The 285,408-nt window shown below is 39.0% G+C and overlaps 3 pseudogenes; 1 reads left to right on the top strand and 2 right to left on the bottom strand.

Moving 5' to 3' along the window:
• Window positions 1-102,693: 102,693 nt before the first annotated feature.
• Window positions 102,694-269,423, top strand: LOC125754678 (elongation factor 1-alpha 1-like; annotated as a pseudogene).
• Window positions 102,941-221,232, bottom strand: LOC112649185 (60S ribosomal protein L13-like; annotated as a pseudogene).
• On the bottom strand, window positions 229,004-233,472 carry LOC112649069 (olfactory receptor 13H1-like; annotated as a pseudogene).
• Window positions 269,424-285,408: the final 15,985 nt, after the last annotated feature.

Raw genomic sequence — 285,408 nt, 5'->3', positions numbered from 1 at the left:
GAGGTGAGGATTATTTCTCAATTTGACAGACAAGGGAACTTAAGCTCAGTGAGGTTAAGTAACTTGTCCTGGGATAATATGTGAAAGGGCCAGTGCATAAGGAGAAGACTCATCTGGCCAAGGGAGTGAGTTGATACACCGTTACAGAAGTGGCCCAGACAGTGGTACCTGGCACACGAGCCACATGGCCGTGTGGAGGCTATGTGATATCAAGGTTATGCATATGGGCTTTGGAGTCACAGATATCTAGGTATGAATCCTGGTCCTGTCCTTTATGATCTGGCATCCCTTTGGCAACTCCCTTCTCTGACTCTTTGTTTCCCTATTTGGAAGATGTAGATAAGAGTGCCTACCTTATGGAACTATTACAAGGATTAAATGTAATACTGAGTGTAATGTACTTAGGGCAGAGCACATGAGCAACAGGCAAAAGATGTGGAAGCTCCTGGAATGAGCTGGAATGTGTCCTGGGCACACGTTGGTCCAGAACATGGAATCCACTAGCCCAAATGTAGAGTTAGCCGCTAGAGACCAAGCCATAGGCAAACAGAACCAAACATGGATGATGCCAGGAGAGAGAAAGGAGGCTGTGTGCTCTGCAGGTGGGACTGATCAAGGCTACCCAGGACTAGGTTGCAGTTTCTTTAGAACAGTAGTTCTCAGACTTGAGCCTGGGTTAGAATCACCTAAAGGATTTCTTAAATGACAGATGGCTGGGCCTCATTACCAGAGTTGCTGATTCAGGAGGTCTGGGATGGGGCCTGGGAATTAGCATTTCTTTTTTTTTTAATTTTTTATTTATTTATTATAGTCACAGAGAGAGAGAGAGGCAGAGACACAGGCAGAGGGAGAAGCAGGCTCCATGCACTGGGAGCCCGACGTGGGATTCGATCCCGGGTCTCCAGGATCGCGCCCTGGGCCAAAGGCAGGCGCTAAACCGCTGCGCCACCCAGGGATCCCGGGAATTAGCATTTCTAATGAGTTCCTTGGTGTTGCTCATATTGCTGACCTCAGGAGCCCACTTTGGGCATCACTGTCTTAAAGAATCCTGTCCAGTGCTAGGTGTCAGAGTTTCCTTGCTTTTGTCTCCTCTTTTCTCCTTAGTAAAAATCCACTTGAAAAGTGCCTACCCTATTCTGGTAGGAGAAAAGGAATTGCCCATAACTGGTCCAGGAGAGCTAGGGTAATGAGGACCCCTGGAAACCAGGGATGATGGTGTCAGTGGAGGCCCTGGCTAGAAGGCTGGGAGAAGCCTCAGTGGAACAAAGGTCAAAACTCAGATGGGAAAGAGTCAGAGACAGCTGTGATTACAGAGCCTTTCCCAGCTTGGATTTTCCCTCACAAGCTTTTTCTTACTTAAGCTTTTTATCGCTTTTATAACTACTGCTATATTTGGGGTGGGGGTGGGGGTGGGGCAGGAGAAGGATTCACTATATTTTCTTCTTGCACTTTTCCTACTTCCTTGTTTTACTCTTTGTCAACCACAAGGCCTGTATGTACTTCTTGCAGAGCCTAAAGCAGCATGCACAGATTATGGCAGCCTGAGCAACAAGTTTAACAAAATTAGACATCTCTCTTAAAGTAAAATATGTGCTCTGTGCTCTGTATCATGTTACAGCCAATTCGAAAACAAGGGCTGGATTCCAAGTCACCGCCTGGCAGTTGTCAGTAACTAAGCCTCCGCTACCTGTTAAACACAGTTAATGAAGCAGTCTGTGTTTATAGATTAGAGGATTTGTCTTTGAAAATAGTAACCCAATAGAATAAAAAGATGGATAGCCTTGTATTTAAATTTTGGGATTAGAAATCATCTGTCCCATGAGAAATCATCTGTCCCATAGAATTCCAAGGGGGCAAAAGAACTTGTGGCCTCACAGAGTCTGTTTCTAGTACGAGTCTTAGGAAACTGAAACACAAATAGGAAACTCTGTTATAGTTATAAGAACATAAGTTTCTTTAGCTCTTGAAACAGAGATACTTTAGATTAGGGATTCCAAGTAAGGTGTCCGGGCCTGTTCAGTGCCTTTAAGCTATCGGGTATTTGCCTGTACCAACCTGCCCACATTACATGAAAACAGGTCTCCCTCATTCTTTCAGAATTCATGGCTTCTGTCCTGAACCATTCACCCCAGCTTATCTCACACTCATTCCTAACCCTTCCTCAGCCTGTTCTCATTTCTGACCTTGTGACTCATTTTTCCTCTTACCGCCTTGCCTCACCCTAGGACCTGGCACTTGCTAATTCTTCTTCCACTAGAGCTTTTTGCAGTCCTCTTTGGCCAATAATCAGATTCTCCACTTGGCTTGACTGCAGGTGGCATCTATGGTTGAGTGCCCTAAACTGGACCAACTCATTTCCTGGGACTTTTACACAGGATCCCGTGGAAGGTGCCCCTGCCTGATACAGTGAGTGCTAGGAGCAGAATTCAGACTTGAGAGATTTGTGGCTCCTTGATAATGCTCTCAGGAGGAACAGAAAACAAATGGAAAGGAAGGAATTTGATTGCCCAACCACTATCTACCAATGAGCCAACTGAATTTCTATATTGCTTAAAGTAAATGAGGAAAAAGTGATGGTTTATAGCATCTACTGTTTAGTAGTTCTTGCTTCTCAAGTGAAGAATTATTATTTATTTTTTCGTCTTCTTCATATCCACCTGCCCCCAACAGCCCACCCATCCATTGATTGCCAAGACTCATTAATTCTACTCTCCATAGTGGCTCTTGAATTTATCATCTCTTGCCTGAGCCGTTTGCAATAGTGTCTTAATAAATGGTCTCCCTATGACCAGTGTCTCTTTCTCCTCATCCCACTTTTCCAACACTTCTCATCCTCTGCCCATCCATTCTTCACACTTCAAAAGTAATCTTTCGAAAACACAGATTTGATCATGTTACTCCTCCTCTTAACATTTTTCATTCCCATGTATATATCAGACTGTTATTATATGATTCTGGTCACAGCTATGTTATGATTATAAAACATAAATCCTGTGACTCAGCTATTATTTTATCTCTATATTTGCAGAAAGAGTTTAACTTTTATATATAGTAAATGGTACATAGTATGTGTCAGATATTCACAAATTATGTATTGGATCTATTTGGTTGAGTAGATTAGGTACTCCTGAAAAGAGTCAAAACTTTCAGTTCCAGAGAATGAGTTTGTTAAATCTTATTCGCATGCTGGCAAATCTCAAGTTGTTTAGAGTATGTAATTACTGAGGTCAAAGTTGGTGGTTCAATTCCCATTTGTTTGGGTTAGCTTCATTTGGTTTCATGGACATAGTTTGTAACCCTAACCTCAGCCAGCTATTTCACAATTGCAGGTCCCAATGGAACATGGGTAACAGAATATGGATAAATCTACACCATAACTCCATTCCTGTTACTTGAAAATTTGAATATAATGCTAACTCCTTAGTGTTATATAGAGTTTTGTGTATTCAGTAACACATAGAATTTTTAGTAATAATCATCTAGACAAAGAGACAATATGATTCTCCAAAATGGTACTTTGAGGAACCCAAAGACTGCTTAGTAAATATCTCATTCCAATAGTAGTTTCCTAATTATGCAATTCCTGTCCAATAATGCTAATGCCATCTCTAATGATGACTTAGCTAAGAATCTTTAACATAGCTTCAGATAAATCCTGTAGTAATCCCATATATGACTTTCTACATTTTCTCTTGAATGAATAACAAAATATTGAATAGCCAATACTAGCTTTCTCCTTCAGAGATGTGATGAGCAGCATGCTTAGCCTATGTGCAGATGGCATGACAAATATGGTAGCACTGAGAAGAGCCTGAATTGAAATTTTCAGATTCTCTCTTATTTATTCTGGGTTAAGGCAAGATCCCATTGTTAAAATGCAGGAGTAATAAATCGTTGCCATCATAAGCATCCAGGTATAAATTTACTCTGCCAGATCCTTTCCATTGGACACTTAACTGAAAAAGGTGCCTTAAGAAAGATACCTGATTGGTATATATCAATGAGAATATAGTGGAGGCTAAGGTTCATATTTGCAAAGACAAGATTTAGGTCACTATAAAGACACAGGATGGGACATGTGGGGTGAAGTAAGGAAGTTCCTAAAAGAGAGAAGCAGAACAGTACCAGAAGATGGGCTTCTCCTGCATCCCCATTTGGTTTATAGCCAGCAGTATTAAGAATACATGAAATGGCATTTTATTAACAACATTCTATGATGGTTAAGAAAACAAGTTATAGCATTGGACAGACTTGGGTTCAAATTATAGATCTGCCACTTCCTGCTATGTGGACTTAGGCAAATTTCTAATTGTTCTGAGCCTTGATTTGCTGGTCTTTAAAGGTAATAATAGTACATACCATGCAGGGTTTTCTTGAGAATTAAATGAGATAGTTCATGTAGAGCACTTAGCAGTATGTCTGGGACACCATAAGTGATCAAAAAAATGTTAGCTATTACTGTATAAATAAAAATTCAAGTTTATATTTTATTCTTGAATATATATAATATATTCTTAGTGGACTACTATTTTAATGGATTCAGATTTATGCCACCTCAACATAAAAACTCTAGCAAAGTTCTTTGATGCTGGAGGGATACCTAAGGTGGCTTAGAGGTTGAGTATCTGCCTTTGGCTCAGGTTGTGATCCCAAGGTCCTGGGATAGAGTCCCACATCAGGTTCCCTTGTAGGGAGCCTGCTTCTCCTTCTGTCTGTGTCTCTGCCTCTCTCTTGGTGTCTCTCACGAATAAATAAATAAAGTCTTTAAAAAAATTTCTTTGATGCTGGAAAGATATAAACCTCAAATAATATAAGAAATAAGCCCAACAAATACATGAGGATGGAAGGGACCCTGTGTTCCAACAGTGACTCAAAAGCCATACTTTGGAAAAATGAGTTCTAATCAAATATGTGTATTTGACAACTGAATTAGTATCATGAGAACTCAGAGCAGTGTCAACAGATGAAACAGAGCTAGAGGCAGAAGCACACATTACCTATTCACATCGAAAAAGTGCATGTGATCTCTGGTCAACCTGTACAAACAAGATGTAGTTTCATTCACCAAAATCATTTAGAGGAAGACAATGAAAGTAAGACCCCTTTTCAAGATAGGAGTTTAGGGGCAAGCTATCACTGGTGACCAACTCAGAGGTCATGTTAATTATTATTCATGTAGACTTTTAATTGACTGTTCAGAGAAAATAACATTTGTATTTGGGTCTTCCTTGGGCCTGAGGACATTCTTAATCAGAATCCACTGATTAGCTGGTATAAACAAATATCAAATCACCAAGTTACAACTATTGCTTTTTTTTAGGACATAAACAATGAGTTCTTACCTATGTAACTAAAAGCAGGCCAGAGCACTAGGTTGGATGGAATGTTAAAAGTATGGCTGTGAACTGTCACCTGTACAACAACCTCTGACAGCCATTTCCTGCTTGGCAGCATAGGGGAAAGTGCTGGGGAGTGTGGATGATTGACTTGTCATCTTGACTTGTCATTATGACTTGTATAAGCCCTTCTGCCTACCTGTCATGCACAAGCAATGTTTTCCTTAATTATGAGAGACAATTTGAATGCCTTTTATTTCTTTTTGTTGCCTAATTGCTGAGGCTAGGACTTCTAGTACTATGTTGAATAGCAGTGGTAAGAGTGGACATCCCTGTCGTGTTCCTGATCTTAGGGGAAAGGCTCCCAGTGCTTCCCCATTGAGAATGTTATTTGCTGTGGGCTTTTTGTAGATGGCTTTTAAGATGCTGAGGAATGTTCCCTCTATCCCTACACTCTGAAGAGTTTTGATCAGGAATGGATGCTGTATTTTGTCAAATGCTTTCTCTTCATCTATTGAGAGGATCATATGGTTCTTGTTTTTTCTCTTGCTAATATGATCAATCACATTGATTGCTTTACAAGTGTTGAACCAGCCTTGCATCCCGGGGATAAATCCCACTTGGTCATGGTGAATAATCTTCTTAATGTATTGTTGGATCCTATTGGCTAGTATCTTGTTGAGAATTTTTGCATCTGTGTTCATCAGGGATATTGGTCTATAATTCTTTTTTGTGGAGTCTTTGTCTGGTTTTGGAATTAAGGTGATGCTGGCCTCATAGAACGAGTTTGGAAGTATTCCATCTCTTTCTATCTTTCCGAACAGCTTTAGTAGAATAGGTATGGTTTCTTCTTTAAAAGTTTGATAGAATTCCCCTGGGAAGATACCACCTCACACCAGTGAGAATGGGGAAAATTAACAAGGCAGGAAACAACAAATGTTGGAGAGGATGTGGAGAAAGGGGAACCCTCTTGTACTCTTGGTGGGAATGTGAACTGGTGCAGCCACTCTGGAAAACTGTGTGGAGGTTCCTCAAAGAGTTAAAAATAGATCTGCCAGCAATTGCACTGCTGGGGATTTACCCCAAAGATACAGATGCAGTGAAACGCCAGGACACCTGCACCCCGATGTTTATAGCAGCAATGTCCACAATAGCTAAACTGTGGAAGGAGCTTCAGTGTCCATCGAAAGATGAATGGATAAAGAAGATGTGGTTTATGTATACAATGGAATATTACTCAGCCATTAGAAACAACAAATATCCACCATTTGCTTCGACGTGGATGGACCTGGAGGGTATTATGCTGAGTGAAATAAGTCAATCGGAGAAGGACAAACATTATATGGTCTCATTCATTTGGGGAATATAAAAAATAGTGAAAGAGATTAAAGGGGAAAGGAGAGAAAATGAGTGGGAAATATCAGAGAGGGAGACAGAACATTAGAGACTCCTAACTCTGGGAAACGAAAAAGGGGTGGTGGAAAGGGAGGTGGGCAGGGGGTGGGGGTGATTGGGTGATGGGCACTGAGGGGGGCACTTGATGAGATGAGCACTAGGTGTTATGCTATACGTTGGCAAATTGAACCCCAATAAAAAAATAATTATGAGAGACATAGTGCCAGTAAATGGTTCTAAGGAAAAAGGTCAGGGTTTGGTTCTGCTAGATTCAGGAAGTGAGTTTTCAAGTCAATGGGATAACAACATTTGTATGTAGTCCCTTCGAGCATGTAAAGCACATTTTCATGCATGATTTTGTTTAACTCCTACAACAGATCTGTGAGGTAAGTCATAGCTATTTTTGCTTCTCCTGTGAGGAAGTCAAGTTTCCAGAGTGAGAAGCCTTGCTGCAGACCTCACAGCTAAGTGATGAACATTCCAGCATTGACTCCAAATTCTGGGCTCTTGACTTCACGACTAATCTCTATGAACACTATTAATATCTACCAGGGTTCCCTGTCTGACCTATCCTCCAAACTCTTCTACTAGTCATGAGATGCTCTTCATTTTACCCCCGTAATACTTCTCAAATCTATCCACTGTGGCACTTCCTGTTCCCACTTCCATGACCCTAGCCTGAGGCATCATTGTTACTCACCTGGATAATTGTAGTAGTCTCCTAAGTGGTATGCTCATGATCATCTGATCTGTCCTACCTGTTGCTGCTAAAGCCGGCTACTTAATAGTGCAGATCTGTATACCACAGTCACTTGATTATAAACCCATCAGTGGCTCCTCAACACCTTCAGAATGAGATCCAAATTCTTTGCATGGCCCTGCCTCATCTCTTTCTTCTTCTTCTTATACACTGTATGCTCTGGCTAAGACTAGCTCTCTTCTCCTCCTGGACCCTCTCAAGACCCATCTTGTTTCTGTGCTTTTCATTCTATTGCATAAATTTCTTTCTCTTGTTGTCCACCTTATTATTTAGGAGCAGCCTTTAATGAATGTGTTCAGGATATCTTCTAACCCTGACGTAGTGCTACTATTCATCTTCATTTAAACTCTTGTTATGGCATTTAACGAGTTGGGCCGTAATTATTGATTTATATGTTCGTCTGATCCACTAGCCTCTGTGATAAGAAACAAAGACTTGTCTGATGAAATGTATACCCAGCCTTTTTGCCTACTAAAGCATTTGGAACATAGTAGGGAGTAACAACTGTTTATTATATGAAACTCATGAGCAGTGATTCATTGTCTGCCATATGCCCAATTCTGTGACACATAGGGAGGTACTAGGTCCAGGCCTTACTGAAAAGAGAATGATGCGACTCATTTTGCTAAGGAGCAACATATGACATTTTAGAATTGAAACATTGTGTGGTACCGAGTAAAAGTCTATAGAGGTTCAGGAGAAGATTTGTAACTAGGGAGGCACCTTTTTACTTTAGAAACTATGATTACTTATGAGGGGCCAACAGCAATTGAATATTTGCCATCTGGCAACTGTCACAGTACTCATTGTAAATCAGATTTAATAAACCCAAGTCCTTTTAAAGGTGAAGGTGTTTTGTGTTATTTAGGGAGAAATATCATCCCCCAGGAGACTGATTCAAGGAAAGCACTTAGAAACTGAAACTAAATTCCTTCAAGTGTTAGGACGCAGCATTCTACCTGGCTGGGATGTCACATGGTTAGAATACCTTCTGAAAGGGAATTCATATCCATTATTTTCATTGAGGAGAAGAAAGCACACTTGCTTTTCATTTAACCCGTGAAAGTTTGAATAAATCAAGGTGGACATTTGGTGCTGCCCATGGCGCTGCCTTTCCCAGGTCAGCATTGCCAAGTCTCCCCTTACACTTAAACAGAATGGGATGCCAGTGATTTTCCTGCTTATAGCTTATACTCTCTGTGATAATATAGCACAACCTATAGAGATGTTCCCCACCACTCTTAGCTAGTTAACTGGGAAGCTACACGTCTTTCCTCAAAAGTGATTTTGAACTGCCACCCAAGTACCACTACAGAAAGCTGGAAGTAGTTGTTTTCATTTATAAATGTGGGGCCTTAAGTATTTTCCCAGTAAAGTTGAAGTTAATCCAAAATGTCCTTAAAACACGGATGTGCTGTGGGGGATGTTAAATGGGGGATGTCATTTAAGAAAACTGAATCAACACATCTTTATTTAATATTGGCTGTGTGCAAAGCCCTGTGCTTATTGTTGTGTGGCGCATGTGGAAACATAAGCCATGGTCCTTGCCTTTAAGTTGTTTAATTAGGTGGCAGAGGGATCCCTTCCCTGAATCAGGATGGGAAGAGAAAGTGAAGTTGACCCTCAGTTGGCGAGCAATGAAGAATTAACTGAGGCATTTTATGAAAACTAGAAGAGCAGACAAGCTATGATAGGAAAATGTAGCCTGGGGACAGAGATTGGCTGAAGAGTTAAGGAAAAAAGAAAGATCCAAGGCAAAGGATTCTAGATGCATGGTAGTAGGTAATGCCAGGCAGAACCTTCTAAGATAGAGAAGTACATAAGGAAGTTCATAGAGAGAGCAAGGCCTATGCCATGGGCTGGGGAAGGTAGTTAAAAAGAAGCATAATTCATAGAACAGAGTAGCCAGAATGCACCAGTTATGTTGGTAATGAGGATGTAGACCGCATACATGCATGCATGCATGCATGCTGGGTTCTACCAGCACCAAATGGGTTCCATTTAGGCTTCAAACGAAAAAAAAAAAAAAAAAAAAAAGAACCTTATTCCTCCAGAAACCAGAATAAGAACCAAAGATAATAGATCCACTCTGAACAGGAGAGTAGAAGTAAAGTGAACCAATCAGAATCCCATCACTCTGAGAAAAGACCTGTGGATTAAAAAAGAGCAGCAGCTGGATCCTGAGTGGAATCCACATGTGGCTTACATCTATGCAAAATGAGTCATGTGAACGGTACCTGGAGAAACTTTACTGGTATATAGTACATAGCTTGGAATGTCTTTACATTAGAAAGATACCTAGTTCTAAACTTAAATTCCATGTTGTGTTGGGCCTCATTGGATAAAGTAGAAGGAGAAGAATGCTGCTGGACAGTCTGGTGAAAATGGGGAAACTGTAACTCTATTTTTTTTTTCTTTTTTCTTTTTATAAATTTATTTTTTATTGGTGTTCAATTTGCCAATATATAGAATAACACCCAGTGCTTATCCCGTCAAGTGCCCACCTCAGTGCCCGTCACCCAGTTACCCCAACCCCCGCCCACCTCCCCAATCTCTAGCCTCATCATGCATAGTGTCTTAAGAACCTGAGATATATGTCAAAATGGGGTAACCGTACTTCAGAGTCTAAAAGTCCTGCCATGACATTCTATCTTTCATGGCCTGGGGAAAACATAGGTTTTAATTGAAATAAAATATTATTACCTGGGAGGAATAACACTGTATCTGATTTGTTGCTTTTGTCTCCATTTATTAAACCAATATCTAGGGTCTGGAGCTCTGTAGAGGATGACAACCTAAACCCCTGAGGAGATGGGAAGAGGCTGATAGCAAGAGACTAGGGCCAGCATGGGAGGATAGCCAGTTCTGTAGATTGGAAGATAGATAACAAAGCCTGTAAGGAAGAGAGAGGAAGAAGCCCAAACTAGAGGAAACTGAGTTTTCTGAGTCTAAGTTGATGGAGAGAATGTCTGTTGTTTCAGTGTCTTGAGGGTGTGTGTGTGTGTGTGTGTGTGTGAGAGAGAGAGAGAGAGACAGAGAGACAGAGTGAAACAGAGGTGAAGAGTGACAGAGAGGGAGAGAAAGAGAGCAAAGCAAGTGAGAGAGAACTTGAGATTCTGTCACTCCTTTTAACCATTGGTAACAGGGTGGAGACTGTAACCGCTAAAACAAAAGCAACTAGATCAGTGAGTCTAAATTGGACTTTAAAAAAGAGGAAGTGAGGAAAGTTTGTTTGTGAGCTCTGGTGGCAGGAAATCCTGTGACTAACCTTATTTCACACATCTCAGATTATTCAAAAGGACCTAACTTTCTTAAGAACAGTAACTTAAAATGGAAGGGGTTGTCTCAGAGGCACTGATGAGCTGACACCCTTGCTAAATAAACTAATCCAATTTGAGTTGCCCTTTACTGTGTGAAGGGGCGCTTTAGGGAGTGTGACCCCCTGGTATTTCCAATCAATAGAGGAAATAGCATTAACAAATGGGTTCGACTCTATTGGGGGGAAAATGCTAACACGTTGGAAACAAAATCAACAGGCAATCTTCTTTTTTCCTGGTAGAAATGTTTTCAGAGAGCTGAAAGCAACCATTATATAAGCTCTAATAATCTTAAATAGCACAGGTGGAGGTATGGGGATGATGAGGATTTGCAGGGGGGGCTGAAGAGTTGGTGAAGAGGGGAAGGATGGTGGTCAAGGTGGGGCAATTACAAAGCAGCACATGTCCAGGCAAGTGGGGACAAGTGCTCCTTCATGGGCACAGTAATGGTAAGGAGGCCCTGTCTGTGCTGGACTAGGCTGGCCCATTAGCAGGGACAGTTAGGGTCCAGCCATCTGGAGCCTTCATTTCCAGCTGAAGGTGCAAGTGTGGCAAGAAAGGGAGGGAGGTATCTCAGACTTATCTTTCATAACCGTGTGTGAGAACGTATCTCAGGCAAACACAGGAATGCTTCACTTTTCTGTTATTCCAGAAATGTAGCTAAAGCATGCTCCATTTTCTAAAGGCAATAAAGGAAGAAAGTGGGAAGATTGTTTACGACGTATGCTGAAGGCTGGCATGGTTCAGGCCAAGTGACTGGATTTCCTAAATGGCCAGGGAGATCCTTGTTACCAATACATCACATCACTGCTCTCCTTGATGGAGTCAACGGACTCTGAGCCTAGTCTCCCTTTCAAATAAAATCCTTTATCTGAAGGTTCACGAACCATATCAATACTCATCTTACCACCTCCTATCTGAGCCTTGCATCTCTCTGGGGGTGTGCTGCGGGTCTGCATGTCTCTACAGGCAGCTGAGCCATTGAAAAGGCCAGAATCCTATTTGCAGGCCTGACTTGCCATTTCACTCCTGAACTGATGAGGGCAGGTTTCTTTCTGTGGTGTCTGAAATCATTTGGGGGAACCTGCTGTGTTCAAAGAACTCAAACAAAAGGGAGGACGAGTAAATAAGTCAGATATTTGCAGGCGCAGGCTGGAAACCAGGCCTCCAGCTGACACATACATCCTGGTGGTAACTTTTCAGGTCTCTGATCAGGCACATGCTGGCCAACCACCAGATCTGAGGGGCCAGGTCAAGGTTGGAGACCCTAGTAGGCTGAAGTAAGTACTCCCATCTGGTCTGGAAAGCAGGGACTGGAGGAGGAGGGGGGCTGGAATTACATCTGTACCTGGTTCAGGCGAAGTTCAGGAATCTGAGACAAGGGCCAGGCAGAAGCCAAGACATGGGGGAGGGGGCATCTCATACCAAGGGAATACTGCAAAGGCAAAGAGGCAGGAAGGCACAGAGCACGTCTGAGGATGAAAGGAGTGATGTATTGGTAGTGCCCAGGAACATAGGAGGACACAGAAACCTGAGGACCTGGGAATCAAGCCTCAAGACCTGGAAGAAAACTAAAAACTGTCCAGTGCTAGGGAGGTGGGGTCAAGGAAGGAGCATCTCATCCTTGACTTCAGAAAGGGGAAAGCAGTCACCTTAGCTCCTGGAGATCAGATTGATTATAGTGTCAATCTTATTCAAAGTCTTTGGGCCTAGAAACTAGTCCAAAGGAGACTTGGGACTTAATTAAATTCATTTATTAAAAGCCTACTATGTGCAAGCACTATGCAAGCATATCATATGTCCAATCAGGCCTGTAGATTCCATATACTTGGCTCTTCGACAGAACCAAATCTGGCACAGTTTACACTCTTGATATGGCTTTCGTGTTCCCAGTCATCACATTCCTGATTCAGAGTGTATGGAATCTACAGGCCTGATTGGACATATGATGTGCTGTAGACTCATTATGAATATGGCAACTGTGATTTATGAATCCCAGGTTAGATAGATGATCCAACTAAGGCTTTTTTTTTCTCATGACTGAATTTATTTACAGTTATTATAAATTATTATAAGATTTGAACACTGAATCACATTCAGGTCTACATTTTATATCTGATCTTTATTGGAAATAATAAGCACAGATGAAGAGAAATGCAGTAATAAAAATGTATGAGTGAGAAGCAGAGAAGTAAATTAGAATATGCATATGCTTTGGAGTAGAAAAACCTGATTTCAAGTCCTATCTATACCCTTTCACTAGCTGTGTGACCTTGGAAGAGCCACTCAACCTTTCTGTGCCTTAGTTTTTTCATGTGTAAAATGAGGATAAAAAATAATATATTTGAGAGTTTATCGTGAGGATAAAGTCAGATACTATACCTAAAACTTAGCAAACTGTATATAAGTAAGTGCTCAAAGAATGAGTTTGTGTTTTTATTGCTGATTTTGACATTCATCTATTGTTGAAGCTGATAGCATATTGTTCCATTTATACTTTCTTTTAAAATGGATTCAGCTTGTCCCAGAAATCTCTATCCTTAATTTTTTTCAAACAAATTTTTCAAACAAATCTTGGCAAGCGCTTGTGTATCATTTGGATTATTCAGAGAAAGTTTACATTTTTTTAGTGATCAGGAGTGGCTTTTCCTAATCCCCTTAATTTGCCAATTTGTGAAAATGACCCTTGATCCCAACATTCCTACCTCATTAATTAATTAAAGGATAATTTTCCACATCCCTTACATTTGGAAGATTGATATTCTCAAGAGGAAATTAAGTATATTATACTATATCTGATCTATAGTTACTCTCTATCCCATTTGGCTAGTAAGCCCTCATTAGGCTATGATTTAAGATCCAAAGGTTTGAAAAAAAATAAAAAATAAATAAAAAAGAACCAAAGGTTTGTTATACAGATCACTGTAAGACACAATAGCAAAAATACTTTTTGGTAAAGACTCTGTCTCTTTCAGGGTTCTTTATCGACTAACTCAAGGATAATCATGGAATCTTAGCTTGGGTTCTCCAGGAATCAGACTCAGACAAAGATTTGAATGAAAGTGGTTTGCTTGGGAATTGTGGGTAACATCTGTAAAGGAATGGGATCCTTATAAAGGAAATGAAGGCAGTTAATAATTAAGCCAGCTACCACAGTGGTGGACTTACACTTCATCAGATCGGAAATTCTGGAATATAGTGCAGCACACACCATACCTCAGAATTATCCCACTCAAGAGGCCAGGCAGCTGAAGTATTTATAAACCAACTTATGAGTCGCATCTCACTGCTCCCGGGGGGTGCTCCAAGGAGGTAAATTCACTGGCATTTTTTGGATTGCTGCACATAGAGACAGCATGGAGATCTGCAGTTCTCAGAAAGAGGTCTCAAGCAGTCGTGCGGATACTGGCAGTTGGAACTCGGGCTGAGTATGTGGAAAGGTCCAGAGGACACTGATGGAGCTCTGTTATATCAGGAGAAGCTCAAATGGGCTTTTATTCTACTAGATGTCAGGCTACTGGGCTAACGTTTGGGCTAAGCTCTGACTCTGGTTCTGGCTCACTTACTCTGTTGCCTTAATCTTTTAATCTACTTGCCCCTGAGTGACATGCACTTTCTTGCTACCAGAGTAGTAGTATCTACAATGGAGGATGATCTTGAGGGCAAAAACTGGAGAGAGAAATTCAGAGGATCAAAGCAAATGCCTTTTCCTGTCTACCTAGAAACACTGGCCCATCTTTCTGCACCCCTGACCTCCTCTTATTGCCTTACCTCACACAAGGAATCAAGCCAAAAGACCTAGAGTGAGAAGACAGAGACAAAGAGAACAGAGCTGATATCTGCCTAATGTCACAGAAGGGAGAGATTGCCTAGAGAGGAGATCCCAAGGAAAAGGCATGCTCAAAATCCTAGGACAATGGATCAGTGTCCTGGAATGTGATGACTCTTACTGCTATGCTACTCTTCTTCACTGTGGATGGGTGGGTGTTAGGAAAAGAAAGAAGTTGGCTAACATTTATTAAACTTTGTCTTCAGAAGGTCTGGGTCAGAAGTTTGCACATCACAGTCCCAGGTACAGTAGACACTTGCCATGGTTTGACTCTCTCCATTGAACCCCTTAATAGTTCTCTAGTCTCCCTCTGAGGATTTTATATCGTGTATGATCCTATTCAGGGAGGGGCAGTGCTTACCTTTCATTATGGTAGCCCAATGGCCAGGATCTTGCACTCCACAACTCTTTACAACCATGGGGCAGGTATGTAACTGTCAGAAAAATCCGGAAATGAATTTGCATAGCTATGACTTGGGTCATAAGGTAGCAACTGAAATGAAATCAGAGGATGAAAGGAAGACATTTCTTTATTTCCAAGGGTTTTATAAGTGGAATATTTCAGAGCTAAGCAGAAGGAGCTTTCTGTGTAAGGGTCATGTGGACAGTTTCATCACACTGGGAGTGGGACTGATGAAGATGATGATGACAATGATGATGGTGATGATGATGATGATGGTGAGGACGACAGAGAAAATGGCTAACACTTACCAAATGCCTGCTCTGGGCCAGACACTTCACAATGGTGATATCACTTATTCTTACAATAATCCTGTGATCTCAGTGCTATCATGCACTGAGATTTTTCAGAAAATGAAGCTGAGGCTTGGAGAAGTTCCGTGCTTTGCTAAAGATTATACCACTAGCAAGTAGTTTCAAATCTAGTTCCATTAGATTCTGGAGCCTGAACTCTCTACCATCATACTGCGCTGCAGCTTCTCATAGACAGGAAGTCAAATAGTTGGAACAAGCTCAGATAAAACTCATGAACAGACAGAAGACCAGGGTGGTGAGGAGGGCACCATTAAACTAGCTAACCAGAGAGTGTGACCTGGGAAGGGAGGCTGTTGGGACCAGATCATGTGGTCAGGGATCAAATGGAATGGAAGGTATTGAGTGATGAGGTGCTGTGGGGAAGGTGGAGATTTGGTGACTACAAGGATGATGGACAGGGTATGGGGGAATGATGCCATTCGAGACGGAGATGCTGTGTGCAGAGTGGCATGTTCTGTCTGGTCTGTGGCTTCTCTGAGTGTAAAGGGGCTAGATGCTCTATCTCCTGCTGTCATCTTCTTCAATACTGTGTTGATGTCCTGAGTTTTACAAAACCCATCAAAGTCTCGACTTCCCAGTTTTGTTCTCCTTGTCATGCAAGTCCAATTTACATGAAATTTAAATCTCGGTTTTTAAATATTCTCCCAAGCAGTTCTGGGTCCCATTGGGACAAAATTCAGGTAATGATTTGGCGGCTTGTGCGTATTTGTGCCCACACAGGTCTCTGCTTATTTCTCCTTGATTTCATATATCTCTATTGATAGGGAAATTGTATTCAAGAATGTTCAAAGATGTGTGATATTGCATGCTTGAGGGGTTTTAATAATGATAATGATGATTCGCATATTTCAAACATTAAAAAGTGACTTTAAGGTTTTTTTTTTCTTTTGAGAGTTTCTAAGGGTGTAGAGAAGCTGCTTCTGAGTATGGAATGAGAACTATGGCTTTATGCCAAGTTGTGCATGCATGCGTGCATGCCTATGTATGCACGTGCATGCCTCCATGTGTATATGCATGTGCTCTTGCATGCACACATGTGTGCCTGCCTGCTTCTACCCATCCCTGTGCTTTGCTGTGATTGAAACATCACAGAGGAGCCCCCACCAGGAAGCGAGCAGGTACCCTGAAGGCTACTGGTAGTGTGATATTCTCAGAGTTGTGAAAAAGAAACTTGAGAAACCATGTCGAAGAAATTTTTTTTCATCTACATGGTCCTTAGGGATATAATAATATAGATAGATATAAAATTCATGCAGGTGGGAAACCTGAGTGGCTCAGCGGTTGAGCATCTGCCTTTAGCTCAGGGCGTGGTCCCGGGGTCCTGGGATTGAGTCCCCATCAGGCTCCTTGCGGGGAGCCTGATTCTCCCTCTGCCTATGTCTCTGCCTCTCTCTCTCTCTCTCTCTCTCTCCCTCTGTCTCTGTCTCTTTCATGAATAAATAAATAAAATCTTTTTTTTAAAATCATGCAAGTATCTCTAGCCAACGTAATTAGAAAGGATGAGATATGGCACCCTTCCTTCACACATACTCCTTCCAAACACTTCTCAAGACCCCTTGTTTACATTAGTTGTTGGAGAAATGTGCTTTCATGTGAGGGGCAGAGAGGGTTGTAGGAGAAGGAGTGTGTGTTCAGGTGTCTCAACAGCTGTGTGAAGAACATACTTGCCTGTGGAAGTCACTTGTTTGCCAAGGTCTAAGACCTCTACATGTATCTAACTGTGCCTCCTCCTCCTCTGCTGCTGTGAGACTCCAGACCCCAAGAGAGTGAGCCTGGCAGCCTTACAGGTTGTCTAAGCCCCAAGTCAGAGGTTCATTATTGTTGAAAGGAACCATAGGGTTTATCCAAATTACTGAGACAAGGTCACAATGGAGACCAAATCCAATTTTCTATTTTGAGAACTCTGTGATAAGAAGGATAAGCTACCAAGAGTCTTATTTGTATAAGGACACAGGCCTCCTGGGATAAATGTGAAGGCTTTCAGCATAGCAGGATTGAAAATGTGAACAAAGAAGGGGATACAAAGACAGTCCCAACATTAAGGGTTGACAGGAACTCACTTGAAAGTAGGAAAGAAAGTGCAGTCCTTGGGCTCTTTTCTGTGACACTTATCTGGGAGCATTGAGAAATGCATTCAATGGGACACTGGAGGGTGACCCTCATATGCCCTCTGGCCTGATCTTTTGGACCTTATTCTATAGCAAAGGAAAGAACAAAACCAAAATAGTAAGGATACCTTTTCTAATACAAGGTAGTATGCATACAAGAATAGGTAACATTAGACTGGCTAAAAGAGTGTTAGTGAAAAGAAGAGATGCTCTCCATTCGGGATCCCAGTAGCAGTGGTGGTGGCAGCAACAGTGGTAATGAAGAGGTGACAATTGTATGAACAGAGCACAGGAAGCAGCAGTGTGCCCCCAAATATTAATAGTGATAGCTACCACTTACTGAAGCTTATTAGGTGTCAGGCCTCGTTCATATGTTATGTTGACCCTATAGAGTAGGTAATGGCTTATCTCCAATTTACATATGAGAAAACAGAATCAGAGAGGTGACTATCTGGCACAGGCTTATCTCCAATTTACATATGAGAAAACAGAATCAGGTGACTATCTGGCACATAATTGCTAAGTGGCAGCCAAAATTCAAATATTTTAACTCCAAACCATACACTTCTATCCACTCCTGCTACCATATAGCCCAGTGACTAAAAGGATCACTCTAGTGGACCCCACTGAAAGGCTGCAGTGACCCAGCAAAAGAAAGGCCTCAGGGCCTGATGCTCTCTTTCTCTGGGTTCCAGTTTGTCCATGTGGGAACTGAAGACAGGGCAGAACAGTGGTCCTCAGTAGGGCTAGTACTGCCTGTCAGAAGAGTTTTTGGAAATTTCTTGGGGCATGTTTGTCTTCTCATGTATTTCTGCCCAAGCCTTTACATGTAGAAATATTGTTTTATAATGAATCACTTTCCCCTCCTTTAAATCACAGGACATTATTTTTTATTTTTTAATTACATGGGTAGGCAGGTTGAATCATCAATGTTTTTCATTTCGGCATAATGAGAGGAGTTAACTTTTATTGAAAGGAAGCATTAGGTTAAAAAGCATGGTTCTACAAGGTTTATAACAACCCCTCCAGCTGTGAGAGTCTATGGTTCAAAATTTGTCTTGGGGCTAGTGACATAATATCCAGTATCTGAAGTGTTGGGATGACCTGACAGCCAAGGCCTGCTTCCCTGCCTCCCTGAGATAGATGTATCTGGATGGCCTATACTCAGGGCACCCTGCAGCTAAGGTTCTCTTACCACCATGTAAGGTCATGGGTTCCTCCACAAAAGACCACATAGCTTTGGACTTTGGCCTCTTTCTTTTCTCTCTAGTACTCGCCTGTGTATCATGAACTACAGGGAGGACACTCTTCCTTGCTACTCTGGGCCAGAGGGATGAGGTAACAGAGGAAATCCATTAAGACAAGTTAGATGAGTGTCTCCTGACTTTCCTCACTTTGGCTCAGGTCATGTTAATGAGGTTTGAACCATAGATTTTTCTGTTCTACTGACTCAGCTCCTCTCCTCTCCTTCACACTGGTGGACTGTTCCTTACACCTGACCTAGGACACTCTCCATCCTTTCTCCTTAGGCCAGTCCCAGCCGTAACCCTTGAGTTTCAGTCTGAGACCGCTCATTAGGCAGGCAGCTAAACTCAATTCCATGGCTGTGTCCTTCCAGAGCTTCTGCTAGCATCTCTTAACAAGTCTTTCTAACAAGTTGCCTCCAGAAGCTACTTCCTCTTCTAAGGCCTTTCTAACCTACCCTTAGCACACCGCTTCCTCCAGTCATTCCAGCCTGAATGAAATCCTTGATGGTGACACGTGACTTCAGTTTCTTTGTGCAGCATGCTTTCTCTCTGGAATGCTGTCCAGTGAGTTCATCCTTACCTCCATCATTTTATCTCCATCATCCTCCCAAGAAGGGGTCTTCTCAGTTGTCTTAGTGGTGATAAACATGTTATCCAGGAAGTTCGTGAGGATAGGGACACATTGGTAATATTTGCTGTCGCATAACCTGATCCTACAAGCATAGATCCTGGCATTGAATGGGCACTCAGTAAATGTATTCTAAGTCCCTGACTATGAAGTCCACTGTTCCACTTCCGTTAAATGTAATGGGCATCATGATATCTCCTTGGTCCCTAAATAACTATTAAATCTCAGGATTTTCTATAAGGAGTCATGGATACTGATCAGCACTAAGACCCAACCTGGTCCATACCAGGGTCCAAAAAAATCTCATAGCCCAAATTCATGAAATCTTTGCTCTAGATCCATTTCTAGAAAGTTCTACAAATCCCAAGGTATAGTCCAGCAAGGCCCATGCCAAGCATGTGCAAAAAACGACTTGACTTGGAGTGGGGTAAAAAATGAGAAGGAGGACTCCTCCATTTTTATTCTTGTCTTAGTGAAGGCTGGCTTAGACCCTCATTGTCCTGGTCCTTTCAGAGCTGTCCATAGCTTGGGATTCAGTTTAAATAGGACTCTCTAGTTAAAATTTGATTCAAGCCACACAGTGTCTTTTACTCCTCAGAAAATGGGAAAATAATGCTGGCCTGTGAGTCATACATGGAAAGTGTTTATCATGATGCTGAGAAAAACTATTTCCAAAGGGCATCCAGATATTACTGTTGTATCCACTATGCCCTAGGGGCCAAGGAGGATGATGTGTGCCCTCTGACAGGTACAGCAAAATTTCCTACTACTTAGGGCTCTGCGGGAATTGGGAAGGTCCTCACTCTGCTTCCTTAAAATGTATACCCACAGGAAAGTTAATGAAACCTATGACCTTGGGCAAAGTGATGCATGCCCTTGGCCTCAATTTCTGCATTTTTTGAAATAAAGGAACTGGACATGTTGAGGACTCAGGCTCCTTCAAAGAGATGATAATGAAAGCATACAGGCTTTGAAACAGATAAATGCAGATTTCATTCACATCTGTGCCACTTGGTGGCTGTGTGACTCTGAGGAAAATCAATTCACTGCTCCTGCCTCAGTTTCCTTATCTGTAAATTGTAGATAAAACCTACTTCATTAAATGGGAGAGCATACAAGAAAGCACCTAGTACAGTGTTATAGCTTAACAATTACTAGTTTCTTTATCATCTCCTTTCTTTCTTCCCTGCTCTGTACGTCCATAAAATACTGTCAGTGGAGTGCTAAATATAAGTGTGGTGATGTCACTGCTCTGTGCAGTGTCTGGAGATGTAGAGTAAGGCTGCTTCCATCACTGCTGAAAGGGCAAAGAATAGTGCATGCTCCAGATCACAAGGGGATTGCCTTCTGAGAGCATCTGGCCATGGACCCAGCAGCATTAGCTGCTTCTGTCCATTTCACCAGATACAGTATAGTATACCCCTACTTTCTGCTGATTCAAACTGTAAGATTAGGATTTGCCCCCTCAACCACTGATGTTTTATCAATATGGGAGATTAGGACTCACTTTTTTGACTAAAGGTGAGAGGTCAGATTCTCCCTTAAATCCACTTAAGAATCTCTATTTCTGGACCTATTCAACTAGGAAATATGGAGTGTCAGCAAATAGGCTCACATAGTCTCATTATCCATGGAATGTCCATTCTCATTGCATAGAGTAGATTATGAATGCCATCAAAAACTAGGGCTCATTTCTGTGGATTTCAGTAATTCCCTGTGGTATGTGCTTTGATGCTCTTGCTAGGAAGCATACATTGCCTGCTCAATTATGGACTATTGGGGCAGTATAATTTAATGGTTAAGAAGGTAGCTCTGGAATCAGACTTCCTGATTTTGAATTCCTGTTCTTCCATCTCACTATACCTGTCTCACCTTAGCCAAGTTAATTTAGTTTGAAGCAGAGATAATAATAGTACTTGCCTTGTGTAGTTGTTGTGCTAATTAAATGAGATAATGCATATGAATCATTGAAAACAGTGCTTGGCATAAAGTGAGCATTCAAGAAATGTTAGATCTTACCAGGATCAGTATTAGCATTAGCTTCACTCTTATTATTAGGGCCCTTTGTGAAGGTATACCTAATTTTCTATTAGATACCATCCTATTGTATAAAGGGGAGTTGTGGGGAAATGCTTTATATTTTATATTTGCAATAAAAATTTTAGCAATGAGATAAAAAAACACCAAAGTTTTTGTTCTAGCCAAAATGAGGCTTGTAGTCAATCTTGGGCTGGTTGGACTACTATCCCTCCCTCTGTCCAAAATCCATTCAATATATGTTTAATGAGCACTCACTGTGTTTCAGGCAGATCTGTAATTTCCTATTTTATCATAGAGTTATATACTTTCCCAGTATATGGTTCTATTTCCCATCCTCTTAAATAATCAGTTTTATTTTGAACAATGCAAACACTTGTATTGGGGTTTGAGGGAACTAATAAATACCCCCATACTCCTATTTGAGGTTAGAACCAATGTAGAGGTAGAACCAGGGCTCAGGCAAATGGAAATGAAATTAATCAGCTTAACTACTCATACAGCTGATGGGAGAACACAGCTGAATTTTGAGGATCTTACCCATGCTTAATTGAAACTATCAGGCAGCCCAGGTAGTCCAGCTGTTTAGCGCCGCCTTCAGCCCAGGGCCTGACCCTGGAGATCCGGGATCGAATCCCATGTCGGGCTCCCTGCATGGGGCCTGCTTCTCCCTGTGTCTCTGCCTCCCTCTCGGTGTCTCTCATGAATAAATAAAATCTTTAAAAAAAAGAAATTGGGATCCCTGGGTGGCGCAGCGGTTTGGCGCCTGCCTTTGGCCCAGGGCGTGATCCTGGAGACCCGGGATCGAATCCCACATCGGGCTCCCGGTGCATGGAGCCTGCTTCTCCCTCTGCCTGTGTCTCTGCCTCTCTCTCTCTCTGTGTGGGACTATCATAAATAAATTTAAAAAAATAAAATAAAAAAAAAAGAAACTATCCCCTGTGACATTTCAGGTCTACTCCACAGGGGCAATGCCCACCCCACTAAGCCTATGGGAAAGTAGAGCAAACAGACCAGAAAGCACCAGGCTGTGCAGGCAGGTGGATTCCAAGAGAGAAGAAAAGAGAAGGCCAAGGCTAAGATGCCCAGGTTATTGATGCAAGCTCACCAATTAATTCTTTTCTGCAATGGGGAGAAAAAAGCAAGGCGGGGGAGGGGGCGGGTGAGGAAAGAAGTCAGGAGTGTTTAAGAAATCTCTCCACATGAATGGTGGGAGATTAAGTGTCCCTCCAACTTTCCGTAGCTTTTTGTTCTCTTAACTATTAAACAGATGGCCTACCGGGAATACCGCTTTTGCCTTTGGGAAAGGAGATCCGTGCCTGTTTGAGATTCCTTCCTGGAGCTATTTTCCCAATATACTTCCCACTGGGGGTATCCTACTAGGATTAATGGTGGACGATGTCCATTGTTTTGCTTCCGGAAACAGTTAAGAATCATACGTTAATTATAGGTAGCCTGAAACCTGGATCAACATGGCTGGAGAAAAATGTAGAACCCTGGGGAATTATCTTACTTTATATTCATGACAGTGAACCTCAAGTGGGTTCTTACTGCTGCTGCCAGTTACAATACATTTCCCTAGTCCATTCGTTCTCCCACTCTTCTAGACAACTGTTTCATACTGTTTCCTCTCTCCTCAAACTCCAACATCTCCTTTCCCATCCTCACTCTCAGCTGATGGTCTTGCTTGCAATTTCACTGAGAAAATAGAAGCACTCGTCAGAGGTTTGTCATAGGCTCATGTCATTATATGTACCCACCTACTGATATCTGTGCTCATTATACCGAGCCTTGTTTCCTGTTACTATGGGTGCATTGTCCCTGCTTCTAGCAGAGGCTCTCTCCCTGCATGCTAGAGCCAGTGACCTCTTCCCTTCTTAAGGACATTACTCCAACAATCCTTCATGCTCCTACATCATTAATTTTTCTGTCTTTACTGGAACTTTTCCATACTGAAACATTCTCATATCCTGAAGACATGACAGAGCAAAACTCTCTCTTCACTTCCTCCGTGTACTGCCCGTCTCTCTCTCCTGCTTACAGCAAAGCTCCTTGGAAGAGTTATCCATATTCCCTCTCTCCAGTTCCCCTGCTCCTGTATTCTCATGAGCCCATTCTAATTAGTCTTTTTCCCTTATTCCTCCATCAGAATTGCACTTATTTTTTTTAATATTTTATTTATTTATGACAGATACAGAGAGAGAGAGAGGCAGAGACACAGGCAGAGGGAGAAGCAGGCTCCATGCACCGGGAGCCCGATGTGGGATTCGATCCCGGGTCTCCAGGATCACGCCCTGGGGCAAAGGCAGGCGCCAAACCGCTGCGCCACCCAGGGATCCCAGAATTGCACTTATTAAAGCCATCATGACTTCCTCATTGCCAAATCCAGTCACTGATTATCAATTCTTATTTGTCCTATGAGCAACATTGACAAAATGTACTACTTTCTCTTCCTTGACTGCTCTCTTCACTTGGCTTACAGCACACCACACTCTACCTCTCTGGTTCTTCGTTTCCAAACACCTTTGCTATTCTCACCTTATTTTCCTGACACCTAAGCATTGGAGATTCATAGGGCTCAATCTTAGGACCACTTCTCTTTTGTAAGTGCCACACTCTTTTGTAAGTGCTGATAACTCTTACATTTATATCTCCAGCCTGAACCTCTCTATAACTCCACACTCATATCCAGCCACTTGCCAGGTATCTCCACTTGGATGTCTGAGTGACAGCTCAGACTTACCATGTCCAGAACTCCTGACCTAATCTCCTAAAGGCTGCTTTTCTTAGTCTTCTCTATCTACCTTAATAATAGCAGTTCCATTCTTTCATTTGCTCAGGCCTTCCTTTTATACTTTGATGTCACCTTTGATTCCCGTCTTTATCTTACAGTCTTAAAAAAAAAGTTCATCAGCAACCCGATTGGCTCTACCTTCAAAAGATATCCATAATCCAATCACTGCTTACTACTTCTATTGCTACTACTCTAGTGAAAGGTGCCATTATTTCTTTCCTGCATTATTGCAGCTTATTAGCTGCTCGTTGGCTTTCTCTCTTGCCCTTCATCTTGCCTCCAAAGTTTATTTTCCACATAGTAGCCAAAGTGATTTTCTTTTCTTTTTTTTAAAGATTTATATATTAATTTTAGTGAGAGAGAGCGTGCGTGTGCATGCACACCAAGAGGAAGGGGCAGAGAGAGAGGGAGAGAGAATCCAAGCAAACTCCACACTGAGTGCAGAGCCTGATGCAGGACTCAATCCCAAGACCCTGAGATCACCATCGGAGCCCAAACCAAAAGTTGGCTGCTTAACTAACTGTGCCACCCAGGCACCCCCTCTCACTTTTTTTAAAGTAGGCTGTGTACCCAGTTTGGGGCTTGAACTCATGACCCCACAATCAAGAGTCACATTCTCTACTGACTGAGCCATCCAGGTGGCCTGAAAATAATTTTCATATAACTTAGGCGATGTCATGTCACTGCTCTGCTCAAACCCTCCATTACCCTCAGAGTAAAAGACAAAGCCATCTCTCCACTTCAAGGCCTTCATAAACTGGTTCTCTGCTACCTCCTTGCCCTCATCTCTTACACTCCTCCCCTTGTTCATGCCTCTCCTACAACTGTTCTTCAGACTCCCTAGGCCTTACCTCAGCGCCTTTGCACTTATTGTTCCCTCTGCCTGGGCCACTCTTACCCCAGATATCTTCATGGTTTGCTTTCTCATCTTCAGAGCTTTGCTCAGGTGTCACCTACTCAGTGAGGTCTTGCCTGACTGCCCTATCCAAGATGCAACCCCATCCCTCCACCCCTACCCCGGGCATTCCTTATTTCTGCTTAGCACATCATACAGTCAGACTCTCTATCTATCTATCTATCTATCTATCTATCTATCTATCTATCATCTATCTATCATCACTGATTGGAGTTCAATTTGCCAACATATATCATAACACCCAGTGCTCATCCCAAATGCGCCCCTCAGCGCCCATCACCCAGTCACCCCAACCCCCCGCCCACCTCCCCTTCCACAACCCTTTGTTCATTTCCCAGAGTTAGGTGTCTCTCATGTTTTGTCACCCTCACTGATATTTTCACTCATTTTCTCTCCTTTCCCTTTATTCCCCTTCATTAATTTTTATATTCCTCAAATGAATGAGACCATATAATGTTTGTCCTTCTCCGATTGACTTATTTCACTCAGCATAATACCCTCCAGTTCCATCCACGTCAAAGCAAATGGTGGGTATTTGTCGTTTCTAATGGCTGAGTAATATTCCATTGTATACATAAACCACATCTTCTTTATCCATTCATCTTTCGATGGACACTGAGGCTCCTTCCACAGTTTGGCTATTGTGGACATTGCTGTTATAAACATTGGGGTGCAGGTGTTCCGGCATTTCACTGCATCTGTATCTTTGGGGTAAATCCCCAGCAGTGAAATTGCTGGGTCGTAGGGCAGGTCTATTTTTAACTCTTTGAGGAACCTCCACACAGTTTTCCAGAGTGGCTGCACAATTTCACATTCCCACCAACAGTGTAAGAGGGTTCCCTTTTCTCCACATCCTCTCCAACATTTGTTGTTTCCTGTCTTGTTAATTTTCCCCATTCTCACTGGTGTGAGGTAGGTTTCCCATTGTTGTTTTGATTTGTATTTCCCTGATGGCAAGTGATGCAGAGCATTTTCTCATGTGCTTGTTGGCCATGTCTATGTCTTCCTCTGTGAGATTTCTCTTCATGTCTTTTGCCCATTTCATGATTGGATTGTTTGTTTCTTTGCTGTTGAGTTTAATAAGTTCTTTATAGATCTTGGAAACCAGCCCTTTATCTGATACGTCATTTGCAAATATCTTCTCCCATTCTGTAGGTTGCCTTTTAGTTTTGTGACTGTATCCTTTGCTGTGCAAAAGCTTCTTATCTTGATGAAGTCCCAATAGTTCATTTTTGTTTTTGTTTCTTTTGCCTTCGTGGATGTATCTTGCAAGAAGTTACTGTGGCCGAGTTCAAAAAGGGTGTTGCCTGTGTTCTCCTCTAGGATTTTGATGGAATCTTGTCTCACATTTAGATCTTTCATCCATTTTGAGTTTATCTTTGTGTTTGGTGCAAGAGAGTGGTCTAGTTTCATTCTTCTGCATGTGGATGTCCAATTTTCCCAGCACCATTTATTGAAGAGACTGTCTTTTTTCCAGTGGATAGTCTTTCCTGCTTTGTCGAATATTAATTGACCATAAAGTTGAGGGTCCACTTCTGGATTCTCTATTCTGTTCCATGGATCTATGTGTCTGTTTTTGTGCCAGTACCACACTGTCTTGATGAGCACAGCTTTGTAGTACAACCTGAAATCTGGCATTGTGATGCCCCCAGCTATGGTTTTCTTTTTCAATATTCCCTTGGCTATTCATGGTCTTTTCTGATTCCACACAAATCTTTTTTTTTTAATTTTTTTTTAATTTTTATTTATTTATGATAGTTACAGAGAGAGAGAGAGAGAGGCAGAGACACAGGCAGAGGGAGAAGCAGGCTCCACGCACCGGGAGCCCGATGTGGGATTCGATCCCGGGTCTCCAGGATCGCGCCCTGGGCCAAAGGCAGGCGCCAAACCGCTGCGCCACCCAGGGATCCCTGATTCCACACAAATCTTAAGATAATTTGTTCCAACTCTCTGAAGAAAGTCCATGGTATTTTAATAGGGATTGCATTAAATGTGTAAATTGCCCTGGGTAACATTGACATTTTCACAATATTAATTCTTCCAATCCACGAGCATGGAATATTTTTCCAACTCTTTGTGTCTTCCTCAATTTCTTTCAGAAGTGTTGTGTAGTTTTTAGGGTGTAGATTCTTTACTACTTTGGTTAGGTTTATTCCTAGGTATCTTATGCTTTTGGGTGCAATTGTAAATGGGATTGACTCCTTAATTTCTCTTTCTTCAGTTTCATTGTTAGTGTACAGAAATGCCACTGATTTCTGGGCATTGATTTTGTATCCTGCCACACTGCCGAATTGCTGTACTCACTTTATATTTAATTCATTGTTTTATTAACATTCTCTGTCTCCTCCTCTCACAATTGAAGTTACTTGAGGGCAGGGATTTTTGTCTGTTTCTTCACTACTCTATGCTTAATATATGGCCTATAGTAGAAACGTAATAAATAATGAATTTTTTGAATGAACTCAAGGCTTAAAGCCCTAAGACATTAAAAAAAATCTTTTTTCCCCTCAAAATTTATGTTTAGCCAGTTTAAGGAATATAGTTCACTGGAGTTTCTGCAATGAGATTAAACATCAAAATAAAAAGTACAGGAGCACCTGGGTGGCTCAGTGGGCTAAGCATCTGCCTTCAGCTCAGGTCATGATCTCAGGGTCTTGAGGTTGAGCCCCGTGTTGGGTTCCCTGCTCAATGGGGAGTCTGCTTCTCTGTCTCCCTCTGCGTCTCCCCCAACTTATGCTCTCTCAAATAAATAAATAAATAAATAAATAAATAAATAAATAAATGAAATATTTTGAAAAACAAAAAATTGCCAGCGTAGAGATGATCTGAGCTGGAATACAAATCTTCTTCCATTTTGAAGTTTCTAGGAAAATTCAAGTCTAAAAAATAAACCTGCTTGCTAAAGCACAAGGAAATGAAACTCCAGAACAATTAGAATTAGACATCAAATTCTCTTGCTTTTTGTGAGTTGAAGTCCAAAGAAATTAGAGTTCCATGACTTATGAACTTGAACTCCATTGGGAATTCAGCTTCTGGCCAAGAGGGAATAAAAGGGTTCAAATTTACCCTCCTGCTTGAAATAACTAAGAGACCATACAAAACATATGAAACAATACTTTTCATGACACCTAATTTCAGGCAACAAAGGACAGGATCCCTGAGATATGGGAAACAAGTAAGGTTAGCCATGCGATAGCCCCAACTCACTGCCTTGGGAGAGATTCCAGGTGGTTGCCAGGATGTAGAACTCAGCCAGAGCTTGGCAGACTCCCTGAATTGTGGGAATGGAGCTTAGAGTTCTGGGAGACCAAGGTGGCAGGGCAGAGTACTGGCAAGGAGAAGGCTGGAGAGAGAGAGAAAAAAAAAGAGAAATGAGAGAGAGCATGAACATAAACACAAACTATGGAGATCTTCAGAGGCTCTCCCTCATGTATTCAGGAGAATACCTAACAGTACATGCATATGCAGAAAATATCAAGGCCTGGACACCTGGGAGGCTCCAGTAGTTGAGCATCTGCCTTTGGCTCAGGTTGGGATCCTGGGATCGAGTCTCACATTAGGCTCCTCACAGGGAGTCTGCTTCTCTCTCTGCCTGTATCTCTGCCTCTCTCTCTCTCTCTCATGAATAAATAAATAAAATATTTAAAAAATAAAAAAAGGGGGACACCTGGGTGGCTCAGTGGTGGAGCGTCTGCCTTCGGCCCAGAGCGTGATCCTGGAGACCCAGGATTGAGTTCCACATCAGGCTTCCGGCATGGAGCCTGCTTCTCTCTCTGCCTATGTCTCTGCCTCTTTCTCTCTCTGTGTCTCTCATGAATAAATAAATAAAAATTTTAAAAAATAATAATAAAAAAGGGAAAATAACAAGGCCAAGGAAAGAACCACCCAAAAGGATTGGAAATAATGGTGCTTGCCTCTCATACAGGGCCAGGATAGTGCCTGCTCCCAATCAGTGAGATTGGAAAACTGCATAATTCACAAGGCATTGTGAGTAGAGTACTCAGAAGGGTCTTGCCTCAATAGTGGGGGAAGAATTAGCTCTAGACTAAACACTGCTCTGGACCTGCCCAGCAAATCAAAAAGGAAAACCCAAAAGGATGAAACTGTTTCCAAGTAACTGTGTCCCAGAACAAAGTTCAAGAATATTTATAGGAACACAAAAATATACAGCTCCCAAAAAGGTAAAACTCACAATGTCTGGCATCCAATCAAATATTACCAGGTGTGCAAAGAAGCAGGAAAATACAACCCATAATGAGAGGAAAAAAATCCATCCATCAAAATCAACCCAGAACTGACACTGTGCGAAATGTTAAAAAATTTCCTTCAGGCAGAAGGGAAAATGATACCTGATGGAAATATGAGTCTACACAAAGACATGAAGAGCACCCAAAAAGTAACTCAATGGATAAATGGACAAGATTTTTTTCTTAGTATTTAAACTCTTTAAAAGATATTTAGTGGTTTTAAAGGAATAATAAGAATGAGATGAATGACAGTGTAGAAGTGAAGTATATGACAATAGTAGCACAGAGGTCAGGAGGGGATAAATGAAACTACAAATTAAAGACTTTCCCATCATGATGTTAATGACGGTACTATTTTTACCTAAGACTTGGAAGGTTCCAGGCTTTGAATTGCTATGTTTTTCAAGCATCACCCTCCCAGTCTTTTCCCAAAAGGCTTGGTTAAGTTTCTAATGGTTGAATTTTCTCCTCACGTTTTTCCTCCTTTTCTCCTTCTCTGTGTGCTGGATCTGAGTGCTTTCTTCCCTTTTACTTGCTCTTTGCCTTTTGGCTTTGACATCTTAAAAAATCATGTTCTTCTAGGTTCTGTCTTGCGGGGGTCTTCCATAGTGAGTTATATGGAACATAAATTGTGATTCTTCCTAAAGCATCCACCATGCAGAGAAATCTTGTCCACTTTTGCCTCCTTAAAATGCATGGTCCCACTCGAGATATTTTCCCATCAAAACCAGACTGTATTGCTGCCATGGCTGCATGTCCTTTCATATGGTTCATCTTTGCTATGCCTCTCCTTTGAGCCATAATCCCATAAATTTGGCTAGCATATTTCTTTGGGTACAGACAATTACATCTTATTGTCTCTAAAACCTGTCATCCTGAAACTTACTGAGTAATTCTTTAGATATTAAAGATATCTAGATATTCTAGACAGAAGGAGAAGCAGGCTCCTTGTGGGGAGCCCAATGTAGGACTCCATTCCAGGACTGGGATCATGCCCTGAGCTGAAGGCAGACACTCAGCCCTTGAGCACCCAGGCATCCCTATTGAGAATATTATCTTATACTCAAAGGAATAGCAGAAGTCACAGGGCCCTTTGAGACCCCATAACCGTGGAAGAGCTATTCCACTGAAGGATGTGTACGAGCACACAGGAAAGTCCACTGTCATGGATGTGTTATTTTAACATGTATATAGGCTAGGATAAAAGGGAATCTTATTTTTTTAATGTAACAATGAGGCTTCCTGGCCCAGGAAATATTTTTGAGGAATGTCTGAGGCTCAACTAACGTGTTTGCCTACCAACCTTGTGGGTATTGTTCTCCGGGTTTTTCTTTTTCCTTTTTTTTTTTTTCCCTCCGGGATTTTCTTTAAGCTAACTCAGTGCTTTAGAAATCATCTTTGCTGGGTAAAGATGATGGAAGGTAGCCACCATGACTTTGATAAACAAAGATTTGTCTCTCCTCAGCAGTGGTCTCAGTTGTTAGACCTGGGTACATATATCCTTTTCCCTTTTTAAAAGCCTCATTTCAATTTCCTACATATATACATATATATTATACATATATATATGTATATATAGCCTATCTCCTAAGACCTCAGACTTTTAAAAGTTTTTATTTTTAATGATTTATTTAAAAATAATTTTAAACATAATTTTATAATTTATAAAATAATTTAATAATTTTTGATAATATATACATCGAACATGGGGCTTGAACTCGGAACCCTGAGATCAAGAGTCACATGCTGTTCTGACTGAGCCAGCCAGGCACCCTCAGCCTCTTTTAAAAAACATTTTTCTTAAAAAAAAAAAATAAATAAATAAAATAAAAATAAAAAACATTTTTCTTGTCCCCGAGCTTAGATCGGTCCATCTTTTATTTGCCTTCCATTTTTTTTTTGACTAATTTTAAGACTGAGGCATATATTTCAGACCATGCTGGGTCCGCATTAATTTCCTGAGCAAAACTGATTTGATTCTAGGAGTAGGCTTTCTTTTTTCCTTTTTGTTTTTTGAATCGAATTAATTTTATTTTTGAATTATCAACAGCAAAACTGACCTTTTTGGCATACAGTTCTGTGAGTTTTAGCAGAGGTAATTCTCATAGCTATCACTACATTCAGGATATGGAACAATTTCACCATCCCCTCAAACTGCCTTTTGTTTAGCTCCTTATAATTACATCATCCCCTCACCCCTAACAGCTACAAACTACTAATCTGTTTTCTATCCCTGTAGTTTTATCTTTTCCAGAGTCCAGAATGTCATATAAATGGAATCATAATGTGTATAACCTTTCAAGATTGCCTTCCACTCAACATAACAACTTTGCAATTTGTTCAAGTAGTATGTGTCAATTGCTTGGTCCTTTTTTGGCAGAGTATTTCGTGGCGTAGTTGTACTTGCCACAGTTTGTCTGTCCCTCCATTCACCCACTTAAGGATGTTTGAAGTATTTCCAATTTTTGACTATTATGAATAAAGCTGCTATAAACATTCAGGTACAGGGTTGTTTGTGAACATAGGGACCACTAAGACACACATTGGTGTGTGTTTAACTTTAAGAAACTGCCAGTTTGTTTCCCAGAGTGGCTAGACCATATGTATTAAAACATGCTCACCAACAACATATGAGAATTTCACTGGCTCAGCATCCTTGCCAGTATTTGGTATTAGTAATTTTCATTGAGCCATTCTAATAGGAGTATAGTAGTACCTCTTTGTTATTATTCTTAAAGATTTTATTTACTTGAGAGAGAGTGAGCACATAGGGGGAGAGGGAGAGGCAGCCTCCCTGCTGAGCAGGGAACCCTAAATGGGGCTCGATCCCAGGACCCCGAGACCATGACTTGAGTTGAAGGCAGACGCTTAACCAACTGAGCCACCCAGGCACCCCATCTCTTTGTTGATTTAATTTCCATGTATTTTATGGTTAATCATGTTGGACATGTTTTCATGTCATTATTTGCCATCCTTGTAACCACAATCTGGTTTTTGGTTGGTTTGTTTGCTTCCTTATACATTGTGGATATTAACCCCTTATCAGATACATGCTTTGCAATTTTTTCTCCCATTCTGCATGTTGTCCTTTCATTTTCCTGATTGTTTGTTTTGCTGTGCAGAAGTTTTTCAGTTTGATGTGTTCCCTTTTATTTTTGCTTGTATTGATTGTGCATTTGGTATCACATTAAAAAAACTCACAGCCAAGAGCATGTCAAGAAGCTTTTTTCCTGTTTTCTTCTACGAGTTTTACAGTTTTATGTCTTACATTTAAGCCTTTAATCCATTTTGAGTTTATTTTTGAGTATGGTGTAAGATAAGAAACCAATTTCATTGAACTGAATATTCAGTTTTCCCAATACCACTTATTGAAGAGATTATCCATTCCCTATTGTGCATTCATGGTACCCTTGTCAAAGATCAGTTGACCACATATGAGTGGGTTTATTTTTGGGCTCTCTTCCATGCCTTGGTCTGTGCGTGTATTTTTATGCCAGTACCACAACTATACTGATTACTATAGCTTTGTAGTATAGCTTGAAAACGGAAGCATAATGCTTCCAGCTCTGTTTTTCTTTCTCAAGGTTCCTTTGACTATTTAGGGTGTTTTTTGTAGTTCCATATGAATTTTAGGATTGTTTATTCTGTTTCTATGAAAAATTCCATTGAACTTTTGATAAAGATTGCATCAAATCCGCAGATTTCTTGGAATAGTATGGACATTGAATAATCTTAATTCTTCTAATCCATGAACAAGAGATATATTTTCATTTATTTGTGTTTTCTTTTATTTCTTTCATCCATGTCTTATGTTTTTCAAGGTACACATCGTTCATTTCCTTGGTTAAGTTTATCCCAAAGCATTTTATTCTGATGCTACTGTAAATGGGATTGTTTTTTAAATTTCTATTTCATGTAGTTCATTGTTAGTGTATGGAAACTCAACTGAATTTTGTGCATTTATTTTGTATTCTTCAACTATGCTGAATTTGTTTATTGTTCTCAGAATTTTTTGATAGGGTCTTTATGCATATCTATATATACAATCATGTCATCTGCAAACACACGCAATTTTACTTCTTTTCTGATTTGGATGCTTTTTCTTCCTTTTTCTTGCCTAATTGCTTTAACTGGGACTTCCAGTATTATGTTGACTAAAAGTAGTGAGAGGGGGTGTTCTTGTCTTGTTCCTGATCTTAGAGGAAAAACTTCAGCTGCTCACCATTGAGTATGATGTTGGCCATGGGCATATCATATGTGACTTTTATTATGTTGATGTTCATTCCTTTTTTTTAAATGTTCATTCCTTTTATATCTAACTTGCTGAGTTTTATCATGAAAGGATGTTGAATTTTGTCAAATGTTTTTCTGAAGCATCTTTTGAGAGGATCATGTGGCTTTGTCTCTCATACTGTCAACGTGGTGTATCACATTGATTTTCATATGCTGAACTATTCTTGCACCTCAGGAATAAATCCCATTTGATCATGGTGTGTGATCATTTTAATGTGCTGTTGAAGTAGGTTTGTTAGTATTTTGTTGAGGAGTTTTGCAGAGGTGTGGACAAACTCCTTTTGGGGAAGATCTGGACTTGGTTTTATCACTGGGGCAAAGTAGGGGCAGAAGATTCAGGGAATTCCCACACATTCATTCAGGCTCTCAGACGACTATTAATTATGTGCCTCTTATACTCCCAGGCGCAGGCTAATGAGACGCTTGACCATGAAGCAATAGCTATGAAAGTATGCAGTCAGACCTCTTCCAGGGAGAAGTTGGAGTTACCCTTCTGCCCGTTCCCTCTGTGCTAAGCCCTAGAAGATAGCCATGGCAAGTGCACACACTTCTGTATAAAATAATCTCTTCGTTTAATGTGGTCCAAGAGGACTCACAAGTGCCAAGCCCCATCAACGCTCAGAGCTGGGTGATTTGGGGGCCCACCCCTCAGGTGGCAGCCATAAAAGTTAGAGTGCTCTATGAATGGACAAGGGAGAAGCTGAAGGCTTGGTTTTCTTGTTGGAGTCAGCCAGAGGAAGAAGGCAGGAGAAGTGCCTTCCATCACTTTCAGGCTCCTAGAAGGATCCCAGTCAGCACTCAGATGCAGGATGATTAGAAGTTGGACCCTTGGTTGCAGCTGAGAATGTATGTAGTCAGACTCCTTCCAGGAAGAAACTAGAGATTGGTGTTTTTACCTGTTCCCTCTACAATGAGGCCAGGGGCCATTGCTCACGTGCACAGTTAGAAACTGCATCTTTGGGAGTGCTTGGGTAGCTCAGTCGGTTGAGTGTCCTACTCTTGATTTTAGCTCAGGTCATGATCTCAGGGTCCTGGGATTGAGCTCAGCAGGGAGTCTGCTTGGAGATTCTCTCTCCCTCTCCCTATGTCCTCCCACCTGCTCATGTTCTCTCTCTCTCTTCTCTCAAATAAATGGATCTGTAAAAAATATTGCATCTTTCTTTCTTTCTTTTTTTTTTTTAATTTTTATTTATTTATGATAGTCACACAGAGAGAGAGAGAGAGGCGCAGAGACACAGGCAGAGGGAGAAGCAGGCTCCATGCACCGGGAGCCCGACGTGGGATTCGATCCCGGGTCTCCAGGATCGCGCCCTGGGCCAAAGGCAGGCGCCAAACCGCTGCGCCACCCAGGGATCCCTCTTTCTTTCTTTCTTTCTTTCTTTCTTTCTTTCTTTCTTTCTTTCTTTCTTTTCTTTCTTTCTTTCTTTTCTTTTCTTTCTTTCTTTTACTGCATCTTTATTTAATGTGGTCCTGGGTAACTCACAAATTTCAAGTGCCATTGGCTCTCAGAGCTAGATAATTTGGAAGCCTGTCCCTGCATAGCAACTGTAAATGCTGGGGCACTAGATGTATGGACAAGCTCTTTACAGGGACAAGCTCTTTATAGGGAGAACCTGAAGTTTTCTTGTTGGAGCAAGCCAGAAGTAGAAGGCAGGGAAAGTCCCTACAGGCTCTTTGGGGATCCTTAGAAGATCCCAATTAATACCTAGATACAGGCTGATTAGAAGCTAGACCCACGAAAAAAAAAAAAAAAAGAAGCTAGACCCACGGTCCACACCTAGAAATGTGTACAAGTCAAACTCTTTCCAGAGAGAAATGGAGATTGGTGTTTCTCCCTTATAATGGGTTTAGGAGATAGTTGTGGGTAGTGCTTGTGTGCCTATTTAAAAATTGTATCTTTGTTTAATGTCTGATTTGTGAATGCCAAGCACCATTGACTCTCTGAACCAGGTGATTTGGGAGCCAGTCCTTCAGGTGGCAACCTTAATAGTTGTGCTAGATATGTGGTTTAAAATCTTTGTTTTTCATAGAGAAACTTGCAGTTGAGGGCTCACTCTTCTTTTGTAAGGTGCTGTGCCTAGGGTGGATTTTATAGCAATAGTGTGTCTCAGCTTTTTCTACATGTCTCAATGTGGATATTTTCTCAGTTGCCTGAGGTGTAGGAGTCATTCAACTAGTTTCCAGATTTCTCTGAGAGGGAACTGATCCATGTATATTTGAATATTTGCTGCATCATTGGGAGGAGGGAAAGTCAGGAGCTTCCTGTCTTACCATCTTCCTGATGTCCAAAAACCTACTTAGATTATTGGTTCATTATAATAAGATATAACTCAGAAACAGCCATATGGAAGAGGTGCATAGGGCAGGGTATGTGGGAAGGGAGTATGCCTCTTCCAGTGTGCCACTCTCCCAGGATCACCAAATATTGACTTTGTTGGAGAATATGAAAAAGATCTGACCTCATGCAGAGATGTAGTTGGGAAGAGGAGTATTTTAATAAGCTCTTCAGAAAACCATGGATAGTCTCCTCAGATACTACACCAAAATTCAACAAATGGTATTTTTAAAGTTTAGTGACAATGTGGAATCTGAAACCATATCATTGAGCATTGCATATTCTGTCGCATTGACATCTCTTGGTTTATCTTGCACTTAAAAAAGATTTTATTTATTTATTTGACAGAGAGAGAGAGAGCAAGAGAATGAAAGCAGAGGAGTGATGGAGGGAGAGGGAGAAGCAGGCTCCCCACTGAGCAGGAAGCCTGATGTGGGGCTCAATCCCAGGACCCTGGGGTCATGACCTGAATGGAAGGCTGACACTTAACTGAGTCACCCAGTGCCCTATCTTGACATTTTAATGAATTTTTTTTTACCCATGCATGATTTCATAAACATCCTGCATTAGTTTGATCACTTGAAAAAATATTGGTTCCTGGGGCTATACAGATCTTCCAGATGACACATTTTAGTATACAATATCAAAGGGTCTAGATTAGTTTATAGCACCACCAATTTCATTACAAGCCTTTAAGTATTGGGCAGCTCTCATGCTCACTGTGGTGGATATCTAGTTTTACAAATTCCAATTTTTGCTTGAAACCTTGAATTTGATTAATGACAATAAATGCTGTCAAATGTTTCCTTTGAAAGGATAAGCTCTATTTGTTAATTTCTGAAGAAGTATCTGCAAAATACTCAAGTCTGAATAAATCATAGTTTTTCTCTCATTCTTTCTTTCTTTCTTTCTTTTTAAGATTTTATTTATTTATTCATGAGAGACAGAGAGTGACAGAGAGAGAGAGAGGCAGAGACACAGGCAGAGGGAGAGAGGGAGAAGCAGGCTCTCCAGGATCACACCCTGGGGCTGAAGGCGGCGCCACCTGGGCTGCCCCCTTTCTTTTTTTTTTTATGTGGGCTCCACGCCCAGCATGGGGTTCCAATTCACGACCCCTAGATCAAGAGTCACATGCTTTACTGACTGAGCCAGCCAGGCACCCTTCTCTTGTTATTTCTATTGAAAAATACATTTTATGAAAAACAAGGCTAGTTTGACTTGCAATGTAAACAAATGCACAATGCCTTTCTTTCATTCCACCATCATACCTTAATATGCATCAGAAGTACTTTATGTGTGTTTCCCATTTTGTCACAGAATATTAAGATGTGCATTCAAGAGTAGATACTTAATGAAATTAGCTGCTTCAAAGGACATTCTTAAGTGAAACTGACTTCTCCCCCCTTCTAGTACATGGCGGTAAAGAATACAATTAACTAGCTGGTACAGTTTGGTGCTACTGCTTTGATGTGTGCCTAGGCCGCAGCAGTTTTACCCACCATTGCTTCTGCACCATCAGTGTTAATGTCAACACAGTGAAAAAGAAAACTGACTTTTTACTATTATTATAAAAAGAGTCTTGACCTTGTGGACCCCTGAAAGAGTCGAGAACTGTCAGTGATCCCTAGACCACACTTTGAGTACCATTACTCTAGCATTACTATTAAAAGAAAAATACAAGAATTTGTAACAAACAAACCAGTTACAGAGTAAATAGAAATAATTTTTAAAATGCTTAAGGCAAGAAAAGAGAGAGAAATGGTAGGGATTTACCCCAAAGATGCAGATGCAATGAAACGCAGGGACACCTGCACCCCGATGTTTATAGCAGCAATGTCCACAATAGCCAAGCTGTGGAAGGAGCCTCGGTGTCCATCGAAAGATGAGTGGATAAAGAAGATGTGGTTTATGTATACAACGGAATATTACTCAGCTATTAGAAATGACAAATACCCACCATTTGCTTCAACGTGGATGGAACTGGAGGGTATTATGATGAGTGAAGTAAGTCAATCGGAGAAGGACAAACATTATATGTTCTCATTCATTTGGGGAATATAAATAATAGTGAAAGGGAATATATAAGGGAAGGGAGAAGAAATGTGTGGGAAATATCAGAAAGGGAGACAGAACGCAAAGACTGCTAACTCTGGGAAACGAACTAGGGGTGGTAGAAGGGGAGGAGGGCGGGGGGTGGGAGTGAATGGGTGACGGGCACTGGGGGTTATTCTGTATGTTAGTAAATTGAACACCAATAAAAAATAAATTAAAAAAAAGAGAGAGAAATGGATGTGCATAGGTAGAACACATAGTATAATGATAGATTTAAAGCCTTAAGATTAGTTTTTTCTTTGGTCTTCTATACAAGTAGAACCCTACAGGTACTCCAAATCATTCTGCCAATGTTTCCAGACCAAATTTCATCTCAGGGTGAGTGCAGTTTAGCTTTAATCTGAGACTTGTGTTTCAAATGAGCAGAATGGTAAGACCTAAGGTCACTATTTAAAGTCATATGTGCAACAGGATTAGAGAGAAATATGATAGAAAATAAACCACCTCTACTTTAGTAATGAAGACACCAACTCAAACCAATTTACTTTTTTAAAATTTTAATTATTTTATGATAGTCACACACACAGAGAGAGAGAGAGGCAGAGACACAGGCAGAGGGAGAAGCAGGCCCCATGCACCGGGAGCCCGACGTGGGATTCGATCCCGGGTCTCCAAGATCGCGCCCTGGGCCAAAGACAGGCGCTAAACCACTGCGCCACCCAGGGATCCCTCAAACCAATTTACTTAAGAATCTAAGTTCAACCCTATAGATTAATTACTAAGATATACACGGAGTGTGTCTAAGAAAGGAAAATCGTAGTACATAGTGCCTCAAGCTTCAGGAGAGTTTTGTGATTGGCATATTCATTTGTCTTCTATTTAAAAGCAAATCCCAGGACAGACAGGAAGAGGTAAGGAAGCATCCTCTAAATTCCCCTTCCCTGGGCAGCCCCGGTGGCCGAGAGGTTTAGTGCCGCCTTTGGCCCTGGGTGTGATCCTGGTGACCCGGGATCAAGTCCCATGTCGGGCTCCCTGCATGGAGTCTGCTTCTCCCTCTGCCTGTGTCTCTGCCTCTCTCTCTCTCTCTCTCTCTCTGTGTGTGTGTGTGTCTGTCATGAATAAATAAATAAAATCTTTAAAAAAATAAACTCCCCTTCCCAAAAGATAAACTGTCAAGTTCATTAGACTGGACATTGCTATTCATCAATAGTATCTTCACTGGCTTTCTCCATTGCACAGGTGTGTCTATCTCATTGATTGGTTGTCCATCAAATTTGAATCTAATCTGTCTCATTGTCTTTAAAAAAAAAAAAAAAGGGATCCCTGGGTGGCGCAGCGGTTTAGCGCCTGCCTTTGACCCAGGGCGCGATCCTGGAGACCCGGGATCGAATCCCACGTCAGGCTCCCGGTGCATGGAGCCTGCTTCTCTCTCTGCCTGTGTCTCTGCCTCTCTCTCTCTGTGTCTATCATGAATAAATAAATAAAATCTTTAAAAAAAAAATAATCTGTCTCATTGACAGGTTTTGTCTCTCACGATATGCCTTCATCAGTTTGTTGAGAGGTGTTTGTCATTTATTTTGAGCTGAATCACAGTTCTATTATATTATAGAATTATAACACAAAAATGTTAATTGGAAGTGACCTTTTAGTCATTTTTTCTAACCTCCTACCTGGTAGAGAATTCTCCTCTACAGTATCCACATCTAGAGGTAGTAGATCCTTAGATACTTCTGATAACAGAGAGCTCCCTAACTTGTGAAACAGGCTATTTCAATTATATTCAGCTCTATTTCTTAGTAAATTCTTCTTTATATTGAACCAGGACTCCTTGAAATTTTCATTTCAGCCTAGGTGCCTATTCTGATGTTCCCAGAATACGAATAGGCTTACTGTTTTTTCCAGATGGCCTGCTGCTTTGAAATTAATATAGCAATTCTTTGTCTTCTGATCCTATATCCAGATTTCCCTTGGAAAAGTAAGTACTGATGCTTCTGGCAGGTGCCTTTGAAGAGTCCATACTGAGCAAGAGAGAAATACTTAAGTCTATTAAACATCAATATAGTGGACATAGTTGGATGGCTACATAGTACACATTCTTCCTTTTCCTGTTTTATAACAGACCCTGGATTCCATTCAGATGTCCATGATCCACCCCCCAATCACTAACCCAAGCAACTCAGCTTGGTGATCTTGTCCCCAGCTTTAGGAATAGGCCTTGTCTGTTTTAATCAATCAATGTAATCCAAACCTCCTTGCAGGTGATTGGTTTAGAAATAAAAATTAAGCAATAGAAATTAAGTTGAAGGTAAAAGAAATGGGGCCTTTGTTTACAGAGCAGGACCAATTATAAATTTCCACTTTGGCTATAACCCTAGATAGTTTTCTTTGGCCGAAAGTTAAGGAAGGAAACTAGCATTTGTTGAATGGCTGTTATGTACCAGGCACTTTCCTATATGCCAAGTAATTTAATCCTCACTGTGAAGCAGGTACAAGTTTCCAGTTTGGAAAGTGAGGCTCACTGAGGTTATATAAATTGCCCAGGATCACACAGAGATCCAATCTTGATCTGGTTGTCTCCAAGTCCATTGCTCTTTCCATTACATTCTTGGCAGATAATTCTTTCCAGACAATTCTAGTCCCTATGTCAGAGAAAGCTATTCAAAGTCTCAGTCAAAGACTCTTCTTCTACAGTGTTAGTAATTTGTAGTAGTTAAAAGTATGGACTATGGACTTACATAAACATTTCCTCAAATTCTGGTGTCAATTATTCAACTTTTTTAAAATATAAGATTCTTACTCACAGTGAAGCAAGCCTCCACCATTCACTATCTTTCTGACCTTGCATGAATTACCCTCTCTGAGCTTCAGTGTTTCTCCTTTGTAAAACAAAGATAATTGCCTCCCAGTGTTGTTGTGAAGATTAATGAGGTAACACTTGTACAATTCCTGAAATATAGTAAGTGCAGCGGCGAATCAAGAGCGAGGTGGTAAAAGTGATCTGCCACAGAGCAGAGGAATATTTATCACTAATTTTGTTTAGGATTTTTAGGTCATGGTGATAATAAAAGGCATACCAAGTTTTAGTCATTATTATTTATTTAAATCCTCTACAGACAAGTCACTCCTTTTCTTCCTGCACTGGGAGCATACCACCCTCAAAGCCCTGCTCTAGGTAGCCTTTCAGTGAGTATGTGCCATTTATCATTTTTTAAAGGCCAAAATAGGAAGAATCTTACAATGAGAATAGGAACTTCAAACAAACTTGGTCTTTGGAGTTTAGATTAAAAGATACTCATTCCACTGGGTATATAGCCTTTGGCTTAGATTATTGGTGGGATTTCTAAGTTAAAAATAATTTAAGTAGCACACTAGAAAGAAAGTACTATGTATCAAATGAGTATTATCTTCCCTCTTAACCATGGGATTTTGAAGATGAGATTTGTTGAACATTCTTCAATGTTTAGGGAATGTCCTTTTACGCTGTTTACAATGACAGTCCCATTGCATGGAGTACAAGAATAGTCAAGTGGCTTGATGCTGGGAAAGGTGGCAGGGAGGGCTTTACATAAATAATGTCATTGAATCTTCTTGACAACCCTGTGAAGTAATTGTTGAGGTAAAGCTATTCTCTCATTTTTGCTGAGGAACAAACTGAGATTTGTGGATCAAGTTTAGGAGAGAGGAATTCATTTCTCCTCTCACTTTCCAAAGTAGTTGAGAGCCAAAAGTTTGCTTGAAACTTAGAAATGGCTTTAAATTAGATACTGCTTAGAACCTGGATGTGATTTAGATTGGCTGGCCTAACAAAGCTTGCGAGTCAAGAGTAGACACTCATGGTTTGAATAATTTCCTTGTCCTAGTCCTTGGCTATATTATCAGTTGCCTCTACTATGCAGTAGTGAGGTCCTTCAAAGCCAGGGACTATACTGTTTATCCCTGTATTCAACTTTATTGATATGGTTTTATATGGTCTCCTTAGAAACATTAATCTTTAAGTAGAGGGGGTACTACACAGGAGAGCAGAAATCCTCAGGTCATACTTTTTGCCTGCACGCCTTTTGTCTCTTAAGTCCGAGAGCCTTTCTAGGCATCAGGGAGAGCACCATACAGCTTGAAATATAGATATATATATATATTATATATATTTTAAAAATGATAAATGATAAATGGCACATGTTCACTATCTATATAGGGAAAAATGGATGGGGATATAAATAAATAAATAAATAAATAAATAAATAAATAAATAAATAAATTTCCCTATCTACTTTTGTCAGGACGGGAGTTCATGAAGAATTAGATAAGAAGGAAGCAACTCTCCTAGACCCAGAGGAGACACTGGAAGAACATTGGGTAGGTACACTTTCATGAAAGGCTGGATCTACAGGTAGAAGGTCACATAGTCAAATGCTTAGGCTTTCAACTGTAAGTCATCTGGCCTTTCCCTATACCACACCATGGGCTTCATGTAAAGATAGACCTCTGATGATGACACTTTTTAGCTGTATTCTGAACTACATGCCCCATCCTGCCTGTCTCTGCTTGCCAACTAATTCCTGATTTGCCCAGTTTCTGACCTTGTATCCTATCTTCCCCAATAGAATTTAATCAACACCTAATTTCAGCACCACTTCCTCAACTCTGAACTTTATATTACAAGTTCGGCCATGATTTGAATTCTCCCTCTGGTTACTCCATCACTGCATTTTGATCACAAGAGAAGAAGCTACTAAGGCCATCTTAGAAATGTGAAGGTGAGACCTCATGGGATCATGAAATGAAGATTATTTGAGGTCTCTGGAAACCTAGAGATGTCTTGGGATATGTTTTTCTAAAGTTTGATTTAAAAATCACATATATAAGATTATATCATCTGCAAAAGATATAGTTTTACTTCTTCCTTTCCAATCTGTATGCCTTTTCTCCTCTTTTTCTTGCCTAGTTGAACTGACTAGAATCTCCAACATAATGCTGAACAGAAGTGGCAAGATCGGACATTGTTTTTGTCTTGTTCCTGATCCCCTAGGGAAAGCTTTTACTCTTTAAATCTTTAAGTATGATGATAGATATGCCTTTTTTGTGGATGCCCTTTTTAGGTTGAAAACTTCCCTAGTTTGTTGATTTTTTTTTAAATCATGAATATATGCTGAATTTTGACAGAGCATTTTCCTACATCCATTGATGTGATCATGGAGTTTTTATCCATTGTTCAGTTAATATGATCTAATAGATAGATTGGTTTCTGCATATTGAAATGACTTTGCTTTCCTGGGTTAAATCCCATATGGTCATAGTGCATAATCCATTTATATGTTGCTGTATTCTGTTTGCTAGTATTTCATTAAGGATTTTTGCATCTATATTCATAAAGGATATTGATCTATAATTTTCTTGTGATGTCTTTGGTTTGGGTATCAGATTAATACTGGCCTCATAGAATTCCTTAGGAAGTGCTCTTTGCTATTCTATAGGTTTGGAAGACTTTGTGAAGTATTGGTGTTAATTCTCTTTTAAATATTTGGTATAATTCACTAATTAAGCCATCTGGGCCTGGAGTTCTCTTTATGATAATTTTTGATTACCAATTCAATCTTCTTTACTTGTTATACGTCTATTCAGCTTTTCTATTTCATCTTGAGTCAGTTTCAGTAGTTTGTGTCTTTCTAGAAACTTATCTATTTCATCTAAATCATGTAACTGCCATGTAGTCGTTCATTATATTCCCTATAATCATTTGTATTTCTCTAGGTTGTTTAGTAATGTCCCTTCTTTTATTTCTGGTATTAGTAATCTGAGTCTTCTCTCTCTTTTTCTTGGTCAATTAAACTAAAGTTTTATTGATTTCATCAATATTTTCAAAAAAGCCAACTTTGGTTTTGTTGATTTTCTTTTTTTCTGTGCATTTATGTCTGTTCTAATGTTTATTATGTTATTCTTTTTTGAATTATTTGGATCTAGTTTGTTCTTTTTCTACTGTCTCAAGTTGGAAGTTTGGTTATTGATTTAAGACCTTTCTTCTTTTATAATGTAGGCAATCAAAGTTATACATTTCCCTCTTACTACTGCATTAGCTTCATTCCATAGATTTTGGTATGTTGTGTCTTCATTTTCATTCATCTGAAAATATTTTTTCAAGTTCTCATGACTTCTTCTTTGACCCATTGATTATTTAGTAATGTGTTTTTTAACTTTTAACACACTTATGAACTTCCCAAAATTGATGTCTGATTTAATTCTATACTTTGGAATTAAAGTGGGTAAGAGAACATACTTTGTATGATTTCAAACCCAGAGTGACACTCCCCATCTGTAAGCTGTACATTGGAGGAAGGTCATAGCTCCTGGTCTTCTCAGCTTGCCCCTTCCTGCATGAAATCTCTGCGTTTTGAGCAAACTGAGGCATAGGTAATGAGGGCCAGTATTATTGGCTTCCTACACCTAGAATAGAGCTTACACTCTACTGGTGAAGGTGGGGTAGGTAAAGACCCAGTTCTCTCTGCTATGCCTGGATGAACTGCAACATGGTGTTGTGAGAAATGAGAAACAACATAAACCTGATGATTCTGGGTGTAACTGTATCTCCAAGACTAGAAACTGGGGGAGAAGGATCCCCTGTCTTTTAGGATGCACATAACCAGGGTAGACCTTACATAACTTGAACTGGTGGAAGAGAGTAATAGACTAAATTGTGGCTCAAATGCTACAGACTGTGACCGTTCCTCCTGAGATTTAGTAGATTTTCTTGATTAAATGTTTTCCCACTTTTTGTATGCCCTTAGGAAAATCTCCAGAAACTTTGAATGATTTTTTTAAAAATAATTTCCCTTACTTAAACTGTTGTTTGACTGCGGAGAGGGTAAGCTGGAATCTTTATTGCATTATTCCAGAAGCCCTGCTTCTCAAATAGTATTTTTATACAGAGAAACTTCTCTAGAAAATCATCTTGCACCTGTCACCTTTCCTTATTTAGGCAAAATTGAATGTGTCTGAAGACTCAGCCTCCCTAGAAGTGGTCTAGAAGTTTAGAGATCTGATAACATGGATAACAACCTCAGAAAGTGGTTGTGTTGAGTAAGTGATAGTCCTGAAACATTCCATTGTATTTTTTTGTCTTGCCAAAGATCACCAATTCACTTCTTTTGTCAGGCTAGATAACTTCTAGTGTTAATTGCTATGTATACGATCATGAAAGACCTGGAGGGTGAGTGTATCTGTTTGGCAGGAAGGAACACCCTGCATACCTGGTCTACTTTTGAGTTATGTCTATCAAACACATTTTAGCAATCACTACAATTACTGCCAAGTTTTGCCTTTCATCACTCTGTATATAGGAGCCCAGAAAAATCTGTGTTGATTTCGAAATATTTTTAGACATGATGAAGAGAAAAAGTCTCCTGCATTATGAATCGGGCTGAGTTATTGATTTGGTGCCCAATGTCTGTTTTATTGAAAAATTTATATATATATATTTGCCTTCAGCGATCAAAGCATTCTGCTAGTTTATTGACCCTAGCTCATCAAGCACTTCTCTTCCTTTCTAAAGAAAATGAGGTGCTTTGCTTTTGATAAAGGACCACTTAACTGTGGTCTCTGCATGATATTTGAGAATTTTACTTGTTTCTATTAATCTATATGGATAAACTTCATGGAACAAGGATCTTTGAAATTTTAAGTGTTTAAGGCCTTTGTGATATTGCCTTTATGTTGTGATGATAAGCCCATGCTAACACAGATAAAGTAATGATTGAGTATGCTTCAGTGAAATTTCTTGGCTCTCTTATCCCCAGCCAAGATGTCTTATGATGACAAAGTGTTGCAGGGGATCTACAGTGAGAAACTCCCACATACAATATAGTGATTCAGTAATTCCATATATCACCTAGTGTTCATCACAAGTGCACTCCTTAATTCCTATCACCTATTTCACCGATTTCCCCACCCCCTCTATTGTACACCTGAAGCTGATATAACATTGTATGTTAACTATACTGGAATCAAAATTAAAAAAAGAAACTCCTATATAAGTCAGAAATGTCATCACTTCCTGGGATCCATTCAATAGGGAAAACACTTCCTCCCCATTCCCTAGGCCATAGAAGACAGAATTTATATCACTCTTCTATCTTTAAAAGATAGTTTAAGGAAGGAAATTCTGCCCCTCTGTCCATTCTTCTATTTGCTTCTATCTAATGAAGGAAGGTTATACTAATATGATCGGTGATTGCCTGATATCCATTGAGCCACACTTAACAAATGGGTAAAGTGACAGTGATTCCAAAACAGGATTAGCATTACTGATTCTCTCTTTCTCCCTTTGACAGCTTACTCATGGCTTGGTATATAAGTGTGAGCAGTTACCTGCTCCCATATGTAAGCACTCATACATGTAAGCATACCTGGGACAAGGCCTACAATGTGTCCTCTGTATGGAAACTTGATCTTATCTCACTCTCACTCTTGCTCTCACTCACTCACGTTCCTTCTTTCTCTCTCTCTTTCTCTCTCTCTCTCTCTCTCTCTCTCTCTCTCTCTCTCTCACACACACACACACACACACTTGTTTGCACTCTTGCTGGTAACTATACAGGTAAGGCAGACCTGGGGTCCTTAGAAATGGCTTTATAAGCCAGGATCTACACTATAGAGACAACTTTCTGCATAGACAAGTCCCAAAGTCTACTTTCAGCAATGTAATAGGAAGATGCTCTTTTGATCTCAAGATTCAGCTACATTCTCTAACCTAGCTTTAGCAAAAAAGCTATATGTCTTAGGGGTTATTGAGCACTTGCCTTGATTGCTAATAAAGCTGACACTCGGATCCCCATTTAACTAGCAGTCATCAGAAGAATTTTTTTTTTTGCATTAGGCAGAACCCAAAATGGAGAGGTGGTGAGACTTAGTTTTTTCCTCCAATTTATAATGGTTAGTAACAATCTATTCCATAATTCTCTGTTTTGATAGCCCTAGTAAACAACTTACTAAAAAGAGGGAAAAACTCTATGGGTCTTTGAAATGACAAGTCTTCAAGTTCCTTGACATCTTTACCTCTGCCCAGATCACCCACAATCTATTGTGGCTTTGTACCCACAAAATAAATTGAATCTAACACATGTTGGGGGCTGTTTTTATCCCACCAAGACTCCGACTCCAGCAACCTCCATCCTAGAGCTGGATTCAACCAAACCTTATATATCTGGTAAACAAACCTGGCATAAGATATGATCTCATCTGGAAAATGATGAATAATGATAAGGATTATTGTACACAGCTGTACTCCTGGCAGAGAAGACCTATACCCATGAGCCTATGGCACAATATAATCACTATGGTCCTTTCAAAATAGTGACTAAGGTCACCAAGATTTTTAACAACTTTATGTTTTAAATGATCCCTTCAAGTGACATCTTCACCAGGATTAGGAAAGGATGGGATGGCCGAAGGGATCCTTGTACCCCTTTCCTACCATTCTTAGAGGTCATTCTTGTTTTTATCTCCAACATTGCCTTATTCACACAGTCTTGGCATTTTTCCAGCAGTGATGGATATTCTTCTCCTAACACATTTAATATCTTGCATCTGTCTTCCATAGCATCTGCATTACGAGATGCTGTAACAAATTACCACAAAATTGGAGGCTTAGCAAAACAGAAATTTACTCTGTCATAGTTCTGGTTTAGCTAGAAGTCTGAAATCAAAGTGTCAGCAAAGCCACATTCCCTCCCAAGACTCTAGGGGAGAATCCTTCCTTGTCTCTTCCAACTTCTGGTGGCTATAGGAATTCCTTAGCTTATCACAGCATAGCTCCAGTTTCTGCCTCCCTCTTCACATGGGCTTCTTCCCTGTGTCTCCTTCTGTCTTCTTTTCTATCATAAGGACACTTATTAGATTTAGGACTCACCCTAATTCAGGATGATCTCATCTCAAAATTCTTACTTTAATTACATCTACAAAGACCCTTATTTCAAGTAAGGTCACATTCTGAGGTTCCAGGTGGACATATCTCTTTTTGGGGGGGGGGAGGAACTTCATTAAACCCCCCACAGCAACCAAGCATCTTTTTGTATTTCCAGAAATATGCTTTATGCATGGAGCCCCTGGATTATACTCTTGAGATTTGAGGGTATTCTTTCCCATTTGTAGCTACACTCAACCCTGAGATCTGCCACTTCATACTATTTTTCTAGCTTTGATCTTTGGCTTCTATATCAAGATTCTTTTGGCTATAAACATAGGTGGCTTAAAGAAGAAAGGGGGTACTTACTAGTTCATGTTAATGAAAGTCAAAGGATAATAATAGCTTCAGTTGTAGCTTGATACAGAGGCTTAAGTGATAATGTTAGGGCCACTTCCTGTGAATATCTTGGCACTGTTTTTGTCTCTGCTAGCTTTTCCAGATTGGCTCCTTTTTTGGTAACAAGATGGCTGAAGCAGCCCCAAGTTTCATATTCTCATACTACCAAAGTCACTGGAAAAGAAAAGTAGCTCTACTCTCAGAAGTCTCAGTAAAGAACTCATGGCTTCTTATTGTTTTGGATTAGGTCACATGCCAATCCATGAGATAATCACTATGGCCAGATATGCTGATTTGCTTGGGCCAAACAAGTTCTACTCCTTGAACTGAGAGTGGAGGTCAATTCCAACCAAACAATATAGACTGCGAGTTGGGCAAAGAGGATCATCAAGCAAAAGATGAAATTATATTCCTGTAAGACGGGAATGAATGTTGTGGGGATATCCATGTCTACTACAGCTTCCCTCTTAATAGTGACTTGGGTTCTGTCTTTGGCTAAGCTATCATTTGCAGCCCTGGATAAATATATCATTTCAATCCATGACTTCATGGTATCTTAAAGAAGCTGAGTCCTGAGATTTACCTAGGCTTTCTGCCAGAAGCACTGCCAATGGGCTACATAGTCAGTATATCCTGCTCAGTGCCCTAAATATCAGACAAGTATGAGGAGGATATCTGGTAGAACTTTCCTGTTTTCCTACATTCAATAGATACCCAAAACACGGTCTGGCTTTCCTAAAAGTGAGAATTGAATAGATTTTCAGAGCTAGCGCGCTCTCTCTCTAGCAGTATGTCATTTGGTTTTCTTTGTGGATGTGATTCTGAGATGAGTGTTAAAGAACTTTCTATGTGGGCTAGCATGGAACCATAAAAAACCCAAAAGATGAACCAAGTTGAAATTTTATGACAGAGCTAATACTCAAAAATCAAGTACCAGAATCATTCATTAGACAAGCTGGTTCCTCCAGGCTTTTAATATTGCCTTGTATTATTTGAGCAATTCCTGCCTGCATCTGTTTTAGCCACAAACAGCTTCTATAATAAACATTCATCCAGGCCCAGGAACTCTTTTGCACAAAAGGATAGCTCATTGTGTTGGAAGTATGTGTCTGTATTAAGTAAGGACAAATCCAATTAGAGTAAGCTAAGAGGGGGAAGATTTGAAGAGCATCTAAAGATACTAAAATGTGTCAATTGCTGCTGGTGTCCAAAAGAGCAACATCTTCTTACTTATTTGGTTAAGTGGGTGAGGGGTGACATAAATTAGTACGATTAAATAATTACTATTTATTAGTTAATGACTATATGATAGGCATTATACTAAATACTTTATGTACAATGCCCCCATCTACTTATTTAGCAATCCTAAGAGGTGGTTATGATTACTCTTTATTAGCCTGGACTGAAAGAGACAAAGATGGGACAAAATAAGGAAGAATGACTTGAAGCAGAGCATGTATGCCAAGACCAGAAAGGATAAGCCCACCCCCACCCCCAAAGGGCTCAGTGGCCAGAGCATTGACCACAGAGGATTACTCTCAGGCCTTGACACCTAATGGAATTTGCCCTACTCTGTTGTGTACTTGCTTTAGATTAGTAATCCCTTTGTTCCTTTTTACTTTCTCCCTTTCAGAATGAGGATATTTATCCTATGCCTGTCCCACCATTGTATTTTAAGTGCAAGAGGATTCCCCTTTCTCCAATCCTCTCCAACATTTGTTGTTTCCTGTCTTGTTAATTTTCCCAATTCTCACTGGTGTGAGGGGGTATCTCATTGTGGTTTTGATTTGTATTTCCCTGATGGCAAGTGATGCAGAGCATTTTCTCATGTGCTTGTTGGCCATGTGTATGTCTTTTTTGATGAAATTTCTGTTCATGTCTTTTGCCCATTTCATGGTTGGATTGTTTGTTTCTTTACTGTTGAGTTTAATAAGTTCTTTATAGGTCTTGGATACTAGCCCTTTATTTGATGTGTCATTTGCAAATATCTTCTCCCATTCTGTGGGTTGTCTTTTATTTTTGTAGACTGTTTCTTTGGCTGTGCAGAGCTTTTTATCTTGGTTAAGTCCTACTGGTTCAATTTTGCTTTTGTTTTCCTTGCCTTCATAGATGTATCTTGCAAAAAGTTGCTGTGGCCAAGTTCAAAAAGGGTGATGCCTGTGTTCTCCTCTAGGATTTTGATGGATTCTTGTCTCACATTTAGACCTTTCATCTATTTTGAGATTATCTTTGTGTATGGTGTCAGAGAATGGTCTAGTTTCATTCATGCATGTGGCTGTCCACTTTTCTCAGCACCATTTATTGAAGAGACTGTCCTTTTTCCAGGGATAGTCTTTCCTGCTTTGTTGAATATTAGTTACCATAGAGTTGAGGGCCCATGTCTGGGTTCTCTATTCTGTTCCATGGATCTGTGTGTCTGTTTTTCTGCCAGTACCACACTGTCTTGATGACCACAGCTTTGTAATACAACTTGAAATCCGCATTGTGATTCCCCCGGCTCTGGTTCTCTTTTTCAATATTCCCCTGGCTATTCGGGGTCCTTTCTGATTCCACACAAATCTTAAGATGATTCGTTCCAACTCTCTGAAGTATTTTCATAGGGATTGCATTAAATGTGTAAATTGCCCTGGGTAGCACTGACATTTTCAGAATATTAATTCTGCCAATCCATGAGCATGGAATATTTTTCCATCTCTTTGTGTCTTCCTCAATTTCTTTCAGAAATGTTGTGTAGTATTTAGGGTATAGATCCTTTACCTCTTTGGTTAGGGCTATACCTAGGTGTCTTATGCTTTTGGGTACAATTGGAAATGGGATTGATTCCTTAATTTCTCTTTCTTCAGTCTCATTGTTAGTGTATAGAAATTTCACTGATTTCTGGGCATTGATTTTGTATCCTGCCACACAGCAGAATTCCTGTATGAGTTCTAGCAATCTTGGGGTAGAGTCTTTTGGGTTTTCTATGTACAGTATCATGTCACCTACAAAGATGGAGAGTTTGACTTCTTTGCCAATTTGAATGCCTTTTATTTCTCTTTGTTGCCTGATTGCTGAAGCTAGGACTTCTAGTACTATGTTGAATAGTAGTGGTGAGAGTCGACATCCCTGTCGTGCTCCTGATCTTAGGGGAAAGGCTCCCAGTGTTTCCCCATTGAGAATGATATTTACTGTGGGCTTTTCATAGATGGCTATTAAGATGCTGAAGAATGTTCCCTCTATCCCTGCTCTCTGAAGAGTTTTGATCAGGAATGGATGCTGTATTTTGTCCAATGCTTTCTCTGCATCTATGGAGAGGATCCTATGGTTCTTGGTTTTTCTCTTGTTGTTATGATCTATCACATTGATTGCTTTACGAGTGTTGAACCAACCTTGCATCCTGGGGATAAATCCCACTTGGTCATGGTGTATAATCTTTTTTCTTTTCTTTTCTTTTTTTTTTTTTTGTATAATCTTAATGTACTGTTGGATCCTATTGGCTAGTATCTTGTTGAGAATTTTTTGCATCTGTGTTCCTCAGGGATATTGGTCTATAATTCTCCTTTTTGGTGGGGTCTTTGTCTGGTTTTGGAATTAAGGTGATGCTGGCCTCATAGAACGAGTTTGGAAGTATTTCATCCATTTCTATCTTTCGGAACAGCTTTAGTAGAATAGGTATTGTCTCTTCTTTAAACTTCTGATAGAATTCCCCTGGGAATTCCCCTGAGAAGCCATCTGGCCCTGGACTTTTGAGTTTTTGGAGGTTTTTGATGACTGCTTCAATGTCTTCCCTGGTTATTGGCCTGTTCAGGTTTTCTATTTCTTCCAGTTCCAGTTTTGGTAGTTTGTGGTTTTCCAGAAATGCGTCTATTTCTTCTAGATTGCCTAATTTATTGGCGTATAGCTACTCATAATATGTTTTTAAAATTGTTTGTATTGCCATGGTATTGGTGGTGATCTCTCCTTTTTCATTTATGATTTTATTAATTAGAGTCTTTTCTCTTTTGTTTTTAATGAGGCTGGCTAATGTTTATTAATATTATTAATTCTTTCAACGAACCAACTCCTGTTGGTTGATCTGTTCTACAGTTCTTCTGGTCTCTATTTCATTGAGTTCTGCTCGAATTTTTATGAGCTCTCTTCTTCTGCTGGGTGTAGGAATTATTTTCTGTTCTTTCTCCAGTTCCTTTAGGTGGAAGGTTTGCTTGTGTATTTGAGGTTTTTTCAATTTTTTGAGGGATGCTTGTATTGCCATGTATTTCCTTCTTAGGACTGCTTTTGCTGTATCCCAAAGATTTTGAACGATGTATCTTCATTTTCATTAGTTTCCATGAATCTTTTTAATTCTTCTCTAATTTCCTGGTTGACCTTTTCATCTTTTAGCAGGATGCTCTTTAACCTCCACGTGTTTGAATTTCTTCCGTATTTCTTCTTGTGATTGAGTTCAAGTTTCAAAGCATTATGGTCTGTAAATATGCAGGGGACAACCCCAGTCTTTTGGTATGAGTTGAGACCTGATTTGTGACCCAGTATGTGGTCTATTCTGGAGAAGGTTCCATGTGCACTTGAGAAGAATGTGTATTCAGTTGTGTTCAGATGTAAAGTTCTGTAAATATCTGTGTAATCCATCTGGTCCAGTGTATCATTTAAAGCTCTTGTTTCTTTGGAGAGGTTGTGCTTAGTAATCTGTCATTTGCAGAATGTGCTGTGTTGAAGTCTCCCAGTATTAGTGTATTATTATCTAAGTATGTCTTTACTTTGGTTATTAATTGGTTGATATACTTGGCAGCTCTCACATTAGGAACATAAATATTCATGATTGTTAGGTCCTCTTGTTGGATAGATCCTTTTAGTATGATATAGTGTCCCTCTTCATCTCTTACTACATTCTTTGGGATAAAGTTTAATTTATCTGATATAAGGATTGCTACCCCTGCTTTCTTTTGAGGACCATTTGAATGGTAAATTGTTCTCCAACCTTTCATTTTCAGGCTGTAGGTGTCCTTATGTTTAAAATGAGTCTCTTGTAGACAGCAAATAGATGGGTCTTGCTTTTTTATCCAGTCTGAAACCCTGCAACTTTTGATGGGATTATTAACCCATTCACATTCAGAGTTACTATTGAAAGATAGGAATTTAGTGTCATTATAGTACCTATTCAGTCCCTGTTTTTGTGGATTATTTCTTTGAGCGTCCTCTTCTTTTACAGAGTCCCCCTTAAAATTTTTGCATAGCTTGTTTGGTGGTCACATATTCTTTCAGTTTCTGCCTGTATTGGAAGCTCTTTATCTCTCCTTCTGAATGACAGCCTTGCTGGATAAAGTTTTTTGGCTGCATGTTCTTCTTATTTAGGACCCTGAATATATCCTGCCAGCCCTTTCTGGCCTGCCAGGTCTCTGTGGAGAGGTCTGCTGTTAATCTAATAGTTCTCCCCATACAAGTTAGGGATCTCTTGTCTCTTGCTGCTTTAAGGATTTTCTCTTTATCTTTGGAATTGGAAGTTTCACTATTAAATGTCGAGGTGTTGAACAGTTTTTATTGATTTTAGGGGGGGACCTCTCTATCTCCTGGGTTGAATGCCTGTTTCCCTTCCCATGTTAGGGAAGTTCTCAGGTATGATTTGTTGAAACATACTTTCTGGTCCTCTGTCCCTCTCAGCACCCTCTGGAACCCCAATTAAACGTAGATTTTTTTCTGAGGCTGTCATTTATTTCCCCTAACCTTTCTTCATGGTCTTTTAATTGTTTTTTTCCCTTTTTCCTCAGCTTCCTTCCTTGCCATCAACTTGTATTTTATGTCACTCACTCTTTCTTTTACCTCATTAACCCTCATCGTTAGGACCTCCAGTTTGGATTGCATCTCATTTAATGGATTTTTAATTTTGGCCTGATTAGATCTAAATCCTGCATTGATGAAGTCTCTTGATTCCCCTATGTTTTTTTCCAGAGCCACCAGTAGCTTTATAATTGTGCTTCTGAATTGGCTTTCTGACATCGAACTGTAATCCTAATTCTGTAACTCTGTGGCAGAGAGTACTGTTTCTGATCTTTCTTTTGTGGTGAGTTCTTCTTTCTAGTCATTTTGCTCAGCGCAGAGTGGCTAAAAACGAGTTGTACTTGTTAGAAGTGCAAACTCTTGTCTCTGTAGTGTTCCAGCTGTTCTCTCTTTAAATCTCAGGTCGAATTTGTAGGTTTTCAGGATGATTTGAAAGGTATCTAGGTAAGTTGATGGGGACAGGTGACTTGGGGACACTACTCCTCCGCCATCTTGCCCCGCCCCCCCAACCAATGCATATTGTAAGCAATGTGATATTGCTTGAAAATCATTGTGTAAGGGGATCCCTGGGTGGCGCAGCGGTTTGGCGCCTGCCTTTGGCCCCGGGCGCAATCCTGGAGACCCGGGATTGAATCCCACATCGGGCTCCCAGTGCATGGAGCCTGCTTCTCCCTCTGCCTGTGTCTCTGCCTCTCTCTCTCTCTCTCTCTCTCTGTGACTATCATAAATAAATTTTAAAAAAATTAAAAAAAAATAAAATCATTGTGTAAGAAACGAACTCTCATATATTGTATTCTAATATCTAGTATGATTGACTTATACATTTTCAAATATTTTTGTGGCTCTCTGGATGTATATAAGTTATTCAATATTGGTTATCAATGAATAATATAACACCTCAAAATTAACATTTATTAAAAATACTTAAGGCTCAGAGGCACCTGAGGATGCTTCAGTCAGTTAAGTATCTGCCTTCAGCTCAGGTCATGATCCCATGGTTCTGGAATCGAGCCCTGCATCAGGCTCCCTGCTCAGTTGGGAGTCTGTTTCTCCTTCTGCCCTTCTCCCTATTTATACTTGTGTTCTCTCTCTGAAATAAATAAATAAAATATTTTTAAAAAATTAATTAAGGCTGTCAGAACATGTGACTCTTGATCTCAGGGTAATGAGTTCAAACCCCATGCTGTGCATAAAGATTACCAAAAAACTTATTTAAGAAATACAATATTATATGAAAGAATATAAAATCTATTGACCTCTATTGAAAACAAGATGTTGGAAGCACACTTGAGTGTGCAGTTGACTGTCTGACTCTTGATTTTGGCTCAGGTTGTGATCTCATGGTGGTGAGATGAGCACCGAGTCAGGCTCCACATTAAGCGCAGAATTTGCATGAGACTCTCCCTCTCCCTCTGCCCCTTTCCCCTGCTCTCTCTCTCTCTCTAAAATAAATAAATAAATCTTAAAAAAGCAAATAAGATATTGGAACAAATAAGCTTTCAAATTCTCAGATGCTATTTAATTTCATGAAAGCATAAAGAATTTGCTTTTCTAATAGCTATAATTAAAACTTCAAAAACTTCAGTGACACCTGGGTGGCCCAGCGGTTGAGCATCTGCCTTTGGCTCAGGGCATGATCCTGCAGTCCTGGGATCAAGTCCCACATCAGGTTCCCTGCATGGAGCCTGCTTCTGTCTCTGCCTCTCTCTGTCTCTCATGAATAAATAAATAAAATCTTAAAAAAACTTTCAAAAATTTAGGATTTTCTAATTTTTATTTAGTATTTGATATAATCTTATTTATATAACTTGTAGTGAACACAGTCATGATTTTATTTTTGTAAGTAAATAATATGCTAACTCAAAAATATACCTAGCGAATGAGGATCTTTTTTTCTAATTCACATAAAAGTTCTAGTGCTTGGGTTAGCAGTGGCCCTGAGTGGGTTTGGCGATACAGATAAGAAGATTGGCTAAGGGGAAAAAACACAGATAAATATAAATTACTGTTAATATTCCAGTTCTCATTTGGGGTGGTAGGTTTGCTGGTATTCAATTATAAGTAGATAGATAGATAGATAGATAGATGATAGATAGATAGATAGATAGATAGATGAAAATACATGGGTGAACTAGTGATGATAAATTATCATGAAGAGAAAATCATCATGAATTCAGTTTTATGCACTAGAGGTCTATCAGAAATGTGTTTGTGGAGTAAGATTAAAAGAAAATGTATTCCATGCACAGCAAGAGAAATGATATGGTGCACGGGGACTTGTATCAATCCTAAAAGTTTAGACTTTACCTTTCCCCTCCCTTTGACCCAATAAAGAAAGATCTAAGCCCATCAAGCAGCCTGGGTGTGATATTTATGGGATGTGGATAGCTAATGTGCCTGTTTCTGGCAGGCTGGAGAAGTGTGTCAAAGGAGCATCACACTGGAGAGATTAACCATGAAAGGAGCCAAAGAGAGTAAGAAGGTTTGGTGGATTGGTACCAGGACAACTAACCAAGGAACTAATTAATTTCTTTCAGTGATGGCAATCTATGGCAAATATTTCTAATTTCCATTGCACATATCATTAACCAATCACTGCATTTTATCCCACTGCACTTGAAATGTGGCTTCTCAGTTATTTTCAACATGACACTCTAAGTGGCTAATAGCAATTGAGCAGAGTTAACAGATGAAGTGTAACCTATTTGCCATCTGCAGTCTGTACAAACTATATATCATCAGGTTATTACTCTGAAGAGATGGTAAACCAATAAGCAGAATGCTAGCTGAATGTGGGATGTTGGAAAGTCAGGAAAGTTCCATAGGGCATCATACTGGAGTAGTTTAGCAGAATAGGGGCCAGAGAACAAGGAAAAATCAGTTTCAAGTTAGTTAAAAATAAAGACTTGAAGAGAAGAGACCTAAAGATGGTAGCCCTTCTTTCAGTGTGATTACATTGGGAACTTTTTTTTTTAGATTTTATTAAGTAATCTCTGCCCAATGATGTAGGGCTTGAACCCACCACCCTGAGATCAAGAGTTGCACACTCTACTGACTGAGCCAGCCAGGCACCCCTACATTAGGAACTTGTAAATGAGCCCAGTAATCCCCACTTGAGTAGTATCTTATTTTGTGAAGCATACATAAAATTCATGGCCACAATGAGGAGGAAGTATATCTTAATATGAACATGGTTTTCTTCCTCCTTCAAAAGAAGATGACCATAAGTTACTACTCTTCAGAGTTACATTGTTATCCAGGACTAGCCTTATAACTACACTACACTACACTACAGGTGCAGTTACAGGAATTCTCCAGAACCATCTACAGGCTGACTTCTGGAAGAAGGTAACTTTGGTCAGGTGGTGTTAGAGGGTATGTCCTTGGTGAAAGTGAACAGGTGGGCCAAGACTACATATTTATGGCCTCTTCTCTATATGTAGTCTTTGTAGTCTTTTTGGCTTTCTAGCTCTGTATGTGTGTCCCTCTATATATATTTGTATATAATATATATAAAAATATAATATATGAAATATATTGTATATACCATATATTTGATATATATGACAAATACATTATATATGAAATATGCAAATGTGCATTATATATATATGTGTGTGTGTGTATACACACACTCATAAAATAGGGAAGCTCAAACTTTAGAGCAGTGCTCTTTAATAGAATTTTGAGATGAGAAAAAAGTTCCGTATCTGTGCTGTCCAGTATGATACCCAGTAGCCAGAGGTGGCTATTGAGAACTTGAATTGTTGCTAATGTGACTGAGAATCTGGAGCTTTAATTTTATTTCATATTAATTTAAATATAAATCACCAACTGTGGCTAATAGCTGCCATATGAAACAGCACAGCATTATAGAGAGTCATATGTAGTATCTTGAGTCCTCCTCACGTTGATTCCGTCTATCGCCTTTTCCTAAGAAGACCCTAATGGACTCTCTGAGATCACTAGGGTTCTAGTAACTGGGTTAGAAAAACACTTTGTAACTATTTTGATGATTTATTTTCCTTGTTTTATCCCATGTTTTCAAAATGGTAACCACTCTCCTAAGCACTCCTCCCCCTCAAGAACATTCACAAATTCATATTTAATTTATCCATCCTGACCTTTCCCCCGACAAGTATCCCTAAGAATGGTAGAGCCTTTGCTGTGGCTGAGGCATCCAGGCAACTCAAGATTTGGCTTAACTTTTCAAACCTATCCACAGCAACCTGTCACGACAGGGGAGCATGGACAGTCTTATTGTAAGAGGATATCTGGAGACCTGGGCCCATGTATGTATGTCTTGAAGAAGCCTTTTCCAGCTGTAATCAACTGCCCTGCATATGAATGTGAATTGTTGGTTTTAAAGATTGGAGGAACCATTTCTAGGAGGCCCAGCCCTGGTGACCATGAAATCACAAGACAGCAGCCTGGGAAACTTCCAGGTGATGTGAAAGTCCAGCCAGTGCCAGATGTGGTAGACTCCCATGTTTGGGAACCCCACAGCTGCTTTTATTCTGTTGAGCATGTTTTCCCTTCCTTTTGGTAGACCACCAGCTGTCTTATGTGCCTCATCTCAAGTTACAAGAGCAGAATTCACTTCAGCTCTGGAAAAATGATCCCCCTTAGCAATTCCATAGCAAATTCCTGAGGAGATGACCTCGATTACAAACTGTCTCAGTGAAAGTGGCCTTATTGGGCTTACTTAGAATAAAACTGTAATAGCTTCCATTGCATCTGTAAATGGTGTAATTTGAGGAGGGGCATTTCATAGTGTGAGTTCTGGGACTCTGGTTCAGAGTGTAATTAGAGGCATAACCACCTACCCAGGGTTATTTGGAGGGCAGTCCATGCGGGCACTAAGTGGCAGGTGTGATCCTGGTGACAGCTGTCCCAAAAATACACAGTGCCCATAAGACTATATGCACGCTATTTAGAAATTAACTGAATGATCTTCTTTGTCTCCACAGAAATCTTAAATTTTCCCCAATGTTGTCCTGGACCTCTTCTTAAGTTAATAATTGGAAGTTGTTAAAGTAGTCCTTCAGAGATGTCCTTAGGCCTTCAGTTGTTGTTAGCACATAATCTCACACATGGAGATGTTGTAAAGAGCCACTGTGCACATAAAGAAGCATGTGAGGCCCTGACTACTAAGATTTTGCTTGTGAGAGGCACTTAGTGACAGAATTTGAGGGGCTTTTGTGGATAGAATGAATCCTGAAAGAGATTGGTTGGGGGAGGGCAAGAGTGGTTTTGTCTTTCAATTGAAAGGAAATAGCCAGGCCTCTGTGCATGAAATGTAATTCGTGCTCAGTCTAGCAGGACCTATGTTACAATTGAGACACTACAGAGAAGACTAGCATGTCCCCTGTCCACTGAACAATGTGGTTTGGGGAGCAGGTGCTGCCATGAGCTGAGTCCAAGCTAACATAGAGAATATAACATATTCTTATTTGAGAATGTCATGTATCTTCTTATGTAAAAAGATATGAAGTGCGTCTACACATACAACATGGTGACAGCTAAACACATGATCTGATAAGTGCTCTCTATCTGGTGGTGGTTCTATTGGCTATTCAAATATGGTCTGGCTTGTGGGATAGCCTCTACCATTGGCTTGTATTTAGGGAGAGCTGACTCAATAGTGGGAGGAAAGCAGGGAGAATCCCCTATACTGCAGGACTTTAGTGTTTACAGGTGAGACAGAATTCCTGCATTTGGCAACATAAGAATAAAATGTGTACGTCATTTAACCACAAGGCAACAACCTTTCGTTGACATTAGACAGGGACAGTTAATGGTGGGAATGTGAACTGGTGCAGCCACTCTGGAAAACTGTGTGGAGGTTCCTCAAAGACTTAAAAATAGATCTGCCCTATGACCCAGCAATTGCACTGCTGGGGATTTACCCCAAAGATACAGATGCAGTGAAACGCCGGGACACCTGCACTCCGATGTTTATAGCAGCAATGTCCACAACAGCTAAACTGTGGAAGGAGCCTCAGTGTCCATCGAAAGATGAATGGATAAAGAAGATGTGGTCTGTGTATACAATGGAGTATTACTCAGCCATTAGAAATGACAAATACCCACCATTTGCTTCGACGTGGAGGGAACTGGAGGGTATTATGCTGAGTGAAATAAGTCAATTGGAGAAGGACAAACATTATATATTCTCATTCATTTGGGGAATATAAAAAATAGTGAAAGGGAATAAAAGGGAAAGGAGAGAAAATGAGTGGGAAATATCAGAGAGGGAGACAGAACATTAGAGACTCCTAACTCTGGGAAACGAACAAGGGGTGGTGGAAAGGGAGGGGGCGGAGGGTGGGGGTGACTGGGTGATGGGCACTGAGGGGGGAACTTGATGGGATGAGCACTGGGTGTTATGCTATATGTTGGCAAATTGAACTCCAATAAAAAAAAAAAGACAGGTACAGTTAGGAGGCTGGGGGCGTTCAGAAGGCTTATCTACTTAGTTTACAGTTATCTACTTAGTTTAATATGGAAGCTTTTATGCATTGGTGGGGTAAAATGAAATACAGCAATTTATATGGCAATATTTGGGGAGTCATCTTTCTACAAGGAGAACTGAGGGCTTGCCTAGTATGACTTCAGTGAAAAAAAAAAAGACAGGAGCAGGCTGTGTTAATATGAAGCCAGTCCCAGAGGGGGCAGCAGAGTCTGAAAAAAGCATTGCATGGGCATGGGGATGCGGCATCTATCTATCTATCTATCTATCTATCTATCTATCTATCTATCATCTATCTATCTATCTATTTAATTTTCCAGCTTTACTGAGGTATAATTAACAGATAACATTGTATAAGTTTAAAGTGTACAATGACTTCGCTTGCTACACTTAAAACTTGCAATCTGATTACCACTGTAGCGTAAACTAACACCTCCATCATATCATATAATTACCATTTCTTCTTTGTGGTAAAAACATCTACCCTTTTAGCAACTTTCAAGTACATTGTACAATGTTGTTAACTATAATCACAGTGCTGCACATTACATCCCCAGAACATTCATCTTCTAACTGGAAGTTTGTACCCTTTGACCAACATCTCCCCATTTCTCCCACCAGCCCCAGCCCCTGGCAACCATGGTTCGACTCTCTGTTTCTATAACTTTTGCTTTCTCAGATTCCTCATATAAGACCACACAGTATTTTGTCTTGGTATGACTTATTTCACTTAGTGTAATGCCCTCAAGATTCATCCTTGCTGTTGCAAATGGCAGGATTTCCTTCTTTCTTGTGGCTCAATAATATTCCATTGTATATCTATGTATCTATCTATCTAACCTATCATTCATTTATTCTTTTTAATATTCTAGATTTACTGAGATCCAATTGGCTCATAACATTATGTAAGTTTAAGGTATACAACGTATTGATTTGATAGACTTATATATTGCAATGTGATTGCATCTTTCTTCATTGCATGTCAGTTGTTGGACAATTAGGTTGTTTCCATATCTTGGCTATTGTGAATAATGCTGCAATAAATATGGGAGTCCAGCTATCTCTTCCATATGCTATCTTCATTTCCTTTGGCTATATACCCAGAAGTGAGATTGCATGATCATATGGTAGTTCTATTTTTACGTTTCTGAGGTACCTCCATACTGTTTTCCCAGTGGCTGCACTGGTTTGCATCCTACCAACAGTGCAGAAGGGTTCCCCTTTCTCCACATCCTCACCAGCATTTGTTATCTCTTGTCATTTTGGTGATGCAGCTACCATTTATTGAGTACCAACTAGGTTCTGGCATTTCACTTAATCTCCTGTCATTTGCATTCCATTAATTTGCTTGCCCTTCATATTTGCAGCTCAACATACTTCCAGCAAATCAATTCATTATTTCTCTAAGTCTCCACATCTGGCCTGCTAAAAGCTACTTGAGAAAAAATTTAAAAACCTGTGGACTGGTGTTCAACCTGTGTTGAGCTCTCTTTACATTTTATGGCGAGTGCTCTCTGTATCCCTAAGTCAGTGCATCTCAAGATGTAGTTCTGTGGCCAGCAGCATCAGTATTACCTGGAAACCTGCTAGAAATGCTCATTCTTGGGGTGCCTGGGTGGCTCAGTCAGTTAAGCATCTGACTCTTGGGTTCAGCTCAGGTCATGAGATCGAGACCTGCAGGCAGGGTCCATGCTCAGCAAGGAGTCTGCTTGAGATTCGCTCTCACCCTTTCCCTCTGCCCTTCCCTCCCAACAAAATAAACAAATCTTTTAAAAAAATGAAATGCTCATTCTTGGGGCCCACCTCATACCTGCTGAATCAAAAATTCTGGGGGTGGAGCTTCATGGTCTGTGTTTTAAAAAGCCCTCCAGGTGATTATGATGCCTGCTCAAGTTTGAAACCCTCCGTGGGCCCAGCCTAATTAATTCCTAGCCCCCCTTTTCTCAAAACCTCTTTCAAACTTTTGTCAGTCTTCTCACAATGCTTATCCTCAAAACCTCTTTATTTTAATAAAAAACAGACCTTTAGGCAGAGGTCCCCACACTTTCTGTACTCATAATCACATTTTCTGTTTCGGCAAATATCCTTTTCTTCTCTACACTTCCCTTGGTGAAAGAGAACACCTTTCAGCTACCCACCACCCCCAAGAAATAGATAGAGAGATAGAGTGATAGGTAGATAGTCTGAGTTCAATTCCTTTCATTGCTTAAATGATCTTCTTTCATCAATTAACCATATTCTTTTTGAAAAAAATTTTTATTTATTTGAAAGAGAGAGAACACAATCCCCATTAAGCAGAGAGCCTAATGCAGGATTCGATCTATCCCAGGACCCTGAGATCATGACCTGAGCTGAAGGCAGATGCTTAACTGAATGAGCCATCCAGGTACCACCACCATATTCTGGCAAACTTTAAATCTATTGACTTTTGTTCCTCAGATCATAAATATTCTCCAGTCTCTTCTATCTTAAAATTTTCCCCTATTGGGAATCTGGGTGGCTCAGTCAGTTGGGGAATCAACTCTTGGTTTTTGTTCGAGTACATCCCCCTCCCTCTCTGTTTCTCCCCCTACTTACATGTGTGCATGCACTCTCTCTCTCTCAAATAAATAATATCTTTAAAAAATTTCCCCTATATTTCCCTGTAACAAAATCCTATAACTTCTCCCCCCCCTTTTAAAAAGATTTTATTTATTTATTCATGAGAAGCACAGAAAGAGAGAGAGAGAGACAAGCAGGCTCCATGCAGGGAGCCCGACGTGGGACTTGATCCCGGGTCTCCAGGATCACGCCCTGGGCCAAAGGTGGGCGCCAAACCGCTGGGCCACCGGGGCTGCCCACTTCTTCCCCTTTATAGCCAGGAGAAGTACATTAGCTGTTTCCACTCCCTCACCTGCCTTAGATCCAAACTTCACAGCAATCTGACATTTCACTTCTTTATCTCTTTGAAACTTTCTCTCCCAATCACCAATGACAAGAATGCCGAGGAGGGAGTTGCAAACTTTAAATAAATTTTCAGGGAAAGCTTCATTGAAAAGGTGAAAACTTTCCTCCTGTCTCAAGCCATTTTTACTCATTCTGCTTTCTGAAGCAGTTTCTCTGCCTAACCCATAAATGTCGATGTTTGCCAAAATTCTGTGGTTGAATCCTCTTCTCTTCTCATTCCTTCCAAATTTTTATCAGTAGTTTGTCTCTCTCCAGAACTCCAAGCAAACATGTTGACTCAATCAAAAACCATTTGAGACCCTATTCCCTTCCCCAGTATGACATCACTAACCTTAGCCCTAATACGTAAAAGTCATTCTTGACATTTCTCCCTCTTTTTAAAAGATTTTATTTATTTATTCATGAGAGATACAGAGAGAGAAGCAGAGACATAGACAGAGGGAGAAGCAGGCTCCTCTCAGGGAGTCTGATGTGGGACTCGATCCCGGGACTCCAGGATCACACCCTGAGCCGAAGCCCGATGCTCAACCACTGAGTCACCCAGGTGCCCCAATATTCCTCCCTCTTTATACCCAACACTTTTTGGAGTGGAGATTTCGCACAAAAATTTGGGAAAGATGAACAAAAGGGAATCAGGATAAAGGTTGAGAAGGTTTGGTCCAGAAAGATAGCATTCACTCAAGAATGGATTAGTGTTGAGGGAACAGGAATGGGATAAAGTAAGAAGGAAAAGACCTAGTTTTAGGTACCCTATGAGTGTGGCATGTCGGAAGTCATGGGGGCCTATCTGGCTAAGATAACAATGAACAAGAATAGGGAAGTTATATAATGTGTATAAGATCTCATGGGAAGAAGGATGAAAGGAATCACAATCTTGTCTATGACTCTCTGGGAGAATAAAAATGTTAAGCTCATAAATGTGTATGAGGATTGGGAACAAAAGTGACCAGAAGGATTGCTAAAGCACACCATGGAAGAAAAGGCAAAGAAACAGGAGAAGGGAAAGAATAATTTCAGTTTATTCCTTTTATGAAAAATTAATGTGATGGAAATTTAATATTTGTAAGAATGATGATTGAGAAAACATTTTATTAATATTTATTATATGTAAAATACTTTAAGAAGTTGTAAGCACAAACAAGAATAATTGATGCAGTAGTGCTTCTAAAATGATTAGTCATTTTCATTACAAAAGATAATTCTTATCATGAGACAGAATCACCTTAGCATGGGGTTTGCAAGTCTGTTACACATTAGTTCAAAATGGTGGCTGTGTATAAAATGAGATCTGAGGAATAATCCATAGATTATGGTTGCAGAAGCCCTATCTTGCATATTAATTCCATTCATCTTGTGTGACAAGTTCCAAAAGATTGTAGGTCACAGAAAATTGCACTTCATACCCCAAAGAGGAACTTCTAGCAATGGGCTGCTAATGGTGGTTCTCCTCAGTACTACTTTTTCTCTGTGAACTATTTTGGGCACATTTGTGGCTCTAGGGCTTAAAGTGGTTTCCCAAAGTGCATATATTCAACCATCAAGATAAATACAAAAGAGTTCCTTGTTCCATTCTAGCCATAACTTTGTAGGGTTCGTACCAATGCGTTAGACTCTACTGTACATTTGTACACCTGCTGGAGTAAGGGCTTTCCTTCTCTTTTCATCTTAGAACCTAAGAAGGCAAGAGAAACTGATAAAGCTGTTTAGACTAGTGGATCCTGAAGAAAGATATTTAAACTGGGTACATTATGTCAATATTTCTGGTCAATTCAGCCACGATGTACCATTAAATAGTTCTGTTCTTAAAATGTCATAACTAGGTAATTGACTAAAACTTTGGCAGAAAGAACAAGCAGTTTTATCTTTGCATATATGCTGTATCTCCCCACAAAATAATTTTGCCAGATTTTAAACAAATTGGCTGGCCAAACCATACTTTTTTTTGTAAATGTAATTCAGACAACCAGTTATGATACCAAGTGAATGCCTTGCTTGACTTTTGCTTTTTAACAAATTTTTCCAGCTGTCATTTTAGACACATCCTGCTATGTTACTTAAACTATCTATATTCTGCTACAACACCAGCCAATGCAGTGAAAGCCAAACTAGTGACAGTGGCACGAAATAAACCAGACATCTTATAGATTCGCTTGAAATCTCACCTTGCTCACTTGTTCTGTCACCTGCTTTCAGTCGACAAAAACTTAATATGTATAGATCCTCCATTTCCATATAGGTTTATGCAAAATCTAATTAATTGAAATGACTTCACAAAGGCAATGCTTACCAGAAATTAGGAGGTGAGCCTAGGCACGTTGAGGTATGCATGTTCCCAGAAGCCTCTAGAAAAAAGTAGGATAGACCCAATCAGTTTTGCACGATTCAGATAGGTCATATAACAGATGAACCATCTATGACCCTTTCGGCTTTAGAATTGTCTTATTTAAACGTAACGTAACTCTCTGTAACTTGCAGATAAATAAAATGTGGTATATGCATACAAAGGAATATTATTTAGCCATAGAGTGGAATGAAGTGCTGATACGTGCTACAATACGGATGAACCTTGAAAACATTATCTTAAGTGAATGTAGCCCATCACAAATGAACTGATAATATAGGATTCCATTGATAGGAAATGCCCATAATTGGCAAATCTATAGAGGAAGAAAGTAGATTAGTAGTATAGAACTGGAGGGGGGATTGGTGATGTGGGAATGCTACTTGAACTGTGCAGGGTTTTTTAAAATTCTTTTTGAGGTGATGAAAATATTGTAAAATTGACTGTGGCGATAGCTGCATAAATCTGTGAAAATACTAAAAATCATTGAATGGTACAATATAAAAAGGTGGATTATATGGTATATGAATTGTTTCTCAATAAACCTGTGATTTTTTAAAATCCCCAGAAGTCATATAGTTGTAACAAAGCTTTGTCCAACTATACTCTTGTAGGGCTTTACAGGCTACACAGTCAAGTGGAAAGAAAACAGGAGATTTGGAGAATTAGTAGCTAGCTGGTTTCTCATCCCTGCTCAGTAAGTTACTAGTAAGCTGCACAATCTGGAAAAAGTCAATTTCTTCATATATGAAATGGGAATATCACCTAACCCCTTGCAGGATTGCTTCAAAAATGAAATGAGATAGTTTCAATAACAAGCCTAACACAGTGCTTGGCACATTTATAGCCACCCAAGAAATGTTAGTTCCCCTTCCACTCCCACTCCTGTGTGGAATTTCTCATCTGCTTAGATTTCATACTTGTGAATGTGTGCCAAAATGTCATTTCATCCCATCCTTCCTTGTGTGGTTACCTCAAACCAGCACACAAAACAACCTGAAGTGTGAGGTTTGAATAACACCTAAAGAAAACTTGACCGTGTAAGTCATTGAAATTTGTCTGTATATGAGTGGAAAAGACACAAAGAGAAATGGAAATCAGAACTGGAAGACACCAGCAGAGGAGTGCCCCTCATTCGTAACAAGCATTTTGCAGTTGGCGACACCCCCACAAATGACTAATCTCCAAGAAGAAATCTGATTCCTTCAACTGCAGGAAAAGAAGTTTAACACAGGCAGCTGTGGCAATAAATCTTCCTATCAGTTGTGGTTATAACGCTGGAAAATCTTGAGTTAACTGTGCTAGTGAATCATGCACACTTATTTCTACTGGTTTAAATATATTTTTTCCTTTATGTACACAGAGATAGCTTGTAATAAAGCTACCATTAAACACTGGTGTCAGAAAACCACCAAAAATAATTCATTCTCTAGCATTGATGATAATAATATGCATGCCGGTTCATGACATACAGTTTTCCTTTCTCTGTACAAACATTAAAATTCTATTTCTGCTTGCAGTGTTCAAGATATCATCTCCTTGATCCCAGCCGCAGAGAAATAAACTAAGGAGAGGTCTTTTTGGTTATATTTACAATAGTTAAAAGTTAAGTAATTGTTAAAATATTCCTATTTGCCAAAAATGTATAGTCTGCTGAGAGGTTAAACAGAAGCCAGAGTTCAAGTCCAATCACGGAACATCTCGTGGTGATTTAAAAATTGGTGTCCTCAGTTTCAAAGTAATGTTTCCACTTCAGGAACATAAAGGAGCGCAACTTTGCTTTGCAGTTAGAGTTGCTTAAATACAAACATGGGTTGGGTGGTGGAGGAGAGGAGAATACAAAGGTGGCAGAAGACGAGACAGTTGTCTAACTAAACTGAAACTAACTAAAACTAGTTTACCTAACTAAAATGAATGTTCGCTTTCATCCAAATGTGTTTATTGAGAATTTGTAAGAATGGTTACTTTGGCTATGATTCTGGGTAAACAAGATCTGCTCTTCTACTAAGAGAAACTTTTTTTCTCTCTGAGCAGGTTTTGATTCATGAGGAGGTTTGGAGGTTTCTCTCTCTCTCTCTCTCTCTCTCTCTCTCTCTCGTACTTCCAGCTTAACTGAGATATAATAGATAACGTGAGCATTTAAGGGGTGCAGTGTTGTTATTTGATACATGTATAAGTTACAAAATGATTAATACAGAAGGGTTAGTTTACACCTCCATGACTTCACATAATCACTATTTCTATTTTTATGGTGAAAACATTTAAGATTTGCTCTTTCAGCAATTTTCAAGTATATAATACAGCATGGTTAACTCTAGTCACCATACTGATCACCAGAATTTATTCATCTTCTAACTGGAACTTTGCACCCCTTGACCAACACCTCCCTATTTCTCCCAGCCCCCAGCCCCTCACAACCACCATTCTACTCTCTGAGCTCAGCTTTTTAGATTCCACATGTAAGCATATTACATTATTCCACAAATAATATCATACATTATTTGTCTTTTTTCTGTCTGACATACTTCACTTACTATAATGCCCTTAAGATCGATCCATTTTGTTGCAAATGACAGGATTTCCTTCTTTCCCATGGATGAATGATATTTCTGTATATCTTTTATCCATTCATCTGTAGATAGACACGTTGCTTGCATGTCTCGGCTATTGTGAATAATACCGCAATAAACACAGGAGTGCAGGTATCTCTTTGAGATTTTGATTTCATTTCTTTTGGACATATACCTAGAAGTAGGATTGCTAGATTGCATGGTAAGTCTGGTCTTCATCTTTGAGGAATCTCCATGTTGTTTTCCATATTGGCAGCACCAGTTTATATTCTCACCAACAGTGCACAAGGCTTTTATTATTCACAACCTTGCCAACACTTGTTACCTCTTGTCTTTTTTCCCTTTTATTTATTTTGAAATCCCAGTATAATTATCATACAGTGTTATATTAGTTTCAGGTGCACAGTATAGTAATTCAATAAGTCTATACATTACTCATCACAATAAGTGTACTCTTAATCCCCTTCACCTATTTCACCCATCCCCTCACCCATCTTCCCACTGGTTAGTCTGTTTTTTTGTTTTCCTCTTTTTGTTGTTCTTTTGTTTCTTAAATTCTACATGTGAGTAAAATCATATGGTACTTGTCTTTCTCTAACTGACTCTCTTAACATTATACTCTCTAGATCCAACCATGTTGTTGCAAATGGCAAGGTTTCGTTCTTTTTTGTGGTTGAGTAATATTCCATCTCTCTCTCTCTCCCCCACCGCTTCTTTATCCTTTCGATGGAAACTTTGAGTTACTCCCATGAACATAAATATAGCCAACTTATCTTTGAGAAATGAGCAAAGATGATTCAATGGAGAAAGGATAGTCTTTTTAATAAATGGTGCTCAAACACCTGGATATCCATATGTGAAAAACACAATCTAGATATAGTCCTATACCTTTACAAAAATTAACCAAAATGAACCAGAGATCTAAATTTAAACATGCAAAACATAACATTTCTAAAAGAAAATATAGAGAAAATCTATGTTATGTTTGGTTTGATGATGACCTTTTAGATACAACAGCAAAAGCACGATCCATGAGAGAAAAAAATTGGTAAATTGCAGTTCATCAATAGTAAAATTTGTGCTCTGTGAAAGACACCACTTAGGGCAGCCCCGGTGGCTCAGCGATTTAGCGCCGCCTACAGCCAGGGACATGATCCTGGAGACCCGGGATCGAGTCCCATGTCGGGCTCCCTGCATGGAGCCTGCTTCTCCCTCTGCCTGTGTCTCTACCTCTCTCTCTCTCTCTCCTCTCTGTGTATTCTCATGAATAAATAAATAAAATCTTTTAAAAAAAAAGAAAGACACCACTTAGAGAATGAGATAATCCACAGACTAGGAGTAAATCTTTGCAAAATACATATGTGATATAAGACTTGAATCTCAAATATATAAAGAATGCTTAACACGCATTGAGAAGGAAATACACAACTAAAAAGTGGCCAAAAGACCTTAAAGGACACCTCATCGAAGAATATATACAGATGACAAGTGAATATATGAAAGATGCTCAAATTACATATCTTTGGGGAATTGTAAATTAAAATGACAATGATATACCACTACATATGTATTAGAATGGCTACATCCTAAACACTGACAATACCAAATCCTGGGAGGACGGAGAGCAACAGGAACTCTCCCTCATTGCTGGTGGGTGGTAAAACTATTCTGTATGATAGATACTCTAATGGTCGATACATGGCACTACATATTTGTCAAAAACTATAGAACTGTATAATACAAAGAATAAACCTGATATGAACTATGGTCTTAGTTAATAATAATATATCAATATTTATTCACCATTTTTAACAAATGTACCACAATAATGCAAGATTTAGTTAATAGAGGAAACTGTGGGCCAGAGCAAAAAGAGACTATGGGAACTCTCTGTATTTTTCTGTTCAAATTTTCTGTAAACCTAACCCTGCTCTAAAAAAAATCTATTAAGGGGATTCCTGGGTGGCTCAGTGTTTTAGCGCCTGCCTTGGGCCCAGGGTGTGGTCCTGGGGTCCCGGGATTGAGTCCCACATCGGGCTCCCTGCGTGGAGCCTGCTTCTTCCTCTGCCTGTGTCTCTGCCTCTCTCCCTCTCTCTCTCTCTCTGTCTCTCATGAATAAATAAATAAATAAAATCTTTTAAAAAATCTATTAAAATAACAACTATAGACACATGACAGACCAGGTTTGACCTGCAGGCCAGTTTGTCAACACCAGATTCAGAATCACCTTTATAGATATACCCTCATCCATGTATATTTTAATTCAGGAATACAGTTTCCACTCACTACCCTGCATTTCTTCCACTTTCTCTTTTATGATCTGGAACAGACACTAGCTACCTTTTTCTGAAATCATTCATGTAGGAGATATTTTAGATTTTGCATACCATAGGTCTCTGTTGCAACTACTTAGCTCTGCCATTGTAGCACTAAAGTAGCCTTAGACATCATGTAAACAAATAGGCACAGCTGTACTCTAATAAAACTATGAAAACAGGGAGTGGTCTCTTTTGACCCATATGCTATACTTTTCCAACTGCTGATCTAGATGGGATGCTGATTATTCTTGAAAACATATCCTCTAGCCTGCACACCACCTTGCATTTGCTTTCTGCATTATCGTCATTGGGAACTACCCCTACAGATCATGGCAAATGGTGATTCCTTAAGCATCCACTGGTCTTGTATCCTGTTTCTAACAGCACTCCTTTATGCAACTCTGTGTCCTCTGAATCCGTCCATCATACAACTACGGTCTAGAAACAACTTGTTGATCTCATACTCCTCAATCTGAGTCCTCTGAGATGGTGGTTTTTAAGCCTGCCAGGTTTCATATTCCCTGCTTCTGGAGTGCAATTTCTGTCAATTTAATCATGAGGTGATGGCAGTAGTTAGGAATTAGCACCCATCATGCGTAAAAATTCAGGTTCTTTTCAGTGAACCCAACTCATACCTGGATGCATTGATAATCATTTACCAAAACAGTCTAATCTTTTGCACCAGAGGTTATGAGCCTCCCTGGACGACTGAAGGCACTGCTGGCAGTGGGCACTTGGTAAGAGGAGATGATTGGGAGGAGAAATGAGAGAATAGCGTAAGGGGGATCTCTGCAGGTTGATGAGTACAAATGACTTCTCTAGCTAAAAGAAGATGTCAACCTAGCAGGCTTATTCATTGTTCATGTCCCCACTTGACTTTTGAATGACTGCTGCATTTTAAATAATGCACAGAATTCTTATTTCACCCAAATTTTAGATTAAGTAAAATATGAAATTCTACAGAAAATGATGCATACTGTATGATCTCGCTTATATGTGGAGCCAGGAAAGGCTGAACTCATAGAAACCGAGAGTAGGGGTGGTTACCAAGAGATGAGGGTAGAGGAATTGAGGAGATGTTGGTAAAAGGATACAGCGTGGTGATTATAGTTAATAATAGCATGGATATGTTTGAAAGTTGCTAATTAAAATCGTAAATGTTCCCACCACAAAAAAAGGTAATTAAGTGATGTTAGGGAGATGTCAGCTAATGTTATAGTGATAATCATTTTGTAATATGGAAATTTATCAAATCATCAAGTTGCACACCTTAAATTTAGACCATGTTATATGTCGGTTAAATCTCAGTAAAGCAGGGAAAATATAAATAAATCCACATCTTCTTTAAATCTGAATTCAAAGAATTCAGTCTAAAAGTTCTGAGGCCAGATTTCTTGTCCTAGTTGTGCCAGAACATGCTGGACTTTAGTTTTTTCTTCTATAAAGCAAATGGATCTCACTAGACTATTGTTTCTAATCAAAATTTTCTTCAATCAATAGAGAAAACATGGAAGCCACAGAAAACCAGGTAATTGAAAAAAAATCACAGACAATTCCACTGTTTAGTTGTGACTATTAACAACATTTGGGATCTTTTCCTGTTCCTATGTTACTTTCATAGTCATGATGTCACACTATACAAAATGTTGCGACCTGCTTTCTTACTCACACATTTTGCAAGGTACTAGACATTCATTCAGTTTCTCATGGTTAATATAAAGACCATCAAAAATCATGGTGAATAATACTTGATTTCTTTTAACGAATAGATAAGTCAATATAAAGTTTTCATGAGCACTAAATGGAACCACTGTAGAAATAAAGTATTCATATACATAGAAGGAATTATTACAATCTTTTATGTACACTTGTAGACCCTTGATTGGGTTGTGGCTTAAAGAACAGTCCAGCATGGTGAACTGAAGAAAGATTGTACCATTCCTTTCTCCCCATGGAGGAGCATGTGATCCAGAAGACTAGAAGTTAGCTTTTATGGAGATTACTGGAGATGAACAAGTAGGATGTTTAGAAAAACTACAAAACTCCTCTGCCTTAAGAAGTTCCGTTCAGCTGAGACGTGAAGTCAATTCCAAATGTAACTCAAGAGCAGAAGTACCTTTAGTAAAATGGGAAGAACACTCCCAAAGTCCAATTATTTTTTAAAATATAATCTTTTTAAAAAATATTTTTATTTATTTATTCATGGCGGGGGGGCAGAGGCACAGGCAGAGGGAGAAGCAGGCTCCACGCAGGAAGCCCAATGTGGGACTTGATCCTGGGACTCCGGGATCACGCCGTGAGCCAAAGGCAGACACTCAACCACTGAGCTACCCAGGCATCCCCCAAAGTCCAGTTATTAAAAAGGCCAAGGAAGGAGGTAGAATCACACCTGCCAGGGGACACAGTATCAAAGGTTTCAAAGTTGCAAAGGGAAACCATTTCAAAGCCTCTAGGATTAGGTCTCAGAGAGGCAATTAGAAGGCCCTTCAAAGGGATCCCTGGGTGGCGTCCTGGTTTAGCGCCTGCCTTTGGCCCAGGGTGCGATCCTGGAGACCCGGGATCGAATCCCACGTCGGGCTCCCAGGTGCATGGAACCTGCTTCTCCCTCTGCCTATGTCTCTGCCTCTCTCTCTCTCTCTGTGTGTGTGTGTGTGTGTGAGTATCATTAAAAAAAAAAAAGAAGGCCCTTCACATGAAAGTGTTCAGAAGTATTTATAAGAACATGTCCAAGAGAAGGAGTTTATTTCTGGACTACTGATAGTAAGGTTGTGTTCCTCCTTAATTAAGTCTCTAGATCTTTGGAAACATAAAGGATTTCATTACCTTCCTGTAAACTTTGGTTCTAAATAGTGTGGGAATACATTTTCACCTAAGTGGTACCAAGTGCCAGGATAATAGACCAAACAAGTCTGCAACAGTCACCTGGGTGATTCTAAATATCTGGATGGTTGACAAAAAATTGATTTAGTTTGATGTCAACATCATTACCTCAGGGTAACATACCTTGACTCCTCAGATGGAACTCTACTTCTCTTTTCTTATGCTCACACTTATCCCTCTGTGTTTTACTTAATTTGTTTGCTTGTGTATCTCCCCCACTGGGCCTAATTTTAGGAGGAGAAACACTGTATCCTTGCTCACTGTCATTTCCACAGTATCTAGCACAGTGCCTGGAGCATTACTACACACTCAGTAAATATTAGTCAAATGAAAGAATGCTAGGACAGCCTGTGGTGGGCTATCACTGAGTGGGTAAGACATACTATGATATGATAAGATAATGTCATATTAAGGTAGTCGATAGAGAGCTCTGCCCAGGGTCAGCTCATTCCTTGGAGACTTCCTAAGTAGGTGGCACCATGATGGGAACTGCACCTCTGTACAAGCACTTTTTCCTTATTGCAGTTGAAAATGATCAGGAATGATGGGGCTGGGGAAGCCAACTTCATTGATATTCTGATGCCATTTTCATACCCAGATGAGGACCTTGGGTTCCATATAGTACAACTTCCACATTTTTAAGTTGGAGAAACTGTGGCACAGAAGGCTACTGTCCCTGAGGCATTAGCAAGCAGAGAAGCCTTTCAGATATCCTAGTCAGTGATCTTCCTACTGCAATTGGCTACCTCTCCTAAGGAAGGCCTAAAACTCAACAGGCCAGCATTTCAAGGGCAGCTCCACAAAGGAAGTAGCCATGTGGCTCTGGGAGATCTCTTCTGCTTTCCCACCTCAATGTCCCTATTGGGAAAATTGGCCTTATAACCTATGCTTCCTGGGGTCATGGTGAGCTAGCCTGAGAGGAAGCAGCACTTGCAGTGTTCCTAGCAGAGTGCCTGTTACATAACTGGATCCCAGTTCAACTCCCTTATCTTTCATCTGGGCACATGGTACCTTTCAGGACACACAGAGATAAGAGTGTTTTTAGTGGTTGGGAAGAGTCAGCTATGCCAAGGGTCTTGGCTTCTTAGACTCAACTCATCCTTTAGGAGACAAATGTGGAGCTCAATCCCGCATCCATGTATTCTTGTTCTGAAGACTCTCCTCCCTCCTTACTCCTGACATCCCCCAAGGAAACACAGCCTTCAAAACATAGATTTTCCAATTTTCTGAGTAAAATAAATGAAAGAACGTTTTGGGGAATAAAGTGATTTCTTTTTAGCTCCACTTGTTTACTTTTACATAAGCTCCCAAGGTGGCTTACATGTTAGCTGTGAATCACACCATCTGTTCAAATAGTACTTCAGTGAATGATTCAATTCATACTTTTCTTCTAAAAGAATCTTTTTAAGGAGGTGTTTATGTCTCTTTTATCCTTCATTTGGCAATGTAGTATGAGCTATTTTAACTTTGCTCTCATTATAAACACATATTGAATCCCCACTTAACTGTGTAGGAAACAAGACAACTCCTCTGCCTTTGTTCCACTTGACTCTCCCCTTAGAGGGGAGAGGGTGCTATTTATTAGACAGAGATTCTGTGTTTTCTTTTTGTTAAGAATTTATTTTTTTATTCATGAGAAACACACAGAGAGAGGCAGAGATATAGGCAGAGGGAGAAGCAGGCTCCCTGATGTGGGACTCGATCCCCGACCTAGGGATCACGACCCGAGCCAAAGGCAGACGCACAACTGCTAAGAAATCGAGGCGTCCCGATTCTGTGTTTTCTAAAAAGAAAAAAAGTGAAGATAAGAAGTTCCAGCCAATAGTTTCTCTGATATCTTGAATTTAATAACAATGACTAGGTTCTAGCTACATGAGACTGTTCAGGCCAAGCCCAAATGAATAGAGCATCCTTAGCTGTTCGGTAGCATCAGCTCTGCTGAGGAGCCTAGCTGCTCAGATGCATCTCATCTTTCAGGAGGCTGCGTTGCCCCTGGTTTAGAGAGGTACCTGGGAAGAAGGGTCTGGATCTCCCCAGCAAGTCCAGGGCCAAAACCTAGGTGATACCAGGCCTGGGAAGGAAGTAGAAGGGCTGGTGGGGCAAAGAGAGGCTTTGGAGTTAGTAGGAGAGCAGGGGTGGACTTCTTATTGGTACACAATCTTCTATGGATTTGTGAAGGCTCTGTATCGATGGGAGTGTCTGGGGAAGTACACACAGCAGCATGAGTTTGTCCTGGTGCTGGCCCATATAGATGCCATTCTCTCCCACTTTCTAAGATCCATAACTACATGGAAGGAGTACTTTACAAAGTGTAGGGCATGTACACAAGAGGCCTAAGTAAATTAGTGTGTGGGGACCTTGGTGTAGGAGGAACTAATTCTAGGCTTTCTTATTTTATTTTTATTTTTATTTTTTTAATTTTTATTTATTTATGATAGTCACAGAGAGAGAGAGAGAGGCAGAGACACAGGCAGAGGGAGAAGCAGGCTCCATGCACCGGGAGCCCTACGTGGGATTCGATCCCGGGTCTCCAGGATCGCGCCCTGGGCCAAAGGCAGGCGCCAAACCGCTGCGCCACCCAGGGATCACTCTAGGCTTTCTTAAAGCCTTCCAAGAACTGGACCCAGCCCATGTACATGATTAAACTCTGGCTGATACAAACATACTACTGTTTCCATAAACAATTCATTTATTTCCCAATCTCTGCACAGAATTGATATGGTGTCTACAAAATGCACATAGTTCTCAAATAGTGGAACTCCTCTCCATCCCTGGAAACTCAGCAAAAATGTATCTTCTAATATGAGCCTTCCTCAGGCATATTTATCTGGGTCAGAAGAATCAATGCCTCCTTCATCAGTATGTGGATATTAACCTATTGGATGCATTTACCACCCTCCTATCCTCATCAATAGGTACCATAAAGTCTACCTTGGAGAACAGGAGAAACTGCTTCAGTTTCTTTACTTTCTATGTCAACTCTCCTGCTTTCTGTTATGAGATGGTCTAGAGGGGTCATCATTTTTTAAAGATTTTTTTTATTTATTCATGAGAGACAGAGAGAGAGGCAGAGACATAGGCAGAGGGAGAAGCAGGCTCCCTGGAGGGAGCCTGATGTGGGACTCGATCCCAGGACCCCAAGATCATGACCTGAGCCAAAGGTAGATGCTCAACTACTGAGCCACCCAGGTGCCCCTCATCATTATGAACATTGCACAGGACTCTTACAGTAATAGCATCATGCTAACTGGAGCTGATGAACAGAAAGTAGAAGGTACTCTAGATACCTTAATATGACACACCCATGCTAGAGAATGAGAACTTGTTCCTCTGAAACTCCGGAGCCTGCCTTATTAGTAAAGTTATTAGGGATCCAGTGGCCTAAAACAACTAGCTGTGCCTTTTTGCAACACACACCCAAGCAAAGAGCATGGTACTTTGTAGGCTTCTTTGAATTTTGTAGAGAACAGAGACCACATTCAGGTGTGCTACTCCAACCCATTTACCAGGAAATCTATGAAAGTGCCATTTTTGAGTGGGGCCAAAGGGAGTAAATGCTCTGCAGCAGAGCCAGACTATCCTAAAAACTGTCCTACTGATTGGTTGTTAGGATTCAGCAGACCCAAAAATATTAGAGTTGTTACATTGTCTGTGGCAGACAGAAATTTTCTGTGTAGTGTCTGGCAAGCTCCATGTGGAGAATTACTGCACAACACCCCTAGAATTTTTGAGTAAGGTATGCCCTTTTTTGTCAACAACTCTCTATTAGAAAAGCAAATCCTGGTTTGCTACTGTACCCTTGTAGAGGCCGAACATTGGATTATGGAAAACCAAATAACTAACCTGAATTTCCCATTATGAAATGTGTCGTTAACCCATCAGATCATAAAATTGGATATATTTAGCAGTATTCCATTGTAAAATGAAAATGGTATATAAGAACAGAGCTGAGTAAGTATGGAAGGCATTAGTAAACTGAGGAACAGATGGTAAACTTCTACTGTACATGCTTCACTGCTTTTCCTGCAGCCCTCATAGAATTTCCTATGACCAATTAACAGGGAAAGTAAAGAATGGAACTGGTTTGTATATGGGTCCGCATGGTTTGCTGGAACCAAGCCAAAGTGAATAGATGGTACAATGCAACCTTACCTCATGGTTAGCCTAGAAGGACAATAGTGATATAGTACTACTGGTCGAAACTCCCAAGTGTCTACTTGAAGGAGAAATGGCCTAGAATATGAATCTATTTGTGGATAGGAATTAAAAGCTTGGTCCACTGCTCAGGGACTTGGAAAGGTCAATATTAGAATACTGGCACCTAGGGAGTGTGGAGATGAAATATACAGATGGGCCTCTCAGAGTGGGCACAGAGTATTAGGTATTTAGGTTCTTTGTAAGTGCCCTAGTGATTAGGTTCACTTTATTTTTTTTTAAAGATTTATTTATTTATTTATGATAGTCACAGAGAGAGAGAGAGAGGCAGAGACACAGGCAGAGGGAGAAGCAGGCTCCATGCACCGGGAGCCCGACGTGGGACTCGATCCTGGGTCTCCAGGATCGCGCCCTGGGCCAAAGGCAGGCGCCAAACCGCTGCGCCACCCAGGGATCCCTTAGGTTCACTTTAGAGAAGGCTATCAATACTCAACCAGACAGGGTGTGATAGATTGTAAAATGACCACAAACTCTCCCCATTCCTAAATGCATGTCTTATAGCAATGTGATTTTGCCACTCTCCCCATCAAGAGGTAAAACCTATTACTCCAGTCTTTGTGTTAAGGCTCAACCATATGACTTGCTTTGTTTAGTGGTGCTTTAACAAATGTGATGCATTCAGAATACTATGAATTGGTGCCTTCTCTCTCTTGCTGAGTTTGGAACTCTGAGACCATCTTCACCTGAATGATCCTGAGATAATTTACTGAAGAGGCCATATGGAGAACTCAGATGGTTTAGTCAACCGTCTGCCAGTCACCGTATATATGTGAATAAAAGCCTTCCAAAATCATTCGGCTTCATTGCCAATTGACCTCACAAATCATGTAAGGTAGCCCAAGCCAGAAAGATCACCCAAACAATCCACAAAGTCATGAGAAATAAATATCTATTGTTTTCAGCCAGAAAACAGTAGAGAAGGAAAGTCTAGTAGGCCAATTGCGAAAAAAGGTAAATAAATTTAGATAAGTATCTCCTTCCCTCCAATAAATGCCACCAGATTAAGAAGGCTTCATGGGAAATTTCTACAAAACCTTCATAAATACTATTATCTCAATACTACTTAAGCAACCTCAGAGCATAGATAAAGAATCAATGCTTTCAGATTAATTTTGTAAACGTTTTCTTTTAAAATTATTTAGCCCAGACATTTTGCAAAAATAATACACAAAATTATTGTATACCATTTGCTTGGACTTTCCAATTTATTTTTTAAATTATTTTTTAAAAGATTCATTTATTTGGGGGATCCCTGGGTGGCTCAGCGGTTTAGCATCCGCATTCGGCTCAGGGTGTGGTTCTGGAATCCCAGAATCGAGTCCCACATTGGGCTCCCTGCATGGAACCTGCTTCTCTCTCTCTACCTGTGTCTCTGCCTCTCTCTCTCTCTCTCTCTCTCTGTCTCTCTGTCTCTGTCTCTCGTGAAAAAAAATGAATAAAATCTTAAAAAAATAAAGATTCATTTATTTATTTCAGAGAGGGGGGGAGGAGCAGAAGGTGGGGGAGAGTCCTAAGCAGACTCTACACTGAATGCCAAGCCTCATGTGGGGCTCAATCTCATGACCCCAAGACCACGACCCAAGCTGAAACCAACAGTCAGATGCTCAACCAACTGCACTTCCCAGGCACCCCAGACTTTCCAATTTATTTTACAGGAAGATGTCTTACATTTATTTAGTTGTCATGTCTCTTTATTATCCTTTAATCTGAAACAGTTCCTCAGTCTGTCTTCTATGACTCAAAATTTTGAAGAATACAGTTCAGTTGTGTTTAATAATTCAATTCTCTCAATTTGGAGTCATGTGACATTGCGTCAGAATTAGATTCAGGTTTTCCTATGAACTTAGTTTCCTTCACATTGCATACTATCAGGAGACACAAGATATTGTTTATTTCAACATTAATGATGTTAACATCGAATACTTGCTGATGGTGATGTATGTTAGTGTTCTTCACTGGGAAATTACTATTTTCTATTTTGGGACTGTGTAAATATCTTGTTTCTTATACAATTTCTACCTAATAGTTTTAACAAACCTTTCTCATTGTATTAAGCATGATGGATTTTTAAAAACCTTTTAAACCTAATTTCAGACCTACAGAGAAATTAAATATAGTACTTATCATTCAGATTACCAAAAGATTTTATATATATATTTACATATATATATATATTTTAGAGAGTTTATTTATTTATTCATGAGAGACACAGAGGGAGGCAGAGACACAGGCAGAGTGAGAAGAAGCAGACTCCATGGAGGAGCCTGATGCGGGACTCAATCCCAGGACCCCAGGATCACGTCCTGAGCCGAAGGCAGACACTCAACTGCTGAGCCACCCAGGCGTCCCAGATTATATATTTTTAAAAGATTTTTATTCATTTATTCATGAAATACAGAGAGAAGCAGAGACATAGGCAGAGGGTTCAAGCAGGTTCCCTGAGGCGAGTCTGATGTGGGACTTGATCCCAGCACCCTGGGATTATGACCTGAGCTGAAGGCAGGTGCTCAACCACTGAGCCACCCAGGCATCCCACCAACAGATTATATTATTACATTTGCTTTATCATTCTCTGTGTGTGTTTACATATATGTGTGTGTGTGTGGTTTTTTTTCTGAACCATTAAAATAAATTGGAGACACAGTACTTCAGTTTATATTCATTAAGAATAAGGTCATTCTCGGGATCCCTGGGTGGCGCAGCAGTTTAGTGCCTGCCTTTGGCCCAGGGCGCGATCCTGGAGACTCGGGATCGAATCCCACGTCGGGCTCCCGGTGCATGGAGCCTGCTTCTCCCTCTGCCTGTGTCTCTGCCTCTCTCTCTCTGTGCGACTATCATAAAAAAAAAGAATAAGGTCATTCTCTTTTAAAACCACAGTACAATTACAAAAACCAAGAAATTAACATGAACAGCACTGTTAGTCTAGCAACAGAACTTATTCAAATGTTACCAATTATCTCAACAAAGTCCTTTATAGGAAAAGAAACTTGTGGATTGTGAGTTGCATTCAATTGTCATGTCTCTTTACATAGTCTCTTTAATCTGAAGCGATTCATCCGTTTGCCTTTGTCATAACCTTGAAATTTTTGAGGATTACATAGGAGTTATTTTGTAAATATCCCTCAATTTGGGTTTGTCTGATGTTTCCTCGTGATTTAGATTCTCGTTATGCATTTTTGGCAGAAGTATCACAGAAGTGATATGTTCTCCGTGCATCATAACAAGATGCAAAGAAATGTCAATTTGTTCCATCACTGATGTTGTTAATGTTGTGATCGTTTTGATAATTTCGTTAAAGCGGTGTCTGCCAGGTTTCTCCACTGTAAAGTTATACTATTCCCCTTTGTAAATAATAAATATTTTCTGGGAGATATTTTGAGACTATGGGATTAATTTATTATACATCAAATGTTTACGGCTAGTGTTAGTATCCATTGTTGGTTCTTGCCTGAATCAGTTATTATTATGATGGCTGACAAATGGTGATTTTCTAATTCCATCATTTCTTCTGTACTTACTAGTTCATATTCCATGGTAAGAAAAAGTTTTTCCTTCCTTGGCATTTATTTACTTACTTATTTATTTCAGAAGATAGAATTCTTCTATTTTTCAGTGGATCAAAATCTATTTTTGCCATTATTTAACACTGATGCTCAGATTGTCCCTGATTTGGCCAGTGGTACACACTTTACGCTGGCTCTTCTGTCCTTTTGACATGTACCCACCACTCTTTGACCACCTTCTTTTCTCATCAGCATGTTGTGCAAAGGTTGTCATGTACTGTTCCAGTCCCAGCCCTGGGATCACCAGTTCTCCAAAGAACTTTGTTTCCTTGGGGTAGAGAATGTTATTTCTGAAATAAGATCTGAACACTAAGTTTGCTAATTGCTAGTGTGGTGTCATATTTCTTCATGCTTTCTCCATAGACAGATGTAGGAAATACATGTATGTATATACAGTATGCACTTTAATGCATGTATATGTAAATGTAATATATAAATATATATAAAGAGACGTACATATATATCTCTTTCTATATCAATGTGTCTATCATCCTATCTATATTTACCTCAAAAATGAATTTTGCGGGATCCCTGGGTGGCGCAGCGGTTTGGCGCCTGCCTTTGGCCCAGGGCGCGATCCTGGAGACCCGGGATCGAATCCCATATCGGGCTCCCGGTGCATGGAGCCTGCTTCTCCCTCTGCCTATGTCTCTGCCTCTCTCTCTCTCTATCTCTGTGTGACTATCATAAATAAATAAAAATTAAAAAAAAAAGTTTAAAAAAAAAAAAAAAAAAAAAAAAAAAAAAAAGAATTTTGCATAGGTTTCAAGATAAGTTTGTTCTTTATAGTTACACATGATCAATTCTGAACAACTTTTAGTGAATTCTGGTATTAAGCATAAAAGTAAATATATTTGGGTAATAAAGGCCAAGTTTCTCATTGTCAGAGAAGGTAGTTACAAATATGAAAAGGAGGACACTAAATGGAAACATATTTTGTTAGATTGCTAGAAGTATGAGCTCAATATTTGATAGAACATAGATAGATGATGATGATAGATAGATGATAGATAGATAGATAGATAGATAGATAGATAGATAGATAGACATTTGATTGCTATGTCTTCAAGTTCATTACTTGCCATGGCTAAGGTGATGTTGATCTCATCCAGTATAGTCTTCAGCTTAAATATTATAATTTTTATCTATAGAATTTTGACTTGGGCTTTTTTTATATCTTCCATGTCTTCTTTTTGTTGTTTTGAACACAGACATATAGTTATAACACTTGTTTTAATTTCCTTTTCTGCCAGTATTACCAATTATGTCAGATTCAGGTCAATTTCATTGGTTTCTCCTTCATTTTGCATTGTATTTCTCTGATTCTTTGCCTGCCCATAATGTTTTGGTGGATACCAGACATTGTGACATTTTACTTTCTTGGATACCGGGTATCTTTGTATTTCTGGAAATATTTTTTACCTTTTTCCTAGAATGTGGTTTAGCTACTTGGAAAGAGGTAGGTTCTTTGGATCTGTTAGCACAAGAACCATGTTTAGGGGAGGAGTAATCATGCCACACTACTGAGGCAAGACCTTTATGAGTACTGCACCCAATGACATGAATTGTGATATTTTCAATGTTCTGATTTGTAAGACTAGGTTCTATTCTAGGTCTCACACAAGTGCTGGGTATTGTTCCTTCTAGTCCTTTTGGATAGCTCTTCTCCAGTCTTGGGTAGTTTCACACATCACACATGTATCCCTGTAGATCTGCTAAGTTTCCTCCCTGTGCAGTCCCCTCCCTGGTAGTCTGTCTAGCAAACTTCAGCCACTTCTTTCTTTCCAACACTCCTTCCCATCTCCTCAATTCAGGAAGTCCAGCAGGCTCTGGTGAGGAGACCTGGAAACTTTTAAGGCAGAAAAGCTAAGACAGATGTGGGGAATACATTTTCAGTTAACTGTCTTTATGGGTCACTGTCCCTGGTAACCTAATGTCCAGTGTCTTGATAATCATCATTTCATTTATTTGTAGTTTTTGTTTGTTCAGGCATGAGAGTAAATTGGTCTCTGTTATTTTACACAGATCAGAAGTGGGATTTCCTTTTTCATAATTTTAAACATGACACCCATAGTTGTTTTAGGATCTGTGTCTCATAATTCCATTAACTGAAATTTCCTGTGTTTCCTTTTGGTCTATTTTTTTTTTTGCTTGCTCCTGCCCATATGCCTTGTGTGTTTATTTGCCTGGTTATTCTGATCTTCATACTTTAACAATTATTTATAGTAAGAACTTTAGCTACAATGAAGTCACATTCTTCCAGAGAGTATTTCCATTTGCCTCTGTCAGATGGAGTACTGGGGGGATAATTGGGCATACTCTTAGTGGAGGCCACCCTTAAATTTTTATGTTTGGAATTGTCTACATATCAAGGAAGTAGAACCTAAGATGAACTTCTGTGTGAGGGCTGGGCCACATCCTGTACCCTCAGGATGGAGTCTTTTGGGTGCCACCTAATTGAAGGAAGATAGTCATGTTAGACTCTCTAGTTTGTATACATCTCAACCTTTGGTTTATGCTCTTCTTATCCTAAGAGGTTATGTAAATAATGTTCTGATTTGGAAAATATCTAGGTCTCTATTTTCTCTTTATTTTGTTCAGGTAACACCTTATTTCCCTTTCAGCTTTTCAATTCTTTATTTTTCTAAGATTTTATTTATTTATTCATGAGAGACACACAGAGAGAGAGGCAGAGACACAGCAGAGGGAGAAGCAGGCTCCATGCAGGGAGCTGGATGGGGACTCGATCCCGGGACTCCAGGATCATTCCCTGGGCCGAAGGGAGGCTCCCAACTGCTGAGCCACCCAGGTGTCCCAGCTTTTCAAGTCTTTAAAGAAGGTATTCTTCACATTTCATCCAGGTTGCTAAAAGTTTCTTTCAGGGGCCCCTGGCTGGCCCAATTGGTGGAGAGTGTGACTCTTGATCTCGAGGTTGTGAATTCGAGCCCCACATTGGGTGGAGAGATGACTTAAAAAATAAAAATTAAAAAATAGCACTGAATATAAATTAAAATATAGAAGTTTTTTTTTTCCCAAAGGGCAGGCTGATATGAATGACCTAGCCTATCTTAACAAAAATCTGGAAGTTTGCCGTGAATTTTTAGAGGATGGCTTAAGACATTGGTACAGAAGGAATTGCTAATGAAACTACCCAGCCCAACCATGCACTATCTGGTCAGTCTTAGCTTTGCAAGCACCTTCTTCATGCTGAGCCTTGTTTTTCTACTCACTGAAATTATTCTTGAAATATATTCATTAGGAACACTTGGTTCTATTCCATGACTTTATCTGTAATGTATTAGCACAAGTCATTGTGTGGACACATCTGGTTGATTATGCAATGCAGTTGACAAATTCTAGTTTGGTGTGCTCTCTAAATAGCCTGCAGGCTGGTTTTTGGAGGAAGGTGCCTAATTCTGTACTGAGGCTCTGCCCAAAGTGAGACTGTCTGCATTTCCAGTTCTCTTAGCTCTGGTTCAGTTAGCATGGTGAACAACCCAACATGGTTAACATATGAAGCATTTAAGACATTCCTCAGCTTTCGATTAGCAAAGTAGTTGAATATGGGAACCTGGGAGCCACGTAAATTCTTGGTCAAACAAAACCATGTACTTGATTAGGCAAAGCACAGTACCTGCCGGCTAGAAGTTTAACTAGCATCCTAAGAGCATGGGATCTGAAGCTGTGCTTCGAGGGTCAAATATTTACACCAAAAGGAAAGGTTTCTATCTGCAGATCAAGGGATTTTCTACTTTCCCTAATATTCTTTCTCTGGTGTTCTCAAAGAATACTGGGACGCAGATAAAACACTATCAGGCCTGCCTCAACCCAGAGCCCAACAACGGCAACAGCAACACCAGGGCTTTGTAGAAAACGGGGACCAAAAAGAACTTAGCAACTGCCAGACACAGTTGGTGAAGTCAGGGGCAAAGTCCATAGTCAGAAAGTAGGAGCCCTAAAGGGGAAATGCCAGTAATGATGATGATGATGATGATGATGATGATGATGATGATGAAGAAAATAGAAAAAGCTAATTACTGAGGCCTTATTATAAGGACCCAAGAGGACAAATTAGAATAGCTAACATATACTACCTACTACGTGCCAGGTGTTGTTCAAAGTGTTTTAGAAATATCAAATCAGGGACACCTAGGTGGCTCAGTGGTCGAGCGTCTGCCTTTGACTCAGGTTGTGATCCCGAGGTCCTAGGATTGAGTTTCGCATCAGACTCCCTGCATGGAGCCTGCTTCTCCCTCTGTCTGTGTCTCTCATGAATGAATAAATAAAATCTTTAAAAAAAAAAAGAAATATCGAATCATTTCATTCCCATAATCATCCCATGAGGTCGGCTCAGAGAGGCTAAGTAAAGAGCTCAAAGTCACAGAGCTGTTAAATGTGGCCCATGTCCTTCACCTTGCCCACAGTACTCCTAGATAGTGAGTTATGCTGAGATCAAGAGAGAAGCTAGCTCTCCATCCACTCCCACCTGGAGAAGGGAGGCTGTAGGTTTGGGGAACACAGGGACAGCAAAGGCAGCTACATTGGCAGCATCTGTCCTACAGGCTCCGAAGGGTGGAAATCAACCAACACACTGTGTGATCAGGGCAGGGAGAGGATTGCAAAAGGAGGATGTACCAGGTACCAGCAGAGAGCGAGTTTTAGTCTTTATTCTCTCTAAGTTGCCTGTGAATGGTGAAGGACAGATCTGAGGCCACTCTTGTCCTGAGCCCTAATTTCACTCCTGGGCAAGGACAAACCGGCCCCATGAAAAGGTTGTCCTTAGCCCTAGAAGGGAAGGTGAGGCGTCCTGCCAGGTCTCTGTCGACATCTAGCGGTCATTGTGGCATAGGACACCCAACGCAGGATGGGCGCGTTTGAGCTGGCTAGTGGAAGAACAGGAGGGCAGAGCAGGGGTTCTTTACTTGGGGATGGAAGGGAAGGGCGAGAGGCTCTGTGAAAGTTACCTCCTCCCCCCTTGAGTCATATGTGAAAGCTATACTGGTGCATTTCCCCGTAGCTGTCATCCGTTCCACCGTGGCTTTTGTGACACTCATAATTTAAGAACCACAGCTGGAGGGTCAGGAAGTGGTGTCCCAGAGAGAAGCTGGCTCTGGCCTGTGGGCCTTCCCACTGGGTCCTCACCCTGATGGGCAGAGAGGCCCCAGCTGGGCCCCAGCATGGCTCTCTCTGTGCACAAAGCGCGGAGCTGGGGGGGAAGTGCGTCGATGGTAATTTTTTTGGTGGCAGTTAGGCCCTCAGAGGACAGGGACAGGCCCTCCCTGACAAAGGCCTCTTAGGGCTGCTCACCTTTCTTTGGCCCTCCAGGCTTGGCCTGGAAACACTTGGAGCTTTTCCTCTGCTCAGCAGCTGGATTCCCTCTCAGCCTCACCTGGTCCCACCCTGTTCTTCTTCCCCAGCTTTGATGTAAGACCTGGGACCCTGCCTTCTCCCTTCTCTGTAGCTGCCACCTCCCACTCTACCCTTTGGATTCCCTTCCACACCCCCAAGCACAACTGCAAAGGGGATCGACTGCAAAGGGGATCGCTGCCACCCCAGCTCCTCCCTCCCTGGGCCCAGATGGCCGGCACATGAGCAACCTGTTGGGAGGGCTTCCCTCAGCACCAGGCAGAGACACATTCAGGACACACACAGCAAGGCTAACCTGCACAGGAGCCACAAGGAGCAAAGAACAGTCCAGAAGTCTCGAAGTTACCATGGCCAGTCTGCACGTTCTGTCTCCCTCTGGATCAGTGAGGACACATGCAGGCCCACTTGAGCTCCTGCCCTCTGCTCTCTTCCTTGAGGGATGGCTCACCATACCTTCCCTGCTTCAGTTTGCTAACTTGAAGGGGAGTTGGGGCCTGGCCAGGATATCCAGACAGGAAGCTAACTGTGTGCCCCGTGTCCAGTGTTCAGTAGTTGTCTCCAGTTTGGATGGAGGAAGACTCAACAGCCCACAAGAATAGACAACCATGACCTTAAAGGCAAGTGTTGATGAAACTGGGAAAGTAATCAGAAGAAGGGAACAGAAAACAGGCATTAGCTTGATGGTTGTCACCTGGAGAAAATTTTTTTAATATTGATGTCAGGGTTTCATACCAAACAGAAAATTAGAATTTTCAGTATGGAGTATAGGCTTTGGTGTTTTGTTTTTGTTTTTTTCAAAAGCTCCCTATGTGATTTGAAGGATCTTCTAGGGGTAAATATATGGCACTAGGTTATAAGATGAACTCAATTCAAAGTGCAAGAAGAGGTCTGATCAGGAAGTTGGTGAGGCCCTGAAGACATTGACCTAGATCCTGAAATACCATGACAGTACAATAGTTGGTGATACAGTTCTGCTGAACTGAAACTTTCATAATACCTGTCCCCTGGTCACCCTAATATAAAACTTTAAGAGGGTCAATGATGAGTGTGATCATTGGGGATGAGAAACCTCCTTGATGTGTGGCATCCTCCAGGGCCATCCTGTTGGCCCACACACCATCCAGTCTCCTGCGTTGTAACTTTACACACAAGGATATCTCTCAGTGTAATGAAGACACAGAAAGTTTTAAATACTAGCAGGACTTTGGGAGTAATTAAAATGGCTGTACATAGACTACCACAGAATAGGACTAAATCACTGTGTTCTTTCCCATCTTATTGCCAAATAATATAAGAATCAATTGTTCACATCTTCCTCATCACATCTGTTTCCAATACCTAAAGTTTAGCCTTTCCTCTATAGCTTCTTCCTGCAGCTTCTACTTTATTCCATCCCAAGCCTACTCTGAGGTGCCTACATCATCCTACTTCCTTTGTAAACAAACACACACACTATTTTACTACCAATCGATGTGCAAAACAATCTTCCTAACACCTCTTCTCAAATCCTCAAGCCACACATGGGCCTCACCATGCTTTGCTCTCACTTTATCAAATACCTACCCCTCACTTCATCTCTGAAACCCACCCCATTCCTCATCCTATATAAAATCATTTTTTAAAGACATAATACCAAGTAAGGTGTAAACTAGATATCCCTACACCTGACATTCAAGCCACTTATAATTTTCAGCATATCTCTCAGCCTTACCCACCGAGCCCCTCAGCTTTTATGATGTCATTTATTTTTAAAACAAACTTTTAATTTCAGAATAGATTTGTATTTACAGGAAAGTTGCAAAGATCATACAGAGAGTTCACATACCCCACACCCAATTTCCTCTATTGTTAGCATCTTATATTAGTGCAGTGCATTTGTCACAATTAAGGAACCACTACTGATATGTCATATTCACTAATGTCCATACTCTCTTTAGATCTCCTTAGTTTTTACCTAATGTCCTTGTTTTAGGGGGTCCAGGATCCCATCCAGGATACAGTTATATTTACTCGTCATGTCTCTTGGGCTCCTCTGAGCTGTGAGCTTCTCAGACTTTGCTTGTTTTTGATGACCTTGATAGTCTTGAAAAATACAGGTCAGATATTTAGTATAATGTCCCTATATTGGAGTTTGTGTGTTTTTATTCTCACGATTAAACTGGCATTATAGGTTTTTGAGGAAGAAGATCACAGAGGTCAAGTGCCATTTTCATCACATCATGTCGAAAGTATATACTGTTAACAAAACTTAGTGTTGAAGTTAACCTTGATTACCTGGGTGACATAGTGTTTTTCAGGCTCCTCTATGATACAGCTACTTTTTTTTCTTTCTTTTATGCTGTACTGTTAGGAAGTAAGTCACCACAATCAGCCCATTTTTACGGAGCGGAGAATTATGCTCTCCCTTCTTGAAAGCTGAGTAGCTACATACATTATTTGGGATTCTTTGCATGGGAGATTTGTCTCTTTTCCTTCACTTAATTATCCAATCATTTATTTATAACAGTGTGGACTCTTGGATATATTTATTTTACATGTTGAATTACAATCAAATACTAGTTTATTTTGTTGGCAAAATTGTTCCCACTTTAGTCATTGGGAGCTCGATCTATTGGCCCCTATGTCCCTTTGACAACTCCCATTGGTGCAATTTTTGGGGAGAACTTTTTTACTTTCTGGCACTGGAAGATGCTCCAGGTTCATCTTGTATATTTCCTGTCCCAGTCTTAGAATCAGGCATTTCTCCAAGGAGTCCTGGTTCCCTTTATTGGAGAATGACATTAAAAACCAAGATTGGGGTCCTAGGTGTATTCATTGCTACAGGACTGCCACTTTATTTTTGAACAAGTAATGTGCAATGTAGGTATCTCTGAACCTGGCCTCAATCCATCCCTGCTACTTCATCTATTCTGTAATCTCATTCCAACATAGACCCCTAAACCTATCCCTTATGTAAAAGCAGTGCTTTCTACTACCAAGTAATATAGCAAACAAACATTCTGATAGTTATAAGAGAATACTCTTTGATTATATGTAAAAATCACTATATTTCACTTTAGTGAACTATAGTCAACTATAGCCAACAAGATGTCTATCCCCATCACTCCTTCTGTGACCGCACCCTATTTGTACTATGTACTGTTTTCTTGATGAAGTAATATGTAAAGTATCCATCCTTAGCATATTCCTTATCCTGACACTTTTTTCAGTGTATCAGCCACTGCTGACTTGACCTCTATCCCTGACCCCCATCCAAAAACTTCTCTTATGTAAAATCAGTATTTTCAATGTTTAATTATATAGAAAACAGACATCCTCCAACCTTCACAAATTTCCAGATCTATCCCATTCCTAACTCTTACCCTGACATTCATATAATAATCATGATAATAGGGGTGCCTGGGTGGCTCAGTCAGGTTAAGCATCTGCCTTCTGCACAGGTCATGATCTCCTGGTCCTGGGATCTAGGCCTGCATTGGGCTCCCTGTTCATTGGGGAGTCTGCTTCTCTTTCTCCCCCTGCCCCTCCCCCACTGCTTGTTCTCTCTCTCTCAAATAGATAGTCTTAAAAATCATGATAATAAAGATGCTGTTTTATGAGCAGCTAGTCTGAAAAATAGACACATATGATACTCAACCTGTCACTGACACTCATGTGATCCCTTACTGCTACTAAGCATTTCAATTATAAATTATTCTTTTTCAATGTCCAAGTAATGTTCAAACAGCCACCCCAATTTCATCCTATCACTGACCCTGATACCATATTTAACTATCCCCAACTATTAGGCACATCCCTGCTCCTTTGTCCCCTGTAGTGCCTGTGATTGTGAGATAAGAAAGTTATATGAGAAAGAGCTATCCTTCATTTTGCATCCCTCCCTAACCATCATCTTGCTTTACATCACCCTTTTTACTACTGGTGATATTATGAACAGAAATCTCTGATCCTTATTCACACCATCGACAGCTGCTGTGTAATTCTTCCATTTTCAGTAAATCCACTACTTTATCTTATCATGTATTCCACCCCTGCCAAAAAAAGAACTTCTGCTATGCTCACCATACACGTGACCATCATTCGTCACTGAGCCTTACATCATACCTGCCAGTCTTCCTAATCTTCACATCCCCCCGAGAACCATGCTGTTCTATGTGTTCTATGAATTCCCCACTTTCCAAAATTACCTAGTAACACAACAGACAGAACTGATTCTTGTGTCCCGGGTGCTGGCTTTACCCTAGCCCCCCACATCATCTGTTAATATAAATAAAATCATAGTTTTAAAAATTAAGTGATGTTTGAAACAAGCATGCCTAACCCTTACCACATATCTGAAACAAAATGATCTACTGTCTGCAAAAATCACTTTTAAAACATTTGCAAGGAAAATGCAAAATAGTCTTCTTCAACCCTGACCTAGTCCCCTTTTCTGACACTCTTCATAGCTATTCATTATCACATCACTGCACTGACAAAAACCCTCAACCTCACCTTATCTCCACTCATAAGCTCATAATGAAATCCTCTATGCTGTACCATATCCTACTTAAAAATTACTATTCTTAATTACTGAGCAATTTGGGAAGTCAGTCTTAATACACAACTAATCCCAGACCTTCACTCTAACTCGGACCCTCTTACCTTGGAATATTATTTGTTTTTAAAAATAAAAATAAATGTGAGAAAGAGAAATCTCTTATTCTGTGAAAAACCCTGGTGTTGTTACCAAGTAATATACATTATAATTCAGAGACTAAATGGGGGATTGTAACACTGGGCCTGTTAAATGAATGGACATGAATAGACAGCTTCACTTATAAAATGGCCACTGGAGTCATTTATCTGTTTCCTGTTATCTGTTGGCACTGGTGATCATCAGTGGATATAATTTAGCTTCATAAATGTGAATCGGGGGAAAAAAGAAAACAGATCATTCTGGGAGAATGAGGTTGGAGGTATTAATGAATGTGGTTCTGTGCGTGTGTGCATATGTGCATGCAAGGGGGGGACAGTGTGTGGGGGAGTTCGCTTTCTTTTTTTATTCTTTTGTGAGATTTTTTTTGCTGTTTTTCATTGTTTTCTTTTAAATTGGAGAAGAGTTGACACAAGATGTTATAGGGGTTTCAAGTGTATGCCTCTTTCTTCCGTCCTCCTTTCTCTTTCTGCCCTCTCCACTCTTGCCTTCCCTGTAATTGCCATTTGTGGTCCTTCCCCCACATCTTCCAAAACCTGGATGCAGAAAGATGTGTGATAGCCACTCCCCACTCCTCCCTTCCCTAGTACCCCAGATGGCCAACACCCAGACAACTCTTATTTTATTTTAAAAGATTTTATTTGTTTATTTGAGAGAGAGAAAGAGATTGAGAGCAGAGAGAGAGGGACGAGCAGACTCCGTGCTGAGCATGGAGCCCTCAACATCAACACCCTGGTTCTGTAGCTCCCAGCTGCACTTTGACTCCATGATAGTCCCTGAACCAAGATCCCAGTGGTCTTTTGCATTCTCCTTTGTTTTCTGGTCTGCTCAGCTTGTTGAGAGATGAAGACCTGAAGATAGAAAGTGCTCCCTTGATTCTGTGTGCCAGTGATCTGAGAGGCTCTCCAGAAAGTGTGACCACCTACCCTCAATTCACTAGGCCTCTGTCTTTCACTCAGGAATGAATTCTGTTGGTTTCATATAAAATTATATCATAAATAAAGTTATAACTTATGTCCAGAGGTCATTCTAGTATACTCCTGGGTCCTGGCCTAACATGAATACTAGTCTGGACCATCATATTCCTTCAGTGATGCCATCCTCATGAAGAAAAGGTAGGTTTGACCACAGTGAGGTTTCCAGAAAATGCCCTTTCTCTAAGTAGGAAACAATGTGGGTGAAAATATATTCAGTCCTAGATGCAGGGAACAGCAAACTCTTTCTGTAAAGGGCCAGATAGTAAATAACTTAAGCTTTGCAGGTCATATATAGTCTCTGTTATAGATTCTTTGTTTTTTTAAAAAACCATTTAAAAAATTTAAAACTATTCTTAGCTTTCAGACCTTATAGATACAGGTCACTGGTCAGATTAATTGGGTAGGCCATGGTTTTCCAACTCCTGTTGAGACAGTCAGTCTTATCTCATAAATCCATAAAGACCACTTTATTTCATGGCCTTTCCATAGTACCAGTATGAGTTTATGATGAATTTACCTTCTCTGACTACCTGAAAAGGGACTATGGAATTGAGTTTTTTATATAGTGTGAGGGAGGAAAAAAGTTTCATTTGTGCACATGGATCCTCAATGGCTCTGAGACCCCTTATCAAAAAGGCAGTCATTTCCCCATAGACTTGAAATGCTACCGCTGTCATATATTACATGCCTTATCCAGATAGCTATGGATTTCTCATCAGTAAGTACAGAAGCTGGAAGACAATGGAAGACCTTCTGGAAAGTGTTGATGGGGGAAAAAAATCAACTCAGAATTCTGTTATCTGTTGAAAATATCCTCCACAAATAAAGGTGAAATAAATGTTTTCAGACAAAATGAAACCAGGATTATTTGTCACCAGTAGACATGTGCTAAGATAAATGCTCTAGGATATTCTACAGGCTGAGGAAGATACCAGATAGGTTACACGGATCTTCAGGAGCTAATAAAGGACATTAGAAATTTTGGGGGCACCTGGGTGACTCAGTTGGTTAAGCATCTGCCTTCAGCTCAGGTCATGATCGTAGGGTCCTGGAATCGAGCCCCACCTAGGGCTCCCTGCTCAGCGGGGAGTCTGCTTCTCCCTCTCCCTCTTCCTCTGCCCCTTCCTCCACTCATACTCTCCTTCTCTGAAATAAATAAATATAATATTTTTTAAAAAAGAAATTTCAATAATTGGGTAAATACCAAAACTGTATTTCTACTTAGTTTCCTTAAAATACATGTGAATGATTAAAGCAAAAATTGCAACATTTCATGGGATTTATAATGCATATAGAGGAATTACATGTGACAACTACAGCATAAAGGACATCAGAAAATGGTAAATGGACAATTATTGTTGTAGAGCTTCTCTATTCTGCATGAAGTGGTAAACTTTGGACTCTAGGTACATTATGAAAAGTTAAGGATACATATAATATCATTAATTTTTTATTGTTTGTCCATTTTCTAATTTATTTTTACCCTTTTATTTGTTATCTCTTTTCTTTTACTTTTATTAAGGTTAATTTGCTTTTTTGAGCTCCTTAAGGTGGAAGCTTCAATCGCTGGTTTTAAAACATCCATTTTATAGCTATATATTATAGCTCAATATAGCTCATATTATTTTCATCATTTGCAATTCAAAAATATTTAAAAATTCCATTGTATTTCTTCTTTTTTAACCCATGAGTTACTTGGAAATGGGTTGTCTAATTTGAAAATATTTGGAGATTTTTCATATATCTTTAGTTTTTTAGTTCAATTTATTTTTGTTGTAGTCAAAAAACATATTCTGAATAATTTCAGTCCTTTCAAAATTTGACACTTGTTTTTATTCCTGAGAAATTGGTCTTTACTGGTGATTGTTCCATGTGCATTTAAAGAGAACATGTATTTTTCCATTGCTGTGCAGAGTGTTTATGTAAGTCATTACATTAATTTGGTTGATACTATAACTCAAGCCTCCTCTATTCTTACTGATTTTCTGTCTACTTGCTTATCTAATTACTGGGAGAGGAGTATGAAATTGCCAACTATAATTGTTGATTGGTATGTATCTTCCTTTAGTTCTCTCAATATTTGCTTAATAATTTTGGAAACTCTGTTTTAGTCTAATATGTTTAACAATGCCCTATTTCCTTGATGAATTAATCTTTCATTATTATGAAATATCCTTCTTCCCCTCTGATAATATGTTTTGTCCTGAAATCTACTTCCATGACATTTATATAGCTACTTTAGCTTTATTATGATTAGTGTTTGTATGATAGAACTTTTTCACTTAATTTTAGTCTATGTTCTGCAGATTTAACGTCTATTAAACATCAATCATATGAATGGGTTTTCCTTACTTATCCATATTGGCAGTTTCTGCCTTTTAAATATGATTGGAGTTTAGTCCATTTATATTTATATTCATATGGTTGGGCTCACACTTACCATTTTGCAATCTTGTCTATTAGTCTCATCTGGTCTTTCTTCTGTCTTCTAATTATTTAGGTGCCATTTATTTTTTTTCATTTTTATTTTTTAAAAGATTTTATTTATTTACTCATGAGAGACACAGAGGGAGAGAGAGAGAGGCAGAGACACAGACAGAGGGAGAAGCAGGCTCCATGCAGGGAGCTCCACGTAGGACTCGATCCCAGGTCTCCAGGATCAGGCTCTGGTCCAAAGGTGGCACTAAACCATTGAGCCACCTGGGCTGCGCTTTAGGTGCTTAAAAAAAAAAAAAAAAAAAAAAAAGATTTTATTTATCATGAGAGACACAGAGTGAGAGGCAGAGACATAGGCAGAGTGAGACACAGGCTCCCTGCTGGGAGCCTGATGGACTCCATCCAAGGACCCCAGGATCATGACCTAAGCCAAAGGCAGACACTCAACCACTGAGCCACCCAGACATCCATAGGTCCCTTTTAACGTACCATCTTACTCCCTCTCTTGACTTACTAGATATACCACTATCTGTGGTAAATGCTAGAGATTAAAATACAAAACCTTTATGATATTCTACTGTCAAATATTTTACTAGTTTATGCAATAAAGCTATAAGAGGATGTTTCTCTACTCAAATATTCTGGTTTTATTTCCAAACATTTTACTACTACGTGTTTTATGTATGTATGTATTTATATATTTAAAATACTTTATTTATTTGAGAGAGAGAGCACAAGTAGAGGAAGGGGCTGAGGGAGAGGAAGAAGCCGACTCTCTACTGAGTGGGAAGCCACTGGCTCAATCCCAGGACGGGGAGATCATGACCTGAGCTGGAGGCAGACACTTAACTATCTGAGTCCCCCGGGTACCCCATTGTTATTTTTATTTATGTAGTCAATTTCCTTTAAAGAAATTGAGAATATATAAAGCCTGTTTCATAATTTATCTGCATATTTATTTTTTTCCAGAATTCTTCATCTCTTCTTTGTAGTCCAGAGTTTCCATATGTTATCATTAAACTTCAGTGTGAAGCATTTCCTTTAGCATTTATTCTAGAGCAGGTGTGCTGGTGACTAATTCCATCAGCTTCTGTTTGACGTTTTTATTTTGCCTTAACTTTAGAAGGCATTCAGAAATGTAACTGTGTTTTTCCTTATTTCAGTCTTCTTTGTGTTGTTTGGGTTATTTGACCTTCCTCAATCAGAACATTTACCATTTTTACTGAATCTGAAAAATGACTTTTATTTTTGCAAAATTTTTTCTGCCTTCTACTCTTGCCATTTCTCTCTTTTCCTTCATGAACTCAAGGTACATGAATGTTGGTTTGATATTATCTCAAAAGTCATGGAGACTCTTTCCATGGAGACTCATTTATCTTTATGCTTAAGATCAGATGATTATAGTTATGTTTCATCTTCACTGATATTTTTTATGCACTGTTGAACATGGTATTCAGCATCCAGTGAATTTTTCATTTCATATAATCTTTTAATTTTATAATTTCCATTTAGTACTGGTTTTAAGTTTCTATTTGTTAATTTACTTTTGTTTTGCTTCCTTTTTGTTGTCAGACTTTCCTTTAAATCTGCAAATGTATTTGTAATGGCTCTTTTTAAAAAAATATTTTATTTATTTATTCATGAGACACACACACACACACACACACACACACACACATACACACACAGAGGCAGAGACACAGGCAGGGGGAGAAGCAGGCTCCATGCAGGGAGCCCAATGTGGGACTTGATCCAGAGACTCCAGGATCATACCTTGAGCCAAAGGCAGACACTTAACTGCTGAGCCACCCAGGTGTCTCTAAGAGCTCTTTTCATGTCTGTATTTGTTCATTCAATGTCTTTGGCGATATCTGGGCCAGGTTCTATTGACTAATTTTTCTCTTGGTTATGGGTCACATATTCATGCTTCTATGTACATCTAAAGTTTCAGATTGCATACACACACATATTCCTATAAGCATATAAGGGAATCTTCTTCAGACTTCATAAAGACTAAATTGTAATCTCTGTATCTCATACCATTGATTTGGATGAGTATATCAAGTTTTTGGACTTTTGAGATCAAACCTCTCAGTTTGCTAAGAAAAAGAAAGAGAAAATCAAAGACTGTTTTCTCTACTTTATGATTGCCTACAACCATAAACACATTTGAATTCTAAGAGTGAATATGCACAAAACAAAGGATCTGGAGGTCTTCTAAGCAAACTACTGCTACGATCTACCTCTCAAGAATGAAAGGTAGATTATGTGGTAATTATATCTCAGCAAAGCTGGGAGGAAAAAAGAATATAAAGTAGAACCTACAGATTTTAATTAGACCTGTGTCAAGGATTGAAATTTTGAACACAATAAGAGATGCTTTTGAAATGTACAGAACATAAGAAAAAATGGTCCCAATATAAATTTAATGAAACTGCAATTTATAAAGGATCATTATTGCAAAATGCTGTTTTTCTATAAAAATATACACAGTTCTGTGTGCATGCTGGAATGATTATATGTCCTACCTTTAATAGTCATGTGTCCAAAGTCTTTGAGCAAATTATTATTTAACATAAAATCCAGTTTTCTTGGATTTAATAATATTTCAAATGTCCTTTGCCATAAAAGGCTTGAGAAAAGCATGAAAAAAGGAAAAATTTCAAACCACAAGAAAATACCATATATAGATCATGTCGGTTGAAAGTTATAGGAAAAGAGGGATGCCTGGGTGGCTCAGTGGTTGAGCATCTGCCTTCAGCCCAGGGGGTGATCCTGGGGTCCTGAGATTGAATCCCACATCGGGCTCCCTGCAGGAAGCCTGCTTCTCCCTCTGCCTGTGTCTCTGCCTCTCTCTCTCTGTGTCTTATCTGTGGGTGAGTGTTTGTGTGTTTTAAGCACCTTGTGAGCAAATAAGGAGAGTTTATTAATGAACAGTAGGCTACATTTATTTAATTAAATAATATCAGCTTTCCTGCATAGTTGTACATCTTGTTTACAACATTTAAACAAAGGTACCCATTAAGCTGTCCATAGTGGTTCCCTTGGGATAGCTCAATTGGGACAAGGTGTTTCCATATATCTTCCAGAGATTTGTGTATTCTTTAAGGTTCTTCACAATGTTTATATTATAATTCAATAGCAAATCTGGAACAAATATGTACAGAAAAAATTATTGGTGACAACTTGCTACATTGACCTCCTAAGACCTAAGGAATGTATATGAGCATATACAATAGGATTGAGGATACACCATATTTTACAAGTCTTTCTCTGTTTGAGAGGGCATTACCTGTGAATTCCTGCACTTCTTTATAAATGGCTACTGTACCTGGGCTTATTGTTAAGAAGCATGTCTAATTTTGAGGGGCGTCTGGGTGGCTCAGTCCATTAGGTGGCATGGCTGACTCTTAATTTTGGCTCAGGTCATGATCTCAGAGCCCTGGGATAGAGTTCTATGTCAGGCTCTGCACTCAGCGAAGAGTCTGCTTGTCTCCCTCTCCCTCTGCTTGCTCATGCTCTCTCTGTCTCTCTAAAATAAACAAATAAATCTTTTTTAAAAAAGAAGCATGTCTGGGATCCCTGGGTGGCGCAGCGGTTTGGCGCCTGCCTTTGGCCCAGGGCGCGATCCTGGAGACCCAGGATCGAATCCCACGTCGGGCTCCCGGTGCATGGAGCCTGCTTCTCCCTCTGCCTGTGTCTCTGCCTCTCTCTCTCTCTGTGACTATCATAAGTAAATAAATAAAAAAAAAAAAAAAAAAAGAAGCATGTCTAATTTTGAGAAATTCTAAACGTAAGAGCCTACTCTTTTAAAACTACCAGTATTTCAAAGAACATTTATTTATTTATTTATTTTTATTTATTTATGACAGTCACAGAGAGAGAGAGAGAGTCAGAGACACAGGCAGAGGGAGAAGCAGGCTCCATGCACCGGGAGCCCGATGTGGGATTCGATCCCGGGCCTCCAGGATCGCACCCTGGGCCAAAGGCAGGCGCCAAACCGCTGCGCCACCCAGGGATCCCTCAAAGAACATTTAATGATGTCCGGAAAGTACTCCAGTTACAATAAGTGCAGAAAATATATTTGAATACCAGAAGTATGAAGGAATTTCAATTTTGTTTTTTAAAAGTTATATAAATAATAGTGAAAAGGAATAGAAGGGAAGGGAGAAGAAATGGATAGGAAATATCAGAAAGGGAGACAGAACATAAAGACTCCTAACTCTGGGAAACGAACTAGGGGAGGAGGGCAGGGGATGGGGGTGAATGGGTGACGGGCACTGAGGGGGGCACTTGACGGGATGAGCACTGGGTGTTATTCTGTATTTTGGCAAATTGAACACCAATAAAAATAAATTTATTATTAAAAAATAAAAGTTATTAGTATATTATATAAGCTTGAGGTGAGAATGACTTTTTAACAGTCTTTATTCTTGTTGGGAATGCACTACCTTTATTTTTGACCTTCTGATTTCTCAAAATTTCAACAGTTTGCCTGAAGCAGGTATTCCTTTTGTAAATCTCTTGGATAATAAGGCTCTTCCAACAAGAGAATAAAGAAATTCCAAGTTCTCTAAATATATATGTATATGAATATATGAAAATTGTATCAAATAATGATGAAGATTTTGTTCAAAACTACCTTCAGCATGTGTTCAATTATGTTTAAAGAGAAACAAACACACATTTGAGTATATTTGTATATATCTGTCTATATGTGTACACATGCATAAAAATTATGTATTTTTAATAATGGTAATTGTTACAATAAGAATGCAATTCAACTTCACCCAAACTTCACCCTCTGTGTCCATATGGACATATAACTTGGGCATTTATTATCCAATAAATATATCCAATAACTTGGGCGTATGTTTGTGTATATATGTGTATGCGATGCATATAGAGGTATATCTGATTTTATTGTGCGGCACTCTATTGAGCTTCACACATACTGCATTATTTGTGAATTGAAGGTTTGTGGCAACCCTGCATTGAGCAAATCAGTAGGCACCATTTTTTCCAATAACATTGGCTTACTTCATGTCTCTGTGTCACATTTTAGTAATTCTTGTAATATTTCAAAATTTTTTATTATTATTATCTTTGTTATGGTCGTCTGTGATCAGTGATTCCAATTCATTCAGATGATAGTTAGCATTTTTAGCAATACAGTATTTGTAAATTAAGTTATACACTTGTTTTAGACATAATGCTATTGTACCTATAACAGACTACACTATAATGTAAATATAATTTTTATATGCAGTAGGAAACCAAAAATATTATTTGACTCACTTCATTGTGATATTTGCTTTACTGTGGTGGTCTGGAACTGAACCCACAATATCTCTGAGGTATGCCTGTGTGTGTATACGTATACAAACTGATATTTTGCTTCATAAACAACAATGCATTTACATTAAAATGGAATTATTCATACATCATGTTTTGAATCATATTTTCATTTCTGTTTCCTAGACAGTTTGTCATTATCATGAACAATTTGTGAGACCTAAGTTTTAGTAAATAAACAAATACAAAGGGAAACATTGATGAAAGATTATTGATAACTATAAAAAATGCAAATACTTTCACCTTGAAGCTTTGATAGAATACAAAGACTTGTACTTGATAGAATACACCTGGATCACAGTGTTAAAATGATGTGCACACAGACTTTATTTATTTATTCAGCAATGTAGTCTATTTTTTAAAAGATTTTATTTATTCGTGAGAGACACAGAGATAGGCAGAGAGACAGGCGGAGGGAGAAGAAGGCTCCATGCAAGGAACTTGATGTGGGACTGGCTCCCAGAACTCGAGGATCATGCCTTGAGCCAAAGGCAGATGCTCAACTGCTGAGCCACCCGCTGAGCCACCCAGCCATCCCAGCAATGTAGTCTATTTTTAATAAATAAAATATTAAGATTAAATTTTATTTTATTTTATTTTATTTTAGTTGTTTAGTTTATTCCAGGGTGGGAGAAGGAGAAAGAGAGGGAGAGAGAGAACCTTAAGCAGGCTCCATGCCCAGCACAGAGCTGATTGGGTGCTCAATACTACGACCCTGAGATCATGACCTAAGCCAAAATCAAGAGTTGGATGCCCAACTGAGCCACTCAGGCTCCCCAAGATAACATTTTAAATAAAAATGTAGGTTAAATTTTTTGAGAAGGGGAAAAATCCTATATTTTCTGAGGCACACTTGTGTCGTTGTGATTCAATATTTATTTAAGAACGTATATATAAAGGTGCCTGGGTGGCTCAGTCAGTTAAGTGTCTGCCCTCAGCTCAGGTCATGATCCCAGAGTCCTGGGATGAGCCATGCTGGGCTCCCTGCTCAGTGGTAAGTCTTCTCCCTCCTCCTCCCTCTGCTCCTTCTCTCTTTCTCACTCACTCACTCACTCTCTTTCTCTCTCAAATAGGTAAAATCTTTAAATATATATATATATATATATATATACATATATTACATATATGTTAGCATAGTAGAGATTAGAAAATGTAATCTTCAAATCATAACTGAGAGGTGGCATCATAGACATTAAATTTCCAGTTGTTAAATAAGTGTCTTATGATCTAAACATTTCTTCATTGAGATCCTAATATTTTTAGTGAATGTGGCAATCCACAAACACTTTGCTGATGTTTTATTTACAAAAACTCAGGTCTTGAAAATTTTTCATGAAAATATGATCCAAACTAGGACATACACAGATATCTCATTTTAATGTAAGCTTATTGTTGTGTATGAAGCTAAGTATACCTGTTCCTGGGTGTATATTGAAATTAATGCATGACTTCATGGAAACAGAGTTTTTATGTGTATGCTGAGACAAAATCCAAGTGTTTATCAATGGTAATAACAGGTAGTGTTTATGGCAGCACTTTACTCTTGATGGGCATGCAGTTATTTTTTGAATTCTTTGCAAGCATCATGTCTTAGTTACTTTGGAGAAAATGCTATATAACTGATCCCGAAGACATAATCACTGACATGCACTTACACAATAAAGTCATAGGGAAAATACTGAATATACCTGTGTTCCAATGTTAAATGATGAAACCATGAGGCTAAATCATGTCCCCTCTGACTGGTATTTAAACATATTTGAGGATATGGACAATTTTAGGAGTAGCATGCAATCTTGAGAGCCATCCAGATATTTTTCTTGGGGTTCCAGACAACGAATTGCTTCTCCCTAGATACATCAAGGACTAATGCCCTTGCCAGAAAATGGAGGAGGATTCCTAGGGTATTTGGGAAGTGAGCCAGGTCAAAACTTCTATTGGTGCTGAGATTTGCTCTTTTCCAAGCCCTTAGGTGCAACCATTACCCCCTTAGGCCTGGATCCCTGAGGTTTGTTCCCTGATATCCCAAGATAATTTGGTACCAAGAGAAAACACTGGAGATAGAGTGCTGAGTGAAGAAAAAGTAGAAGGGCAGAGACTAGGTAAGTGGAAATTGAGTTCTTGAATGGAAAAGATGCCTGATGAGAGTGCAGATTCAGGCTCCAGTGTGATTGCCAATGGAAATCAAAAGCAAAATCACGAGAGTGTGAGCAGGTTTCTTCAAACTGGGCAAGAAGCAAGGAAGCCATATTTCCTGCCGCCTTTGTCTCTGGTCATATTTTTTTCACACCGGTCGGGCGGGAGAAGAGGGCATGTGGGTAGTCTTAGATAGAATTTCTGGAGCAACACTGCCATCGTGAGGAAATCTCTGGAAAAAGCCCCAAGGCTTCTCTGAAATGACTTTTACTTTGGAAAGGTCCATTCAGTGGGGAGGTTAACTGGCTGGGCCCGGAACTTGGGCTCAGTGCCTCCACCAGAGGCCTCCTTGATCTCTGAATAAAGGTGGGGTTCAGGTGTCAGAGGTGGCTGGTGCGGAGGCAGGGCTGCCAGCAGCAGCCAGGAAGTCAGAGCACAGGAAGTTGTGGGATGGGTTCTTGGTATTCGCCCTGTGTGGGCGGGACCAGAGGAAGCCACTAACAAAGTACTGAGCCTGTGGGTCTTTTCTCCCAGCCTCTCTGAGCACGTGGTGTTCGCTTACTCTGGGATGCTGGACCTTTTTGGTAGCAGAATCTGAGCGGACAGGACAATTCCTGGTGGCTTATAGCACCGCCCAGTGTGCTTGCTGGAGATCTCAGATGCACCCAAATTGGAGCTGGGAGAGTCTGGAGACATATGGAACCACCTAGCCAAGCCAAGAACAGTTAGTACTTCTGCTACAAGGTCAGGCTTTGCACAAACTGATGGGAACCAAAAACAAGTGAAGAAGAATGAAGATGAACCCACATTTCAAAAGTCCTTTTCTGCTGGAGGTGGCATTACCTGTGACCTCGCCTCACTTCATACATGGCTGTTGGAGCAGGTACATTGTAAAGAAGCATAATTGTTTCTAGAAATGTAAAAACAGGTGGCAAAATTTTAAGACATGTTGAAATTCCAAAGAGTATTTGATGATGTTTCTAAAAGCATTCAAGATGCATGGTAGGAAAACTTGTTTTCATGCTTAAAGTAGAAGGGAATTTGACCATTATTTTTAAAAAGTACATATATGTGCAAAGTGAAGAGATAAGAATGCATGGCAATTTTTTAAGTGGTTATTTCTTCTGATCGAGGTACCATTTGTTTTCTACTTTATAATTTCTTAAAATTTGGGGATCCCTGGGTGGCTCAGCGGTTTCGCGCGCCTGCCTTTGGCCCAGGGCGCGATCCTGGAGATCCGGGATCGAGTCCCGCGTGGGGCTCCCAGCATGGAGCCTGCTTTTCCCTCTGCCTGTGTCTCTGCCTCTCTCTCTCTCTGTGTCTCTCATGAATAAATAAATAAAATCTTTTTAAAAAAATTGAATGCTCTGCCAGCAGCAAGAATAACTTTTGTAATTTCTTGGAGTAGAAAGGTTTTCTATGGTAAACATAAAAATATTCTCAAGCACTCAAAAATACATACTGATAGGCAAGTATGCAAATTGCTTAGAGTAGTGCTCAAGACTGTGCAAATCTGTACCCAGTATGCATCTACTATATTTAAAGAGAAGCGTACCTGTGTAACATTTATATATGCATATATATGTATTTTTTTAAAGATTCTATGTATCCATTCATGAGAGACACAGAGAGAGAAAGGCGGAGACACAGGCAGAGGGAGAAGCAGGCTCCATGCAGGGAGCCCGACGTGGGACTCAATCATGGGACTCCAGGATCACGCCTTGGGCCAAAGGCAGACGCTCAACTGCTGAGCCACCCAGGCATCCCTATATATGTATTTTTATATAAAATGCGCATATATGCGAACATTTTAAAAAGCAATATATTCACAACGATGTTCAGTGTTATAGTATACATGCTTTTCAATGTGAAATTCTGTCAGCATATTTATATCCGTATTTACATTTATATGAAAGAAAGCATTAATGAAAAATTAGAGCTGCATGTAAAGGATGTGCATGTATCTATCTAAAAGTTTTCTTAGAGTACACATCTGGGTGACTGAATTTTAGAGACCACAGTTTTAACCTTCATTTATTGAATTGTGTTTTTCTTAGCAGTTTTTAAAAATAATTTTAAGATAAAAAATTTGGTGTAAATTTTGCGAAGTGTAAAAGAAACCCTAATGTTCTGAGAAATGGGTATTTAGTGTCTGTTCCAATATTAGTTTTAGAACATATACATGGCATTATATTAATGATCAGGTAAGGCAAGTCTCAAGATAAGATTATTGAGTGGTGGCATTATAGGCATTTGATGTCCTGTGTATGAATGAAACTAGATTAAGTGCGAACCTAATTAATATTCTTAAGTAATGAGTCAATCAAGTAGTTCTTTGCAAATATTTATTGTCTAAAATCCAGGTCTTGCAAATGTTTCACAATAATTTCAAACTACCAAAGAATTAGAAGTGAAAATTTTGAATCTAAAACGTGAGGACTTCATAAATCCAATTTAAATGAAAATTTATTATAGTTTATTACATGAATACAAAACTGTGTATGTGTGTTGAAAGATTGGAGGTAAATGTGTGAAAGGTTATCAGTGCTCAATACAATATTTTATGACAAGTACTTTTACTTATGGTTTTTTTCTGAATCCTTTGCGCAAGCACTATGTTTTGGTTACATATGAGAAAACACAACAAAACTGATCCCTAACAATTAATGGCATGCACATACGTAATAATAATAATTTAAAAATCACAGGAAGCCTTTGAAAGTCCTAATCACATGCATTGGAATATGGTTGTGTTCCATTGTTAAATGATGAAACTATGAGCAAAATAATGCCCCTTCTGACTGGAATTTATATATGTTCCAGTATATTTGTCACTCCAAGTGGAACATTGTATGGAAATCAGTATGGAAATCAGATTTGCGAGTGCTCTGGACCCTGCTCTTGGGGTTCTAGCCAAATGGTTCCCTCCCACCACACAGGCAAGGCCAGGTGCTCTTGCAGAAAATGGAGGAGGACTTTCAGGGAACCTGGCACTGAGATAAGTCAGGAGCCACGTGGCCTGGTGCGGGAGATTTGCTCTTCTCCAGGCCCTTATTCCCATCATTTTCTTTACTCCCTTAGCCCTGGATCCCTAGGAATTAACCAACTGAAGCAAATAACATGGGAAAATGTTGGGGATCAAAGCTGAGTGAAGAGCAGACCTACAAAGCCTTGGTAGAATGGAAATGAAATTCTTGAAAACATGGTTGATGAGGGTAGGTGGTTTAGGTCTCTGATTTTTGAGGTAAACTAGGAGCTAAAGTTTATCTTTTCTAGTAGCTTTCCCCCAAACTGGGCAAATGGCTAGACAACTTTGTTTCCTGACTCCTTTGTTGCTTGGTGGGTTTTTTTTTTTTTAATGGGGGGGAGGGGGTGGTTCCCAGGGAGGTGGGTTAATTGGCTTTTCCAGGGCAATACCGCCCCCAAGAGGAAGTAGTTTGACAAAACCCAGTGGTGTTAGAACTGTGGGGACTAGCAGTTAAGAAAGGTTTGGCCTTTTAAGAGGTTGAGTGGACTCTGGCCTTGAGCTGGGCCCCCTCCTTGTCAAATCTGAAGCCACTGGATTCTAGTTGTCCTTGAGGCTGTTCTTGGTGAAGGGCAGCCAAGGGGGATTTGGAGACATTTGCGAAAACATGCCTCAATAGTCAGGAACCCAATGAAGGTGTAAGGTGCCCTCTGACCTTATTGCTGTGCTTGAGCTAAGCAGATAGCTGACAAATCCTGCAGACAAATCCTGCATCGGATAAGTAAACTACCTGTTTGGAGTTAATAGTTTGGCTTGCTCGTATGTTAGACTGGGGAAGCTAGATGTGGGAAGACAACACTCCCTATCTGAAGTTAGAATTGTGGGTGACGTGAGGTAGCCCTAAGCCCTGGAATTCCCCAAACTCAAGAATTCCGTGTTTACGTATTTTGGTTTACATAAAGAGAATATTTGGCCAGGGGATAGAAGCCTAAAGCACCTTTCTGAGTCCCAGGAATTCAAACATGACACCATGACCAGTAACAGGAGATTATAACTATTGCCAAGCCAAAGTACAGCTCCCTATTGATACTCATTTCAGATCAAAAGCTGTTTCCACATGAAAAGTTAAAAAAAAAAGCAAACCCAGTAAGAAAGGTTGCAAAGAAAAAAGCAGGCACTTCCTAGAAAATAAAGGCATGCAACGCAGAAGTCTTTTAGCAGAGATTTTCAAACTCACCAGCACCACATTAAATTGCAGTTCGACATGATCTCCCATAATACCTTTCATTCTTCATCATAACCCTGAGCAAGCCACTGAAAATGAAGCCATTATCACCCAGTTTGTGTAATGATTTATAGAATTGGACAGGTTCCTACCAGGTGAGAAGGATTGTCAATTGGATCAACTCTTTGGAAGTCATTTGGCTGACATCAGTTAATCTTTCAGATGGGAATATCCTTTGTCCAGAGACTTGTCTCTTAAAAGTGACCACATAACCACATTTCCACAGGAAAGCAGATAGCTGGGGCCAAGGAAGATCACTGAGGTTTCCTTTGCAAGAGTGGATAGCAGGGAGAGGCAAAAAGTCCATTTACTGTGTGCAGTTAGTCTTTGTAAGCCCTTGGAATGTTTGAAATCCATTCTCTGAGTCTTTATCAGGAGAGATGTCCATAACTTTGATTCCAGGAAGGTAAAGCAGTGTTGGCACTTTGAGATCAAATCATCCAAGGTTTCTAATACAAGGTAAATGAAATGGAAAAATAAAGTCTGTCTTTCTCTGCTTATTACATACATGATTAATTCAAGTTGAAAACAAACACATAAGGATTCAAAAAAGTGATTAAGCACAAGGGAAGTATCTGGAAAGCATACAAACAGCTAACACTTTCTAACTTTCTAGAGTGATGTTTCCATTGGCTTGATTCAAGTTTTAATTTTATACTTGCCTACAATCTCAAAATGTCAAAAGTGGGAAAAGCTTGCATTTGAAAATTAAAAAAAAATCAAGCAACCAACTTTATACCAATATGCAGTTAAGAAAAGAGGATATCAAAAGATCTATTTTTCTTTTTTTTAAGATTTTATTTATTTATTCATGAGAGACAAAGAGAGAGTGAGAGGCAGAGACGCAGAGGGAGGAGCAGGCTCCATGCAGGGAGCCCGATGTGGGACTGGATCCTGAGATTCCAGGAACACGCTCTGGGCCAAAGGCAGGCGCTAAACCACTGAGCCACCCGGGCATCCCTATTTTTCTTTTAAAAACATGCAGGGTCTGTGTCCCTGCAAGATTTAAAGGCCTCAGACTTAATTGTTATACAGATGGAATGGTATTTACAAAATCTGCTTAACAAAAGATACAAATTTATTTTTTTAAAGATTTTATTTATTTATTCATGAGAGACACAGAGAGGCAGAGACATAGACAGAAGGAGAAGCAGGTTCCCTCTGGGGAGCCTGATGTAGGACTTGATACCAGGATGCCAGGATCACGACCTGAGCCAAAGGCCACCCAGGGTCCCCGAAAATACCAATTTCTGAAGCATTTTGATCCATATGCAGAGGCTTATGTGATATAATACTTGAGAAAACAATAATAGAAGGAAGCAACTTAAACTGCAAGGGTATTCCATATGTATCATGAAGTCCAGCAAATCCTGACAGCCTGCACACATGTGCCCACACATACTAATTATGTACTAAATATAACATAAAGTAGCAGAATGGGATAGATCCAATATCAGTGGCATATTTACTGAGTTTCTGTGATTTAGAGTATCATTTTTTTACTGTTTTCTATTTGCTCAATTTACTGATTATTTTCCAGATGCACATTATTCCCATAATTTGATCAACAATGAAGGAATACTATGTGACTTAAGCATAAAATCAGGTTGTTCATGAATAGTAAATGCTCTTGGCAAGTACCCACTGTCCAATGTTGAGTTAAAAATTCATGCCACCAAATTCCATGTACATACAGTGTGAAGAGGATGGTTTTGAAGACATAGAAACATTTAGAGTTTGTGTGTGTATATGCATGCGTGTGTGCATAGCATCGTGCTGAGGAATATGGGGATATAATGATGTAGACTAAATCTATTTAGCTCTCATGAATAATTGTATATCACTTATAATATTTAAACCAACATATTCATCAAGCTGCTTATTAATAGTGGTTTCCTAGGGAGAGAGGGATCCGGGATAAAGTGTTTCCATTTGTTCTTGACCCTCTGTGTTCTAAGAGATTTTTCAAGAAGCCGATAATATATTTGTAATTTGAGAACCAATCTAGAACAAATATGTACAGAGGTTACTGATGTAAACTTACTTTGTTGGCTATTTGAGACTTAATGTGTTTATATCTCTAACTGTTCACAGAAAACAAGATTCAGGACACCCTGTTTTGAAAACCCTTGTCTGCTTGAGTGAGCATTACTTGTGACTTCACTGTACTTTACACATGGCTAATGTAGCTGGCAATTTTGTAAGCAGGAATGCTTAATTCTAAAGAAATGAAAAAAGATGAGAGGTGATATTAGAAATGGGAAGTATTCTAAGGAATATTTAATGATATTTGCGAAGAACTCAAACTATAGTTGGTGAAAAAAGTATGTTTGAACACTTGAAGTGCAAGGGAACTGGGATTTTAGATTAAAAAAAATAACACAGGAAGGATGTGAGAGTTTGGCAAAAACAGTTTATAGGTGCCATTTATTTTTTTTAAAGATTTTATTTATTCATGAGAGACACACACAGAGAGAGGCAGAGACACAAGCAGAGAGAGAGGCAGGCTCCATGCAGGGAGCCTGATGTGGGACTCCATCCTGGGACTCCATAGATCCCGGGACTCCACAACCATGCCCTGGGCCGAAGGCAGGCACTCACTAAACTGCTGAGCTATCCAGGGATCCCCTATAGATGCCATTTATTTTGGCTGTATAATTTCTCAAAATCTTGACAGATTGCCAACAGCAGGTGTCACTCATTTAATTCCTTGAGAGACCTCTTTCTAGAATAAAATGTAAGGAAATTTGAAAATAGGGAAAATATATATTGATATGGGGTCATGCAATTCATATAGGCTATGCAGGAGATTTTGTGCAAAACTACCCTATTATAAGTCAAATTATAATTAAGGAGAAATGTGTGTTTATGTGTCTATGCAAATGGGGCAATAAAAAGCAATTTTCATAATTTATTTCCTAAAGTCTTGCAAATTTTATATAATATTCTCAAAATGCCCAGGAATCAGGAAGAAAAATTTCTTATGCAAACCATAATGTATTAACATCCAAAATTTAATATCAATTTATTGTTGTGTGTGAATATAAATATAGAACTCTGTGTATTGAGAGGAGTGGAAAGACATCATCCAAAAGGTTATCAGTGGTCATAGAAAGTTTTATGGCAGTGCTTTACTCTTGATCAGCATTTCCTTGTTTTTGAATCCTTGGCAAGCATGTCTTAGTTACTGATGAAAATGATTTTCAGATTGATCTCTAAGAGATAAATGGTAACACACATGCACCCTCAATAAAGTCATAGAAGTGCAACTGAAGGCCACTTAGTGACATGGGCAGGTGCTTGTGTTTCAATGTCATATGGGGGCATGAGACAAAATTCTGAGTAACCAAAATTCTGAGTAATATATATATATATATATATATATTATATATATATTCTGCCATGTGGGACAGTAGATGGCAGGTAGTGATGAAAGCTATGTGGGCCCCTTCTCTGAAGGCCCCAGTCAAATGGCTGCCAACCATTTAATGCATGCCTATATCTTTACCTAGAAAATGTAGAATTCCTTAAGAGCAGAATTGAGCCAGGCAAGGAAACATGGATTGATACCTAGAGATGCACTCCTGGTTGAATTTCCAGCATTTTCTTTTTCTGTTTAGGCCTGGATCCTTGAAAATTGCCCCCAGAACTAGACAACTAGACAACGAAAAAATGATGTAGATGTGATGTTGAGTGAACAGGAACAAAATTTTGAAAACTAAGCCTGGTAGAATCCGAATTCTTTAAAAGAGAAGAGGCTTGATAAGAGTGGGTAGTTTTGGGCGTCAGTTTGATTTCAGGTGAAAACCAAAGCAGTGATTCCTTCGATAGCTCAGTTGGTAGAGCGGAGGACTGTAGTGAAAACCAAAGAAAAGGTGCCTCATTGAGAGCAGGTTTGCTTAAACTGGGCAAGATACTAAGGCAGCTATTTTCTGGTGCCTTTGCTGCTTAGGAGTGTTTTTTCAGACAGAATGTGTGGGTGAAGAGGGCCTGGAGGAAGGCAGCAGAATATTTGGTGGCAAAGCTGGTGCACTACTGCCGTCCTGAGGAAATTGTTATACTATATGTTGGCAAATAGAACTCCAATAAAAAAAAATACAAAAAAAGAATAAATAAAGTAAAAAAGAAACCTAGGAGTATTTAAATTCTTTTTTTTTTTTTAAAGATTTTATTTATTTGTTCATGAGAGACACAGAGAGGCAGAGGGAGAAGCAGGCTCCATACAGGGAGCCCGACATGGGACTCGATCCCAGGTCTCCAGGATCACACCCCAGGCTGCAGGCGGCACTAAACCGCTGCGCCACCGGGGATGCCCGAGTATTTAAATTCTTAAAAACAAAACAAAACACCTATGCCATTATTGCTTTGTTTTCGTGAGGACTTTCGGTTTCTAGAGGTTAGTTCAGTGGAGAGGCTGAGCAGGCCCTGGCACCAAATTGGACCTCTGTAGTTTCTCTGAGTTCTTCCAGGGGCTCTTGCCAAAGGCCTATAACCGTATGATAAAGGTGAGGTCCAGGAATAGGAGCTGGTCATTGGGAAGGCCGACCTGAACCGTGGTTGCCAGGAAGTCTCAGCAGTGGAAGTCGTGGGGCGGGGCTTTGCTTTCCTCTGAGTGTCAGTGAGATTAGACGTGCCTGGGAGCTTCCTGCACGTCACCTTGACGTTTGTCTCTTCTCCCTGCCCTTCAGATGGTGAGGCAAGCCTGTTCATGGTGTTCTGGAGCCTTAGAATTGGAGCTCCCTGTACTAGCGGCATCACAATGTACAAAACAGTGTTATTTGAAGTAGATGTGTTTGCTGGGGTATCTCAGATAGAAGAGTCTGGAATCTACTACTTGGGCAAGGGGGACAAATGGAGAAGCATTAGAAGCCATCCGGCCAAGCCATAGAAGACCCCAAACATCTGCTAGGGGATCAGAGGCATGCATATAGGAGGAAAAAACACAAGGAAGGCTAGAAGGAATTCTCTGAGCCCAGAGGCAGCAAAGGCAAATGCTTGCATCTGGTTTCTCAAATCTCAAAGGCCTGACAGCAGCACTCTGCAGTCATCTCAGTTGTCTTGCTGGGCTTGCATCTGGTTTCTCAAATCTCAAAGGCCTGACAGCAGCACTCTGCACTCATCTCAGTTGTCTTGCTGGGCTTGGGGAGAGGGAGGACTTACAGCCTTGGTCGTTTCAGAGGATGCTGATGTCGTTGAAGCCTCACTATTCTCCTCATACTTAACACTTGTTCTTCTCTGTTATTGTTTCCTAAGTTCCAGACGAAGATGGCCTAATAAACTTGACAAGAGTGTTTGGGTGTTGAATACTGTCAGACCCATACTTCTTGCTCCCAACATAGTGATGGATGTCTAGAATTTCTTGGGATTCTGCCCTAATTGAAGACCACATTGGTGTTCTCCTTTCCTTACTCTGCATTTGACCTTTTAGAGTAGTTGAAGGTGATTTTGTCTTGGGCTTAGCTTAGGTGGCAGCTTCCTGTGACTGAAATTAATAATTTCTATTCCTGCTGCGTTTAAACCAATGGCAAATGGGTAAAGAAATAAAGAGACAATTTACCAAAGAAGAAATCCAACTGTTCATAAGAGAAAAGACACTCAGATTTACTAGTGTTCAGGAAGCTGCAAGAGTCAGCAAAAAAAAAAAAGAGCAAACATTGTATATCATTTATTTATAAACATACGTAACAGGTTGGTATATATTTATTTAGCTGTGCATACATATCTATGTTACACACATATTATGTGTATATGAATACTAAGTTATATATAATTTCTTACTATATACAGGTATGTATATATACATGTATATATGTATGTAAGTACACAATTAAATAAATTCTGTTAAGTCTCTTCCCCGAGACCTAGAGCAAAGTCTGGAACTTGGCAGGAACTAGATATGTATTTTCTGAATTGGATATATGATTGCCTACACATATTGAGAGATCTAGAAAGAAAAACATCAGTGTGCAAATAGTAGTTACCATACTATCATATACTGCTTAGGAATGGGTGATCATGACCCTTTTTAATTTTTATTATTTTGGTTACATTTTTTAGAAATGTACTTTTAAAAAAATTAAGTAACATTTATTTCAATATATTTGAGAATAAAATCCCAGGTTATTAAATATCATCAGTAATAAGAGTCATTTTTAAAAATGCCTATCTACTTTATCTATTTCTCTTATAGGTGTTTTAATAGTCTTAAAAATTAAATTTTGCATTAAAAATTGTCTTCTGAAGACTAATGACACTGTGAGAAGTTATTGATGTCAAGAGAGTGTGAAATTGAAATTCAAGCTTGTTCCACATAAAATAATACACATCTAACCTACCTATACAGATAATATGTAAGAAAAGAACAAAGCAAAACAAAAGCTATCAATGCCTATATTGAGATGATAGGATGGTACATGTTCTTTAAGTGCTTCCTGGTAATAACTTATTTTTATGGTGCCTATATTACATATGCAATTTAGGCCAAATGTAAAGCAATTTCCAAAATAAAGGGACAAAAGTATTATTAAGCTTACAAAGGGTATTACATTACATGAGAAAGTACTCATGATATAATAGACACAACCAAGTTAAGATTTCTAGGTGATGTGGCAAGTCAAACACGGGCATCTAAGTTTTTTTCCTGATTCCCCTCCGAAGTGGAGGCAAAGAGATTTTTCTAAAAGGTATTAAACTCAGTACAGAAAAAGTAAGAGACAACATCAGAAATATTTAGAAGCTGAAAGCAGATGGAAAATGATAAATGATTAGTAGACAAGAGATAAATTAATCCTGATACAGTAGAAACAAAAGTAGAGAACTAACCAGATTTAAACCAAGCCAGACTTTCCCTGTGTTTAAATCATACCTCAACAAACCTGACAGTGCCTCTTCCAAAGAAGGAGGAGGAGGAAAAGGAAGAAGATGAAGAAGAGTAAGAGTAAGAAGGAGGATAGAGGCCAATTGTGACATAAAATGAGAAGATCAGAGTGCCTGCCTACCTAAAGAAAATACAAGTGCTAAAAAAGCTAAAATAAGGATTCTTTGGACTGAGGACCAGCAGACATAGTGGCATGCTAGGTCACTTTACTGGACACAGGATAAGTAAGTAAAGTTGTGCATACTAGATACTAATAAACACAGTCCTCTTCTCCATTTGGTTTCTTTATTTTTTTTAAAGGTTTACTATATTTTTTAAACTTTTTTTTAATTTTTATTTACTTATGATAGTCACAGAGAGAGAGAGAGAGAGAGAGGCAGAGACACAAGCAGAGGGAGAAGCAGGCTCCATGCACCGGGAGCCCGACGTGGGATTCGATCCAGGTCTCCAGGATCGCACCCTGGGCCAAAGGCAGGCGCTAAACCACTGCGCCACCCAGGGATCCCTCCATTTGGTTTCTAGAACACAAGCAACAAAGATTTCCCCACCAGAGGGAAGAATTGTCAAAGCCTTCTCTGGGGAATTAAAGTTCCAAGCTAGATCACTCTACAGTGAAATCCAGAAGCACTGTATAATCAATTTCTAAACAGCATTTAAATCAATCCAGGATTAAGTAGAAAACTGAAGACTCTCCGGTATCCAAAAGGAGCCATAACAAGAAAGATACAGACCAAAACATAGAACTATGTTGGAGAAGACCAACTTAAAGAGAGAAGAGAACTTCAAAAATTAATTATTATCCATATGATCAGACAGGCCAGAGATAATACTGCAACTGTGATAGCAGAAAAGGAAACAATGAGAAAGATAAAGTTAAAATGGAAAGGAACACTACAAGTAAAAATGACATTGGAGAAATACAAAACTCACCAAAGATGTTGGAAAAAGACTTGTAAATACCAAAAATGAGAAAGAAAAAAATACCTAAGAAAATTAGAGTATATCTGTAAATGTCATTGATTCTCTCAGTAATAGAAGTTCCCAGAAATTTCACAGGAATGTGGAATATGGTATCCCACATTGAAAGGGGCCACCAGGTTGACAGCACCCTGGATGAAAAGAGGAAGACATTTTGGGCAATTTCAGAACCTTGGTAACAGAAGGAAGATCATAGAACTAGCATACAAATATGAAGAATCAGAATGACTTTGAAATTCTGAACATTAACATTGGAATCTAGAAAGTAGTGGAACAATGCCTTAAATTCTGAAAAAATATTATTTCCAACTTAGAATTTTATACACAGAAAAGCTTGCACTGAAATGTAAGGGTAAAGATACTCTCAAATATGCAAGGTCTTTAAAGTATACTTGCCACGTAGTTTTTTTTTTTTTTTAATGCTGTAGCTTGTGCCTAAAAAAGAGTTTACAGATATTAGAAGAAAATGATAGGTTTTATGAAACCAGAGATCCAGTAGAGGAGAAATGAGAAGGGAATCGTCAGAATATTGATGAAAGAAGTATCAAAATGACAATTAAGCAAGCATCAGACAAAGGGGAAACTAGAACACATTGGAGGTGATCAGAAAATTGAGGTAAATTTTGCCAAGAAAATCAAATTGATAGAAATCTTAATATTTAAGACAGCTTGTATACTTTCATATAATACATAACAAATTTGTTATGATCATTATGAATGAGTAAAATAGGATTTTGAATGACATCTGTTTTCATCAGAATAAATATGAAGTAAATGGATATTTATATTTTAAATTTTTAAGTAGGCTTCACACCCAACATGGGGCTCAAACTCACAAACATGACATCAAGAGCCACAGACTCTACCATCTGAGCCAGCCAAGTACCCCATAGATATTTCTTAAATAACCATGATAAATTGATGAAACTAATTAATGGAGTTATTTGTTCAAGGTTTGAAATACAAACCCTGAAAATAGGAAAAGATTTTGGCAAGATGTTAAACAATATGTAAACAAAAAATTATATAAAAATATATATTAAATAGAAACCCATTTTATGAATAAAAGCTTCAGGTCATATTTACAAGGAAAAGAGCCATGGGATTTTTAAAATTCAGGTTATTATGTATGAAAAGTAGAATTGTGACAAATTTATTAATTCCTTATTCATAATATCTTAGTTTTAATTTTTTTTTAGATTTTATTTATTTATTCATGACACACACACACACACACAGACAGGGACACAGACAGGGAGAATCAGGCTCCTTGCAGGAACGCTGATGTGGGACTTGATCCCGGGACCAGGATCACACTCTGAGTCAAAGGCAGATGTTTAACTGCTGATGAGCCACCCAGGCATCCCAGTTTTGAATATTTTAGAGTAGCCTGTATCTTCTGTATATATGTGGGGAAATAAAGCTATTCTTATAGTAAAACATTAAGAAATTGGAAATTATATAAGGATATGGATTCATGTAAAATAATGTGTTAAAGATATAGGACAAAATTAGATTCAGTATGATACAACACATATTTTTTAAAAAGTCACACATAGACAAACAAACATATCCACCAAAAGAGTGCATTTCTGTTGACAGAATTAATTGCTGAATTAAAAAATATGCCAATGTGTAAAAACACATTACTAAACAAATATGTATGAAAAAAATTTAAATGTATATAAAATCTAGTAGTTCCACTTGAAAAGTAGACATTGGAAACAACATGAAAATTCAAAATATAGACATGAATGCAGCTGAAATCTTACAGTCTACTATTATGTTCTGAAAATAAATTAGAAACAGGAATAATCTTTTATCTATTCTAAGATGGAGAAACAGAAATTAGCTCCTGCTTGGGGCGCCTGGGTGGCTCCATTGGTTAAGCATCCAATTCTTGATTTCAGCTCAGGTCATGATACCAGAGGTCCTGAGATTGAGCCCTGTGTCAGAGTCTGCTTGAGATTCTTTTCTCCCTTTCTCTCTGCCCCTCCCTTGGCTCAAGCTTATACTCTCCCTTCCTCAATAAATAAGTAAATAAAATCTTAAAAAAAAAAAGAAATTAGTTCCTGCTATAGAAGTGATAGAAACATGGGAAAAATAATCAGTACACACATTTTTTTTCAGTAAAAAAATAAATGTAAAGGTACATTTGGTACCCCATGTAGGATGTGTCACAAATCAATTAAAAGTTACATAGGCCTGAGCACCTGGGTGGCTCAGGGGTTGAGTGTCTGTCTTTGGCTCAAGTCGTGATCCCAGAGTCCTGGGATTGAGTCCTACATTGGGCTGCCTGTGGGGAGCCTGCTTCTCCCTCTGCCTATGTCTCTACCTCTCTTTCTATGTCTCTAATGAATAGATAAATAAAATCTTAAAAAAAAAAAGAGTTACATAGGACTTAAGAACAGAATCTCTAACTGAGCCAAACAATAGCCCTCCACTAAGCTTAAAAGACCTAAGATTCCTTGGGCAGTTAAGAAATCATATAAAAGACCTGAAGAACAAGTGACTGGAGATGGCCTCCTCTATGCATGGAATTCCAGCATTTTCTTCCATTTAATCCTGATACCCCGAGAATTCTCCCTAGAGGACAATTTGATAATTGGGAAAATGCTAGAGAACTAATGTTGTTGAGTAAAGAAGAGCAGAATCCAAGATCTGGTGGAAAGGTAACACCTGGTAAAAGAAGATATCTGATGATAATGAGTGGTTTAGGCTTCAGTTTGATTGTAGATGGATATTGAAAGCTAATTCCAGTTGTGCGAGCAGGTATCCTCAAACTGGGCAATGTATAAGGCAGGTCTGCTTTATAGTACCTTTGTCTTTTGTTAGCGTTTTTTGAGACTGGATGGGAGGGAGAAGAGGGCGGGCTGGTTGAGGTTTCTGGAGCTCTACTGCCATCGTGAGGAAATTGTTTGTTGAATTCCCAAGTCATGAGTTTTTCCTCTCAGGAAGACCCAGAAATTGAAGGATGTTGGGCCCTTGGGGTGGTTGAGCATCCCGTGGCGCCAAGCATTGCATCCTCGCCTTCATTTCTGAGGCCTTTCAGGATACTGGCCAAAGGTGTGATATAAGACCTGGCTAGTGAGGCGCCAGGACTGAACAGACAGCTACCAGGAAGTCCAGGCACAAGAAGTTGTGGGGAGGAGCTTTGGTGTCTATCCAGTGTAGGCAGGATTATAGGAAGTGACTTACAGCTAAGTGCAGGGCTTATGATCATTTGCCTCCTTTCCCTGTCCCTAGGACATGAGGCAGACAGTCTGGGATAAAGCACTCCAGCACACTGAGGCCTTGGCCCCATTTGGCACTCATTTCAGCTCAGAGGGGAAATAATCTCACTTACATGTCATCAACTGTTACAAAATCAAAAGCCAAAGGAAAAGCATCTAGCAGGAAAGGGGAAAAGAATGGAGCATGACTTCCCAGGAAAAAAATGCCATGAAACAGAAGTCTATTGGCATAGATTCTCAAATTCACCAGTACCCAAGTAATTTTTCCAATTTTAGAAGTTCTCAAGTACCTCCTTCCCACTGATATATCCTGAGCAAACTGCTGAAAATGAAGCCATTAATGTTACCCAGTTTATGTGATCATTTGTAGAAACAGACAAGCTCATTTGTGTGGGAAGCACTGTACGTTGGTTTAACTTGTTGAGGGATTATTTCTATGCCCAGTTAACCTTTCACATGAACATACCCGTTGTCCAGAGACTGCCTTTCAAAAATGATCATACAGACACATTCCCATAGGAGACATGCAAACATTCAAATGAAATAGATTTGGAAAACAGAGTGGAAGAAAGATCAAAATATCAATGCTTGTTTCTATGGTTTGCTCAGCCTTTCTCCAAGGGTTGTATATTGGGATCATCTCAGATACAGAAGAGCAAGTGGTGCTAAAAGAAGCAAGGGTTCAGGGATCCTGATGTGCTCAACTCCCCAGAGGAGGATATCTTGTCAAGTCTATAAGGAATCTTCATCAGTTAAAGGCTAAGAAGAAGACACAATGATACTTGCCGACCTGAATAAATGGTTAAGCCCCAAGTTGCAAGGGTCTCATTGTCCTTAGGGGAAAAGCAGTGGTGAAAGGAACCATGTCTGTCCTCTGTGAGAAATGAGGTGAGGAGGACCCTCTAAGTGGGTAGGCCCTCACACTGAGCCCTAGGAAAAAGCTGCAAAGCCATACATCCTGGGTGCAGAAAATACCTTAAGGCTTTCTTCTCCATTTGTAGTTTGCATGTTGTGTATTGACACTAACATGAATTGGAGGGTAACCAGTTCATTCCTATTGATGTTCTGGAGTTTATTGGCTTGGCATGGCAGAGTGGCATGCACTCCTGCTCAGAGTATCCTTGCTTCAGACAATGGGGGCACTAGACTTCTGTGTGTCCCCAAGAATTCCAAATTGCAGACTGGCTGTTGTTACATATCACATAGAATGAGATTACTATCCCCCATCCCAAATCTGACTGTGTTGATACAGAGAGGGCCCAGGCCTCCAAGTACAGGCACACCTTGTGCCAGCCCAACTGCCTCATTTTCTAGGGGGCAGGGACAGGAGACAAATGCCCAAAGACAAATGCTCTATGCAGTTTCTTTTAGTCCTGCACACAGTGGGAGGAAACTAAGGCCCTGCCACAGTCCTTGCCCCTCACTCAGCACCTTTTCTACTAACATTCTTCCTTTTTCCAGAGCTTCTAGAAAGCCTCAGTGTCAAGTAAAAGATGCCCACATTGATCACAATCAGTTCAGCCTTTGGATTAGACAGACCTTTCTTAACTGGCAGATCTCAACAAAAATTCACACTAACAGCTTTGGCTTTTGTAAAAGTACTTCCTTGTGATGGCAGTATGGCTCCAGAAGAGCCAACCAGCCCTGCCCCCAGGTCCTCTTCTCCCGCCCATCCAGTCTGAAAAAAATGCCACCTAGCGACAAAGGCAGCAGCAAATATGGCTGCCTTGTATCAAAGCCAATTTGAGGAAACTGCTCTGTGTTGCACTTTTGCTTTTGGTTTCTATTTGAAATAAAAATGCACCAAGCTCCAGCTGTCCTGTCAGGATGGTCCTGGCACTTAACACCCTGGGATTCTGAGCCTGTGCCATCGCCAGTTCCAGCTATCCCACCAGGGTGGCCTGGTACAGAGTGCCTGGGGCCCCCATCCCACACCTGCCACAGCTTCAGCCAGATAGTTTAATTGCCAGCCCATGCAGTATACATGGACATTATTAAATAAGGCCATTCCTTCAAGACTGAGAGATAGTTGGTTCATTAGTTTATAGAAACTCAGAAGGTGAAACAAAGTGAGCCAAGAATATGCTCCAAACAAGACAATAAGACAAAACTTCTGAAAAAGAACTAAATGAAACAGAGATAAGCAATCTACTTGATAAAGAGTTCAAAGTAATGGTCATAAAGATGCTCACCAGAAATGACAAGAATGGATGAACTCAGTGAAAACTTCAACAAAGAGATACAAAAAGAACTAATCAGAGTTGAAATAAAATAATTGAAGTAAAAAAAATGCTAGAGGAAATCAAAAGCAGATTAGAGGATGCAGAACAGCAGTCTGGGATTCTGAGTGATGGAAAACACTCAAGCTGAACAGTAAATAATTAATGAGTAAAAAAGATGAGGATAGGCTAGGTTAAGGGACCTCTGGGACAATATCGAGTATACTAACAATAGCATTATATGGGGTCCCAGAAAGGGTAGAGAGACAACATGGTGGTAGAAGACTTATTTGAATAAATAATAGCTGAAAATACCTTAACTAGAAGAAAGTAACAGACATCCAGATCTAGAAAGCACAAAGAGCCCCAAATAAGAGGAACCCAAGGAGACCAACAAGACACATACCAAGTAAAATGTCCACAGTTGATGATAGAGAATCTGAAAAGCAGCAAGAGAAATGCAGCTAGTTACATACAAGGGACCCCCACCCTCCATAAGGCTATCAGATTATTTTTCAGCAGAAATCTTGCAGACTCAAAGGAACTATTCAAAGTACTTAAAGGAAAAGTCCTACAACCAAGGATATCCTATCCTGCAATGATATCATTCAGATTTGAAGAAGATATAGATAGAGTGTTCCAGACAAACAACAGTAAAAAATGATTGTTAACCATGAAACTGGCTTTACAGGAAATGTTAAAGGGTATTTAAGGATAAAAGTAAAGGCCATAATGAAGAGGCAATTCTGGAAGGAAAAAATTTCCCTGGTACAAATAGATACGTAGTAAAGGTAGTAAGTAGGTCAATCATTTATAAATTAATATGAAGGATTTAAAAAATAGTAGAATCATTTATATTTTTTAAAAGATTGATTTATTTGCATTAGAGAGTGAGAAAAGAGAGCCTGAGTAGAGGAAGAAGGAGAGGGAGAGGAGAGAGAATCTCAAGCAGATTCCTTGCTAAGTGGGGAGTCTGAAGTGTGGCTTGATCCCCCGACCATGAGATCATGTCCTGAGTCAAAATCAAGAGTCAGATGCTTAAGCAACTGAGCAACCTAGGCACCCCAAATCAATTATATCGTAAAATTAGTTAAGGTATTCACAAAATAAGATGTAAAATAAAATGAAAGGGGGAGTAAAATGATAATGCTTTTAAAATATGTTCAAACTTAAATGAACATAAACTTAATATAGACCGCTATATACATAGAATGTTATATATATGGACTTCATGGTAACCACAAACCAAAATCCTATGATGGATACACAAAAAATAGAGAGAAGGTAATCCAAGCATAGCCCTAAAAGTCATCAATCACAAGGGAAGAGAGCCAGAGAAGAAAGGAACAGAGAAGAACTACAAAACAATGAAAAGCAATTAAAACGTCAGCAAGTACATACCAATCAATTACTTTAAATGTAAATGGCCTACATGATCCAATCAAAAGACATGGAGTGAGGGCATGGGTAGAAAAAAACAGACCCATCTAAATGTTGCCTACAAGAAACTCACTTTAGACATACAAGAATACAGACTGAAGATGAAAAGGTGGAAGAGGTTGTGAGAATTGATGCAAAGAAAAAAAAAGCTGGAGTAGCAATACATATAATTATGCAAAATAGACTTTAAGACAAAGACTGTAACAAGACAAAGGCGTTACATAATGATATAGGGATCAATTCAACCAGAGGACATGATGTAAATACCTATACACCCAAAATAGGAGCACCTAAATATATAAAGCAAATCTTTACAGACCTAAAGGGAGAAATTGGGAGTAATACAATAATAGAAGAGGACTTTAGCACCACAGTTACATCAATGGATAGATCATCTAGATAGAAAATCAATAAGGAAAGAATGGCTTTGCATTACACATTAAACCACATGGTCTTTTTTTTTAATTTTTTTAATTTATTTATGATAGTCACACAGAGAGAGAGAGAGAGGCAGAGACACAGGCAGAGGAAGAAGCAGGCTCCATGTACTGGGAGCCCGATGCGGGATTCGATCCCGGGTCTCCAGGATCGCGCCCCGGGCCAAAGGCAGGCACTAAACCACTGCGCCACCCAGGGATCCCAAACCACATGGTCTTAACAAAAATATACTTAACATTCCATTCCAAAACAGCAGAACACACACTTTTCAAGTGCACACAGAACATTTTCCAGGATCACTTCTTAGGCCACAAAACAAGTCTCAATAAGTTTAAGAAGAATGAAATAATATCAAGTATCTTTTCCAACCACAATGGTATGAATCTAGAAGTCAATTGCAAGAAAAAAAGAAACAAACACATGGAGGCTAAACAGCATAGTGATAAACAACCAAAGGGTCAATGAAGAAATCAAAGACAAAACCAGAAAATGCCTAGAGACAAATGAAAAATGAAACACAATGGTTAAAAATCATGGGGATGCAGCAAAGCAGTTCTAAGAGGGAAGTTTATACAATGTAGTCCTACCTTATAAAACAAGAACAATCTAAAATACACAATCTAAACTTATACCTAAAGGAACTAGAGAAAGAAAACATAACGCCCAAAATTAGTAGGAAGAATAATAATAAAGATCAGAGTGGAAATAAATGAAATGGAGGTAAAAAAAAAAACTTTAGAGGTGGTTCTTTGAAAGGATAAACAAAATTGAAACTGAAAAGCTTTTAGCCAGACTCAAGTAAAGGAGAGGACTCAGGGATCCCTGGGTGGCGCAGCGGTTTGGCGCCTGCCTTTGGCCCAGGGCGCGATCCTGGAGACCCGGGATCGAATCCCACGTCGGGCTCCCGGTGCATGGAGCCTGCTTCTCCCTCTGCCTGTGTCTCTGCCTCTCTCTCTCTCTCTGTGACTATCATAAATAAATAAAAATTAAAAAAAAAATTTAAAAAAAGGAGAGGACTCAAATAAGTAAAATCAGAAATGAAAGAGTAGAAACTAAAACCAACAGTACAGAAATTCAAGGATTATAATGAAAACTTATACTACAGAAAATGAACTGGACATCCTGGAAGAAATGGATAGATTCATATTAATTTATACTCTTACAAGACTGAGTCAGAAAGATATAGAATATCTGAACACACCAATTACCAGTAATAAAATAGAGTCAGTAGTTTGAAAAATCCCAACAAACAAAAGACCAGAACCAGATGGCTTTACACAATCCAGATGGCTTGACCAAAAATTTAAAGAAAAGTTAACACCTATCCTTCTCAAACTATTCCAAAAAATAGAACAGGGATGAATTGTTCAATTTTTTTTTTATGAGGCCAACATTACCATAAGAAAACCAGATAAAAACACTATGAAAAAAGAACATTACAGGCCAATTTCCTTGATGAGCATAGATTTTAAAATGTTAAACAAAAATAAATAAATAAATAAAATAAAATAAAATGTTAAACAAAATATTATCCAACAGATTTCAACAGTACATTAAAAGGATCATTTACCATAATCAAGGGGGATTCATTCCAGGGATTCAATGATCTGTTGAACCAGTTCAATATCTGCAAATCAAAAAATGTAATACAACAAATTAACAAAGTGAAGGATAAAAGTTAAATGATCATCTCAATTGAAGAAAAAATATTTAAGAAAATTCATCTGTTCACAGCAAAAACTCAACAAGTGGATTTGGAAGGAACATATTTAAAAATAATAAGGGAGGTAGATGACAGGCTCACAGCCAACATCATACTCCTTGGTGAAAAGGTGAGAGAATTTCCTCTAAGATCAGGAACAAGATGTGGTTGTCTACTCTTATTTTATTCAACATAGTACTGGAAGTTCTAGCTGCAGCATTCGACAAGAAAAAGAAATAAAAGGCACCTAGATTGGTTAGGAAAAAGTAAAATTGTTATGATCTGCAGATGAGATGATACTGTACATAGAACAACCTAAAGACTACCAAAAAACTATTCAAACTCGTAAATGAATTCAGTCAAGTTCCAGGATGCAAAATTAATATATGGAAATCTGTTGTGTTTCTATAAACAATAACAAGATTGCAGAGAAAGAAATTAAGAAAACAATTGCAAAAAAGAAGAAAAAGAAAGCAATTGCATATATAATTGCATCAAAAAGAATAAAATGACTAAAAATGAACTTAATCAAAGAGGTAAAAGACCTGTACTCTGAAAAAATAGAAGACAATGATGAAGAAATTGAAGATGACACAAATTAATGGAAACATATACCATGTTCATGGATTGAAGAATTAATACTGCTAAAATGTCCATACTACTCATAGTAATCTACAGATTCAGTGCAATCTCTCTGAAATACCAAGTAGTGTTTATCATGGAACTAGAACAAATAATCTTAAAATCCATATGGAGCCACAAAGACCCTGAAAAAGCCAAAGCTATTTTTAAAGAAGAATAAAGCTGGAAATGTCACAATCCTAGATAGATAGATAGATAGATAGATAGATAGATAGATAGATAGATAGAAATAGAGATATATATCATAGTATATGTCAGCAATAAAAAACAACAAAATTTTGCCATTTATGACAAAATCGATTGACTTAAAGTTTATTATGCTAAGTGAAATAAGTGACAGAAAAAGACAAATACCATGTTTTCACTTATAAGTGGAATCTAAAAAACAAAACAAATGAACAAAAGAAAATTGAAATAGACTCATTCATACATAGAGCAAACTGGTGGTTGCCAGTTGGGAGAAAGGTGGGGGTTTGGGTGAAATTCGTGAAGGGGATTAACTTCCAGTTATTTTTTAATAGAAACATTGACCACATCTGTAAAAGTTCCTAATCATGTTTTTATATATACCTAAATACATTGATACGTTTAAATTTAAATATATGCATACCTGTTTATAATAATTGTTTATTTTTTTGCAAATATTTTTCATTTATAGCTTTTTTGTATTTTATGAGCATTTCGTAGTATACTTCTATATCACAAAGTATGATTTAAAAATATGACCAAAACTTTTTTCTATTTAGTAAATATAACTATTTTTTTGTATGGAATATTTAGTTAATATGAAATTCTGATAAGTGCACACAGAGTGATCTAAAATATTACAGTAATCTGTATTTTTTCTTTGTAACTTTATAATAATGTATGTTGTAATTATTTTTCTTGCTCACTTCTTAATTTTTCTACACTTCTTCTCTATGCTTCACATGGTTGACCTATACTGATTCCATAATCTGACTGCATTATTATAGTCTGCCTTAGAGGTTTCTGGTAGGATTTCAAGGATAGGTTGAAGTATTTATTTAATCAGATAGGTGGGTTTGGCTTCATGAGTTTATCAAGTATCACCACTGATTTTTGCAGTATCCAGTAGGAGTAATGGAAATATTTGGTAAATAGCCAAAATGAATACCATAATAGTATAAGGGAGGAAAAAATGTTTTCCCTCTTGTTTCTGGCTGCGACACCCTTGTCATAAAAAAGAAAGAGTAACAGGAGAGAAACAAAAGTTTTAATAATGTATATACCACCTACATGTATGGGAGAGAACCAGAAAAATTGACTTAACTCCTGGAAAAGGCCAAAGCCATTAAATACACTTTCAACTAATTATAAAAGGTGTTGGGGGTGGGGAGTCTGTTATGGTTACCAGGAAAAGCACAGTAAACAGGGACATGGTTGTTATGTAGATTTAAGCCTTTGTCTTGTCCATTAAGAAGAGTTTTTAGAGGTTGAGTCAGACTCCTCTTACTGGTATAGCAATAAAGACACCCTTGCAAGTGGTGATTTTCCTTTTAAATATAAATGTGTCTGAAAAATCAGAGAGACTGACAAAACATGAGACTCCTAGCTCTGGGAAAGGAACAAGGGGTAGTGGAAGGGGAGGTGGATGGAGGGATGGGGTGACTGGGAGATGGGCACTGAAGGGGGCACTTGACAGGATGAGCACTAGGTGTTATATTACATGTTGGCAGGTCGAACTCCAATCAACAAAATATTCAAAAAATAAATTTAGACAATCTTTATCTACTATTTAAAAAATGTAAATGTGTCTTACAAAAGGATAACTTCAACTTGTTTTTTTTTAAAGATTTTATTTATTCATGTGAGACACAGAGAGAGAGGCAGAGACACAGGCAGAAGGAGAAGCAGGCTCCATGCAGGGAGCCCAATGTGGGACTCGATCCCAGGACTCCAGGATCAGGCCCTGGGCTGAAGGCAGCGCTAAACCACTGAGCTACCCAGGATCCCGCCACCCAGGGATCCCTCAACTTGGTTTTTAGAATTTCTCTTCCTGTCTGCTTTTAAGAAAGATAAAAAATTATCCTTATGCCATGGCATATTTTGGGGTGTCAAGTTATGCTCATTTTCAATAGTTACTGAAAAATTCAGAAATAATATCAATTCACATGCAACCATATATGCAATTAAGCAATGTCAGTGTTTTTCTGACTCTTGAAAAATTGGGATGTATGAATGTGACTCCATTCCTCCCACTCCCGATTCCAATTTCTTGGTTTTTCTTTGAGCACTTGAGGCTGAGAGAACACAAGAAAACCAGGAAAAGTTGGGAGGATTCCTCAGAATGCCTCAGAAGTGGGCTTACAGCTTGCCTACCTAGTGCTTAATAGTGTGAGGTCTGAAGTCAGGCTAATGTGATTTTAAAATTTGTCTCTAACTATTATTAGTTTTGTGACCTTGGATAATGTATTTAAACTTTCCCTGCTACCTTTCCTCATTTATCAACTTGTAAGAATCATACTTTTTATGTAGAGGCATGTTGTAAAGAATCAATATAAGAATCTTTATCAAGATCCTTGGAATATTCATTGGCACATTATAAGTGCTCAATAATTGTTAGCAATTGTTCTCATTGCCTAAAAAGGTGCTAATCCTGCCCTTGGTTTTTCAGAATTTTCTTATTCCTTTTAAGCTTGGCTCCTTGAAACTTGTCCTTGACTACTTGATAATTGGGGAAATGCATGAAGTGTAAAGCTGTTATGAAGAGAGCAAAACTAGGTCAATCTGAAATTGCAAAAGAAGATGCCTGATGAGGGTAGGTCCTTGAAGCCTCTGTTTTAATTTCCATTGGCAACCAAAAGCAAAGAACAACAGTGCTAGTGTCTTAAAATTGGGCAAACTTTAAGACAGCTATGTTTCCTGGTGACTGTCTCTTACTGGCATTTTTTTCAGACTGGTGAGTGTGAGATGAGAGCTCAAAGGAAAGGCCTTTTTTCATATCTTGCAATACTGCCATCATTAGGAAATAGTTTTAAAACACCATAAACCATTACAACTTCCTTTCTGCCCAAAAGTTGAAGGTCAGGCCTATGCAGAGTTGGAACACGTTTGGACCTAAGCTAGGCCTCCCTCATATTTTCTTAGTATTTACAATAGAGTTCAACATCTCTGGGATATTGGTATACAGCTTGAAAATGGAAATGCTAGAACTGAACTAGTAGCTGCCAGGAGGTCCTGCATAGGAAGTCACTGGTAAAGCCTGGTTTTCCACCCAATATGGACAAGATCAGAGAAATCCACATGATATGACTCAGATAATGTCAGGAGAGATGAAGGGGAAGAAAGAATAATTGAAGAAATATTGACCAATGTACACATCCAGAAGGTCAACATCTGTAAGATAAAAACAAAGGTGACCCACATTATAATCAAAGTGGCAAAAGCAAGAAACTTGAAAGCATCAAGACAATCTCATTATATACAAGGTATCCTTAATGAGATTAACAGTTGGCTTTTCTTCAGAAATCATGGAGCCAAGACATTGAGAGAACATGTTTAAAATTCTAAAAGGAAAAGAAACCCAACTGTGTCAAGCAAGGATTCCATACCCAGCAAGCAAACTTTCAATAACTCCAGGAAAACTAAGACATTCCTATAAAAGAAAAACAGATGGAGTTTGTTAGTAGAAGACTTCCCATACCAGAAATGCAGGAGAGTCTTCCAAGGTTAAATGAAGACTCTAGACAGTAACTCAAAGCCGTATGAAAAAAATGAAGAGAAAAGATAAAGGTAGCTGCATAGATATATATAAAAGCCAGAGGTATATATTTTGTTTTCTCTATGATTTAAAAGACAAGTACACAAACAATAATTAATTGTGCACACAATGTTTGAAGATATAATTTGTGAAAATAACAAAAGATGTTGAAGCTGTGTAAATGAACAGCTTATGTAGTATAAAAACTAATTGTTAATTGGGCAAAATGATGGTTATACTGTTAAGATAGTAATTCAATTCCTCAGAGTAACCATTAAAGAAAATATTTTAAATATACAGAAAAGGAAATGAGAAAGGAATAGAAATGCTACACTGGAAACAATCACAAAAGAAGGTACAAACTGAGGAACTCAGAAAAAATATTTTTAAGACATATAGAAAAAAAAATAGCAAAATGGAAACAGCCTTTTCCTTACCAGTATTTACTTTAAATGTAAATAGATTAAAATCTGGAATTCAAAGGCAGCTATTGGGAGAATAGATTTAAGAAAATATGATCCAACTATATGCTGTCTAAAAAAAGATTCCTTTTACATCCACTTTGCACATAGGTTAAGAATAAAATTATAAAAACCATTCTATGCAAATAGTAATCAAAAGAGAGATAATACCTGACATAATACACTTTATTTTTTTAAGATTGTATTTATTTATTTATTAATTCATTTACATATTTATTTAAGAGAGAGAGAGAGCCTGTGCTAGTAGGAGGAAGAGCAGAGGGAGAAGGAAGAGCAGAGGGAGAGGGACAAGAAGGCTCCCCCCACTCAGCAGGGCTCAATCCCACAACCCTGAGATCATGACTGAGCTGAGATCAAGAGTCAGAGGCTCAACCTACTGAGTCACCCTGGCGCCCCAGAAATAATACAGTTTGAAACCATGATTTCAACAGAAAAAGGAAAACCTTATATATTGACAAAAAGGCTTAGTGTATCATGAAGACGTAAGAATTATAAACACTTGCACTTCACTAGCATCCCAAAATTGATGAAGCAAAAACTGTACCAAACCATAGGGAAAAATAAGAGTTATACAAAGCTATATGGAGACTTTAATACCCACTTTATGAGATAAAACAGCTAGGCTGAAGATAAATATGGAAATTGAAAATGTGAACATTTCTCAAGTATGCATGGATTATTGTCCAGGATAGATGGAGTGTAATACAAATCCCTCTCAATATTTTTAAATCCCCCTAAATTTAAAAAGATTGAAATCATACAAAGATACTTGTATCCTTTCCGACTACAATGGAATGAAACTATAAATCAATAAAATAAATACTGGAAAAGTTACTGTATTTTAGTTCTTCAGAGAAACAAAACCTATATATGTGTGTGTATATATATTTATAAAATATACATAATTATGATATGTCAATATATCATTGTACATCATATATGATATATATCATATATTCACATTAATATATGTGATAATCATATATTACAAATAGTATATAATATGTTAATATATATTTGACAATCCTGTATTATCTATTAAATACATGTATTATGCCTTATAAATTATATATATTATTGTATAAATTTGTTCAAGTCAAAACTGAAATCTGGAAAAGAGAGGATGCCCAATGAGGATAGGAACTCAGCTTGATATCTAATGGAAACCAAAAGCAAAATGGTAAGAGTCTGAGCAAACTGAGCAAGATACAAGGCAGCCATATTTTCTGGCGTCTTTAATCACTCCTTGGCGTTTTGTTTTTTCAGACTCAAAGGGCGGGAGCAGAATACTCGGAAGCAAGATTACTTGGCTTTTCTGGGGCAATACTGCCATCGTGCGGAAATAGTTTGATCGACCCCAAGTCCCCAGTGGTTCTTCCCTGGAAGGCTTTGAGTTTGAGGGATTTCAGGTCTCAGGTTCTGGACCCAAGCCTGTCCTCTCTGCCTTTTTCTCTGTGGCCTGGCAGGGTAAGTGGACAAAGAAAGTCAGGGTCATGGTGTAGCATCTGCTAGCTTAGAAGCCAGCACCCAGCCAGCTGCTGCCAGAAGTCCAAGCACAGGAAATAGGGAGGTGGGACCTGGGTTGCCTAACTGTGTGGACCAAGACTTTCAGCCAAGTGCAGGCCTTGGGGGCATTTGTCTTGAGAATATGCACTTTGGGGATTTAGACAGATGGGGCTCTCCCTGTGATGGTGGTCCTGGGCTCATTGTGACAGCAGTAACAGAGCACAGTGGCCAGGCCACTGCCAGGTACCATATGTAGCCAATGTCATTGATGGAGTTGAGGCACACCAGAAGTCTAGAGTAAGACTTAGAAAGCATGGACAGTAGTGTGTATGTGTTGAGAGGGAGTCGTGATGGATCCATTATTCTGGTTATTTATAGATCCATTCAACTGAGGTACACCAGGTATTCCCTTCAGCGTTCACAAAGTCTGAATTCCATTGTCTTTGTCCTGATAGGAAGAGATGTTCCCTTCCTGTGATTTAGGGAGTAAGGCAAACTTTTGGACTTTGAGGATTAAACCATGAAAGTTTATTCATAACAGGTAAGAGAAATGGCAAAGTAAACTGTTTTACTCTACATCTAACATACATGATAACATTGAGCCAAACACATAAACCTTTGGTTCTAGAGAACCAAAATCACTTTAGACTATATATATAAAAATTCAAATAAAACATCTAATGTTCTTAGATCGAACATCTGACTTTGGAAATCAATCTTTTGAGGGGGTTTTCACATCTTTGCATCATAGATAGATTAGATAGATAGATGATTGATAGATAATTTGTGTCATGTATATAATAATGCAGGCTTGAAATATTGAAAAATGAGGTTTTTAATTGATAATATGTGAATTCATTCCCCTCTGATAAACACCTAGTCTGATCCAAACTACAGTGTAATATAGAAATCCAATTTTGTTTTGTTTTGTTTTAAACATTTTATTTATTTATTCATAGAGACACAGCGAGAGAGAGAGATGCAGAAACACAGGCAGAGGGAGAAGCAGGCTCCATGCAGGGAGCCTGATGTGGGACTTGATCCCGGGTCTCCGGGATCACGCCCTGGATTGAAGGTGGTGCTAAACCCGCTGAGCCACCAGGGCAGCCCAGAAATCCAATTTTGATAGATTTTATGTATGTGTGTGAAACTAAATCTGGAAATATGTATGTATTGATACATGATATAAATAATGCAATGTATTATCAGTTGTCTTAACAGGTTTTGAGATGGGTTTTTAAAATTTTTTTAAGTTCTGAATCATCACATTGGTTATTATCTGGATCTTTGGATGCATTATTGTTTAATTTACTAAGGAAAAAATATTATAATCCTAGATGTAAGAGATGAAATGTAACACATACAAACATACACAAAACACCATAAAGTCACAGGAACTAATTGAATTTTGTTAAAAAGCATGGGAAAGACCGTGCTAATATTAAATGATGAAATCATGAGATAAAACTCTGAGTGACCTCTATTTGGGATTTATACATTTGTAAGTGTATGAATGTGCCATACTGTGTATGGCATGCAGTAATGACAACTGTTTGGTCCTTCCTTTTATGAGTTATGCCAAATGGTTGCCAACAGTTCAACACACTCACAAAAAAATGACAAAATAAAGAAGTACTCCAGGTTGTCTGGGAGGTGATCCAGGTTAAAGACCACTGGAATTTGTGAATTGCTAGATTGAGATCTCCAGCCTTCACGCAGTTTCTTTTCCTTTTTAAGTCTGAGTGTACCCAATTCATCCCTTTTTTAAAAAAGGTTTTATTTTACTTTTTAAAAAGATGTTACTTATTTATTTTAGAGAGAAACAGTGCTTGAGCATGAGCAAGTGCCCAGGAGAAGGGTAGGGGCAGAGTGAGAGGGAAAAGCAGACTCCTGGCTGAGCTGAGAGCCCTAGGTGGGCCTTGATCCCAGGATCTTGAGATCATGACCTGAGCCAAAGCTTAGCTGGCTGAGCCACCCAGGCACCCCGCCCCCCAATTTATCTCTTGAAGAAGAAAATTTCATGCCACTAGAGAATACTGGATATGTAAACTTCAGTGAAATAACGCAAGCCAGCATAGGCAAGGTCAGGTGGCAATTTAATTTCTGCTAGAACAAAGTAATTGATTATGGTAGGTGGTTTTCAGTCTCAGTTTTATTTCAGATAGAAAATAAAAGCAAAAGTATGGCCGTATGAGCAAGTTTCCTCAAATTGGACAACTTGCTTGTAGCCATGTTCCCTGGTTCTTTTGTCCCCTTGGAGGTGTTTTTTCAGACCAGAAGGGCTGAGAATAGTTCTTTGAGGACAGGGCATGTTGGCATATTTGGAGCACTACTGCCATCGTGAGGAAATAGTTTCAAAACATCCTAAGTCATTACAACTTCTTTCCCATGAGGCCAACCAACCAGTAAAGGAAGGTATGACTTATGAGGAAGTAGAACAGGCTTGAATTCTAAGCTGAACCTCCTTGCCTACCCCCCTGAGGCCGAACAAGTAACCTGGACATTGAAAGTATCTGGATTATAGAACCTAGAGACCTAGAGAATGAGGGGGCTGCAGTGAGTTAGTGGCTTCCAGGAGTTCCAGGTATAGTAAGTCATGGGACACGGCATAGTTTTCAAGGGCAAGACTAGAAGAATCCATCCAAAGACAAAAGTAGGCTCTTGTGGGCATTTATCTCCTATTTTTTGCTTCTTGCAGCAAGAGTTGGCAGGCTTTCACATGGTATCCCTAAGCTATGGTGCTTAGGTCCCTTGTGTCTGCAGTGTCAGAGTAAGACGGACAACATTGTTCCAAGGGAAGTTTAGCAGCATTTGGTATGATTGCTATGGATCTCAGATTGCACAAAATTTGGAACGCCATTGCCTGATTAAGAATAGAGGCTATGCCATTCAATCTAATTTTGGCTAGCTGAAGAAAAAAAAAGACCTACTCCAGGTGGAATCTTGATTTTTCAAGTTTCACAGGAGGGGAGGGCATAAAACTCTTTATTGATTTTTTCCAGAGGAGATCAAAGTCCATCATACGGGCTCCATCAGCCCCCTCTGCCCTTCCCCCCACAATGTTCCACTTTGGCATAGCACATCTTCTTTATCCATTCATCTTTCAATGGACACCGAGGCTCCTTCCACAGTTAGGCGATTGTGGACATTGCTGCTATAAACATTGCAGTGAGGGTGTCCGGCCGTTTCACTGCATCTGTATCTTTGGGGTAAATCCCTAGCAGTGCAATTGCTGGGTCGTAGGACAGTTCTATTTTTAACTCTTCGAGGAACCTCCACACAGCTTTCCAGAGTGGCTGTACCAGTTCACATTCCCAATGGGGCAGGCGGGTTCCCCTTTCTCCACATCCTCCAACATTTGTCGTTTCCTGTCTTGTTAATTATCACCATTCTTACTGGTGTGAGGGGGTATCTCATTGTGCTTTTGATGTCTATGTCTTCCTCTGTGAGATTTCTCTTCATGTCTTGCCCATTTCATGATTGGATTGTTTGTTTCTTTGCTGTTGAGTTTCATAAGTTCTTTATAGATCCTCGATACTAGCCCTTTATCTGATAGGTCATTTGCAGATATCTTCTCCCATTCTATAGGTTGTCTTTTAGTTTTGTTGACTGTTTCTTTTGCTGTGCAGAAGCTTTTTATCTTGATGAAGTCCCAATAATTCATTTTTGCTTTTGTTTCCCTTGCCTTTAAGATGTATCTTGAAAGAAGTTGTTGTGGCCAAGTTCAAAAAGGGTGTTGCCTGTGTTCTCCTCTAGGATTTTGATGGATTCTTGTCTCATATTTAGATCTTTCATCCATTTTGAGTTTATCTTTGTGTATGGTGTAAGAGAATGGTCTAGTTTCATTCTTCTGCATGTGGATATCCACTTTTCCCAGCACCATTTATTGAAGAGACTATCCTTTTTCCAGTGGAGAGTCTTTCCTACTTTGTCGAATATTAGTTGAGCATAGAGTTGAGGGCCCATTTCCGGGATTTCGATTCTGTTCCATGGATCTATGTGTCTGCTTTTGTGCCAGTACCACACTGTCTTGATGATCACAGCTTTGTAGTACAACTTGAAATCTGGCATTTTGATGCCCCCGGGCCTGGTTTTTTTTTTCAGTATTGCCCTGGCTATTTGGGGTCTTTTCTGATTCCACACAATCTTTTTTTATTTAAAAAAAAAACGATTTTTATTTATTTATTCATGAGAGACACACAGAGAGGGAGAGAAAGAGGCAGAGACACAGTCAGAGGGGAAGAAGGCTTCATGTAGGGAGCCCAAACTGGGACTCGATTGCGGGTCTCCAGGATCCGGCCGTGGGGTGAAGGTGGCGCTAAACCACTGAGCCTCCCAGGCTGCCCTGATTCCACACAAATCTTAAAATGATTTGTTCCAACTCTCTGAAGAAAGTCCATGGTATTTTGATAGGAATTGCATTAATGTGTAAATTGCCCTGGGTAATATTGACATTTTCACAATATTAATTCTTCCAATCCATGAGCATGGAATATTTTTCCATCTCTTTGTGTCTTCCTCAATTTCTTTCAGAAGTGTTCTATAGTTTTTAGGGTATAGATCCTTTACTTCTTTGGTTAGGTTTACTCCTAGGTATCTCATGATTCTGGGTGCAATTGTAAATGAGATTGACTCCTTAATTTCTCTTTCTTTAGTTTCATTGTTAATGTATAAAAATGCCACTGATTTCTGGGCATTGATTTTGTATCCTGCCGCACTGCCGAATTGCTGTATGAGTTCTAGCAATCTTGGAGTGGAGTCTTTTGGGTTTTCTATGTACGATATCATGTCATCTGCAAAGAGGGAGAGTTTGACTTCTTTGCCAATTTGAATGTGTTTTATTTCTTTTTGTTGTCTGATTGCTGAAGCTAGGACTTCTAGTCCTATGTTGAATAGCAGTGGTGAGTGGACATTCCTGATCTTAGGAGAAAGGCTCCCAGTGTTTCCCCATTGAGAATGATATTTGCTGTGGGCTTTTCATAGATGGCTTTTAAGATGCTGAGGAATGTTCCCTCTATCCCTACACTCTGAAGAGTTTTGATCAGGAATGGGTACTGTGTTTTGTCCAATGCTTTCTCTGCATCTATGCAGAGGATCCTATGGTTCTTGTTTTTTTCTCTTGTTATATGATCTATCACTTTGATTGCTTTACGAGTGTTTAACCAGCCTTGCAACCCGGGGATAAATCCCTCTTGGTCATGGTGAATAATCTTCTTAATGTACTGTTGGATCCTATTGGCTAGTATCTTGTTGAGAATTTTTGCATCCATGTTCATCAGGGATATTGGTCTGTAATTCTCCTTTTTGGTGGGGTCTTTGTCTGGTTTTGGAATTAAGGTGATGCTGGCCTCATAGAACGAATTTGGAAGTACTCCATCTCTTTCTATCTTTCCAAACAGCTTTAGTAGAGTAGGTATGGTTTCTTCTTTAAACGTTTGATAGAATTCCCCTGGGAAGCCATCTGGCCCTGGACTTTTGTGTCTTGGGAGGTTTTTGATGACTGCCTCAATTTCCTCCCTGGTTATTGGCCTGTTCAGGTTTTCTATTTCTTCCTGTTCCAGTTTTGGTAACTTGTGGTTTTCCAGAAATGCTTCCATTTCTTCTAGATTGCCTAATTTATTGGCGTATAGCTGCTCATAATATGTTTTAAAAATCATTTGTATTTCCTTGGTATTGGTGGTGATCTCTCCTTTTTTTATTTTTTTTAATTTTTTTTATTTTTTTTGATCTCTCCTTTTTCATTCGTGATTTTATTAGAGTCTTTTCTCTTTTGTTTTTAATAAGGATGGCTGATGGTTTATCTGTCTTATTAATCCTGGTTTTGTTGATATGTTCTACAGTTCTTCTGGTCTCTATTCATTGAGTTCTTCTCGAATCTTTATTCTCTTCTGCTTGGTGTAGGTTTTATTTTCTGTTCTTTCTCCAGTTCCTTTAGGTGCAGGGTTAGTTTGTGTATATGAGACTTTTCAGATTTTTGGAGGGAGGCTTGTAATGCCACGTATTTCTGTCTTAGGACTGTCTTTTCTGTATCCCAAAGATATTGAACTGTTGTGCTTTAATTTTCATTAGTTTCCATGAATCTTTTTAATTCTTCTCTAATTTCCTGGTTGACCTATTCATCTTTCTGTAGGATGCTCGTTAACCTCCAAGTGTTTGAGTTCCTTCGAAATTTCTTCATGTGATTGAGTTCTAGTTTCAAAGCAGTGTGGTTTGGAAATATGCAGGGACAATTCGAATCTTTTGCTATTGGTTGAAACCTAATTTGTTACCTAGGATATCGTCTATTCTGGAGAAAGTTCCATGTGCACTTGAGAAGAATGTATTCATTTGCATTAGAATGGAATGTTCTGGATCCCTGGGTGGCGCAGCGTTTGGCGCTGCCTTTGGCCCAGGGCGCGATCCGGGAGACCCGGGATCGAATCCCACGTCGGGCTCCCGGTGCATGGAGCCTGCTTCTCCCTCTTCCTGTGTCTCTGCCTCTCTCTCTCTCTGTGTATGACTATCATAAAAAAAAATAGAATGGAATGTTCTGTATATATCTGTGAAAACCATTTGTTCCAGTGTGTCATTCAAGGCCCTTGTTTCTTTGGTCTTACTCTGCTTAGATCTGTCCTTCTTTGAGTGCCATGTTGAAGTCTCCTACTGTTAATGTATTATCTATGTATCTCTTTACTTTGGTTATTAGTTGATTGATATACTTGGCCGCTCCCACATTAGGGTATTAATATTCATAATTATTCGGTGGTCTTGTTGGATAGATCCTTTAAGTATGATATAGTGTCCCTCTTCATCTTTTACCACAGTCTTTGGTTTAAAATCTAATTTATGTGATATGAGGATTGCTACCCCAGCTTTCTTTTAAGGACCATTTGAATGATAAATGGTTCTCCACCCCCTCATTTTCAGTCTGGAGGTGTTGTTAGGTCTAAAATGAGTCTCTTATAGATAGCATATAGATGGGTGTTGTTTTTTTATCGAGGTAGATACCCTGCTTCTTTTGATGAGATCATTTAGCCCATTCATGTTCAGAGTAGCTATAGAAAGATATGAATTTAGTGGCATAGTATTACCTATACTGTCCCTGTTTCTGTGGTTTGTTTCTTTGGGCTCCCTTCTTCACTTACCGGGTCCCCCTTTATGTTTCTTGCAGAACTGGTTTGGTGGTCACATATTCTTTCAGTTTCTGTCTATCCTGGAAACTCTTTATCTCTTCTTCTATTCTGAATGACAGCCTTGCTGGATAAAGTATTCTTGGCTGCATGTTTTTCTTGTTTAGTACCTTGAATATATCATGTCATCCCTTTTTGCCCTGTCAGGTCTCTGGATAAATCTGCGGTTAATCTGATATTTCTCCCCATATAAGTTAGGAATCCCTTGTCTCGAGCTACTTTAGTATTTTATGTTTATCTTTGAAATTTGCAAGCTTCAGTATTATATTTTGGGGTGTTGATCGGTTTTTGTTGGTTTTGCGGGGCCTGTCTATCTCTTGGTTTTGAATGCCTGTTTCCTTACCCAGATTAGGGATGTTCTCAGCTATGATTTGTTTAAATATACTTTGTGGTCTTCTCTCTCTCTCTCTCTCTCTCCCCCTCCCTCCCTCTCCATCTTCTGGAATCACAATAAGATGAATATTATTCCTTATCAAACTATCATTTATTTCCCTAAGCCTCTCCTCATGGGTTCTTAATTGTTTTTCTTTTTTCCTGGCTTCCTTACTTTCCATCAACTTGTCTTCTAGGTCACTCACTCTTTCTTCCACCTCATTAACCCTAGAAGTTAGAGCATCCAATTTAAACCATATTTCAATTAAAGTATTTTTACTTTCAGCCTGATTAGATTTCACTTCTGCAGTAAAAGAACCTCTAGAGTCCTTTATGCTTTTTTCAAGAGCCACGAGTAATTTTATAATTATACCTCTGAATTGTTTCTCTCACATGCTACTTAAATCCATATCCTTTAGATCTGTGCCTCACAATATTACTTCTGGTTCTTTCTTTGTGGTGAATTCTTCCTTCTAGTCATTTTGTTCAGTACAGAATACCCGTATGAGCAAGCAGAGTCAAACATATCAACCACAACCTAAGTAAAATATACCCTACACAATTCCAAGGAGGTCAGGGACCAGAAAATAAAAGAAAAAGGAAAGAGAAAAGACCATGAAAGTTAAAAAGAAATTTTAAAAATAGTTAAAATATAATTTTAAAAAGGGGGTGGGAGGAAGTGGTGGTGGACAGAGAATATAGCCTTACAGAGTGGACCTAGAGGGTGATCTCTTGGCTTTGAGTGTATTGTGTTTGTATATTAGAAGGTGCTAAATCACGAATTTTTATTTATTTATTTATTTTTTAAATTACAAATTTATATAAACCAGCAATACTTATATAGAGACACAACAGCAACCTCAAAGACAAAAAGATGATAAAAGATGGGGGCAGAATGTAAAGGAAGAGAGGATATAATCTCACTGAATGGACCAACACGGTGTTCCACTTGGTTCTGAGTGTATTTTGTTCCATATGTTAGAAGGTACTAAATTCCACAATTATAAAACAAAACTAGGAGAAAACCCCCATAACTTATATATCTACAAAAATCAAATTGAATACATTGAAAGGAATCTGAAAATGAAGAACATATCTAAGATACGTAATTGTAAAAATATGAAAGTCAAATAGGCAAAAACTTGAAAACAAAGAGTTGATAAAAATATTGTAGTTAAGGCAGGAAGAAAGAAAACATATTGGAAATTTTTACCCTGAAAGACGAACAAATTATAAGGACAAAACTTCAAGTTCTATATACTATTTTCCTTAGTCCTGGGGCTTTCCAGTGCTGCTTGGTCAGTAAACTTGTTGTTCCTCTGTTCTTCCAGCTGTTCTTCTGGGGGAGAGACCTGCTGTGCTGATTCTCAGGTCTTTGTGCCTGGTCGGAGATGCCCCACCCCTTGCCACATGGCAGGCTTCCTGTAAGCTGTTTTCCTTGTAATGCCTTTATTCCCTAGAGGTCACACCTCTCCCAGGTGAAAGGAGAAAAAAAAATGGCAGTGGCCAGATCTCAAGCCCTGGAGCCAAGAGCTCCTTGTGTGTATGGAACTGCAGTCTCTCAGAGCACACTGGCCTCCATCCTCCTGGGGGTAGGCGTGGAGGCACTGATTTGTACAAATTGAAGGGCACCTAGCGACAGGAGAGCTTTTGCCATCTTTAGTTCTCCCTGGTTCCGACTGTCCCGGAGGGAATGGAGGATAGCTAGCTTTGTCAGCTGTGGTGCCCTGGGATGAGTGCTGCCCCAGGTTTTGTGCTCTGGGGGTCTGCTTCTTCCACAGGGAATGGCGGATAGCCTGCTTCTATCTGCTGCCAGGCTGTGGGGCAGAAAGAGCTCAGCTGCTGGCCTGCAGACCTGGCCCACCTCTTCCAGATGCCCCTGGAGACTTGCTGCACAGTTTCCGATGAGCTTTCTCCTGGGTACCCCTATTCTTACTGTGTCTCTGGGAATATTGAGACTTCACTGCCCCTCCTGCGATTCTGCCCTATTGTCCCACTGAGCACTTTTTAGTCAGGGAAGACTTTCAGGAGCAGATTTCTAAAGTTCCTGATTGTGTGTTGCACCTCTTTCCTGCAGCAGCTTTCCAACGATCCCTTCCTTGCCACTTGCCATTTATCTTCTGATATATCCCCTCCATCCCTCTTCTTTGCCATCCTACCTTGTAAGAAGCGATCACTGTTCTCTGTAGCATTCCAGCTCTTCTCTCTTTACATCTCAGGTTAAATTCATAGGTTTTCAGGATGGTTTGAAATTTATCTAGGTAAGTTTGGGGGACCAGATGAAATGAGGACCCCCTATTCTTCCACCATCTTGCCTCCAGCCCCCCGTTTAGCCTTCTTTTTTTAAATTTTTATTTATTTATGATAGTCACAGAGAGAGAGAGAGAGAGAGAGAGAGAGAGAGAGAGAGAGAGAGAGGCAGAGACATAGGCAGAGGGAGAAGCAAGCTCCATGCACCGGGAGCCCGATGTGGGATTCGATCCCCGGTCTCCAGGATCGCGCCCTGGGCCAAAGGCAGGCGCTAAACCGCTGCGCCACCCAGAGATCCCTAGCCTTCTTTTTTTAAATTAAGATTTTATATGTTTATTTATGAGAGACAGAGAGAGAGAGGCAGAGACAGGCAGAGAGAGAAGCAGGCTCACAGCAGGGAGCCTGATGTAGGACTCGATCCTTGAAGTCCAGGATCACGTCCCCAGCTGAAGGCAGATGCTCAACTGCTGAGCCACCCAGGTGTCCTTTTGGCTTCTTTTTTTAAACCTTTTTTCCACTTGAAATCAAACAGACCTTAAATCATCCACACTCATCAGACATCTTTGTCTTTCAGAAATTAAATTTCTACTCTACCTAGCCTATGCATTTCTGCTTTTTTTCATTTAGCATTTATATCCAGTATTTTCCTTGGTGTCATGTTTTCTGCCGCAGGGGATAAGTCTGAGGCATCCACTTTTAAGAGAGGAGAAAATTTTGGAAGCTACCGTAGAAGAGGGTATTTCTAGACATCCCCCTTCTGATGCTTTTGGAGGTTGTGATTCCATTTTGATATCAAACCCTGATACTTTTTTTTAATGGGAAGTAACCTTTTAGTAAGTGCAACAATATGGCCTAGTTAGTGGTCTTCACTATATTCAAAACAATATTTCACATGGAGTGACACATTTCTGTATGTTCTTTTAATAATAGGTATGTTTTCACTGATGGGGGCACTTGACAGGATGACCACTGGGTGTTATGCTATATGTTGGCAAATTGAACTCCAATAAAAAAATATACAAAAATAAAAAAATAATAATAGGTATGTTTTTTAATGTAGTGTATACTTGTGCATCTTACTTAAGATTGCAACAGAAGTACTTTCTAATTTCATTACATAGCTATCCCTTCCGTATCTTAGAATTTTTGCTTTTTTATTTATCGATCTGTGTTGCCATTTTTTTTCAGTAGAGAATACCTTTTATATGTAAATGGACTTAGGAAGTAAAGGAATGTTCTGAAGAAAAGAAAATCACTGATATAAATGGACCATGTTAAAATAAATACTGTTTACATTCATGGATCTTCACTTCTGATTCTTTTCCTTTACATATACGTCAATCTTTAGGTTCTTGTAGAAGACAGAGAATTGAATTATTTGATCAATAAACATAAATTACTTATTAAATATAACATACTCCCATAATTAGAGAATGAGAATTTTTTTTTTTTTTTTTTTGAGAATGAGAATTTTTAACAAGTTCTTAAAATATCTATATAACTTAATCATTTGTTTGGCACAAAGATCATTTAATACATTAAAATAGGTATTTGGTAGTCCACATTGCCCATTGGCCAATAACTTTAGAAATAAGTAGTGGAAAGTTACCCAATCTTACCTAATACGGAATTAAGTAACATGGTTTAGATTTCCTTTGACTCAAATAGAAAATAGAAAAAGAACTTACATAACATCCTGGGAGGAATTAAAGAAAAAGACATCAAGTCAAATTTTACTATTTACATGCTTTACTCAAAGGAAAGCTTTACAGGCATTTGCCTGACTCATTTGGTAGAGCATGGGACTCTGGATCGGGGTTGTGAATATGACTACCATGTTGGGTGTTGAGCCTACTTTTAAAAAAATTTAAAAATAAGAATGAAGGAAAGTTTTCATCTATATACCATTGTAATTTTTTAAATTAAATCAATAAGACAAAATAATGAACTTATTTTACTAAATGTTAACGAATAAAGAACCCCTCCCAAAAATGGAAGAGTCGATCATTATAAAAATTCAGTCAAAAAGACAGAAAGCCAAAAAATGCATGATATAATAAATGAATTCCAAACTGATTCTTTGAAGACAGCAGTAAAATATAACAACCTATTGTAAGTATGATTTAGAAATAAAATGATTAATATTCATAAAATATTATTCAAGGTTAGGCTTCCTTAAACATACAATGCTAACTTTGGAAAAGGCACTTCTAGCCCTGGCCAAGTGCAGATATTTGAAAATCCTCTCTCTCGAAGGAGCAACTAAAAAGCTGGGTGAAATTGACAAAAAGAACCATTTCTGTGTTCTGGAAATCAGAGAAAAGCATTCAAGAATGTTAGTCTTTGGTAAAAAATATTGGAATCTGTGTTACTCTGGCCTGGGTCTTACCCACTTCCTGCTTAGCTCCATCCACGAGAAGATTCTACCAAAATGAAATAAAGATCTTCCTGGATAAAGACTTGGACAATTCCATGCTAAAAGACCTGTATTATTATAATAAATACTAAAGGAAGTCCTTCAGACTGAAGGGAAATGACTCTACAGGGTGACCTGAATCCAGGAGGAGAAATGAAGAACACAGAAAATGGTAAATAGACGGGTTAATGGAACAGACTCTATTTTTTCTCTGCAATAATTTAAGACACAAGACTATATAAAGCAATAATTATTACACTGTATTGTTGGGTATATATCATATACTTATGTAATATATATACCAAGAATACAAAGGTTTGGGGGTATGGAACTGTATAGAAAGAATGTTTCTCCATTTTACTGGAAGTATTAATCTGATGATTATTTTTATACGATCAAATACATACTGTAGCCATTAGAACAAACACTAAGAAACTAACGAAAATATGTAGTTCAAAATTAAAAGAGAAATTAAGGGGTACCCGGATGGCTCAGTCAATAGAGTGTATGACTCTTAGGGTTGTGAGTTTGGTCCCCACATTGGATGTAGAGATTACTTTTAAAAATTCCTAAAAAACATTTAAAAGAGAAATTAAAATGGTACATGAAAAATTAGTGAACATAAATGAAGGCAATGAAGGTAGAACAGAGGAACCAAGAAAAAGGCAGTAGACAGAAAATGAATAGCAAAGTGACAAATTGAAATCCAGCTATATAATAACTATGTTAAATTTTAATTGCTTAAGCACCCAAATTAAAAAGCAGATATTATTATTATTATTATTTTAAAAAGCAGATATTATACTGGATAAAAAAAGTAAGATCTAAGTATATGCTCTCTGCAGGAGATATTAAATTCAAAGACACAAATAGGTTCAACAGGAAAGGATATAAAAATATACATCATGTCGATGATAACTGTAATAGGGTTGATGTGTCTATAGTAATGCTTGAAGAAAGAAACTTAGACTTCAGGGGCGCCTGGGTGGCTCAGTGGGTTTAGGTCTGCCTTTGGCTCAGGTCATGATCCTGGGATCAAGCCCCATGTCAGGCTCCCTGCTCAGTGGGGAGTCTGCTTCTCCCTCTCCCTCTCCTCTTCCCAACTCCTGCTCATGCTCTATCTCTCAAATAATATAAAATAAAATCTTTTTTTTAAAGACAAGACATAAAGATAATATTATGAACCACAAAGAGGGGAGTTACATAATCAGAATAAAGTCAATACGAAAGGAATATATAACAATTATATATATATATGTATATATATATATATATACACACATATAATATATGCAGAGAAAAAAGTGGCAGAAGTAAAAGGAATAGAATAAGGAATAATAGTGGGGTATTTTGATACTCATTTTAACTAACTGGAAGAACTAGACAAAATCAAGAAGAATATAGCATACATGAACATTAACTTAACTTTAAAAAATATTTTATTTATTCATGAGAAACAGAGAGAGAGAGGCAGAGACACAGGCAAAGGGAGAAGTAGGCTCCTCATAGGGAGCCCAATGCAGGACTCCATCCCTACACTTGGGATCATGCCCTGAGCCAAAGGCAGATGCTCAACCACTGAGCCACCCAGGCATCCCAAGCCTCAGTATTCTTAAAGATTGAAATCATACAACATATATTCTATGATCACAATGGAAATAAATTTAAAATTAAAAGAGAATGATAGGATATCCTTAAATATTTGGGAATTATACAACACATTACTAAATAACTGATAGGTCAAGGAAGAAATCATAAAGGAAATGAGAAAGTATTTTGAAACTAAGGCAAATTTTAGAAATTTATAGCTTTAATGACCTATATTAGAAAAGAAGAAAGATTATAAGTCAAAAATTGTACTTGTCCTTTAAGCCTAGAAAAAGAAGAGCAAAATAAGTCCAAAGCAAGCAAAGAAAAATAAATAATAAAAATTACAGTCAAAATCAATTAAATATAGAAGTAAAGCAGGGATGCCTGGGTGGCTTGGTGGTTTAGCGCCAGCCTTCGGCCTAGGGCATGATCCTGGAGTCCCGGGAGGGAGTCTCACATTGGGCTCCCTGCATGGAGCCTGCTCCTTCTGCCTGTGTCTCTGCATCTCTCTGTGTCTCTCATGAATAAATAAATAAAGTCTTTTTAAAAAAGAAGTAAAGCAGGAGGGGAAATCAATAATCAAAATTGGTTCTAACAGGAAAATATCTACAATGTTGACAAGTCTTTAGATACACAGATCAAGAAAAACGACTATTCTTGTACAGAGTATCAAAATTAGCAATAGAATTTGGACATCACTACTAATCCTGCATAATTTAAGAGGATTGTGAAGGAATATTCTGAATAATAGTATGCCAGAAAATTAGACAACTTACCTGAAATGGACAATTCCTAGAAAGATAAAAATCAAAACGTATTTAAGAAGAAATAAAAAATATGAATAGAAAAAAAATATGAATAGACCCATGACACAAGTAAATAGTTTAAATCAGTAATCCAAAATATTTTCACAAAGTAAAACCCACTCAGGTGGCTTAACTGCTAAATTCTATTAAGTATTTAAAAGAAATAATAGCAATACTTCACTAATTGTTTCAGAAAATAGAGTGTAAGGAAAAATTTCTCTACCCATCCTATGAATTCAGTATTCATCTGACACCAATGCCAAAGATCTCAGAAGAAAAGACAACAGACCAATATATTCCTTATGAACATGACACAATGATACTTAAAATATTCACACACTTAGTGCAATAACATAAACAGGATGACATACCTTGACCACGTAGGATTTATCCTGTGAATGTAAGGTTGGTTTAATAATCAAAGTTTATGTAGTGTACAATATTAATAGAATAAAGGATTAAAATTACATGATTTTTTCAGTAGATGTAGAATAGTATTTGATGAAATCCAACACAAATTTATAATAAAAAGGTTTAAGAACCTGGGAATAGAGGGGAACTTTGTCAATCTGATAAAAGGCATATATGAGAAACCTAGAGGTAACATACTTTTTTTTAAAAAAGATTTATTTATTTATTCATGAGAGACAGAGAGAGAAAGAGAGAGAGAGGCAGAGACACAGGCAGAGGGAGAAGCAGGCTCCATGTAGGGAGCCCGACGTGGGACTCAATCCCGGGTCTCCAGGATCAGGCCCTGGGCTGAAGTCAGCACTAAACCAGCTGAGCCACTTGGGCTGCCCCCAGAGGTAACATACTTAATGTTGAAGAAATGTATTACATGCTCCTACGGGTGTTAACAAGGCACAGATACTAAGTTTTTACACATCTGCTTCAACTTCTAGCCACTGCAAGAAAGAAAAAAAAAGGACATTAAATATACCTAGATTGGAAAGGAAGAAATAAAACTGCCTTTGATCTAGAAAAAATCTAATAACTAAAATTACTAGATGTAACAATTGAGTTTAATAAATTCACATGATACAATAAGAGTATATAAAATTGATATTTTTACATACTAGCAATTAACAGCTGGAAAATGGAATTAAGAATAGAATTCCAGGGATCCCTGGGTGGCGCAGCGGTTTGGCGCCTGCCTTTGGCCCAGGGCGCGATCCTGGAGACCCGGGATCGAATCCCACATCGGGCTCCCAGTGCATGGAGCCTGCTTCTCCCTCTGCCTGTGTCTCTGCCCCTCTCTCTCTGTGTGTGATTATTATAAATAAATAAAAAAAATTAAAAAAAAAGAATAGAATTCCATTCACTTAGTATCAAACAATACAATACTTAGGGTTAAATTTGACACAAGAGTTGTACACTTAAAACTACAAAACAGGTCTGATAGAAATCAGAGAATATCTGAATATATGGAGACATTCCATGTTCATGGAGTGAAATACTTATTGTCAAGGTGGCAATCATATCCAAATGATCTGTAAATTCAAGTCAATCTCTATTTAAATCCCAAAAGATGTTGATAAGTTGGTCCTAAAATTTAGAGGGAGATGCAAATGACCTAGAATAGCCAAAACAAATTCTAAAAAGTACAAAGTTGGAAGACTTACACTAACTGCAAAACTTACTACTAGATCACAGTAATCAAGACAGTGCCATATTGGCAAAATTACAGGCATATGGATCAATGTAATCGAACTGAGATTCTAGAAATAAATCCTTACATCTACATTCAACTGATTTTGGCAAAGATACCAACAGAAATCAGTGGGGGAAAAGATGCTCTTTCAATGGTTCATGCTGGGAGGTTTGGCTATCCATATGTAAAAAAACAAATTTAAACTCTTACCTCACATGACAACTACAGAGAAAAGTTAAATATATAAACAAAATAGATACAATTCTAGAATGAAACAGGAGGAAATCTTTGTCTTCGAGTTAAACAAAGATTGACAAATTGGACTCCCATTTCATCAAAATTAAGAAATGCTTTTGAAAATCACTGTTAATAGAATGAAAGGGCAAGCCACAGTCTGAGAGAAAATATTTGTAAAACATATTTGGTAGAGGACTTGTATGCAAAATATAGAAGGACCTCTCAAAACTCATTAAGAAAATTTAAAAAATGAGTATCTTAGTTTGGGCTACTATATCAAAAATACCATAGGTTGGATGGCTTAAGGCAACAAACATTTATTTCTAATGGTTCTGGAGACTGGCAAGTCTAAGATAAAGACTGCAAATCTGGCATCTGATGAGAGCCCTCTTCCTGGCTTTTGAGGACCACCTTGTCACTATATTCTCACATTGCCAAGAGAGAGATCATCTCTTGTGTTTTTCTTTTTAACATTTTATTTATTTATTTGAGAGAGAAAGAGACAGTGCACACAAGTGGGGAGAGGGGCAGAGGGAGCTGGGAAAGTAGACTCTGCACTGAGCAGAGAGCCCAATGCGGGTTTCAATCCCAGGACCCTGAGATCATGACCTGAGCCAAAGGCAGACAGATGCTTAACCAACTGAGCCAGCCAGCGCCCCCTTGTGTGTGCTATGAAGGCATGAATCCTTTCATGAGGGTTCCACCTTCATGATCTCTTTACCTCCCAAATGCCCCACCTCCAGATACCAATCAACTGGAGATTCTACTTCAACATATAAGTTTGGGGGAACAAAAATATTCAGTCCATAGTAATGGGAAAATAATTTAAATATTTTAGTAAAGAAGATATATTTATAGCTAATAAATACAGGAAAATATGCTCAAACTTTACTAGTTATTAGGAAAATATAAATTGGAACCAAAATATTATGCCACCACAGATCCATTAGAATGACTATAATTTTATTTTTTAATTTTTATTTTTAATGATTTATTTATTTATTTATTTTGAGAGAGACAGAGAACACACAAGTAAGGGGAGGGCAGAGGGAGAGAACCTTCAGGCAGACTCCCTGCTGACCATGGAGCCCAACATAGGGCTGAATCTCACAGCCCATGAGACCATAACCTGAGCTGAATGTTAAATGACTGAGCCACCTAGGTGCACTTAGAATGGCCATAATTTTAAAATAGATAATTTCACATGTTGCAGAGTGTGTGGATTAACTGGAATTCATACATGCAAGTTGGAATGTCAAATTATATTGCCACTTTGGAAAATGGCTTGACTATTTCTTTAGAGAGAAAATGTAAGCCACAAAAACTAAAACAAGTGAGACTACATTAAATTAGAGGTTTTTTAAAAAAAATATTTTATTTATTCATGAGAGACAGGGAGAGAGGCAGAGACACAGGCAGAGGGAGAAGCAGGCTCCATGCAGGGAGCTCCATGTGGGACTCGATACCAGGTCTCCAGGATCATGCCCTGGACTGAAGGCGGCGCTAAACCGCTGAGTGACCCGGGCTGCCCAAATTAGAGGTTTTGAACAGCAAAGGAAACAATCCATTAAAAAGGAAACCTACAGAATGGGAGAAAGTATTCACAAACCATTTATTTGCTTAAGGGTTAATATCCAAAATATATAAACAACTCCTACAACTCTATAGAAAGAAAAAAAAAGGAGGAAAGAAAGAATCTGTTTAGAAAATTGACAAAGGATCTGAATGTTTTTCTAAAGACACAATGGCTAATAGATGTATGAAAAAATGCTTAACGCTACTAGTCCTCATGGAAATGCAAATCAAAACCACAATGAGATATTGTCTTATACCTGTTAGGATGACTGTTATTATGAAGACAAGGGAAATCTATAACTCTTCTATACTGTTGGTGGGAATGTAAAATGGTATAGCCACTATTGAAAACAGTATGTCAGTTCCTCAAAAAATGAAGAATTGACCATATTCTTTGGCAGTCTCCTTCCTGGGTATATCACTATCAATAGGCTGATTTCAATTTCTTTAGAAGATATTTCTTCTTCAGAGATATCTACACATTCATGTTCATTGTGGCATTATTCATGATAGAGAATATATGGAAACCATTTAAAGGTCCCTCAGAGGATAAATGGACAAAGATATACATTTATTAAGCCATGAGAAAGAAGATCGACATCCTGCTAATTGTGAGAACATGGATGGACCTTGAAGGCATGCCAAGTGAGGTTAGACAGAGAAAGACAAATTCTGTATGATGTAACTTGTATGTGGCCAAATTTATGAAAACAGTAGAATGGTGGTTACTATAGATTGTTTGGTTGGGGAATTGGGCAGATGTTATTTAAGGGTACAAGCTTGCAACTAGTAGATAAATAAGTTCTGGAAATTGAATTCACAGCCTAGTCTCTTGTACTGGTCTCAACCTATTGCTAGTGATCCTATTATTTAGAAATGCCTGGGGGCACTCACCTGGGACAAGGCCCCACACATATCTCCCCATGTTGTGGCTGGACAGGCCCTTTTGCTTCTTAGCAGGATGGCAAGATGCAATGCAGCAATAACCATCAGGAAACTTTGGGAAAAAAAACAGGTTTATTTTTCACAACTCCTAAAGGATATTATAGTGTGCCTGAGGCCACACGGTGAGGTCTTGATCAGAGACAGAGAGAGGGAAAGAGAGTGAGTGAGCACAGGCTTGGGGTTCTGTTTTTTTTTTTAATTAAAAAAAAAACACTATTTATTTATTCATGAGAGGCACCAGAGACAGGCAGAGACATAGGCAGAGGCAGAAGCAGGCTCCCTACTGGGAGCCAATTGTGAGACTTGATCCTGGAACTCTGGGATCACGCTCTGGGCAGAAGGCAGGTGCCTTCTGCTTAAGTTCAACCACTGAGCCAACCAGGCGTCCCTGGAGTTCTGCTTTTATTGAGGTCCAGGGTGGGTCTCCAGGCTTTCTCTCAGGTTCACTATTTGTGAATTTTAAAGAACAGGAATGAAAGTTTGGGAAGGGAAACACAAGTAACCAATCTCAATTATCTGAGTCAATCAAAGATTTCCAATACAAAAGAATTTCAGGAGTGCAGTGGCCTGGCTCTTTTTCTGGTCTTGCAGCTGGCAATGTGTTTGAGATAGCTGTCATTGAAGTAGATGCTTCAGCAATTACGAGCTCAATATTCGCACTTGCATTACAACAAACAAACAAATAAACAAAACCTGTCCTGGGCTTACACTACACATCTACACATCATTACTATAGTCACCAATATTGTATTATAAACTTCCAAGTTGCTAAGAGGGTAGATCTTAATTGTTCTCACCAGGAAAAAAGAAATGATGATGTTTCTTTTTTTTTTTTTTTTTTGATGATGTTTCATGACAAAGGTATTAGCTAATGCTGTAGTGGCAATCCTATTACAATATATACATGTATGAAACCAATACATTGTACATATTAACTTACACAATATTATATGTGAACTATATCTCAATATAAAAAAAATAATAAAAAACCTAATAATAAAAAGTTCAGGATATGTCCCTGCTATTCCCCTTGAAGGTGTCTACCCAGGAAAAATGAAAATACATGTCCACACAGGGATATACATGAATTTTCAGAGCAGCATTATTTAGAGCTGCAACAAACTAAACAATCTAATGTCTATCACCAGGTATATGGATAATCAAATTGTGGTATATGTCTCTAATGGAATGTTAGTCAACAATTAAGAGGGATGAACTACTAATAAATATTACAACATGGATGAACCTCAGAAATGTTACACTAAGTGAAAGAAGCCCTATTCAAAAGCATATTGTAGGATTCCATTTTATGAAATGTCCAAACAAGTCAAAGTTGTAGAGACATAAAGCAGATAAGTGTTTGTGAATGGATTTGAGAGAGAAATTAATCACAAATTTTGCAAATTAAGTTCAAATTAACTTTCAAACTAATTAATTTTGCAAGTTGCAATTTAATTGCAAGCATACGGAAACTTTCAGATGATTGAAATGATCTAAGTAGTTTGTGGTAGGTGTATAAGTATAAAATTAGTAGAAGTCATTTGAGTTTTATTCTTGTAATGAGTGAATTTTATGGTATGTAAATTATCCTCTGATTAAGCTGTTAAAAGTTTTAAAAATGGGGAAATAGAATAACTACAGATACAGGAAAGGTCAAAGGGACAAGTGATTTCCTCTAGAAATTTTTTTCTCATTGTATTTGAAAAATGAGAAGAAATGGATTTTTTTAATAATCATTTGTTTAGTCAGTAAATCTTTATTGAGCACCTATTCCATTATCGTTATATTCTGTTTTTGCTGTTAACAGAATAAACACAGTCTCTCCCTTAAGGAGTTTCTGTTTTATTGGGAGGAAACAGACAATAAAAAAATAACCTTTGTTTATTATTATATGCCATCTGGTTATGTGTAATAAAAATGCACCATGGCATATAGATAAAACGATGTGATATTTTTAGATGGAGTGGTTAAAACTTGTAGCAAAAATCAGGCAATAAACAAGAACCATATGATCCTCTCAATAGATGCAGAGAAAGCACTGGACAAAACACAACATCCATTCCTGATCAAAACTCTTCAGAGTGTAGGGATAGAGGGAACATTCCTTAGCATCTTAAAAGCCTTCTACGAAAAGCCCACAGCAAATATCATTCTCAATGGGGAAACACTGGGAGCCTTTCCCTAAGATCAGGAGCACGACAGATCTCACAACTGCTATTCAACATAGGACTAGAAGTCCTAGCCCCAGCAATCAGACAATATGAAATAAAAGGCACTCAAATTGGCAAAGAAGTTAAACTCTCCCTCTTTGCAGATGACATGATACTGTACATAGAAAACCCAAATGACTCCACCCCAAGATTTCTGGAACTCATACAGCAATTTGACAGTGTGGCAGGATACAAACTCAACGCCCAGAAGTCAGTGGCATTTCTATACACTAACAATGAGACTGAAGAAAGAGAAATTAAGGAGTCAATCCCATTTACAATTGCACCCAAAAGCATAAAATACCTAGGAATAAACCAAACCAAAGAGGTAAAGGATCTATACCCTAAAAACTACACAACACTTCTGAAAGAAATTGAGGAAGACACAAAGAGATGGAAAAATATTCCATGCTCATGGATTGGAAGAATTAATATTGTGAAAATGTCAGTGCTACCCAGGGCAATTTACACATTTAATGCAATTCCTACCAAAATACCATGGACTTTCTTCAGAGATTTGGAACAAATCATCTTAAGATTTGTGTGGAATCAGAAAAGACCCCAAATAGCCAGGGGAATATTAAAAAAGAAAACCAGAGCTGGGGGCATCACAATGCCAGATTTCAGGTTGTACTACAAAGCTGTGGTCATCAAGACAGTGTGGTACTGGCACAAAAACAGACACATAGATCAGTGGAACAGAATAGAGAATCCAGAAGTGGACCCTTAACTCTATGATCAACTAATAATCGACAAAGTAGGAAAGACTATCCGCTGGAAAAAAGACAGTCTCTTCAATAAATGGTGCTGGGAAAATTGGACAGCCACATGCAGAACAATGAAACTAGACCATTCTCTTACACCATACACAAAGATAAACTCAAAATGGATGAAAGATCTAAATGTGAGACAAGACTCCATCAAAATCCTAGAGGAGAACACAGGCAACTTCCTTTTTGAACTCGGCCACAGTAACTTCTTGCAAGATACATCCATGAGGGCAAGAGAAACAAAAGCAAAAATGAATTATTGGACTTCATCAAGATAAGAAGCTTTTGCACAGCAAAAGAAATAGTCAACAAAACTAAAAGACAACCTACAGAATGGGAGAAGATATTTGCAAATGATGTATCAGATAAAGGGCTAGTTTCCAAGATCTATAAAGAACTTCTTAAACTCAACACCAAAGAAACAAAGAATCCACTCATGAAATGGGCAAAAGACATAAACAGAAATCTCACAGAGGCACACATAGACATGGCCAACAGGCACATGAGAAAATGCTCTGCATCACTTGCCATCAGGGAAATACAAATCAAAACCACAAGGAGATACCACCTCACATCAGTGAGAATGGGGAAAATTAACAAGGCAGGAAACTTACGAATGTTGGAGAGGATGCAGAGAAAGGAGAACCCTCTTAAACTGTTGGTGGGAATGTGAACTGGTGCAGCCACTCTGGAAAACTGTGTGGAGGTTCCTCAAAGAGTTAAAAATATACCTGCCCTACGACCCAGCAATTGCACTGTTGGGGATTTACCCCAAAGGTACAGATGTAATGAAACGCCAGAACACCTGCACCCCGATGTTTATAGCAGCGATGTCCACAATAGCCAAACTGTGGAAGGAGCCTCAGTGTCCATCGAAAGATGAATGGATAAAGAAGATGTGGTTTATGTGTACAATGGAATATTACTCAGCCATTAGAAATGACAAATACCCACCATTTGCTTAAATGTGGATGGAACTGGAGGGTATTATGCTGAGTGAAATAAGTCAATCTGAGAAGGACAAACATTATATGGTCTCATTCATTTGGGGAATATAAATAATAGTGAAAGGGAATAGAAGGGAAGGGAGAAGAAATGGGTAGGAAATATCAGAAAGGGAGACAGAACATAAAGACTCCTAACTCTGGGATACAAACTAGGGGTGGTGGAAGGGGAGGAGGGTGGAGGGTGGGGGTGAATGGGTGACGGGTACTGAGGGGGGCACTTGACTGGATGAGCACTGGGTGTTATTCTGTAAGTTGGCAAATTGAACACCAATAAAAAATAAATTTATTATAAAAAATAAAAAATAAAAATAAAAAAACACATTGAGATACCACCTCACACCAGTGAGAGTGGGGAAAATTAACAAGGCAGGAAACAACAAATGTTGGAGAGGATGTGGAGAAAGGGGAACTCTCTTGCACTGTTGGTGGGAATGTGAACTGGTACACCCACTCTGGAAAACTGTGTGGAGGTTCCTCAAAGAGTTAAAAATAGATCTGCCCTATGACCCAGCAATTGCACTGTTGGGGATTTACCCCAAAGATACAGATGCAGTGAAACGCCGGGACATCTGCACCCCGATGTTTATAGCAGCAATGTCCACAATAGCCAAACTGTGGAAGGAGCCTCAGTGTCCATCGAAAGGTGAATGGATAAAGAAGATGTGGTCCGTTTAATGTAATCCCTATCAAAATACCATGGACTTTCTTCAGAGAGTTAGAACAAATTATTTTAAGATTTGTGTGGAATCAGAAAAGACCCTGAATAGCCAGGGGAATTTTAAAAAAGAAAACCATATCTGGGGGCATCACAATGCCAGATATCAGGTTGTACTACAAAGCTGTGGTCATCAAGACAGTGTGGTACTGGCACAAAAACAGACACATAGATCAGTGGAACAGAATAGAGAACCCAGAAGTGGACCCTGAACTTTATGGTCAACTAATATTCGATAAAGGAGGAAAGACTATCCATTGGAAGAAAGACAGTCTCTTCAATAAATGGTGCTGGGAAAATTGGACATCCACATGCAGAAGAATGAAACTAGACCACTCTCTTTCACCATACACAAAGATAAACTCAAAATGGATGAAAGATCTAAATGTGAGACAAGATTCCATCAAAATCCTAGAGAAGAACACAGGCAACACCCTTTTTGAACTCGGCCACAGTAACTTCTTGCAAGATACATCCACGAAGGCAAAAGAAACAAAGCAAAAATGAACTATTGGGACTTCATCAAGATAAGAAGCTTTTGCACAGCAAAGGATACAGTCAACAAAACTAAAAGACAACCTACAGAATGGGAGAATATATTTGCAAATGACGTGTCAGATAAAGGGCTAGTTTCCAAGATCTATAAAGAATTTCTTAAACTCAACACCAAAGAAACAAACAATCCAATCATGAAATGGGTAAAAGACATGAAGAGAAATCTCACAGAGGAAGACATAGACATGGCCAACATGCGCATGAGAAAATGCTCTGCATCACTTGCCATCAGGGAAATACAAATCAAAACCACAAGGAGATACCACCTCACACCAGTGAGAATGGGGAAAATTAACAAGGCAGGAAACAACAAATGTTGGAGAGGATGCAGAGAAAAGGGAACCCTCATACACTGTTGGTGGGAATGTGAACTGGTGCAGCTACTCTGGAAAACTGTGTGGAGGTTCCTCAAAGAGTTAAAAACAGATCTGCCCTACGACCCAGCAATTGCACTGTTGGGGATTTACCCCAAAGATACAAATGCAATGAAACGCCGGGACACCTGCACCCCGATGTTTATAGCAGCAATGGCCACGATAGCCAAACTGTGGAAGGAGCCTCGGTGTCCAACGAAAGATGAATGGATAAAGAAGATGTGGTTTATGTATACAATGGAATATTACTCAGCTATTAGAAATGACAAATACCCACCATTTCTTCAACGTGGATGGAACTGGAGGGTATTATGCTGAGTGAAGTAAGTCAGTCGGAGAAGGACAAACATTATATGTTCTCATTCTTTGGGGAATATAAATAATAGTGAAAGGGAATATAAGGGAAGGGAGAAGAAATGTGTGGGAAGTATCAGAAAGGGAGACAGAACGTAAAGACTGCTAACTCTGGGAAACGAACTAGGGGTGGTAGAAGGGGAGGAGGGCGGGGGGTGGGAGAGAATGGGTGACGGCACTGGGGGTTATTCTGTATGTTAGTAAATTGAACACCAATAAAAAATAAATTAAAAAAAAAGAAAAAAAAAGAAGATGTGGTCTATGTACACAATGGAATATACTCAGCCATTAGAAACAACAAATACGCACCATTTGCTTTGACGTGGATGGAACTGGAGGGTATTATGCTGAGTGAAATAAGTCAATCAGAGAAGGATAGACATATGGTCTCATTCATTTGGGGAATATAAAACATAGTGAAAGGGAATAAAAGGGAGAGGAGAGAAAATGAGTGGCATACATCAGAAAGGGAGACAGAACATTAGAGACTCCTAACTCTGGGAAACGAACAAGGGGTGGTGGAAAGGGAGGTGGGCGGGGGGTGGGGGTGACTAGGTGTCGGGCACTGAGGGGGGCAGTTGATGGGATGAGCACTGGGTGTTATGCTATATGTTGGCCATTTGAACTCCAATAATAATAAAAGAACTGTTGGTACTGGCATGATGAATGGAATAGAATAAAGAACTCAGAAATAAACCTTTGTGTATATGATCATGTGATTTCTGACAAAGGTATCAAGAGCATTCAACGTGAAAAGTACAGTTTTTAGGGGATCCCTGGGTAGCTCAGCAGTTTGGCACCTGCCTTCGGCCCAGGGTATGATCCTGGAATCCTGGGATCGAGTTCCCCATTTGGCTCCCCACATGGAGCCTGCTTCTCCCTCTGCCTGTTTCTGTGCCTCTCTCTCTCTCTGTGTCTTATGAATATTTTTTTTTAAAGACAGTTTTTCTACACATGGTGCTGGGAAAAATGGATATCCACATGCAAAAAATAGTGATTCATATCTTATGCCATATACAAAAATTAACTGAAAATGGTTCAGTCTTATATTAAAGATTTCAAATTGTAAAACTCGTAGGAGAAAACAGTGGAAAAATCTTCACGACATTGGATTTGGGAAAGATTTCTCGGATATGAAACCAAAGGTATAGGCAACAAAAGTACAAATAGAGAAAGTAGACTACATCAAAATTTAAAACTGATGTGCAGTGAAGGGTATAATCAACAGAGTGCAAAGGCAATGTACAAAATGGGAGAAAACTTTTGCGAATCATATCTCAAAAGGGGTTAATATTCAGAATGTATATGATAGTTCTAAAACTGTAGTTCTAAAAATGTGGACATTTATGCTAAGTGAAATAAGTCTGTCACCAGAACAACTACTGTATAATTCTAATTATATGAGTTATCCATAGTAGTCAAAATCATAGAAACAGAAAATTAAATGATGGTTGCCAGGAGCTGCGGGGAGGGACAAATGGGGAGTTGATTAATGGATATTAAAAGGTTCTGTAGGTGGATGGACCTGGAGGGTATTATGCTGAGTGAAATAAGTCAGTCGGTAAAGGACAAACATTATATGGTCTCACTCATTTGGGGAATATAAAAATTAGTGAAAGGGAATAAAGGGAAAGGAGTGCAAATATCAGTAAGGGTGACAAAACATGAGAGACACCTAACTCGGGGAAACGAATAAGAGGTAGTGGAAGGGAAGGTGGGCAGGGGCGTTGGGGTGACTGGGTGATGGGCACTGAGGGGGGCACTTGGCGGGATGAGCACTGGGTGTTATGCTATATGTTGGCAAATTGAACTCCAATAAAAAGAATTTAAAAAAAGTTCTGAAGATTGGTTGCATATCAATGAGAATATACTTACTACTGAACTGTGCACTTAAAGTGGCTAAGTTGGTAACTTTTATACTATGTTTATTTTACCACACTTTTGAAAAAGTTACTCTTGCACATCAAGACTGGTGAATTTGGGATCCCCGGGTGGCGCAGCGGTTTGGCGCCTGCCTTTGGCCCAGGGCGCGATCCTGGAGACCCGGGATCGAATCCCACGTTGGGCTCCCGGTGCATGGAGCCTGCTTCTCCTTCTGCCTGTGTCTCTGCCTCTCTCTCTCTCTCTGACTATCATAAATAAATTAAAACACACACACACAAAAGACTGGTGAATTTAAATCATGTTCTGCAGATAACAATAAGTTGCTAGCCTAACAAGATAATAAAATTGTTTGACCACTCACTTTGTATTGCTCACTCTAACTATAGATACTTTGATTTTTGTCTTACACATTATTTTGTAGAATCAAATTCTTATTCAAACCTAAGATTTAAACAATTAGAATTATGAAGTCATCTGATCTGAAGTTAGAGACCATTGGACGTCCTATTCTTCCAGGGAATACCCACTCTCTGAAAGTAATTATGGTTCTTCATATACTGCTCCAGCTCTTGCTGACTCATTGAATGGAACAATAACAAAAATAGTCAAGTAGATTAGTGGGAACAAATAGAAATTATAGATATGGATGCCAATGTATATGAATTAATACATGAAAAAGATGTGTTTTGTGCCTGCTAGGAAAGGGTGGTTTCTTTATAAATGATGATAAGATAATTGAATATTTATGGAATAATACTAAGCCAGCCTTTTTTCTTATAACTTTAGAAAAATTAGCATACATAAATAAATTGATAAAATATTATAAGAAAATTGGGGATGCTATGTCATAATCTTTGTATAGGAAAGAATTTCATAAGACAGTGACCTAGAGATTACTAGTCATAAAAACATTGGCACGTTAAAATCCACTAAAGTTAACAAACTATAATAAAAACAAAAAAGAAAAAACCAAAAGAGAAACAATAATCTGAAATACATGGCATGACATACTTACAGAAAGACTAATGTATCTTGATCAGAGTAAAGCAAACGAATCAGTGAAAAAATGGTTAATGAACAAGATATTCTCAGAAGAGAAAATACAGATGTCTGATAAACACATGACAAGAGAGGGCGCCTGGGTGGCTCAGTCAGTTAAACATCTGACTCTTGATTTGGTCTTAGGTCATGATCTTGGGGTCCTGAGATTGAACTTCGCATCAGGCTCTGTGTTCAGCTGGTGATTTTTTCTCTTCATCTCCCCCTGCCCTCCTACCCCTGTCAGATGCTCTCTCCTGCCTCTCAAATAAATACATAAATCTTAAAAAAAAGAAAACATATGAAAAGATGCTTCATTATTGGTAAGGGAGATGCAAAATGGAGCAATAACTAAAGGAAACAAACCATCCCCTGCTGGTGCAAATGGAGAGGAAGAAAGCCATTCACATGCTGTTGGAGTGTGCATTTGGGGTTGGGGGTAAATTACTGAAAGCTTTTTATAAAATAGTTATGGTAATGTCTGGTAATAGTAAGAATACACATGTTCTTTTATGCAGCACACTTACTTTGGGGAAGCAATCTTTTGGGAATAAAAGCACTAATGCACAATAATATATGTAGAAAATGTTTATTTCATCTTTATTTGTACTGTCAAAACCTGAAACCAAACTGAAGGTTTGTCTGAGAAGGGAAAGGAATGGTTGAATAAGATATGGTACAATCTGCTATCAATTATTATGCAACTGTTAAAAACATTTATGCATATAATAATATATAGAATCAGTTGACTTGGATAGGTGTCGATCATATATTAAGAAAAATGATTCACAGAGTAAATGATTGCAGTTTTGTAAAAACAAGCAGTAACTCCCTATTTCTGTGTATATAGCATTATGTTCACTTTGAAGAAATGGAGAAATGACTTGTTCATGAATCTTTTATAGCATATATACTTTTGTAATCATGTTTTAAAATAAATACAATTTTAAATTTAAGTAAGTGTTAGATACTTGTCTTTATGTTCCTTTTTTGTTTCTTGGGCTTTTGTTTTTTGCAAGACAGAATTATAATTTACCAAACTTTTTTTTAAAGATTTTATTTATTTATTCGAGAGAGAGAGAGAGAGAGAGAGAGAGAGAGAGAGAGAGGCAGAGAGAGAAGCTGGCTCCATGCAGGGAGCCCGACATGGGACTCGATCCCTCGTCTCCAGGATCAGGCCCTGGACTGAAGGTGGCGCTAAACTGCTGAGCCACCTGGGCTGCCCCCCCCCCCTTTTTTTTTAACCAAACTTTTTAACTTAACTTTTAGCTACTCATCAGAGTTCAGCATTTCTCCAGTGGAAAGATGTGTTTGTGGGTATGTGTTAAATCACCTGGGATGGGTTTTGTTTTTGTTTTTGTTTTTTAAAGTGTAACTGCCCCTGTCCTTTCCTCCCTCCCATCCTTCCAGGGATGATGGGTGCAAGTGGGCAAGGCATTTGTATTTTGTAAGTTTCACAAGTGTTTCTGCCCTGTCCCCTGTACCATGGTGCCTGGTTGACAGCTACTGAGTCTAATGCTGCAGATACTGATTGAAGCTAGAAATTGTGGCTGGGTTTTAATCAAATAATGTATTTTCCTAAGTAGGAAAAGTCATGTCTTACTTTTCTTGAAAGCGTAGTCGATCTCTGGAGGAAAAGAATGCCTTACAATTTCCACAGTTTGTTTTGTAATTTTGTTCTCTGTGAGAGAGACCTTATGGCATATTTAAAAGCACTATAGGAGAAATGCTTTTAAAGCATTAACCAAATTGAATCATAAGAAACAGATTTCTGACTTTTATTTTTATTTTTAAGATTTTTGAAAGATTTATTTAGAGGGAGAGGGTGGAAGGGTGAAGAGAAGGAGAGAGAGAGAGAATCCCAGACTCCTGCTGAGTTCGGAGCATGGAGCCCTTAGGGCTCCATCTTAGGACCCAAGATCATAACCTGACTGGAATCAAGAGTCCGTGGCTTAACGGACTGAGCTACCCAGGCAGTGAACAGTTGGTTACCTTTAGCAGCAATTCTCAACACACTGGGTCGTTGGCACTACATGAAAACAGCCCTCTGACTCTCTGGTGGGGTAGTCTCATTCATTCTGACCAGTCCCCTTGTTCTCTGCTTACTTTGGAATCTTTCTGCTTTCTGACCTGAACATTGCATTTCCTCGATTTATAGCACCTTCCTTTTGTTCAACTGAGCTAATGTCAGACCTGATGTTTCATATAGCTTTTCAAGTTCTAATCTTTGCTTTTGCTTTTTAATTATGGTTCATACTTAGCTGCTTGGTTACATCGGTTCTAGGAGAGCTATGGACATACCTTGTCCATTCAAACATGCTCCTAAGTCCCTCACTCAGCACAGCATTTTGTGAGTAGAGAGCCATGCTGGGGCCCCGGCTGCAGCCTCTTTGCCCACTAGAGTGAGAGCCCAGTGAGAGGGCCCGCAGTCCAGAGCCAGCTTCTCTCTGGGACACCACTTCCTGACCCTCCAGCTGTGGTTCTTAAATTATGAGTGTCACAAAAGCCACGGTGGAACGGATGACAGCTACGGGGAAATGCACCAGTATAGCTTTCACATATGACTCAAGGGGGGAGGAGGTAACATTCACAGAGCCTCTCGCCCTTCCCTTCCATCCCCAAGTAAAGAACCCCTGCTCTGCCCTCCTGTTCTTCCACTAGCCAGCTCAAACGCGCCCATCCTGCGTTGGGTGTCCTATGCCGCAATGACCGCTAGATGCCGACAGAGACCTGGCAGGACGCCTCACGTCCTCTAGAGCTGAGGACCACCTTTTCTTGGGGCCAGTTTGTCCTTGCCCAGGGGATGAAATTAGGGCTCAGGACATAAGAGTGGCTTCAAATCTGTCCCTCACAGCTCATAGGCATCTTAGAAGGAATAAAGACTAAAACTCGCCCTCTGCTCGTACCTGGTACATCCTCTTTTTGCAGTCCTCTCCCTGCCCTGATCACACGGTGTGTCGGTTGATTTCCACCCTTCGGAGCCTGTAGGACAGATGCTGCCAATGTAGCTGCCTTTGCTGTCCCTGTGTTCTCCAAACCTACAGCCTCCCTTCTCCAGGTGGGAGTGGATGGAGAGCTAGCTTCCCTCTTGATCTCAGCATAACCCACCATCTAGGAGTACTGTGGGCAAGGCGAAGGACATGGGCCACATTTTAGTAGCCCTGTGACTTTGAGCTCTTTACTTAGCCTCTCTGAGCCGACCTCATGGGGGTAATTATGGGAAAGAAATTATTTCTAAAATACTTATTACAACACCTGGCAAGTAGTAAGTAATCAGTTTATGTCAGCTATTCTAATTTGTCCTCTTGGATCCTTGTAGTAAGGCCTCAGTAATTATCTATTTTACTTGGAATCCTGCATTTATAGCTCTTAGTTTTTTTTTTTTTTAATTACAGATTGTAACGTTTCTTTAAATTAGATAGCTTGCTTCATCTTATTATCTATTAGAATGGATCTACTCCTATAAAGTATGACTGGGTCTATAAAATTCTACCCATGCTCCTAGCTTCTTCAACTGTGTCTAACATTTTTTGACACTTTTTGATTCTGATTATCTATACAGCCTTGGTTTTAACGGTGGTATTGCTGTACTCTGGGTTGTGACAGCTCTGATAGTATATAACTGGAGTCAGTATTTTCTGGGAACACACAAGAGAAACTAGAAGCTTATCCCTTCACCTGGAGGTAGAAAAATTTCCCCTCTGGTATAAATATTTGATCCTGGAAGCACAGGTTCAGATATCAGGCAGAAAATGCTGCCCTAAGCTTTCTGCAGAAGATCCTGTGCCTATTCAAGTGCACAATACTGCTTGATAATGAGCAGTTGTGAGCCTCAGGGTTCCCCAAAGCTGACCTGCCATGCAGAATTGTGCACAAAGTTCAGGGTGGTTCAAAATTTCCTTCTTGTATTAGTCTTGCATTTTCTTATTAATCTTTTAAAAAATTGAGATATAATTCATATACTATAAAGTACATCATTTTAGAGTGCACAATTCAGTCGTTTTTATTATATTCGCAAAACTTTACAACAGTCACCACTATCTAATTCTGGAACTTTTAATCAACCCAAAAAGAAACCCCATGCCGATAAAACACTCATTCCTAATTCCCCACACCTACCTCCAATTCCTGACAACCACCAATCTACTTTTTGTCTCCATGGATTTGCCTGTTCTTGACATTTCATATAATTGAAATCATACATGGGACACCTTGGTGGCACAGCTACTGAGCATCTGCCTTGGCTCAGGTCGTGATTCTGGGATCCGGGATTGAGTCCTGTATCGGGCTCCCAGCGAGGAGCCTGCTTCTCCCTCTGCCTATGCCTCTGCCTCTCTGTGTCTTTCATGAATAAATAAATTTAAAATTTTTGAAAAAATGAAATCATACAGTATGTGGCATTTTGTGTCTGACTTCTTAGACTTAGCATCATGTTTTCAACGTTCATCACCGTAGCCACAGGTATCAACTCTTCATTCCTTTTTCACGGCTGGTAAATGGATAAACAAAATGTGGAAAGCCTCCTTATCTTTTTTGAGGTGTATGAGTAGGTAGAACCAATCTAACATTCTAGGATTGATGGAACAAGGCCCCTTACAACCTATGCCTTCTGTTTCAAGACCAGATCCCCATCTTCTTTCAGTCTTGCCATTTTGAGATCCAAGTTCTTTTGCTTGCACAGAGTTGTGATATGGCAGCTCAATTCCTTACCTCTACCCCAATTGTCTATCATTGCTATTGGAAAGATATGGTGGGAACTTATGTGGATCCTGTTCTCTGAACTCTGAGATGGCCTAAACACTTCAAAAGAAGTAACTTTCTCAGTCCAGCTTCAGCTCAGAGATGTGCCTTTGTAAGCAGAGGGTGGCTACTGAGGCTCCTGCCTATGGGTCATGTACCCTCAGAGTCCTGGGACACAGCCACCAAGGTGAGAGTCAGTCCTGCACTTAGAGAATGCTTTCTGTCCTGCCTCCACCTGCCACTCACCACCAAACTTCTTTTTTTCTCTCACTATCTGTAAAAGTGAATTGCTTGTCTTCGGTCCTATTTCTGGGGTTGAGTGTCATGTGTAATTATGACCACAAGATGCCAATAGAGAGCTTGACTAGAAGTCTTCCTCTGTCTCGTGGGGTTGAGAGCACCCATTTCATTTGACTGAATTATATTCATTCCACAATACATAGGAAGCACCTACTATGTCATGGCTCTGTATGAGGCTGGGTCACAGAGTTCACAGAATGACTCAAGCTACAGTAAGTGGGATCTGAACTCTATAATCAAGATGCTTCCACATTCCACAATCTCATTCTTTTTTCCAAAGGGATAAACTAGAGAAATGGAACTTCCTATAGTGAGCATTTTTAAGACCTCTAGGCACACTTAGGTCACTCTTATTTTCCACAGCCTTTTTCCTTCCCTACAAAGCCGCATGTCACAATGCTCTCCATATCACATCATACCTAATTATTTCTCTGTGTCATTTCTGTGGTCCTGGAGATGCTCATCTATTATTGTGGAACATGAGTTTATCCAATGGGCTCAAAATAACTTCTCATGAGGTCCAAATATTGTATATTGCAATATTTTCAAGGGCAGGGGCCAAGCATTGGTCATATTTTATTTATATATTATGTTAATATTTGTGAATACCCACTACTTGCCAAGCACTCTGTTAAACTATGTATATAAAATAGTGAGTTAAAACAGAATCCTCACACTCGTGGAGCTTATTGCATTACTACTGTGCCAGGTACAATGCTTAGTACATATTTAGAAGTTTAGTCAGTGTTTGCACCATCGTTTCTTTAAGCTTTCATTGTAATTATATTCAAGATGTGACAATGATTTTAAGTCTGGCCCATTCTAGTAAAATGTATGAATAGCAAAACACATTATTAACACTTTCAATGAGCTTCAAAGATTTGACTGAAGAACATATACTTACTTAATAGATTTAAATGTTGGTGAATCTTACTAAGAGGATTACCATGGGCAATTTCAAAAAATTATGATTTTGGGTGACTAAGGGAGGTGAACGATCCTTAACATCAAAGGTAAAGACTTTTGCAGTGCTTGATACTACTGTCTTGAACATACTGGAGATCTAATATTTTGGCCAGTACAGATTATAACTTTTCTTTAAGTTAGGTGAGTTGTTTAATCTTATTTTATTTTTTTAAAAAAGATATTATTCATTTATTTATGAGACACACTCACAGGCAGAGAAGCAGAGACATAGGCAGAGGGAGAAGTAGGCTCTCTGCAAGGAGCCCAGTGTAGGACTCGATCCCGGATCCCACAATCATGACCTGAGCCAAAGGCAGACGCTCAACCGCTGAGCCACCCAGTGGTTATTTTCTATTAGAATGGATTTAGTCTGATAAAGTATAACTTCGGGTATATAATATGCTGCCCAAGCCTGGCCATCTTCCTAAGGAGTTTTATGGATGTAGGTGTTTTTTTTTTTTTTTTTTTTACCTAGCCCCTGAAAGAATGAGAAAATTCAAAAATTTTCTTTTTTTAAAAAATTTTCCAAGTATTTCAACATTGTCACCCAGAAATGACCAGGTAAGCCAATATATACAGTGAGGCAAAGCACAGAGTTTTGTATAAAAACATTTGAGTTCAAGCCTTGCCTATTCCATTTATTAAATGTGTAACCCTGTCAAGAATAAATATTTTACAGAAATATTGGAAGTAACAAATGAGGTGATTCATAGGAAAAATGCTTTGTAAAATGGCAAACTTAGTTCTAGATCTGTAATTCTGAAGAATCATAACAGATTAATTAATAAATTCAGTAAATATTTATTGGGTACCTACTTTGCACCAGGTTCTTTGTTCTGTGCTAGACACATTGTAACAATTTTAATATCTTAAACTCTAGCAACTAACTGTCTGTTTGGGAGGTACTCCTATGAACAAAAAACGTATATAGCATGAACACAAAGTATATAGCATGCCTGGCCAGGCAGATTTGTGTAATGGCAAGGTAGGAGAACATGATTGTTAAGAGCATGCTCATTTAAATACTGGACTACATATGTGACCTAAGTTCTCTGTGACTTAGTTTCCTTACCTGTGAAAAAGAGGATAATAATGGTACTTAATTTATAGGATTGATGTGAGAACCAAGTGAGTGTATCACATGCAAATCACCTAGGACAGTACCTGGTATGGAGTAAGGACTATATAAATATTAGCTGTGTTTTTTTCTTATTGTATCTCTCTGGCAGCAGTGGCAGGTAGAGCTTCATAGAGGCTATGATCCATACACTTCATCTTGAGTGATGAGCAGTTTCTTACCAGGTGAACATTGGGAATAAGGAGGATGCTCTGAACACAGAATGGTGAACCTAGGAGACTCATGAGAAGAAATATAGAAGAGGCATACCATATCCTGCAAGTAGATCACAGTTCCTGAGGGGAGCCTCACAAAAAGAAAAGCCCTAAATGGAGTTGTAGAGATGGCAGGAGCTGCAGCATGGAAGTCATTCATTGTTCATCATGTTTCAGTGTTCAGACTTTGCCAGGTAGATGACTGGAAGAGATATGGACATTGAATAAAAGCAAAATGTCTAGGAAGAACCTTCAGGTTTGTGACCTGTGGAACTGGGATTATGGTGCCCATGACCAAGAAATAGAAGAGATGTGTCTTAGCCCAAGTTTACTACAAAACAGAGACTAAAGTAAAGCTGGTGGCCTAAGGGTTTATTGAAGTCTGCAATTACAGAGCAGCTAGAATGAGCAGAGAAAGGAAATGAGGCAAGGAAGGAGAGAAAGAAAATACAAAGGAACATGTTACAGAGATTTATACAGTTTCTTGAGAAAACACAACTGGGTTGCTTGTTCACATTGTATATGTCTGGGTAAGCACTATGAAACCACCTTGGTTCAGCTGACTGACTCTCTTGAACTTCTAGGTTGTGTCATCTCACTCCTTCAAGTAATCATCAGAAAGTTGGAACCCATAGCCCATGTTATGGCACTACATTTAAGGCTAAAAACGGGAAAGCCAGAGTTTCCAGGAGTCTGATTGGGTCAGATCTTTGATGAAGCTGTTGTCATTTGTTTTTCTTTTTTAATTTTTAAATTTTATACTAGTAAACATTTTTAAATGTCATACTAGTTTCAGATGTACAACTTGGTGATTCAACAAGTTTATACATTATGCTATGCTCGCTGCAAGCGTACCTACCATCTGTCACCATAGAACGCTATTACAATATCATTGACTGTATTTCTTATGCTGTGCCTTTTATCCCTGTGACTTATTCATTTAGTAACTGGAAGCCTGTACCTCCCACTCCCCTCCACTCATGTTGCCCATCCTCCTCCCTCCTCCCCTCTGACAGGCATCAATTTATTCTCTGTATTTATAGGTCTGATTCTGCCTTTTGCTTGCTTATTTATTCATTTGTTTGTTTTTTAGATCCCATACATGAGTGAAACCGTAAGATATTTGTTGTTCTCAGTCTGACTTATTGCACTTAGCATAATACCCTCTAGGTTCATCCATGTTGTTGCAAATGGCATGATCTCATCCTTTTTTTATGGCTGTGCAATTGTCATTTTCATTGAAACAGTCATAAAGGATGATCTACTGGAGCTTGGATCTCAGTCTGAAGGATTCCATGAGAGCTGGTGCTATTAGCAGACAAGGTGACAGTGGTGACAGCCAGGGATCTCTTTTGAGCAAGGAGCCAAGGACCCGACAGGACAAGGACTCCTCTTGTGTAAACTTTCAGTTTTCAAGGGCATAAATTCAAGATGCTACAATCTACTCCTTAACACTATAATTTGGAGCCTCCATTTTTGTGAGAACAACATATTCTCATTTCTTTTCTGGATGAAAAAGTACCCTTCATATTGGTGGCCAGTTCTAGTCTCCTGAAAAGGAGGATTATTCTTATGACGGTACACTGAGATACAGTTCCTGCTACTATATCTGGTCCCAGAACCATAATTTATATTAATCATCTCCCACTACAACTACCATGTTTATACTTTCTTCACAATAAACTAGTATCTTGGCTAAATTAGGTTGCTTGTTTTGTTGAGTGACCTAGACCTTCATCCCAGAAGGGTTTGATCACTTAGTTGCTTTTCCCTTTTTGGATCCTGGTTGCTGTAATTGGATATTTACAGTTATCATTGGGATAGATGCATTAAAAGATGCGAGTTTCAAACAGAATTCTCCCTATCGCTGTGCATAGAACAATGCTAATAAAATTTAGGGTAATTACCTCAGTAAATACAAAAATTTCTTTCATTCCCATTGTTCCACTGGCATTACGCTCCCAAAGTTGCAAGATGGGAGTTGCATCTTCTGGTTCACTGAAACATTTACTGTGTCATCAAGTAGAAGTGGCTCCCAACCTTGCAACCACTATTTCAAATCCAGAATAGCTTAGGTTTGCAGGAATGGGGAAGCAAAAGTCCCACAAATGGGTCACTGGAATGATAGTCAATGGAGCCACTCCTACTACTGCCCTTCTTCAGTTCCTGAACTTAAGCTTTTAAGCTATTCAAGAAAATAATATATTGGCTACCATTTCAGTGGTTATTCTATATTTCAAGATGTTGTGACTGAGCTGGTGTCTTAGCTTATCCTTTGACATGTCTAGGTTCCATTGTCTTAGGCTTGGGTGATAAAGTACATGATAAAGTACATGGCAACTCCAGGGACTCTCATGTCCATGAGCCCATTGTTGTGCCTCCTTTGTGTAAAGTGGTCCCTTTGGTATTGACTATTATTGTGCACAGTTCAATGTTAGTGGATCAAGAATTTTCTCAGACTCTGCATGGTGGGGATGCTGAAAGTTCTGCTTGTAGTGAAGGCAAAAACATACCTGCCTTATATATCTATTCAGGTTGAGATGAATTGCTGCTTTCCCTAAATTTGAAGGGGTCTAATGTAATTGATCATCAACCAGTTGTCTGGCTGACCTATCTGAGTACTGGTGCCATTCTGGGGACTGATACTGTCCATTTCTATTACTGAAGGTTTGGCATATTCAGCAGTTGCAGTTGGTTGGGTTCATGCATAACTGGAATATCCCTTTTTCCATAAGCACATTGTACGAGTACTGGGGTAGCTGAAGAGTGACATAGGCTGAGATCCACTGAATGAATCTCTTGTCCATATGGTTGTTTTTTTTTTTGGGGGGGGGGACACATTCTATGAAGCAAACTTTACCCTAATACCTGTTTATTTTATTTTATTTTTTAACATATGGTTGTTAAGAGATTTCTCTGTGATGTATATTATTTGGTGGGTATTAACTTGAGACAAATATCTGTATGTTTTGTGTCCATTTCCATAGAGCCATCCATATACCTCTTCTGTATACTCAATCTTCTGGTTTGGGCCACTTGAATGAAGTTATAACATGGCAGCAGCAGTCCATTTCTGGCTAGTGCCAACATACTATGCTAACCTTTCTGTAAATCAGACCCTAGGGGTTTCCTCCTCTATCAGTTGGTTACAGAGATCTCATGAGGTGTGGGTTGAAGCATAGGAGTTAATGCAACAAAGTTAGGTGACATGGGCATCTTGACCACCTATTTATGTAGTTGATTCATACCTTCTGGACCTACTTGAACCTAGTCCCAAATGTATTGCTTCATGTATAAGGGGTTAAGTGGATAGCTGTTATAACTACCCAAACTTATGACATTGTGGACTTGTTAATGCCATGATTTTATTTTGGAGATCTCTCTTTGTAAAGTCTCTTGGTACCCTGTGTTCAGGTGCCCCGTGTTGACTGGACATAGTAACATAACAGATGTTTTGCAAATAGAGAGGATTTCTCTACCACAGGGGGCTTGTTATTTCTTTAGAGTTCTAAGTGTCTATTTCTATATGATTCTTCTATTGGGGACAAATAAATGCTGTGCCTCTCTTGGTGATGAGTTACAAGGCGTGAGAACTTGTTCTTTAGAAAAATACTAGTGTCTTTGAAGACACACCCTGCCTCTACTAAAACTTCACCAATATCGCAGGTCCTGAAACTTTATGTGGTTTATTTACCTCTTTTTGAGATATAAGTGAACTTCTAAAAATTTCAACAATATGGTAGGTCCACAAATCTTATAGAACTTATTTCTTGTCTCTTAGTATAGAAGTGTTTTATACAGGCATCTAGGATATCTGTCATTTCCAGCTCAGCAGGTCCAATTAAAATGAAGTGGACCAGAATGATTTTCTAAAAGAATTTCAAGATATTCAAGATCCCCGTGGCAATATTATGTCAAAGAGCCAGAGAGGGAAATGTCTAGGAAGCACTCAAGAAAGAGGATGTATGTACTCTGCTATTTTTGACATGCAAAAGTAAATTGCTTTCAATCCTCCCTACTGATGTGTGTCACAAAGAAAGTATTCTGCCAAATCAATAGCTTTGTACTAAGTGCCTGCAATGATGCTGATCTGCTTTTGTAAAGAAAGTACATCAAAAAATTAAAAAGTACATCCAGCATAGCAACTGCAGTCAGGGCTCCTATTTTGTTAAGTTTATAGTAGTCCACTGTCACCAGGCATGAACCACCTGATTTTGCAAAGGCCAAACTGAAGAATTGAGAGAAATATAAGTGGATCTGTCTATTCTATCTTTTAAATCTTTTATGGTTACACTAGTTTCTGTAGTGCCTTTACAACGTAATATTTCGGGATCCCTGGGTGGCGCAGTGGTTTAGCGCCTGCCTTTGGCCCAGGGCGCGATCCTGGAGACCCGGGATCGAATCCCACGTCGGGCTCCCGGTGCATGGAGCCTGCTTCTCCCTCTGCCTATGTCTCTGCCTCTCTCCGTCTCTCTCTGACTATCATAAATAAATAAAAAAAAAAAAAAAAAAAAAAAAAAAAACAACGTAATATTTCTTTTTATATAGATTTCTGAGATGGTAAGTTTTGAGGACTTTCACTTGGCCTTTTCTATTAAAATGGTCCTTTATCCACAGGTCAAAGATGCAACCGCAGAGATCTTGCAGAATCTAGGAACATGCATCCCAATTATACATTCATTCAGAGATCAGAGAAAGAGGAATGTGTGGTTGTGTGTACCCATTGACCCACTATGAGATGGGTATTACTTTCTGGACCAAGTTTTCATTAGACTGAATCATATGAAATTTTCCTAGCTTGAAGACTTAGAAGGACTTTAAGTCCTACAAATTTGTACCTAAATATCCATGACCTCAAACCATCAAACCAATGCCCAGAGAAAGCATGAGAATTAAACATAGTACTTGAAGAGTATATGCATTTTTATGCACTTGTCCACAAAGGTTGTCCTCTTTGAAAGCCATTAGGAGTGTCATGCTTCCATTTTGCATCTTTCACCCAGCACTACTTTGACATCAAGCAGGTCTATATCAAGAGGGACTATGTGATCTACAGGATGACCTTGAGTTGGATTGAGGAACTTTCTATTGTTTTTATCTACAAGCACTGATAAATGGTGTAAACCATTGAGTAAGAGATTCAAGCTGCTTTTTCTGTCACATTCACTGAGCCTGACCCTGTTGCAAATTCTAGGGCCAGTCATAGGTTCATTCTAAGTTAGATAGGTTACAAAACCTTTCACATTCCACTTCTAGCTCCTCATTTTTTTACACATAGTCCCCCAACTTCTTATAACCACCATTCGTAGAGTTCACTCATTTCTCACACATTTATTTTCCATCTGAATAATCAGAGACAATAAACTAGGATATTTATGGAAAGGTATCTGTTTATTTCCACCTTTAACACCCACTGGAAAAAGGAATGAAACTGATATGAATAATGATGTTGATTCTCATGAACATTCTTCTAAGGTGTACAGGTGCACCATATGACAACTTTCCATGTCAGTATGAATCTCAATCCACACCTTACCAAAAATATAACTATTTTTTTATTTTTATTTTTTTAAATATAACTATTTTTTAAAGAAATAATTCAACTTATTTCTACTTTGACAGAGGGGCAGACATGCAATTTTGTCACTTTGGGTTTCCCAAGATTGCATCTATGTTTAGAGGAGAGGTTTCAATGCATTGGATAGGAAACTAGTCTCAGTAATTTTCTGGTCTTGGATGTTTGTCACTCAAGTTTTTGCTGAGTAAACCTCATTACTGTTTTAAAGACCCCTCCATATCTGGCAACTCTTCATACTTCCTTCTTTCCCCCGTGTATGCATTTAATTGTGACAGTAAGAATACAATAATTAATACTGAGGTCAATAGCTCATGAATAATAGTGATACTGTTTGTAAATACATTCTTCTGTATTATCTTAAAAAGAATGAATTTGAAGTTCAGTGTCTTATACTGGAAGAATATGATCCTCAACAATAAATTGATGCAAATAAAATCTTCAAAATGTCCATGTAGTTTAAAATTTTTAAATTGTGGCAAACCACATAATGTGTAACTTATTATCTTAGCCATTTTAAAGTGTATAGTTCAGTATGTTTAAGTATATGCCCATTGTTGGGCAACAGATTTCCAGAACTCTTTTCATCTTGTAAAATTGAAACTCCATACCCATTAAATAACAACTATTTCCTCCACTCTCCAGGCTCTGGTAATCATTCTTATACTTTCTGTTTCCATGAATTTGACTACCCTAGGCACCTCATATAGGTGGAATCAAACAATATTTGTCTTTTCATGACTGGATTATTTAACAGCATAATGTTCTCAAGGTTCATCCATGCTGTAGCATATGAGTTTTCTTCCTTTTTAAGGTTCAATAATATTCCATTGTTTGTATATATTGCATTTTATTTATCCATTTATCTGTTGCTGAACACTTGTGTTGTTTTCACCTCCTGACTATTATAAATAATGCTTCTATGAGCTTGGAGGTGCATATATTTCTTCAAGGCCTTTATTTCAATTCTTTTGGGCATATACCCAGAAGTGGGAATCCTGGATCATATGGTAGTTCTGTTTTTAATTTTTCTAAGAAACACCATCCAGTTTTCCATAGCAGCTGCACCATTTTACATTCTCACCAATGGTGCACAAGTGTTCCAATTTCTCCACATTTTTGCAAGCATTTGTTATTGTTATTTTTCATAGTAGCCATTCTAATGGATATGGGTACTATTTTTCATAGTAGCCATTCTAATGGGTAGCCATTCTAAGGTGTTCATGCTACATTTGTTTCTCCTTTCTAGTGCATGGGAATAAACCTCAATTGCAGAGTCTGTTATGGGAAACTTAGAGTTATGGTTAAGCCTTCAGCTACATACTTACATTATCTGCATCCTAGTAAACTATGCAGAACTGGCTTCATGGTTCATATACTCCATATTTCCCCAATGTCAAAGACATGTCAGGGGGATAGCAGCCCAGGCACTTGCATTGCCATCTTGATCTAGGTTCACATTTATGCCCATGATTAGGATGAGCAATATTTGACTAGAGTATAAAATGGGGATTTCGCGTTCAGTTATAGATACTTTTAAAAGAGGGAGGAATGAAGAAATGGGGAGAGAGAGGAAGAAAAGAAGGAAGGAAGGAAGGAATGGGGAGAGAGAGGAAAGAAGGAAGGAAGGAAGGAAGGAAGGAAGGAAGGAAGGAAGGAAGGAAGGAAGGAAGGAAGGAAGGAAGGAAAATAAGTCTGTTTGTTATAATTTTCAGGTATGAAGTCTGGTTAATTTTTTTAAATGTTGCACAGGTGAATTTCAAGTGAAGTCACTTAAGAATAACTGGTATAATCTAAGGAAATAAGAAGTCCTGGGAAGTGCAAGTCCCCGAGAAATGCCAGCATTTAAGTAATGGAGAGAGAAAGACTCCAGTAAAGAGAAGGAGAAGCAGTGGATAAGGAAATAAGAGTAAAGCCATGAGATCATCGTGTAATGGAGCCCAGGGAAGATAAAACTTCTAGAAAGTCATATTTAACACCATCTAAGGTTGTGAGAAGTCAAAAGGTTAGACTGAGGCATGTTTGATCACAACGGCAAAGTAGAAGACATTTCTGAACTTTTCCAGAGCTATTATTGTGGAAGCATGGGTGTTTAAGTTGTACATTTGGAGTAAATGGGAATTGAGGAACTTTAGCAAATGTAGACTTCTTATTGAAGAAGCTAGTACAGAGTAACAGGTTGAAATTATAGGAAATAAAGCAAGTAATTAAAGAATAGAAATCCCAGAAAAGAAAGGAGGTGGTGTGACCAAGAAGACAAGTAAGTCTATTAATGTGAAAGAAAAGAAGATACAGGTGTTGCAGGTGGCCTGAATTTATAGTTAAATAGGTGGAGGAAAGTTAAAGGGGTTTATATTTAATTGCCTTAATTGTATTAATGACATAATATTCACAGTTACGGGGTGAATAATGTAGGAGGTAGAAATTGAGTTGGGGGCTTGAGAGAAGTCACAAACATTTGGAATATTGGTTATTAGAATGCTAGAATGGAATGGAAACTGACCTGAAACAAGTCAAAGGAGAGGATCAATGAGACCCAGCTGAGTTTCGAGGCTCTGAATCAGAATCAGACTTTTTGTCCAGCAGTGTCCAGAAACTCAGACATAAGAGAAATATGGATATGAGACTAACACTGGGGTTTGCTTTTGCAAGGGAGGTGTCATTTAGCCTGTTGAAGTAAAAAAGAAGTTGCAGGTGTCAGCGAATATAGTGCAGGTGAACTGCAGGCTCCAGTATCAGGAAGGAAGGGCTGGCAAATGGGGAAAATGGAGGGCGAGTAGGGGACTGCAAGGGTCTAATGTGGTGAAAGAGCTGTGTGCTAGGATATTAATGAATGTTGACAAGGTCTAAGGCATGACCACGAAGATGGGTGACTAAAGTGATAGTGAACTGCTGATAAGTCCTACAGTTGATATGGAAGGATGGAGAGCTTAGACTGATGAATTGTATAGTAGCAGAACTTAGAACCTAAAGAAGCTCAGACGCCAAGGTCACTGGTTAATGTAGTCAGTAAATAACATGTAATGAAACTGGAAAAGTTGAGAAGGGATAACATGGTATCAAAACTCTCCTAGGAAGAAAGTTTTACATAATATAAGGGAAGCAGCCATGGTGAATTAGAAAGCCAGCCTCACTTTCAGGCTCCTGTGTCACATATGGCAGAAGAGATTGATTTTCTTTATAAGTGTGAGTTCTGAGGACAGAGTCTTGGTTCAAAACCTTACTAAGCTACCATTTCTTGTGCATATCATATTGCCTCTCTAATATTCTTTTAATTTGCACAATTTATAATTATTTATTTATTTATTTATTTATTTATTATCAATCATGATTTTCTTTCGTTTTTTTTTTTAATAAATTTATTTTTTATTGGTGGTCAATTTGCCAACTTACAGAATAACACCCAGTGCTCATCTGGTCAAGTGCCCCCCTCAGAGCCCGTCACCCATTCACCCCCACCCCCCACCCTCCTCTGCTTCCACCACCCCTAGTTCGTTTCCCAGATTTAGGAGTCTTTATATTCTGTCTCCCTTTCTGATATTTCCCACACACTTCTTCTCCCTTCCCTTATATTCCCTTTCACTACTATTTATATTCCCCAAATGAATGAGACCATATAATGCTTGTCCTTCTCCGATTGACTTACTTCACTCAGCATAATACCCTCCAGTTCCATCCACGTTGAAGCAAATGCTGGGTATTTGTCATTTCTAATGGCTGAGTAATATTCCATTGTATACATAAACCACATCTTCTTTATCCATTCATCTTTCGATGGACACCGAGGCTCCTTCTGCAGTTTGGCTATTGTGGACATTGCTGCTAAAAACTTCGGGGTGCAGATGTCCCGGCGTTTCATTGCATCTGTATCTTTGGGGTAAATCCCCAACAGTGCAATTGCTGCTAGAAACATCGGGGTGCAGGTGTCCTGGCGCTTCATTGCATCTGTATCTTTGGGGTAAATCCCCAACAGTGCAATTGCTGGGTCGTAGGGCAGGTCTATTTTTAACTCTTTGAGGAACCTCCACACAGTTTTCCAGAGTGGCTGCACCAGTTCACATTCCCACCAACAGTGTAAGAGGGTTCCCCTATCTCCACATCCTCTCCAACATTTGTGGTTTTCTGACTTATTAATTTGCCCCATTCTCACTGGTGTGAGGTGGTATTTCATTGTGGTTTTGATTTGTATTTCCCCGATGGCAAGTGATGCAGAGCATTTTCTCATGTGCATGTTGGCTATGTCTATGTCTTCCTCTGTGAAATTTCTGTTCATGTCTTTTGCCCATTTCATGAGTGGATTCTTTGTTTCTTTGGTGTTGAGTTTAATAAGTTCTTTATAGATCTTGGAAGCTAGCCCTTTATCTGATACGTCATTTGCAAATATCTTCTCCCATTCTGTAGGTTGTCTTTTAGTTTTGTCGACTGTATCCTTTGCTGTGCAAAAGCTTCTTATCTTGATGAAGTCCCAATAGTTCATTTTTGCTTTGTTTCTTTTGCCTTCGTGGATGTATCTTGCAAGAAGTTACTGTGGCCGAGTTCAAAAAGGGTGTTGCCTGTGTTCTCCTCTAGGAGTTTGATGGAATCTTGTCTCACATTTAGGTCTTTCATCCATTTTGAGTTTATCTTTGTGTTTGGTGAAAGAGAGTGGTCTAGTTTCATTCTTCTGCATGTGGATGTCCAATTTTCCCAGCACCATTTATTGAAGAGACTGTCTTTCTTTCAGTGGATAGTCTTTCCTCCTTTATCAAATATTAGTTGACCATAAAGTTCAGGGTCCACTTCTGGGTTCCCTATTCTGTTCCATTGATCTATGTGTCTGTTTTTGTGCCAGTACCACACTGTCTTGATGACCACAGCTTTGTAGTACAACCTGAAATCTGGCATTGTGATGCCCCCAGATATGGTTTTCTTTTTTAAAATTCCCCTGGCTATTCGGGGTCTTTTCTGATTCCAGACAAATCTTAAAATAATTTGTTCTAACTCTCTGAAGAAAGTCCATGGTATTTTTTTTCTTTTAGTCCATGGTATTTTGATAGGGATTGCATTAAATGTGTAAATTTCCCTGGGTAGCATTGACATTTTCACATTATTAATTCTTCCAATCCATGAGCATGGAATATTTTTCCATCTCTTTGTGTCTTCCTCAATTTCTTTCAGTAGTGTTGTGTAGTTTTTAGGGTATAGATCCTTTACCTCTCTGGTTAGGTTTATTCCTAGGTATCTTATGCTTTTGGGTGCAATTGTAAATGGGATTGACTCCTTAATTTCTCTTTCTTCAGTCTCATTGTTAGTGTATAGAAATGCCACTGATTTCTGGGCATTGATTTTGTATCCCGCCACGCTACCAAATTGCTGTATGAGTTCTAGCAATCTTGGGGTGGAGGCTTTTGGGGTTTCTATGTAGAGTATCATGTCATCGGCGAAGAGGGAGTGTTTGACTTCTTGTTTCCCGATTTGAATGCCTTTAATGTCTTTTTGTTGTCTGATTGCTGAGGCTAGGACTTCCAGTACTATGTTGAATAACAGTGGTGAGAGGGGACATCCCTGTCTTGTTCCTGATCTTAGGGGAAAGGCTCCCAGTGCTTCCCCATTGAGAATTATATTTGCTGTGGGCTTTTCGAAGATGGCCTTTAAGATGCTGAGGAATGTTCCCTCTATCCCTACACTCTGAAGAGTTTTGATCAGGAATGGATGCTGTATTTTGTCAAATGCTTTCTCTGCATCTAATGAGAGGATCATATGGTTCTTGGTTTTTCTCTTGTTGATATGATGAATCACATTGTTTTACGAGTTTTGAACCAGCCTTGTGTCCCGGGGATAAATCCTATTTGGTCATGGTGAATAATTTTCTTAATGTATTGTTGGATCCTATTGGCTAGTATCTTGTTGAGAATTTTTGCATGCATGTTCATCAGGGATATTGGTCTGTAATTCTCCTTTTTGGTGCGGTCTTTGTCTGGTTCTGGAATTAAGGTGATGCTGGCCTCATAGAACGAATTTGGAAGTACTCCATCTCTTTCTATCTTTCCAAACAGCTTTAGTAGAGTAGGTATGGTTTCTTCTTTAAACGTTTGATAGAATTCCCCTGGGAAGCCATCTGGCTCTGGACTTTTGTGTCTTGGGAGGTTTTTGATGACTGCTTCAATTTCCTCCCTGGTTATTGGCCTGTTCAGGTTTTCTATTTCTTCCTGTTCCAGTTTTGGTAACTTGTGGTTTTCCAGAAATGCGTCCATTTCTTCTAGATTGCCTAATTTATTGGCGTATAGCTGCTCATAATAAGTTTCAAAAATCGTTTGTGTATCCTTGGTGTTGGTGGTGATCTCTCCTTTCTCATTCATGATTTTATTAATTTGAGTCTTTTCTCTCTTCTTTTTAATAAGGCAGGCTAATGGTTTATCTATCTTATTAATTCTTTCAAAGAACCAACTCCTGGTTCTGTTGATCTGTTTCACAGTTCTTCTGGTCTCGATTTCGTTGAGTTCTGCTCGAATCTTTATTACCTCTCTTCTTCTGCTGGGTGTAGGATCTATTTGCTGTTTTTTCTCTAGCTCCTTTAGGTGCAAGGTTAGCTTTTGTCTTTGAGTTCTTTCCAGTTTTTGGATGGCTGCTTATATTGTGATGTATTTCCCCCTCAGGACTGCTTTTGCTGTGTCCCAAAGATTTTGAACGGTTGTATCTTCATTCTCATTAGTTTCCATGAATCTTTTTAATTCTTCCCTAATTTCCTGGTTGACCCTTTCATCTTTTAGCAGGATGGTCCTTAACCTCCACATGTTTGAAATCCTTCCAAACTTCTTCTTGTGATTTAGTTCTTTTTGTTTTTTTCTTATGATTTAGTTCTAGTTTCAAAGCATTATGGTCTGAACATACACAGGGTATGATCCCAATCTTTGGTATTGGTTAAGGCCTGATTGGTGACCCAGTATGTGTTCTATTCTGGAGAAAGTTCCATGTGCACTTGAGAAGAATGTGTATTCAGTTGCGTTTGGATGTAAAGTTCTGTAAATATCTGTGCAATCCATCTGGTCCAACGTATCATTTAAAGCTCTTGTTTCTTTGGAGATGTAGTGCTTAGAAAATCTGTCGATTATAGAAAGCACTGTGTTCAAGTCACCAAGTATAAGTTTATTATTATCTAAGTATGTCTTAACTTTGGTTATTAATTGATATAATTGGCCGCTCCCACATTTGGGGCATAAATATTCATGATTTTTAGGTGCTCTTGTTGGATAGATCCTTTTAGTATGATATAGTGTCCCTCTTGATCTCTTACTACAGTCTTTGGAATAAACTTTAATTTATCTGATATAATAATGGCTACCCCTGCTTTCTTTTGATGACCATTGAATGGTCAATGGTTCCCCAACCTTTTATTTTCAGGCTGTAGGTGTCCTTACGTCTAAAATGAGTCTCTTGTAGACAGCAAATAGATGGGTCTTGCTTTTTTAACCAGTCTGAAACCCTGCGTCTTTTGATGGGGTCATTAAGCCCATTCATGTTCAGAGTTACTATTGTAAGATATGAATTTAGTGTCATCGTAATATCTATTCAGTCTCTGTTTTTGTGGATTATTTCTTTGGGCGTTCTCCTTCTTTTACAGAGTCCTCCTTAATATTTCTTGCAGAGCTTGTTTGGTGGTCACATATTCTTTCAATTTCTGCCTATCTTGGAAGCTCTTTACCTCTCCTATTCTGAATGAGAGCCTTACTGGATAAAGTATTCTTGGCTGCATGTCCTTCTCATTTAGGACCCTGAATATATCCTGCCAGCCCTTTCTGGCCTGCCAGGTCTCTGTGGAGAGGTCTGCTGTTAACCTAATTCTTCTCCCCATGAAGGTTAGAGATCTCTTGTCTCTTGCTCCTTTAAGGATTTTCTGTTTATCTTTGGAATTTGCAAGCTTCACTATTAAATGTGAGGTGTTGAACGTTTTTTATAGATTTTAGGGGGGGGATCTCTCTATCTCCTGGATCTGAATGCCTGTTTCCCTTCCCAAGTTGGGGAAGTTCTCAGCTATGATTTGTTCAAATACACTTTCTGGTCCTCTGTCTCTTTTGGCGCCCTCGGGATCCCCAATTAAACGTAGATTTTTCCTTCTGAGGCTGTCATTTATTTCCCTTAACCTATCCTCATGATCTTTTCATTGTTTTTGTCTTTTTTCCTCAGCTTCCTTCCTTGCCATCAACTTGTTTCTATGTCACTCACTCATTCTTCTACCTCGTTAACCCTTGTTGTTAGGACCTCCAGTTTGGATTGCATCTCATTTAATTGATTTTTAAATTCGGCCTGATTAGATCTAAATTCTGCAGTCATGAAGTCTCTTGAATCCTTTATGCTTTTTTCTAGAGCCACCAGTAGATTTATAATTGTACTTCTGAATTGGCTTTGTGACATTGAACTGTAATCCAAATTTTGTAATTCTGTGGGAGAGAGTACTATTTCTGATTCTTTCTTTTGTGGTGAGTTTTTCCTTCTAGTCATTTTGCTCAGTGCAGAGTGGCCAAAAACAAGTTGTACTGGAAAAAGCAGAAAAAGAGAGAGGGAAAAAAAGGGGAGGGGGGAACAAACCGAAAACAAAAAACAAGGTGGAGTATCCTCCTATTCTATATACTGTAAATCCCTCGACTTCTCCTGGAACTTTCCAGTGCTGCTTGGTCAATAACTTGTTTTTCCTCTGTCCTTCCAGCTTGTCTTCTGGGGGATGGGCCTGCTGTGCTGATTCTCAGTTGTGTGCACCTCGGGGAGCTGCCCAGTCCCCTGCCAGGTGCACGGATCAGTGTGAGCTCTTCATCCTGTGAGGCCCCTGCTCATTCCCAGGTACAAGGTGACACCAGGAGGAGAAATAACAGTGGCGGCGGCCAGCTCTCCAGCCCTAGAGTCAGCTCCCACAGTAGCTACCACAGCTCCCATTCTGCAGGGGCCTGGATGCTCCGGGGGCGGGGGCCCTGATCTGCACTGTTTGGGGCCACCCGGCAGTAGGAGCGTCCTTGCTTCCCTGTGTCCTCCCGGCCTCTGCCTGTCCCGGAGGGAGCGCCCAATCCTGGGCTGTGTCCCTCAGCGCCCTGGGCTCCGGGGCCTGCACAGCTGGGATCGTGCTCCTGGGCCGTGCAGCCCCCTCGGTTCGGAGCCGCCACCAGAGCCACTGCCGGAGGTGCTCCTGATGTCCCGCCAGACGCGCGTTGCAGCACTTTAGGGACCTCAGCCGCAGGGTGTGGCTCACTCTCCCCGGGGCGCAGTTCCTCTGGAGAATGAGGGCTCCACTGCCCCTCCTGAGGTCCTGTCCGAGCTCTCTGTGAGTGCCTTTCCGTCGGGAAGATTGGTGCAGCTTTGCTTCTTTGGGACTGGGGTCTCCTGTCCTGGGGGCGCTTGCCACGCGGCCTTAGCCCAGCTCCTCGCGGGGCCCCTCCCCCTTGGATGATTTTTTATTTCTTTTTTTTTTCCGACTTCCTACCTTGATAGAAGCGCAAACTCTTCTCACTGTAGCATTCCAGCTGTTCTCTCTTTAAATCTCAGGCGGAATTCGTAGGTTTTCAGGATGATTTGAAAGTTATCTAGGTAAGTTGGTGGGGACAGGTGACTTGGGTACCCTACTGTTCCACCATCTTGCCCCACCTCCTCCCATTTGTATATCTTCTTTGGAAAAATCTCTATTTAGGACCTTTGACCAATTTTAAAATCTAATTATTTGTTTCTTTGCTATTGAGTTGTATGAGCTAAGTGTTGCTTGCTGTAACACTGCCCCCTTTCTCAGTCTATCTGATCTCTAGTGGTTGAGCCCCACAGGTTCTCCCAGTGATCCCCATGAGGCAAGATTTGAGTGGGCCTCCCTGGAAATGTTGTTTACACTCGGGGAGCTGGATGTCCACCTTGGGCTCTCATTCCCACTGGAGAAACCATAGGACCAGGGGTGGGGGGCTCTCTCAGCATACCACCGTGTTGGTCTGTGGGAGAGGTGATGTGGTCAAAGTGAAACTGCCCCTCCTACCCTGCCAATGTGGTATTTCTCAATCTCTGCAGCCAGGGAGGTACTTTAGCTTCACCTTTGGATAGCTGCTAGTCAGTCTTCTTGTAAGGGAGACTGAAATCATGAACAACCTATGTCATCATCTTGATAACGTCACCTCGACAGTGGATCTTTCTAAAGCACTGGGTAGCTCAGTCCCAAGGATAGAAACAAGGCAAGCACAATACAACAGTGCACCATCCTACAGATTCTTTTGGCACAAAATTGTTTCAATTATGAATGGATTAATGGGTCCATGAGTCAGGGCTTTTCATGCTTGGATGATGGGGATAAAAAACCCATCAGTTCTCAAAACTTCTTCCTCTTTGAGAGTTAGCTAGTTGAATTGCAAGGAAGTTTGTGATAATACTGCCGGTAGTAGTATGGCAAATTGAGAAACCTCAGGGTGACCTTTGATGGTTGACTGGGGAAAAGCAGGTCCATCTAGGACTTAGCCTGTATCACTGTTACTTGATTCACTTTCACCTGCATCATTCACTGTGGAAAATATATATGCCACAGGGACTTGACCCCAGCCTGCTCAAAATGCATACTTTTTCTGGTTTCCATGGAGATGGTTGCAGTGAGGCTAGCTCAGGTCATGTACAAGGCTTTGTCTGGGGAGTATATTAGAATTGTGTGCTAGAATAGTTGGGGGCATGGAAAAGGCCAAAAGGCATGCCTTGGTTTTTGAAATGGCTAAGCCTCCTCTGAATTGTAGGAGAACACTAGTCAGAATACAGATATAAAGCAGGAAAATTGAGAGCTGGAAAGCAGGGTAAATTTAGTCATAAACTGGGAAAGCTAAGCTAGAGAGGATCCATAGACTGTGTAGAGGAGTGTGAACAATAAAATACCTAGAGGCTTAGTGATCAAGGGGTTACCCTGTCTGGATTGCCTCAGAGACACCTGCTGCCCACTGGAGAAAGGGACATTCAAGGCACTGAATGAGTGCCATCTTCAAGATGAGAACAGGAGCTTTTGAGGGGCATAAGATATACCCAGAGGTGGCAATCAAGAATTTGGGGATGGGAGGGATGGAGGTAGCTCCACCTATTGGGGGTAAAGACCCAACTCAGAAGGGAGTTTTGAATGATAGAAAGTGGGGATGGTGAAAACTCTGTGTTCTATAACACATTGGTACTCCTCTATTACGGTTCATATATTCTATTTTCCAGTGTAATCTCCAGTAAAACCCTTAAGCAGGGAGGATTCTGTTTCTGCCGTATTCTCTTGCCATGCTTAAATGGAGAAATAGAAGACATGGGAGAGAGAGAGAGAGAGAGAGAGAGAGAGAGAGAGAGAGAGACTAAAAGCTCCAAGGTCTTAAGCCAAGAAAGGAAATGTAGCCAGAAGCAGTTGGTCAACAAAATGACCTCATTGGACTACCCTGACAGCTGGGTAATAGAAGAACCATGAGACCAAGCTACTAGAAAAGATATAGATGAGCCAATCAGAAAGTAATTTTTATGAACACAAACCAAAAATTTATCTCTTTCATGAATGGCCTATGGTGCTTTGGTGTTCTGAAAAGTAACTTTTTGTAGATCTGTGTGAAAGTATATACTAATGTAAAGCCAAATAGCTTCATATTTGCTAATTCATTGAATTTCAGCAACAGTTCCAGCAAATAGGTACTATATTTATATTATCACTTTAGATATGAAGAAAACATCATCAGTTAGGTCAAAGTCCCCGACAGGCGAAGTGATTTACCATATGTTATATAATTAATAAGTGACAGAGCTGAGGTTCCCTGAACATTTTTCTCTGAATTCCTGGTTAAATACTCTGTCCTTTAAATGCTTCCTCATGCACTTCCCTGTAGAAATCCCAAATAAAAGACACATTTTATGAAAAGAAGTTCCAACTGGCATAAGTGGGCAGGTTGGCTACCTAAAACAGGTTACTATAGGAAACCATTGCCTTGTTTTTTGTTTTTTTTTTTTCCATGTTTAAGACCTTGACTTACTCCTTAGACTTAATGATGGGTGCTGCTTTTCTGGCTTTGACTTCCAGTTTTCCTCATTGATCATAGTTTAGACTCTTCTTCACTGCTTTGCTTTAGGCTGCTCTGGGTAAACACCTTATTGGATCCAGACAAGTCTCTGAGCTCTACAACCTAAACATACTGGCTCCTTTGGCCATGAGCTCTGTTGGATTCACTCCAAATCCATATGTAACACTTGTGGAGGTACAGCCTTGGTAGACATGCATCTTGGATGACACAGGTAAGCCTGAGTTGCTCCTGACTATGCTATTAATATTTCTTTGAATAATAAGGTAGATACCTTCTCTATAGTTCCTAATTAATCAGGGATATTTGAGATCTAATGTGGAAGCAGTCAGAGCTAGCTCATAAACAAGAAATTAAAGTAAGATATGATTCTTTCTAAAAATTTTTCATTTAAAAAATTTTTAAACATAAGATATGATTCTAGTAGGATGGACATGAGTGGAAATTGGAGGAAAGGGTGTTTTAGAAGGAATGGAACTCATCCCCCACTCACCTCCCCTCTGGTAACCATTAGTTGGTTCTCTATAGTTAATTTACCTCTCTCTTTCTCTCTTTTTCCCTTTGCTTATTGGTTTTGTTTCTTAAATTCCACATATGAATGAAATCATATGGTATTTGTCTTTCTCTGACTGACTTATTTCACTTAGTATAATGCTCTCTAGCTCTATCTGTGTCATTGTAAATGTCAAGATTTCATTCTTTTTGATGGCTGGATAATATTCCATTGTATATATACCACCTTTTCTTTATCCATTCATTTGTCAATGGACACTTAAGCTGTTTCTATAATTTGGCTATTGTACGTAATGCTGCTATAAATATTGGAATGCATGTATCCTTTCAAATTAGTGTTTTTGTATTCTTTGGGTAAATACCTAGTAGTATGATTACTGGATTATGGGGTGGTTCTATTTTAAGTTTTTGAGGAAACTCCATAGTATTTTCCACAGTGACTGCACCAGCTTGCATCCCCACAAACTGCAAGAGAGTTCTTTTCTCTCCACATCCTCACCAACACTTGTTATTTCTTGTGTTTTTGAATTTAGCTATTCTGACAGGTGTGAGGTGATATATCTCTTTGTAGTTTTGATTTGCATTTTCCTGGTGATAAGTGATGTTGAGAATCTTTTCATGTGTCTGTTTACCATCTGTATGGCTTCTTTGGGAAAATGTTTATTCATGTCTTCTGCCCATTTTTCATTGGGTTATTTGTTTTTTGGATGTTGGTTTTAAAAATTCTTTATGTATTTTGGATACTAACTCCTTATCAGACATGTCATTTGCAAATATCTTCTACCATTCTGTATGTTGCCTTTTAGTTTTGTTGATTGTTTGCTGTGCAGAAGCTTTCTATTTTGATGTAGTCCCAATAGTTTGTTTTTGCTTTTGTTTCCCTTGTCTCAAGAGACATATCTAGTAAAAAGTTACTATGGCCAATGTCAAAGAGGTTACTGCCTATATTCACCTCTACGATTTTTATGGTTTTAGTTCTCACATTTAGGTCTTTAATCCATTTTGAATTTATTTTTGTGTATAGTGTAGGAAAGTGGTCTAGTTTTATTCTTTTGCATGTTGCTGTTTAGTTTTCCCAATGCCATTTGTTGAAAAGACTTTTTCCCATTGGATATTCTTTCCAAGTAGGTTTTATGTTAATGCATGAATTCCATAGTGAATTCTGTGTGTGCTGTCCATATACCCCATTTCCCCTCTCAGGACAAGGTGCTTATTACCCTAGGTGCCATTTGTCTTTTATATTGACAGCTCAAATCTGAATCCTTCCTCACAAATTGCTTTCAGACAAATGGAGCGACTTGTTCTAATATTGTGGCTTCCTCTCCAGGGGTAGCTTGCATCCACTGATTGGTTGGAGTAGGAGTGTATAGGCCCAGTCCCCTTCCCTTAATGTGTGCCAACTTTCCAAGTCCATCTCAGCTCTAGAACGCCCCATAAAATTGACTGAGTCCTCATTGTGACTGTATCACAGTTCAGCTTTCTCTCTGCTCACTCCTTTGTGTTAAGCACACACCCCAATAACGGTCCTATGTACAAGTCACCATTTCAGAATCTGAACTCTGGGGAACCCATCTTGTGGGAGTTAGTCTCAATTGTGGTCCTGGGAAACAGCACTACAATAGCATTTTAATGTAATGGCTTAATGGCTATCTGACAAATAAGAACCCATCACTGATGGTAAGTGAAACACTGATAGTCTCTGTCATGCATTTGTTAAAACTTTTAGCTATGGTGAATGGGAGTGGGATATCCATGCAAGGCACTTACTAGTAGGCACAGTGATTTCAATATTTGAGAGATACGGGGGAAATAGTAAATGTGAGGACTAACATTGGTTAACTATGATTGGAATTATTGATTTTTGGAGAAAGATACTGAAAATCTGAAAATGATTAAGCACTAATCATTATTTTTAAAATATTTTATTTATGTATTCATGAGAGACACACAGAGAGAGGCAGAGACATAGGCAGAGGGAGAAGCAGACTCCCTAAAGGGAGCATTATGTGGGACTTGATCCCAGGACCCTGGGATCATGACCTGAGCCAAAGGCAGACACTCAACCACTGAGCCACCCAGGTGTCCTAATTAAGCACTAATTAAAGGCTGGGGCACCTGGGTGGCACAGCTGGTTAAGCTTCTGACTCTTGATTTTGGCTTAGGTCATGGTCTCGGGGTTGTGAGATAGAGCCCCACATGGGGTTTTATGCTCAGGGTGGAGTCTGCTTGAGATTCTCTCTCCCTCTCCCCCGCCCCCCTCAAAAAATAATTTTTAAAAATCTCAAAGGCTAAGTGTGCAAGCCAGAGATACTCCTTAGCAGCATATAAAGCAACTCTTATCTCATTCAGCCTGAGGACAGACAAAAACTGAAGATCAGCCCCCACACCAAATTATAAAGAAGCAGGGCAGAGAATGTTGAATTATCAACCCTGGGAATTTGCTCTGACATGCTCAGGGCTGTGACTCAGAGAGAAACTCAGAGGATGATAACAGGGTCAATATAAACAAAAATTTTGAATCTAAAGGCTCCCCTGCACATTCTGAGTCTGCAAAAGTGACTTGATTCTCCGTGTTCAGGATTGATGCTTGTGGACAATCACAGAAAGGCAAATCGTGCCCACTCCCCCTGCTCCTAGAATCTCTACTCACCTCCTTTCCTTACCACTAGACCCATAACTAACTTTAAAGTCACAACATAACCCAGCCAGGGAATTGCTAGTCCTGCTAGGATAAAGAAGGAATTATATCACAAAATAGTTATAGTACCTAGTCAATATTTATTGATAGTAGCTAAGAGAGTATGTATGGGGCTGGATTCTGATGGTGCTGGATAAAGTGTAGGATGGAACATAAAATTGGAGAAGAGATTTTTTTAAAAATATGGGAGTACTCTAATGATAATATCTTGGTAAAGTTCCCAAAGCCTGGTGCTAAAATGCTGCTAGGTTAGCTGTTAGTAACTTGAGTAAAGTGATGTAAAGTAAAAAGGCCTGAAATTTTGTGGCAGATGGTGAAAAAAGGAATCAAAGCTCAAAAAAAATGAGCATGCTAGAGTACAGTCTATGAATACTCAAGAATATACGTGTTATGTAGCCTGGAAAACTTATCACATAATTATGTTTCTTAGGAGAGCCCTGATAATATTCCATCAACCAAAGTATAAACAGTTGTACTGACAGCCACTGTGAAAAAACAGTATGGATGTTCTTTAAAAAATTAAAAATAGAAACACCATATGATTCAGTTAATTCCACTATTGAGTATTTACCCAAAGAATACAAAAACACCAATTTGAAAAGATATATGCACCCCTATGTTTTCTGCAGCATTATTTACAATAGTCAAACTATAGAAGCTGCCCAAGTGTTGTCCATCCATAGGTAAATGGATGAAGAGGTGGTATACACACACACACGCACAATGGAATATTGCACAGCAATAGAAGGAACATCTTGCCACAACATGGATGAATCTAGAGAGTATAGGCTAAGTGAAGTAAGTCAGAGAAAAAAAATACTGTACGATTTCACTCATATGTGGAATTTAAGAAACAAAGCAAATGAGCAAAAGGAAAAAAAAAAGAGAGAGAGAGACAAACCAAGAACTGGACTTTTAACTATACAGAGCACACTGATGGTTACCAGAGGGGAGGTGGGTGGGGAAAATGGGTGGAATAGGTGATGGGAATTAAGAAGGGCACCTGGGATGAGCACTGGGTGATGAATGGAATTATCGAATCACCTAAAACTAATATAACACTGTATATTAATTATACCAGAATTTTAAAAATTAATTAAATATAGAAAAGAATTTTTTTGCAATCATTGTATGTGGTGTCTTATAAAAATCAAGGCTACTTCATTGACAGTATTAATCAAGTCTTCTATATGTTAATGAATTCGTGTCTTGTTCTATAAATACTGAGATGAGAATGTTGACATCTCCAAATATATTTGGGCATTTCCTTGATCTCCTTTCAGTTTTGCTAGTTTTCACTAAATGTATTTAGAAGCTTTGTTTTCTGGGTATATACACATACAGCATTTCTATATCTTCTTGATAAATTTACACTTTTATCAGTATGAAATTTCCTCCTTATCTCTGGTAATAATTCTCTTGAACTCCATTTTGTCTGATATAAATACAGGTGCTTCTTTGTTTGATTTTTTTAGTGGTACCTCTGTGGTTTAAAATATGCATTTTTAACTTATCACAACCTACTTTCAAATACCATAATACTATGCCACTTCATGTATAATGTAAGAAACTTGAACAGTATAGTACCAATTCTTCCTTCACATCTTTTAGTGTAATTTTTGTCTTATAGTTACACATGGTATAAATTCAACAATAAATAGTTTTCAGTTTTGATGTAAACAGCCAATGAAATGAAAAACAAAACCACCTTTTTTTAACAGTTACTCATGACCCCTAATTTCTGATGGTATGACTTAGGATTTTTTGACATTACCATAGTGTGAAATTGATATGTATTAAATAGAATCTATACTTCAAATTTTGAACTTTGACTTTTTCTTGAGCTAGTGATATGTTGTACAATACTGTCTTGTGGTATTGGGCAGAGGTAGCTAGCCACAGCTGCAACTCAGCCTCGTGATCACAGAGGTAAACAATGAATACACAGACAACCATTCTGCTTTTCACCTTCAGTACAATATTTAATAAATGACATGAGCTATTTAACACTTTATTATAAAGTGGGCTTTATGTTAGATGATTTTTGCCCAACTGTAGGCTAACGTAAATGTTCTGAGCACATTTCAGGTAGGCTAGAATAAGCTATGATATTCTGTAGGGTAGGTGTATTAACTGCATTTTTGACTTAAAATATTTTCAACTTACGTATTTGTCAAGACATAACCCAGCCAAAAGTTGGGGAAAATCTGCACACTATTTCTGTTGCTGTTCATTCCTTTGTATATATCTGAGATTTTTAATCTTCTATAATTTCCTTCAGACTAAAGGCTTTCGTTTTATCATTCTTATAGCTCAGATCTTATGGTATCAAACTGATTCAACTTTTGTTCATCCGAAAAATTTCTTTCTTTTTGTCTTCGCTTTAAAAAGTCAATTGTATTGACATATAATTTACATACCATAAAATACATTCAAAGAGTTCAAAGAGTTTTTTTTTAAAGATTTTATTTATTTATTCATGAGAGACACAGAGAGAGGGGCAGAAACATAAAAAGAGGGAGAAGCAGACTCCCTGTGGTGAGCTTGATGTGGGGACTTGATCCCAGGACCCTGGGATCATGACCTGAGCCAGAGGCAGATGCTCAATCACTGGGCCACCCAGGCACCTCAAATTCAAAGAGTTTTAATGAATGTATGTGACTGTGTAACCAATACTGCAATCAATATACAGTAAATTTCCATAACCTCAAAAGTGCTTTTGTGCCCATTTGCAGTCAGTAGTTCTTCTCAACCCCAGCAATGCATATCCATTGATCTACTTTCTATCACCATAAATTATCCTTGTTTTTTTCTAGAATTTTACATAAGTTAAGTCATTCAGTATGTGAATTCTTTTCACTAGCTTCTTCTATTCAGCATGTTTTTGGATCTATCCAATTGTCAAGTATATCAATACTTGTCGTAGATAGAATTCTAAGCTGGGCCCCAAGATTCTTGACCCCTAATGTATGTACAGATTTTCCAAGTTATGCGATCAATCCCTCACCTAGGTGCCATTTTCAAGGGATTTTGCAAATGTAATTAAAGTTCCAAATCAATTCACTTTAAGACAGGGAGGTAATACTAGGTGAGCCTAGTATAAAATATTCCATTTATTTTTGTATATTCAACTTGTACCTTCTGTCCTTACTAAATTCACTTACTAATTCCAAGAAGTATTTTTGGTGTTGTTAGATTCTTTAGGATTTTCGGCATCCATAATTATAGCATTTGCAAATAAAGACATTTTACTTCTTCCTTTCTAATCACAATGACTTATATTTCTTTCTCTTGTCTTATTACACTGTTTAGCATGTCCTATTGAGTACTGAAAGGAAGCAGTGAGAGTGAACATCTTTAGCTTTCCTGATTAGGTGGACAGTGTAAAGTCTTATCATTAGGTATGATGTTAGCAGTACAGTTTTTATAGGTATTCTTTATAAAGTTGAAGAAGCTTCCTTATATTCTTAGTTCAGTGAGGGTTTTTGTCAATAATAGGTGTTGAATTTTGTTAAATGGCCTTTTTTTTAATCTTTAGAGATGATATTTTTTCTCTGCTAATGTGCTTGTCATATTCGGTTTGAGCTGCTATGACAAAAATACCACAGACTCCATGGCTTATAAACAACATAAATTTATTTCTTATAGTTCTGAAGGCTGGGAAGTATAAGACCAAGGTGCTGGAAGATTCTGTGTCTGGTGAGGACTCACTTCCAGGTTCATAGATGACTGTCTTTTTGCTGTGTTCTCACATGGCAGAAGGGGTAAGGGAGCTCTCTGGGGTCTATTACATAAGGGCACTAATCTCATTCCTGAGGGCTCCACCCTTATGACCTAATCCCTTCCCAAAGATCTCACATCCTAATATCATCACAATGAGGATTAGTTTTCAACAAATGAATTTTGGCAAAGCACAGACTTTCAGTCTGTAGCAATGGTGAATTACACAGATTGATTTTTTGTTGAGATATAAGTCACACCACAAATTAACCATTTTAAAGTGTACAATTCAGTGCATTTAGTATATTCACAATGTTGTGCAACTATTACAACTAATACCTAAACATTTCATTAACCCTAAAAGAAATTACGTACCCATTAGCAGTCACTCCCCATTCCTCCCATCTCCCACTCCCTGACAACCACTAATTTACTTTTTGTCCTCTGGATTTGCCTATTCATAACATATCATATAAAAGGAATCATAGAATATGTGGTCTTTTAAATTTGAAATTTCAATTTACTTTTTAAATTATATTTTGATTTATAAAATATGCACATAATTAATATATAAACAGATTCATGAGTTTAGAGATAAGTATACTGTGAAGCCATCACAACAATCTATCTCGCTCATCCTTATCCATTTATCTGTTGATGGACACATTGTTTCCATAGCTTGGCTGTCATGAACAATGCTGCAATGAACGTGGGAGTGCAGATCTCTTTGAGATACAGATGGAATTTTCTTTGTATAAATACTCAGAAGTGGGATTTTAGGATTTTATGGTAGTTTGTTTTATTTTTTACAAGCTGTTTAATTTTTTTTCAGTTTAGTTGGTATATAGGAGTTAATGAAACATTTTGCATGTATGTAATAAAAATATAGGTTGATAAATAAATGAATATTTTCCACTCTTGTTTCTCTGTGATTTAAAAATTTGTGTTTGTTTTTGCTGTATACTAATGCTGATTCTATAGTCTTGGTAGAAGAATGTTCCCAGTACAATTTATTCTATAAGTATCAGCCCAAACTATTAACTAGACCCATCCACCACTGACTTGGGAAATAAGAGACCCTTGTTCTATTTTCAGTTCTGCCACGAAAAAGCCATGTGATTTTGAGAAAGTTATTCCTTTTCACTTGCTGGTTTGCTAAGTGAAATGATTTAACTTGATTGTTTATATAGCCTCATTCAAAGTTCTGTATTTCATATCTATATTTATTCTTTTCTATTGGAATTTTGATTTATTGAAATAGCATTGATGATAAAATAATAGCAGGAATATTGGCATCCTCATTAACATTTCACATGCTAGGACTAGAAAATATCTCCATATTTGTACATTCATATGTCTGCAAGGAGAGCTTCATACTTTTTAAAAAATTTTTTTGAGGAACCTCTATACTGTTTTTGATAATGGCTGTAAGCAGTTCACATTCCTACCAACAGTGTGCAAGGATTACCTTTACTCATGTCCTTGCCAACACTTATTATCTTGTGACTTTTGGTAAAAGCTACCCTATGATGGGCACTGAGGGGGGAGCTTGATGGGATGAGCACTGAGTGTTACACTATATGTTGGCAAATCAAACTCCAATAAAAAAATATACAAAAAATAAAAATGCAGATGCTTAACTGACTGAGCCACCCACGGGTCCCTATGGTTTTGTTTTAAATAAACATTTTCCTATGTCCCATTTTCAGTCCCTTGCCATTTCTTTACTGTATTTAGAGGGATCATTTTCTCGGTGCTTATCCAGAGTATTAAAATTAATGAACATAAAAAAGAGCCACCCTAACATATGTGAGGTGATATCTCATTAGGGTTTGATTTACACTTCCCTGATGATGAATGATGTTGAGTATCTTTTCATAAAGTTGTTGGCCATTTCTATATATAATTTTTGTAAAAAATGTCTATCCAGGTCTTTTCCCCATTTTTTTGGTGGGGAACAATTTTTCCTCTTACATATTTTTCTTGCATATGGATGATTAACCATTACAATCATTACATTAGTATTTAATAACCAATGTAATCTGGTTACAAATGTGGAAAAAATATGCAAAACAATGTGCTGGGTAGATAGTAAGCTCAGTATATCATTATACTACAGATTTCATTATGGATTTTTTCATTTTTTGTATTTTTTTTATTGGAGTTCGATTTGCCAACCTATAGCATAACACCCAGTGCTCATCCCATCAAGTGCCCCCCTCAGTGCCCCCAGTCACCCCATCCCCAGCCCACCACCCCTTCCACTACCGCTTGTTCGTTTCCCAAAGTTAGGAGTCTCTCATGTTCTGTCACCCTCTGATATTTCCCACTCATTTTCTCTCCTTTACCCTATAATCCCTTTCACTAATTTTTATATTCCCCGAATGAATAAGACCATATAATGTTTGCCCTTCTCCAATTGACTTACTTCACTCAGCATAATATCCTCCAATTAAATCCACATTGAAGAAAATGGTGGGTATTTGTCGTTTCTAATGGCTGAGTAATATTCCATTATATACATATACCACAGCTTCTTTATCCATTCATATTTCGATGGACACCGAGGCTGCTCCCACAGTTTGGCTATTGCGGACATTGCTGCTATAAACATCGGGGTGCAGGTGTTCTGGCGTTTCACTGCATCTGTATCTGTTGGTAAATCCCCAACAGTGCAATTGCTGGGTCGTAGGGCAGGTCTATTTTTAAGTCTTTGAGGAACCTCCACACAGTTTTCCAGAGTGGTTGCACTAGTTCACATTCCCACCAAACGGGCAAGAGGGTTTCCCTTTCTCCACATCCTCTCCAACATTTGTTGTTGCTTGCCTTGTTAATTTTCCGCATTCTCACTGGTGTGAGGTGGTATCTCATTGTGGTTTTGATTTGTATTTCCCTGATAGCCAGTGATGTGTAACATTTTCTCATGTGCTTGTTGGCCATGTCTATGTCTTCCTCTGTGAAATTTCTGTTCATGTCTTTTGCCCATTTAATGATTGGATTGTTTGTTTCTTTGCTGTTGAGTTTAATAAGTTCTTTATAGATCTTGCATACTAGCCCTTTATCTGATACGTCATTTGCAAATATCTTCTGCCATTCTGTAGGTTGTCTTTTAGTTTTGTTAACGGTTTCTTTTGCTGTGCAGAAGATTTTATCTTGATGAAGTCTCAATAGTTCATTTTTGCTTTTGTTTCCCTTGCCTTCATGGATGTATCTTGCAAAAAGTTGCAGTGGCCAAGTACAAAAAGGGTGTTGCCTGTGTTCTCCTCTAGGATTTTGATGGATTCTTGTTTCACTTTAGATCTTTCATCCATTTTGAGTTTATCTTTGTGTATGGTGTAACAGAATGGTTTAGTCTCATTTTTCTGCACATAGCTGTCCAATTTTCCCAGCACCATTTATTGAAGAGACTGTCCTTTTTCCAGTGGATAGTCTTTCCTGCTTTGTCCAATATTAATTGACCATAAGGTTGAAGGCCCATTTCTGAATTCTTTATTGTTCCATGGATCTGTGTGTGTGTTTTTGTGCCAGTACCACACTGTCTTGATGATTCCAGCTTTGTAGAACAACTTGAAATCCGGCATTGTGATGCCCCTGGCTCTGGCTTTCTTTTTCAATATTCCCCTGGCTATTCGGGGTCTTTTCTGATTCCACACAAATCTTAAGATGATTTGTTCCAACTCTCTGAAGAAAGTCCATGGTATTTTGATAGGGATTGCATTGAATGTGTAAATTGCCCTGGGTAACATTGACATTTTCACATTATTAATTCTTCCAATCCATGAGCATGGAATATTTTTCCATCTCTTTGTGTCTTCTTCATTTTCTTTCAGAAGTGTTTTGTAGTTTTTAGGGTATAGATCCTTTACCTCTCTGGTTAGGTTTATTCCTAGGTATCTTATGCTTTTGGGTGCAATTGTAAATGGGATTGAGTCCTTAATTTCTCTTTCTTCAGTCTCATTGTTAGTGTATAGAAATGCCACTGACTTCTGGGCATTGATTTTGTATCCTGCCACACTGCAGATTTCTTGTATGAGTTCTAGAAATTTTGGGGTGGAGTCTTTTGGGTTTTCTACATACGATATGTCATCTGCAAAGAGGGAGAGTTTGACTTCTTCTTTGCCAATTTGAATGCGTTTTATTTATTTTTTTGTTGTCCGATTGCTGAGGCTAGGACTTCTAGTAGTATGTTGAATAGCAGTGGTGAGAGTGGACATTCCTGTCGTGTTCCTGATCTTTGGGGAAAGGCTCCCAGTGTTTTCCTATTGAGAATGATATTTGCCGTGGGCTTTTCATAGATGGTTATTAAGATGCTGACTAATGTTGCCTCTATCCCTACACTCTGAAGAGTTTTGATCAGGAAAGGATGCTGTATTTTGTCCAATGCTTTCTCTGCATCTATTGAGAGGATCCTATGGTTCTTGTTTTTTCTCTTGTTGATATGATCTATCATGTTAATTGCTTTATGAGTGTTGAACCAGCCTTGCAACCCGGGGATAAATCCCCCTTGGTCATAGTGAATAATCTTAATGTACTGTTGGATCCTATTGGCTAGTATCTTGTTGAGAATTTTTACATCTGTATTCATCAGGGGTATTGATCTATAATTATCCTTTGTGGTAGGGTCGTTGTCTGGTTTTGGAATTAAGGTGATGCTGACTTCATAGAGCAAGTTTGGAAGCATTCCATTCCTTTTTATCCTTTGGAACAACTTTAATAAAATAGGTATTATTTCTTCTTTGAACGTTTGATAGAATTCCCCTGGGAAGCCATCTCGCCCTGGCCTTTTGTGTCTTGGGAGGTTTTTGATGACTGCTTCAATTTCTTCCCAGTTATTGGCCTGTTCAGGTTTTCTATTTCTTCCTGTTCCAGTTTTGGTAACTTGTGGTTTTCCAGAAATGAGTCCATTTCTTCTAGATTGCCTAATTTATTGGTGTATAGCTGCTCATAATACGCTTTTAAAATCGTTTGTATTTCCTTGGTATTGGTTGTGATCTCCATTTTCATTCGTGATTTTATTAATTAGAGTTTTTTCTCTTTTGTTTTCAATAAAGCTGGCTAATGGTTAATCTGTCTTATTAATTCTTTCAAAGAACCAACTCCTGGTTTTGTTGATCTGTTCTACAGTTCTTCTGGTCTCTATTTCATTGAGTTCTGCTTGAATATTTATGAACTCTCTTCTTCTGCTCAGTGTTGGTTTTATTTGCTGTTCTTTCTCCAGTTCCTTTCGGTGTGAGACTAGTGTGTGTATTTGAGTTTTTCTCTTTTTTTGAGGGATGCTTGTATTGCGATGTATTTCCCTCTCAGGACTGCTTTTGCTGTATCCCAAAGATTTTGAATGGTTGTATGTTCATTTTCATTAGTTTCCATGAATCTTTTTAGTTCTCCTCTAATTTCCTGGTTGACCCATTCATCTTTTAGCAGGAGCTGCTCTTTAACCTCCACGTGTTTGAAGTTCTTCCAAATTTCTTCTTGTGATTGAGTTCAAGTTTCAAAGCATTTTGGTGTGAAAATATGCAGGGGAAAATCTCAATCTTTTGTTATCAGTTGAGGCCTGATTTGTGACCCAGTATGTGGTCTATTTTGGAGAAAGTTCCATGTGTACTTGAGAAGAATGTGTATTCAGTTGTGTTCAGATGTAAAGTTCTGTAAATATCTGTGAAACCCATCTGGTCCAGTGTATCATTTAAATCTCTTGTTTCTTTGGAGATGTTATGTTTAAAACATCTGTCATTTGCAGAAAGTGCTGTGTTGAACTCTCCCAGTATTAGTGTATTATTATCTAAGTATGCCTTATCTTCAGTTATTAATTGATTGATATACTTGGCAGCTCCCACATTCGGGGCATAAATATTCATGATTGTTAGGTCCTCTTGTTGGATAGACCATTTAATTATGATATAGTGTCCCTCTTCATCTCTTACTACAGTCTTTGGGATAAACTTTAATTTATCTGATATAAGAATGGCTACCCCAGCTTTCTTTTGAGGACCATTTGCATGGTAAATGGCTCTCCAACCTTTCATTTTCAGGCTGGAGGTGTAAAATGAGTCTAAAATGGGTCTAAAATGAGTCTCTTGTAGACAGCAAATAGATGAGTCTTGTTTTTTATCCAATCCCAAACCTTGCGTCTTTTGATGGGATCATTAAGCCCATTCACATTCAGAGTTACTATTCAAAAATATGAATTTAGTGTCATCATAATACCTATTCAGTCCCTGTTTTTGTGGATTATTTTTTGGGATTCCTCTTTCTTTTCCAGAGTTCCCCTTAATATTTCTTGCAGAGCTGGTTTGGTGGTCACATATTCTTTCAGTTTCTGTCTATCTTGGAAGTTCTTTATCTCTCCTTCTATTCTGAATGAGCCTTGCTGGATAAAGTATTTTTGGCTGCATATTCTTCTCATTTAGTACACTGAATATAACCTGCCAGCCCTTTCTGGCCTGCCAGGCCTCTGTGGAGAGGTCTACTGTTAATCTAATAGCTCTCCCCATATACGTTAGAGATCTCTTGTCTCTTGCTTTAAGGATCTTCTCTTTATCTTTGGAATTTGCAAGTTTCACTATTAAATGTCGAGGTGTTGAATGGCTTTTATTGATTTTGGGGGGGTACTCTCTATCTCCTGGATTTGAATGCCTCTTTTCCTCTTCAAATTAGGATGTTCTCAACTATGATTTGTTCAAATATGCTTTCTGGCCCTCTGTCCCTCTCTGCACCCTCTGGAACCCCAATTATACATAGGTTTTTTTTTTCCTTCTGAAGCTATCATTTATTTCCCTCAACCTTTCGTCATGGTCTTTTAATCGTTTTTCTCTTTTTTCCTTAGCTTCCTTCCTTGCCATCAACTTGTCTTCTATGTCCCTCACTCTCTCTTCTACCTCATTAACCCTCATCGTTAGGACCTCCAGTTTGGATTTCATCTCATTTAATGGATTTTTAATTTTGGCCTGATTAGATCTAAATTCTGCAGTCATGAAGTCTCTTGATTCCCCTATGTTTTTTTCCAGAGCCACCAGTAGCTTTATAATTGTGCTTCTGAATTTGCTTTCTGACATCGAATTGTAATCCAAATTCTGTAACTCTGTGGCAGAGTACTGTTTCTGATTCTTTCTTTTGTGGTGGGTTCTTCTTTCTAGTCATTTTGCTCAGTGCAGAGTGGCTGTTTGAGCGGCCTTGGTCAAGAATATCAACCACGACCTAAGTAAATTTCTACCTAGATGATTCTGCCTAGGTCAGAGACCAGAAATTGGAAACAAAGATCAGAAAGAGATAAAACAAAAGGACCATTAAATTGAAAAAGAAATTTTAAAACAAAGTACTAAAATGTAAAAGGCCAGGATCCTAAAGAAGAAAATGAAAAAAAAAAAAGAAAAGACAAAAAGGACAAAAAAAGGAGAAGAAGAAAAAGAGGGGACTGGCAGTCTATCTGAGGGGTTCTAGAGGGTGATCCTCTTGTTTGAGTATATTAAGTGTGTATGTTAGAAGATGCTCAGTCCCAAACTTATGTTAACCAGAAGTACTTGTGGAAGACCCCAGCATTGACCACCAAAACATAAATGAGATAAAAGAGGGGGGCAGAATGGGAATGAGGAATCTCACAGAATGAACCAGCACAGTATACCAGTTGGTTCTCGGTGTATACTGGCCATGTTTTAGAAGGTATTAAGTCCTGCAATTGTAGAACAAAAGAGGCAGAGAAAACCAAAACCAAAAACAAAAAAAAAACCTTATCTTGTATATCTCCCAAAATTAAGTTGAGTAGGTTGAAGGTAATCTAGAGGTGGAAAATATATCTAGGGCCTGTATCTGTAGAAATATCAAAGTCAAAATGGGAGAAAAATTTAAAAATGAAGAGGTGGTAAAATATTGTAGTTAAGGTGGGAAAAGAGAAAAAATAGAAATTTACAGTCTGATATAAAAACAAGTTGTACTAGGAAATAGAAGGGAAAAAAAAGGAGGAGTACCCTCTGGTTCCATATACTGTAAATCCCACTGACTTCTCCTGGAGCTTTCCAGCGCTGCTTGTTCAATAACTTGCTCTTCTTCCTGTTCTTCCAGCTGGTCTTCTGGGGGAGGGGCCTTCTGTGCTGATTCTCAGGTGTGTGCACCTGAGGGAGCTGCCCCGTCCCCTGCCCAGTGCCGGGCTCAATGGGATCTGTTGACCCCATGAGGCCTCTGTTCTCTGGCGGTCCCACCTCTCCCAGGCATAGGGTGAAACAAGGAGGAACAACAACACTGGCTCTGGCCAGCTCTCCAGCTCTGGAGTCAGCTCCCCCAGTAACTATAGCAGTCTTCCAGTCCACACTGGCCTGGATGCTCCCGGGTCAGGTGTGCTGAACTGCACAGCGTGGGCGTGCCCGGTGGCAGGAGAGTCCTTGCTGTCCTGTGCCCTCCCTGTCTCCGCCTGTCCCGGGGGGAGCACAGGATCGCTGGCTGTTTCCACCCAGTGCCCTGGCATCCGGGGCCTGTGCTGCTGGAATCATGCTCTGGGCCGTGGCTCTTGAAGGCAGCAGAGCACAGACCCATCAGCCTAGAGCACCCACCTGACCAACCGGCTTCTCTTCGATTTCCCGCCGGGCGTGCGCTGTAGCCCTTTACTGAGATCCGCCCACAGTCTGTGGCGCGCTTTTCCCTGGGCGCACTTCCTCCATTAGTGACTCCGGGAAACTGGAGGCTCCACTGCTCCTCCTGCAATTCTGCTAGATTTTCCTGCTAAGTGGCTTTCCGTCCGGGAAGAGTCCAGTGTGAATTTTTTAAAGTTCCTGCTTCTCCAGGGCTGAGCTTTCCTGTCTCCAAGGCTTTTGCTGCCTGGCCTTAGCTGGTTCCCCGTGGGGCACCTCCCCCACTTGATTCTTTTTTATTTTTTTCTGCCTTCCTACCTTGTTAGAAGTGAAAACCCTTCTCTGTAGCGTTACAGCTGTTCTCTCTTTAAATCTCAGGTCGAATTTGTAGTTTTTCAGGATGATTTGAAAGTAATCTAGGTAAGTTGGTGGGGCCAGCTGAGTTGAGGACCCCTACTCCTCCTCCATCTTGCCCTCCCCCTCATTATGGATGATTAAATGAAAATGCATACTTCAGAAAATCTTAGTTAACTTTAGCCTTCTTACTAGAGTACAAGTGACCTTATTACCCCCCCCAGCTTTATTGAAATATAACTGACATATAGCATTGTGTATGTTAAAAAACAAACAAAAAACATTGTGTATGTTTAGGGTGTATGATGTGATGATTTAATATGTGTTGTATTGCAAAATTGTTACCACAGTAAGGTTAGTTAATGCATCCATCACCTCCTATAGTTACTTTTTCCCAGTGTTTGGTAAAAACTTTTAATATTTACTCTCTTAGCAACATTTAAGTGTGCAATACAGTCTTGTTAACTAACGTCACTATACAGTATATTACATTCCCAGAACTTACTTATCTAATAACTGGAAGTTTGTACCCTTCGACCAGATCACCCATTTTTTTCTATCTCCTTGCCCCAGCAATCCCCAATCTACTCTCCCTGATTCTATGAGTTTGATTTTTTTATATTCCATTTATAAATAAGATCATACCTTATCTATCTTTCTACATCTGACTTATTTTACTTGGATTAATGGCCTCAAAGTCCATCCATGTTGCAGCAAATGTCATGATTTCCTTTTTTAAATGGTTGACTATTTCACACACACACACACGCATAATCGTATAATCACACTTTTATCTGTTCATCTCTCAGTGAACACATAGGTTGTTTTTATGTCTTGGCTCTTGTAAATAATGCTGCAGTGAACATGGAGGTGCAGATACCTCCTTGAGATAGTGATTTCATTTCTTTTGGATATATATTCAGAAGTGAAATTGTTGGATCATATGGTTAATTCTACTGTTAATTTCTTGAGGGACTCCATCACGTTTTCCATAGTGGCTATATCAGTTTACATTCCCAGTAACAGTGTACAAGGGTTTTTGGGGGCTATTTATTGATTTTTTTGTTGTTATTGAGTTGTAAGAGTTGCTTATATATTCTGGTATTAAATGCTAATCAAATATATGGTTTGCAAATATTTTCTCCCATTCTATAGGTTGCCTTTTCATTTTGTTGATTGTTTTCTTTGCCATCCAGAAACTTTAAGTTGGTGTAGTCCCATTTCATTTATTTTTACTCTTGTTGTTTATTTTTTTGGATTCAGATAGAAAATTAAGTAAATGTTTTTAGAGTGATAACAAGCATTTATTAGCTCAAAGAATCAATTAACTTTTGTATAAAGTGAGTCTTTGGCTGAGGCTCACTTTTTTCCCTTTGGATTTCCAATTTTCCAATACTTTTTATTTTTGAAAATGCTATCTTTACTCCAATGAATTGTTTTCGCACCTTTGCCAAAATTAGTTGGGCATATTTGTGTATATCTATTTCTGGGTTCTCTATTTTGCTTCATTGATCTATGTGTCTATCATTCTGCCAATACCACACAGTCTTTATTACTGTAGTTATGTAATAAATCTTGAGGTTGCATAGATTTATTCCTCCCACTTTGTGCTTTTTCAAAACTGTCTTGATACCTCTTCTAGGGTTTTTGACTTTTCATGTAAGTTTTACAATAATTCCTACCAAAAATCCAGGCAAGATATTTTTGTAGGTATATTCTTTATATATCTATACATAGTAGATATATATAGTCTACAAAAGATCTTGCTTGGGTTTTGGTAAGAATTATGTTACATATGGATATCAGTGTGGGGAGGATTGACACCTTTATTCTTCTGAGTCTTTTAATTCATAAACATGCTATATCTTTCTATGTATTTAGATTGGTTTTTAAAATTTCCTTTCTTGTGTAGTTTTCAGCATACAATTTTTTTTTACATGTTAGGTTTACAGCTAAGGCTTTTCCGTTTTTCACAATCATAAATGATATTATATTTTTAAACTTAAATTTTGATATCCACTTTTTCACTAGCTATTTGATGGCAAGTTGATCATGAAAAGAACAGTGTTTTGTCCTTACTGGAATAGACACTCTGGAATAGACACTCTGGATAGGGTTTGCCTTCTCTGTATGCCATGCTTCTGCCAAAACTACCATTCCTGGACTTACAGAATTCCTTACGTAACATAATGGTATTCCACACATCATTGTTTCTGATCAAGGAACTCACTTCGCAGCAAAAGAAATGTGGCAATGGCATCTGCTCATGGATTTCACTAGACTTATCATGTTTCTCACCATCATGAAGCAGCTGGCTTGATAGAATGATCAAATGGCTCTTTAATGCCTCAATTGCTGTGCCAACTTGGTGGCAATATCTTTCAGTAAGGGGCAAGGCTCTCCAGAAAACTGAAGGTGCTATGAATCAATGTCCAATATATGGTGGTATTTCACTGATAGTCACGATTCATGAGTCCAGGAATCAAAAGGTGGAAATAGTAGTTGCACCACTTATTATTACTCCTGGTGACCCACTATCAAATTTTTTGCTTCTTGTTCCTGTGTGCTGAGCCAGGAGGGAAAGCTATGGCATTTACCAACCTAAGCAGCTGTCTATGTTCTCCCCTAGCCTACTAGACTGTGATGGACCCATCCAAACTCCAAGACTGGTAGGTCATAAGTCAATCCTCTGGGAAGGCCTCTCAGGAAAGTTAGGATGCTAGATGTGCAAACCATCTTTTTCCCTTGCCCCAGAAAAGCCAGGGGCCTGATGGTCTCTTTTGGATCATATGGCATCGTACGCAGGGCAGGGACTTGGGTAAGGTGTCTGAAAACTCCCTACCAGCTTTGATGAGTCTGGTTTCACAATCACTCAGAGTACAGGAACCTTTCACTTCATTTTTGGATTCTTCACAAATTGAATTTATCCATGAATTGTTGCTAAATTGATATGTTTGTGAGGGGAAGAATGGTCCAGGGCTTCCTACTCTGCCATTTTGCTGATGTCACTCTTAGGCTCTTTTAAAGCTTTGTTAGGTTGGATCAACTATAAGCCTTACTCTAGGTTTATTTTAGTCTTACTACTAGGGTAACATAGGCTGAAAAATGCTCTCTCCTCCAAAGATATATTCACTTCTAAGTCCTCAGAATCCATTATTATTACTTTTTACGGTAAAAGAGTGAATATTACTGTAATGTAAAATACGTGATTGAGTTTGGGATCTTGAAAGGATGAGCTTATCTTGACTTAACTGGGAAGATTTTTTAAAAAGATTTTATTTATTCATGAGAGACACAGAGAGAGAAAGAGAGAGAGGCAGCGACATAGGCAGAGGGAGAAACAGGCTCCATGCAGTGAACCCGATGTGGGACTCCATCCAGGCATTCTGGGATTACGACCTGACCCTAAGGCAGACGCTCAACCACTGAGTCCCCCAGGCATTCCTATCAGGGAAGATTCTAAATGCAATCACATGTAGCCTTATAAGTGTGAGACAAAGGAAGTTTACACACATGCACACACACAGACAGACACATGCACGGAGGAGAAGGTGATGTGAAGTGCAAGCAGAGATTTGAGTGATGCAACCACAAGCTAAGGAAAGCTAAGTCATCCATTAATCACCAGAAGCTAGAAAAGACAAGGACATATTCTATGGAACCTCTGGGGAGAGTGCAGCCCTGATGGCACATTGATTTTGTGCTACTGGCCTCCAGAACTATAAAAGAGTAGATTTCTATTGTTTTAAGCCATCAAGTTTGTGGTAATTTGTTACTACAGCCATAGGAAACTAATTCTTCTGAAACATACTGAGTGCTCCAGATTTCAGTAAAATGTTTCCACTTTAGCTGGATGGAAGTCAAATGTGTCCCATCACTGTGTATGAGCACTAGACATTATTCACCTGAAACCTCTCTATTAACTGTTACTTGCCTAGCCTTTTTGGCATTTCACCTTATGCATGTATGTCTTAGTATTCAACAGAATAGTCCCAGGGAAACTTTACAGATTCTGGTGTGATTTCTTTGCAGTTTCTCCTCTCTCATACTCTGCTTTGAAAATTCCAGTTGCCTTTGTTTCTGTAAAATGCAGTCTCTGTCTTTTCAACTTATTCATATCATTCACTCTACTTGGCTTCCCTCTACATGTGACATGCTTTAGAAAATGCCTGCAGGCAAAAAATAATGGTGTGATTATAGGGCTCATCTCAGGGTCAGCTGGGGAACTGACCTTGATAATTATAGGGTTAGGGTTAAGGTTAGGCTTGAAAATCAGCCTATGGAATTATAGCAGACATGCAAAGCCATCTTAAAGAACAAATATAGGCAGAAAACTTACTGAAGGCATTAATAAGGAAAAAAATGTGTCAACCCAGAGTTGGTTTGATCCTGTTGAAAGCACTCAAAAGAAGATAAATTAAAAAGGAAAATATTGGCAGGGAAAATTCTAAATTCATTTAGGAAAGAATATGTCCTAGAGTTATATATCTTAACTTCTGGTAGTTGTAACCAAAGTGAAAAACTAAGCTTCAGGGACCAAAAATAGCTAATGCAAGAAGAGGTTATTTGAACTAGAATTCAGATACTTGCTGTCTTCTTTTATTAAGAGCTCTTTTACGCAGTCACAGACTTGATAGGTATGTAGCACTGAAATATTTTGACATTATCACACTACTTCATTATCTTTTTCTTTGGTAGAGGCAGATCAGAAATTTGACCTGTGGGAAAGCAGTGCCTTCTGAATGATTTTTCTGAAAGTATGTTTCTATGGCTGCTTCTGTGGACCATAGCTTCTTTATTGGTTTGGTAGTTTTCCTGCCAAAAGTCTAGCCCTTTCTCTGTGGTGTACTCTGGTTCTCCTTGCTAGTTTGTTGGGTATGTTTGGGGGTGGGTAGTGAGCCTCAGTTCCCAGTGAACAGACATTCTAGAGAATGGTAGAGAGTAAAATGTATGCAAATGAAGAGGGCGGTTGGCATCAGAAGAGCATGGCAGTTGACTATCACCCCAAAAAGTCCCAAGTATTCATCCTTCAGCATAGATTGTAGGTACTTGCCTATATACAGTTATATAGAGTTTCTCATGAATATCCTCCCTCAATATATATCAGTCCTTGGCTTCAAGCCCTTGTGAAGCTCTTGCAGTTCTCATAGTACTGACCAGTTAGCAGGTATTAGTTGTTTTGGGGGTAGAAAACATGGTTGGTCTGTAGGAGTTGTTTCATGTAAAATAATGTTTTACATTGTAGTCAAACCTTCTGAGTTGTCAGTAGATAGAACAACAGAAGTTATTACTCAAACATTTGTCATGCTCCATTTAGTCATTAATAGTAGATGCCATTATGAAGGGCCTTCAATACTACTCTTCAAACTTGATCCTAGATTTGGAAACTTCAAAGATCCTGGAAACTAAATAGATAAATAATTTGAATTATTATGGTTGCAAAAAGATTGAGAACCAGAATAGGGATAAAATGTGTCATCTCTAGTGAGGAAATTCCGTAATCATCAGATTGAAGTTATGGCAGTGGAAAGGGAGCAAGGTATAGATAAATTCTAATGTTGTGTAATCCCAGAGACACATATAGGGGCTGTGGGTGGTATATTATATCCTTGACTTACCAAAGGTATTGGCCTCCAAGATGCTATTATATTGGAGGATGTTATAGTAGTCTATGTAAAAGTCTATATTGGGCACCTGGGTGGCTCAGTGGTTGAGCATCTGCTTTCCGCTCAGATTGTGATCCTGGAGTCCTGGGATCAAGTCCCATATCAGGCTCCCTGCGATGAGCCTGCTTCTCCTTCTGCCTATGTCTCTGCCTATTTTTGTGTGTCTCTCATAAATAAATAAATCTAAAAGTCTATGTAAACTTTAATCAATATTTTGAGTGATCACTAGGCATAAAAGTGTCTTTGCATAGCCACAGTATTTGAGGACAGGCTTGCTCCCTTTCTTTTTTTTTTTTTTTTTGTTTCTTCCCCATCCCGCAGCTTTATTGAGGTACAATGGACAAATAAAAAATTGTATATATCTAGGTTGTACAATGAGATTTATTTTAAAGGTATATACAAATGACAATTTCCCACCAGTGGCTAAAGACTATAGAAGTGGCTATCAACCAGCAGTGATTTTGTGTTCCCATTCCCCCCAGAGAAGATTTGACAATGTCTGGAGACATTTTTTGGTTGCCACATAATGTTAGGAGTGTTGCTACTGGTTTCTAGTGGGTTGAGACAAGGGATGCTGCTAAACATCCTACAATGTACAGGATAGCACCTCCAGTTCTACCTGACAAAGAATCACCCAGCCTGAACTGTCACTCGTGTCCAGGCTGAAAAACTATGCTGTATACAAGTGATCTACTTAGAAATTTTTTTTGTGCCAGTCATTTATTTTTTCTTCCAAGATTTTATTTAAATTCAAGTTATTTAACATACAGTATAGTATGAGTTTCAGGAGTAGAATTTAGGGATTCATCACTTGCATATAACAAACACCCAGTGCTCACCACAACAAGTGCTCTCAATACTCATCACCATTGTAGCCCATCACTCACCTACTTCCCTCCATCAACCCTCAGTTTGTTCTGTATAGTTAAGGGACAAACTATAAGAGACTCTTAATTATAGAGGACGGACTTCTAAATAGAGGGAACTATTAGTCTGTTCTATCCTTTTTTTGTTTTGGGGTATACCAGACTTTTACTCCAGTACCAGCATGAACTTCCTCTGCCAGATCATTTTGTTTGATTATAGCTGGAGATGGATGCCCCCTAAAGTTATCAGCTTGGATAATAGGTCAGGGCATACTTATTAGGGCAGATTTTGAGGTGATCTGAGTTGTCTGGTAAAATCAAAGAATTCCAGGAATGTGATCTACTTAGCATTGTACCAGTGCCTGATACATAGTAAGCACTCTAATAAATGTATAGCTGGCTGAAGTTCTGGGTCTGCCTAGTACAGGGGCCTGATGTTCTTCTGCCACAAGCTGTTATCTATATATTATCAAAAGGACTTGGCCTCAGGCTTAGGGAAACAATTCAAGTGCTTAACCTAACCATAGGCCCCAGATCCCAGATTAATCATATTCCCATGTAGTTTACCTTAAATTATGGAAATGCCTCTGGCAAGGTGCATATTTGTCTGAAATCTCAGGTAAGGAAGTGACAGATGGTGTAGGGCCATAGTGGGCATTATTAGAACTTATGACAAAAGTCCAGTATAAGATGAACATAGATTTCCTTAGGATATAGTGAGGCACTTGGAACTTACTCTGTAAAGGCAATAGACCAGGAAGTGGATATGAACAGTAACATACTGATAATACTGTTTTTTTCATGTTATCTCATGAGCATATCGATTCAATTATCTCTATCCCTCCCAAAATGGAATATCTAAGAGAGTGTCCATTTAAACTAGGATGACCTTAGTATCTGGTTACCAGTGTAAAGGGCAGAGCACACCACCTAGATGCCCTCCTCACTGCATTTCGAAGGTAAAGGTAAAAGATGAATCTTCCACTCTTACCTGGGGACCACGGTTTGTATATCAACAAGTTTCCAGTGGTGGAGGTGGTACCCACAAACAAAGTGATTAGCCTTGCTTTGGTACTTATTCAGATGCTAGTGTGTCCAGGAGGCCTATGGCACAAGTTCCTTTATTTCTCTAGTTTTGCAAAAACATCTGTATTCATGCTCCGAGGCTTGTTATTTTTGAAAAAATAATAGGACTCTGACTGATCCATCTTGTAGTTCCTCCCGAGACTTGCTGAGAACCCAGACCTGCAGGGATTATTCTTACTACTCAACAAATGGCATTATAGGTTATCTCCTACCTGCTGGGGCTAACTGAAAAAGTATATTGCAAGCTCAACTCTCCTCATTCCCTTCCAGAATAAGAAGTACCTACAGTCCTTCCTAATCTGAGGTTCCATGTTGTTTATGTCTCCCCATAGTGAGAGTGACAGGGCAATGGCGCTTCTCAAGAGCAAAGGTCCCTAATTCTGTTCTCTTTACCCCTGAATGCTTCATGCTGAACACTGGAGGGCACCCTTGTGTCATTAGAAGTTCAGAGCTCTGGGGATCTGTAGAACCTGCAATAACTGTGGGAGGAAGAGAATTTTTCCCAGTCTCTTGAGGGATTTATCAAATGATCCCATTGAGGCCTGGGCTGGATTAGGGGACATGAGGAAGAAGATTAACTTCTGCTTAGGAATTCAGGTAATGGCGGCCCAACTTTTTAGGTAGAGCTCCTTGGGCCACAGGCATTATTAGAGGAGACATTAAAAGAGTCAATAAACAGGGACATATATATTTTCAACTACCATCTGCATGGAGATTTCAAAGTATATATTTCCAGATTTTTATTCTGAGCTTCATGTATATATGCAACCAGCTCCTGGATATATAGTCACTTGAATGTCCATCAGACATCTTAAGCTCAAAGTTTCCAAAATGAAACCAGTGTTTTCCTTACTCTCCTCACCACTCACTCTCCTCACACTTACACCCCTTGCCAAAACCTTACCTACATACCTCTTCTTTGCCTCACAGACTTGTTCATTTTCCAGTATTCTCCATCTTAGTAAATAGTACCACCTTGTTCAAGTCATCAAACTTGTGGTACCATCTTTGACACATTCTTTCCATCTTTCTTATTCAATTGCCCCATTCATTTCGTTCTGTTTCCTAAATATCTCTTGAATTAACACAATTTTCCAAATTCCTTATCACTGGCCAGCATCTTCTCTCACCTGGATTGCTGCAATGGCTTTATAGACATTCTCCCCACATGCAGTGTTGACTTATCTCATTTTTTCTCCACCCAGCAACCAGAGCCTATCTCAAATGGAAATCTGACCATGTTACTTCTCTGCTTGAAATCATTTAATGGACATTCTTAGCCTTTAGGATAATGTTTAAATCCCTTAGCATGAGATTCATTCATGTTTCTTTGGGAGCATCTATTCTGTGCTGTGTACTATGTTAGAGACCTTGAGGATGAATTAATGAACAAAACATACAATCTCCGTTTTCACAAACTTCATTATTACAATCATAACATGTGTGGAGCATAAAGGACAGTGCCACTGAAGGCCATGTGTGATCTGGTTCCTGCTAGCTGCTCCAGTCCCTTATCTTGCCATTCTCTCTTCTGTCCTATCTTGCTGTCTCCTCACTACTCCTTCAAACACTGTAGTCCAGCCAAGCAGAGCTACTTTGAGATGGTACATTCTTCTCCTCTTTCATGCCTTCACTCCTTTGGACGGGCTGTTTTCTCTCTATGTGGAATACCTGCCACAACTTCTCCATTAGATAAAATCTTATTCATCCTTCAAAGCTCATTTCAGATGTCATATCTTACAGGAAGCCCTCCTTGGTTACCCTAATCCTTCAAGCCTCTGTTAGATGTCACTGTAATCCCATAGATTCTTGTGTTTACCTTTGTCATAGCGTTTTCCATACTGCATACTGCATACTTCTTTTTCTTTCTCCTTTTTGTGAGAACCTATTTCACACAGACCTTACCTCAGAGTATACATACAGGGCTACATTAAGTTTCTCATGTGCTGTCTCTTACTTTCTTTGTTGTCATCTAGCACTTGGCTTTATCTAACTCAAGGTCTTTAACCCAGTTGTAACTTGTGGCCCTTTGTTCAGTGTCTTTCATTTTAAGTTACTTCACCCAGCACTATTCTTTAGAAGTGCAAAGCATAGACCAATAAGAGGCTATGGAAGAGATTCATTAGCCTGCTTTTCAACATTGCAGGCTGGGGACACTTTTCCCAACAACTAGAAATTGAACAATGTTGATGTAGGACTGAAAATGGTATTCTTTTATCTCTGACTTTCTGAACAAGCTTTGGGAGACCCAGTTATTCTTCAATTTGGAATTTTAGTTAGACATACAATGACTTCCTGTATTAAAAAGACTAAAGATTAAAGCAGGATTTTCTATTTCAATTACAGTGTCATATTCTTTGGCCTATGCAAGGTTCCAATCATATTTTAGTATTTCTTGAATGATATTCTGTATGACCTCCTAGATTTGGGACAAAAGTTATGTTTGTGACATGCTTATTCAAATTTCCACATATAGTCTTATACCACCTTCTATTTCAGTTGTTTTCATCTAGTTCACCATTAGAACAATCAATTTTATGTCTGCCATCAGAAGTAAATCTTTCAGTGTCTCAATAGTTGAATTTCTGGGGTCCAACTACTGAAATCAATGTATTCAGGAAATTCTGGCAAGTGTTTGATTACTCTGGAGTGGAAGTGCTATGTAATTTCATAGATATTAGTGGTTATTTAACTTTGGTGCACAGGAGGGGCACATGATTCATCCTGGAGTGAGTCATACTCAGTAGAAACTCACTGCTCTAGTTCTTATAGGATGCTGCCTTGTTTTTACTTGTTAGTTACTATGTACACACATGCATGTATACATAAACATATACAAGCACACATGCAGACACCAGAAAAGCCTGAAGGGCCCATTTTATAGTGAGACATAGCCACCAGGTTGTGTCAGAGATGTCCACTAGTGAGCATAAATGCTTTCAATTCATTATTATGCTCAGGTGCTTTACACTGTACACTAGCAGGAAATAAAATGAAATGACCTATACTGGGAAATTGTTAGGTGGTGACAAACTAGGCCTGATGTGCCTAAGGGCCAAGGTAACACTGGGGGCTGAAGGAAAGCAGCACAAACCTTCTTAGGGCTAGAGTGGAGAACTTTCTTTTTTCTTCTTCTTCTTCTTTTTTTTTTTTTTTTGGTGGAGAACTTTCTTTTTTATATATATAAATTTATTTTTTATTGGTGTTCAATTTGCCAACATATAGAATAACACCCAGTGCTCATCCCATCAAGTGCCCCCCTCAGTGCTCATCACCCAGTCACCCCCACCCCCCGCCCACCTCCATTTCCACTACCCCTTGTTCATTTCCCAGAGTTAGGAGTCTCTCATGTTCTGTCTCCCTTTCTGATATTTCCCACTCATTTTTTTCTCCTTTCCCCTTTATTCCCTTTCACTATTTTTTATGTTCCCCAAATGAATGAGACCATATAATGTTTGTCCTTTTCTAATTGACTTATTTCACTCAGCATAATACCCTCCAGTTCCATCCACATCAAAGCAAATGGTGGATATTTGTCGTTTCTAATGGCTGAGTAATATTCCATTGTATACATAGACCACATCTTCTTTATCCATTCATCTTTTGATGGACACCGAGGCTCTTTCCACAGTTTGGCTATTGTGGACATTGCTGCTATAAACATCGGGGTGCAGATGTCCCGGCATTTCACTGCATCTGTATCTTTGGGGTAAATTCCCAGCAGTGCAATTGCTGGGTCGTAGGGCAGATCTATTTTTAACTCTTTGAGGAACCTCCACACAGTTTTCCAGAGTGGCTGCACCATTTCACATTCCCACCAACAGTACAGGAGGGTTCCCCTTAGTGGAGAACTTTCTTGCTGGAGCCTACATGTCCTTGCTTCTGAGAATAGCCTTGTGGATTGTTTTTTGGTTGTTGTTTATAAAAATGTATTAAGATTAATAAAAGTTTCTTTGAATCTTATATTCTATAAGCATTTATTCAATATTTCTTCAAAGAGTAAAATGACTGGGCATGGCTGTCATAAATGTCCTTGAAATCTCTAGGCTCACAGAAGGCCTATTTTCCTTTACCTGAACACATATTCCTAATTTGTTGCTTAAAACTACTTGCTCCTCCTATCATAGCCAAACTCCTCACATTTTATAAAGGTTTCCATCACATGGACTTTTTTTCCTCTGAGGTTGGCCTTAAGAATATTTGAGAGTGAGATGAGGGTAGGACCAATAATTAATAGACCACTTTTATCCCCTCCTCTCACATCCCCATTTTGCCCCAATTTGGGGAAATTGCAAGTGGTTTCACAGTATAATAAAGAAAATATGAGCATGGAGAATGCCATTGAGCCCACTTACAGCTTGAGCAAAGGAATATTCTAGAATATTTGCCTAACAGGAACATTGTTAAGAGCACCTAATAAGGTCTTATCAGAGGTCTTCTTAATTGAAGGCCTTAGGGATGATACTGAAGGAAAATTTTGGAAAATCCCTAACATTTTTATTTCCATTCATGCATAAACTGTTTTGTACCTCTAACTCAGGTTATCATTTAAAGTTGAACCTTAGTTTTGGAAAATAAATCATCCTCTAGAGCAACATCTCGGTGGATTCCTTAGGAAAGAACTCCAAACACGCTACTTCTGTTAAAGGAACCATAGCAGACTTATTTAGAAGAAAACAGTAAGCTATTTTGATTATGTCTGTATGTGTATAACCTGAGGAGAGCCACTATGTGGCAAGATTTCTGTCATTCACAGGGTGTAATTAGAGGTACATATCAAAGGTTATGTGAAGGGCAGTCTCTGAAGGCACCCACCTATTAGGTAGATATTATTTCAGTGATAGATGACCATGCAGTTTGAGGGGTCTTGGCTACTAAGATTTTGCTTTTGGAGGAGCTCCTTACATGATGGTATTGGAGAGGCTTCTTCTATTGGTACTTTTTAAGATGGTTGTATGTGAAGCATGTCTGGAAAAATATGCATATAACACACTCATGTATGACATGGGATGATATAAGGTTTATTTGTACATACAGTATGATAACCATTAAATACATGATTTGAGAAGCCATTTATGTATGGAATGATTTTATTTGCCAGGCAAATGCAATCTGATTTGAAGGACAGCCTCTGCCATTGGTATAAATCTAGTACCAGTTGGCTTAGTGGATAAGAAGCAAGGAAGGTCCTCCACACCATGTGACCTAAAGCACATAGTGTACTTAAAGCACAGTGGCTTATTTATCAATATTTGGGGAGTCATCTGCCTACAGTATGGCTTGGTATGACTTCAGTGCAAAGACAGAAGCAGGCTGTGACACTATAAAACAAGACCTGGAGGAGGGTAGCAGAACCTGGCAAAAGAGCTACATGAACACTGAGATAATAGCAAAGATGCTGTTAGCAACAAAACAATGGAAATAGAACTAGCTACCACTTATTGAGCATTTACTACATACCCAGGAAGTGTTCAAACTACCTATCTCCTATACATGTTTTCAATATTGCACTTAAACCCAACAGATATTAAGTGGTGGACATGGGTTTAGAACCCAGAACTCTCTTATTCCAAAGCCTATACTCTTTCTGTTAGACTATTCAAGTTTTAAGAATAGTCTATGAGTTTTAGATGCATTTACTTCTAATCTTTTTTTCTCTTGGCTTTTACTAGAAGAAGGATCATTTATCAGCTATAGGGTAGAGTAATAAGGATCTGTAGGAAGAAATACAGCAATTCAAATAAACTAAAATCCCATTTGGTTACCAAAGTTTCTCAAACTCATCCTCAACCAAACATTTCTGTAGGTCTCTCTAATTCATTTCCTTTTCTCTGTGCCCACCTCTGTGTGTGTCCTCTCATCTCTCATCTATACTATTGTAATAACTTAAGTAGCCTCTCTGCCTCCAATATCTCCTCTTATTCTACCTTCCACAAATATTCCCTAGTGATATTTTCAAAAGAAGTCATTCTCATGCTCAAAACCCTTCAATGAATACCCATTGCCAAAGGGATTGAGAACACCAATAATTAGGTTCCTGATAAACTTTTCCAACCTCATATACTATGCTTTCAGCCATAACAAACTCCTATAGTTTTTCAGGCAGAATGTACTCTTTTGAGACATTAGAATACATCACTGTCTTAATTTCACCTGAATTAATTTAACTCTTTCTACACTTAGGCCTTATTCAGGCCATTGTTTCCTACAAATAGGCGGCTAAGTATGGTAAGATGAGATATTACAACTATATGGATTTTGTGCTTCTAAATTTTTATGGCTATCAAGCTGTCATTGACCCTCTATGTTATGTGATAATCTGATGTTTTCCTAGAGTACTCTCTTCTCGTTTCCCACAATAACTTGTTGGAACTTCCATGAGACCCCCTCCCATCTTTTACTATATAACTTCTACCTTCACTTTCAGTAATTGACCTCCTCACTATTCCAGAGAATAAAAGTCTTTCCCTTCTTCCTACAAACATGTACGTATTTGACCCATCACTGACTCCTTCCCTTTGCCTCAGGGGAAAAATATCCTCATTATGCCTAAGAAAAATCCTTCTACCTGTGCTTTGAGTTTCATTTTCTTCCATTTGCTCTAGAATCAAACCATTTGCTTTGTTTTGTTTTTAATACCTCACTTCATTTTCTACTGACTCTTATTCTATAAATATGTTTAAGGTTTTTTTCTACTATGCTATCCTTTCTCTGGCATTCACTTTCTATCACAGTTCAGCCTTTTGAAAATGTAGCAACCACTAGCTATAATCTTCACTAATCAGGAAAGGTCTATGAAAGGGAATTAGAGATTCAGAAACTAATATGTGTGGATCATGTGTTTTATGTTGAGGGCCAGAATAAAAATGGATGTTAGGTAAGGATAGAGAAAGGAGTAAAGGAAAGTAGTAAAAGTGGAAGGGCCACAAAAAATAGTAAGAGTAAACTAGTAGTTAATGAAAGAAAAAGACAATGTTGGTTTGCTACATAAAACATCCGCAGAGCAGGAGAGGAGGGACACACGCTTAAGAAAATAAATACTACAGGTTTCCTGTAGATGGAGTCCAAGACACAGAAGTAGGAGACTACTGGGTAACAGAAATTCAGATTGATTAGAGGAATGCTTATTTGTTTCTTTTTCTCCCTTAACTTTAACTCTTTCCTATATCTGAGCCTATCCATTTTTCCTGCCTCTGAGGAAGAAGCTCCCACCTGCCTTCCTGTCAGAGCTAATTACTGCATGTACATGGTTAGCTGATTCCAACTCTTCTTGATTTTTCAGGATCTTGCTTCAGTAGTTTTTTTTTTTTTTTGCTTCAGTAGTTATCCTTACTTAACATGCTACAATCTTTACCTTATATTTTTATCCCCCTTCCTCCTTCTATTTCCTTCCCTTCCCTCTTGGCCTCCCACTCTCTTTGCCTTTCTCTCTCTCTCTCTCTCTCTCTCTCTAAATACACACACACACATACAAATGTGCACTTATGTATACATATACACAGGTATGTATATGTGTGTTATGTATGCATATGTGTGTCTGCATGTGTATATTCTACTTTGTACCAAACTCCTTTCCTTATGCCTACCAGCATACAGAGGATTCAGCAGTTCTAAGAACATTCATCCCTTATTCCTGATAAATTCACGAGCTCATTTCTTACTTTTCCTTTATCACCAGAATTAACTAAAGAGTAGTCTACAATTGCTGCTTCTACTTTCTCACACTTACCTTCTAGCTTCTGTACCTTGTAGTCTACTGAAACATCTTATTTGAAGATTTGTAATGACTTTCTAATTGTCAAACTTAATGCTCCTTAGAACCCATCCTCTTCTATATCTTGGAAACACTCAGCATTGGTAAACATCCTCTTCCTTTAAATCCTTTATTTCTTTGGCTTCAATAATATTTCAAACTCTGGATTCTTCTTCTAATTCTCACATGATACCTTTTCTCTTTAACTTACTTCTTTCTCTCCCTATTCCACATGGATACTTGTTCTGATTTTTTCTCTGATTTTGGGCTTAGTGATTTCACTCACTTTTTACAAGTTTAGCTATCCTTTCTATGTGGTAGACTTTCAATTTTTATCTGTATGTCCAACTCTCAGCCCTGCATCTCCATGTATTTGATGAATAGCTAGATACAGATGGCTTTCAAGCACCTTATGTTCAATTATATAAAAAACTGAGCCCTTTGACCAAAGCCAACAGATCCCCTTCTATCTTTCCCTTTTTAAGAGTTTTGCTGTTTTCCCAGTCACCCAAATAAAACATTTCGATTTATCTTTGATTCGTTCATTCACCCTTTCAATAAAGATTTGAGGGTCTGTTATGTTACCACTATTTTAAAAACTTCCAATGGTTTACTCTTTTTAATAAAACTGAACTTCTTAGATTAACAGTATGCTCTACAACATGCCCCAACCTTATCTTTCTTTATTTACAACACTTGCAGACTATCTTTCAGCCAATGGTAGTTAGCCATTCTGAAAATGCACCCTATGACAAGCATTTACACTTTGGTGCATTTTTTCTTGCCATTTGGAATATGATCATTTCCCACACCATATTTTGCTTAATAAAATCTTATTTATGCTTCCAAAACTACCTTAAATTCATGTATCATATAAATAATCCATGTTTTTCTTACCCACAAATAATATATCTGATTTCTCATTCATGATTTTATTAATTTGAGTCTTCTCTCTCTTCTTTTTAATAAGGCTGGCTAATGGTTTATCTATCTTATTAATTCTTTCAAAGAACCAACTCCTGGTTCTGTTGATCTGTTCCACAGTTCTTCTGGTCTCAATTTCGTTGAGTTCTGCTCGAATCTTTATTAACTCCCTTCTTCTCTTGGGTGTAGGATCTATTTGCTGTTTTTTCTCTAGCTCCTTTATGTGTAAGGTTAGCTTTTGTATTTGAGTTCTTTCCAGTTTTTGAATGGATGCTTGTATTGCGATGTATTTCCCCCTTAGGACTGCTTTTGCTGCATCCCAAAGATTTTGAACGGTTGTATCTTCATTCTCATTAGTTTCCATGAATCTTTTTAATTCTTCCTTAATTTCCCGGTTGACCCTTTCATCTTTTAGCAGGATGGTCCTTAACCTCCACGTGTTTGAGGTCCTTCCAAACTTCTTGTTGTGATTTAGTTCTAATTTCAAGGCATTATGGTCTGAGATTATGCAGGGGACAATCCCAATCTTTTGGTATCGGTTCAGACCCGATTTATGACCCAATATGTGGTCTATTCTGGAGAAAGTTCCCTGTGCACTTGAGAAGAATGTGTATTCAGTTGAGTTTGGATGTAAAGTTCTGTAGATATCTGTGAAATCCATCTGGTCCAGTGTATCATTTAAAGCTCTCGTTTCTTTGGAGATGTTGTGCTTAGAAGACCTATCGAGTATAGAAAGAGCTAGATTGAAGTCACCAAGTATAAGTGTATTATTATCTAAGTATTTCTTCACTTTGGTTAATAATTGATTTATATATTTGGCAGCTCCCACATTCGGGGCATATATATTGAGGATTGTTAAGTCCTCTTGTTGGATAGATCCTTTAAGTATGATAGTGTCCCTCTTCATCTCTCACTACAGTCTTTGGGGTAAATTTTAGTTTATCTGATATAAGGATGGCTACTCCTGCTTTCTTTTGAGGACCATTCGAATGGTAAATGGTTCTCCAACCTTTTATTTTCAGGCTGTAGGTGTCCTTCTGTCTAAAATGAGTCTCTTGTAGACAGCAAATAGATGGGTCCTGCTTTTTTATCCAGTCTGAAACCCTGTGCCTTTTGATGGGGTCATTAAGCCCGTTCACATTCAGAGTTACTATTGAGAGATATGAATTTAGTGTCATCATGATAACTATTCAGTCCTTGTTTTTGTGGATTGTTCCACTGGACTTCTTAAAGGGGAATTTTAAGAGTCCCCCTTAAAATTTCTTGCAGAGCTGGTTTGGAGGTCACATATTCTTTTAGTTGCTGCCTGTCTTGGAAGCTCTTTATCTCTCCTTCCATTTTGAATGAGAGCTTTGCTGGATAAAGTATTCTTGGTTGCATGTTCTTCTCATTTAGGACCCTGAATATATCCTCCCAGCCCTTTCTGGCCTGCCAGGTCTCTGTGGAGAGGTCTGCTGTTACCCTAATACTCCTCCCCATAAAAGTCAGGGATTTCTTGTTTCTTGCTGCTTTAAGGATCTTTTCTTTATCTTTGGAATTTGCAAGCTTCACTATTAAATGTCGAGGTGTTGAACGGTTTTTATTGATTTTAGGGGGGGATCTCTCTATTTCCTGGATCTGAATGCCTGTTTCCCTTCCCAGATTAGGAAAGTTTTCAGCTAGAATTTGTTCAAATACATATTCTGGCCCTCTGTCCCTTTTGGCACCCTCGGGAACACCAATTAAACGTAGGTTTTTCTTCCTCAGGCTGTCGTTTATTTCCCTTATTCTATCTTCATGGTCTTTTAATTGTTTGTCTCTTTTTTCCTCAGTTTCCCTCTTTGCTATCAACTTGTCTTCTATGTCACTCACTCGTTCTTCCACCTCGTTAACCCTCGTCGTTAGGACTTCTAGTTTGGATTGCATCTCATTCAATTGATTTTTAATTTCTGCCTGATTAGCTCTAAATTCTGCAGTCATGAAGTCTCTTGAGTCCTTTATGCTTTTTTCTAGAGCCACCAGTAGCTGTATAATAGTGCTTCTGAATTGGCTTTCTGACATTGAATTGTAATCCAGATTTTGTAACTCTGTGGGAGAGAGGACTGTTTCTGATTCTTTCTTTTGAGGTAAGGTTTTCCTTCTAGTCATTTTGCTCAGTGCAGAGTGGCCAAAAGCAAGTTGTACTGGGAAAAGGAGAAAAAGAGGAGAGAAAGAAGGAAAGAAAAGAGAAAGAGAAAAAAAAGGAAGAAAAAAAAACGAAAAAAAAAAAGAAGAAAAAGAGAAAGAGAAAGAAAGGAGAAAAAAGGGGGGTGGGGGAAGGAAACAAATCAAAAAGCAAAACAAAAAAAAAAAAAAAGAAAGAAAAAAAAAGAACCACGGGGGAGTATCTTCTGATTCTGTGTACTTTAAGTCCCTTGGCTCCCCCTGGAAGTTGTCAATCTAGCTGGTCTTCTGGGGGAGGGGCCTGCTGTGCTGATTTTCAGGTGTTAGCAGTTGGGGGAGTTGCTCTGCCCCTGCCTGGTGCAGGGCTCAGTGGGGGTTGTTTACCCCGTGAGGCCGCAGGAGGAACAGCCCCAGTGGCGGGGTCAGCTCTGGAGCCCTGGATTCAGCCCCCGCAGGAACTCTGGAGCTCTCCGTCTGCAGGGCCTGGAGGCTCCGGGCGGGGCCGCTGATCTGCTCAGCTCGGGGCAGGAGCATCCTTGCTGTCCTGGGCCCTCCCGGCCTCTGCCTGTCCCGGGGGGAGGCCGGATCCTGGGCTGTGTCCCCGGCGCCCTGTGCTCTGGCACCTGCGCTGTTGGATTTGCGCTCCCGGGCCGCACAACCCCCTCCGCGGAGCCGCCGCCCGAGCCCCTCCGAGCTGCTCCGGGTCCCGCCGTGCGCGCTGCAGCCCTTAGGGAGCTCGGCGCACTCTCCTGGGCACGCAGTTGCTGTTACTGTCCCGGGGAGCCCGAGGGCATCCCCGCCCTCTTGGGTCCTGCTCCAACTCCCTGCGAGCCCCTTTGCGCCCGGGAAGGTCGGTGCAGCTCCTGCGTCTCCGGGACGGGGCTCTCCTGTCCTGGGGACACTCGCCCCGGCCTCAGCCCGGCTCCTCGCGGGGCCCCTCCCCCTTGGAGGCCTTTGTTTCTTTATTTCTTTTTCCCCGTCTTCCTACCTTGATAGAAGCGCGAACTCTTCTCACTGTTGCATTCCAGGTGTTCTCTCTTTAATTCTCAGGCCGAATTCATAGATTTTAAGGATAATTTGAAGGTTTTCTAGGTAATTTGGTGGAGACAGGTGATTTGGAGACCCTACTCTTCCGCCATCTTGCCCCTCCCTTATATCTGATTTCTCTATATCTCTACAGCATACTGTTGCTTGCTTACAGTATTTGTCCATTATTCATATGACATGGCTTTTTTTGAGTTTTCCTATTGTTGAAGGGGAGAAAGAGACTACAATGGAGGATTTTTGGTAAAATGTCATCATGTAAATGTTTAAAAGATAGGATATCTGTATTGGAAGACATGATGAAGGATGTCAATTAGGGAGAAGGACAACTTGGATTTGTAAATTAAGGATGCAGCGTCCTTTCTTCATTCTTCATAAAGTAGAGTGGTTTTGGAGTATAGGGACATTTCAATTACATCTCAGAAAAGGGAATAAGGCCAGAGATAAATGGAAATTGACCAATGAAGCTGAATACTTAGAAAATTGTGTGCAAAAATGTAGACTTGAAAGATTATTTGGAAGTGTATGCTAACACTTTGCAGTATGCTTACATAAAAGGGAAGTGATCCAGTAGGGTTGACAGGATTTATATTGCAAGAGAGAGTAGTGGTCCGTCATATAAAATGAAAGATAGCACTTTTTCTGATCATGCGATGGTAATAGCTGAAATTAATTTTTTAAAAGCTTGGAAATTTGGCAGAGGTAAATGGGAGATGAGCAAATTCCTAAAAGTAAGGAAAAGGATTGAAAATGATGAGGAATGGTCAAGGGGAGAGAAGCCCAGCTTTCATTTCAAGCTGTCAGAGAGGATTGGTACATATGAAAAAATAATTTGAAGAAAGCTCTCAAGGAAAGAAATGAAACCAAATGCTTTGAAGAGAAAAATAGATATTTTCAATTTTAGAACAAACTAATGGAGATCAGAGAAAACGAATAAAGAGATTAGAACAGAAATAGAGAAAACCAAAGAGCAAATGACAAATGTCTGCAATAGATGGAGAGTCTGGGTGATATAGGGAAGAAGCAAAAACAAGAAGGACTACTGACATTTCCTCATGTGCAGGGAAGGAAGACAGTTGTCATGTGCTTGAGAGATTATAGACAGATAGGTTAAGGTGACTTGATATCAGTTATGAGAGTCCTTTATGGAGCTGTAATGCAGGAATGGATATGGGCTAACACAAGGGCACACAAAAGCAAGCAGAAAATGAAAGAGTGACTCAGCAACAGACTTCACAGCTCAAGTGTGAGTGGCCATCATTAAAAAGATGTCGAGAAAATCTAAATTTGCTTCTGGTATGCATGTGGCATAGTGGAAGATCTATACTCTTTCAGATCAGAGATGGTTTTAGCTCCACTTCTACCACTTGTCAGCTGTGCAAACTTGGGAAAATCAGCTTCCAGATCCTTGAATTTCTCATCTGTAAAGTGACTTCACATTGTTGTGAAGCTTAAATGAGATAATATTTGTGAAAATAGCTTGAACGAAATTTAGATACTATTATTCTAGGACTTTTTTTGCATGAACTGAGCAAACATTTATTTGTAGGTTTCCTTTTCCCCCCAGCTTTATTGAAATATAATTGACATGTAACCTTGTCTACATTTAAGGTTTATAACATACTGATTTTATATATTGATATATTATAGAATGATTATATCTGTGGGTTTCTTTTTTTTAATTTTTTTTATTTATTTATGATAGTCACAGAGAGAGAGAGAGGTAGAGACATAGGCAGAGGGAGAAGCAGGCTCCATGCACCGGGAGCCCGATGTGGGATTCGATCCTGGGTCTCCAGGATCGCGCCCTGGGCCAAAGGCAGGCGCCAAACCGCTGCGCCACACAGGGATCCCTGTGGGTTTCTATAGTAGATAGAATAAGAAGGACATCAGCAATATGATAAAAAAAAAACAGAGAATGAATGATATATGAGAAAAGAAAACCCCAATGTTTATAGCAGCAATGTCCACAATAGCCAAACTGTGGAAGGAGCCTCGGTGTCCATCGAAAGATGAATGGATAAAGAAGATGTGGTTTATGTATACAATGGAATATTACTCAGCCATTAGAAACGACAAATACCCACCCTTTGCTTCAACGTGGATGGAACTGGAGGGTATTATGCTGAGTGAAGTAAGTCAATCGGAGAAGGACAAACAGTGTATGCATTCTCATTCATTTGGGGAATACAAATAATAGTGAAAGGGAATATAAGGGAAGGGAGAAGAAATGTGTGGGAAATATCAGAAAGGGAGACAGAACATAAAGACTCCTAACTCTGGGAAATGAACTAGGGGTGGTGGAAGGGGAGGAGGACGGGGGGTGGGGGTGAATAGGTGATGGGCACTGAGGGGGGCACTTGACGGGATGAGCACTGGGTGTTATTCTGTATGTTGGTAAATTGAACACCAATAAAAAATAAATTTATTAAAAAAAACTAAAAAAAACAAACAAGAAAAGAAAAATAAAAAAAAAGAAAAGAAAAAAAAGAAAAACTTAGAAACTGGAAGTCCCTGACATTACATATATAGATACATAAGTATTTTATCACAAGTTGCCAATGGCACTTTATTTTTCTTCTCAACATCCTATTCTGCAGCTTCTTTGGCTCTTTGTGCCGATGTCAAAGAGCTGGGCATTGGAATAGGCCATGTGAATACTGGCAAATGCCTTGAAGTTCCTCTCCTCCTCTGTAATGACTCTCTCCTTCTTATAGACATTCCATATGGGCATGACTGGTCATCAACTGGGGAACCAGTTTTAGTTCTTCAGCAGAGCTGCCTGCCTTCTTGAGGGCCAAGGGCTTCCTTGGGAATAGAATGGGCTTGGAGTTGTACTCCTTCAGCCACTTCACATTGGCCTGCAGGAACTTTGTGGACTTGTTCTGACTTCTTGGATTCACTGAAATTCCAATAGTCCATGCCACCTTCTTGTGGAGTCCAGCCACCCATAACTTCCATACTGAAGCCCTTGCCAGCTTGCACTTTGGTGTGATACCTTGCTGTGGGGCACTTCAGGATGGGATGGATGGATCTGGATGTGAGCGCTCCAGGCCATGTGGTGTGCCTTGGCTTGCAGGCCTTGAGTCTGTGGATCTTCTCTGCTGGCGGGTTGAACCATGTGGGCATGCCTCTGCTAGTCCTTGTGGAAGTGGGGCTTCAATATTGTGCCATTTAGGCTGAGTGCCATGGCTACTGCCTACAGGCCTCATCGGAGTGAGAAAGGCCAGCAGGAAAGCAATAATACATATTTTTTTAAGTTTTAATTTTAATTGCCCAGTACTCATCAGGACAAATATACTCCTTAGTCCCCATTACCTATTTCACCCATCCCCTCCCACCTTCCCTGTGATAACCATCAGTTTATTCTCCATAGTTAAGTCTGTTCTTGGTTTGTCTCTCTCTCTCTCTCTTATTTCCCCTTTGCTTATTTGTTTGGTTTCTTAAATTCCACATGAGTGAAATCATATGGGATTTGTCTTTTCTATGACTAACTTATTTTGCTTAGCACACCCTAGACCCATCCTCATTGTAGCAAAAGGCAAAATTTCACTTTTTATGGCTAAATAATATTCCTGTGTGTGTGTGTGTGTGTGTGCGTGTGTGTGTATCACATCCTCTTTGTCCATTCATCTATCAGTGGACACGTGGGCTGCTTCCATATCTTAGCTATTGTAAATAATGCTGCTATAAACATAGGGGTGCATGTATCCCTTTAATTGGTATTTTTGTATTCTTTGGGTAAATACCTAGTAGTGCAATTGCTGGATCATAGCATAGTTCTATCTTTAACTTTTTGAGGAAACTCCATACTGTTTTCCACAGTGGCTGCACCAGTTCGCATTCCTACCAACAGTGCAAGAGGATTCCCTTTTCGCCACAGCCTCTCCAACACCTGTTGTTTCTTGTGTTTTTGATTTTAGCCCTTCTGGCATGTGTGAGGTGATATCTCATTGTAGTTTTTTTAATATAAATTTATTTTTTATTGGTGTTCAATTTGCCAACATATAGAATAACATCCAGTGCTCATCCCATCAAGTGCCCACTTCAGTGCCCGTCACCCAGTCACCCCCACCCCCTGCCCACCTCCCTTTCCACTACCCCTTGTTCATTTCCCAGAGTTAGGAGTCTTTCATGTTCTGTCTCCCTTTCTGATATTTCCCACTCATTTTTTCTCCTTTCCCCTTTATTCCCTTTCACTATTTTTTATATTCCCCAAATGAATGAGACCATATAATGTTTGTCCTTCTCTGATTGACTTACTTCACTCAGCATAATACCCTCCAGTTCCATCCACGTCAAAGCAAATGGGTATTTGTCGTTTCTAATGGCTGAGTAATATTCCATTGTATACATAAACCACATCTCCATTGTATACATAAACCACATCTCATTGTAGTTTTAATTTGCATTTCCCTGATGATGAGTAATGCTGAGCATCTTTTGTGTATCTGCTACCTGTATGGCTTTTTTGGAATAATGTCTATTCATGTCTTCAGCCCTTTTTTAATTTGATTACTCATTTTTAGGGTGTTGAGTTTGATAAGTTCTTTATATATTTTGGATACTAACTCTTTATTGAATATGTCATTTTCAAATACCTTTTCCTGTTCAGTAGGTTGCCTTTTAGTTTTGTTGTTTCCTTCTCTGCAGAAACATTTTATTTTGATGTAATCTCAATAGTTTATTTTTGGTTTTGTTTCCCTTTCCTCAGGAACTTATCTAGAAAAAAACTTAGAGAAATGTCAGAGAAATTACTGCCTGTTCTCTAGTCTAGGATTTTTTTATGGTTTCAGGTCTCATATTTAGATCTTTAATCCATTTTCAATTTATTTTTGTGTACAGTGTAAGTCAAGCGGTCCAGATTCATTCTTTTGCATGTAGTTGTCCAGTTTTCCTAACACCATTTGTTGAAAAGACTGTCTTTCTCCCATTGGATATTCTTTCCTGCTTTGTCAAAGATTAATTGGCCATATAATTGTGGGTTTATTTGTGTATTTTCTTTACTGTTATATTGAGTCATGTGTCTATTTTTGTTCTAGTACCATGCTATTTTGATTACTACAGCTTTGTATTATAATTTGAAGTCCATAATTGTGATGCTTCCAGTTTTGGTTTTCTCTTTCAACATTCTTTTGGCTCTTCAGGGTTTTCTCTGGTTCCATACAAATTTTAGGGTTGTTTATTCTAGCTCTGTGCAAAATGCCATTAGTATTTTGATTGGATTGCAATAAATATGTAGATTGCTTTGGGTAGACAGTTTAACAATATTTGTTATTCCAATCCATGAGCATGGAATATCTTGCCATTGTGTCATCTTCAATTTCTTTTATCAGTTTTATAGTTTTTAGAGTACATGTCTTTTACCTCTTTGGTTAGGCTTATTCCTACCTATCTTATTATTTTTGGTGCAATTGTAAATGAGATTGTTTTCTTAATTTCTCTTTCTACTGCTTCATTATTACTGTATAGAAATACAACAGGTTTCTGTAGGTTGATTTTATATCCTGTGACATTGCTGAATTTGTTTATCAGTTCTAGCAGTTTTTGGTGGAGTCTTTCAGATTTTCTATATAGAGTATTATGTCATCTGCAAATAGTGAAACTTTACTTCTTCCTTACTGATTTGGATGTCTTTTATTTCTTTTCTTTTCTTTTTTCTTTCTTTTTTGTTTTTTTTTTTTTTAGGGAGAGAGAGAGAGCATGTGTGTGAGTGGGGCAGAGGAGGGGCAGAGGGAGAGGGAGAGAGTATCTTAAGCAGGCTCCACATCCAGCACAGAGCCCAACATGGAGTTCAATCTTACAACCCCAAGACCATGACCTGAACCAAAATCAAGAGTCAGTGCTCAAGTGACTGAGTCACCTAGTCGCCCCTACCTTTTATTTCCTCTTGTTGTCTGATTGCTGTGGCTAGGACTTCCAGTACTATGTTGAATAACAACATTTTTTAGAAAAAATTTTCTAAGGTTCATAGCGGTACTATTCATGATGCATGTAATGCAACAGTATGTCTAAAGGAATAACAGGTGATGAGTGAACTTCAGAAATCATGAAAGGAGCTAGAGGACATTTATTATCTTAAAATATGTTTTGTTTGAACAAAGTGCAATTTCATATGCCATGCAAAGTTATACTGGTTGGAGAAGGGAGAGGTCATATATGAATAAAACATAACTATGACTCTGGATCCTCCTCTCTCCATATCTCTATGTGCTCATTGAATGTTGAAAAGACGTGAATGATGTTCAGGATGAGCTCATCCAACCCTTGAGGCCCTTTATTATATCTGTGCTAAAGATCTTACTTCCGAGAAAATACACATTGAATGTAAATTAAATTGTATGTAAAAATGAAAAAGGGGTATTCTAATGACACAAGTTTCTTCCAAATCTTTATTGCTAAATCCTTAGTTCAGTTCTGCATTAGGTCTTAGATTATTAACACCTCCCAATTGATCCTACATTCAATCTTATACCTCTTCAATCAATCTTATACATTTGTTGTAAACGTGAGCTTTTAAAAACAATTCTGAACATGTTACTGATCTGCTCAAAAATCTTTAATGGTTGCCCACCATCTATAGCAGAGCTCAGCAAAATATTTTACTCTAAAGGGCCAGATAGTAAATATTTTAGGCTTTGCAGGCTACATAACAGTCTTTGTAGAGTAGGCTTCTCAGTTGTTATTTTTCTTACATCACTTAACAACTTAAAAACCAACCTTAACTCATGGGCCGTATAAGCCAAGAGCTGGATTTGGCCCTTCAGGCCATAGTTTGTCGACCTGTAGAGTAAATAAAGTGCTGGCTCCTTAATATATCATAGCAGTCTCATAATCTGGCCTACTGCTTTCTTCTCAAGTTTTATATATTGCCAAAACACTTCCCACACTTTCTGCTGTGGGAATTAAATTGTTGGCAGTATCTGAAAGTACACCAAGCTGGGTTTTGTACCTCTGTACTTGTTCATATTGTGTCCACTAAAACTGTCCTTCTTTATCCAACTGGCAAGCTACTCCTCTCTCAAGATTTTACTAAAGGTGTCATCTCTTCTATTAAATATTTCCTGACTGCCCATTTAGAATTGGTGTCTGTAACTGTACAAATGTGGATCACAGTATCTATAGCACTTCACGGTGCTTATTTACTCCCCATCTCTAATGTGAGTCTCTCAAAGGCAGAAAACTACTTACTTTGATTTGTATCTCTAACATACAATAGCCATTTAGTAAATGTTTGTGAAATGAATGGCCCCAGGTATTGTGTTAGCAAGTCATCCAACACCAGCAACAACATAAAGAGAAATGAAGAGAGATTGGTAGCCCTCTAAATTGCGTATGACCCCCACAAAGAAGCAAGTTATTACTTTTGTTGTCTGTAGAGAAGCTCCCCAATTCCCACTCTTACATCTTGTGGAGATTTCCCCATACACTCATGAGGGCATGAGGGTGATTACACAAATCCTCATGGCAGACTTTTTCTTGAAGCAGTAATGCCATCTAACAGTGCCTGTGTTTTTAGAATCCAAATGTGGACTCAAAACCTATCTTCCAATAAACGTCCTTTTAAAAATGTTCCTAGGGATTTTAGTATTATTAGTGATAGAATGGTGACCTAAATAGGTGTTGGTGAGCTGCCTTTGGAATGTAGCTACTCTGTCTCAGTGGGGAAAACGTGCTCTGAGTTCCAAGCTGATGACATATGAGTTAACTTTTGGACATAACTCATTCCTAAGTTTGGGGCTGTCTCTACTTAAAATATATCAAGCATAGGTCAGAGGAACTGGATAAGAGTCAACCAGATTAAAAGCAAAGCCATAAAAGTGAAAGCCAAAGAGAAATATGATATGTTTCTAAAACTAGAGAATGGGATGATGAGGCTCCTTGTTGTACGCTCTGGAGAGGACAATGCAGAAAGGAAATTGACTTTGAGAAAGAAATAATAATGAGAGTATTTGGGAACTTTCAGAAAATTGCAATAATATCTTAGCAATTTATAAAAAAATACTATTCAATAAATAGCAATTTATTGAATGCTTGCTATGTTCCAGAAACCACTCTAAGATTTTATATCGATTATCAATTACACACTCATACACACACACATACATACAGAATGATTTCTTCACCACTACCAGGGGCAAATGGAGTGTGAAGCTTACTCTCTGATTATTATAGTTTTCTGCTGAAAGATTTTACACACACACACACACACACACACACACACACTGATTAACCTTCAGAAAGTAAACAAAGGGGCCAAGAATAGAAAATAGTGTGACCAGTGGGTAGCTCAGTTGGTTAGACGTCTGCCTTTGGCTCAGGTCATCATCCCAGGGTCTTGGAATCGAGCCCCACATCAGGCCCCCTGCTCAGAGGGGAATCTGCTTGTCCCTCTCCCTCTCCCTCTGGAATCTCTCTCTCAAATAAATAAATAAATAAATAAAGTCTCAAAAAAAAAAGAAACTATCTTCTCCCATTCTGAAGGTTGTCTTTTAGTTTTGTGGACTGTTTCTTTTGCTGTGCAAAAGCTTCTTATCTTGATGAAGTCCCAATAGTTCATTTTTGCTTTTGTTTCTCTTGCCTTCGTGGATGTATCTTGCAAGAAGTTACTGTGGCCAAGTTCAAAAAGGGTGTTGCCTGTGTTCTTCTCTAGGATTTTGATGGAATCTTGTCTCACTTTTAGACCTTTCATCCATTTTGAGTTTATCTTTGTGTATGGTGTAAGAGAATGGTCTAGTTTCATTCTTCTGCATGTGGATGTCCAATTTTCCCAGCACCATTTATTGAAGAGACTTTTTTCCAGCAGATAGTCTTTCCTCCTTTGTCGAATATTAGTTGACCATAAAGTTGAGGGTCCACTTCTGGATTCTCTATTCTGTTCCATTGATCTATGTGTCTGTTTTTGTGCCAGTACCACACTGTCTTGATGAAGGGTTAGCAAAGGACTAGTATCCAAGATCTATAAAGAACTTCTTAAACTCAGCAGCAAAGAAACAAACAATCCAATCATGAAATGGGCAAAAGACATGAACAGAAAACTCACAGAGGAAGACATAGACATGGCCAACAAGCACATGAGAAAATGCTCTGCATCACTTGCCATCAGGGAAATACAAATCAAAACAACAATGAGATACCCACCTCACACCAGTGAGAATGGGGAAAATTAACAAGGCAGGAAACAACAAATGTTGGAGAGGTTGTGGAGAAAGGGGAACCCTCTTGCACTGTTGGTGGGAATGTGAACTGGTGCAGCCACTCTGGGAAACTGTGTGGAGGTTCCTCAAAGACTTGAAAATAGATCGGCCCTACGACCCAGCAATTGCACTGTTGGGGATTTACCCCAAAGATACAGATGCAGTGAAATGCCGGGACACCTGCACCCCGATGTTTATAGCAGCAATGTCCACAATCGCCAAACTGTGGGAGGACCCTCGGTGTCCATCGAGAGATGAATGGATAAAGAAGACGTGGTCTATGTATCCAATGGAATATTACTCAGCCATTAGAAACGACAAATATCCACCATTTGCTTTGACGTGGATGGAACTGGAGGGTATTATGCTGAGTGAAATAAGTCAGTGGGAGAAGGACAAACATTATATGGTCTCATTCATTTGGGGAATATAAAAAATAATCAAAGGGAATAAAGAGGAAAGGAGAAAAAAATGAGTGGGAAATATCAGAAAGGGAGACAGAACAGGAGAGACTCCTAACTCTGGGAAATGAACAAGAGGTAGTGGAAATGGAGGTAGGCGGGGGGTGGGGGTGACTGGGTGAGGAGCGCTGAGAGGGGCACTTGATGGGATGAGATCTGGATGTTATGCTATATGTTGGCAAACTGAACTCCAATTAAAAAAAATGTAAAAAAAAAAAAAGAAAGGAAATAGTGTGACCAGATATCCATCAATCTAAAAGAAGAGTGTGGGAGGAAAGAAAATTTTAGAAGCAAGATATATAGCCTTCTCAATGTGCTTTGACAGAAAAATTCCAGAGTCAGTCAAAGTTAAGATGAGAAAAAGAATCAACAAATTACCATAATACAAAGTGTACATGTTGGCTGCCAACAATAGAAAGTGCATATGGCATCTTATTAAATGAGGAAGAAGGAGAAAAATAATCACAATCTTGGCCATGAAGACTCTTGGGTAGAGCAGAAATGCTAAAGCTCATGAATGTGTATGAGAAGTGGGAGTAGAAATGGCCAGAGGGTCGCTAAGGCACATCATGGAAGAGAAGGCATAGAAATTGGAGAAGGCAAAAGAATAACAATTTTAGTTTAAACATTTTTGTAAGAAATTGATATGATGGAAATTTAATATTTGTAGAAGCAATGTTGGTTGAGAAAAGATTTATTAATATGTATAATATGCAAATGATTTTAAAATAAGAAATTGTAAGTATAAACTAGAATATTTATTTAAAATGCTTTTTAAAAGATAAAGTGCTTTATACATACAAAGATACTTCTTGCCATGAGATGCTATCATATAAATGTGAAAATTAAGAGGTTATTTGTCCCTTAGGTTCAAATTGGGGCAGACACCTATAAAATGTGATATGAGGAGCAAATACTATATATATAACTAGTGTGCTATATTTGAATTTTATCCACCTTGTGTGGAAAGAAAGATGTTTGATCACAAAAAACCTTGCTCTCTATATCTCAGAAAAGAACCTGTCCCTGATGGACTACTATAGCTGTAGCATTCGCCTTTGCCTATCTCCTACTATTATTCTTTCTCTAAACTATTTTGGACACATTCATGACTTTAGGTCGTAATATGACTTGACAAAATGTTAACATTTAAGGTTAATTTGTTACTGAGTGTCTAGTAGTGACCTTGTAGAATTTTCACTAAGATTTTTGATGCTGTTTGTTTTAAAAAACATAAATTGGAATTTTATGAACCAAGTTTTCATTGTTTTTCTTGCACATTGAAGAGGTTTAAAGAGAGCCATTAGGATTTTTCGTTTTCTTTGGCTAACTTCCTAAGTGTAGATTTTACGTCCTTGTTTCTCAGAGTGTAAATGAGGGGAATTAATGTGGGAATAACTGCTCCATAAAATATCTAGAATAATTTGTATTCTTCCTGAGATTCCTTTGACTGTAGTTTCAGGTACATGTAGATGGCTTTGCCATTAAATATGGTGACTACAGTTAGATGGGTGACACAGGTGGAGAAAGGTTTGAGCCTGGCCGGAACAGAATGGATCCTCAGCATGATAACTACAATGTAGAAGTAGGAAATAAGGACAAAAGGGAAGGTCAGGGACAGTGTGAATATACGGATAACCAGACCTAGACTCAGACTGACAGGAGTGTCTGAGCAGATGAACTTCAGCAGGGCCTGAATCTCACAGGTAAAATGGTTGATGATATTCTGTCCATAATAATAAGCAGGAATTGCAATGATTGGCAAGACTGCTACTAAAAAGGCACTGGCCCAGGTTCCCAATGCCAACTGTATGCAAACCTGATTATTCATAAAGGTGGTGTGATGCAGGGGATTGGAGTTAGCAACAAACCTGTCATAAACCATGACAGCAAGGAAGAGGCATTCTGTCATCCCTGGAAAGAGGGATGTGGTCATCTGGGCCTAACAGCTGGTGTAGAAAATGATGGGGAAGTCCCTGAAACATTGGGCCAAGACATATGTTTCCCAGCTGATAGAGTAACAGATACCAAGGAAGGATAAATTACTGAGGAAAAAAATACATGAGGATATGAAGTTGAGAATCCCATCTCACTACAATAAAGCTGGTCCCAAACATGGTGACCAGGTAAAAATACAGTAGTCCCAAGAAGGCAGCCTAGATTTGAGGCTGTTGGAAAAATTCCGTGAGGATGAATTCAGCCATCTCAGAGACATTGTCTTTAGACTGCCCATTTAGTCATCTCAAGTACTAGGAAAGATGACAAAACATAATGTCATCTATGTTACTAATTAAGAAAAATAGCATCTTAGTAGCTTGTTAGAGTTCATGTTCTAGACTTCTGATTAATTATTGTGTGTCATTTGTTTTACTGGGTTAGACTCAGCTGCTCAAGTATCGAATGATGAAAATACAGGTTTTCTTTGCTTTTCTATCTTGCAGAAATTTATAAGGTTAAGTTGTTCAGACTATGTTAGATCCCCATTAGAGGTACTTATACCTAATCAAGTAAGATAGTCATTAACATTGAGTTAAAATTATTTCTCTCATAAAGGGACATTGCTAGATGATTGACTTTATTCTTGACCAAAAAAGGGGCACATATGCTATATCTTCTTACCAAACATATGAGTTTATAGACAGCTTTATTGAAGTTGTTTCACTGATTAACAAACAATAATTTTTAACTTTAAGCTCAATGATACAATTGTGAATGCTTGAAATACTTATTTGCTTTTCAGCTCTTTTTTTTTGCTTCCTCTATGTCATATTAAAACCACATATGGATGGCAAATTGGGAAGTGTATATGTAGCTATAGCAATCAGTCAATTCAATGGAAAAACAACACCAGCCAAAATGACATGAAATAAATGAAGCGACTCATGGATTTACTAAAATCTCACTCTTTGTTCAATTGTTCTGACATCTGTCTTCAATGACAGAAGCTTACTATGTGCAGATCCTACTGTCTCCAAACAAAAGCTTAAAGGGTGATGGGAAAATTTTATTAGATAAAGGATTTTATGAAGACAATGTATTTTTTTTTGTTTTTGTTTTTTAAATTTTTTTTTTAAATTTTTATTTATTTATGATAGTCACAGAGAGAGAGAGAGAGAGGCAGAGACATAGGCAGAGGGAGAAGCAGGCTCCATGCACCGGGAGCCTGACGTGGGATTCGATCCCAGGTCTCCAGGATCGCGCCCTGGGCCAAAGGCAGGCGCCAAACCGCTGCGCCACCCAGGGATCCCTATGAAGACAATGTTTACCAGAAATTTTGAAGAGAGACAAGTCAAATTTTGGAATACATGTTTCCAGGTATGTAGAAAGAAAGAAAAAAAGGAAGAAAGAAGGAAAGACAGAGTCCTGTCAGTTTTGTGTAATTTTGGTAGGGAGTAAAACAGATGACCCATTGAAATCTATTTTGGCTTTAAGAGTTTCTTATTTAGACACAGAATCAAATCTCTCCATACTGTATTGTTGTATTAGTGCTGCATATAATTGGGTAATTCTTCATACCCAAAAAAGCAGAATGTTAAAATACAGAAAGAAAGTGAAGGAGTCAGTGGGATCTAAGCCTAAATTCTGAGTCAGCCACCAGTAACCTCACAATCCTAAGAAAGTCAGTTTCCTCATATATGAAATGGGAATATCACTTAGTCTCTTGCATGATTGTTGCAAGAATTAGAAAAGGTTATGTCTATAAAGAACCTAGTGCAGTGCCTGGCACAATTGTGACCCACACAAGCTATGTTAACTCTGTTCTCATTTTCATATCCCATATGGACCCTTCCTTTGGCTTGAATTTCATCCTTGTAAACATGTGTCAAAATGTCATTTCATCCTACCTTTCCTTGTGAAATTATGTTATCAGAAACAATACCATCTGAAGTTTCAGGTTTGAGTAACAACCAAAGAAAGTTTGACTGTGTAAGTCATTAAAATCTGTTCCTGATTGTAGGCGGGAGAAGACACATAAAAGGATGAAAATTACTCACTGACTTAGGGCTGGAGGACAGTAACAGAGAAGTGCACCTCATTCATAACAGAAGCATTTTGCAGTTGGCAACACCCCCACAAATGACTAATCTCCAAGAAGAAATTTGATTCCTTCAACTGCAAGGAAAAGAAGTTTAATACAAGCAGCTGTGGTAATAAATCTTCCTATCAGTTGTGGTTATAAGGCTGGAAAATCTTGAGTTAACTGTGCTGGTGAATCATGCACATTTATTTCTACTTGTTAAATTTATTTTTCTTTTATTTACACAGAGATGGCTTGTAATAAGGCTACCATGAAAGGTTGGTGTTTAAAAACAATAAAGAAATTCATTGTCTAGCATACATAATGATAATATAGTTCATGCCACTTCATGACATGTGATTTTTCTTTGCCCGTACAAATATGAAAATGAAATTTCTTCTTGAGGTGTCCAAAGTTCTGTTACTTAGTTCCCAGCCACAGAAAAATAAATTGAGGAGATGTCCTTGCTGAATACATCTAGATATTTTAAAAATATTGGTCTTTGCCAAAAATGTATAGTGTACTTACAGACCAAAAATATTTAAGTAACATTAAAAGAAAACACAATTCAAATGTAAGAAGGACCTTTGGAAATTAGGATAATGGAGTAATGTTGAAGAATTCATGACCTCAGTCTTGAAGAATAGTTTCCATTTTTGAGATTTAGGAGATATCCCTGTTTTGTAATTTAGTTGTCTAATACAAACATAGAGAAAACAAAGAAGGAGGAGGAAGCTTCTGTTATATTTTGCTTATCAAAATAATGTTCCTTTTCCTCTTAACCTGGTTAATGAGAATTTCAGTGAATGTTCCATATAGCAATGATTCTGGTAGGTTAATATGGTGGTGTTGGGTAACCACACACAGTCTTCTTCAAAGAGAAACTTTCTTCTGTTTGAGTAGTTCTTCATGAATTTACTTTCTTTTCTGCTAGAATATTAAATGCTCAGGTAGTGCTATGAAGAATCTATATTGAGGAATTTTGGAGAACAAGATGCATATCATAGGATGATTGCATAACTTTTGTGTTTCCTGGGTTCTGCAAAGGATATGTTGTGTTGCTCAATTCAGTTCTCTTCCAAGTATGATTGTGGGTTTAACAGAGATTAGATAAAGTTTTTTATTTCTTTTTAACTGAAGGGACTTTGGACCCCATATAATGGAAGTAAGGCTGAGTGTACACTTTGGAGGCTGTAAGTCCTTGGATTTAACAGCCATATCTAAGTCGCTTTGCTTTCTCTGGCACTCTACTTTGCACAGAAGAAAGTCTTGAAAAATGCTGAAATAAAAGCTCCCAATGTCACTTTGACTGAATGGATTCTTCCATTAAGGTATTTTTATGTTGCATTTAATGATACTGTTTGGGGCCATGTGACCCTGAATAACTTTTTTCCCTAAAATTTGTAGTCTTTGATTTTTGGTACCAAAAAATGTGTTGACTGATAGAGCAGTGTTCTGTAGAATGACAACAGAAAAGGAGGACTTTCAGACAGATAGTCACTTCTTATTGGGTGTTAGTGGTTCACTCCTTCCATAGAGGGTTGACGGTAAGGGTCTGCCTATGTGAAATACTCATTCCTTAAGAATTTTCTTTGTGATTCTTAGAGACCTTTTCACCCCCAAATATTAAAAATATATTAAGCATGTGTGGAAATCCACAAAATATGAAGGAAGATAAGATGGAGAACATTTGCATGAGCATACAAATTGGGAGAAATTGGAGTGTCATCCAGGAAATATTTCACAGAGGACATGGTTGATGCTTCCCTAATGAAGATTACAGAACTGGCATAGAGGCAAGCTACAGTGGGAATGGAGGGCTTCAGCTGTCCAGGCATCTGATGGAAGTCTCATTCTGCTAAAAGCAGAGCATCTGATAAATTTGGGATTTGCCTTACTGACAATTCCATTTCTCAGAAGGTTAAAGAAGCATTGAGAGGAATTGATGCTATGGACTTAATTATGATAGAATGGGCTAGAATCTTGGGAGAAAAAAACCATATCATCTGGGAATTCATAAAAGAAAGAAATTCTGCGGCTCATATTTCTAAAAGGGAAGTTGGTTGTGAGGACATAGATCTCCTTTATCTAAATCTTTTAATTTTGAATTTCTTAAAGTCTCTGATGATAATTTCATCAGAGAGAATCACAAGAGATTTAGATGAAAATAGACCTTTTTCACTTTAAGTACACAGCACAGAGCATGCAAACAGCACAGACTCAACTCTCTTGGGTGTAGACAATACTTATCTAGCAATCTCATAAGGCCTAACTGACAGCAACTTTTTTATTAAATATTTTATTTACTTATTCATGAGAGACATAGAGAGAGAGCAGAGGCATAGACAGAGGGAGAAGTAGGCCCCTCACAAGGAGCCCTGTGTGAGACTGGATCCCAGGAGCCCTGGACCATGATCTGAACTGAAGGCAGATGCTCAACTGCTGAGCCACCCAGGTGCCCTGACAGCAACTTTCTTGCCTTATAATCAGAGTCTACTAAACCTATCCTTATTTCATACTGATCTGTGTGGCCTACTCTGAAAGTTTACTAGGTAACTGAATTTTACTTATCTTGTAGATATTTTTTCCTCAGAGCCTTTTGGTGTGTATATGAAAGGATTCAATCTAAGCTTCATGGTCATGCAGAATAATTCATTCATTTATCCATTCAGCAAATAATTATTGATTTCTTACCGTGTGTCATTTCTGTTCTACTTGCTGAGAATATAGCAAAGAACAAAAGAGACAAGACTTCCCTTTTATTTAATTTGTATTCTGTGGGGATGAGACAGAAAATAAGTAACAAATAAAGTAATTCAGATAGTAATAACTGTTAAGTTGAAAATAAAACAGGGTGGTATGAAAGAGCAGTGGAACAAGATTGTTATTATAGGTGTTTGCTTTCAAGGAAGGTGATGTTTGAGTGGAGACCAAAATGACACAAAGTAAATATGTGAAAATTTCAGGGAAGAGAGTTTGAGTGAGATGGAACAGTCGCTCTGCTTTCTCTGGCACTCTACTTTGCACAGAAGAAAGTCTTGAAAAATGCTGAAATAAAAGCTCCCAATGTCACTTTGACTGAATGGATTCTTCCATTAAGGTATTTTTATGTTGCATTTAATGATGCTGTTTGGGGCCATGTGACCCTGAATAACTTTTTTCCCTAAAATTTGTAGTCATTGATTTTTGGTACCAAAAAATGTGTTGACTGATAGAGCAGTGTTCTGTAGAATGACAACAGAAAAGAAGGACTTTCAGACAGTCACTTCTTATTGGGTGTTAGTGGTTACTACACTACACCCAAAACAGCAGCAAAACTACAGCAAAACAAGTTTAAATGTTTGCTGAATAAGAGATAAGTGTAGCTGAAGCACAGTGTAGGGTGACCAATCTTCCTGGTTTGTCCTGGACTTTCTTGATTTTACCACTGAAAGTTTCATGTCCCAGAAACTCTTCAATTCCTGTGTTAGGCTTAGAATTACCACAGAAACTCATTAATGACACCAATGTCACAGAATATTTTTCTCCAAGCTAATCATGCTGTGGTCCTTCTATCTCAATTCAGATGACACGTTCATTCCAAGACCTCTCAATTACCCAGATCTATTCCTGAAAATACCTAGGTCTACTCCTGTTTTTTTTCCAGTGTTCTCTTAAAGAGTGGTCTTGTGAACCAGACACCCTTCTGAAAGCATTGAATGACTAGTGTCCATCATGGAGAAACTACAGATAGTGGCAGCATTCTTACATATCCTAGAATAGCTGGTTATTTTTAATAGTATGCTTAGCAAGGATGTAAAGCCCCTAACCTTGATTTTCTTCCACAGAAACTCCTATAAAACCAGTTATCTCACTTCCTCTGTGACTGTATAACTGATTTTCTTTAACCTTAAGGCTCAGCTTTATGATTTGCTAAGCAATGCTTCATCTTATTCAGCTTGGCTTGGGGTTCCCCTCCATTGAGGGGATGGGATCATTGAGGGGATCATTTGGATGCTAATTCTGGTATCTGAAATTTTACTTAAGCACTTCTTACTTTCTTTGTGTCACTCAAAATTTGGTAAATTTGTCTTCTGGGTTTTTATCTAAGTCATTTGATAAAAGTGTTGAACAGAGCAGGGCCCTGGGCATGTCACTGGATACATTCTTCCAACATAGTATTAATCATTAATCAATATATTAGGGGAAATTTGTTTAAGCAGGTATTAAATCTTAAAATTTCAAGCCCACTATGTTACCCATGATTTGGGTTATGGCATGTAATCATGAGGCCAAAATATTGCCTGAAGATAAAGTTCTCTCATTTGCTTTTGCAGATTACTGGCAATAAAAGATAATAAGACTGGAAATGTGACTGGAAACAGGTGAAGGACAGTAGATACACCTAGGAAGGAGAAAAAGAACTCTCAAAGCTGATTCACATGGGCTTACAATTTGAGAAAGACCAGAAGAGGAGGGGGTTTGAAGAGAAGTGAATAATTAAATGTCTTAGCCTGTTATTAAAGTTTTTTGCAATAATGCTACAGCCATAGAAAATATAAAAATTAATGGGTGTGATTATCTTCCAATAAAACTTCAGTTAAAAAAAAACACACAGTGCTCCAGTTTTTTTGGCCAGGCTGTGGTTTGCCAATTTCAGCTATAATTGATTCAGAATCACCTTTATAGAAATACCTTCATTCATGTATATTTTAACATAGGAACACAACTTCTACCCACTACCCTTTTTTCTCCTCTCTTAAGTTATCCCATTTCTAATCTTCCACACATAGAGTGGGATCCTCTTAACCTCTCTTTTGTTCTGGCTTCCTTTCAGGATTATTTCTTTCAATCTATCCCTTTTATGATTTGGAACAGGGACTAGCTACCTGTTTCTGAAATCATTCATGTAAGAGTTATTTTAGATTTTGCATGCCATAGGTCTCTGTTGCAACTACTTAGCTCTGCCATTGTAGCACTAAAGCAGCCTTAGACATCATGTAAACAAATAGGCACAGCCGTACACTAATAAAACCATGAAAACAAGGAGTGGGCTGTTTTTGATCCACATGCTATACTTTTCCAACTGCTAATCTAGATGGTATGTTGATTATTCTTGAAATCATATCCTCTAGCCTGCACACCACCTTGCATTTGCTTTCTGCATTATAGTCATTGGGAACTACCCATCCTCTACAGGTCACAGCAAATGGTGGTTCCTTAGGCATCCACGTATCTCTTATCCTGTTTCTAACAACACTCCTTTGTGCCACTCTGTGTCCTCTGAATCCCTCATACAACTAAGGCCTAGAAACAACCTGTTGATTTCACACTTTCCAATCTCAGAGTCCTCTGAGGTGGTGGTTTTTAAGCCTGCCAGGTTTCATATCCCCTGCTCGTGGAGTGAAATTTCTGCCAATTTAATTATGAGGTGATGGCAATTAGCAGGAATTAGCACCCATCATGTAAAAGTTTAGTTTTCCTTTAGTGAACCCAACTCATAACAACAAATTGACAACCATTTGCCAAAACAGTCAAATCTCCTTTTGCACCAGAGGTTATGAGCCTCCCTGAAGACACTGCTGGCAATGGGTACTTGTAAGAAGAGGTGACTGGGAGGAAAAATGAGGGAATAGGGCAAAGGGGATCTGTACAAGATGGTGAGTGCAAATGACTCCTCTCGCTAAAAGAAGGAGTCAACTTAGCATGCATATTCATTGTTCATGTCCCCACTTGACCTTAGAATGACGGCTGCATTTAAAAAAATGCACAGAATTATGTCACCCAAATTTTAATTACTAAAATATGGAATTCTACAGAAAAAGACACATACTGTATGATCTCACTTATATGTGGAGCCTGAAAAGGCTGAACTCGTAGAAACCGAGAGTAGGAGTGGTTACTAGTTTCTGGGAGTGGAGGAATTGGGGAGATGTGGTCAAAGGATACAAACTCCCACTTATGAGTATGTTCTGGGGACCTGATGTACAGCGTGGTGATTATAGTTAATAATAGCATGGATATATTTGAAAGTTGCTAATAGAGTAGAATCTTAAATGTTCCTACCACAGAAAAGAAATGATAATTAGGTGATGTGAGAGAGATGTCAGCTAATGTTATAGTGGTAATCATTTTGCAATATAAAAGTGTATCAAATCATCAAATTGCACACCTTAAATTTATTTATTTATTTTTTAAATAAGTTTATTTTTTATTGATGTTCAATTTGCCAACATCTAGAATAACATGCAGTGCTCATCCCATCAAGTGCCCCCCTCGGTGCCTGTCACCCAGTCACCCCCACCCCCCGCCCACCTCCCCTTCCACCACCCCTAGTTCGTTTCCCAGAGTTAGGAGTCTCTCATGTTCTGTCTCCCTTTCTGATATTTCCCACTCATTTTTTCTCCTTTCTCCTTTATTCCCTTACAGTATTTTTTATATTCCCCAAATGAATGAGACCATATAATGTTTGTCCTTCTCCAATTGACTTACTTCACTCAGCATAATACCCTCCAGTTCCATCCACGTTGAAGCAAATTGTGGGTGTTTGTCATTTCTAATGGCTGAGTAATATTCCATTGTATACATAGACCACATCTTCTTTATCCATTCATCTCTTGATGGACACCGATGCTCCTTCCACACTTTGGCTATTGTGGACATTGCTGCTATAAACATCGGGGTGCAGATGCCCCAGCGTTTCATTGCATCTGTATCTTTGGGGTAAATCCCCAACAGTGCAATTGCTGGGTCGTAGGGCCGATCTCTTTTTAAGTCTATTTTAACCATAAGTAACTAAACAAAAATCACAGAGAATTCCACTGCTTAGTTGTGACCATTAATGACATTTGGGCTCCTTTCCTGTTTCTCTGCTATTTTCACAGTCATGATGTCACACTATACAAAATGTGAACTGCTTTCCCACTTAAGCATTTTCCCATGGTACTAGAAAATAATTTAGGACTCTTCTAGTTTTATGATTTCAGGTATGTTTGGTTTCTTAATGGTCAATATAAAGACCATCAAAAATCATGGTGAATAATATTTGTTTTTTCCCAATAAGCAAGACAATATGAAGCTTTTCATGGAAACTAAATGGACACAACTATAAAAATAAATTATTTGTAAACTTAAAAGAAATTATTAAAATTCTTTATTTATACTTGTTAGTCCTTGATTGTGTTGTATCCTAAATAACAGTTTAGCATGGTGAATTGAAGAACAGATTGTACCATTCCTTTCTCTTCAGGGAGAAGTATATAATACATAAGGCTAGAAGTTAGCTTTTATGAAAATTACTGGCGATGAACAAATACAATGTTTAGAAAAACTAGAAAACTCCTCTGATTTAAGAAGTTTAGAGTATAATTTTAGCACCTGGTAAAATAATGAAACAATGTTGCTATGTGGGTTAGAATGAAGATGGCTGACTTTGAGAATGATTTACAGTAGGCTTTATGTGACAATGAAATGGTATTGAGAAATCAATAAAGCAACATTGAAACTTTGGACTTTGGCCAAATATTGAACAAGCACCTCCTACATACAAGGCATTAGCCCTAGGCATGTAGCATCTAAGGGAAACCAAAGCACTATTATTGCCTGTAAGGAACTCACAGTTGAGTAATGAGATGAAGGGTAACATCTGGACACAACTGGCTATAAGGTGAGGTACAGAGTAGTAAGTGTCCTGGCAGATAGGCACTTGAGGTATCACAGGAATTTCTTTCTTCCTGTGACCTGGAACAGTGTTCCAGTGGATCATTCCAGCCCAGGAAAGAAACCTTGGTCTGACCAGTGTCAAATAGTATAAACACAGTAAACATAGAACACATTGTAAGCTTTCCTTCCATTCAGCAGAGACTTGAAGTTCCTGAAGTTCCAAATGTAACTGAAGAGCAGCAGCACTTCACTAAATGGGGAAAAGAACACTTCCAAAGTCCAATTATTACAAAGGCCAGGGAGGGAGGTAGAATCATACCTGCCAGGGGATACAGTACCAAAGGTTTCAAAGTTGCAAAGGGAAACCATTTCAAAGCCTCCAGGATTAGGTTCCAGAGAGGCAATTAGAAGGCTCTTCACATGAAAGAGTTCAAAAGTATTTATAAGAACATGCCCAAGAGAAGGAGTTTATTTCTGGACTACTAACACTGAAGTCGCTTTCCTCCTTAATTAAGTCTCTAGGTTTTTGAAAATAAAATATTTCATTACTTTCTTGGCAACTTTGGCCCTAAATGGCCTAGGAATCTAACATTTTCATCTAAGTGGTACCAAGCGCCAGGATATTAGGCAAGCAAATCTGCAACAGTCACCTGGGTGATTCTAAATATCTGGACGGTTAACAAAAAATTGATTTAGTTTGATGTCTAACATCATTACCTCAGGGTAACATACCTTGACTTCTCAGGTAGAACTCTACTTCCCTTCCCTTTTCTTATATGCTCACTTATCCTTTTATGTTTTACTTATTTGTTTGTTTATGTATCTCCCCCACTGGGCCTAATTTTAGGAGGAGAGTCACTGTCCTTGCTCACTGTCATTTCCACAGTATCTAGCACAGTTCCTGAAGCATTACTACACACCCAATAAATATTAGTCAAATGAAAGAATGCTAGGACAGCCAGTGGTGGGCCATCACTAAGTGGGCAAGACGTGCCATGATATGATAAGATAATGTCATGTTAAGGTAGTCGAGAGAGAGAGCTCTGCCCAGGGTCAGCTCATTCCTTGGAGATTTGCCTAAGTAGGTGGTGCCATGGTGAGAGCTGCACCTCTTTGCAAGGACTTTTTCCTTATTTCAGTTGAAAATGATCAGGAATGATGGGGCTGGGGAAGCCAACTTCATTGATATTCTGATGCCAATTTCTTTTCTTTTTTTTTATAAATAAATCTTTTTTTAATGTTTATTTATTTATGATAGTCACACACACACACACACACACAGAGAGAGAGAGAGAGAGAGAGAGAGGCAGAGACATAGGCAGAGGGAGAAACAGGCTCCATGCACCAGGAGCCCGACGTGGGATTCGATCCCAGGTCTCCAGGATCGCGCCCTGGGCCAAAGGCAGGCACTAAACCACCGCGCCACCCAGGGATCCCTGATGCCATTTTCAAACCCAGATGAAGACCTTGGATTCCATGTAGTACAACTTCCAAATTTTTAAGTTGGAGAAACTGTGGCACAGAAGGCTACTGTCTCTGAGGCATTAGCAAGCAGAGGAGCCTTTCATACCCATGTCTCCAGATCCTGGTCAGTGGTCTTCCCTCTGCAATTGACTGCCTCTCCTAAGGCCTGAAACTCAACAGGCCAGTGTTTCAAGGGCAGCTTCATAAAAGAAGTAACCATATGGCTCTGGGAGATCTCTTCTGCCATTTCCCACCTCAATGTTCCCGTTAGGAAAATGTATGATTCCTGGGGCCATGGTGAGCTAGCTTTAGAGGAAGCATCACTTGCAATGTTCCTAGCAAAGATCCTGTTACATAACTGATTCCTAACTCTTAACTCCCTTCTCTTCCATCTGGGCACATGGGACCTTTCACGACACACAAAGATACGAGTGTCTTTAGTGGTTGGGAAGAGTCAGTATGCAGAGGGTCTCACTTCTTAGACTCATGTCATCCTTTAGGAGACAAATGTGGAGCTCAACCCTGCATCCATGTACTCTTGCTCTGAAGAGATTCTCCTCCCTGCTCACTCCTGACATTCCCCAAGGAAACGCAGCCTTCAAAACATAAACTTTTCAATTTTCTAGTAAAATGAATGAAAGAGCCTTTTGGGGAATAAAGTGATTTCTTTTTAGCTCCACTTGTTTACTTTTCCATAAGCTCCCAAGATGGCTTACATGTTAGCTGTGAATCACACCATCTGTTCAAACAGTACTTCAGTAAATGATTCAATTCATACTTTTCTTATAAAAGAATCTTTTTAAGGGCAGTGTTTATGTCTCTGTTATCCTTCATTTGGCAATGTAGTATGAGCTATTTTATTTTTTTTGTATGAGCTATTTTAACTTTGCTCTCATTGTAAACACATATTGAATCCCCCACTTCTTAACTGCAGAAAACAAAACTCCCCCACCTTTGTTCCACTTGACTCTTGGCTTAGAGGGGAGAGGGTGCTATTTATTAGAGAGTCTGTATTTTCTAAAAAGAAAAAAGTAAAGATAAGAGGTTCCAGACAATATTTTCTGATATCTTGAATTTAGTAACAATGACTAGGTTCTAGCTACATGAGATTGTTCAGGCCAAGCCCAAATGAACAGAGCATCCTTAGCTGTTGAGAAGCATCAGCTCTGCTAAGGGGCCTCGTTGTTCAGATGCATCTCATTTTTCAGGAGGCCAAGTTGCCCCTGGTTTAGAGAGGTACCTGGGAAGAATGGTCTGGATCTAGCCAGCAAGTCCAGGCCCAAAACAGGTGATACCAGGCCTGGGCAGGAAGTAGAAGGGCTGATGGGGCTTGTGGGGAAAACGGAGGTCCTGGAGTTATTAGGGTGAGAAGTATAGGAGAGTAGAGGTGAACTTCTTAATGTTGGAAAATGTTCTATGGACTGTTGAAGGCTCTGTATCCATGGGAGTATCTGGGGAAGTTCACACAGCAGCATGGGTTTGTCCTAGTGCTGGCCCATATAGATGACATCCTCTCCCACTTCCTAAGATCCATAGATACATGGAAGGGGTGCTACATTGTGCAATCATGTACACAATATAGAGTTGTACAATGTCGGCACATGTAAATTTGTGTGTGGGGACCCCAATGAAGAAAGGATTTGTTCTTTATGCTGAAGATAAAAGGTAGTTGAAGAAGGCTCAAATTAGAAGAGATAATCTTGCTGGGTTTCTAAGATTGGCTAGTTCAACTAGTTCTAAATGCACACATTTAATGAAGTCTACATCAATATTATACATAGAGTTGGAAATGAATGAAGTGCTTATGAGAATAATAATATGTTTGTATGGTTGGATCAGCAACAGGCAGGACACCTGTGTGGGCTGGGTTCAGATCTTTGAAGGTCTTAAATGTCACAATGAAAAGTTTATTTTCTTGCCTTCACATAACTGGACATCACTGAGGATTCTGACACAAACTCAGAAAGATGGGTGACACCATAGTGTGGAACCTGTATTGGAGTGACTTGCCCATGAGACCATATCTCAAGTTGTTGCAATAGTCAAAGCAATAAATGATGAGGGCAAGAGTTAAGTGAGAGGTAGTAGGATGAATGACTAGGGATGGATTTGAGATTTATCACAGGAGTAGAATAAGCAGAGCTTCAGGGATGATTAGAGTTTGTAATGAGAGAGGAAGAGGATTAGAAGATGCCTTTCAGGTGGATTGTGACACCATTCAGTGAGATCCAGAAAACAGGAGGAAGGGGAGATTTAAAGGGAGAGGTGACGTTCTGTGGTTTTGAATGGTATAATTTGAGTTGTCTTAAAACTTGTGGTAGATATGGGTCCATTTTCTATGAATGCATGTGGCTGAAGCTCAGAGGAGATGTCTGAGCAGTAGATAGAACTTTAGTGGTTATTACTTTAATGATTGGACAGTGTTCATGAGTTTGAAATTGCTCCAATCAATATCTGCTCAGCTTGCCTTGGAAAAGCCACATTTAACACATGACGTGATATCTCCTGTCCTCATGGTTTGGGGTGGAAAATTAAATTAATTATAAAGCAATAACCACCAAGTATGCAGTGAATAGTAATAAATCAGTATGTAGGCAATAAAGGAATTAACAGTATGGATAGGGTTGAAAATTCCATAAATATCTATATTCCTTACATATGTAGGGAGATGCCCTTAGTCGGACATGTTGAATATTGAAACATTGTGAGATTTAAGAAACAAAACATGAGCAAAGGGAAAAATAGAGACAGAGAGGAAAACTAAGAAATAGACTCTTAACTATAGAGAACAAACAGGGTTACTGGAGGGGTGGTGGGCAGGGGAATGGGTCAAATGTGTAACAGGGATTAAGACAGGCACTTGTCATGATGCACAGTTGGTGTTGTATGGAAGTGTTGAATCACTATATTGTACACCTGAAACTAATATTAATTGTATATTAACTAGCTGGAATTTAAATAAAAACTTCAAAAAAATAAAAAATAATAAAAAAAGAAACATTATGGGGCAAGGCATAGTTACCTTTAAAGGGACATGGCAAACTGGTAGGAACAATGTATCAATTGGAATCAGTTCAGCTTCAAGGGATAGAAAACTTAATATTAGTGGTTTAAACAAGATGGATGATTCTTTTGTCTCGCATAAAAGATAACTGAAGATGATAGGTCCAGAATAGTTATGGTAGTTAGTTCTACAATATTCATAGATTCATACACCTTTCAGCTAAGCATTCTGCCCTCATTCTCACAGAGTAAGAAGGTTGGTAGAGTTCTAGATATCACATTTATATTCTACACATCAGGATGGAGGAAAGGGAAAAGGGAAACTGAAAAGATGGCGGCTGGTTTGCTTCTATTTAGGACTTTCTAGAAATCCCCCAGAACATTTTTATTTCTATTTCATTGATAAGAAATTGGTTACTCAGATACACTTAGCTTCAAGAGAAGCTGGGAGCTATAGGTTTTTTTTAAATATTTAAATTCAAGTTTTAGCTGGCATACAGTGCAATATTGGTTTCAGGAGCAGAATTCAATAATTCATCAACAGTAGCCAAATTGTGGAGAAAGCCTAAATGTTCATCAACTGATGAATAGATAAAGAAGATAAGGCATATATATATTTATTTATAAATATATAAAACTTAGTATTTATAAAACTTAGCCATCAAAAAGAATGAAATCTTGCCATTTGCAATGATGTGGATGGAGATAGAGAGTATTATGCTAAGTGAAATAAGTCAGTCTGGGACTATAGTTTTTTAGCTAGATATGTTGCCACTTAAATACAATTCCATAATCTATACCAAAGAAGATTGCGAGAATAGATAATGGTAAAGATAGCTAGCAATCTCTACCACAGGACATAATACCAATTTGGCCACATTTGTTGTAAAGAAATACTGAACGGAAAGAATCAACTAGAAGTGCCATGGGAGGACTTCCAGTCTGATAAGCAGAACATAATATTTTAGGAAGGATTGTCCAGGCAAACACTTGACATCAGAAAGATCTAACATGAGTTGCCAGGAATGGTCTCACAGGCATTTAGAGAATAGTAAAGAAAAATATGGGAACAAGTAATGTATAGAAAGCAATCCAATCAAGTTGTGTATACCAGAAAGGTCAATCAGTAGGTAGAAGGGCCCCAGTCACAGTATCCCATTGCAAGATATGATACTAAGCCATGGATGGTGGTGGTGATCATAGAGGACATTGACTGACAAAAAACACAGCAAAGTCTAAATCCTAAAAAGAGTGAGGTACTAAGCGGATGTCTAAGGCAGAAGCATAGGTCCAGAACTGAGACACAAGTTAAGGGTGGAATAGCAAAATGACAGACTGGTTGTTGAGTCCCCATGAGGGACCTTAGAAGAGTGGTTTTCCAAAATTTTGTGTTTCACATACAAAGTATATTTTTTTCAAAGTGAACTTTGCCATAATGTTGGCAACTTTTTATTTGCTAAGTAAGGATGTGTTAATAACAGAACAAACAACCGTCCACAATTTATAAACCGTATTATTTCACTGTGACTATTTTCAGGTAAAAAATTAGAAAACAAATTCAAAACAAAGAAAAATTCTTGTCCACAATTCAAAGTGTACAGAAGAATGGGCAATAAAAAGGTCCCCCCCCCACCCCTCTTCCTTCATCACTCAGTTTCCTTCTCTGGAGGCAGCCACTGTTATCTGTTCTTTGGACATCCTCCCGGAGATATTCTATGTATAAGTAAACAAATACATGTTTGTGTATAACATTCTATACCTACTGTTTTTGCTAAAAAGGGCATGTTGAAAAGCATTGTATGTCGGTACGTAGAGAATTTTCTAATTCTTGTTCTATCTGCATAGTGGTCCATTGTATGGATTTACAAATTTAACAGTCATTTATTAATGGGCTTTTTAGTATTTCCAACTATTTGCTATTCTAAATAGTGCTTCAGTGAATTGGCTTTGAATGAAACTGAATCTGAAGAGCTCATTACTTTCATTTCTTTTCCTTGCCACACAGACTGGTAAAAACTTTACCAGTACCAGCACCTTTTTGTGTGCTGGGGAAACACTTTTCTGCAGTTCCCTACATCCTTGAAGTCATTCAGGCTTGTGAAATGGGCCATTTGTTTTTGGCTGTCAGTCACCTCCTTTATGAAAATGTGGAATCTATCCAAAAAGGTGGTCTATCTAACCAAGCAGGGCCTTAGTTTCTGTTTCCAACTGCCTGTTATACTGTTTTTCCCATGTTGAAATATTTTTCCTATTTGGTTTTTCCTATTGTCATCTGCAACCAGTCTCTCCCATGACACAAAGAGGTTTGATATAGCTAGACATGGGATAATTGAAGATGTGAGATGTAGTAACAAAAGGACAAGACTTTGAATACTATTCAGGCATTTGGGTGGATCTGGCACAGGGAGAGAAGGCCTTCATCCCCTAGTGTTAGGATATATTAGGCATCCTTTTTGTACATCCTGGCTTCGCTTATACATTATTCTAGCTGTCATTGTGATGATCAGCTATGTGGGTTCCAACATACTTCATGCAGGTGCAACCAGACAATACCTCACCTCATGCCTTCATTGTATGCCTCTTAACTCCTCAAGTTGGGATCTACTAGTAGATACTACTGTGAGACCATTGCTTGTGTGTGTGTGTGTGTGTACAACCTATAAGCATGAAGGACTGGGTGAATGGGTGAATCTTTATCCATTGGGAGATAGGAGTGGTGGCTAAATTCACTCCCCTGGAAGCAGTGCCAAATAGTGGTTAAGGGTCCTGGAATCATGAAATTTGACCTCAAATCCTGGTTCCACCATTTATATGCTTTGTGACCATGGGAAAGTTGCTTAACCTCCCTGGGCCTTAGTTTCTTCATCTGCTAGTATGGATAAGATTAATATATACCCGAGGGTTGGTGTGTGGATTCGATGAGATCACGTATATAAGGCATATAGCACACAGTAGGACATGAAGTACTTAGGGAAAGTTGGTTAATAATGATCTATTTACCACATCATTGGCTTCCAATTGGCCTTCCAAAATTTGGAAAAAACTCATCCCTCTGTTTCCATCCATGAGTGGGATGGAGTTTATACAACTTCTTAAAAAAATTCAACTGGATTAAGCAAAGAGTTTCACTTAGCTGAGATCAGCTCAATAGCACATCCTTGAATTGGTCTTCCCTGCTTTCTTGATTCATTATCCATGCCCTTCTTCTTTATTCTCTGAAGTTGTACTCCCAATATAATATCTACCCTTAAGTATTCTGCCTCTAACCTTGGTAGTGATATGAGACAAGACCTTATAGGCAGGTGGTCATCACTCAGGAATTTTGACAGCAGAAAGGTGCACTCCAGGTCAAATAGGGTCCTAGTCTCTGGAAGAAGGAGGGAATATCGCTTGTAAGAGTGAGGCTTCTAATGAGTCCTAGAAGGCCTAGACTAGTAGGCAGCTGACCATGACCCAAAGAACTAATTGGGAAAAGGTAATGGAAGTTAACTGGGACAAAGGGTCAAATATGGAATAGAAGTTGATTATTCTGATATTAAATCAAAAAAGTTTTTAGAGTTTCCTATATACTCCTTGCCTAAGTTCAAGATTGAAATTAGGGTGGGGATCACTATGTAGACAGGTAGGCAAAGTAATCCCTGCTATGTGGAAAGAAGTATTTCACAAACCAAAGACTGGTAATAACATAGAAATTGACAAGAAAGGCAGCATTCCTATATTTAGATGATCCCCTGGTAGATGAGAAGAAACAAGTAATATACTCCTCATGTAGATCCCATGTTCCTTGGCTTAGCATTTCATTTTATGACCCATATGAATTTCTTCACCTGTTTGATTAGAATTCTTGAACATGCCACCAAAATGTGTGGCAATCATTTTGCATTACAATTTACTTTAAGGCACAATCTTAGATGTACCATGGAAACTACACTGGATTTGTAGTCAAGACATCTGAGTGTTTAAGTTGTGTCCTTTAGTAAATCATTTGACTCTCTAACTTTCTTTTCTATTCTGAAAATGGGCCTAATATTTGCTTTACCTATCTCATAGGTTTGCTGTAAGAAATATAACATGTGAAAATAATGCATAAATTGCTAAACGTTGTGTAAATGCTAGCTACAATTACAAGAAAATATCTTTAGTACTGACGGGAATAGAGCTCCTTATATGATTTGTCTTAAGTTTTGCATATGATACAAATGCAATAGTGTTGATTTCAGGGTGCACAAATTTCATGTATTTATGATATTAGGTTACTGGGCCACTGCTTTATCCTTTCCAGCCTAATGCCAAAAATATTGTTCTCATGCCTCTCTCTATGCAGCAAATGCTTCATTATCCTCTGGGGAAGTCCCAGTTTAGATATAATTTTGTAAACAACATCATTAAGGGTAAAGAAAAGCATCACTGAGTCATTGACATGTAAGCTATAGAGTCCTGAATGATCCAAGGCAGAAATCTGTTCTCTATGGAAAACTTTATTCTTTATTTTTAGTGTTAGAGCAAAGCTTAAGAATTATAAAATAAAATGTCTAAATGTTTAAAGACTTCTGTGTGATTTTATGAACTTAAATTTTTCTCTCCTCTCATCCTCATTAAACTGTTACTTGATATCCACACTACTGTATCAGTGTCTTCTAGATGGGATTGCCCATACTTCTGACACTCAAAGGTGAGGTCTACATACTGGTAGCATTGGAACCACCTGGAAGCTTGCCAGTAATCTAGAAATCCAGAATTTCAGATTATGACCCTGACCTATTGAATCAGAATTTGCATTTCATCAAGATTCTCCACGTGATTCATAAAGCTTGAACACCAGGGGTCTACGCTAACTTGCCTTCTTAAGTCAGCCTACTTCAATCTTCTTAACCCCTTAGGTTTTACTCCTGTGCTTCAGTCTGCTTTTATCTGAGATCCTTATGTCAATCCCTGACTCTAGCCCTCTGGACTAGTCTTTCCTTGTAGTATATATGTGCCCCCCCCACATGTCTGAAATTCCACTTTTCCTAATGCATGTTTATTTACTAACCAACTTGGTATCCTTGTTGCTTTCAACATATAAATATGCACTGTGCATATTTCAGGTCTACCTCTGTAGAACACAATCTCACATCCCTACCCATTCAACTCAGTCAGTACTGGGTAAGCCAGACCAACTCCATAGGAAGGAAGGGAATAGGAAAAAGCCAATTTGGCAGTACCATGGAGGTTACCTAGAATAGATGGGGTATGCACATCTGAATCTTGTTAAATTTCTTATTCCTCTAGGCTTAGATTTTCAGCAGTCATCTGATCCTTTTCAGAGTATAAGCTCCTGGAAGAGGGGCGCCTGGGTGCCTCAGTGGTTGAGTGTCTGGCTTTGGCTCAGGTCATGATTCCGGGATCCCAGGATTGAGTCCTGCATTGGGCTCCCTGGAGTGGGCCTGCTTCTCCCTCTGCCTGTGTCTCATGAATAAGTAAGTAGAATCTTTAAAAAAAAAAGCCCCTGGAAAATACAGAGATTAGAGATCTCCCTTTACTTTCTGCACTCCCATTTCTGTTTGTGGGCAGAGAAGTGCCCACAAAACAAAACAGTAGCTGATCCAAAAATCATTCTTATCTGGCTCTGTAAATTACAAACTTGTTGCAGCAAACATACCAAAATAAATGGAATACTAGGCAGAATGTGGAGTGTGCCTCCCTGCCATATTTTTTCATCAGGTGAACACCATGACTACGTAGGTGCTTCAGAGCTAGTATGTGAAATTCGTTGCTCTTAGTGGGTTAGCATCACAAGTGTTTGTAGCTTTCCCTTCTCTGGGAAGGGGCAGTTTATAAGCAAGGGCATACTGTTTCATTTGTATATAAAAGAACAGTTTCCCTCCTTAAGTGGTACCTATCTCTATCCAAGTGGACTTCTCTATCCAATGTTCTAGCACCTGCTTTTCCTTGGTTATGATTAACATCAGTGAAAAATAAACTCATGCACTAGAGAACCATCTTAGGGATCCATGTTCTTAAACATGAAACTGTCATGGAAAAAATTGTTTGATGACAACTGACCTCCATTTAATTTGGCCTGAGATTGGTTGGTTCATCTTTTATTCAATTCTGTTTTGTAGACAATTGTGAAAGAGCAAAGAACTGGTGACTCTTTAAAAGGATGCTGGACAAGGTACCTACAGCCATCAGACCATTATCTTTCCTTTGATCACCTTCATTAGGGCATCTTTGAACATCCTTGTTTTTCAGAGTGTAAGTGAGTGGGTTCCAAATGGGTGTTATAGCCCCATACAACACTGAGATGATCTTATCCTTGGACAATTGAGAGTGTGGGCACATGTACATGAAGACTGTTTTCCCATCATAAATGATGACCACAGTCAAGTGGAAGCCACAGGTAGAAAAAGCCTTGAGTCTGGCCTCTGCAAAATGGATCTTCAGGATAACTACAGCAATATGGAGATTGCTTCTTATGAAATTGCATGCAATCCTTGCCTGGCATAACTATACTATCCTGTAGCTAAATTAGAACTCAAAGAACCAATGTGAATCATAAGAATACTGAAGTAGGGGCATTTTAGTTTTGGTTTGACCATGTACTTGCTGTGTGACCTAAGTGAGCTGTGGTCTCATTATCTGTAGACTGAGGAAAACATACATATCTTTCCTACCTCACATAACTGTAAAGTCCTAACAAGATAATGGGTTGGGAAATGCTGTGAAAATTATAAAGATATGCAGACATAAAAGTGATGATTGTTTCTGAATGAAGAAATATGACTAAGATTTCTCCTAATTTAACCTTATCATTGTGTTTCAAGGTATAAGGGAATCTAGGAAGTCAGTGGTTGCATTTATAAGCACCTTTCCTTTCCCTTCAATGCTAGAAACAATATTCAGCCAGAGAAGAGCTTTATAAACAGTTTAAGTATTGGAACAGATCTCCCACCATCTTCGAATTCCTGTCAGTAAGCCCTTATAAGAGCAATATAATAGGCCATTCAAGCTAAGGCTTCAGCATTTGAGAAGAACAGGGAGGAGAGTTTAAAGAAGTGCAATGTTGAATGATGTCCTCCAAGATTCTTCACTCCTTTAATTGAACCTACTGAGGATAATTGATTCAGTCAGGGGCCATACATAAGTAAAAACTAACTTTAAAAACGTTAATGGTTTTGTTTGTCAACCCCCCAAAAAGTGATTTTAAAGTGTTCAACCTAACTTTTTCTTTGTGAACTTAAAAAGACTTCTTTTTTAAAGAAGCCTAACACTTCTTTATATAAGACTTGCTGCACAAAAGCTAGCTTAAATATACATTATTCTAAGTTGTTTTCATTGCTAGGAATATGTTCTGAATATAGATCTCCTGAATACTGATGCCTATATATATATATTTTTATAATTATATATATATATATATATATATATATATATATATATATAGCAAGGGAATACTGTTTCATTTCTATATATATATTACATTTACATATATTTTAAAAAATAAGGTCAATTTATTCAGCCACTTGGTGTAACTAAGGATATCAAGCATGAAATTTATGTTTAGTTTCTAGTTCAGGGCCATCACTGAGAGACAATAGAAAGTGAGAGCTAAGAATGAAGAATGGAGAGAAAAGACAGTGTCAGTATCAAGAATGAGAGGGGGATCCCTGGGCGTCTCAGTGGTTTAGTGTCTGCCTTCCGCCCAGGGCGTGATCCTGGAGTCCCAGGATCGAGTCCCTCATTGGGCTTCCTGCGTGGAGCCTGTTTCTCCCTCTGCCTGCATCTCTGCCTCTCTCTCTCTCTGTCTCTCATGAATAGATAAATACAAATCTTTAAAAAATAAAAGAATGAGATATAGCAGAGAATAGTTGTGTTGTGTCACATAAAAGTAGAATGAGGACTGGGAGAAAGTGAAAGGGAGGGCATATTTAAGCTGAGTAGGAGGACAGGTTTTCTCTCTAGATAACTACAGTTATCTAATATGACGGAAGAAGCAGTTTTGTAAATTAGTGAGCTCACCCCCACATCGATGCAACATTCAATTTTAGTCTGGTCAGCAGTAGAGTAGACAGATTCTCTGTATTAGACCACAGACTGAACTGGGCCTAGTCAGTACAACTGGAGAATCTATGACATCATAATTATGAGGAAGAAGACATGGCAGAGACAAACAGAAGTACAGACAAAGCAGAGGGAGAGAAGAGACATCTAGGAGAAAGAGAGGTCTAGGGAGTGAAGCTAGGGGAATATGGAGAAAGAAAATAAGCAAAGAGATGGAAAGAGAGAAGTAACCATGCTTATCAAAGGGGAGGCAGGGCACTGATTAAGCAACGTCCCTTTCCCACCACGTTTTTAATTCAGGGTTATCGTCATAAGTTTTCTCCACTTTCACACTCCCTATTAGCTCTTCAATTCAATGCATCTTTTAAGAGAATTCACTTTATTGCAGCATGATTGACTACAAAAAGCTGTACATATTTAATATATACAACTTGATGAGTTTGGAGGTAAGTATATACATGTGAAACCATTACCACAATCTAAGCCATAAATGTATCACCTCCAAAATTTCCTTCCTGCCCTCTTTATCATTATGGTTATTATTAGTGATATTATACAACATAAGATCTACTCTCTTACTAATTTTTAAAGCATACTATATACTATTGTAAACTATAGTCTCTATGTGGTATGGTAGATCTCTCAGACTGATGATCCAGAAATCCCACTTCTACTTCCAAGGGAATTTAAATCAGGATCTCAAAGAGATATCTGCATCTCCATGTTCATTATGGCATTGTTCACAATAGCCAAAACATGAGAGCAACCTAAATGCCCATTAGTGAATGATGGATAAAGAAAATATGCTATATATGAGGAAGTCAGGATCCATGGGAACAAGCCTCAAGTAAAAAACATTGTATATCTGGGGTGCTTTCTGCCTGTGGCTGTGGTTAAACTACTCTTGCACAGCAGAACCAGGATGACTGAATGCATCCCTGGTTACAAGCCGGACTTAAAATAGAGGACACTCAGGCTCTGAAAAACACCAATGAGCTGCCTGGGTTGCCTTCCAACCAATCAGGAGGGAGCTTTCTTCTGTTTGGGGAGACCAGCCTGACTATTCTCTGTTGTTGTTCTGTCTTCCTTCTACTCAAAGGTAGCCCCAGTAAAGCCTTACATGTGCCTTTGCTCTTGGGGTCCAGCCTCATTTTTATGGTTGTCAGGCCCAAGAACCCAAATCCAGTAACATACACATACAATGTAATACTAGTCAGCTTAAAAAAGAAGGAATTCCTGCTATTTGTGACAACACAGATAAATCTGGAAGGTGTTAATGCTAAATGAAATAAACCAGGCACAGAAAGACAAATACTACATGATACTACTTACACGAGAAACCTAAAATAGTCAAACTCCTACAAGCAGAGAGTAGAATGATGGTTGCCAGAGACTGGGAAGAAGGAGAAATAGAGCAGCACCAGTCAAAGAGTACAAAGTTTCAGTTGTACAGGATGAGTAGGTCAACTCCCAGTTTTTGTTTCCATCACACAACTGAACCTATTAAAAGTGACCAAATGTACTACAAATGGCTGAATCTAATGTTCTTTCTCTGTCTTTAATTTTATCTAGTATTTCTTACCATTTTCACTTCTTGAAAGTTTTTCTTCCCTGTCTTCTAAGATTCATTTTCTCTCAATTCACTCCTTACCTTTTTGTTTATTCTTTTACTATGTCAGCTCCCTCTTCTTTCTGACTTCTAAATATACACATTTCTAAAATTTACATAGCATTCAAGATAAGTTAGCTTACTGTATAGCAACAAACAACTCCCGAATTTTGAATGGACTGAAACAACAAAAGTTTATTTCTTGCTCATGCTATAAATCTATCAGCAGTGTGTCTCTGCTCACTGAAGTTACCTAGGGACCCAGACTGATTAAAATTCTTGATGCATGCTTTAATGATTGTTAAGGCAGGAGAAAAGAGGCATGTTGAACCATGTATTACCTCTTTAAGTTTCTGCTTACAAGTGATATCTTTTATCCATGTTTAGTTGGCTAAAGCTATCATATGGCAGTGATGTTATGTGTCTGGTAAATGGCAATGATGTCATATATCCAATAAAATGTGAGAATAGAGTGCTTTTGAAAGACTCTAATGATCATCATATATTCCTCTCTAATTCCTATAACTTTATTCTTTCCATAGGTGGTCAAATCTGGCTTTATGACTATGTATGGTTCTTTGTATTTATGGCTTCCAAATCTTAAAGCTACGGCCAATATCTTTCTTTAGCCAAAAAGTCTTATGTCTGTTTGGCGCCCCAAGCCCCAGACTGTTGGAAACTAAAATAAAAAAATTGAAATATACTTGAAATAAAACTATTGTTTTTATTTCCTACATCTAATGGCACCTGAATTTTCCCAATAAATCAGGTTGGGAACCTTAGTCATCATCCTTCTTTCCTTAAATTTCTTATATCAGTCACTATGGATTGGTGGTTTTTACCACTTCATTATGTCTTGTGGCTCCTCTTCTTCCCTGCTACAGATTCCTTTGTTGAAGTCTTCTTTGTATCTCTCACATGGACTCTTGCAATAGGTTGCAAATTAGATTTTACCTTTTTCCATATATGCATCCTAATGTTTATAGCAGCATTATCAAAAATAGCCAAAATATGGAAAAAGCCCAAGTTCATTCATATTCATTGATGAATGAATAAAGAAGATGTGGTACACACACACACACACAATGGAAATGGAATATTACTCAGTCATCAATAAGAATGAAATCTTATCATTTGCAATGACATGGATGGAGCCAGAGTATTATGCTAAGTGAAATAAGTCAGAGGAAGACAAATACCATATGATTACACTCATATGTGGAATTTAAGAAACAAAATGAACTAGCAAAGGGGAAAAGAGAGAGGGGCAAACTAAGAACAAACTGATGGTTACCAGAGGATGGGTGAAACAGGTGATGGAGATTAAGGAGTGCATTTGTGAAGAGCATCTGGTGTTGTATGGAAGTGCTGAATCACTAAATTGTACACCTGAAACTAATGTTACACTGCGCATTAACAAACTGGATTTTACAAGACCAGAAGAACTGTGGAACAGATCAACAAAACCAGGAAAGAATTGGAAAGACTTAATAAGATAGATAAACCATTATCCAGCCTTATTAAAAAGAAGAGAGAGAAGACTCAAATTAATAAAATCATGAATGAGAAAGGAGAGATCACTACCAACACCAAGGAAATACAAACGATTTTAAAAACATATTATGAACAGCTATACAGCAATAAATTAGGCAATCTAGAAGAAATGGACGCATTCCTGGAAAGCCACAAACTACCAAAACTGGAACAGGAAGAAATAGAAAACCTGAACAGGCCAATAACCAGGGAGGAAATTGAAGCAGTCATCAAAAACCTCCCAAGACACAAAAGTCCAGGGCCAGATGGCTTCCCAGGGGAATTCTATCAAACGTTTAAAGAAGAAACCATACCTACTCTACTAAAGCTGTTTGGAAAGATAGAAAGAGATGGAGTACTTCCAAATTCGTTCTATGAGGCCAGCATCACCTTAATTCCAAACCAGACAAAGACCCCACCAAAAAGGAGAATTATAGACCAATATCCCTGATGAACATGGATGCAAACATTCTCAACAAGATACTAGCCAATAGGATCCAACAGTACATTAACATTAAGAAATTATTCACCATGACTAAGTAGGATTTATTCCCAGGACACAAGGCTGGTTCAAGACTCGTAAAACAATCAATGTGATTCATCATATCAGCAAGAGAAAAACCAAGAACCATATGATCCTCTCATTAGATGCAGAGGAAGCATTTGACAAAATACAGCATCCATTCCTGATCAAAACTCTTCAGAGTGTAGGGATAGGGGGAGCATTCCTCAACATCTTAAAAGCCATCTACGAAAAGACCACAGCAAATATAATTCTCAATGGGGAAGCACTGGGAGCCTTTCCCCTAAGATCAGGAACAAGACAGGGATGTCCCCTCTCACCACTGCTGTTCAACATAGTACTGGAAGTCCTAGCCTCAGCAATCAGACAACAAAAATACATTAAAGGCATTCAAATTGGTAAAGAAGAAGTCTTCAATAAATGGTGCTGGGAAAATTGGACATCCACATGCAGAAGAATGAAACTAGACCACTGTCTTTCACCATACACAAAGATAAACTCAAAATAGATGAAAGATCTAAATGTGAGACAAGATTCCATCAAAATCCTAGAGGAGAACACAGGCAACACCCTTTTTGAACTCGGCCACAGTAACTTCTTGCAAGATACATCTACGAAGGCAAAAGAAACAAAAGCAAAACTGAACTATTGGGACTTCATCAAGATAAGAAGCTTTTGCACAGCAAAAGAAACAGTCAACAAAACTAAAAGACAACCTACAGAATGGGAGAAGATATTTGCAAATGACGTATCAGATAAAGGGCTAGTTTCCAAGATCTATAAAGAACTTATTAAACTCAAGAGCAAAGAAACAAACAACCCAATCATGAAATGGGCAAAAGACATGAGCAGAAATCTCACAGAGGAAGACATAGACATGGCCAATATGCACATGAGAAAATGCTCTGCATCACTTGCCATCAGGGAAATACAAATCAAAACCACAATGAGATACCACCTCACACCAGTGAGAATGGGGAAAATTAACAAGGCAGGAAACACAAAAGTTGGAAAGGATGCGGAGAAAAGGGAACCCTCTTACACTGTTGGTGGGAATGTGAACTGGTGCAGCCACTCTGGAAAACTGTGTGGAGGTTCCTCAAAGAGTTAAAAATAGAACTGCCCTACGACCCAGCAATTGCACTGTTGGGGATTTACCCCAAAGATACAGATGCAATGAAACGCCGGGACACCTGCACCCCAATGTTTATAGCAGCAATGTCCACAATAGTCAAACTGTGGAAGGAGCCTCGGTGTCCAACGAAAGATGAATGGATAAAGAAGATGTGGTTTATGTATACAATGGAATATTACTCAGCCATTAGAAATGACAAATACCCACCATTTGCTTCGACGTGGATGGAACTGGAGGGTATCATGCTGAGTGAAATAAGTCAATCGGAGAAGGACAAACATATATTCTCATTCATTTGGGGAATATAAGTAATAGTGAAAGGGAATAGAAGGGAAGGGAGAAGAAGTGGGTAGGAAATATCAGAAAGGGAGACAGAACATAAAGACTCCTGACTCTGGGAAACAAACTAGGGGTGATGGAAGGGGAGGAGGGTGCGGGTGGGGGTGAATGGGTGACGGGCACTGAGGGGGGCACTTGTTGGGATGAGCACTGGGTGTTATTCCGTATGTTGGCAAATTGAACACCAATAAAAAATAAATTTATTATTTAAAAAAACTGGATTTTAAATAAAAGCTAAAAACAAGATTTTACCTTTTTCATCTTCCCTGGATACTTTTTTTCCAGAATAATCTTATATTTTGATTATATCGCTCCGTTTCCAAAACCCTTTGATTCTCACCACCTCCAAAATGAAGTCGTAACTTCTTAGCCTGACATTCAGTACCCTTCATTATCATTTATTACCTGTCCTACCTAATCTTCCTGGAATGCAGAATTTTCAGTGCAAAAATCTGGAAAATCACAGGCAAACTAGGATGAGTTGCCTCCCTAGTTTTGACATACTCAGCATTCTCCAGACATGCCACTTTCTATGACTTTGCTTACATCCCTCTGACCAGAATGGCTATCCATCCATTTCTCTCCATCAAAATTCTAGCCATTTATTTCTCAATGTCTTCCAAGTATTCTTTCTCCTAAGTCAGAATTAATATTTTCCTTTAGAGGTCTCACAGTAGTTTGGTTTTTTCCTCATCTGTTATAACACATACCACTTTCTTCAATAAATTGCAATTAATGGAGTATATACAGTACGTATTCATCTCCTTCTCTAGGTTGTAAACTCTTTGAGGGCAGAACCACATATCATTTATCTCCATACCTGGCATAATGCTTTATCTACAATAGGGAATACATAAATACTTGTTTGATGAAAGTTGGAGATCAAAGAGAAGGTTGAGGGCAAGGAAATAAACAAATGTGGGCGTAGAGGGGTTATAGAGTTTGGAAGGTACAGGAAATGGGAGAATCTCAAGCATGTCCAGCTCTTTACTCCTGCAGTAATATCACACCCATTTTTCCTAATAACCATCCAAAATAACCAGTAATTTACTTTAGTAATTGGTTTTCATAAAAAGTAATTGGTTTTCATCAACTTCTTACTAATTACCTGGTCTTGTTTACTGTTTACCTCTGCTAGAAACACTATGTACCTACTGCTCTCTACCAGCCAACATTATACAACTGTCTAGTCTCTATTTTCAGAAGCTCTTACCCCCATATCACTTTTAGCTTGTCACTTTTTATCCATCCATAGTAAGCATCCTCTACCCCCACCCACTCTACCCCTAAAACTTTTACCAGTACTGATACAGGAAAATTTGTGCTTCCTCACTTCTGCTAATAATCTTGAGTCCTAACCCACTAATAACTTATTTCTGGGCCATATAATAATAGGATATTCTATAATATTACACTTGCAGAATGAAGTGTTGGGGTAAAAAAACACCTAAACATTAGAAATTTGTTCCTCCATTTTAATATCTTTTGTCTCTGTGTGCTGGTCTTAATTTGGAGAAGTGGGAGTTATGGGGGAGCTTGCATTATTGTGGCCTTGATCTACCTCATAGGTCATGGCCCCCCTTTACTAAACTAAGCTGTTCTTCTCTTTAAGTAAATTAAACAAATGGATATTGAACATCTGTAATGTGTGTGACACTGTGCTACCTACTGCGTTCTTGACAATACTCTAAAAAAACCAAACAAACAATACTCTGCACATACTTCTATTAGAGCATTCTGTGTATTAAATTACAGCTGTTGGTTTAGATTTTGTTTTTTTCACTAAACTGAGAGTGAGAATATGTTTTTTTCAAGTGTATCCAGTGCTCAATACAGTGTCAAGGACAAAAAGGGTGCTCAATAAATGTTGGAAGAATAAATGTATAGGTACTTAAAAACAAAAGCAGAAGAAATCAATGAGAGACATGATCCCTGCTCTGGATGAGGTCACCAACAAGCAGGTAGAAAGGGAGAAGAGCTCTGAATATAAATAATTTTAAATAAACCAGACAAACAAGTCTGTTTTGTTTTGTAGAACCCAGTGAAAAACTGAGAGACTCATTTTGCCCAGGGTATCTTGAGTCTTTTTACATTTGAACTCAATGAAACTTTGGAGGATGACTTAATTAAGTCATAATGGCTTATGAAAGGTTTATCTTTGGTCCTGATTTTCCCATATTGTCATCCAACTTAGGCTTTTATTTTGTTCTAGAAATTCAAGATTTAATGGCCAGTTTCATTTTTATGCTAACCAATATTTTTTTGTCACCATGGATAGAGGGACTAATATTAAAAATCAAAGTAGGTTTGTTGTTTTTGTTGGGAGAGGAAGAGGAAAAATGAGAAAGAAGAGGTATGGTACTTAAATATTTTGAGTCTAACACTGATGCAGATATACTGACAAGTATGAGTGAGTTTTTAGGAACACCATGATGGAACATTAGAGCTGGGAATATCTTGGATAACTGAATTATGAAGGCCAATGTGATGTTTAAGGGTATGGGCTGTGTAGACAGACATGGTTTTGAATCTTGGCCCTGCTACTTCTATGTAACCTTGGCCAAACCATCTAACTTCTCCGAATTTTATTTTTGTCATCTGTAAAATAATTTGTATGTTAGAATGATGTTATAAATATTAAATGAAATAATACATAAAAATTATCCTTAGCATACAGTAAGCACTCAGTAAATTTATTTCTATTCTTCTATTATTGCAGGAGCCTGAATATAATTCTCAGGTGACACAGGCATTGACTACAAGTTCAACAAAATGGCATTTTAGTTTATTCCAGGCCTGAGACTCTGAGTTTATACTTCTTTGTCTGGGGGAAAGTAAACTTTACTCACCAATGCCTGTGCTGATCAGATAACCTCACACAGCCCAGACACACTGCATAATTCTCCGACAGCAATAACTCAGCTCGCAGTTCCCAGGCAGAGATTTGGGAGAAAGTCCAATATCCGGGAAGCACTAGGATCTACAACTTCCTGTGGCCTGCCTAGTGAAATTTGACCAGATAAGAAGAGTTAATAAGAAGCTCCCGAGATAGAAAATCTTTTATCTCTGAATGTGGATATATTGATGTTAAATACCTGAATGGATGAGGTTAATTTGAATAATCTTCTACTGTTGCAAGAAATATGGAAAAGTGCTCAGGAAAACTTGAAAAACTCTTCACACTTACAGCATGAACTGAAAGAAGTCTTTTATTATTCTGAAAAATGACAACTCCACTGTTTTGCGTAAGGGTAGAAACTTTTAAGGGCTGGACCCTTAGGCACCCCATTGTGGTGCCTAGAAAGAAATCAAGACTCATATTTTGGACCTGCCTTCTGTAACACTTTGCAAATCATGCCAGATTCTCATCAAGGCTGAACATTTTACCTTGAGGTCCCTAAATATTTCCAACTACAATTAATGACTTGAAATAAACATTGCAATGAAAGTATTTAATGGCTATAAATTCAATCACCAAGAAGTTCTTCTCTTTTGAATACTCAAAGAATAGGATCCCTGGGCAATGACTTATTATTTCCCTTGCCTGCACTGCAATGATTACAGAGACTGTCCAGGTAAATATTTTGATAACTAGATTCTCCTAGTGATCCCTCCTTCCTTTCTTATCTTGAAACAATTTTGTAACTGTGATCATATGTCCCCTTTTCTCCTGTCATCGTGCGGGGGTGAGGGGGGGAATTTACTATAAAATGTCAGAAGCTGTATTCATGGTTCAAACTCCCTTTGTAAGCAAACCCAAGTTACAGGCCTGATAAAGATTTAGCAAGAGAGCAGCATAGCTTAGTATTTGAGTAAGATCTCTGATGTCAGGCAATCCTGAGTTGAATTCCCAGCTCTGCCACTTAGTAATTGTGTCACTTCTGTACATTTAAGTTTCTTCATCCGGAAAATGGATATGATTATAGTTATACTTATCTACTAGGGTTGTTTTGAGATTAAATAAAAACAATTCACAGCAGTGTTTGATTAAAATGTTCAGTAAATAGTAGCTACTGTTATTATTGAAAGCAGATTTCCCCAAGTTCACAAGATGAGAGGATGTAGTGGAAGTAGTAACTGTGAATATAAGTACTTTATGAAGTATGAGGTAGTTCTGAGAGTATACCATTGATTATTCAGTTGAGTTGGGCTGCAACTGAGTCCCATAGGACCTCTGCAACTCCTAGGGCTACAGCTATATTAAAGGATGCTTGGGCTTTTTTTGCAATGGGTTTGCCACCAGAACACAGGTGTCGTGAAAACCACCGCTAAATCTAAACCAAAATGGGAAAGGAAGAGACTCACATCAATATCGTCGTCATTGGACACGTAGATTCGGGCAAGTCTACCACTACTGGCCATCTGATCTACAAATGTGGTGGGATCAACAAAAGAACTATCGAAATATTTGAGAAGGAGGCTGCTGAGATGAGAAAAGGCTCCTTCAAGTATGCCTGGGTCTTGGATAAACTGAAAGCTGAATGTGAATGTGGTATCACCATTGATATCTTCCTGTGGAAATTCAAGACCAGCAAGCATTCTGTGACCATCATTGATGCCCCAGGACATAGAGACTTTATCAAAAACATGATTACAGGCACATCTCAGGCTGACTGTGCTGTCCTGATTGTTGCTGCTGGTGTTGGTGAATTTGAAGCAGGTATCTCTAAAAATGGGCAGACCTGTGAGCATGCCCTTCTGGCTTACACACTGGGTGTAAAACAACTAATTGTTGGTGTTAACAAAATGGATTCCTGAACCACCCTACAGCCAGAAGAGATACGAGGAAATTGTTAAGGAAGTCAGCACCTACATTAAGAAAATTGGCTACAACTCTGACACAGTAGCATTTGTGCCAATTTCTGGTTGGAATGGTGACAACATGCTGGAACCAAGTACTAACATGCCTTGGTTTAAGGGATGGAAAGTCACCCGTAAAGATGGGAATGCCAGTGGAACCACACTGCTTGAAGCTCTGGATTGCATTCTGCCACCAACTCGTCCAACTGATAAGCCCTTGCGTCTGCCTCTCCAGGACGTCTACAAAATTGGTGGTATTGGTACTGTCCCAGTGGGTCGAGTGGAGACTAGTGTTCTTAAGCCTGGCATGGTGGTCACCTTTGCTCCAGTCAGTGTTACAACTGAAGTCTAGTGTGTTGAAATGCACCTGAAGCTTTGAGTGAGGCTCTTCCTGGGGACAGTGTGGGCTTCAATGTCAAGAACGTATCTGTCGGAGTTCGGAGCAAGATGGCGGAGGAGTAGGGTCTCCAAATCACCTGTCTCCACCAAATTACCTAGAAAACCTTCCAATCATCCTGAAAATCTATGAATTCGGCCTGAGAATTAAAGAGAGAACACCTGGAATGCAACAGTGAGAAGAGTTCGCGCTTCTATCAAGGTAGGAAGACGGGGAAAAAGAAATAAAGAAACAAAGGCCTCCAAGGGGGAGGGGCCCCGCGAGGAGCCGGGCTGAGGCCGGGGCGAGTGTCCCCAGGACAGGAGAGCCCCGTCCCGGAGACGCAGGAGCTGCACCGACCTTCCCGGGCGCAAAGGGGCTCGCAGGGAGTTGGAGCAGGACCCAAGAGGGCGGGGATGCCCTCGGGCTCCCCGGGACAGTAACAGCAACTGCGCGCCCAGGAGAGTGCGCCGAGCTCCCTAAGGGCTGCAGCGCGCACGGCGGGACCCGGAGCAGCTCGGAGGGGCTCGGGCGGCGGCTCCGCGGAGGGGGTTGTGCGGCCCGGGAGCGCGAATCCAACAGCGCAGGTGCCAGAGCACAGGGCGCCGGGGACACAGCCCAGGATCCGGCCTCCCCCCGGGACAGGCAGAGGCCGGGAGGGCCCAGGACAGCAAGGACGCTCCTGCCCCGAGCTGAGCAGATCAGCGGCCCCGCCCGGAGCATCCAGGCCCTGCAGACGGAGAGCTCCAGAGTTCCTGCGGGGGCTGAATCCAGGGCTCCAGAGCTGACCCCGCCACTGGGGCTGTTCCTCCTGCGGCCTCACGGGGTAAACAACCCCCACTGAGCCCTGCACCAGGCAGGGGCAGAGCAACTCCCCCAACTGCTAACACCTGAAAATCAGCACAGCAGGCCCCTCCCCCAGAAGACCAGCTAGATTGACAACTTCCAGGGGGAGCCAAGGGACTTAAAGTACACAGAATCAGAAGATACTCCCCCGTGGTTCTTTTTTTTTCTTTCTTTTTTTTTTTTTTTGTTTTGCTTTTTGATTTGTTTCCTTCCCCCACCCCCCTTTTTTCTCCTTTCTTTCTCTTTCTCTTTTTCTTCTTTTTTTTTTTCGTTTTTTTTTCTTCCTTTTTTTTCTCTTTCTCTTTTCTTTCCTTCTTTCTCTCCTCTTTTTCTCCTTTTCCAAGTACAACTTGCTTTTGGCCACTCTGCACTGAGCAAAATGACTAGAAGGAAAACCTTACCTCAAAAGAAAGAATCAGAAACAGTCCTCTCTCCCACAGAGTTACAAAATCTGGATTACAATTCAATGTCAGAAAGCCAATTCAGAAGCACTATTATACAGCTACTGGTGGCTCTAGAAAAAAGCATAAAGGACTCAAGAGACTTCATGACTGCAGAATTTAGAGCTAATCAGGCAGAAATTAAAAATCAATTGAATGAGATGCAATCCAAACTAGAAGTCCTAACGACGAGGGTTAACGAGGTGGAAGAACGAGTGAGTGACATAGAAGACAAGTTGATAGCAAAGAGGGAAACTGAGGAAAAAAGAGACAAACAATTAAAAGACCATGAAGATAGAATAAGGGAAATAAACGACAGCCTGAGGAAGAAAAACCTACGTTTAATTGGTGTTCCCGAGGGTGCCGAAAGGGACAGAGGGCCAGAATATGTATTTGAACAAATTCTAGCTGAAAACTTTCCTAATCTGGGAAGGGAAACAGGCATTCAGATCCAGGAAATAGAGAGATCCCCCCCTAAAATCAATAAAAACCGTTCAACACCTCGACATTTAATAGTGAAGCTTGCAAATTCCAAAGATAAAGAAAAGATCCTTAAAGCAGCAAGAAACAAGAAATCCCTGACTTTTATGGGGAGGAGTATTAGGGTAACAGCAGACCTCTCCACAGAGACCTGGCAGGCCAGAAAGGGCTGGCAGGATATATTCAGGGTCCTAAATGAGAAGAACATGCAACCAAGAATACTTTATCCAGCAAAGCTCTCATTCAAAATGGAAGGAGAGATAAAGAGCTTCCAAGACAGGCAGCAACTAAAAGAATATGTGACCTCCAAACCAGCTCTGCAAGAAATTTTAAGGGGGACTCTTAAAATTCCCCTTTAAGAAGTCCAGTGGAACAATCCACAAAAACAAGGACTGAATAGTTATCATGATGACACTAAATTCATATCTCTCAATAGTAACTCTGAATGTGAACGGGCTTAATGACCCCATCAAAAGGCACAGGGTTTCAGACTGGATAAAAAAGCAGGACCCATCTATTTGCTGTCTACAAGAGACTCATTTTAGACAGAAGGACACCTACAGCCTGAAAATAAAAGGTTGGAGAACCATTTACCATTCGAATGGTCCTCAAAAGAAAGCAGGGGTAGCCATCCTTATATCAGATAAACTAAAATTTACCCCAAAGACTGTAGTGAGAGATGAAGAGGGACACTATATCATACTTAAAGGATCTATCCAACAAGAGGACTTAACAATCCTCAATATATATGCCCCGAATGTGGGAGCTGCCAAATATATCAATCAATTATTAACCAAAGTGAAGAAATACTTAGATAATAATACACTTATACTTGGTGACTTCAATCTAGCTCTTTCTATACTCGATAGGTCTTCTAAGCACAACATCTCCAAAGAAACGAGAGCTTTAAATGATACACTGGACCAGATGGATTTCACAGATATCTACAGAACTTTACATCCAAACTCAACTGAATACACATTCTTCTCAAGCGCACATGGAACTTTCTCCAGAATAGACCACATATTGGGTCACAAATCGGGTCTGAACCGATACCAAAAGATTGGGATTGTCCCCTGCATATTCTCGGACCATAATGCCTTGAAATTAGAACTAAATCACAACAAGAAGTTTGGAAGGACCTCAAACACGTGGAGGTTAAGGACCATCCCGCTAAAAGATAAAAGGGTCAACCAGGAAATTAAGGAAGAATTAAAAAGATTCATGGAAACTAATGAGAATGAAGATACAACCGTTCAAAATCTTTGGGATGCTGCAAAAGCAGTCCTAAGGGGGAAATACATCGCAACACAAGCATCCATTCAAAAACTGGAAAGAACTCAAATACAAAAGCTAACCTTACACATAAAGGAGCTAGAGAAAAAACAGCAAATAGATCCTACACCCAAGAGAAGAAGGGAGTTAATAAAGATTCGAGCAGAACTCAACGAAATCGAGACCAGAAGAACTGTGGAACAGATCAACAAAACCAGGAGTTGGTTCTTTGAAAGAATTAATAAGATAGATAAACCATTAGCTAGCCTTATTAAAAAGAAGAGAGAGAAGACTCAAATTAATAAAATCATGAATGAGAAAGGAGAGATCACTACCAAAACCAAGGAAATACAAACGATTTTAAAAACATATTATGAACAGCTATACGCCAATAAATTAGGCAATCTAGAAGAAATGGACGCATTCCTGGAAAGCCACAAACTACCAAAACTGGAACAGGAAGAAATAGAAAACCTGAACAGGCCAATAACCAGGGAGGAAATTGAAGCAGTCATCAAAAACCTCCCAAGACACAAGAGTCCAGGGCCAGATGGCTTCCCAGGGGAATTTTATCAAACGTTTAAAGAAGAAACCATACCTATTCTCCTAAAGCTGTTTGGAAAGATAGAAAGAGATGGAGTACTTCCAAATTCGTTCTATGAGGCCAGCATCACCTTAATTCCAAAACCAGACAAAGACCCCACCAAAAAGGAGAATTACAGACCAATATCCCTGATGAACATGGATGCAAAAATTCTCAACAAGATACTGGCCAATAGGATCCAATAGTACATTAAGAAAATTATTCACCATGACCAAGTAGGATTTATCCCTGGGACACAAGGCTGGTTCAACACCCGTAAAACAATCAATGTGATTCATCATATCAGCAAGAGAAAAACCAAGAACCATATGATCCTCTCATTGGATGCAGAGAAAGCATTTGACAAAATACAGCATCCATTCCTGATCAAAACTCTTCAGAGTGTAGGGATAGAGGGAACATTCCTCGACATCTTAAAAGCCATCTATGAAAAGCCCACAGCAAATATCATTCTCAATGGGGAAGCACTGGGAGCCTTTCCCCTAAGATCAGGAACAAGACAGGGATGTCCACTCTCACCACTGCTGTTCAACATAGTACTGGAAGTCCTAGCCTCAGCAATCAGACAACAAAAAGACATTAAAGGCATTCAAATTGGCAAAGAAGAAGTCAAACTCTCCCTCTTGGCCGATGACATGATACTCTACATAGAAAACCCAAAAGTCTCCACCCCAAGATTGCTAGAACTCATACAGCAATTCGGTAGCGTGGCAGGATACAAAATGAATGCCCAGAAGTCAGTGGCATTTCTATACACTAACAATGAGACTGAAGAAAGAGAAATTAAGGAGTCAATCCCATTTACAATTGCACCCAAAAGCATAAGATACCTAGGAATAAACCTAACCAAAGAGGTAAAGGATCTATACCCTCAAAACTATAGAACACTTCTGAAAGAAATTGAGGAAGACACAAAGAGATGGAAAAATATTCCATGCTCATGGATTGGCAGAATTAATATTGTGAAAATGTCAATGTTACCCAGGGCAATATACACGTTTAATGCAATCCCTATCAAAATACCATGGACTTTCTTCAGAGAGTTAGAACAAATTATTTTAAGATTTGTGTGGAATCAGAAAAGACCCCGAATAGCCAGGGGAATTTTAAAAAAGAAAACCATATCTGGGGGCATCACAATGCCAGATTTCAGGTTGTACTACAAAGCTGTGGTCATCAAGACAGTGTGGTACTGGCACAAAAACAGACACATAGATCAGTGGAACAGAATAGAGAATCCAGAAGTGGACCCTGAACTTTATGGGCAACTAATATTCGATAAAGGAGGAAAGACTATCCATTGGAAGAAAGACAGTCTCTTCAATAAATGGTGCTGGGAAAATTGGACATCCACATGCAGGAGAATGAAACTAGACCACTCTCTTTCACCATACACAAAGATAAACTCAAAATGGATGAAAGATCCTAATGTGAGACAAGATTCCATCAAAATCCTAGAGAAGAACACAGGCAACACCCTTTTTGAACTCGGCCATAGTAACTTCTTGCAAGATACATCTACGAAGGCAAAAGAAACAAAAGCAAAAATGAACTATTGGGACTTCATCAAGATAAGAAGCTTTTGCACAGCAAAGGATACAGTCAACAAAACTAAAAGACAACCTACAGAATGGGAGAAGATATTTGCAAATGACGTATCAGATAAAGGGCTAGTTTCCAAGATCTATAAAGAACTTATCAAACTCAACACCAAAGAAACAAACAATCCAATCATGAAATGGGCAAAAGACATGAACAGAAATCTCACAGAGGAAGACATCGACATGGCCAACATGCACATGAGAAAATGCTCTGCATCACTTGCCATCAGGGAAATACAAATCAAAACCACAATGAGATACCACCTCACACCAGTGAGAATGGGGAAAATTAACAAGACAGGAAACAACAAATGTTGGAGAGGATGCGGAGAAAAGGGAACCCTCATACACTGTTGGTGGGAATGTGAACTGGTGCAGCCACTCTGGAAAACTGTGTGGAGGTTCCTCAAACAGTTAAAAATAGACCTGCCCTACGACCCAGCAATTGCACTGTTGGGGATTTACCCCAAAGATACAAATGCAATGAAGCGCCGGGACACCTGCACCCCGATGTTTCTAGCAGCAATGGCCACGATAGCCAAACTGTGGAAGGAGCCTCGGTGTCCAACGAAAGATGAATGGATAAAGAAGATGTGGTTTATGTATACAATGGAATATTACTCAGCTATTAGAAATGACAAATACCCACCATTTGCTTCAACGTGGATGGAACTGGAGGGTATTATGCTGAGTGAAGTAAGTCAGTCGGAGAAGGACAAACATTATATGTTCTCATTCATTTGGGGAATATAAATAATAGTGAAAGGGAATATAAGGGAAGGGGGAAGAAATGTGTGGGAAATATCAGAAAGGGAGACAGAACGTAAAGACTGCTAACTCTGGGAAACGAACTAGGGGTGGTGGAAGGGGAGGAGGGCGGGGTGTGGGAGTGAATGGGTGACGAGCACTGGGGGTTATTCTGTATGTTAGTAAATTGAACACCAATAAAAAATAAATTAAAAAAAAAAAAAGAACGTATCTGTCAAAGATGTTCGTCGTGGCAACGTGGGTGGTGACAGCAAAAATGACCCACCAATGGAAGCAGCTGGCTTCACGGCTCAGGTGATTATCTTGAACCATCCAGGCCAAATCAGTGCTGGATATGCACCTGTGCTGGATTGTCATACAGCTCACATTGCTTGCAAGTTTGCTGAGCTGAAGGAGAAGATAGATCGTCGTTCTGGAAAAACGCTGGAAGATGGTCCCTAGTTCTTGAAATCTGGGGATGCTGCCATTGTTGATATGGTTCCTGGCAAACCTATGTATGCTGATAGCTTCTCTGACTATCCTCCTTCAGGCTGTTTTGCTGTTCGTGACATGAGACTGATGGTTGCTGTGGATGTCATCAAAGCAGTGGACAAGAAGGCAGCTGGAGCTGGCAAATTCACCAAGTCTGCCCAGAAAGCTCAGAAGGCTAAATGAGTATTATCCCCAATACCTGCCACCCTAGTCTTAATCAGTGGTGGAAGAACGGTCTCAGAACTGTTTGTGTCAATTGGCCATTTAAGTTTAATAGTAAAAGACTGGTTAATGATAACAATGCATCGTAAAACCTTCAGAAGGAAAGGAGAATGTTTTGTGGACCATTTTTTGTGTGTGCATGTGTGGCAGTTTTAAGTTATTAGTTTTTAAAATCAGTACTTTTTAATAGAAACAACTTGACCAAAAATCTGTCACAGAATTTTGAGACCCATTAAAACAAAAGTTTAAAAAAAATAAAGGATGCTTAGAAAGTAGCAATTTTGAACACCAAAATCCTTGGTCATTAAAACAAAGTAGATTTAAAAAATAACCTTTAGTTATTAGACGGGATAAACATTGGGGTATAATACTTGTGTCTGTCTTAATGTTTTAATTCTCCAGCAAGAGGTTGACAGTTCCCTATTTGGCTTTTGCATTAAACACAAACCCAACAAAGTGGTGGAAATGCATTTATAATTCTTGCTTTTGGGTATATCGCTTTGATTAGTTGAAAAGCAAAGTTGAGGCATTCTATGAAGAACTCCCATTCTTTTAGGAGTTGGAAACACATCTGAGATCTACACCTGAAAAGAGAAGGGAAGCTGGAAGACACAGTGGATTGGCTTTTCATACACCTGAGATTGGACTGAAGTGGCATTGGATTGATTGGACTGAGGTGCTAAGAGTATGGAATTGTTCATTTTTGTTGTTGGAGTACCAGTTGCCTAGTATAAAGGTGTTTGCTGAGTAAACGAGATCTAGATATTAAGACACCCACATTAACTTGACACAAAGCTGGGGAATCCCCCCTTCCTTCTGCATCTCTAAGACTTAGGTTTTCTTTTTTTTTCTTCTCAAAGATTTGTTGATTATTTTTATAGAAAGAGAGAAAGAGTACACATGAGTGAGGGTGGGTGCAAAGGGAGAAGGAGAGGGAGTGATAGCCTTAAGCAGATTCCATGCTGAGCAACACACAACACTGAGATAATGACCTGGCTGAAACCAAGAGTTGGGTGCCTTAACTGACTTACCACTCAAAGGCCCCCCTTTTTTTCTTTTTTAAAGATTAAAGTGAAATTTACATATAGCAAAATACACGTATTTTAAGTGTAAAACTGATGAATTATGAAAAATGTATATACCTAGTAACCACAACCTCAGTAAAGATATGGAATATTTCTACAATCCCCCAAAATTCTCTTGTAGTTCCTTCTAGTCGATCTCTACTGCAACCGGCGACCACTGTCCTATTTTCCATTTCCTCGGATTAGCAATGCCAGCTCTTAAACTTCATATACATAAAAGTATACAGTATGCATATGTTTTGTATCTAGCTTCTTGTACTTAACATTTTTAAGATTTCTCAGTGTTGTATGTATGTGTTAGTTGTTTGTTGTTTCTTATTAGTGAGGAATGTCCGTGGTATGAATATACCACAGTTGGTTTACCTATTCTTCTACTGAGAGAATTTGTGTTGTTTCTGACTTGGGGCTAAGTTGAATAACACTACTATAAACATTTGTGTTCAGGTCATTTTGTGGACATATGTTTTCAGTTCTCTTTGGCAAATATCTAGGTGTCTAGTGGCTGTGTCAGAGTAGATAAAGGTTTAACTTTTTTTAAGTTGTCAGATGTTTTTTGAAATTGTGAAATTTTACCTGCTCACCAGGAATAGGAGTTCCATAGCTTCACATTCTTGCCAAAAATTGGTTTTGTTTTTATTTTTTATTTTAGTCATTCTGGTGGGCATGTGGTAGTATCTCATTAGTTTTATTTAAATTTATTCATTAGTTTGAGAGAGAGAGAATGACCAGTGAGGAGGGGCAGAAGGAGAGAGAGACAGAGAAGCAGACTCGCTGCTGACCAGGAAGCCCAATGTGTGACTCCATCGGGGACCCAGAGATCATGACCTGAGCTGATAGCAGATGCGTAACAGACTGAGCCACCCAGGCACTCCTTTTATTGTTTTTTTTTAACTATTTTGAAATTACTGGATCATATGGTTTCTGTTTTTAACTTTTTGAGGAATATCCATACTGTTTTCCACAGTGACCATACTAATTTATGTTCCCACCCACAGCTTACAAGGGTATTACCTCCCAAAAATGAACACACTAATTCGAAAAGATATATACACTCCAATGTTTATTGCATTATTATTTACAATAGGCAAGATATGGAAGCAACCCAAGTATCAACTGATAGACAATTGGATAAGGAATATGCGGTAGTTACACAATATTACACGGCCATTTAAAAAAAAAAAGCATAAGGGGGGCGGAGCAAGATGGCGGAAAAGTAGGGTCCCCAAGTCACCTGTCCCCACCAACTTACCTAGATAACTTTCAAATCATCCTGAAAACCTACGATTCAGCCTGAGATTTAAAGACAGAACAGCTAGAACACTACAGAGAGAAGAGTTTTTGCTTCTAACAGGGTAGGAAGGTGGGGAAAAAAATAAAAAAGAATCAAGTGGGGAGTGGCCCCTCGAAGAGCCAGGCTAAAGCCGGGCAGTGAAAGCCTCCAGGAGAGGAAAGCCCAGCCCTGGAGAAGCAGGAACTTTAAAAATCCGCACTGGATTCTTCCTGGAGGGAAAGGTGCTTAGCAGGGAAACCGAGCAGAACCGCAGGAGGGGCAGTGGAGCCTCCAGGTTCCCGGGGACACAAACAAGGGAGGTGTGCCCCAAGGGAGAGTGCCATAGACTGTGGGCCGAGCTCGGTAAAGGGCTGGAGCTGCGCCAGGCAGGGCCTCAGGAGAAGCTCAGGCGGCAGCTCCAGGTGGAGGAGGTTATGCTCTGCTGCCTTCAGGGGCCACGGCCAGGAGTGCGAATCCAGCAGCATAGGCCCCAGATCCTAGGTCGCTGAGAGGACACAGCCCAGGATCCTGTGCTCCCCCAGGACAGGCAGAGGTGGGGAGGGCACAGGACATCAAGGACTCTCCTGCTGCTGGGTACCCCCAAGTTGTGCAGACCAGCACCACCCTCCCCCCCCCCCAGGAGCATCCAGGCCAGTGTGGACTGGAGACTGTGGTAGTTACTGTGGGAGCTGACTCCAGAGCTGGAAGGCTGGCCACTGCCAGTGTTGTTGTTCCTCCTGGTGTCACCCTGTGCCTGGGACAGAGCAGGGCCGCCAGGGAACAGGGGCCTCAGAGGATAAACAGCTCCCACTGAGTGGTGCACACACCTGAGAATCAGCACAGCAGGCCCCTCCTCCAGAAAACCAGCTGGAAGCACAGGAGAAGAGCAAGTTCTTGGCAGAGCAGCGCTGGAAAACTCCAGGGGAGGTCGAGGATTTACAGTATATAGAACCCCACTTGTTTTTTTGTTTTGTTTTGTTTTTTTCTTTTTTTCTTCCTTTTCCCAGTACAACTTGTTTTTACCACTCTGCACTGAGCAAAATGACTAGAAAGAACCCACCACAAAGGAAAGAATCAGAAACGGTACTCTCTGCCACAGATTTACAGAATTTGGATTAGAATTCAATGTCAGAAAGCCAATTCAGAAGCATAATTATAAAGCTACTCATGGTTCTGGAAAAAAGCATAAAAGATTCAAGAGACTTCATGACTGCAGAATTTAGATCCAATCAGGCCAAAATTAAAAATCAATTAAATGAGATGCAATCCAAACTGGAGGTCCTAACGATGAGGGTTAATGAGGTAGAAGAAAGAGTGAGTGACATAGAAGAGAAGTTGATGGCAAGGAAGGAAGCTGAGGAAAAAAGAGAAAAAACAATTAAAAGACCATGAGGAAAGGTTAAGGGAAATAAAGGACAGCCTCAGAAGGAAAAAAATCTAAGTTTTTAAAATTATTTATTTATTTCTTTATTTTTATTTTCTTAAATCTATGTTTAATCGGGGTTCCAGAGGGAGCTGAAAGGGACAGAGGACCAGAAAGCATATTTGAACAAATCATAGCTGAGAACTTCCCAATTTGGGGAGGGAAACAGGCATTCAGATTCAGTAGATAGAGAGATCTTCCCCTGAAATCAATAAAAACCGTTCAACACCTCGACATTTAATAATGAAACTTGCAAATTCCAAAGATAATTAGAAAATCGTTAAAGCAGCAAGAGACAAGAGATCCCTAACTTATATGGGGAGAACTATTAGATTAACAGCAGACCTCTCCACAGAGACCTGGCAGGCCAGAAAGGGCTGGCAGGATATATTCAGTGTACTAAATGAGAACATGCAGCCAAGAATACTTTATTGAGCAAGGCTCATTTAGAATAGAAGGAGAGATAAAGTGCTTCCAAGATAGGCAGAAACTGAAAGAATATGTGACCACCAAGCCAGCTCTGCAAGAAATATTAAGGGGGATCCTGTAAAAGAAAGAGGATGCCCAAAGAAATCATACACAAAAACAAGGACTGAATGGGTATTATGATGACACTAAATTCATATCTTTCAATAGTAACTCTGAACATGAATTGGATTAATAATCCCATCAAAAGACACAGGGATTCACACTGGATAAAAAAGCAGGACCCATCTATTTGCTGTCTACTAGAGACTCATTTTAGACATAAGGACACCTACAGCCTGAAAATGAAAGATTGGAGAACCATTTACCATTTCAATGGTCCTCAAAAGAGAGCAGGGGTCGCAATCCTCATGTCAGATAAATTAAAATTTATCCCAAACACTGTACTAAGAGATGAAGAGGGACACTATATCATACTTAAAGGATCTATCCAACAAGATACGTAACAATCATGAATACTTATGCCCTAATGTGGGAGCTGCCAAATAGGTCAGTCAATTAACAACCATAGTAAAGGGACACCTGGGTGGCTCAGTGGTTGAGCTTCTGCCTTTGGCCCAGGGCCTGATCCTAGAGACCCGGTATTGAGTCCCACATCTGGCTCCCTGCATGGAGACTGCTTCTCCCTCTGCCTGTGTCTCTACCTCACTCTCTCTCTCTGTGTCTCATGAATAAAGAAAAACTTAAAAGAAAATAACCAAGGTAAAGACATACTTAATACAATAATACTGGGAGATTTCACACAGTGCTTTATGCAAATGACAGATCTTCCCAGCACAACCTCTCCAAAGAAACAAGAGCTTCCCAGCACAACCTCTCCAAAGAAACAAGAGCTTCCAATGATACACTGGACCAGATGTATTTCACAGATATTTACAGAGCTTTACATCTGAACACGACTGAATACACATTCTTCCCAAGTGCACATGGAACTTTCTCCAGAGTAGACCACATACTGGGTCACAAATCAGGTCTCAACCAATACCAAAAGATTGGGATTGTCCTCTGCATATTTTCAGACCAAAATGCTTTGAAATTTGAAGTCAATCACAAGAAGATATTTGGAAGAAATTAAAACATGTGGAGGTTAAATAGCATTCTGCTATAAGATGAAAAGGTCAACCAGGAAATTAAAGAAGAATTAAAAAGATTCATGGAAACTAATGAGAATGAAGATACGACCGTTCAAAATCTTTGAGATACAGCAAAAGCAGACCTGAGAGGGAAATACATTGCAATACAATCATCCCCCCCAAAAAATGGAAAAAACTCAAATACACAAACTAACCTTGCACCTAAAGGAACTAGAGCAAGAACAGAAAATGAAACCTACACCAAGCAGAAGAGAGTTCATAAAGACTTGAGCAGAACTCAATGAAATAGAGACCAGAAGAACTGTAGAACGGATCAACAAAACCAGGAGTTGGTTCTTTCAAAGAATTAGTAAGACAAATAAACCATCAGCCAGCCTTATTAAAAACAAAAGAGAAAAGACTCATATTAATAAAATCACGAATGAGAAAGGAGAGATCACCACCAATACCAAGGAAATACAAACGATTTTAAAAACTTATTATGAGCAGCTATATGCCAATAAATTAGGCAATCTAGAAGAAATGGACACATTTCTGGAAAACCACAAACTACCAAAACTGGAACTGAAACAAATAGAAAACCTGAACAGGCCAATAACCAGGGAGGAAATTGAAGCAGTCATCAAAAACCTCCCAAGACACAAAAGTCCAGGGCCAGATGGCTTCCCAGGGAAATTCTATCAAACGTTTAAGAAAGAAACCATACCTATTCTACTAAAGCTGTTCAGAAAGATAGAAAGAGATGGAATACTTCCAAACTCGTTCTATGAGGTCAGCATCACCTTAATTCCAAAACCAGACAAAGACCCCACCAAAAAGGAGAATTATGGCCCAATACCCCTGAGGAACACAGGTGCAAAATTCTCAACAAGATACTAGCCAATAGGATCCACAGTACATTAAGAAGATTATTCACCATGACCAAGGGGGATTTATCCCCCAGATGCAAGACTGGTTCAACACTCATAAAGCAATCAACATGATAGATCACATCAACAAGAGAAAAAATAAGAATGATAGGATCCTCTCAATAGATGCAGAGAAAATATTTGATAAAATACAGCATCGATTCCTGATCAAAAGTCTTCAGAGTGTAGGGATAGAGGGAACATCCCTCAGCATCTTAAAAGCCATCTACGAAAAGACCATAGAAAATATTCTCAATAGGAAACACTGGGATCCTTTCCGCTAAGATCAGGAACACGACAGGGATGTCCACTCTCACCACTGCTATTCAACATAGTACTAGAAGTCCTAGCCTCAGCAATCAGACAACAAAAAGAAGTAAAAGGCATTCAAATTGACAAAGAAGAAGTCAAACTCTCCCTCTTCGCTGATGACATGATATCGTACATAGAAAACCCAAAAGACTCCACCCCAAGATTGCTAGAACTCATACAGCAATTCGGCAGTGTGGCAGAATACAAAATCAATGCCCAGAAGTCAGTGGCATTTCTATACAGTAACAATGAAACTGAAGAAAGAGAAATTAAGGAGTCAATCTCATTTACAATTACACCAAAAAGCTTAAGATACTTAGGAATGAACCTAACCAAAGAGGTAAAGGATCTATACCCTAAAAACTACAGAACATTTCTGAAAGAAATTGAGGAAGACACAAAGAGATGGAAAAATATTCCATGCTCATGGATTGGAAGAATTAATAAAGTGAAAATGTCAATGTTACCCCGGGCAATTTACACATTGAATGAAATCCCTATCAAAATACCATGGACTTTCTTCAGAGAGTTGTAACAAATCATCTTAAGATTTGTGTGGAATCAGAAAAGACTCTGAATAGCCAGGGGGAATATTGAAAAAGAAAACCAGGATCCCAGGATCACACCCTGAGCCAAAGGCAGATGCTCAACTGCTGAGCCACCCAAGGCATCTCTGGATTCTCATTTCAAATAGCATATTTTTCAGTTCTAGAATTTCCATTTGATTTTTTTTCATAGTTTCAAATTCCATGTTGGGATACCCATTTGGCTACTTATTTTGGCCACTTTTCCTTTTAAGTGCTTAAACATATTTGTAATAGCTTTTAAAAATTATCCTTCCCAGCTAATTCAACATCTGGATGATTATGGTCTGTATTTCTACTCACTTTTAAATTATAAATTCATGTTGCAATTTTCTCTTTATTCACATGTCTAGCAATATTTGATTGCATAGTGGATACTACTGATGATATTTTATAGAGATTTTTGATTCATCTTCCTTCTAAGACTGTTTTGATTTTTGTTCTAATTGACAAATTATAGGCTAATCATCTTGAACTTTTGGAGCCTTCATTTTCACTGGAGTCTGATTTTGTGTTACTCTTAGTCTTAGGGTGAATCTTTAATCCTTGGACACAGTCTTTACTCCTAAGGCATGGTCCTTTGAGAGTTTTAATAGAAAACTCAAAATATTTATAAATGTTTTTTAACTTGGTGAAATTCAGCCTCTAGACTCTGTCTCCCTTATGTAAGCAACTGCTAACATCTATGTTCCAATTTTTCAGCTTTATTTCTGCTGCCTTCTGTCAGTTTTCTTACTAATTTTTCTGTAAATGCACAGTTCAGGGGTCATTTAAGTATTCGATGGTAGTTTGTGCATAAAAATTGGGATTTACCTCTCCATGACACTCTTTTTTTAAAAAAGATTTTATTTGTTTATTCATGAGACACACACACACACACACACACACACACACACACAGATGCAGAGACAAAGGCAAAGGAAGAAGCATGCTCCATGCACGGAGTCCGACGTGGGACTCGATCCCAGGTCTCCAGGATCAGGCTCTGGGCTGAAGGCGGCACTAAACAGCTGAGCCACCTGGGCTGCCCTCTCCATGACACTCTTATTTTAGTTTTTTTTCCTTCAATTTCTAGCCACCTTGGCAAGCCCCAGCTTGATCCTCTGATGCCTCAAGCCAGATCCCAATTTGTTCTTTTTAAAAAAAAACATTCAAAAGAAAAAAAATCCTTGTTTGACATATCTTACAGGATAAAATGTGCAGAAACATTTATAATCAAAAGGGAGAATTTAGTTATCTGTGTTTTTTAAATAAAATACATATCTCAGTTTCTGGGGATAGGTCTATGTAACCTTGGGAACAATGACTTATTCTCTCAGTAATCTATTTATAAAATGGAAAGTAATATCTATCTGGATTTTACCTGATAGAAAATGCCAGTTTTCTGGTCAGTCCTCTGTTCTCATCTTACTTGGCCTATCAGCAGCATTTGGCAGAGCTGATCATTCTCTTTTTTCATATCCTTTGCTTTTTTTGTTTTCTAGGATGATGCACTCCCCTGTTTTTCTTTATAACTCACTGGCCACTCTATTTCAATATTTTTTCAGGTTCCTTCCTTCTTTTCTTTTTTTTTTTAAAAAGATTTATTTATTTGAGAGAGAGAAAGACAGCGCATGAGTGAGGGAGAGAAGCAGACTCCCTGCTGAGTGTGGAGGCCAATACAAGGCTCAATCCCAGGACTCTGAGGTTATGACCTGAGCCAAAATCAAGAGCTGGCCACTTACCAAACTGAGCCGCCCAAGCACCCCTTTGCAGGTTATTTTCCCCATGGTCTTTCTAAGTTGGAGTTTCCTAGGTCTCAGTTCTTGGACTTTTTTGTATTCTGTAGCTACTTATTTCTTGGTGATCTCATTGAGTCCTATGGCTTTAAATGTATTCTATATGTTGACAGTTTCCATATTTACATTTCTAGTTCACATCTCTCCCCAAATTCTAGACTTATATGTTTAAATTAAACTGTCTCTTTTCTGTTTAATAAGCATTTCAAAATTAAGATGCGAAAAACTGAAATTTTGCTCTCTACATTTCCTTCCTCTCTTCAAAAGATTCCCTAATATCCCCTATTTCCCTTTTCCCCCATCTTCAGTTGTTTAGAGCATAAACATTTGAGTCACCCTTAACTCTTTGTTCACATACTTGATCCAATTCATCACTGAATTCTGATGATCCTTCTTCTCCAAATATTTAAAAACCTCTGTCACTTCTTACCACTTTGATTTCCACCATGTTTAAGCCACCATCATTTTTTACCTGGTTTTTTGCAATATTCTTCTAAGTAGTCTCTATGCTTTTACCCTTGCCTCATTAAAAGAAATTTTTCCTACAACAGAGTAACCCTTTTAAGATGTAAGTCAGATCATTCCACTAAAATTCTTTTAACGAGTTAGGAATATTTCTAAGAATATGTTTATTGGCTTATAAGGTAGAAAGGTAAACTTTGTATGATAACAATATTATAAATGAAGTGGGAAGCAACTGAGTTTTATATAAGAGCAACATTTATTTATGCTGCTGAAACTTAAGTGTGACTAACCCAAACTAGATTGTTATACATTAAGATGTTAATTGTAACCCCTAAAGTCAACATTAAGTACATTACTCAAAAAATGTATTAAAAGAAACAATTGAATTAAAAATGAAATATAAGAACGTTTATATTTAACACAAAAGGAAACACAAAAGTTTATATTTATTTAATGCAGGAATAAAGGAACAAATAAGATATAAGTCATACAGAAAAGAAATAGCAAATGACAGATTTAAGTCTTACCTTATCAATATCAAAACATTAAATGTGAGTGTCCCAAACTCATCAATCAAAAGTCAGAAATTGGCCAAAGGGATTTAGAAGAAAAAATCAAAACATAATCCAACCATATGCTGTCTACAAGAGACTCACTTTAGATTAAAAAACACAAATATATTGAAAATAAATGTTTGGAAAATATATACACCATGCCAATGGTACCCAAAATAGAGCTGATAGACCTAAACTAATATTGGACAAAGTAGACTTTAAGACAAACATTGTTGCTATAGGTACGCCTGGGTGGCTTAGCGGTTGAGCGCCTGCCTTTGGCTCAGGGCATGATCCTGGGTCCCGGGATTGAGTCCAACATCAGGCTTCCTGCATGGAGCCTGCTTCTCCCTTTGCCTATGTCTCTGCCTCTCTTTCTCTGTGTCTTTCATGATTAAATAAATGAAATATTTTTATATTTTTATATATATATTATATTTTAAAAACACAAACATTGTTGCTATAGACAAAGAATAACATCTTGTAGTATTGAAAGTCAATCCTTCAAGGAGAAATAACAATTATATGTACATGTAATAAGAAAGTAAAAAATATACATAAAGTAAATACTGAAAAATTCGAGGGAGGAGTAAACAGTTCAACAATAATAGTCGGAGACTTCCAAACTCCATCTTCAATCATTGATAGAACAGGTAGACAGAATATAAACAAGAAAATAAAAGGCTTAAACAGCATTATAAACTAATTGGATCTCTCAAGATCTTACTGAGCACTGTACTTAACAATAGAGTAAACATTTCTCTCAAGTGCACATAAAACATTTCCCAGACAGATCATATACTAGGGAATGCAATAATTGTCATTAAATGTCAAATAATTGAAACCATATGATGTATTTTCATGATCATGATGGAACAAGATTAGAAATTAATAATGAACTAAAGTAATTCCCAAATATATGGAAATTAAATACTCTAAATATTGGTAGGTCAATAAAGAAATGACAAGCTAACTTACAAAGTACTTTCAAATGAGTGAAAACGCAAAAAACACAAAAAATTCATGAGATATATCTAAATCAGTGCTTTACTATGATCATCAAGACAGTGTGGTACTGGCACAAAAACAGACACAAAGATCAGTGGAACAGAATAGAGAACCCAGAAATGGGCCCTCAACCCTATGGTCAACTAATATTCAACAAAGCAGGAAAGACTATCCACTGGAAAAAAGACAGTCTCTTCAATAAGTGGTGCTGGGAAAATTGGACATCCACATGCAGAAGAATGAAACTAGACCATTCTCTTACACCAGACACAAAGATAAACTCAAAATGGATGAAAGATCTAAATGTGAGACAAGATTCATCAAAATCCTAGAGGAGAACACAGGCAACACCCTTTTTGAACTTGGCCACAGCAACTTCTTGCAAGATACATCCATGATATCAAGGATGAAGGCAAGGGAAACAAAAGCAAAAATGAATTATTGGGACTTCATCAAGATAAGAAGCTTCTGAACTGCAAAAGAAACAGTCAACAAAACTAAAAGACAACCTGCAGAATGGGAGAAGATATTTGCAAATGACCTATCAGGTAAAAGTCTAGTATGCAAGATCTATAAAGAACTTATGAAACTCAACAGCAAAGAAACAAACAATCCAATCATGAAATGGGCAAAAGACATGAACAGAAATTTCACAGAGGAAGACATAGACATGGCCGACAGCACATGAGAATATGCTCCTCATCACTTGCCATCAGGGAAATACAAATCAAAACCACAATGAGATACCACCTCACACTAGTTAGAATGAGGAAAATTAACAAGACGGGAAACAAATGTTGGAGAGGATGTGGAGAAAGGGGAACCCTCTTGCACTGTTGGTGGGAATGCGAACTGGTACAGCCACTCTGGAAAGCTGTGTGGAGGTTCCTCAAAGAGTTAAAAATAGACCTGCCCTATGACCGAGCAATTGCAGTGCTGGGGGTTTACCCCAAAGATACAGATACAGTGAAAAGGCAGGACACCTGCACCCCGATGTTTATAGCAGCTATGTCCACCATAGCCAAACTGTGGAAGGAGCCTTGGTGTCCATCAAAAGATGAATGGATAAAGAAGATGTGGTATATGTACACAATGGAATATTCCTTAGCCATTAGAAATGACAAACACCCACGATTTGCTTCAACGTGGATGGAACTGGAGGGTATTATGCTGAGTGAAGTAAGTCAATCGGAGAAGGACAAACATTATACGGTCTCATTCATTTGGGGAATATAAAAAATAGTGAAAGGGGATAAAGGAGAAAGGAGAGAAAATGAGTGGGAAATATCCGAGAGGGTGACAGAACATGAGAGACACCTAACTCTGGGAAATGAACAAGGGGTGGTGGAAAGGGAGGTGGGCAAAGGGTTGGGGTGACTGGGTCTCGGGCACTGAGGGGGGCACTTGACGGGATGAGCACTGGGTAATATGCTATATGTTGGCAAATTGAACTCCAATAAAAAATTTAAAATAAATAAATAAATAAATCAGTGCTTTAAAAAGGTAATTAGATGTACAGAGCTATACTAGAAAAAGAAATATTTAAAGTCAGTAACCTAAGTCTTTGCATTATGAGCTACAAAGTGAAGATAAAACTAAACACAAACAATCATTAAGAAACAAACAATAAATGCTAGAATGAAAATAAATGAAATAGAGAAGGGAAAAATAACAGGAAAATTGACTAAAACCAAATATTTATTCTTTGGAAAGATCCAAAAATCTATAAACTCTTACCTTGATTGAGCAGAGAGAGAGAGAGAGAACTCAAATTTTTAAAATCAGAAATGTAATTTGGGATGTCACTACCAATCTCAGAAACATAAGAATAATTCTAAGAGAATACAATTAATAATTGTATGCGAAAAAATTAATAAACTAAATGAAATGAAGAGATTTCAAAAAACACACAAACTACTTCAAGAAGAAATAGAAAATCGGAATAAACCTGTGAAGTGATTGAGTTAATAATCAAACATCTTTCCACAAAGTAAAAGCTATATGTATATGGATTCACTGCATAATTCTTCCAAACATTTGAAGACAAATCAACACCAATCCTTATAAACTGTTTCAAGAGAAGGCAATATTTCCCATCATTCAATAGGGCTAATATTACCCTCCAATCAAAATCAGATAGACATCACAGGAAAACTACAAACTGATATTCTTTTTGAATGTAGCTCCAAAATCCTTACAATATGCTAACAAGGGCAGGCTGGGTGGCTCAGTGGTTTAGCGCCACCTTCAGTCCAGGGCGGGATCCTGGAGACCCGGGATCGAGTCTCATGTCGGGCTCCCTGCATGGAGCCTGCTTCTCCCTCTGCCTGTGTCTGTGCCTTTCTCTGTGTGTCTCTATGAATCAATAAATAAAATCTTAAAAAAATAAATACACACACAAAAATAAACAAAATCATTAAAAGAATTAAAAAAATATTCTAACAAGCCAAATTCAACATTATATAAATAGAATTATTTACCATCATTAAGTGATATTTATCCCAGGAATGCAAGGTTGGCTTAATATCTGAAAATCACGGTAATGTGCTATGTTAATTCATTAAAAGACAAAAAGCACATGATTATCTAAATGGATATAGTTAAATAATTTGACAAAATCTAATACCTTTTCATGATTATAAAATCATTAGGCAACTAGGAACAAAAGTGTTGCTCCTCAGCCTGATAAAGTCCATCAATGAAAACCATGCAGCTAACATTGTAATTAATGGGGAAACACTGAAACCTTTCCCCCTAAGATCCTGGAAGATGACCAGGATTTCTACTTTTACCATTTCTATTCTATAACGTACTGCAATATTTCCCAGGAAAATTAGGCAAGAAAAAGAAATAAAAGCATCCAGATCAGAAAAGAAGTACAGCTTTTTCTATTCATAGAGTCATGATTTTGTATATAGGAAATTCTAGGGAATCCACAGAAAAAAACTACTAGAACTAATAAGCTCTTTCAACAAGTTTTCAGGATATAAGATTACTATGCAAAACCAATGCTATTTCTATATACTAGCAATGAACAATTAAAAATGAAATTAAGAAAACATTTCCAATTACATAGCATAAAAAAGATAAAATAAAATACTTAGGAATAAATTTAACAAATAATTGCAAGGCTTGTTCAATGAAAACTACAAAAAATTTTGAAATAATGTAAAGAAGACTTATTAACATGATACCACATCAACAAAACAACAGATTTAAAAGTCTTATGATCATCTCAATAAATACAAGAAAGCATATGACAAAATTCATATGAATATGAATATCTGTTCATGATAAAAACTCTCAGCAAATCGTATTATAGACAAGTTACCTCAGCATAATAAAGGCCATATATGAAAACCCCACAACTAACATTGCATGCAATGGTGAAAAGCTGAGAGCTTTCCCTCTAAGATGAAGAACAAGCTAAAGACATCCAGTCTCACTACTTTTTTTCAACCTAGTACTGGAATTCTTGGCCCCAGCATTCAGACAAGAAAAAGAAATAAAAAGTATCCAAATTGGTAAGGAAGAAGTAAAAATTTCATTATTTGCTGATTACATGATACTATACCTAGAAACCCCTAAAAACTCCACCCAAACAACTATTAGAAGTAATAAATGAGTTTACAAAATTAATTGTGATTACAAATTTAATGCACAGTTTTAGTGCAGTTTACAACATTTAGTTTTGTAAATTTACAAAATTAATCCAAAGAAATTGGTTTACAAAATTAATGCACAAAAATTGGTTGTGAGTCTATACACTAATTTATGTTTACAAAATAAAATACAGTTTACAAATTAATGCACAGAAATCGGTTGTGAGTCTATATACTAATAACACAGTAGCAGAAAGAGAAATTCACAAAACAATTCAATTTATGACTGCACCAAAAAGAATATAATACCTAGGAATATCCAAGGAGATGAAAGAAATGTACTCTGAAAACCATAAAACATTGATGAAGGAAATTGAGGACAGCACAGTAAAGATATCCCATGCTCACTCATTGGAAGAATTAATATTGTTAAAATTTCCATACTACACAAAGGAATCTACAGATTCAATGCAATTTCTATTAAAATACCAAAAGCATTTTTTCACAGAACTGAAACAAATAATCCTAAAATTTTTATGGAACTACAAGGACCCCAAATAGCCAAAACAATCTTAAGAAAGAATGAAACGGAAGGTATCACAACCCCAGATTTCAAGATATAATGCAAAGCCATAGCAGTGAAAACAGTATGCTACTGGCACAAAAATAGACACATAGGTCAATGAAACAGAAGAGAGAGCCCAGAAATAAATCTCTATTTATATGTTCAATTAATCTATGACAAAAGAGGTAGGAATACACAATGGAGAAAAGACAGTCTCTTCAACAAACAAATGGTGCTGGGAAAATTGGAGAGCTACATTCAAAAGAATGGAACTGGACCACTTTCTTACACTATACAAAAGAATGAACTCAAAATGAATTAAAGACCTAAATGTGAGACCTGAAACTAAAATTCCTAGAAGAAAACATAAACAGTAATTTCCTCAATGTTGGCAAGATTTTTCTAGATATGTCTACTTAGACAAGGGAAACAAAAGAAAAATTAACTTTTGGGACTACACCAAAATAAAAAGCTTTGCATAACAAAGGAAACCAACAAAACTAAAAGGCAAACTACTGAATGGTAGAAGATATTTGGAAATGATTTGTCTGATAAGGGGTTAATATTCAAAGTATATAAAGAGCTTGTATCCTCAACATCAAAAATTGGGATCCCTGGGTGGCTCAGTGATTTGGCACCTGCCTTCGGCCCAGGGCATGATCCTGGAGTCCCGGGATCGAGTCCTGTGTCAGGCTCCCTGCATGGAGCCTGCTTCTCCTTTTGCCTGTGTCTCTGCCTCTCTCTCTCTCTCTCTCTCTCTCTCTCTCTATCTCTCTCTGTCTCTCATGAGTAAATAAATGAAATCTTAAAAAAAAACCCAAAACCCCAAATAATCTGATTAAAATGTCAGAAAACCTGAAAAAAATTTTCCCAAAGAAGATATACACATGCCAATAAACACATAAAAAAATGCTCAACATCATTAATCTTAAGGGCAAATCAAAGCCACAATGAGATATCACCGTACACCTGTCAGAACAGCTAGAATAAAAAAGGTAAGAAATAACAAGTGTTGGCAAGGAAGTAGAGAAGAAGGAACCCTTGTGCACTGTTGGTGGGAATGTAAACTGGTGCAGACACTATAGGAAACAGTATTACAAATAGAAATACTGCATTATCCAGTAATTCCACTAGTGGGTATTTACCATAGGAAATGAAGACACTAATTCAAAGAGACATATGCACCTTATGTTTATTGCAGCATTATTTACAATAGCCAAGATAATAGAAGCAACCCAAGTGTCTATGGGTAGATGAATGGATAAAGATGTGGTGTACATATATATAATGGAGTATTACTCACCATAGAAACGAGTGAGATCTTGCCACTTGAGACAACGTGGATGGACCTGCAGGGTATTATGCTAAGTGAAATAAGCATAC

The sequence above is a fragment of the Canis lupus genome, chromosome X (genome assembly GCF_003254725.2).
Source record: "Canis lupus dingo isolate Sandy chromosome X, ASM325472v2, whole genome shotgun sequence".
Taxonomy (NCBI): Eukaryota; Metazoa; Chordata; class Mammalia; order Carnivora; family Canidae; genus Canis; species Canis lupus.
Note: the sequence above shows the minus strand (reverse complement) of the source record. Positions and strands in the feature narration are given on the sequence as shown.